Raw genomic sequence first — 288,358 nt, forward strand, 5'->3', positions numbered from 1 at the left:
CCATCTGGAAAAACAAGAGGATCTTTCCCTTCTGTAGTACAAAAGTGTTTTCGATTGCTCCTCATTTGTTTTAGTTAGGTACACTTACAATTTATAGTAACTTATGTATCCAACATTTCTACATTTGGCAAGGCACCTGGACCGATCTCAATGCAGTGACGACCCTTGGCACTACTGATTTTATCAAATATTCAGGGAATTACTAGTTATAGTAGGTTATGAGTTAATAGAGAGAACCATTAATATTTTTAGTAAGGCAATTGGTTGTGCGATGGAAGCAATGGTTGACCAACTAGTTCAGATGAGACAGAGAGATGATGAGTAATCAATGAGATATTAAAATTATAGTAACAGTAATAAAGCTATTTATAATGGTTATATTGTAAATTTATTACTTATCTTCATAAAGTATTATTGAGGAGCCATTATATTTAATGGAAAAGTATGCCTTTAATAATGACATAACTTAATTCAAACACAAAAAATAGTTATATAAGTAATTAAAGTGACATATTGGTGAAGCCTCATGAGTCAAACTTTATTGAGGAATTATAAAAGCCCTAGAAATAAAATTGATTTATTTTTTGTTTATGAGTTTTGACTTTTATATTGGATGTTCCAGGGAAGAATGCAATGTGACCTAGGGTTTTATATTGGATGTTCCAGGGAAGAGTTCAATGTTGAGTTACAAAACATTATATGACTACTCTGAGTCTTTATTGCATTCAAAGCATGAAATTTAGTACTGGTCCTAAGTTTTCATAGCAATCAAACCATGGATTTTGTATTGATTGATTCTAAGACTTTATATTATTCAAACTATTGATTCTAATGTTAATTCTAGGTTTTTATGGCATTCAAAACATGAACTATAGAAGAATTTATATGGTCTGAAGGGATGTTGCCCCACACTTCTCGTCACCACCCTTGTATTCAAATGTTGTTCTTGGACTCCTGGGATATTATTATTGGGTAAAGCTTAAATGGTCTTGAATTTGTTTGTTTGCTTTTGCTATTTGGGGTTCTTTGGAAATGGAGGAGATCCTGGCAGCGACAAGCCCAAACTTTAGATTGTTGTTCCTTCTACAACTTTTGGTGGAGCATTAATAAGTTTTATTCATTCTATGAGAAGAAATACACATAAGAAAATAAATTCATTCAAAAAACCTGTGACAACTTATCATGATTGACAAAATGGAGATGATACCTTCTATTTGGCAAATAAGTAAATATCTCCAAGGAAATACCAAATTCAAACTCATGCTCAGGTTGCATGTGTCAACATTCCCCATCGACCTTAGTCGCAAGGCTAACTAACTTATCAAGAGTGTGTATCCCACAAATGAAATTGGTATAAATGTTACAACCACCAAATTTGGAGGGCATGGAAATTCAGTCATCACTATCCTATGTAGTACACTTAATTTCATATGTTGGAATCATTTTGTGACTTGTACACATGATAGTCCAATAATTTTTAATGTCATCTTCATCACAATTTTTCTATGATAGTCTAATAGTTGCAGGTGGCATCTTTGTCACAATTTTTCCATGATAGTTTTATTGGTCCAAATTTTTGCATAATTGAATTCGTTTGTCCAAGGTATAGAAGAATTCAGATTGGGATCCACCTATGGTGAATAGGGTTTCTAGCCAAGTCATATTTTGTAGGTCTTTGAAGCAAATTTTTGTCGAAACCCTAGGTCTTGTTTTCTTTTAAATTTTTCGGGCGTGAAACTAAAAATATGCAAAGATTCCCATCCTTTCCAAACTTTTCGCACCCTGAGTCACATCTTTTCTTTTGTGTTTTTGACCACCCGATCCCTAAAAGATCTATGGCAATTTTTATCTCGCTATAAAAAGATACAAGTATTTTACCCTTAGCGACATATCAACTACTGCTAAGTTGAAAAGTGGTACCATCAAGTGGAAATATGGCGATCAGAGATTGTATTGTTTTAGAGATATTTCATCACGTTTATAATAGACATGTCAGAACCTGAAAAGGAATTACAACATTGAGGTACAAAAGGCGTGAACAAAAATCTTAGGTTTTTTGATTAGTCACTTTGTCGCTATTCGAGAAATTGGGCACTTCATCGTTAGCGACATGACGCCTTCACCAAAAATAATGGCCAGCAGTCACTTTTAAATTTTTTGATGATTGTAAGTTTTTTCAGGCCGCGTGGTGCACGTGTTATTTTATTATGTGTCAGATGCATTAACGAGGGTAGTTATGACTTCACTCGCCTTTATCTTTCTGACCCTGAATTTTGACGAGTCACCAGAAATCACTATGTCACTATCGGAGAATTGGCGTCTCTCGCCGTTAGCGACATAGCGCCCAAACAAAAAGTAGTACTACAAAAACTTTTCAGAGTAAGTGGGTCCCAGAAAGTAATCCATTAGATATCAATTATAAAGCTTTGGAATACGCTAGCATCTAATGGGCTACATGTATACATCGGGAAAAGAAAAGACACTGGGATTCGCTATGTCGCTATCAGGAACTTGTTCTTCTTGTCATTAGTGACATAGCACACGGCCTAGAAATAAACAAATATGGGCCCCAAGAAGCAAGTAATATAGCCAAGATTTCATCACGTCATCAATGGTTAGACCCACGCCCTATTCACAAAATATATGAAAGACAGATCGTCAGATCTATCTCAGATCCATGATCGTCGCTATCTCACTATGGTGAGTTGCACAAAGGTTATGAATAGTGACATGGTAACAAGGGGCCCACCATATTTCTTTTGAGCAATGCATCAAATGTCATCTGCATGATCAAATCAGGATCAATGACGGGTGCTATCTCGCTATGGCAAGGTGCTCACTCTTTATGTATAGCGAGATAGCACCTAAGTGACACGTGTCCTCAGAGTTCTATGGGTCCACTTCAAAGGTGCCAAAAATTGAAGGAAAGGTACACCTAGCAAATTTTCATTGGGTTGACTGCCAGCTTGTCAAGAGGAACATGAGTCATCTTTGTTTGCATCCCTGGATCGTAGGATTTTTCATAAATCCACAGTGTAAATTTGAATATAGAAGGTGATGCCACCCTGTGCATTTATGAGAGATGAAAGCTTTGCATGTGAAGAAAATAGAGTATAACATAGAATATTTTCTTAATTCCACCGTACTTGAACAAAGATTTAGAGCATTTCTAAGCAGAAATAGTTGTTGAGAAGACCGTGCTGGATTTAGTAAGATTGTGAAGTAGTTTGTTTGCAGAAAGATTGCAGTAACACTGAGAAGAACTAGAGAAAAATTCAAAGTAAGTTCTTGCATTATAATCCTCCTACTATTTCAATTCCTTTGAGAGTTAATTAAAATGGCTCTAAAACAGAAAGCATTTTCTGGTCAAGAGAACTATTTGGATAGGAATGTACACGATGATTTGCTTGAACTGCTCCCTTCTTCCACTATTGAAACTATAGAAGTCAAGAGGCTAACTTCATTAAAACATAGGCTGAAAATAGCAGATGGGTTGTATGACAAAGGAAACTGGGTTAGGGATGCAACAACTTCACAGACTGGTCTTGTTTTATTCAAAAAATGGTTTTTAGAGAGGAACCTTTTTGCCCCACATGCCAACATCTGGAATTTTGGTCTAGGGAAGATGGTGGTTCCCGGTGTTTTCATGGATTATGATCTTTTGGAAGCTATAGCTAAGAATTACGACCAAGCCCTTAGGGTAGTGAAGAGAACTGATGGTGAAATCTTGATTACAATCAGTGCAAAGGAGATTAGGGAAGTTTTTAGTTTAGGGCCTATCACTGATTATCATGTGGCCATTGATTTGAAAGGGTTAGAAAATGAGTATATGTCTAAGAGAGATGCAGTTAGGAAAGGAGCGTTGAGTGCACACATAGGTAGAATTGGAACACTGCTAGCAATAACAACATCCTCCAAGGAGCCTTTCAAAAGGGAATACTTCAATTCTAGGGCTATAGAAATATATAGGTCCTTGTGTAAATTTTTTGGGAGAGATGAAGAAGAGTTCATGCCTGTGGATTTTATGTATATGATTACTCAGATTTCCTCTTTTGGTGTGGATATAATTTTTTATTTTGCTTCTTACTTAGCTGAGGAGATTCACATTGGACTGATTAGAATTGCTAAGGGTAAGGTGGAAAAAACTTTTGGCCATTATTCTATGTTAATGCACATGTTCTTATTTAAGGCAGTAACATATTTTAGTAAAGAAATGGAATTAGACAAAGAAGAGAGTGGGGAAGAATTTCCAGTTCAATTGTGGAGTGTAGATATGACTTGGGATGTAGAGAATGTTAGTATTGTCAAGTTTGATTGGTATTTTGCTTCAAAGCTGAGATGCCTCCTATTAAGGGACAATCCCAAAATCCCCAAAGCATTAATGAATCTCATTAGGCCTATGGACAACTTCCAAAGTGGTTTGAAAGCTTCACATAATTTGGGAGATGTCATTCCATATTTTGTTTCTACTATATTTAGAATATATGGTTTTAAAGGAAGCCCTCACGTACTACCCTACCAACTGCCTTTGAAGGTAGGAGTTGCTGAGATATTGTGGCAGCTGGGAGGAGTGGAGGAAGCCCTTCTATTGAAAAGACAAAAGGGGTCAATTTTTCCTACTTGCACAGTGGCTCATCATTTTGTAATCACAACAGGAAGTTGGCTTTCTCTGCACAAGATTTTGAATCCTTATAAGATGGCCACTTCCCATCCTCGTTTTTGTGATTCTGAAGGATTTTATCATTTGGCTCTGAGGAAGAGAATTAAGCTTGGTAAAATTGAGCATGAATTTTATTTTCCTAAAGACTTAATAAGGAATGAGTACTCCTTACAAGAGCAAGAGACTAGGAAAGAAAAGTGGAAAGTCTTTTCTAAAATTTTGGATTTCATTCATTGTTTTGATCCAGATTATAGTCCTTTGGACGATGCAGTTACAAATGTAGATAAGATGAAAAAACTTATGAATAATTTTCCTGAAATAATAGAGGCAATGAATGAAAAGAAGCAATTCTTTATTAGGTTCTACCTGGATAAGGCCAGGGAAGTAATGGAAAGATTGGGTTTTACTCCCAATATAAGGGCAGGTCAATTAACTGTCCAAAAAAGGCCAAGATATACTATTGTTCAAAATAAAAAGAATACAGTGGACAAAGGAAAACAAATAATTGAGTCCACTAGTAGGGTTTTGGAAGAGAGGCCTACTGAGCCCTCCCCTAAGAGGAGGAAAATAATAAGAGAGGAGGATTCTCATGTTGAGGAGTATTCACCTTCACAGACCCCTTTGAGAACTAGGGAGGAGCAACTCAGTATTGAGCAAATTGAACAAATTGGATCACAAGGGGGAGTTTTTATCACTCAAGCAGAGATCGATGAAGGGAACCCCCAGGAACCTCCTGTGCCAAGCCTCAAGCTGACTGTAGCTAATTTTAAGGGAAGGGAATTGGACCCTATTTTGGAACAAGCCAACCAACAATTTTTGTCAGATGACAATTTTGTAAGGTCTAGGGCTTTCCATCAATTTTCTTGGAGGGCAAACATCCACAATTTTGAGGAAAGATGTAAGAAAATGAAAACAGAGCATCTAGAAATGGATAAAGCCTCCATCCAAAACCAAATAAAGGAGAAAATGATGCAAGAATTCCATAACATTACCCTTGAGGAGGGAAGGAAAGTTGTAAAAACTTCTAACATACTATTGTTGCCTAATTGGGATATTGCAGATGCATTGATTTTCAGCTATTTTTCTAATAGACTGGAGTTACAAGACCCAAATAAAAATGAATTAGTAGGGACTAATTTTAGTGATGATCAAGCTGCTCTTGTTATGTGGTCATTAAGAAGAGGATCTAGGATTATATCAGCACAGCCTGATGGTTCAGGACTGATAGGGAATATTATTGTGAGGAGAGTTGCTGATACCTCACATGTACAGGCAGCCCACATGAATGTGGATTATTCTCAGTTTGCCTTGGCTACTCCTAAAAGGGAGGAAAAGGAAATGTTTGAATTACAAAGTAAATATGAGGCAGTTGTGGATGCCTACAATAAAGAGGTAAAAAGGAGAGTTGAGCTTGAGAACAAGCTACTGGGAAAATCCACCAGGCCTAAAATAACATACCCTCACCCCCCTATTGAACCTTTCAAATCTACCCCCCTCATTGAAATACTAGACACACTCCAAGGGCCACAGTATTACACTACTGAGGATTTTGAAGAAGAAAAGAGTAAACTGTGGGCCTTACATGTAGAGCTAGAATCTAAATATGAAGATAAACTAAGAACAACTCTTACATATCTAGGAGACAAGGTTGAATGGCCACTAATCCATGATCAATTGGCCAGGGTGATTAACATCTGGGAGGAGTTAAAAGCAGATGATGAGGCTCTAAAGCCTATTGTGAACAAATGGGTGAGAAGGGAGAAAGTAATAACCTTATTGTGTCTATCTATTATAAATAATTCTCATGATCAGATTGATAAAACCTTTGACATTGTTTCTGATCTTGCTGATTTTGATAGCAAAAGGATACATTTATAGAAGATAATAATAGGCTACTTAGACAAATATAAGAGCCAAAAATTCAATTTATTTCTTCATGCCCTAGATAAGAAAATTAGTTTGAAAAGCAAAGAGGAATGGGCGAAGGAACTTGATGATTTATTCTGTTTAAGAATGAATCAAGTCATAAATGAAATAGGGCATGCACGGTGGGCCACCACAACAGAAGAAATGGTGAAAGAAAAAATATTCTTTAATTCTTTAAAATAGGAATTTGTTGATATTGATAATGAGGCCGATTATATAATAAAGAAATAGAAGGATATTTTGCAATTCAATTGGCTAGATGACACATTATTTGACAGGTGGATGGCAGAAATGCCTTCTAGTGAACAGTTTGATGTAGATGAAACTGACAGTGATGAGGTGTAGGGTGAGGAAGTCCAAATCATTGATACCATCACTACTCAAACCCAATCAGAAGAAGAAGACAAGAAAAACCTGTCACTTTCAATTGCAGAATCGAGACCACAAGATGCCAATACAATTAAAGGAAAGGAAAAGGTAGAAGTTGTCCTTACCATGTAGAATGAAGGTGGTGGAAGCCTGCAGGTGGAGGTTAATGTTCCCTTGTTAGAACAAGCTTCATTGTTGGCTAATTTAGCAGTTACATATGAAGATAAATCAGATCAATAGCCAACTCAACAACATCAGAACATGTAACAGAAGCTGACCCACCGAAAGGAATGATTTGATTTCAATATCTTCTGTTATCCATAGTTTTGTCATTTTGTGATAGGTGTATGTAGATATTCCTTGTAAAAGACACTTGTCAGTTTCTCTTAGCCTGAAGCTTGTTGCATTTCACACTATATAAGTGAAATTCCAGGGCAAGAGAAAAGGTCTGAATTCTATTTGCTAAGTGATACACTTAGTCTATTTTTGGTCCACCATTTTTGAGAAAAAATTTGTGATGTATTTTCTCTGTCAGATCTTGAGAATACATGAATATAGAATGATCTGTGTTTCTTTCTAAAGGTAATTCTGAGTCTATTGTAAATTGTATACAGTTTTCAAGGAAAATGAATACAAATTATGAACTGTCCCCATATCAGTTCTTTCTGAAATTTGTCTCCTTTGATTACTTGGTTATCTTGAAGTTGTATAAGTAAAGGCTTGTACAATTGAATGCAGTTCAATTAGGTTGTATATCTGTTTATCATGGCTGTTAATTCAATGGATTAAGTAAAAGCTTTGATGAATTTGATAAGGTTGCTACAGTAGTGGAAAGGATTTTGAATGACAATTTCTGATAAGAATAGCTGATAAAATTTGTTGTAAGGCAACAAATTAGATCTAGAGATTTGTAGTAGACTCTGAACCCCAATGGATTAGGCACTGATCAAATTTAATCCAACTGAAAGAGAAATGTGTCACACATGATTGTCAAAATGCAGAATTATAATCAACTTTACTTTTATTTCATGTAGATCTTCAAAGTTGGCCTCTACTTGTTTGCATGGAATGTTTTAGCTTTAGTTAGCCATTATTGCTGAGAACATCTACAGACCTATAGAAGATTTTTGGCCATATCTGTTATATGGGATGTGTTTATTAAAGTATCAAGAATTGTACATGTATTGGAGAATTTGAGATGAGAATCAGAATGAAACTAAGATAATTCTCATACAGTTTTCCCAGTCTTGTATCATCCCTGGGTATACCCATCCTAGTTTTGCAGAGCCAAAAGAGTAGAAAGCCACCCTTGGTTTTGTAGAAGTTTGGCCCAAATGGTGTGCACATAAAATTGATAATAAGAATTGGCTAGTCTTTAGACTGTGTGAGTATTGTCATCTTGGTATTAAGCATTTTGTTGCTTAGTAGTTTTAAAACACCAACAAGTTTGTTATTCATCCAAATGGAAACCCTTGTAGGAAGACCTAATTGCAATGCAACAATTAAATGTAATGTTGAAATATAGGAGAGAGATTCTTTTGGTTGAACTAGAAGATAAATCATCTTCTAACAAAATGACAGAGACTTTCGGTGAAAGATCCAAAGTACATCAATTCAATTATAGTCTAGTAAATTTAGGTGCCATCTTCATCATAAGTTTTTGAAGATAGTCCAATATTTGTAGGTGTCATCTTCATCAAAAAATTTCCATGATAGTCTATTAGTTTGAGGAGTCATCTCCATCACAAGTTTTCCATGGCATACTTGTAGTTAGAGGTGCATTGAAGACCTTTTATCACTACATGAGCTAGTAGTAGATGGTGATTATTCATTATCATCATCATCATCTAACATAGAATCACATGAATATCATGTTTTATAGCCCACATGGCCTAGGTATTGAGGGTACAACTCCAAGCACTAAACACACCAGATTTCAAATTATTATCTTTATGTGTTGATGTTTAAGTTGAATGTAATAGAGTTGAAGAGAGAAACACACTCAATTTTTTTTTCTTTTTGTTCTTTTTTGAATATGAAACTATTGTCTAAATGATACGATATAATTATGTTTTATTAAAACAAAAATAAAAGAAAAATATGATACCAACACAACTATATTTATAAAACAAAAAATTTATCATTATTATTTCTTCTAAGCTTTTACAACTACAGCTTTTGCATATACATTTCCTTTGTTTTCTTTCATTACTATAACAAAAAGTATAATAGTTGTTACAATAGACCAACATTCCAAATGATAAATCTGCATCTACACACTTTCAATAAAATGAAACAACAAGTAAATTACATTATTTTTGCAACTAGACTCTTTTTAACACTTATCATCAAAACATCACTGAGAAAAAACACTTGAACGGAGACTGTCCCATTTATATTACACAACAATGGCAGAACTTTGGCATAAAAAATAATAATGATAGTAATAGTATTCACTTCCATCTTCAATATTATCATAAAAACCTACAAAAAAAATACACATGTACCTATGGAAATATGCTCAAAGAGAAATCCCTCTCCTCAACCACCAGAGATGTAGGTGTGATTGGAGGTCGTGAATGGAATAGCTTTTGAAGTCGAGCACATCAGAAAGAATGAAAGAAAGACAATATCGAGAGTTTCAAACTACTATTTTGCCCCCCCTATATTGATGCAAATGCAAGGCCCCCTTTCATATTATTCCTAGGGCTAGCAAGCATCATTAATCAAGTGGGTGGAGAAAACCTGAAACGAAACTGGGCTCAGAGAAAACCATGCAAAAATGTAGAGATAACCATGCGAAAATGCTCCAAAAATGTCAAATGAAATCAAGTGCGAAAAACGTAATTGGGCAAATGTTTTTTGAACTTTGCAAATGTATAAGCCCTATGTTGGCTGAAATTTTGACCAACACGGGTCTTATATGTAAAAAAATGAAATTTTTACCTTTACATTTCAACCACCCTAAATTTATTTAGTTGATGGTCAAAATTTTTGATCGAAAAATTATGTTAAATGTAGTAGTGCATAGTGATGTATCAGAATCTACAACAACATTTTTTCTCCTTGCTCAATTGTAGCAATTGTTCCTGAACATTCATTTTTATTTGAAACAATAAAAGTAGAAGGAACAATATGACCTGTACAAAGATATAAGGTGCCTACTTTCACACCTTTTGTTACTACAAAGGAAGCTTTTGAAACTTTCAAAATTTTATCATTAAAAGTAACTACACAACCCTCATCACCATGTTGCCTTACTAAAATTAAATTCTTACTCAGCCTTGGAACATGCCTAACCTTATGTAGTAGCCAATGATTTCCATTCTGCAACTCAATTTTAACTTTTCCCTTTCTAACAATCTAACAAGGTTCATTTTCCCCAAAATAAACAAGCCCAAAATCCCCTTGGACATAATCAATAAAATAACATCTATGGGGTGTAGCATGAAATGAAGTACTAGAATCTAAAATCCATGAATCATCAATACTTTCTAAAGAAAGAAGCAAAGCATCCTCTTCAGATTTGTTACTTACCACATTTGTCTCCTTGTTCTCTTCTAGTTTATCTCCTTCATTATTCTTTTGTTTCCAACAATATTTCTTCTTATGCCCTGGTTTACCACAGTACCATCAATCTCTTGGTATTCTGGATTGAGACCTCTTCCCCTTTGATTTCCCTCTTGATTTTCTACGATTTCCATAATTATTTCCTCTCTCATTCGTTCTACCTCTGCTTTGTGCATTCAGAGCACTTCCTAATGTAGATCCACCTAAGGTTTTCCTATGGTTTTCCTCACTCAAAATAACACCAATCACATCATCAAATTTTAGGGTATTAGATCTAGAAACAAAATTACTCACAACCATTAGCAAGCTATTCCAACTTTTAGGAAAAGAACACAAAATCAAGAGAGCCCTAGTTTCTTCATCAAAATTAATACCCACAAAAGATAACTAACTAGTAAAAATATTAAACTCATTTAAATGATATGAAATAGATCCACCCTTTGTCATCTTCATATTGAATAAATGCTTCATGAGAAATACCTTATTTGAAGTGGAGGGCTTTTCATATAGTTTTTATAGGGTTTGCATCAACTCTTCCATTGTCTTTGCTTTTGTAATGTTAAGTGTCATTGATGGTGCCAAGCTAATCAAATTATTCCAAGTGCCTTTTTGTCTAAAAACTCCTAGTCCTCATCTGTCATAGTTCTCTATTTCTTTTTTTTCCTTCTAATGGCTTCCATAAATTCTATGGATAATGATAGTCCTCCATTTGCATCTTCCATAACTAAAATTTTTGCCCATTAAATTTCTCAACCTTTAGCTTACCCTCATTTTCCATAGCTCCCACTCAATTGTGAGACTCCCACTCAACCATGAGACCTTCCTGCAGAGGACCACTAAAAAAAATGATGGCAGTCTAGCTAAAAAAAATGACAAGCATCTATATCTAATAACACTTGTTAGGATTAACCTTGGATAGCACATGGGGTTCTGCCTCTTGACCTCATCTTGGGGGCACTTCCCCCAAACCCCCATAGAAATAATATGGGGAGAAAACCATGCTAAATAAACCTCCAAGTTTGATTAGGCTCCACATCACAACACTTATTTTTGTGTGCAAAAATATTACTAGTTTTTCATATTTCATAGGCACATAAAAATTGCAATTGTGATCTCTTAGTGGTAGGAAAGTATGCCCTTCACCCTTTTGGTGAATCAAAAATCTTGACCCACCTTTATATTTTGAAAGTAAGCGGGTTAATTGAGCTTCATGGTGTGTTTTGTGGAAGTTATTGGAATAGGAGAAGTATTCTCTTCACCCTTATGGTGAATTATAAATCTTGACCTCCAAAAGTAGATCCATTTTGTGTAGTTTACAATCCTTTAGAGGGCCTTCTCTTGAGAAATCAAGAGGAATGACCCAAGTGGGGAAAAGTAAACTTGAGTCTTGCAACCCACTATAAAATCAAGGCTATCAAGGACACAAAATCTTGGTAGACATATTACTTGTATTCATCTATTGGAAGTACTTGTGGAGTTGGGACAATGAGGAAATCATTAGATAAGAATGCTTAAGGTACTCTTGTGGCCGTAAGGTCCATTACTTTCTACAAGGTAATAAATCTTGTATTGGGAGCAAGAGGAGTACTATGAATGGAAGCCCTTTGTAAAAACCATAGGATTAGAAGCTATCCTATTTTATCGCTCAACGTATTGGTGCAAGGATTGATCCTAGTGGATTACCCAAATTGCCCCAAGATTTTACACTCACCATTTGTGTCTTGTTGGTTGTGCCATTGGCATTTCCATGACAAAGATAAAATCTATTTTGGGAGACCACTTTGTGTGAGCCAATGGAGAATCAAGTTGTAGGCCAAGGTATTGAGTAATGAACTATGTCCTTTAGGTAGATATTGCTTGATGTGTTCTCAAATGTGCTAGATCTATGGAAATATTTTGAACATACATATGATAGTAGTTCTAGCTCTTTCATTTTTATATCTTACATATGCCTATATCATGCAAGGTTTCTTTGTCCCTTGCTTGATTTTTTGAAGACTACTCTATGTGTCACTATCTTGCTTGGGAAAAAAAATCTTTTGAACATAAAACTTGCTATGTTATCAACTATTGTCAAACTTTTTCAACCAAGTCTAAACATTTTTTGTGTTTCTTACTAGGGGAGTTTCATCATTTGATTTCGATATTCTATGTATAGTGCTTTAATGTGCTTAAAGTGTCTTTTTTTCTTTTCCACCTTCTTTATCTATGTCCTCTTTTTAGGATCCTCTTTTGTTAAAGGTTACCTTGAACTATTGACTACACTCCTTGATTGGGAGATTTGTTCACTTGTTTTTTCTTTTCTATATACTTGGCTATTTGGCTATTTTGGGCATTTTGCCTAGCTCTTGATTTGAGTCATGGGTGTCATAAGTTTCTTGGACACTTTCTTGACTAGTCATTCTCTCATTGCTACCATCTCTTGGCAAGTGAACGCTCTAAATATAGTTTGCTTGATTTTCTATCTACCACTGTGACATTCAAACCTTGTGCTACCAAACCTCAAAAAAATCTAGATGAGATCATGATATCCTCAATGCCACTAAAGAATTTCAAGATCTATACACTCAATAAAAAGAACTAGAAGAGAAAAATGACCTTTCTTACCTTCATCTCTCTAAGTGCATGATAGAAATGAAGTCTAAACTTGAGAAAAGGTTAGAGGAAAATATTGAATTCTTAAATGAATATCCCTTAAGAACTTTACATACACATGGGTCATTTTATTCAAGGTCTACATATTCCACTCCAAGACATCAAATGTCTTTGTCTTCTAGATCTAAAGACCTCTTTAGAGAACAAGAAAGTGATACCTCCTTTGAGCCTATGCCAAGCTTTCATGATGTACCTATCTTTGACCAAGAAAATGATGAAGACATGGATGCATGCTATGCACTTAAGAAGAAACATAAAGATCCTAGGCATACTTTTGAGATAACTTTCACTCCCTTGGAAGATTCTTATGATGACATTTTCTAAACACTTCTTGGCACTAATCTCATCACATTGCCTAAGTCTAGCTCATATAAAAACCCATTCTTGGATATGTATTGTTCTTGTCATCAACATAATGAGAACAATACTTTAGATTGCATTGAGTTGAAAGATAAAATCCAAGATCTTATAGATAATGGGATTATTGATACCTTTAATGACTCATGTGGTGAGGACAATTCTCTTGAGCAAGATCATGTTTATGAACCTATGTCTAGTAATGGTATCCTTGACACCTTCACTCTTCTAACACTCATACATCTCCAAAAAAATCAAAGCTTTCCAACATGACTCCATCAAACAAAGAACCTAATGCTTTCTAAACTAACAATGCATTTACTAAAGGGCTACCTCTAAAAGAAACTCAAGCTAACCTTCACTTGGTTGCATAATCTTTTCAATGCTACTAAGGTTAAAGATCATCAACCTTTATGCACTACTATGTCTACTATGAGTGCTACTCCATTCCCTCTTCATTCTTCCTTGTCCTTTGAAGTAGCTCCATGTCAAGAGGACTCTCAAAATTCTAAAGATATAAATGTTAAGAAAAATCAAGATCAAGCACCATTTCATCTCCTTCAATATTTCACTCTTCCATATCCTTTGTCTTACCCACATCCTAAGTATGATGATGATATTACTTCCACTATTTCCATTGAGCTTACTGAAAATCATGAGAAAGTCACCATTCATATGCTATCCAAAGCTACTTGTCAAGATCAAAGCATCCACTCATGTTCTAATTCTCCATATCCACTTCAAAACTATACTCAAGATTCAAATACTCCTATCAAAATCATTTCTCCTATAAAAGCTATTCATGAGTCTATTGATAGCCTTGTCCATATTGCTCACTCGAACGATGTTGATATCCCTATTCGTTATCCCTTTGCATCTCCTAAAGCTATCCTTGGTCCTTATCCATCAAAGCTAAAGCCTTCAAACCTTCCATTTCTATTGGGACCTTATGCTCCTTCATCTCCTACATTTTCTACTTCCATCTCATCACCTACTTACCCTATCATACCTCAAGATCAACAAAGATACACATCCTTGAACAGTTTACATAAATCTATCTATCTAAACTTATCATATCAGCCTTATTCATCCATAAGTCCCAAGTCTTTAGGAATTAATTTGGATGATCAACTTAAGAATAAACAAAAGAATCCATTTACAAATGAAGATCACTATGTCCTATCTAATCCCCATGTGAATACAAAGAAAGACTAATTATTCAAGAGGCCCCAAAGGTCCACTATTGAAAAATAGAAATCAAAGCAAATATGGGTTCCTAAATCTATTAAAATAAAATTATAAAACTATATGGATTCTCAAGTCTCTCTTGAAAGACATGAATATTTAAAATAAATAAAATTTGACATTTAAGCTTCCAAAGGCTTCCACTCTATCTTCTTCTAAAATTCTCCTACCATCTCAGACATCTAAAGCTCAAACTATTGCATTCATGATTCCTCCATCATTCCAAAATCCTCCAAGGTATGTGTCAATGTTCTTCCCCATTTTTTCACCTACTCTTTTGCAATATTTTCATAGCTACACTTACCTACTATCCATACTCCTACAATCCTTTCAAGGCATGAACTCTTATCCTCCATATACTTATCCGACTACCATCTCTCTCCCTTCACCCTATCAAAATCTTTAAGCATACTCATCTATGGTCTTCACTTATCATGACTTATCCTTCAAATAGGAGAACTATACAAATTGAAAAAGCTTGAGCTCTTTCTAAAAATTTAAAATATATATATATATATATAGAAAAAAATTACGCCTTGATGAAAATCACTTCTTGTGGTGTTGTGGTAGCAAAAGTAAAGAGAAATAAATTTTTCCTATGGTAAAAACCACTTCTGGTGGTGCCTTGGATAAGTAAAATGATGAAAACCTAGTAAACATGCATCATGTGTAATTATTCCATCATCCATCTATTCCCTATTTATCTTTGATCTTGACAATGTTGAGCTATCCTTGTTTATTGGCTATCTTATTCATCAACATCTCTATTGTTCTTTCTCATTCATTCATAGCCTTCATATCTAGCTTCATTCTTATTTCTCTATCCCATTGCTATGTTATCTAGTTGAACTCTTGGTCTTTATCACAATAAATAGAAACATGGTTCTTAGGCCTCTTGACATGTCTACTCTCTTGGATAACATTTTTTCATGCTATCTCACTTATTGGCTTCCACTACTTATGCCATATGATATCTTTCTTGTTGGCTTCACCACTTATCCTACATGCTATCTTTCTCATTACTTCCATTTCTTATCCAAAAATTTTGTTATATGGCTATCTTTCCCTAGCTTGGGTATTCTTGAGGAGTGAGTCTTTATGGATAAATTTCACTTGCTTCATTCTTTCTTACTTATCCATCTTATCCACTTGGTTTCTACTGCATATTATATACCTTGCAAGACATTGGGACAATTTATGTGATCTTGCTTGAGAACTAGTAATCTCTAAATCATTCAAAAAAAAATTTAAAAAATCATATATGATGCTGAAAAAATCCTAAAACATAGAAGAATTCCTAAAAAATCTGCCAAGTGGTGAAAACCTAGAAACATGTGCTACTTGAGACCCTTGCACCTAAGTCTATCAGTCTCATTCATTTCACAAATTATTTCCTAGCTTGGAATTATCTCTTGTCCTCGTCTAGGGGGAACCTATGCTTAGCTTATTGGGGTTCTCTTGTACATTAGGGTTTTTCATTGAGTGTTTATCAACACTTTCCAAATACCTCACCTATGTCCCCCTTGACATTGAGTATTTTTCAACACTTTTCAAATACCTCACCTATAGTTTAGGATGCTACGAGATTTCTCACTCGCAGATTTGAGTTCTAAAGAAGTGGTCATGTGACTTAAACACACAATTGAACATTAATTTTTTTGAGATTTGATTGACTTTATTTTTCTTTGTGTGTTGTCTATGATGGTTTTCTTTGGTTTTTTTTCCTCCCTAATAGTCTCTTGAGGATGTGATGGACTAGAAGATTGGGGGCATGGGACATGTTTTACCTATTTTCTACTTGTTGGTATACTTTGTTAGTCTAAAGTATTGAGAGCCTTTGCACTTGTCCTACTTGACACTTTGTACCTACAATGTATCATCCTCATCTATTTTTGCAAGACTGCACTTGGGGGTTATCCTAGTACTTATGCCTTGATACAACTATAATCTTGCTATATTAAACTTAGGGAATCTAACTGCATTAACCATCTTGTCTTACATATTTTTGATACTTAGGTTGGGTTCCCACATTCCTATCTGATATAGATCATATTCATATCCTCATAGTCAATTTATGGATGATTGTATGATATTTGATGTCCCTAATAAGGCTCAATTATAAAAACTAGGACCTACTTATGTAACCCTTGTAATTGCATCTTTTCATACTAGCTTGCATTCTAGGGGTCATTTTAGCTTAGCTTAGAACTCTCTTCTTTATCTTTCATGGACGTGTTAGCTAATTGCATTCATCCTTCTCTTGCCTCTTCTTGATCTTAGCTTATCTCTTCTTTCCTATTTCTCACTTATTTTATATCTTACCATCTCATCTATGCTTTTGACCTATCTTTTCTAATCTCAACATCCTGGCTCCATTTTCAGGATTGAAATCCAAATTTGGGTTCATCTTGCTAGTCAAAATTTCTTCCTTCTTCTATGTAGTTGGCTGACCTATTGAGGCTTAATATTTGCATTTTTTTGTGGAAATCATCATTTCTTCATCACTTCTACTCTCTTCCACTCTTTTCTTTCATTTCTATATCATCTTTCTTCTTTCTTTGACCTAATTCTTATGCTTTATCTTTCTTGGCCAAACTTAATCAAACTAAGGCATATCTTTGTTGCTTGGTGGTCACTCTTTGGTCTTAATCTCTTATCTATCATCATGAACTTTTCTTTGTTCTGATTTAATCAAATCTAGCTTATTTTTGCATCTCCTCTATCTCATTTCAATTTCAATCCTAAGGGGTAGGAATATTCTATCATTGTTTCAAATTTCTTTTTGCTACAACTATCTATTTTCTCTTGATCTATATTCTTTATTTTCTCAACATATCAGTGCTCATCTCAAGTACTGATATTGTCTCTTCTCTCTCCAAATGTTTAGTATTGTTCCTAAATAGACTATGCATTTAGGATCTACTATCTCTCTATGCTTCATTCTTCAGAGTAACATCTCTCTATCATCTTGGCTTCTTCACTCTTTGAAGTAATGTGTTCCTAGATCGATCACACATTAGTTAAAGAGGGGAAAATGTAATCACCCAAAAATGGTCATCTAGACCATTGTTGCCATGATTTTAGCCCCCTATATATTTAAAACTTCTAGCATTAGGATTAGCATTTAAAATAAATCTAATACATTGGTTCATATTAGGTGATTAGGAAAGGGAGGGTAAGTTTATACATTTCCTAGATGAGAGGAAAGTTTTTCTAAAACTCTAATGCTTTGATCAAGTGTTCATGGTAAGACATGATGCATTTGAAAAGAAGACCACACTTACATTCAAAGAAGATAGTGACTAAAAGCATTTGTATCGAAGCTCAGGACCAAGGTGTAGATCACAAGAACATCATGGAAACCAGAGAAGTTGAATTGAATGTAGGAGAAGAAAATAAATCCTCAAAAATGGTGAAATAACCAATCAAAGGTGGTATGACTCTCTTTGAAATCCAATTGATGGCTTATATTAATCCACACATCTACATTCCAAAGTTGACAAGTCAAATGGCTCAAAGATTAAGTCCAAATTGAAAAATATTCATGAAGGATAACCAATGCAGAAATAAAAGAATTTAAAACATAGAGATGGTTGGACCACACTCATTTGTGGGCCAAAAAAGGGAATGCATCAGATTAAGTTGTCCAAAGGCACACTCAGGTTGGTTGGAGTGTTTGAATATTATAAAATATTTTCATTTTATGGAAGCCATAGATCAAAATAAGATCAACGTCTCTCACTTTCCCACTTTTCAAAGGTGTATGAGAAATAACCAAAGTGGGAAAGTGAGGTGATTAAACATGTCTTGATGTGTCCATCACATTCTACAATCATCAAATTCTCTAGGCAATGAAATAGTGCTACCTATTTGCCATGATGTACACAGCTGGAAGATGGACCCACATTGCAAATCAAACAATGGAGTTAAGTTTTTAATATCATTTGTTAGATCATAAATGATCCATGCTTATTGTATATTCACTGGAAATTAAAGTCAACCTTGGGTTAAGGTCAAGAAGAAGAGAAAAAATGTATTCATATCTTTGCAAAGGGTTGAGAGTAACCTATGGTTAAGGCTACAATGCAACAAAAAGCTAAAGGTCACATTGTCGCTAGTAGTTTAAGTTGACCATGAGTTAGGGCTATGATAAAGTGAAAATAGTCTTCTAGCCAATAATAGAATCTTTACAAGTAATCATGCAATTAATAGTTTGTAAGTTGTGAAGCCTCGAATGCTAAAGATCCCATGATCACAACCCAATTCTAGTCTAAAGAAATACAAGTTGTGATGGTGCAAAGCGTTAACATAACGATTAAAGTTTAAGTTGTCACAACATCACAAGCAATTAAAGTTAATTTGGACTTAAAGTGGTGAAGTTGTGAAAAGTAACCCAGGGCATTAAAAGATTGAACAATCACATGGTTGCTAGAAATTTAAGTTAATCATGAGTTAAGGTTGTGTTGTGGTTCCACAACACATGCCGCATTCCCTCGAAATGGGGACCTCCTACTTTTTCGAACTCTCGAACTCACAGTTTGAGATTTGAAAAAATGTTGTCAAAAAATCATAAAAGATCAAAAAATTGAAAAGTTGAAAAAACCAAAAAATTAAAAAAATCAAATAAAAAAATTGAAAAGATAAAAAAATAAAAAAAATTGAAAATTAAACAAATCATAACAAAATATAAAATTTGGGAAAAGTATAAAAATTGTAAAATTCAAAAAAACAAAAAAAATAAATAAATATATAAATAAATAAATAAATATATATATATATATATATATATAAAGCGCACCATATTAATGTGTGCACGTCGTGCACCCCACAGGTGGGTAAGGGTTATAAAACCCCCCCGCCTTGTCCAAAACCTTATTTCATTGTTCAAGTTTGGAAGAGTGGCATTTTTGAATAAGGTGAGACTAAAATCTTCGCAGTGCGCACCCAATCAGCGGCGTGTACCCCATTCAGTGTCACACACCCATGTTTTGTGTTGTGCCGCGCACCCCATTCAATGTTGCGTGCCCATATTTTGTGTTGCACATGCGTACTCACCCATAGCACTGTCACATCCACCTCAACGTCCACTTCATTGCTCCTAGCGCATTGCGCAATGTGCACCCATCATGCTACCATGTGTAGCATATCCCCACTTCAACTTCCAACCTTTTGCGCCACCCTCATGTGTGTGCCCTTTCCACCATGTGCTCACACATGCTGCACTGCAGTTTTGCCAAAACCATAACTATGTGTGTGCATCGCATTGCATGTCGGCATGTGCGCATTCCACCATGCTCGTGTGCACGTTGTATTGTACTGCACACCTACATGCCCCTTCACCTCCCTTTAAAAAACCCAAAAAAATAAAATACTAATAATAATAACAAATAAAAAGACACATTTTTTAAATCTTTTGTCAACAATTAATTAAACATGAATTAAGTGTTTTCTTTTGTGTTAGTTTTTATTTTTGGGCTAATAAATGTTTTTTTCCACATAACGTACAAAGATTAAATGGTGTCCACATCCGAAGAGAAAATGGCTCCCAAACCTGTTGTGTTCAAATTCTAGGGCATAACGTCAAAGTCAAGATTTCATGACGATTATGTAGAAATCATGGACACTAACTTGAGGCACATTGATTTGGGAGAATTCCTCAGAATCTTAAAAAACCCATAGAGAGATCAGCCCTAGTATTCGCATTGAATCATTCCGAGTTGGTGAGCAAAGCTTTGCATCCCATATCGTGCAATCAGTAGAATTGATTATGACATTGGTGCAACACTTTATTTTTGAGGAGAGAGTGGTCAAAAGCATAACTAGAGAAGTTGTATTAGACCTATGACTCAACAACATTGAGAGGGTCTTCCACCTCGCAAGGGTAGACCAAATCATTAGACTTTCCTATGAAGTAGTGGAGAGGTGGTACAGGGAGCACTAGAAAGAGGCAACCGAAATTATCCAATCATCTTACTTCATTGAGATGCCTCCTCAGGGAAGGATCACAGGAAAGGTAGACATGACTAGGGGATACATGAAAGATGACATTGGCTATTCCATTATCCTTTTGAGTAGAGTTATGGGTTTACTAGCGGCTGGCCACCTCAGTGCCTTGATGGTCAATTTCATTGAGACAATCGAGGCGGTGAAGATGCCTCTAGACTAGGCCACCACACTATGTGATAACTTGTGTGAGTAGTTGGGTGTAGTTAAGGAGAAGAAGAAGTTCTATATGAATTCTTACATGGTTTATCTTCTTGCAGCAAGGGCGACAAACTACCCCAATTTGTATAGGAGAGGCAGTATGCAATATCCTAATGCTTGGCCCTATATTGTCTACCCTTAGTTGGTGAGGAAGAAGCTCTTGATGTAGAGCAAGGAATATAGAATGATTAATGATGCATTCATCTTCGCGATCATTCAATTCATTGAAGGTGATGATGCAAAGAGGTTATCTAAAGAAGCAAAAGTCTAGATAATAGCTCTCGGTGCCTACTTCATCCAATTCAAGACATTCACATATCTACTAGTAGCTGGTGCCACTATCAACCCCAAGAAGCTCCCCAGATATCCTACTAACAAACTGGTGTTATTGGAGATTTCTAGGCAAATTAAATATGCATATGAGAGGGGTAAGAGACAAATGAGACCTTGTTGGGCATGGCCCCTAGTCATTGGACCGTATCAGGTCAAACAAAAGCAAGATATTCCATCTTTTGAGTGTGAATGAGAGAATTATCCCCTCAAAGAATACAACTCCCCTAGGCTCTATTTTGATAATATCAAGAGAGTGGAGAGTTTGGCTGGCAAGGAGTTTCATCATTAGGATGCCATAGAAGATCATTGGATGAATGCCACAAATGACTATGATGTCTGCATAAGAGACTATTGTAGGATGACTTTGCATCTAGCAAAGAAGGCTCTCAAGTTGGACATCTTGGAGGAAATAAGGCAACAGGATTCACAGGAGCTATTATACCCCCTATTCAACTTAGACAAGATAGGAGAGAGGCCCATTATGAATGCCAAGGTTGACAGGGAGGAGGGTGATGATATTAATCATCGAGCAAGGCATGTAGTCAGAATGACTAAGAATTGGATCAAGAAGCCTTTTTAGCTTGATCCAATACTTGACACTATTATCTGTCACGCTCAAGCCCACCTTGAGAAAGGTAGAGGGAGGAAAGTTATAATTCCTACCTTTGCGGCCCAGTCTCCCATTAGGCTAGAGATAGTATACCAACTTGACCACCCAGTTTGATACTACCATCCTCTAGAGAGGAAAGGAAAGAATAAGAGGAAGAGGACCTCCCCTCAGAGGATTCAAATAGAAGAGGGTGAAGCACAACTACCTCCCCAGTAACAAGAAGATGTACAAGGGTCCAAGGATAATGAGCTAGTCAAGTCTAGGATGACACTCGATTGCCTCCCTTTGTGCCTACCCAATCAAAAGAGGGAGAGAGTTAGCAAGTTCCCATTCCTCCTTCACAAGAAGATCCAACATCCCCTTTTGCCTCCAAACCAAAGAGGATCAAGATCTGAATGAAGAAAAGGAAAATGGTGACTAGGAGAATGGTGCCTTTTTCATCTGTTCTTGAGACCATTTTGGAAGGGGAAGAGGAGGAAGAAGAGGAGACAGATGAAGAAGAGAAGCTACCCTTGTAGAAGAGAACCTAGCTATCTAGAGCCACTAAGCAAGAAATGAGGAGGAGTATCATGGGTACATCGTTATCCACTTGAGCAAGACCCTTGGAAGTCTCTTCTTTAGAAGATGAAGTACAATAGTGGATGGATGAGAAAACTAAAGAGGGTGATGACATTTTCAAAATGTCAGATTTTGATTTTATTCCCATTGGTATAGAATGAGTTGGGGATAAGATTAGGGATACGCCTACAGGTGAACCTCAACAAGAAGACTGGACGCAGATGCTGATAGATTCATAGGGTCCTGATCTTACTCCCCCATCTTCACCACAAGTCACGGTGGTAGATAAGGGTTTAGTTACTTCTTTGCCCTAGAGTTTAGAAGAGGAATAGGTTTAGAAGGAACCATCATAAGGAGAGGAACTAGAACAAAGAACCACCAATGAAGTGCCAAAGGAGGGACAAATGCTAGTATCAAAATGAACCACCAAAGGCCTCCTCATGAACATTCACATTTATCTTCAACTAAGTGGATTCTAGTAGATTGCAAGATCACCTGGAACCTTGGAGTTGATTCACAAAATCAGCTTTTCAAGAGAAGAGTTTGCAAAAATTCCTACCATTTAGCATCGTGTCAACAGGTTGTGAAGTAGCAAAAGCATTTATTTGCAGTATCATAGGGTGTTACAATTAATTCTTAAAGAAGGTTATGATAGTGCGAGAGACAACAATAGTTAAGGTGAATAGATCATTACAAGGTGGCAAGCTAAAAAGAATTCAAAACATCCCAGGCTACGAAACTGCAAAGTGAAATAATATTTGGTGAATCACATCATCACATTAGGTAAAGATATCATATGAGTGATAGTTGTGAAGAAGTGACAAGGGAAAAATAAATAGGATTATTATGTTTTAATCATGATCATTGATTCGAGATCGATGGCAAGAATTCAAACTTGCAGTAACTATTGAGATATTAAATACAAGTTTTGGTGCTAAGGTGACTATTAAAAATCAGAGAGGAATACAAACCATTTTGAGGGTTTCTAATCATTTCTTCTTTGTTTCTCTGATAAATTGAATTGTAACCGATGACTATTAGATTTCTAAGTGATTCAAGTTTTCTATTAATATAACTGATGAATTTGCAACTAGCCAAGAACCCTAAGAGGGGCAGAGATATGTAATTTTCTAACTAAATAGAAAGGATCAATAATTTTATGCAATTTATCCCCTTGATTTCTAGATACTAAGTGAGAATTGAGAGGTTATATGAAATGGAGGATTTGATTGATATGTGCAACTAGGTCTTGTGTGGTCTTAATTCTATTTGTGATCAATATTTCTAATGTTTTATTTATTTTCTCCTTCAGCTAAGCTAACCATGCATAGTAAAGTAGTCTCTATGGGATTGTAGGACATATGTATTTGAAGTTGGTGATATCTTACTAGATTCCATTTTAGTGGAGGGTTATCATTCAAGGTGGATTCCATTTAATCTTTCATGTGCATCTCTTCTCTCTCCCTAGATTACATTTCAATAGGACTAATCTACATTTAGATTAGAGTAGCAAGGGCTTTAAGGTAACTTGTGATATCCATTCCACTGGGTGTTATAGGTTGTGCAAATCTATTTCTACCTGGGGTGTTTGTAGTTACGGGGATCCTGATTTATCCTCTTCTTCTCTTAGGTTAAGAGGATTCCCCCATCCAAATGATCTATTAAAGACACAATTCATTGCATATCTTGCATATAAGAGAGCTGTACCTTATAATTTAGAGGGTAGTGATATAACATAAACACTGACCCATTTGTTGGTGACATCCTTTGTTTCCTCACATTCTGGGTGTCTAGAGTCAAGGTAAAGCCAAGTTAGCAAGAGGAACAAACTATTAACCAATAGTTTTTGGTGACTTTTCTAGGGAAACTTGAATGAATCTCTAGTTTACAAAAAAAATTTCCGAGGAGCAATCCTAATAGGATCTCTAGTATCTCAAGATCAGTATTCCCTTGTGTTTTAAAATTATCCTGTATGTTCAAGATTGGTGACTCTATATAATGACCATGCTTAATGGTAAGAAAATAGCTAAGTCTAGGCTTGACCATACCCTTCAAGACCTCTATAGATGGAGTGACCCTTTGCTTCATCATTTTTATAAAAAATATCAGAAGTACACCTTTTACATTGATAGTCAAAGACTTTGGCACTAGGTTTGTGCAAGCTATCATGAGATAAAAGATTGGGTTAAGTATAATATATAGGATTTGACACAGGAGATGGAAGAAATAAAGAAAGAACTAGCATCTAGAGATGATTCCCCTCTACTTGTATGTACTTGTGCTCATATAGAAGAAGGAGAGCTTTTAGTTCTTTGTGGAAAAGATGATGAATGTTTTGGCATGCACATAGAAGGAGAAGTCTTGGCTTGGACCTAGACAAATGAAGAAAAGACCATGCCTAATGTGAAAACTTAGAAAAGGCCAAGGCCTGAGCCTACTCTCAAAGAACTCCATACAATAGATGACAAGTTGTTTCTAAATATCTTGTTCAATTTTGTGATCAATAGTCTTAGTAGAGGGCATGACCCTAGAATAGGGAAGATATGAAATCACCTCTGCAATCATTTCCATAATTTAGGAGACTTGCAAGAATGTGAGAGTAATATGCTGAGGCCAAAGTAACCAATGCTAGTTGAGCATGAAGAACTATTGGTGAAGTCCCCCGTGTCTACTCTAATTAATAACAAATGGGTGAACCCTCCTAATTCTGAATAAGGAGACAATAAGTCTTCATTAGATTCATCTAGTCAAAAAAATCTTAGTTCAAGAAAAGATAGTTATCATTCTATTCCAAAGCATCCATCTCATCTGGGAGGTGAGATGTCAATGGTAGTCAAAATGGTAAGCAAAGAAGAGAAACCCATGAAGGAATCTTGCCAATGTGAGGAAGAACTTTAGGAAGAAAATGCAACATCATTCCCTGGCAAGGATCTCTCTCATGATCCAATTTTAATTAAATAAAGGTGTCCTCAAGTTATCAACTCTCAACCTATGGAAGAATCATCTCTAAGGGTGGACACAACCCTTCTTTATGATGAAGAGGAAGAAATTGTGTGCAAATTCTAGTCATGCCTTGGAATGGATGAGTCCTTTTAGAAAACCTCAGTATGGAACTAAAATATGAAGAAAGGTTGTTAGTTTTTGAATCTTATTCTCTATGTTATGTGATTGGTTTAAATTTTGGAAACAATGATGATACACTAGAGGATGGAAATGGTGAAAATAAAAGTGTATATGAGAATGACGCCATTCTCCAAAATAGTGTAGTTGATAACCATCCAATAGCTAGCCCTATGATTGAAGGGATGCCATTATTTTCCCTAAACTATGAAGCAAAGGTCCATCAAGAGAAAAATGAGAGCAAAGACCTTTCTGGCCATAAGAGGTAGGTCACTTCTATAAAAGGTAGTCATCACTATCTTCCTTCCAGCATTGAAGACCATCATCCTTAGAACGATATTAAAAGCCCCAAGGAAGATGAAGTGGTTTACAATGAGGCATGGTTATTTGGACCTGAATGGACATATAGCTAGCTCTTACATACAGTCAAAGAATTGTATGGAGTCCTATTATTTCTATTCATGAAAGCAATGTTAAGAAAACAATTTCATCTGTAGAGGAAAGCTCATATTTTTCTCAACCAATCAATGACTTCACATAAGTACTCTTATTACTAGTTTCAAAATGTGAGATCCTTCTCAAATCTATATAAAGTTAGCTATTAGGTTGTGTGTTTTCATGCTTTCTATGTGTTTTCTTTCATGTTGTGTTGGCTGTCCTACTTCACCACCACCCAAATGCATAACTTCTCTTTGTGATATTTAAGATTCTACAACCCAATGGACTAGGTATTTATCTTTTCTATTTGGTTTTTTCTTTAATAAAGGAAGTACGTAGTTTGTTGTTTTGTGTTTGTTTTTTGATCATTTTTGTGAAAACTAGAGATCACTAGGTTCCTATCTAGGCACTAGCATGCTTGGTTCCCCAATTAGAGCTAGTTATTGCCATGATTTTAGTCCCCCTATATTTTCCAAACTTTTAGGATTAGGTTTGATTCAATGTGATGTCATGTTTGTGTCTAGATTTCCCTCAAGGAACTTCTCCTCTCATCTATTCCTTTGTGTACACCTAGGTGGGCATTCAAAATAAATCTAATGCATTGGTTCATATTAGGTGATTAGGAAAGGGAGGGTAAGTTTATGCATTTCTTAGATGAGAGGGAAGTTGTTCTAAAACCTTAATGCTTTGATCAAGTGTTCATGGTAAGATAGGATGCATTCAAAAAGAAGATCACACTTACATTCAGAGAAGATGGTGACTGAAAGCATTTGGATTGATGCAATGACATCCTTGCCCCTAGCTATACAACTATGTAGCAGAAACTGAACAACAAGAAAAAATAATACAAGATATGATACCAAATTACAATAATATATTAATAAAATATAACTGATTACATATTGCAATGTGTTGGGCTATAAGGCCTTTCCAATTATGGCCAAATACAAAGGAAGTAATAGCTCTATAAGATCCCTCAAGATCCAATCCAAACCCTAGCTAGTCCAGATCCACCCTCTAGTAGAAACCCTCAAGGAAGATCTCAACTTGTGCTCGCAAGCCCACCAAGCAATCTCCTCATTTTTCAAGCCGCAACTACTAGCTCTTCTCCAAGTTCGCTCTTCAAGCTCCTCCTCTTATCCACAATGGATGAATAATGAATAAAGACATCCCTACAACCCATAATTATATTAATCTAAGACACAAGTCAGCTCAAAACACAAATTAAATAAAAATACATAAATTAAATGCCACAAGTCGGCTTGCAATAACAATTAAATGCCCAAAATTGATATCTAAGTAAAATCATGATATCTCCCAACTCTGAATGAATTAGAACCTATGCTCTGAATTGTAGTTAGTACTCTAGGCCTTATTCAATCTCTAAAATTTTCATCAACTCATTGTGGAAAATTAGTTACATGGCCTACAACAGGCACCAAATTCCTAAGCAAGGCCAAGCTCCTCCTAGACCATGTCGAGTCCCCAGACCATGCCAAGCTCCATAGAACATGCTGAGCTCCAAGAACATGCCACGCTCCATAGAACATGATAAGATCCAAGACCATGCTAAGCTTTATAGAACATGCTGAGCTCCAAGACCATGCTAAGTTCCAAGACCATGCCAAGCTCCATAGACCATGCCGAGCTCCCAAACCATGTTGAGCTCCATAGAACATGCCAAGCTCCCAGACCATGCCAAGCTCCATAGAACATGCCAAGCTTCTACAGCATGTCAAGCTACTAGAGCATGCCAAGCACTAGAACAAGCACCCTCCAAAGCAACTAGTGAGCCTCCTCCCATGAACTCCAAAGTAGTCACCAAACAAACCCAAGATGCTCCTGCATCAGACTCTCTAGGTAAATAGAAAAGTGTGTCCCACACTCTGAAGCCCAAAGAAAGATTAACAACCATTTTCATCTTCACCAAAGGCTTCCACTCCAACAAGGACAAGAAAACCAATTTTCACATCATCCACATGTGCATCATTCTATCAAACATCAGAATCTCAACCATCCAATCAACATGCTCACTCCCAAAAACAAACTAAACATAATGCTTCATCAAAAAATCCTTATCCACATCATAAACTAGTGAATCCACACTAGCAACAACAAACCCCATATCAACAAAAAAATGTAGATCTCCATCAACACATGCCAAACTCACAATAGTAGCAATCTCATTGCTCACAACAAGATGATCTACAACACACAACTCACCACCAACAACAACCAAATCATCCATGACCAAGTGCTCTACAATCTTCATGTCAAACTCAGCTAGCTGATCATGAAAACCAACCTCTATCCCAACATCAACAAGGTTAGGAATATCTTCAACATTAACCTCTAGCTACTTTGCAAGTTTTGTATCAAACTTCAAAGATTGATAAAAAAAACCAACCTCTTCCACCTTGACCTTGTCATGCCATCTTCTCTCATGAACAAGTCTCTTAACTAGCCAAAAAACTCTCTTTCTAATTGGTAGACCCCAACTCCACAAAAATTTACATAATTCCTTCCTCATCCCATCCTTAACTCAATCAGCCAAGCTAGCCTCAAGCCGAGCAGCCACCTCCTTGGCTCAATCAACCAAACTAGCTTCAAATCGAGTAGACATCTTAGAAAAATTCTTATCCACCACATCATAGATATTCACAATCATCTCAGGGTCTAATCCTCTTAGAGCCATATTCAAGATCTTTTTAAACCCTTTGCAAAAAATCCTTCCTATGCTCCTTGTGACAACCTCAAATTTTTTGTAAGTTAGATCACAGCCTACCACCTTGCATGAATAATTAGGAACCACATCACAAGTCTAGGACCATGGATCTGAAATCCACAACTCTCTACGCCCATGACTCAACAAGTTCAACCTTCCATCTTTGCATCCATTGATCCATCTATAAGCCCTCTATAATTGCAAGTTAGAACCATGATCTACCACCTCCCAACTAAGAGATCTAGAACTCTAGAAAGAAAATCCACTAATAGATCAAGATCAAATTAGATCTACTTCTCCACCCAAGTCCTGGTGCAAACTACCTCAACTTCAGTGATCTATCTACATGCTTAGGAACAACCTTTGCTCTAATACCACCTAACCCAGTGTAAAGTAGGAGTATCCCCAAAGGAGATGTCCTAGCCCCCAGTTATACAACCATGTAGTGGAAATACAACAAAAAGAAACAACAATGCAAGATTTGATACCAAATTACAATAATATATTCATAAAATATAACTAATTACATGAAATGTGTTGGGCTATAAGGCCTTCCTAGTTACATCCAAATACAAAGCAAGTAATAGTTCTACAAGATCCCTCAAGATCCAATCCAAAACCTTTCCAGTCCAAATCAACCCTCTGGTAGAAACCCCCAAGGAAGATCTCAACTTGTGCTTGCAAGCCCACCAAGCAATCTCCTTGTTCTCCAAGCTGTAGCTAGTAGCTCTTCTCTAAATTCACTCTTCAAGCTCCTCCTCTTCTTCATGATGGATGAATGATGACTATAGACTTCCCTATAACCCCTACTTATACCAACCTAAGCCACAAGTCAGCCCAAAACACAAATTAAATACAAATACATAAATTAAATGCTACAAGTTGGCTTGTAACAACAATTAAATGCCCAAAATTAATATCTGAGTAAAATTGTGATATATCATACCTCTGAAAGAATTAGAACATGTGCTTCAAACCATAGTTATTACTCTAGGCCTTCTTCAATCCTTAAAATTTTTGTCCTCTAACTCATTATGAAAAATTAGTTACACAGCCTGTAACATGCACCAAATTCCTAAGCAAGGCCAAGCTCCTCCTAGACCATGCCAAGCAACCAAAGACCATCTCGAGTCCCTAGACCATGTCAAGCTCCATAGAACATGTCAAAATCCAAGACTATATTGAGCTCCATAGAACATTTTGAGCTCCAAGACCATGTCGAGCTCCATAAAACATGTCGAGCTCCAAGACCATGCCGAGCTCTAAGACCATTCTAAGCTACATAGACCTAGTCGATCTCCAAGACCATGTTAAGCTCCATAGAACATGCCAAGCTCCTAGACCATGTCAAGCTCCATAGAACATGCCCAACTCCTAAAGCATGCCAATATCCTAGAGTATTTTGAGCACTAGACCAAGCACCCTCCAATGCAACTACAAAGCCTCCTCCGACGAACTCCAAAGTAGTCACCAAGAAAACCCAAGATGCTCCCGCATCATGGATCAAAGCTCAAGATCAAGGTGCAGATCATAAGAACATCATGGAAATTAGAGAAGTTAAATTGAATGTAGGAGAAGTAGATAAATCCTTAGAAATGGTGAAATAACCTAGTCAAAGGTGGTATGACTCTCTTTGAAATCCAATTGATGGTTTATATTTAATCTGCATGTCTAACTTCCAAAGTTGACAAGTCAAATGGCTTAGAGATTAAGTCCAAATTTTAGATGAAGACCATATCAATGAATGGTGTTTTAAGATAAAATTATAATGGCCCTTAGAGTTACATCTTCCCAGCCATCAGATCCTAGCAGATCGATGACTCGTGCCTTACCACTTTTTGAAGATGCATGAAGGATAACCAATGTGAGAATATGAACATTCAACACATGGAGATGGTGGGACCAAAATTATCTATAGGCTAAAAAAGGGAATGTGTTAGATTAAGTTGTCTAGATGGCATGCTTAGGTTGGTTGGAGTGTTTGAATGTTATAAAATATTTTCATTTTATGGAAGCGATAGATGAAAATAAGAATAATGCCTTTGTCTTTCCTACTTTGTAAAGTGAGGCAATGATACATGTCTTGATAGGTCCATCACATTCTATAGTCATCCAATTCTCTAGGCAATGAAATAGTGCTACTTGTCTACTACAATGTGCACAACTGGAAGATGGACCCAACTACAAATCATATAAGGAAGTTAAGTTTTTAATCTTAGCTATCAGATCATAAATGATCCATGCTTATCACATGTTTACTGACAATTAAACTCAACCTTGGGATTAGATCACGAACGAGTGAAAAAATGTATTCACATCTTCACAAAAGGTTAAGAGTAACCTATGGTTAAGGTTGTGATGCAATTAAAAGCTAAGGGTCGCATCATAGTTGGTAATTTAAGTTGACCATGAGTTAGGGCCACGACAGATTGAAAATAGTCTTCTAGCCAATATCACATCATCGCAACTAATCATGCAGTTAATGGTTTACAAGTTACAAAGTTGCGAATGCTAAAGATCGCATGATCATGACCTAGTTATAGTCTAAAGGAATTCAAGTTATGATGATGCGAATGGTTAACATAACGGTTAAATTTTTAGCTGTCGCAACATCACAAGCAATTAAAGTTAACCTAGACTTAAACTAGTGAAGCTACAAAAAGTAACCCAGGGCATTCAAATATTGAATAGTCACATGGTCACTAGTAGTTTAAGTTTATCATGAGTTATGACTATGAAGTAGTGAAAGCATGCATTCGCTGTATCACAAGGTGTTAAGGTTAATTCTTAAAGAAGGTTGCAATAGTGCATAAGGCAACAACAATTAAGGTGAACAAATCATTGCAAGGCCATAAGCTAAAAAAATTTCAAAACATCCCAAGCTACAAAACTATGAAATGAAATAATAGTTGGTGAATCGCATCATTGCATTGGGTAAAGATATTGTATGAGTGATAGTTGCAAAAAAGTGATAGGGGAAAATTAAATAGGATTATTATATTTTAATTGTGATCGTTGATTTGAGATCAATGGCATGAATTCAAACCTGCATTAACCATTGAGATATGAAATACAAGTTTTGGTGTCAAGGTCACTATTATAGATCAGAGAGCAATACAAACCATTTTGAAGGTTTCTAATCATTTCTACTTTCTTTCTCTGGTAAATTGAATTGTAACCAATGAATTTTTGGTTTTTGAGCTTTTCAAGTGCTCCATTAATGTAACTGATGAATCTATAACTATCCAAGAACCATAAGAGGGGACCTATATATGTAATTTTTTAAGTTAATAAAAAGGATTGACAATTTTATGCAACTTCTCCCCTTGTATTTCTAGATACTTAGTGAGAATCGAGAGGTTCTATGAAATGGAGCATTTGATTGATATCTAAAACTAGGTCTTGTGTGGTCTTAATTCCATTTCTAAACAACATTTCTACTGTTCTATTTATTGTCTCCTCTAGTTGAGCTAACCATGCATAATAAAGTAGTCTCTATGGGATTTTAGGATAGATGTATTTGAAGCTGGTTATATCTTACTAGATTCTATTTTAGTGGAGGGTTATCTATCAAGGTGGATTCCATTTTATCTTTCATGTGCATCTCTTCTCTCTCCCTAGATTACATTTTAGTATAACTAATCTACATTTAGATTAGAGTAGGAAGGGCTTTAAGGTAACTTGTGATATCCATTCCACTGGGTCTTATAGGTTACCCATATCTATTTCTTCCTAGGGTGTTTCTAGTAATGAGAATTCTAGTTTATCCTCTTCTACTCTTAGATTAAGAGCATACCCCCATTCCAATCATCTATTAAAGAAACAATTCATTGCATATCTTGTATATAAGGGAGTTGTACCTTATAATTCAGAGGGTTATGATATAACATTAACACTAACCCATTTTTTGGTGACATCCTTTGTTTCCTCACATTTTGGGCATCTGGAGTCAAGGTAAAGCCAAGTTAGTAAGAGGAACAAACTGTTAACCAACAACCATGAGCCCCCTTTCTAGGAGTTTTGCATAATTTATCTAATGCTTATCCTTGATCAAATCTCCAAAAATTAATTTATTTGATTTTAACTTGTAGTTTGACCACTCTATCCTAAGTTCATATTTAATTAAAAGAACATGTCCCCCTTTTAATTAAATAAATTTCCCTACTTATCTCTTAGCCTAAGTTGCACACACAAAAACATTTTTCTTATTTAAAAATGAAAGGAAAGACATTTTTGTCCCACATGGGGGACAAAAGTCAACTCTTCATCATGACTGGTGGAAATGCTTATCTACAAGGATCACTCTCACTTACAAAACCCACCCTTGATCACATTCATCTTGTCTCATGACCTCTATCATCTATATCTCTTTAAAAGGGAGAGATCTCTCCTCACTTCACAACTCTACTCTTTTGCTAACATTATGTTGTAGGATTGAAGATCTCATACTTGTTGAGATCCTCTTCTTCTATCTTCTATTTTTTCATTCTTCATGCTTATCATTCATTCTAGTTTCTTTCCATGCTTATATATTAAATCATCTAGTCTAAATAGAGGTTGTAATACTTATTTTCTAGTTTAGTTTGCATGCCACTTTGTCTCATTTAGCTTTCATTTGCATTACATTCATTCTAGAGTCTTGGATATTGGCAGTCTTTCCTCTACTCTTTCTATCTTCCATTCTATGGTGCACCTTGCAAGGATTTTCATAGCTAGGCTCACTTGAGAGCCACCATCTCATAGCTCTTACATGTCATAGATTGGGAGCTCTAAGCTGACATTTGAGTATTCCAATTCATGGAATATCCTGGATAGAAGGGCTTAGAGAAGTGCATGATTTGATTGTACAACACGTGGTCTTATATTGTTTTCAAATATTTTTCATTTCTCATTAATAAAATCAAACTTAAAACCTTTATTGTTCAATTGTGAAGCACTCAAAATATTGTACTATAAACCATCAACCCAATAAACTTCATCACATACAATATCATCAATTAGATCAACTATACCTTTTCCTTTGATCATGTAGGGTGATCCATTTTAAAATTTTACTTATCCTCCATCACATAGTTCCATGGTTACAAAATTATCTTTGTCTCCTATCATATGATTTGTGCATCCATATTCAATGATCCAGTCATTGTTTTTGTCTACTCATGAGATTAATGTCATTTGTTCTCTGATAACTTCTTTGTCGGTAGATGATTATTGTTTTACAACAACAAATACTATCTCCTCATCACCTCCATCTATATTTTCTTGATTCTATTCATCCTCAATTATGTAACACATTTTCTTTCCAAAATATCTTTTCTTCCTATACTAGTTCATGTTTTCTTCACTTTTCTCCGTCTTCAGTTTGTTAGGACATTTGTGTGCAAAATGACCAACTTTTCTACAATTCTAGCATTAAATGGAACTCTTTCCTTTGTATATACATTTATCTTTGGGAAATATTTTTGCAATTAGGTATTCCATCTCTTCTAACTCTTTTTCTTCTACTACTAGGCCCTCATAATCTCCATCGTCAACAATTCTTCTTCTTCAGTGTATATCCTCACTTGTTGAAACTTGAACTATAATTTCACCAATTGGTTGACTATTTTCATAGTTTCTTAGCTCAAATGTTGTTTTTAATTGATGGTAATATTACTTTTATAAATATTTCTTAGTTCTTGTATAGCTGAAACTCTAATTACATATTGGTTAGGTAAAGTTCTCAACATCTTACTTACAACTTCACTTTCTTCAATACTATCTCCAGCTCCTTGAATTGCAACAACAATTTCCTTAATTTTTGTTCCATAATGTGCAATAGTCTCATTCTTATTCATTTTCATTGAATCCAATTTTATTTTTAGTCATTCTACTTTGGCTTCTAGAACATGTGCATCTCCCCATGTACTTTTAGTAATTTATCCCACATTTCTTTAGTTGTCATCAAACCCTGAATATTAACATACTATGATTTCTTTAAAGCACTAGCCAATTCTATCATTACTTTTTTTTGTAATAGACTTGTCTTCTTCTATGCATCATCAAGATATCTAATAGGTTATGTATATTTTTTGGTAAGAAAGTCTTCTACATTATCTCCAAGTTCTAATAAGTACAATTTTATCTAGCTTTCCCATATTCCAAAATCATCTTTATACTTGTTAAACATTGGCACTTCCTTCCTATACATCTTGAGATGTTTTCCCAAAGTAGTTACACTTCTAGTTTAGGGACCAAGATCTGATACCAATTTTAGGTATAAGATTTTTTATTTTTTATTTTTTTTTTTGGGGGGGGCGGTAAACTAGTAATCACCAAACTTAACTTCCTCTTCTTTATTCTTTTCTTTCACACAATTTACTAATAAGTTATAGTTTCTCCTATAGTACTATTATCAATTAAATAAATAATAAAAAATATAACCATCCAAATAATTATATCACAAAAAATTATCTAATGGAAACCCAATTAGGTTGAAAACCATAGTGTGAGAATGATGCCCACAAATATAGTACTCTTCTGGAACACACTCTATGAGGAGCTTACCCAATTAAGGGTTACAAAAACTATTAAGTGTACCTTGTTACATGATTTTTATTTAGATCTTTTAGGATCGTTACTTTGCTAGGAGTAATATTGCTAAAGGATTTTAACACTCTAACATAAGAATGTCACCTTGTTAGAGGTTTTACAATAAACTAGTTAGAGTTACCTTTCCAAGGGATTTAAACTGCTACAATGGTAAGAAAGGAACATAAATAAGAATGATCTATAATTTGCATTTCCTTTCTATATCACATATCTTCTACATAACAATATATTATTTACTATTTTTCTTCTTCCCTCTTTTATCAAACTGTTATTCTCCTATTTGCCCTTATCTTCTTCTTTTTCCTTTTTATGCTTCACAAACCCTAAACCTATATCTTATGATCAAAAATACATCTCTCTACTCACATAGAAACTTCTTGAATAGCCTTACATTACTTAACCTAAAATTAACTTTACTTTCCCACTTCTTCAATAAGTCTCTTGTCTCTAATAACCTGATAGAGTAATCCACCACTTAAAGCATTCTCATTTATCATTCCAACTATTACCCGGTAAGATGCTTCCCTATCACTTCTTGGTTCCTTCACCCAATAATCTTTCTAAAGTAACAACATGAAATAATAAGTCAATCATTTGACAATAATGACAAACAATATAACTCATGAATAATATAATTCATGGCTTTCCTTATGACTTCAAAAACTTTTGAATTAGTTATTCCAACACAAAGGGACAAAAATAGCAATTACATGCAAAATATAAAAATTATTAGAAAGAAATAAAGCACATAGAAGTAAACACAACAAGCAAAGATTTAACATGGTTCACCTAATCCACGGGCTACATCCACCAAACAATGAGTCTAATATTCTTATTATCCATCTATTACAACTCAATTATAGTATGCAATCTCTTGCAACTCAATGTCACCACAAGAAGCTATGATCTCATCATACATCATAAAATCCCTAATCTTAAGCCATTTTATAAAAAAAAAATTCCTCTTACAAAATTATGTCTAGAACATGTTGTCCAATAAAAAAAATATAGATCATGACACCTTTTACAATAATAAATTCATTTGATATCTAGCCTCAAACCCCACAAGGGGCACTTCCCCTTGAACTCTTCTTGGGGGTGTTGCCCTTGAATGCTTGTAGGAAAAATTGGGGAGAAAGCACACCAAAGAAGTGGGAAAAAACTAACCTCTAAGTCTAATTAGGATCCACATAAAAACAATCTCCAACTTGGAGGCTAATCAAACTCGGCCACAATAACATTTTTAAATCATGACCTTAAACCATTTGATAAACTACAACTTCCCATTATCTTTTTTGCTTTTCTGGATTTGGATAATTAATGTCCTTTGGAACTACTAATTTCTTCTCCATATGAGGCATGTAAATAAAATATACTTATTGATCACCTAATAAGAGTCCATGTGAAATAATATCTATTGGACCATGACTCATCTCACTGTCAAGGAAATATTAACCAGAATATTTTAGTTTGTGAATATTTCTCCTCAATTGTCTTGAGCTTTGCTTGTTAAGAGTTTTCATTAGAGAATATTATTCCTCCTAAAGATGGTTATAATGGTAAAAAAATTCTTCTAATTTAGAATTATGCTATCCTACAATTATGATTACTAGCAAAATTTCTCCAATCTCTTCTTCATGGAAGATTATCCCATTAACTATTGTCTCTTTATTATCATGCTATATCAGTACTCAACAAGGATTTTAATGGTCTATGATGTCACATCTTCATAACTTGGCTACAAAGGGGAACACATAAAGATTTATTTTCTGCTATGGGCAATAAAAGATATTATTCCAAGATAGTAATTTTCTCAAATTTCTATTGCATCCCACATGCATTATAAACCTCCTATAATAATAAGGTTTGTCTAAACACACCTAGATTTACCCCTCCTCGTTTTGTTTAGGAGTAGTAGAGAAAGAAGATTAATGTACATAATACGGTAATAGATGTACACCTAAATCTAATTACATAAATTAAGTAATATTATTTAGTTTTTTAGGCTTTATTGATTAAGTATTTAATAATTTATTAACTTATGTCATTCCCTAATAAATTAATCTAATTAATCGACTATAATCCAATTAATAAATTAAATGACAACCAATAGTCTAATTATTAATTACATACCTCTTTCTCTATTAACTAAAGTAATTGTAAAATACCTATTAAATTTGATTTATCAAATACCTTTTTGATTTAAATATTACCACTTAATCAATCCTCGACCATGACCCAACCCTTTACCCAAGCCTACCTTCCTGGTTCAAACTATTTCCAACCAATTCACCTATACTAAACCTATTTGATTAGATAATTAAACCTAGTTGATTAAGTGACCTACTTACATTTCTCTAACATCCCCACTTGCCTCTTGACCACTCCCTAATTTAACCCTAATCTTACTCTTATCATTTGCATAGCCTTAAGCATGTGGATTAATAATTTCTAAACCCAACCCAAGTCAACTTTAGTCACATCCTCCCACTCCCCAACCACGTTTATTAATGTCAACCTTAAATTTAGTTACATCCCTCTTAGTTGCTCCAACTTCCTCTTATACTACTGTTCCCTTCACAATCCCAAAAATGGCCAAATTACCTCTAAAACCCTAATCCCCTCACATGAATTCTCCTTGTGACACTTATCACAAGGAAATGCATTTGAAAAATCACAATCCACATGCTTTATTTTCCTTACATCTTGGTCACTCTTAACACCTCTCCAAGTTTGACTATCCATTTCCACCTCTTCTTGCCTATAAATTGAACCCTTCACTCCTTCATTTTAATCCACCTTTTATGCTATTGTTGTCATGCCATTTTGAGAACAAGAATTATCAACCATACCCTTATAATGCCATAATTGATCCACACCTCCATACTTGAATGCTTCATCCATTTGCATGTTTTATCTTAATCTAATCCTTGGAAGCTTGCTCATCTATTAAACAAATCCATCATCTTGAATCACATATACTTTAATAAAAAGGAGCACTTTGGTATTGCAAGGTTTGCATTTTCTTATTTTAATCTCTTTTTGTGGTCTTCTCATATATGTTTAAAAAATCTAGTTTGTGATTGTTTAGATTAGCTTCTTGTTCTTAACAGACTAGTTTTACTTGCATACATTTTGGCATGCCTGATGGGAAACACTTCTAGGGTCATTCTCTCATCTACTAATAGTTATTTTTGTTTTTGTAACTGATTTTCTAACATTTTTTGTTGTTTAAGTGTTTTGCAAGGTTTTTTTAAACATTTTATAGGTTGGAAAGCTAGAGAAGGGTACTTTCATTACCATCATTACCCTTGATAGTTTTCACACAACAACAAAAATATTCCTTGCTAGGAACATGACTTATGAAAGTGGGAACGAGGGTACTTTCAATGCAAATGCAATAAAGCTATAATAAAAACCAAACCCAAGACCTTCTTTCTTTTTATTTTTGACCTCTTCTAAAACATTTTTTTGCTAGAACATGAGTTGACCTAATGAGAATGCTTCATGTAAACCTTCAAAATGTTGGTTAAAAAGTTCACTAGTTTATTCTACAGGAATATGGGCACTGTCTACAGTATAGTATTCACATATAGGAATAGATAGACGAGTATCCTGCCTATTATTGAATTTTCCTTATTGAAGTTTTATTTTTTATTTCTTAGGTTTTTTATACATAGTCAACAAGAACAAATGTACAAACCTTCAAGAATGTTGTTTGTAATTGGTTTTTGACATTTTCAATCAAATTTGTAGGAATGTGGAAATAAAGGCACTTAATTTTTTAATTAAAATGAGCTCCATTATTTTATTTTTGTGGTTAAAAAGAACATTGAATATCAAAACAACACCTCACACTTAGATTTTGGGCTTAAAAATCACAAGGTTAAAATCAATCCAAATAAACTTATGAATGCTAAAGGATAAAAAACAACGCTATGATTCACACTTCAATTTTGGGATTAAAAAAGATATACAAATCTTGAATGCTTAAAGGGGAATAAATACATCTTGTTACTAATAAAATTGTCCCTCTCAAGCATTGTCAATTATTTTCCAAAGAACATTGTAAATTAATTGTGAGTATTTGAAGTCATAGATAGAAAATACTTTGAATTATTGATTGTTAATTTGGAATGAACACTTTTTGGAAAGTTTGATGGAGTTTGTTTTAACACTATGTTGAATTCATTTCTTGTATGTTTAGAACACTCATTAAATAGATGATGTGAAATAAAATTTATTGTATCCATATCCTCTATGCTTCTCTTCATGGAACTTGGGTGATGAGAAAAATCAACCTATTTTAGTTCACTTCTGGAGAGTCCTATCTAGTGGGAACATCTTCCCCATTAGAGGATGACCTCAAACTTGAAACACCTTGATGAAATTATGAAAAATGAACTGAGTTAACTTCCATCTCATCTTGTCAAGCTTTGGCGATGCATGTTGATGGTAGTTTGAGCTAGGTTAATGTACACTCAAAAGTGTCCCACTCTAAACCCTTCTATCCAAACAATTCCATGAGTTTGGAATGCTTGGATGCCAGCTTAGAGCTCCCTATCCACAAAGTGCAAGAGAGTGTATTTCAATTTCAAGGGCTCTTAGCTGAGCCTTCAAAATACTCTTGTTTCTAGTAAACCATGCAATGGGAGGTTCCAAAGACAAGATGCAAGAATGAAAATGTCCCAAGGAGTTTCTCAAGGATGTAATGCAAATGAAGATTAAGCTAGAATGAGATGCAAAGTGTAGCTATGCTAAGCATGTATAAGAGTGTTAAAATCCAACTATTAGACTATATGATTTAAGCTACATGTAAAAATGAAAGCTAAGCTAAGCTAGAATGCCATGGATGAGAGAATGTCGACAAGAAAGAGAAGTTCTCCACAAAGCTCTAAAGAAACCTGTTAGAAAACCTGTAGCATAACAATACTCAAAAGATGGATCCTTTGAGGGGGAAAGCTCTCTCCCTTTTAAGGTCGTACAAATGGTAGAGATCAAGATGAAGATGGTGGATGATCAACAGTGGAATTTGAAAAGAGGAGTGATCCATGTGCACACACAAGTCAACTAATAGAATATAAGTTGACTTGTCATATAAGACAAAAGTCACAAAGCCTTTTCTTTTAATTGCAAAAATAGAAAAAGGACTTTATGTGTGCACTTTAATTGGGTTAGAAGAATGGGGTCTTTTATTTAATTAAAAGGGGACATGTTCTTTTAATAAAATACTGAACTTAGGATAGCATAGTCAAACTATAGGTTATAATCAAATTGATTGATTATTAGCAATTTGGTCTAGGTAAATGATTTAATTAATTTAGCCAAAATGTTGAGAAGGGAGCTAATAGTCTAGATGACCATTTTTACATGATTACATTTGCCCCTCTTTGACTAATGCGTGATCAATCTGGGAACACATTATGTCAAAGAAAACAGAAGCCATGTAGGCAAAAAATAGATATAAGTATCTGATTCCAAAGAACGAAATGTAGAAAGTGATAGTGAGTCCTGAATGTAAAGCCTAATAGTGGTAGTACTGTACAGTAGGAAAAGATGATGTCAAAATTCAAGAAGAATGCTAACACTTAGCAAAGTAGATAGATTGAGAACAAGTGAGAAGATCAAACAAATGCTCCTAAGAGATAGATAGCTATAGCAATTAGTGATAGAGTATTTCTGCCCCCTCGGGATCGAAATTGAAATGAGGTAAAAGGATGCAGAAATCGGCTAGACATGAGAAAATTAGAATATAGAAATGTCCAAGATGACAGATAGATGATTAGAACCCAAGAATGACTATAAGAAACTGATAAAATGCCCCAGTTTGACTAGAGTTAACCTTGAAGGATATAGCATAAAAATTAGGTCAAAACGAGTAGAAAGGTGATTTTAGACATGAAATAGTGAATTGAAGTATATATGAAGTATGAAAATGATAAAGACATGAAGAAATGAAGATGCCCCAGTGGTGATTTAGAGATTAGACCTCAGAAGGTCAGCTAACTGCTCATAAGAAAGTAGAATTTTTAAAAGACAATTTTGACCATCAAGATGAACTCAAATTTGGATTTCGATCTCGAAAATGAATCCAAGATGTCAAAATTGTTTAAGAGGTCAAAACTTTATATAATGTGATGATAAGATAGAAAAGAGATGAAGTGAAAGATTAAGAAGGTGAAAAGACATGACAAAGAAGAAAGTAAAGAAATATATGAAAGGAGTTAGTCGATATGTTTGCAAAAAGATGAAGAGAGAGCTCTCCCCATATGCAAGAATGCAAGACTAAGCTAGAAAATAAACCTAAAATGCAAGCTAATATGCAAAGCGGTTTACCGACAAGAAGTGTATAACATTTAGACTCTTAATTTCATCATTGAGCATTTATGAGGGACATCTTGAGATCATATAATTATCACTAGTATAACTATGAAAATATGAATATGATCAATATCAAATAGTCATGTGGAAATCTAATCTAAGCATCAAAGTCATGTAAGTCATGATAACTACGCGATTGGATTCCCTAAGTTTGATTTAGCAAGATTACACCTGTATCAAGGCATAAGTGTCAAGATAACCCTGAGTGTGGTCTTGCAAAATAGTCAAGGATGATATGTTTATAAGTCAAAGTGTTGATTAGGACAAGCATGAATGCTTACAACACTATAGACAAACAAAGTATACCCACAAGCAGAAATCAAGAAAAAATGCCCCATGCCCCCATTCTTCTAGTCAATGACATCCTCAAAAGACTATTAGGGAGGGAACATTTAGTAAAGAAATCATCATAGACATCACACAAAGTAGATAAAGATCAACATATCTCAATCGTTTAAGTGTTTAAGTGTGTGTGTGTTTGTGTAAGTCACTTGGCCATTTCTTCAAGACTTAATTATGATAGTGAGAAATATCATGACATTGAAGACCATAGGTGAACTATCTGAAAAGTGTGGAAAAACACTTGATGTTGAGGTGGGGGAAGTGTTGAGAAACACTGTTTTGTGAGTTGTCAAAGAAACCCTAATACACAAGAATACCTTAATAGGCTAAGTAGCTATGCCCCCGAGAGGAGGACAAGAAACAATTCCAAGCTAGGAATGTGTAGTGAAATGGATGATTGAGACCGATAGACATAGCTGCAAGGGTTTCAAGTAGTGCCTGTTTCTAGGTTTTCACCACTTCATAGATTTTTTTAGGACTTTTTTCAAATTTTTTGTATTTTTGTATTTTTTTATTTTTTTTTGTGATACATCAAAGTGCCTAGTGCTAGGTTTTCACTAAGATGATCTTTTTTCAACACATTTTTTGATTTTTTAGTATTTTTTTAGCATCATATATGATTTTTTGGATTTTTTAGAAGGTTTTTAGAGATTACTAGTTCTCAAGCAAGATCACATCATTTTCTCCTAATTTCTAGCAAGGTATAGGACACGATGGAGAAATATGCAAATGGATAAGCAGAGATGGATAAGAAAGGAGTATGAAGCAAGTAAAAGTGATCCTCAAAAATTGACTGCTCAAGAGTACCCAAGCTAGGGAAAGAGGTGAAATAGTCATATGAAGCATGTTTTGGATAAGCAATGGAAGTAATGAGAAAGATAGTGTGTAGGATAAGCGGTGAAGCCAACAAGTGTGATAGCATATAAGATAAGTGATGGAAGCCAATGAGTAAGATAGCATGAAAGCGTGCAATCCAAGAGAGTAGACATATCAAGAGGCTTATGAAAACCATGTTTTATATATTGTAATTAAGACTCATGGGGTCAACTAGATAGGATAGTGATGGGATAGAGAAATAAGAATAAAACTCAAGATGGAGGCTATGAGTGAATGAGAAAGCACAAGAGAGAATATTGTGGATAAGATAGCCAATATGCAAAGATAGCTCAACACTGTAAAGATCAAAGAGAGAAGAGGGGATAGATGGATGATGGAAGAATTACACATGATTCCTATTTACTAGGTTTTCATCATGGTACTTATCCAAGGTACCACAAGATGTAGTTTTCATCAGAGGATGCATTTATTTCTCTTTACTTTTGCTACCAAGGTGCCACAAGAAGTAGTTTTCACCAAGGAACATTTTCACTTTTTTCTTTTTTGCTTTTTCTCTTTTTCTTTTCTTTTTTTTTTTCTTTTTTTTTTTTTTAAAGAAAGAGCTCAAGTTGTTTGAATGTAGATAGTGCTCCTATAGAAAAGATAGGTCATGATAAGCCAAGACCATAGAAAGATATGCTCAAAGATGATGATAGGGTGATGAAAGAGAAATGGTAGTAGGAAGAGTATATGGAGGATAATAGTTCATGTATAGAAAGTAAGTGTAAGCTTTAAAGGATTTCATGAGGGTAGTTGAAATATTGGACAAGATCAATATTGACACACACCTTGAAGGGTATTGGAATGATGGAGGAATCATGGATGAAGTAGCTTGAGGTTTAGATGTATGAGGTGGTAGGAAGAGATTTGGAAAAATGTGGAGTGGAAGGCTTTGGAATATTTTTTAGAAAGATTTTTGGAAGAAGATGGAATGGAAGCCTTTGGAAGCTTGAATGTCAACTTTGAAGTATTTTCAATATTCAAATCTTTTAAAAGAGACTTGGGAATCCATATAACATTAGATTTTCCTTTGGATACTTCAAAACACATTTCTTCAATAATGGGTTTACGAACCCATATTTTCTTTGATTTAACTTTTTTAATAGTGGACCTTTGCAGTCTCTTTTGTGCAATTCTCCTTCTTAGCATTCACATGTTGATTGGATGGGACATAGTGATCTTTCTTTTCAATGGATTCTTATGTTTATTCTCACTTCCAAAGGACTTTGGATTTGTGGATGAATAAGGATGATATGATTGGTTTAGATGTATAGATGGGTGAAAATTCATCAAGGATGAGTGTCTTTGTTGATCTTGAGGTATTATAGGAGAGCTAGGGAATGAGCTAGGAGTGAATGTAGGAGATGGAGGACCATAAGGCCCCAATATGGATAGAAGATTTGAATGCTTTATCTTAGATGGATAATGACCAAGGATAGATTTAGAAGATGCAAAGGGATAGTGGGAAGGGATATCAACATCTTTAGAGTGAGCAACATGGTCAAAACCATCAATAGACTCATAAGTACCTTTCATAGGAACAACATTTTTAATAGAAGCACTTGAAGCTTGAGCACAATTTTGAAGTGAATGTGGAGAAGTAGAACATGAGGGGATGCTTTGATCTTGACAAGTAGCTTTGGATAGCATATGAAGAGAACTTTTCTCATAATTTTCAGTAAGCTCAAGGGAGATAATGGAAGTGGTATCTTCATCATAATTAGGAGGTGGACAAGATATAGGATATGGAGGGGAAAAATCTTGAAAGAGATGAAAGGGTGCTTGATCTTGATATTTCTTGAAATTTATAGCTTTTTCTTTTTGAGAGTCCTCTTGACATGGAGCCACTTCTAAGGACAAGGGAGAATGAAGAGTGAATGGAGTAGTGCTTGGATTAGGCATAGTAGTGCATGAAGGTTGAGAATGTTTAGGATTAGTAGCATGGAAAAGGTTTGCTGCCAAGTGAAGGTTAGCTTGAGTTTCTTTTAGAGGTAGCCCTTGAGGATACATATAGTCAATGTGGAAAGCATTAGGTTCTTTATTTGATGGAGGCTTGTTGGAAAGCTTTGAAGTGTTGGGAGATGCATGAGTGTTGGAACAAGTGGAGGTATCAAGGAAACCATCACTAGACATAGGTTCATTAATATGATCTTTCTCAAGAAAAGTATCCTCATCACATGAGTCATTAGAGGTATCAATAATTCCATTATCAATAAGATCTTGGATTTTATGTTTCAACTCAATGCAATCTGAAGTACTATGCTCATTATGTCGATGATAAACATAATAGATATCCAAGAATGGGTTTCCATATGAGCTAGAGGTAACCTAATGAGCTCGGTGCTAAGAAGTGTTTGCAAAGTGTCATCATAAGAATCTTCCAAGGGAGAAAAAGTTCTATCAAAATTATGTTTAGAGTCCTTTTTTTGTTTCTCAAGTGAATGGTATGCATCCATGTCTTCATCATTGTCTTGGTCAAAGATAGGTCCATCATGATATCTTGGAATAGGCTCAAAGTAGGTATCACTTTATTTCTCTCTAAGGAGGTCTTTAGATCTAGAAGATGAAGAAATTTGATGTCTTGGAGTAGAATATGTAGACCTTGAAGAAGATGAACCATGTGTATGTAAAGGTCTTAAGGGAGAATTATTTAAGAATGCAATCTTCGCCTCTAACCTTTTCTCAAGTTTAGACTTCATTTCTATCATGCACTTAGAGAAATGAAGGTAAGAAATATCATTTGTCTCTTCTAGTTCTTTGTATTGTGCATATAGATCTTGAAACTCTTTAGTGGCATGGAGGATATCATGATCATCTAGATTTGATTGAAGTTTGGTAGCACAAGGTGTGAATGCCATAGTGGTAGATAGATACTCAAGCATGAAAAAGACTAGAGGAAGCTAACAAGGTGACACAAGATAACTTGATGTCCAAACTAGAGAGGTAGATTATTCACTTGCCAATATAGTAAAGATAGAGTAAAGTGACTTGTCAAGAAAGTGTCCAAGTTACTTATGACACTAGTGACTCAAGTCAAGAGCTAGGAAAGAAGCCAAATAGCCAAGTAGATAGAGCAAGTGGGGTAACAAGTGAACACTTCTATGGGTTCCAAAAATGTACACTCAAAAGTGTCCCACTCTAAACCCTTCTATCCAAACAATTCCATGAGTTTAGAATGCTTGGATGCCGGCTTAGAGCTCCCTATCCACGGAGTGCAAGAGAGTGTATTTCAAGTTCAAGGGCTCTTAGTTGAGCCTTCAAAATACTCTTCTTGCTAGTAAACCATACAATGGGAGTTTCCAAAGACAAGATGCAAGAATGAAAATGTCCCAAGGAGTTCCTCAAGGATGCAATGCAAATGAAGATTAAGCTAGAATGAGATGCAAAGTATAGCTATGCTAAGCATGTATGAGAGTGTTACAATCCAACTATTAGACTATATGATTTAAGCTACATGTAAAAATGAAAGCTAAGCTAAGCTAGAATGCCATGGATGAGAGAATGTAGACAAGAAAGAGAAGTTCTACACAAAGCTCTAAAGAAACCTGTTAGAAAACTTGTAGCATAACAATACTCAAAAGATGGATCCTTTGAGGGGGAAAGCTCTCTCCCTTTTAAAGTCGTACAGATGGTAGAGATCAAGGTGAAGATGGTGGATGATCAATGGTGGAATTTGAAAAGATGAGTGATCCATGTGCACACACAAGTCAACCAATAGAATATAAGTTGACTTGTCATATAAGACAAAAGTCACAAAGCCTTTTCTTTTAATTGCAAAATAGAAAAATGACTTTATGTGTGCACTTTAAGTGGATTAGAAGAATGGGGTCTTTTATTTAATTAAAAGGGGACATGTTCTTTTAATAAAATAATGAACTTAGGATAGCATAGTCAAACTATAGGTTATAATCAAATTGATTGATTATTAGCAATTTGGACTAGGTAAATGATTTAATTAATTTAGCCAAAATGTTGAGAAGGGAGCTAATAGTCTAGATGACCATTTTTAAGTGATTACAATTAATATCCCCATGATTTCAACATGGTCAACTAGGCTCCTAAGTGAGTCACACACATACAAAATGATTGAGAGGATTCAATAGATTTAAATATGAACCAACTTAATAGCCTCTCGTTTACCTTGGTATACTATTCATGGTACAAGAGAATTAAAGACTTCTCAAAAGATACTCGTCATTTGTGTTTCTCTTGGTGTAGGCATAAGGCTACTTGGGCTTCATCTCCAAGAGTTGTTGACCCCACAGAAATGGAGTTTCTATTTTCTCCACCTTTAAGATTCTATTACATGTAAATGGTTTTTTTTCATCTCTAAGAAGGCTTATCACTTAGATTGAGAAGGATACAACACATAAAAATCAATAAACATCAAGACTAGGCTCCTCCAAATGGGCCTATGAATAGTGTATTATGAGCAAATGATCACATCGATAATGTGTTCTTGAAGTGTATTATTGTGACCTAACTTTATGAAAACATCTATTAACCATACACAAAATTGGTGTTATCAAAAAAAATTTGACAAAAGAGATCTAGCTGCTTGTCTCCCTTAAATTTTCTATGTCCTTTGAGGGATTGTGTGTTTACTTAACCCAAAAATGTCATATGTCTCCAAACCTAAGTTAGGGCATACCTAGCATATCCATCATTTTAATCTTAAAAATTGGAATCCAAAGAGTCAAAGTGAATCCTCATTTCACATCATCCCAAACTTAAGTTTAAAAAGGCTAAGCCCACACTGTCCATTGCATACATAGAATATAAAGCCAAATTGAAATGGTTGATACAAAGTATAAAGATAATACAATCACTATTTCTAGAAAGAGAAGCTATCCAAAATAAAAACCAAGAAGAGTGGGAAACCAAAGTCCAAAACATGGAATCCAGATGTGATGTAAACAAGAACTTCATCTCCTTCTTGAACTACCAATTTGATAATCAGACCTATCCTTTCTTATTTAACACACTTGCACAAATAACCATAACATATTAGAGTCTTTCCTTAGGACCATAATTTAGACATTATCCTTTAGAAATTCATAGAGCCACCATCCTTAGATCATATTTTAGAAACCAAACCTAGAAACTAATCAAACCCAATCCTAATCCCAAAACTTAGTGTCAGTACCATTTGAGTTATTTATCATACATATTATACATTCATAATTTTTTGTATCTCTCCCTTTGAATAAATAATATCTAGGGTTGGCTAATCAAATCACTTGTGATCTACATCACCTTGATCTATAGGTTGGGTCACACTTGACTATCACAAATCTTTTGAAGATTATTATTCTATCCTAGCTAGACAAATCTAAACACTAAAGAACTTAACTAGGATATGACTGTTATCCATTCTCAACACAAAGTAATCCTTAGGTCCTTTAGACACCATGTATTTAGGAATTATACCTAATCCTCATCATTTTTGCATCACCCATCTTGTCCTCACATCCTTGTTTAAAAGTCATCCACATCATAGAAAGTCTTAGGTATCACTTTGCACTTTTTCATCTACCATCATTACACTTTCATCCCACACTGAAAGGCATCATGATTTCATGCTAGTTGAAACATGCCAAAAGAATAAAATAATGGACATGGATCCTAATCATAAAAATAACTCAGCTAACTTTTTCCTTGATCTAGAGGGTGTGATGGTTATGTTTGACCCACAACCACCAAAAAAAAACATGGACCTAGGACCTACCACATTTTTGATGGAGGCATCCATGAGTCATCCTGAGAATTCCTAACTATTCAATGCCACCATCAACCAAAACTAAGACACCATCTTGGCATATTTACTAAGAGAAAACAGTGTCTTGTTTGACTTTGGAAGACTACCACCACCCACTAAACCCATTAGTCCAACACAAACCATATGCATCCTAAGTCAAATGCACCAACTAGTGGTACAATAGATTACCAGCCCAACTATAGGATCCAATCAAATCAACACCCCCATCCTTTAAAGAAATCAACTATGCATTGCTCAACTATTGGTTCATGTTGTGCCATAAGAACCTATACCCACACAAGCAATGCTCACTTGTATTCCTCTCATCATGACTACTATTACACAACCACTTGCATCCAAATCCACCCCATTATCTTTGATATGGCCTTCAATCACCCAAGTTCCTTCTCATAACATCATTTCTATGTAGCCACAAGCATCCACTTCATACACACTAGCTACCAATAACACAATCAACTCATCTCAACAAGGTCCACTATAAACATAGTACACCATGAGAATGCCCCAAGTTGGGTTGACTAACCAACCTCTTGATGCTCCATATAGCACTATTTCTAACCAATTCACAACCACTAAATGCATTTTCATGGTATTTCCACTCAATTTATGGGGGTTAATATAATCCCAAATGTATGCCTTAGGTATCTAAACTGCAACCCCCACTTCACCCACTATACTGCAAGTAATATTCCAAGTGCAACCATCACAACCACCACATCCTTTTCAACAAATCCACCACCACCTATTACCAATTACTTAGTCATGCCTCCCTTCATATCTAACAAAGTCACTCCATTGCCATAATAACCACAATTTTGGTCATCCCCATACAGGAACTATCTCATTTTGCTTGGTGCCACCACAAAAATACTACTACAAGAAAGTGCACACGCATCCTAAATTAGGTAAAACATTCAGTCACAAACCAATACACCACCTTATAAACCTCAAGATAAACAACCACCCACCCATCTCCAAGTGTAGTACACACATGTTTCACAACAACAAACCTATATATTTGTGTACCTACAAAAATTGTACAACTACCTTGCACAATATTACTTTTTGATCCCCCATTACATCAATAGTATATTCCTCGTCAATGGCTTCCCTAGAATCCTTCTCTCATTGAAGTCAATTCATCATTCCAATCCATTCATTACACACATTAACATCCTCTACACTCACTTGCTCTATCTAACATATACCCTATAGTAGGGGCAAATGGATTGGGGGCCCATCCTGCAACACCCATTAACCTAGAGTGGGAAGAAATGAGCTATTCTCTAAGAGAAATCAAGGCTTAAAATGAGGCCAAGAAATTTAAATTTGATGATGTGTTCCCTTACCCATTTGATCAGTCTATAATAACAACACCCTTCCCTAAACACTTTGAGACATGCACGTTTGATAAATTCAAGGAGAAGGGAAACCCAATGGAGCACATCAAAATTCTACGTGGATTTCTAGGAAGTGTCTTATAGTGACATATTTCTCATGCATATTTTACCAAAAAGTCTCATGGCCTCCACTTTTGAGTGGTTCTATCACATACCCTATGATACCATTTCTATGTTTGTAGAAATCTCAAAGAGGTTCATAGCACAATATGCCCATCTTATTTTAAAAACTACTAGTGATTCACTTATGATACATAAAATAGAAGGGAGATGAAAGCCTTGTCAATTACTTACAAAGGTGGAAAACCCTTATGACACGGGTGTCTTGCAAGCTCTTTGAGAAACACCTTGTTAAGATGCTCATTAACAATGCATAGAAAAAATTTACTTACCTTTTGTGCATGAAATATCTATAGATCTACAAGGACATAAGAGAGAAAGGCATGGAGCTAGAGAAAGAAATAAATGAAGATGGAGTCATAAAAATATACAAGTAAAACTAACTAGAGATAGGTCATTCCAATTTCAATGATAAACCACATTGTTGGAACAAAAAAAAGAATATTTTGATGGATGGTGCTACTAATACAAATTACATCCATGTGGTAGGCATTATGCCAAGACCAACAACCCCATGTTACTAGAAATTGGCTTATCAACAACAATAATTCTAACAACAACTAAAATATCAACAACCTCCCCAACAACAATAATATCAACCATGTACATCGATATTTTCACAACATGCACCTGAAAATCAACCAAACACCATATCATTATTTGTTAGAAAAAATCAACTCATTTAGAATAATCAAAAAAGGACTTTTGTGCCCATGGGAAAACTATTAGACATCATATTTGACAAAATGGCTAAAGTCTTGACCTTGTGGTATACCCGCTAATGAAACCTCTTGATGAAAGTCAACCCAAACCTATAAGGATAATAAGTATTATGCCTATCACCACACCAAATGAAACACAATAGTAAAGTACATGAAGATGAAGCATTACATGCAAGATCTCATTGATCACAAAGATATCACTATGAATGGACCCAGAAAAGCTTCCCCTAATGTAGGACTATTGATCTACCACAATGTATTTCCACCACACAATAATAACACAAGAAAAGTGTCCACCAAAAATAACAAAACAAATAGCATGAAAAACAACGACAACAACAACAATGGAAAACAAAAATAGGACAATTTTGGTGATGGAAAAGATTGCACAAATGCACACATATAGTACGATAAATTTATTAGGTGCATATCACAAATTGAATTCTCATTAGACATGATCCATATCAAGGGGATTGAAATCTAATGTGTTGTCACAACCTCTTGGTTCCAAATATCCATAGCAAGAACACCTTCCACTACCTCCTTGGGTGAACAATATAATTTCTTGGAACATCTTGGGAACATGCAAACCCAAATCTCCATCTTAGATATACTCTAAAGAAGCACACTTCATTAGGAGATCTTAAATAAGTCTCTTCAAGAGTTACATGTCCCCATAGACATAAACACCAATGAATTAAAGAACCTAGTGGAACACCCATCCATAGCATGTACCCTATCATTTAAACCCTCATATATACCAAACAAGGAATCTGATCATATTTTTCAACTCTACATTGAAGTCATAGTCAATGACTTTGTTTTCAAAAAGGTCATGATTGGATAATAGGTGTTAGGATTAACCTTAGACAAAAATAACAGTTACATGCAAATAAACCAATATCAGAAAATAATAAATCACACAGAAGAGAACACAATACACCAAGATCTAATGTGGTTCACCCAATCCCTTAGCTATGTTCACCAACAACAAGTCCAATATTATTATTATCTAGTGATTACTATCTATAATCCCTTACAACTCAATATTGCTAAAAGAAGCTACAACATCACCATTACATTATGAAATCCCCAACCTAAGCCATTTTATACAAGCTTTTGTCACTTAGAAAATTAGGGCCAGAATAAGTCGTCCAATAGAAAAAAATAGCAATCAATGCCTTTTACAATATATAAGGTCATTTTTGGCTTCAAGGGCGTTGCCCCAAAAACCCTTGTGAGGGTGTTTCCCCTCAACCCCACCCTATACTATGATAAGGAGTGCGCTTAGGGCACTACCCCTTGACCTCATCTTAGGGGTGTTGCCCCCAAACCCCCATAGAAGTAATCTAGGGAGAAACCATGCTAAATAAACCTCCAAGTCTAATTATGCTCCACATCACAACAATAGGATTTCCCTCAATTTATGCCTTTGAAAATTTTCAAACAAGTGGGATATGCTGAGCTAGATATAATAAATAGTATGATCATCATAAAAGCCTACAATAACCTAGTAAGAACTTCAAAACACACTATATTATTGTCTATTCAAGTGGGACCAACCACTAAAGAAATAGTTTGCCACATGGCTGATCTTGACCTCCCCCACACCATCCTCCTTAGCTAACCTTGGATTGTTTCAATGAAGATTGTTCCATCTAATTATCATTAGTGCATGAAATTTACACATTAGGGAATTGAGTTTACCATTCAAGATGATCTAAATACCTTCACATACTTCCATACATTAGAGGCCACACATCTCCACAATTATCATTACCCAAGAACTAAAATTGGCACCTTTATCACCAATTCCCTTTAAAATTAGCATGAACCCACACTGTTCTTACATTTACCCTTTCATCCATCAAGATCAACCACTAAGGCTATAATGAATATAGCCCATCATAAGCATTTAAAATTAGAGCATTACCACTTGATCCATGTACACAAGGATATCCATCACATCAAGGTCTAACGCAGGACACACAACCTCAATTGAAGTAGTTGAGGTCATCAACAATTGTATCCAATGGAATCCTAAATAGAAAATAGATGGTCCCCAACATCAATAACTGGTTATACAAAGACCCACCTCCAAAGGACTAGGAATTTCTTGGCTATTTCAAATAGAAGTATCCCAAGTCACATAGATTAGTCACTGATCAATCAGATTATCAAGGAGGTGGCTTAGGTTGTGAATTAATTAGAATGAGAGACCCTCTAGAGGCCCATATTTATCCTCATAATCAAGGCCATGACTTTGGACTCCCCATATCTAGCAACACTAATGATAATGGCATTAGCTTCCTCAATATCCAAAAAAAACTCGTAGAGAGGAAGAAAAGAGAGCCTATGGTGATATTGACAATGATGACATTTTCCTAGGTGCCTCTATTCTTTGCAAACTACCCATTAATTTTATTGACCTTCCCCTTGTCCATCCTAAACTCATAGATTGGAACCAACCAGGTGTACTAAGCATTGATGGGCTCCTTAGCAAGGACACATTCTTAAAATTCATGAGAGATAAAATACCACACAAACAAGAAAATAAAACATCCATACATGTCTACAAATAAGAACCAAAGGGATAGTTTGAGGAGGAAGAAGTCTCCAATAACAATAAAAAGGAAACAAAAATCAAAAGAAAAAGAAAAAAATAGAAAACAATAGAGTTCCCTGGTGAAAAATCCTTTGGAGTGCCAATTGACTCAAAGAAAAAAGTAAAAATAAAGGACATATCTCACAATGAAAACCTCTAAGTGGCACCAGAGGATGGAGATTTATTACTTCCCCTATATGATTATAGGCTAGAGGTATCATCTATTATGATCAAGGAAACTTATCATATCATTTTGGGTACTACCAAGATCCCAAGAATAACCTACATTGCAACATCATTATCAAGAGTGGGTAAAAATTATCTCATAGATTTCCTCAAAAAAAACATTAATATTTTTTCATAGTCATACAAAGACATTGTAGGGTTGGATCAAGAGATAGCATTACATCATCTTGTTCTAGACCCTAAACCAAAGCCAGTGAAAGAGAAGCTATAAAAGATGCATCCCAAGATTGCACTACTAGTGAGGGTCGAATTGTAAAAGATCCTATATGTGAAAGTCATTAGAGCTAAAAACTACTTTGACTAGATTTTTAACTTGGTATTAGTCACAAAATCATCATGAGACATCCATATATGCAAAAAATTTAGGGATCTTACCAGAACATGAGGATTTCCCACTCCTTAACATTAAATTGATCATTAATCTCATAACTATTAATGAGATGTCTCTTATGGGAAAACTTTTAGTATATAATTTGATCCATAGTGCAAAATAAGATCAACATAAGATAATACTCACAACCCCTCGAGATATCTGTATTACAACATGATGCTTTTTTGTTTAAGGAATGTAAGAGAAAATTATCAAAGAGTAATGCCAACCATTTTTCACATCCCAATCCATAAAACACTTGAGGATTATGTGGATGACATCTAGGTCAAATTAGTTCACAAGCTAGATCACCTCCACAATTTAGAGGATATTTTTGAATCTCTTAACAAGTACCATTTTGAATTGAAACTAAAAAAGTGTGTCTTGTTAGATTGTGGTGGTGATACGAAATTGGTTCTTGCAGCGGTATTGAGCTGTAAGGGATTACGGATTGTAATTAGGTTGTAATCACTGGATTGTAATAAGATCGGACTTGCTGTTTGGTGGACGTAGCCCAAGGATTGGGTGAACCACGTTAAATCTTGGTGCCTTGTGTTCATTTCTGTGTGTTCTATTATTTTTGTTATTGGTTATATTTGCATGTAGTTTTTTATTTCTGTCTGTGGTTTATCCTAACAAGTGGTATCAGAGCCTAGTTTTTTCTCAGTTATCCTCTGCAGGAAAGTCTCATGGTTAAGTGGGAGTCTCACGGTTGAGTGGGAGCAATGGCAGATGATTGTAAGCTAAGGGTTGATAGGTTTAATGGGCAGAACTTCCAGTTATGGAAGATGCAAATGGAAGACTATTTATATTAGAAGGATTTATGGAAGCCGTTGGAAGGAAAAGCCAAGAATCAGGGAACTATGTTAGAGGCTGAATGGGATCTTTTGGACAGAAAGGCACTCAGAAGTATTCGGTTATGCTTGGCACCATCGGTGGCATTTAATATTACAAAAGCAAAGACGACAGAAGATTTGATGAAAACCCTAGCGACATTGTATGAAAAGCCCTCTGCTTCAAATAAGGTATTTCTCATGAAGCGTTTATTTAATATGAAAATGGCAGAAGGTGGATCTATTGCAGATCATTTAAATGAGTTTAATACTATTACTAGTCAATTGTCTTCTGTGGGTATCAATTTTGATGAAGAAATTAGGGCTCTCTTGATTTTGTGTTCATTGCCTGAAAGCTGGAATGACTTGGTAATGGCGGTGAGTAATTCTGTTCCTGGATCTAGTACCCTAAAATATGATGATGTGATCAGTGTTATTTTAAGTGAGGAAACTCATAGAAAATCCTCAGGTGGATCTACATCAGGAAGTGCTTTAAATGCACAAAGCAGGGGCAGAACGACTGAAAGAGGAAGTAACTCTGGAAATCGTGGGAAATCAAGAGGAAAGTCAAAGGGGAGGAGGTCTCAATCGAGAGGACCAAATGATTGCTGGTACTGTGGGAAACCAGGGCACAAAAAGAAAGATTGCTGGACTCGAAAGAAAAATGAAGGAGATAAATCAGATGGAGACAAAGAGGCAAATGTGGTAAGTAACAAATCCGAAGAGGATGCTTTGCTTCTGTCTTTAGAGAATGTTGATGATTCATGGGTTGTAGATTCTGGTGCTTCTTTTCATGCTACACCTCATAGAGGTTATTTCATTGATTATGTCCAAGGGGATTTTGGGCTTGTTTATTTGGGGGATAATGAACCCTGTCAGATTGTTGGAAAGGGAAAAATTAAGATTAAGTTGCAAAATGGGAATCATTGGCTACTACATGAGGTAAGACATGTTCCAAAGCTGAGTAGGAATTTAATTTCAGCAGGGCAACTCGGTGATGAGGGTTGTGTAATTACTTTTAATGATAAAAATTGGAAGGTTTCAAAAGGTTCCCTTGTAGTAGCAAAAGGTGTGAAAGTAGGCACCTTATATCTTTGTACAGGTCATATTGTTCCTTCTACTTTGATTGTTTCAGAGAAAAATGAATATTCAGGAACAATTACTGCAGTTGAGCAGGGAGAACAAATAGCTGCTATAGATTCTGATACAGCGCTGTGGCACAATAGACTTGGGCACATGAGTGAGAAAGGTATGAAAGTACTTCATTCAAAGAAAGTTTTACCAGGTCTAAAATGTGTGAATATGGATTTGTGTGAAAGTTGTGTGTATGGAAAACAAAAGAGAGTGATTTTTGTAAAGACATGGAAGGAAAACAAAAAGGAGAAATTAGAGCTTGTGCATACAGATGTATGGGGACCGGCTTAGGTATCTTCCCTTGGTGGCTCTCATTATTATGTTACATTTATTGATGACGCAACTAGAAAAGTATGGGTTTATTTCCTTAGGCAAAAATCTGATGTATTTCAAACTTTTAAGAAATGGAAATGCTTGGTTGAAAATGAGACTGGTAAGAAATTAAAATGTCTCAGATCTGATAATGGTGGTGAGTATTGCAGTCATGAATTTGAAGATTATTGCTCCACTAATGGTATTTTTAGACAAAAAATTGTTCCAAGGACTCCACAGGAAAATGGAGTGGCTGAACGCATGAACAAGACTATAATGGAGCGCGCACGGAGCATGAGGTTGCATGCTGGGTTGCCCTTACACATGTGGGCAGAGGCTGTCAATACTGCAGTATATTTGATTAATAGAGGTCCCTCTACTCCTTTGGGCTGTGGTATTCCAGAGGAAGCATGGACTAGTAAGAAGGTGAGTTATTCTTTTCTCAAGACCTTCGGTTGTGAAGCTTTTGCTCATATAGACTCTGAAAATAGAACCAAGCTAGAAGCTAAATCAAAGAAATGTGTATTTGTTGGATATGGCATTAATGAATTTGGCTATAGGCTTTGGGATTTTGAAAATCATAAAATTATAAGAAGTCGGGATGTCATATTCAATGAAAAAGTGTTGTACAAAGATCTGTTGCAGCAACATGAGAAGAAAGAATATGATTATGTAGTGCTGGATGATACTCCAAAAGCTGATGTTCCAGCCATTCCTCATGATGTGCAACAACTGCAACAACAAATACCACACACACCAGTGAATGTTAGACGATCAACCAGGCCAATTAGACCTCCACAAAGGTTTTCTCCCTCTTTGTATTCTATTTTACTTACTGATGCTGGTGAACCTGAAAGTTATGATGAAGCTGTGCAGGTGGATACTAAGAGTCAGTGGGAGTCTGCAATGAAAGATGAAATGGACTCTTTGCTGAAAAATAAGACATGGGATTTGTGCAAGTTGCCTGCAAGTAAAAAAGCTTTACAGAATAAATGGGTTTACAGGTTGAAAGAAGAGGAAGGAGGTAAGAAAAGATTTAAGGCCAGGTTAGTTGTAAAAGGATTTGCACAGAAAAAGGGAATTGATTTTGATGAGATATTTTCTCCTGTTGTTAAAATGACTTCTATTCGTACTGTTTTAAGTCTTGTGGCTACTGAAGATTTGCATTTAGAGCAGATGGATGTTAAAACAGCCTTTCTTCATGGTGATTTGGATGAAGAAATATATATGTCTCAGCCATAGGGTTTTGAGGTCAAAGGTAAGGAGAACTTAGTGTGCAAATTGAAGAAAAGTTTATATGGCTTGAAGCAAGCACCTCGGCAATGGTATCTGAAATTTGACAGTTTTATGCATGAGCATGGATATAATAGGTGTCATTCAGATTACTGTGTTTATTTTAAGAGGTTGGATGATGATAGCTACATTATTTTATGTTTATATGTTGATGATATGCTTGTAGCTGGGTCTAACATGGATCATATTAAGGGGATGAAACGCCAATTAGCACATGCATTTGCTATGAAGGATTTGGGGGCAGAAAAAAAAATCCTTGGTATGAAGATTTGCAGAGATAGGAAGAACAAAACATTGATGCTATCTCAAGCTGATTATGTTGAGAAGGTGTTGCAACGTTTCTCTATGGAGAATGCTAAAGCTGTCAGCACACCTTTACCTGGTCATTTGAAATTGACTAAGGAGATGTGTCCCAAGACACAGGAAGAGGAGGATAAGATGTCCAAGGTACCCTATGCTTCAGCTGTAGGAAGTTTGATGTATGCTATGGTATGCACTAGGCTAGATATTGCACATGCAGTGGGAGTCGTTAGCAGGTATATGAGTCATCCAGGTTTTGAGCATTGGAATGCTGTCAAGTGGATTCTCAGATATTTGAGAGGAACATCCAATAAGTGTTTACACTTTGGGGGCTCTACTACTGATTTACAGGGCTATGTTGACTCAGATTTGGCTGGGGATATTGATACCAGGCGGAGTACTACAGGTTATGTCTTTACTGTTGGTGGGGCAGCCGTGAGCTGGGTTTCTAGGCTACAGAAGATTAACGCTCTCTCCACTACAGAGGCAGAGTATGTTGCTGCTACAGAGGCAGCCAAAGAGATGATATGGCTTCAGTTCTTCTTGGAAGAATTGGGACATCCTCAGAAGGATAATTATTTGTTCACAGATAGTTAGAGTGCCATTCATCTTGCTAAGAATTCAGCTCTGCATTCTAAGACCAAACACATACAGTTGCGGTACCATTTCATTCTGTCAGTTTTGGAGGATGGACAGTTAAAGCTGGAGAAGATACATACCAATGAAAATCCAGCAGATATGTTGACAAAGGTTGTTACAAGGGAGAAGCTGAACTCCTCTTCAGCTTCAGTTGGTCTTTTAGACTAAATGTGAATAAAAGAACAGCAGAGTCCAGGGTGGTTTGATCCAGTGGGAGCCCCATGTGGTAGTTGTATTGCTACAGGATCAGTCTTCAAGTGAGAGATTGTTGTTTAGTGTGGAGCCTGATCAGTCCCCAAGTGGGAGATTGTTAGATTGTGGTGACTGATCAGGAAAGTACTGTACATACTTCATAAATAGTGGGGTTCGGGGCATCACCCCGAAAAAAAAAAAATTTTGGAAGTAGCCGACATGGTAGCCGACATATTATGGCCGACATATGGCCGACATGTTATAACCCTAAAGCGGTTTAATACTTGTATAAAAAGGGCTTAGGGTTGGGTATTTTTTATATGTGGTGATACGAAATTGGTTCTTGCGGCGGTATTGAGCTGTAAGGGATTACGGATTGTAATCAGGTTGTAATCACTGGATTGTAATAAGATCGGACTTGCTGTTTGGTGGACGTAGCCCAGGGATTGGGTGAACCACGTTAAATCTCAGTGCCTTGTGTTCATTTTTGTGTGTTCTATTATTTTTGTTATTGGTTATATTTGCATGTAGTTTTTTATTTCTGTCTGTGGTTTATCCTAACATGTCTTTGGCATCATGTCACACTAGCTTCTAGGATTCATAGTATCACAAAGAGGCATCAAGATTGACACATAAAAGGTTAAAGAAATCATGGAAATACTACCTCCTAGAACATGAAGACAGTTACACAACCTTTAAGGAAATTTGTAATTACTACAAAGTTTCATTTCACAACTCATTGATATTTGCCAATCATTCACACATCTACTTAAGAGGATTAGTACTCCAAGTGGAATCCTATTTATTAATGGAGATTAAATAAAATCAAGTACCTGGCCAACCCACCTATCTTGGTTCCACTTTTAGTAGGATAATCATTGATCGTGTACTTATTCACTACTCCTATGGCAATGGAGGAACTCTTGACACAACTAGATGATGGAGGTAAAGAGAGAAATATACTATATTAGTAGTACTATCTTTGGCTACTATCTCATTTACACTCTAATGGAAAAGTAATGTTTAAAAATGAGATTTTTCACTCAAGCACTTCACCACTACATGCTCAACCACAACATCTAGCTAATATCAAAGATAGATCCATTAAAATACACACTCTCATGCACAAATCTCACATGTCAAATGGATGGATGAGTTATATTGCTAAGGAAATTTGATATCTAATATGTGGATATATAGGAAATCAAGGAAGGTCATTGCACATCAATTGGCCAATGCACCTCTACTAGATTCTTATCCTCCAGTCTTGGAGTTCCTAGATAAACACCTATACATGGTTGAGGAAAAAACTTAGTAGAAACTATTCTTTAATAGATCCTATACATCTCACAAATTAGGAATGAGGATATCAATTTGGTGATCTTTATGTCTACATCATACTCCATTACCTTGGTAATCCAACTTGCACATTTTTCATTAAAATCTTTGCTAAAAAAGAAATCCTTGACACTTGGGTGTGAAACCATATGATGTACTTTATTGTTTGACAACAAATGCCTAAAATTTTTAAGACTTTTAATGACAACAAAAGAGTGTTTTCTCACAAAACTATAGTGCTTCTCATAGCTTTCAAGACCTTTTTTGTAAAAATCAATAGGTTGTTTGTATCCTTCATCATTTTTTTGTACTAGAATAGCTGAAATAACAACCATACTCCCATATGCATATAAAATGAAGTCTTTAGAGAAATATGGGTTAACCAAAATTGGAGTTGATGATAAATCTTCTTTTAACAGTTGAAAACTTTGCTTACCTTCTTTGGTCCATGTGAAAACTGCATTCTTTTTAAGCATTGTTGTGAGAGGCTTAAGTAAAGAAACAATGTTAGGCATGAATCTTCTAAAAAAATTAATTCATCCAATGAAGCTTTAAAGCCTTTTTTTGCTAGCTTGGCAAAGGAAGCTCAAGAATTGCTTCAACTCTTTTTGGATCAACTATTATGCCTTCCTTTGATATAATGTGACCTAATAATTTTCCCTCATAAACAAAAAATATACATTTCTTGGGATTTAATGAAATTTTAAACTGTCTACACCTTTCAAAAACCAACCATAAATGAGCAAAATGATCATCAACATTTTTTTGAATAAATAGTTATATCATCTAGATATACTAAAATCATTTTATACAACAATCCCTTGAAGGTAATTCCATCACCCTCTAAAATGTGGCACCAACATTAGATAGGCTGAAAGGCATTCTTTGATAAGCCATTGTACCCCATTTTGAGGTAAATGTTATCTTATACTGGTCTTCCTCTTTGACTTGTACCTAATTGTACCTTGACAAACTATCAAGTAATAAGAACCTTGCTAAACCAGTAACAACCTAGAGTATTTTTTCCATTGAGGGTAGTGGGTAATGATCTTTCAGTGAGGCTCTATTTAAATCCTTGAAATCCACACAAAGCCTAATTTCTCCATTTTTCTTTCTTATTGGGACCAAATTAGAAACCCAGCTAGTATTTTTGATCTCATAGATGATACCACCTTCAATTAACTTGGTCAATTCCTTAAACATCAAAGGTTCTAGCTTAGAGATGATAGGCCTCTATTTTTGTTGTATATGTTTAGCATTTGGAAGTAGCTAAATAGTATGTTGAGCTATATTTGGATCAAAATATTTAAGATCTAAATACTCCCAAGCAAATACATTAGGAAAATCTTTATATAAATAAAAAAATTCATATTTTTCCCTTGCTGTACAGACTTTACCAACTTTCAAAAACTTACCTTCAGCCACTTCAACATTCTCATAGTGTTCTTCCTTTACTTGCATACCATCTTTGTTTTTCCTTAACTCATCATCTCTATTGAAAATAGACTCCAAAGTGACCAAGCCTTTCGAGAGTCTATTTGACTTAAGCTAAATAATCAGATCATCGTAGTACTATTTCAACTTGTTTTGATTTGAAACAAAATATACCCTCTTCCAATAGAAAACTAAGAATTTGTTCATCACTATAAAAAACTATTAGTTAGTGCTATTATCAGGAATAGAAGGTCTTACTACAACCTTGACATGCTACTGGATGTTCTCCTTGCTGATTTCTATAGGTATTTCAAATTGGGCACCAATTGTTGTAAGTCTATCAACTTGTTGATTTTGATTTCTTGGAATGGAGACAATATTGAAGGTAGAAAACTCCTCAATGATATCCCAAATTTGATGTTTATAAAACTTCAAGGTGTCATTCTTTGTTGCATTTAAACCTCTTACTTGGTTGACAATAAGCTGATTGTCCCCATATACCTTTATACATTCAACTCCTCTTTTCTTTGCCCACTCCAAACCTTGAATCAAAACCTTGTATTCTGCAATATTATTTAAACATGCAAAAGAGAATGAAAATTAGCAATACTCTCACCATAAGGTGAAACTAGCATAGTGCCTCCACTAGCACCAATTTTTCTTTTAGACCCATTAAAGCACATTTCCCATAGTTGATCTTACTTTTCTTGTATATGATTTTCTGACTTGACTAAATTTGGGATAATTGCATCTTGCTCACAAATAATATAAGTTCCCAAACCAACATGCATAAAATCAGAAAAATAGTTTTTAGCAATTTGACTTGATGCCCACGAAGAAGAATATCTGGAGTATCGTCTAATTGGGTTCTAATTTCAAAAGTATTACCATGATCTCCTTTATCAAATGAGACTAAGTTTGCATGTAAGGCACTAGGTATGTATGGTTTTATATGATCTTTTGCAAGCAATTCAAACTTAATTGTTACCTTGGTACCGTACCTAGTCCTAAATAATAGATGTGACTAGTCAAATGATAAATAATCCCCAATCTTAGCAGTGAAATCTCTAGATAGACAAATGACAAAATAAGGAAGTAAATCTATCACATAGACATCCTCCTGAATGAAAAAATTAGGACATGCATGGAGGGTAAGGCTGGAATCTTTAATAAGACCTACAGTACCAATGGATGTTCCATTAAGCTACACAACTCCCTTTTCAACTGGCTGGTATTTCAGTCCTAACTGATCTGCTACTTTTTTAGGCATGACAGAGCTTGTAGCTCCACTATCAATCATACAATTGTGGACTAATGTATCACCAATAATTAATGAAAGATAAAAAGGTGGAGGCTTAACACTCTTACTTGATTCACTACTAATTATCATGTTGCTATCTTGTCTTTCATCATTATGATCAACATTTGTCCATGCAACCTTTCACTATTCATTTGCAACCTCTTTAGGAGTCATCTCATTAGATAAATCTTGCCTTAGAATATTAGTCATCCTCAGAATAGCCATTGTATCCCACATCAACATAGTCACTTTCATCCTCTTCATATTGTCTACTATACTGAATGGAACAATAGGATGTGGTCTTTGATGTGTATAAATTGTAGCATGGTCTACTTGCTTTGGAATGCTATCTTTCACTATAGGGATAAGAATACTGGTTGTAGCCTCTGTAGTATGTTTTGACTCATTACTAGCAAGTCCTTTACGTTTATTTTCCATTTACTCCATTTCAAAAGCTTTTTTTCTTTTCTCTAGTGTTGGTTGATACTAATGAGTCATTATTTACTGTGTAGAATTCATCTCTCTGCTAGTGAAGGAATGTTGTCTCAGAAGCATGTATATCATGTTGTTGTTCAGTTATATCAATAGTTGCATTCTACTAGTCCATGACTATATGTTTTACTATCAAAGAGTTATTGATCACCCCATTCATGCAAGTAGTCTGATTATGTGCTTCTTTATAGGGTAGCACCACTCGAAATCTACAACCAAGAGATTTTACATAGGTACAATGTCTTTGACATGATTAGTAGCATTAAGAGGCACTGAGTTATATGGTTTGAAAGATCTTTGATTGATATTCAACCTATAACCTTCTGTGTTGGCCTAATATAGTTGCTTATTTGCTTGAATCTAGCCTTGGTTTTGCTGCTAGTAAGGTTGATTCACATCCTAATTTTATTGTTGATAAGGTTTCCTAGCTTTAAATTGTTGTCTTCTCAAATTTACGTGGTCATTGTTGAAGTTCTACATTAAATTCTCAATCTTAAGCTAACTATTCTTAATTTTATGTAGCTCTTGTAAAAGGGCCTGCTACAACTATTTCTTGGCTAGGAACAATAGGTAAGGCATTAAAAGGCAGGATTGCTAATGGCATATTTGGCTGAATATCTAGGAAAATAGGCATTGGAGGCCTAAGGGCTATTTTTCTTGCTTGAATAAGGTTATTCTTAGCTCTAATAGAAATATCATATGCTTGAGGCAATGAGACATCTCCCATTGATTTGATCATCATAGAAATGTCACTATTTAAACTCCTCAAAAAATATAGAAATGCATGGTGTGCTGAAGGTCTTACTAAGACAGGTATTCTGGTCCAAGTCCTTTGAAAATGATTGTTGAAGTCCATGATTTGCTCTTGGGGAGCACACTTTATGGTTGTGAGCTACTGCACAAGAGACAAGTGGTCTGACTTATCTTCAAAATACCTTGTTAATGCATCTCCTAAGGCATCCCACAAATCAATAGAGCCAATAGCTAGATTTTTGAACCATTGCAGAACTTTTCCCTTTAATGAAGCTGTGAGTAGCTTAACAACACCATCTTCTTCTATGACATGATGAACGTTGCACAATGTTACAATGCAACATCTTTGATATGATCAAACAATGTGGTTTGAATTTCTCTAGTATAATCTAGTAAACTCTTCAAAGTAGCCAAAGGTATGTCATGATGTTGCACAAAATTCAAGGGACTTCCTTGATTGAAAGGCACAAATACAAATCTTCTCACCATTTGAGGTGTAGGTGTTTGTTGTTGCTGAATAAGAGCTTTGGTTGGGGCTTTTTTCTTTGACAAAACACTTTAACTTTTGTTGTAGCACTTGCACCTATTATTGGTATAGTTGAAACAACAAAAGTATCAGGTTCAAAAAGATCAAACCTTAAAGATGGATTGATTGAATGCCTTGTAATTTTTTCACTTGGTTGATTTCTTCTCTTGTAAATATGAATATCAGGTGCTAAAAGTTGCATCCTTTTAATTGGTTTAGTCTTGGAAAGAGTCCTTCCACATCTTTTTGGAGTTTCCAGCTGCAAGTACTTAAAAGTGGTGGAACTTCTGGTTTGAGCCTTTTTCATAAACTTTAATAAAAAAATTGATCTTTTGATAATAGAGTCCCTAGATACACAAAAAATAGCCCTGAACTACTGGATACTTTGTTGTTTGTGTATCAGAACAAAAAATCTTCAAAAAACTAATAGGGAGTCTCACCAAGCATGCCAAAACTATTAACTCTAGAAATTGCATCCTATCTCTGAATCAAAATACTAGATATTTATGGAGAACATGGGATTAGTCCAAAGGTGTGGGTGACCTAAAACAAGACTGAACCTCCAAATTCTAGGTTAGTTCTTATTGGATTTGCAATGGCATATGATTTAAAAGTAGGTAACTAGAAAAGAAACTTGTGGGAAAAAGGGATAAGAAAGATTAATTTAAAAATAAATGCCTAGGTAAAATGGTGATACACCAAAAGATTGTGATCAAAACTGCATTTCCTTGAACACAAGCTGAAAACTTTAGCAATGGATATACTAATACAATTTTTGATGCATTGATCTACACATAAGTATTTAAAAAGAAGACCAAATAATTGAAGGTATTAAAAGGAACTTAGTCACATTTAACACATACAATAAATTGGTACAATTTTTGACCTCCATAGAACAACAACATTCACCAAAGATGCCTAATAGGAAAAATTTTAAAGGTTTCAAGATAACACTTATAAGAAATATCAACCATTAATTTGCATACAAAGACATGATATAAAAAATAGATCTCCAGTGCTCAATATATTCCTTCAAGGTTCTAAAAATACATTTCCAATCTAAAACAATACTGAAGACATAGTAAATAATAACCCAAGGTCTATGATCAATACTGAATGCTTTTACAAGTACAAGTGATAGAATATATCAAAAAACCTCCCTCACTAGCCAATAAATGTCCCTAAAGATGAGGAACCACCTTGGGTCAAAATCATGGAAAAAAAATCTCTAAAAAAGGAGTTAATATCTATCAAAATGATGACTCACTACCTCATAACCCCTACTGAGTCATAAAGAGCCTATGAATCACTCCTAGCTACCTATGAAACACTCTAACAGGTCATAAAGACCCTTAAGATGCCCAGTCAAAGTCCAAATTTGACCCTATACTTAACTCTCACAATCTCTCCTCATGACTCAAACTAATTTGTAATACTAAGTCTTCACCTAAAAAATAGTCTCATATTCTTACACATGTTGAAAATTTGACTTTATCAACATATTGAAATGAATAAAGATAGCCAATCAAGCCTTAAACCTTATATTATTTGCTTTTAGAAATAGAATTATTAAATAGCTTATAAGATGCTAATTAATAATTTTATTTTTACATTACAATCAAGCAAATTAAAAAAGGCTTTAGAATTAAATAAAGTGTTCAAAATAACACTTAGGTAAACTGCCTTACCTATGGTATCTTTGACGAGAGGAATATCAAATAAAATAAATTATTTGAAAGTGGCGATAAATATCAAGGAAACCACTTGGTGAGGAAAAGGCAATGTGGTAGATTTTACTCCAAGTATTTCATGAGAAATCTCTATAAAAAAAACACATTATTTTCATCCTTCATTCACATTTTATCATCATTTGTGCCCTTTCAAGTTTTCAAAGGAGCTAGGGTTTGCTAGAAAAACTTGTGTCTGCCACTATTACTAGAAATTGTTCAATCTATAGTCATTATAAAATATTTTCACATGGTTTTTGCGATTTCGAGCACATTCTTCTTGAGTCGCCATGTTTTCCTCTTTCTTTTATTTGTTGGATACATTTTTTGTTTGAGTTGTCATCTCTGGTTGCTACCATCATCATGAATGGAAATATTGATATTTTTGCTAGTAATTTGGAGTATTAGGCTAGAAGTAATTTTTTGTTCAAAACGTCTATAGAATCCTCTTCCTGGAACTATTATTCATGTTTATGTAGCCATTTTGGAGATTTATCTTGCATTTTCTGATAGAACTTCATGATTCTAATTTGTGAAATCTTGAAATCCAAAAATGTAACACCTGGAGTAGCTACTAGGGTTTATCATAAAGGATGACATATACAAATAAAATCTAGTGTTCAAGCCACCATTACTTATCATCATTTCTTGAACTTGACTTCCTTGCTTATTGGAAACTTGTGACATCAAAGCCATTAATTCTTACCTCCTGGCATGATTTCTTGTAAGTATACAACATACCACAATTGCATTTGTTCAAAATAAAAATGAAACCTTTGTTTTTTGTTGTATTATTATGGAATTTTATTTCCTTCATTTGCATCTTCTTGTGAGCTTTTTGTGTTATTGAAAACATGAATGTGGAAACTTCTTGGATTTTTATGTCTAGTTTTTAGTGTGAGCATTTCTTTTTTGCAACCTTTATGTGTACCATAGTTTCTAGAATTTCTACTTTGTCTACATGCCCGAGATCATAAAGTGTGAGAAGCTGAGGCTTTATCTATTCTCTCCATTCATGGTGCCATTATAGAGTTGAATCCTTTGCTATTGAATTCTAGAAATATAGATTTTTTCTTCTTTTAAAAGAATTTAATAACCCTAATGTTTGTAGTTATGAGGTTTTGTATTATGTTCACATTCATTGTATATGTATACTCTTTGTTTCTTTAACAAACTTGAGTGTTTAGGATATTCTGGGGCCTGCATCCTCTATTTCTTCAAAGACCTAAGTTGGGTTTCTTAGCCTATTGTTAGAAATTGTTACTCCATTTGGGTCTCTAGCTTTATATTCTAGCCATGAGTTGTAAATCGCCATATACGAAAGAAAGCTTGTTGATTTCCTTTGATGGAGTTAAACACTGGATTTTTGTAGATGAGTTTTTTCCATGTAATTTTTATGTATACAGGTTATCACATATTTCATCTTCTTGGGTGATCCACCAATAGACTTGTCTTCATTCCTTTTGATGCTAGAATGGTTCTCTTTAATCTTAGTTACAATCACATGTTGTCTTCTTTTGCCTTTATTTTGATAAGAGGTGTACCTTTTCTATGAATACATTTTCTTCAATGATATTTTTAAATGAAAAGGCAATATTCTCATATGTTTTACTGATATCTTGGTTGTTGTTGATATTTACCTTTATGCACATTATGGAAGATTTTAGCAACAAATCTTTTATGGGGGAAAAACTTGTAGATTTGTCTTCATTATCACTAACTCATATCTTTTGATATTCGTTCTATTTGGAAATTTGAAACATGCCTATACTTTTTAATATTTTATTTATTCATGTTGTAGCTTGTCTTACAAATCTGTGTTATGCATTTGTGGATATTGTTGCAATTTGTGCTATCAGTTGATTTGATACTATGAAGTAAAAGGTTTCAAGTGTAAACTTGTCCCTTTAATACTACTTTTTAATTTGATATTATGATAGCATAATATATCACCTTGACAAAATTTGTAGTTGATTTCTATTATAAACATTTGGTGATGATCTTTGAATGGTTTCATTTCTATTTTTATGCAAGTATTTGTGGAAGAAATGAAATATTTAGAACGTATAAAAGGAGGAGAGCTATCATTGTTTAGATCAAATGGTCTAACTCATTTTATTTCACTGTAGAAACTTGAAGCTAAAATAGTGGAAGCAACATAACACAAGCAACAACCTTGCACGCAATGAGACAGTCATAACCAAACAATGATTGGCTCCTTTTGACTCTTATACTCTTTCATTTCATTTGCTTGTACACTTTCACTTGCATAGAATAGGAACATTTTATAATGAAAGCTACTCCCAAATCTTGTGTGGGAATAACATTACATTCAATTTATCCATTTCATCTATCAAATGTTCATATCTTTGAATGATTAATACAAAGAACATTTTAACATATTTCAGCTAGCTCAAGATAAAACATGATAGTAGTAGGAGTGAAATGAATGTAATAGCTAGTCATGTGCATTTGTATGAAACCCTTCACATTCAGAACTAAATTTTAGCATGTGCAGAAATTTAGTAACAATATCCAAATTTGTAAGCTATTTGTCAATCTGAGATCCAAGACTTGCAAAATAATATATTGTTTGTTTAATGTTTGTGGGGGGGGGGGGGGGGGGGGGTGGGTTTACCTCAATCAAACCCTAGTTTAGAAATGAACCTTGAATTGAAATGGAATGCTAGAAAGTAATAGTGATAGATCTAACCTAAAGCAATGTAAATCTATGAATATGCTCTTGATTTCATAATAGAATCAAGTATGTAGATGTAATAGCTTTGACTAAAATTCAAAAATCCTAGAAAGGAAATTAAAGCTAAACCAAAACCTTCATGTATGAATGTGCTTGAAATCCTCCATAGGATTTCATGTATATGAATGTAGATCTTGAGAGGATGAATGTAGAAGATGGGATGAAGGCTATTGAATATATGAAGGGTGATTAAATGATAGATATTGCATAAAATCCTTCAATAGCTTGAATGCATGAATCCTTGATCTTCAATAGAGAGATAGCTTGAATGGCTTGAACGCTTCAAGAATCCTTAAGGTGTTGTGTGTGTGTGTGTGTGTGTGTGTGTGTGTGTGTGTGTGTGTGTGTGTGTGAGAGAGAGAGAGAGAGAGAGAGAGAGAGAGAGAGAGAGAGAGAGAGAGAGAGAACTTGAACTTTTGAATGCATGATGTGAAAATGAGGAAATGAAATGGTTTATATATATATAAGAAATGACTAACTTCCATAGGCCGACTATTCTAGAAATTAACACTTGGACATCCCATAAAATAGGACCCAAAGAGGGGGGGTGGGGTGGGGCGGTGGGGGCAGGAGGATTGGGGGGGAAAAATAGGACCTCATTACGAGCACATTGCACCCTTGATTGGCCCATTAGGGGTTTAGTGTACCCCTGAAGCATTAGAGGCACATTGCACCCCTAATTGTTAGTGCACAAACCCCAAGGATAATCTAGCTACCCCAAAACATGTCCTAGAATTTGGAATTCATGTCCATATTTTTAGAAAATCCTATTTTAGTGCCAGGAATAGATACCAAATGAAAAGAAATGATGAAAAGGAAGGAACAAGGGGAAATAGATCCTACCTCAAGCTTATCACCATGAAAATAGGAGCTTATAGAGGATCTATTAGATTTTACCTCAATTTCACATAGGAGAAAGGATAGAAAATGGAAGAAGAAATGAAAGAGAGAGGGAGATTGATAATCTCACATTAAATAGGTGCTAAACCTTTATTAAGTTAGAGTGCTCCTAAATTAAGATTGTACATAAGGAAATGGTATACAAGATGAAGGAACACTTCTAAAAGATCCAAGTCACACGAGTTCCTCAGTTAAGGTTGTAGATGCCATGGAAAATATCATCTCACTCTTGGAAATTCACTGGGAAGATTCACAATACAAATTTTTAGTTGAGTAATTACCTACGCCCATCTACGAGAACAATGAATCAACAATTATGTGTATCTTGGTTGGTCCCCAATCCCCATGGTACCATGAGATTCATGCTTACCTAAAAGATGGTATCATATCCCTCCATCTTACACTAATCCAAAGCAAAAAGAATTATTCAAAAAAAAATCCCACTATACACTTGTAGCCAATAACCTTTATTATTGAGGTTATCATGGAACCCTCCTTGGGTGCTTAGATTTGAACAAGGCCATTATGGATCTATAGCAAGTTCATGTTGGACTTTAAATTTCCCATACAAGTGGTATGGTCCTAGCCAATAAAATATTAGAGATGGCTATTACTAGCCCACATTGGAACATGATGCTTGTGACTTTATGAAAAGGTGCATACTATATCAACTACATGTAAATACAATACATGCCTCAGTATGGGATCTACAACCTTTTTCACCATCATGGCCTTTTTTGTGTTAGGGTTTTGACCTCATGGGTATGATCACCCCCTCCTCTTCATATGAGAACAAAGAGATCATCAAAGTGACCAACTATTTCACCAAGTTAGTTGAAGTTGTTCTACTTACCAATCACACTAGAGTTTAGATTTAAAATTTCATCTAGTACCATATTGTCTTCCATTTTGGTAATCCTACAATCATTTTTATTGACCATAGAGGAATTTTGATAAATAACACATGGAAGAGTTGTGCTCCACCCTCCATATACATCATTATTTCTCCAACCTATATTTCCCACAAGGTAATGACAAAGCTAAGAAAACCAACAATACCCTTCTCAATATCCTTGAAAAAGGTTATCAATAATTTTGTCTATGATTGGCACCTACAAATCAATCCATTCCTCTAGGAATATTACACTTCATACTACACCCCTACAAGCACCACCCTATACTCCTTGGTCTATGATGTGGAAGCTATCCTTCCAATTAAGGTTGAACTCCGCTCACTATGAAAATTACTAAATGATGAAGTCACTAAAGAGGATTAACACATAACCTAACTCGCCCAAAAGGATCTACTAGATGAGAAAGGAAAATGAATATTGATCATTTGGTTGTATATCAAAATAAGCTCAAGAGTAACTTTATCAAAAAGGTTCATCCCCACCAGTTCTAGATGGGAGACATGATATTGAATGAAAGCATAAAGGTGAGAGCCAATAGAGAAAAGAAGGGTAAGTTTGAGCCTACTTTGTTGGGCCTATATGTTGTCACAACATGCTTTGGCTCGAGAGCTTATCATCTACCAACTCTAGAAGGGGGACCTCTAAATGATCACTCAAATATCATTCAACTTAAGAATTTCTATGCCCGTAGCACTTAATGTACCCCACTACTCTTGAAAAAATTACAAAAACATAGTAAAAAGTCTTAAAAAATCATCATCATGGTAAAAACTTGACAATTCAAGCACCTAGTGATAAGGAAATGAGCACTATGTGTGCTTAGACCCTCTCACTATCTATCAAAATCCTATCCCAAATCCTCACAATGTCCCCTCATCCATTCACTTGTATTCCTCATGATGTTCCAATATCACATCACATAACATAAATGATCATTACTTTTCAATTTCTCGAGCTTGGAAAGGAAATCAAACACATCGTAGTATCATCTCACATGTTGCAACTATATCATATAAAAGTTTGGATATCATATCATACTAAGATTTTGTATAGTGATCCATGTAAATATCTTGGTTCATCAATTGTACATATCCCCTTGTATTTAGTCATTGATAGGTCCCATAATATATATCCTTGATTTTGTGTCAATTTTTGTTTGATCTTGGTATTAAGCTTTCCCTATTGTGCACTTCATAAATTTCTTATGAAAGAACCTTTATCATCAATGGTTATCCTAAAGACTTCAATTTTCTAGTTAATCATTATTCTAGATCCTATCAATAGGTCCTTATAGAATGCATCCTTCCTAATGTATGACCTTGTTTTGTAAGTATCCAGTCCCATTGATCTCTTTGGTAAAAGGTTATTTTTCAAGGATTTTCTCTTTTTTTTAAATAATGGATTTCAATTTTGTTTCTTGATTATCTTTTCCCTGCAATTTAGTTGTTATCTCCTCAAGGTTTCCATGATCTCTTATATCATGGTGTGTCACAAATGGGGAAATTTGAAACCAAGGTCTTGATCAATTTTTATCTACTCCCTTTGCTTCCCTAAGATTTAGTCAAATGTAATTCTTGTATATCCAAGCATGTGATCATTGTACACTTGGGAAATGCCATTTATCTGTGGGTTCTCCAGTATTAGTTCCACTCCAAATCCTTTTTTGACTCACATGTGATACTGAGGCAATCTTTTCATGTCTATTTCAACTATGTCCTAAGAAATGTTAGTGAAAAAGTCTTTATGTTCTTGGTAACCTTGACAAGTCACTGACATTTCTATAGAAAATTAAGCGAACAACTACATGGAGGTACCCCATACTCAATCTTCAAAGGATAAACCCCACCCCATCAAGAACACACAAGTACTCTTTTTAGATTCCCTAAAGAACCAAAAGAATCAGCTAACCCCACATCCTATCAATACATCGAATCAAATCAGCCCCACAATCAAGTCTTATGAATCCTACAATCCCAAATGAATCTAAATGTTTTCAATCCCATTCATAACCCACTCGCTACCCCAAGGGTTCAATTTAAAAAGTAAATATCCCCATTATCCCCCATAAATCTATGATTTCTCAATCCTTGTGCTTAAAGTTGGGCTCATGATTTCTCCTTTACATCATACTGCCACAATGAGCATATAGGCAATTAGTATATACTACATTATATAGTTACATTCAATTCACTTCATTTATTGAATTTTATTTGCATCTTAATTACACTTAGGAGCATTCATTTAATTTCATTTTAAATTCATCTAATACAGACTTAGTTGCACTCATTCATTTTTAGTTACATCTCAAAAATGTGCATCCATTCCTTCACTTCATTTAAATTGCATCTAGTCACATTTAAATGATTTCATTTGTCTTTGTTGTAGTTTCATCTTAATTATATTTAGGTGGAATCATTCAATGCATTTCATTTAAATTATATTTAGTTTCATTTGTCTCATCTTAGTTCATCTTAATCATATTTAGGACCATACATTCAATTAAAATGCAGTTAGTTGCATTCATACATTCATTCCATATTAATTGCATTTAGACGAGCGTTAATTAAAATTAGTTACATTATCATTATCATTCATTCATTGCATATTAAGTTGTGTAATATTTGCATTAGGTTGCATATCCATTAAGTCTATTAATTATAACCATTTTCCTTTAATAAAGGTTTATTAATTACATTTCCACTAAGTGCAACTAGGTAATTTATGATTCATTCTTTATTTTCTAATTAGGTTCATTATAAGCATTAATATTATATTCATTTTAGTTTCATATTAAAATAAGCATGTGCATTCAATATCATTTGTTACATACATACAAAAAATGCATCATAATCATTTTCTTCATCACATGTAGTATCATCATAAAATCTCATATCAGAGTAAATCACCATCACCTGCACAATACATTTCATGACAATATAGAAATAAAATACCATGCATCTCATTAGAACTTCACATTGCATATAAATAAAAAAATCATATCATTTGCATATACATTGAACTGCATCATCATCACATAGTAGTACATCACATGTAGAATTACTAGAGAACATCACATAGAGTTGCATCTACATCACATCACACACTACATATGCACATCAGTTTCATAAAGGCATAATATCTTGTAGGAGCACATTAGAACATATCTTAGAAATCATATAGAAAAATCACATCCTATAGGAACACATTAGAAAATATCTCATAGATCATATAGAAACATCACATCCTACACCCATCACTATCTCATCATAAGCATATACATACATAACTACATCATAAAAATTACTAGGTACATGATCTCTCCCAATCAACTCATATATATATATATATATATATATATAATCCCAAAAAGAATAAAAAGAAATACATCCCAACCCCATGAAAGAATAATAAAGTCCATCGATGTCTAAGTAATGTATATCAAAAGAATAAAGTTTCATCATGATACAAATGGGACATGTTCCCTCAAAAAATATATTGTACATCAAAATGGTACATCATACATATGAGAATTAGTACAAAATATACCATATCACTTCCCATCTATCTCTCATATAGAAGGTTAGCTAGGATCTATTAGGTTTGGCTATGGTGCTATCAATACTACTGGATCCATTGCTGGGGTGACTTGTGATAGATCTAGTGGTGGAAGTGGTAACATCTTGACTCACAAAACTAGGTCATGTGACCTATTTATAATTATTTGTCCCCCACGTAGTCTTATCACCACCTTCTATGATGACACTAACCTTAGCTAAACCAAGGCTATCCATACATCATCCTCTTTTCCTTAGGTTCCCTCTATTGTACCCCCTCTTCCTAAGCTCTAAACCTCCACCATTTTCCCTAAACCCTTGATCGACTATTGTTGTCTAAATGCCTATCCTGACTAGCGGTTGTGCATTAGCCTCTAAGGTCCCCTTATCCACAAGATGCTTCTCTTGAAAACCTCAATCCTCATTCCTTTCCCAAATACCTATGAATGAAAAACCCATAAAAAATTTCCCTCTTCTTCCAGGTGATAGCTACACAATAGTTTTCCCTGTAGAAGCCCACCTGTTCTAACAATCTAATTACTCCTCCTATAATTAAGAAATATCCTAGATGTATACCACATACCTCCCACCCTAGAGTAGTGCCCACGTCTGTATCGTCATTAGATCCTAGACCAAAAGGTCCCTCTCTCTTTGCAAACATTCCCTATTAGCCTCATCTTCTCCAACTCATTCTACAACTTGTCCCTATTTATGTGAAACCTATCCTAATGTACTTGTCTGTCTTGTAGAAGTCTATTGGCTAGTGCATGCATACACTAATGACACGAACCTAAAAGCCAACCCATTATCCCCTGCACTAGATAAAGATACTCCACCCCTTGATCCCTCAATTGACAATTGTGTCTCAAGTTGTGCATTAGGAATCAAATCTCCATCCCCTTCATTGCCCACATTTGTTTTCTCTCTTCTAGCCTCCTCCCCTATAATCTTCTCTCCTACAACCTCCTCCCTTTACCCCTTGGCATACTGCCATGCTCTCCTCTTGGGTGGTGTATATGGGGGAAATGAAATCAACAACTCTACCAACTAATGAATGGGAAAACTAAGATTCACTTCGCAATATATGCCTGATTAGCACAAAAGGAAGCGTCAATTTGTGACCTAATGCAAAAGGGTGAATTACTTGGATTTATTTCCCTCTCACCTCCATCTTAATAGGGTTTCAAACAAGTAGATATATAATGTAAAGTTGAAATATAAAGAGATAATATAGTGTATTGAAATGGACAATAAAAGATGTTATACCTTATAATATATAAACCTGAAAATTGGGCTATCAAATGACCTCCAAAAGTGTTAAATCTAGTCACCTAGGTCAAAAATGGAAAGATCTAAAGAAAACCATAATCCATAAATCATTCGACTATTTGGAAGAGTCAAATTTCCTTAGCAGGGATGACTTTAGGTAATAGGAATGCAATAAGTCCCTTCTCAACAATATTTGAATTTGAAGAAAAGGGTATCTAAATCCATAACCCACTCTTCCTACCAAGATCCACAACTTGAAAAATAAAGGACCTTTTTTCTCGGGGGAGGGGAGGTTGCCTCAGCCAAACCCCAGTTAGGAATTAATCCTAAATTGAGGTAGAAAATAGAGAATGATAAAAAATAGTAGAAATAGATCTAACATGAAGTAATGCAAATCTACAAATATGCTCTTGAATTTAGAATATAATCAAGTATGATGATGAAATATCCTTGACTTAGCTTAAAAAACCCTAGGACATGATATCAAAGTAAATAAAAACATTCATGAATGAATGTGCTTTGAAATTTCCTTAGGAATGAATGCATATGTTGAAAAGTTGGATACAGAGGTTTCAACAAAGGATCTTGAATGTAAGAAGGGAGATCTTGAATGTTGAAAATCCTAGATCTTTCATAAACTCCTTCAATTAATTGAATGCTTGAATCCTTTATCTTCAATGGATAACTTGCTTCAATACCTTGAATGCTTAAAAAATTCTTGAGTACTTGAGAGATTGGATGAATTGCTTGTGCATATGATTGATGAATGAAAAATGAGGCAAATGGATAGGTTTGTAAAGGGCTCAAAATTAACTTTCTCCTACATGTCAAGTTACCTTGAAATTAACACCCTAGGTCAATTGGGACATGGGTCCTATGAAGAAAATCCAAAATAGAGCCCAAGTAGGGATGTATTTCATCCCTTATTAGCCCAAAAGGGATACATTACATCCATAGCTAAGTATGGATGTATTACATCCCTGCTAACTAGGGCCCAAAACCTTCATGATTCCCTTGTGGGCTTGAAATAGGTCCTCAATCCCATAATTTAGGTGTAGATTTTGAGAACAGGTCATTGCAGTGCAAAAGATAGATTCTGAGTGATTAGATGAAGGAAAGGGAAGACCTAAGTGTTTATATCCTACCTTAATCTTTATGCCATGAAATAAGAGCATTAAAGAGGATCTATTAGGTCCTACCCTAATTCTGCTTAGGAGAGATGAGAAGAAAAAAAAGAAAAGGGGGAGAAATGAAGATGAAGGATGAAATCACATTAAATCGGTACCAAACCATCATTAAATTAGGGTGATTGTAATTTAAGATTATATATTTAGCCTCCACTTTAGCAAGAGTATGAATCAACCCACACTCACAATAAAGTAGAGAAGAGAGAGAAGAGTTCGATGAATGACAATGAGATAGAACATCACTTAGTCAAAGGGAATAAGCCCCCAAGATCAAGGGTTCTCTACATCCATGCACAAGGGTGAAATTTTAAAGCAAAAAGAAATAAATCCAAAAAGACAGAAAAAACAAGGGGTTAGTACTAAAAAAAACCCAAATTAACTAGTGAAAGAGACCTTAGCTGAAGAAATGTGTCACCCACTAATATCATATTTTGAAAGCTATTACAAGAGCATAAATGATGACATAAGAAATGAAAGAGTAACATCATTAATAACATAGCTTCATAATCTATCTCTCATAGAATGAAAGAAAAAGAAAGGAGGAAGATAAAAGTGATTACCTCACCCAATAGGGTGCCCACCATACTGTGAACAACATGAAGAGATTCTCAGAAAATATGTTGTTGAATGGTCTAATAGGGTAGTAACCTGCTAGTCATCCTACAAAGTTTCATCCATAGATCAACCTTCTTTGTATCACCATGACATGGCCATCTAAAAAAATGCATTACATGTGTATGGGACTTAGCATGTTGTTCTTGAATGCATTACCTATATATGAGATTTAGAAAACTCGTATGCGTTATCCATGTATATGATTTAGCATATGTGTTTTGAATGCATTACCCATATATGAGATTTAGAAACTTCTTATGCATCACCCATTTATGAGATTTAACATATATTTGGATGCTTTACCCATATATGAGATTTATCAAATTCTTATGAGTTATCCACATATGAGATTTAGCACATGTGCTTGTGTATGCAAAAGAGATAAAGTAACAATTCATAGATTTGAGAATAGTCTAGAAAGTATACCAAGCTTCCAAAGCTAAAGTACTATTTAAGTCATACTCAAAATTGATATTTTCAACCTCATCAACATAAACTATGTACAAGAAGGGTGTATGTATGTCATCTCCTTATCATGTCTATATAATAGACATGGGAAGGAAGAGAAGGAGGATACCTACTCCACACAAGACATATATATACTTAAAGTACCAATGTAGACTATATTCATAATGAAGGGCCTTAACCCTTACAATCTAAGAACATAATCAATTGTGAAAAGGATATATCACTTATGGTAAGAGGATCCTGCAAAGTGGAGACATCTTAATGATAAGACATCTACCTAAGAGGAGCATGTGATAAAGACAAAATCTCCAAGAGAAAGAAGAGGGGAAGAAGAACAATAACACACCTATTCAACCACATATATGTAGGTCGAATAGGGATCCTTGGATAAAGGATGACAAACTTTAACCCGAAGTAAGGGAAAGTTTCTATAATGGAGATATATTTACTTGATAAAAAAGAGGTGGTGACCTAGGACACACACCTCTTGTCAAAGAGAGAATCTATAGTCAAGATACAATTCTTTATAAAGAAAGAACAATGTCACATAATAAAAAAGTTTGACTTAAGCCTAAGGAAAGTAGATCCTTATAAAAAAAGAAAGATAAAGAATGTACAAAGGCTCTTGCCTTGAGTGCAAGGCAAGAAAATGAAGTCTATGGTGGATTATATAACAAAATCTTGGAAGATATAAGGATGACTCATAAGCAAAAATTGATACCCATGCACAAAATGCAAACACCCTTTATCTGATAAGAAGTATTATAGAATACTGCAACACCATAGGGTAATCAATTCCAAACAACACAAGATGCTAGAAAAGATATCAAATACAAATTAGACTATAGATGATCACTTTATGAGAAGCATTATAGTCCAAGGCATGAAAAGATATTTTCCAGGCAAAACCACAAGATCATGCATGTAACAAAGCAATAAATAACCATAGATAGGAATGCATCATAAAATAATACAAATCTATAGAGAAATGAGATAGAGAGATGAAAGGGTACCAAGCTATTCCTACTTATCAAAAAAGGAACAACAAAAGGATAATGGATCCTTAAGAGAAGAGATAAAGAAAGTCCAATATATGTGCTAAATGATAGATTTTTTAATAATAAATATGCAAATACAAGCATAAGATTGCACTCAGGATGATAATCCTTATGTAACACAAGAAATGTATGCAAGAGAGAACATCAAATTATAAGAAAATGCAAATTCATAAAGGATATATGATACATTGAAGAAGGGAAGGACACATTATGTCTCCCTAGGTAGTTTCAATCTATAATACTAGACATGCAATTTCAAGAAAATATAAGATTGCACTTGGGAGTTTACTATGCAAGTAATCACAATCAACGAATGCAAGAAAATATACTATAACTTTGTGTTCTTGTTACACAACCATACTCATGAATTTAGATATTTATGTGATGGATTTATGACTAATATAAAGTTCCATATTTGTAACTTCCTCAATCAAAATAATACTTTTTGCATTGTTCATTTTATCCCTACGTTAAAGATTAATTACATTTTTTTAACAAATAATAAAAAAATATGCCTTTAATTCATTCGCTACATACATCTTTCCTCTATCAAGCCAAACGGAAAAAAAGAAAATTAAGTGCTGAAACTTGATCACTGATTTTCTTTTTACCCGGCAACTTACACGGCCTATGTTAAAGCGCCACCACAAAAGAGTCCACATCATTTCCTTCATTCCCACTGCTTCCTTTTTCTCGCTGGCTACACTTCCACCAACAAGAATGTTAGTTATCACATAACGCTGATTTTATTTGGTTTAAACTTAAATTGAGCGAGTGAACTCTGCAAACTGGAGAGAAGCGAATATGAGTTTCCTCTTTGGAAATAAGAAAACCCCTGCAGGTAATCCCATGACCTTTCCAAAGATAATTTTCTGGAATTTATAAGGATTTTGATTTGGCACTATAATTTTCTTCAATTTTTAGGAATTTACAGAATTGAGGTAATTATTTTTTGTACGATAATCATGGCGAGCTCATTTTGCAATGCACTATTATTTAAAAAGGAAAACCAGTTAATGTAAGAGTTTGTTCTGAACCATGAAGCTATCTGGAGTGCACCTGTAGAAAACTTCAGAACACGATCCATGCCTAACTTCATCCCAAAGTAGTCAGAGGAGTAAATAATAAGTTAAAGGACAGTGACCTATAAATTTGGGTTGGATTCTAGCTTCGCTGCGTACTATTGAGAAATCCTGCACAGGAATTTAGCAAATCCCTGGCAATTTCGAACATCATCTGATGCAGTGGACCGATTATACTCATGAAAGATCAGTTGTGCAAGGAATGATTACTCTTTCACTAATTGCTATTCATCTGTTAAAACTTTTGTGGACAGCTAGGAGTTGGATGTAGGATTCTCTATATGCTGCTAGGTGTTCTACGCTGAGCTACCAGCTATCTTGATGACTGGTCTATCATTGAGTTGGGTGTGACTCATATTCAACAGAAACTTTATGTTATACTCAACTTACTCTATCATGGGCTCCAAATGGATAATTGAAGCATCGGCATCGACTCTAGAAATATACTGTGTTCAGTTTCTTGAAAAAGACATCCAGAAATGTTGTATTGTGAATTTTTTCAGTTGCTGTTTGTTATCCTTTTTCTAATATGGTCAAAATTTTAAAACTTTGGGGTCTAATCCATTTACCAAATTCAATTTGGAATTTTTAATAAATAATCAAAGATATTTTTCCAAAAATAATTTTAATTATTTAATTGTCCTTACTTATATCTTCGAAGTGAGCCCACCTATGCGAAAAATTGTTAAAAAGTCCCTAAGTTAAGCTTAGTTGCTTGAAATTTAAAAAAATTCCTAACCAAAAAAGTTTTCAAATGCTCAAAAAATAAGCATGCAAAACCAAATGAAGTTGTTAATGCTCCAAAAGAGAGCACTCATAATGGTTTTGAATGCTCAGAAAATGATTTTCTCTAACTATTACTTCCACATGCTCAAGAGAGTCAAAATACAAACCTTCATGCCCAAAATATCAAACTCATAACTAGTTCAAGCTTTTGAGTGCTGGAAAATCGAGTGTGCATAACTAGAATATGGTTTTGAATGCTCCAAATTCAAGCATTTTGAACCTTATAATTCAACCATAATTCAAGAAATGGTTATTAAAGTTGCTGATTGGCATGATGAAAAGAAACTGAGGGCCACCATTGTGATAAGCAGGAACTATATTGGTTCAAAAATTATTTGAAGGCCTTTGAAGAGGTTTGTCCTTTGCACAATAACAACTTTGCATTTATAATCTTATGCCAGCATGTTTGAAGGAGTACGCAAGCAATTAAATTGTTCCATGAAATATATTTGTTTGAGAACTTTAGCATGGTGTTTAAGTTGTCTAAATCGACTGTCTCGAAGACCATATCAGCAAGGTGCCTCAAAGGTCTAATTAAAACAAAGCACCGATGCCTCAGCTTGATATGCATCTATGCAACCCTGCAGAAAACATTATTACATATGCGTGAATAGTTTGATAGAATGCCCAGCTTGTTTTTGTACGGATTAATGCTGTTATTGCTGGCAGACATGTTAAGTTATACCTGGAAAATAAAGATAAACATCAATAAGGAAGATCAAACTAGATACAAAGGAAACTCAAGATTATCTTGAGAAAACCCTTCCACTTGAAGGGAAAAAAATTCAGCCACACAACAAATAATCACTTTTATTAATAATAGAAATATTCAAGCGTACAATGCTTTTCGCTTGATGCGATAGATATAAAAAATAGAGAGAGTCTTCACATTACAACTGAAGGTCCCTTCAATTCCAAAACATGACCCTTCATATTCCAAATGCATGCGTCTATGCATGATGTATGACACGTCTTTATATTCAATATTATCTCAATTTTTATCACCAGTGTCTTCTTCAGCTGAAGATGATCATAATGGTTATGACAATCATATCTCTAAAAAATCAGAGATAAAGATCTTTATTGCAGCTACAATCTTTAACACTCCCTCTTAGCGAGAGAGAGATCTTTAGCATGGCAGCCACACATAGCTGCAACAAAAGATGTCAATAATAAATTCTAATCACAGATTTTCATAAAAATGTTATCTCAGCATAACATAATTCATAGAATCACTCAACATGAAGGACCTGCAAGAATCACAACCAAATTTCATCATGGACTCTCTTAACGTGATGCTGTCATGGAATCTCTCAACATGACAAGCCTGTAAGGCTCACAGCCAACTTACACACAGACTCTCTCAACATGATTTTGTCATTGACTCTCTCAACATATTTGACTCCCATCACAGAATCACTCAACGTGATGACATCATGGACTCTCTCTACATGATGTTCACTATGATTTCCCTCATAAGTGAAAGAGTTTTCAAAGTCGTCCTTGCAATAATAATTAATTTCACATGAATAAGAACTCATAATCAAGAAGGAAAATTACAGCTGAGACTTTGTTTTCAACAAGAGTCTCAAATTCTAAAATATCATTAACTTATTAATGACATGCATAAGACTGGTGGGGATTCCACAAAGACTCCCTCTCAAGAGGAACAACTTTGAACACCAAAATAGAATAGCTAGTACCCATAAGCTTGTGAAGGGTTTGACATCTCCCTCTATCATGTATCCTCCCTCTAAAGATGAATGCAACATCATTATGTTTATGAATCTCTTATCATTTTATTGATGCATCGTACAACAAAGAGAGATTAACAATAATAAATCATCATTAATGCTCAAAAACAAAAAAATAGAAATTCGATGTTCAAAATAAGATACTTGTCTCTTTGTAGTCTAGTTCTTCTCAACTTGGAAATCACTGGGTAGAATACAAAACATCTAGTAATGAGAGCTACCTTGCAAATTGCAGCAAACTAGGTGTTCCAATTTCCCATTGGAGAAGAAATAGCCTAGATTATTAGAATTGCACCTCAGGTTTTTATTTTTCAGGAACAAAGCCCTTTCCAGTCATGGCAATATTTGAATTAGTACCATTCTCTTTCTTGTAGGATAGAATGAGACCCAAATTGAGCTTTGCTTATCCCAAGCTCTCAAGAATACATTGTTCCTGAGCATAGTCTGATGAGGACGGAGAAACCTTTGAAAGCCCAATGTAGTCATGCTCCGTGACTTGAGTACCGGCCTATGAGAGAGTTGAACTCGTGACGTTGGACCCATCAAGCTTCACCGTCTTCGACATTATTATTTGTTTCTGCTACTCCTTTGTCATGGCATCCTTGTAATTCTTAGATATAGAAGGAATTTTGTCCTCATTTTCACCTTCATTGGTAGTTTATCACCCCTCTCCCTCCCTATTGTCCATATGGCGGATGACTTCTGCATCATTAATCATATTTTCAGATTTCACCCATACGGGTATTGTGCTAAACCCCTTCCCCTTTAGAGATTTCGTAAGCTTTCCTTCTCCTCTTTGGAACACGGTCACTAACAGTGATGAGTGAGGCTGAAATCTTGTGTAGTTGCAAGCCAAATGCATTTCAACATTTTAATCTTGTAGCCATCCAAGATGAGATATTTTCCACACACAAAAAAAAATGGGACTGAATGAGAAGACCAACTGATATTGATTACAAAGAAAAGGAAAAAAAATTGAAGACCCTGACAATAAAAACGATGTCAACTCACCAGAGCAAAATTTTATACATGAACACAAATATGACAAAGATGACGATGACTTCATGCATTGGCCTTCCATCGTAGAAACAATGTTCGATTGTGAAGACAAAAAAACAACTGTTACAACCATTTACAACACTTGGAGAAACTATGAACCGCTGTTGCCAATAAGGATAGCAACACATGTAATAATGCTTAATCAAAAGCCCATGGTGATTAATAACTTGCCATTATACGGTGATGATGAGTTACTGAAACTGCTCTGTCATTTGAGAATATGGAGGAGACGGACTTGATATTCATTGGTAAGCAGATCAACATACAAATTCAATCGAGTGTTGGGCAACTCAAGTTTTCCAATAGCGAGATGTTGAATGACGAAGAATATAACCATGGATATGACAATACAAGTAGAAGAATCATTGCAGACGATCCATTTTTCACATTTAAATTGAGGCAATTTTAGTCAGACTCAAACAAAAGTTTCCATGGCAAAGACTAGGCCCTCCCAACACATCACCATTGCCAAATTCATACTGTCACAGATCTTAGAAATAAAGAGCTTGTGATCAAATGGTGAGAGATGACTTTCTTGTTACTTAGCATTGCTTATCAAGGCCAAAAAAGTGATGCCTACACTACGATTTCCTATTCTTCTCTTTCTTTGATAGACTTCTGTAAGCTTCCATGATAATAAAGTGACTTCCACAAACTTAAAAGTTATATACCCAACTAGACCGAGTATAACTTGCACACCAATATAAAAACTTGACCATGGCATAAAGGATAACGAAGTTTGTACATATTGCTAGAATGAGATCAGGACATTGCCTCATTGCCGATAAAGAAATCAAGATCTGCCATGACATTTGCATTTTGTTGGACTATGCAGCTTCCTCTAGAATGACTTAAAAAATATTTCATTCATTGCCACAACCATAGGGATGATGGAGCATTGTTCCACATTGCCAACGAAACCATCTTTGTGCAACCAGTGCCATTCTTTACTTCACGATAAAATATAATAAAGAACAATAAGATACGCCAATTTGCTTTCAACCAAAACCACAAAAGAGACGAAGTCTATACATAGAGGAAGATCTCAACACTAAATATTTATCCTGCAAATATTTCAAGAAAAGAAATCTCAGGAAGAATGTGGTGCTCACGGAGCTATATCAACGCCTTCTTCAATAGAATGAATCATCCAAATATGAATCAATAAGAAAATATAGACAAGAACCCTCAAATGCTATTATCTAACTTGGGTATGATACCATGTTAAGTTACACCTAGAAAATAAAGATAATCAACAATAAGGAAGATCAAAATAGATACAAAGGAAACACAAGACTATCCTAGGACAACCCTTCCACTTGAAGGGAAAATACTCATCCACACAACAAAAAATTACTTTTGTTGATAGTAGAAATGTTCAACTATACAATGCTTTTGCTTGATGCAATATATATAACAAATAGAGAGACTCTTCACATTACAACCGAAGGTCCCTTCAATTTCCAAATCATGACTCTTCATATTCCAAATGCATGCGCATGACATGTAACACATGTCTTTATATTTAATATTATCTCAATTTTCATTATCAATGTCTTCTTTAGCAGAAGATGAGCATAATGGTTATAACGATCATATATCTAAAAAATTAGAGATAAAAATCTCTAATGTAGATACAATCTTCAACAAGATAGACGTGATGAATACAAAATTATCATGCAATACAATGGTGGCACGATATGCACAAACATCTCTATTTAATGTGCATGCAAAAAAGGGAAGTATAGGGAACATGCATGAATTGTTTGACTAAAAGTAATTTTATGTACATGCCCATTTCGACATCATTAAGTCTCCCAGAGAGAGTATCAAAGGTTGTTACTGTCCCCATTAACTTGGCTTTGGGTTTTTATGTCTCAATATGATCTTTTTAGAATTTTCTCTCATGCTTTGACCAAAAACTTTGGGAAACTATAGGTATAGGGAAGATGGTGCGATGCCTGTTTGACAGAATGTGTCAAAATATGAGTAAAAAAATTAGAGTTGTTGGAAAGGTATGGTAAGCTTTCAAGCAAACGTGGTTGTGAGGACAAAGTTTTCAAAGTAGTTATAGATGTCCATTAGAGCATAGGAGGAATGATTTTTTTCCTTTTTTCTAAAGCTTGCAGTCACTGCCCGATGACAAAGGCAAGTATCAAAGTGTTTGACAAAATGCCTTTAGGAGATGCTGACAAATCATGTTTAGTAGCAAGTACAAATTTCACCATCTTTTCTATCATTTTCCCTGTCATGACAGGATTAAATCTTTCAAATTAGTATGCTGATATTATGAAGATAGAGGAAACAAAGAAATCTTATCAGTATTATAATTATTTATGTCACACATAACATACATGTGCCTATTAGAAAGTAAAGTCCACCAAGATAACTAAGGGGCGGGAGGGGGTGAATCAATTATCTAATTAAAACAACTCTTATCAACCTTATTAATTCTAAAACATGTAATCAGCAAGTTCAATAACTACAAGAAGATAACTATACACAATAACACTAGATTTGTTAATTAGGGAAACCCTTGATCAGAGGGAAAACCCTGGTGGGGATAGTACCCATAAAATGATGTACTAATATATAAGGCAGAAGGACCCATTGTCCAAATAGCTTTAGGGGCAAGACCACCAAACTCATTGTCCAATTGGCCTTTGTATTGTCCAAATAACTTCAGGGCAAGATCATCAAACTCACTATCCAACTGGCCTTTGTATTATCCTTTGCAAAATAATACCAATAAACAACTATTCACAGTAATCTCTTTGCCAAACACAGTCTCTTTGTCAGCTTGTTGTGCCTTATCCGCACCAAACACTTCTCTGATTTCAATATCAAGTTTAGTGGATCTTACATCTAAGATTGCATATTTGCATCTCATAGAATCCCTTAGATCACTTATTTCACAAATATCCACATAATCACACTTCCTCCTTAACCATAAGGAAAACAACTTTCCTTTATACCAAGTCCTCAAACTAATTATTGAGTCATCTTTGAGGCTTTCTCAATTAACAATTACAATAGGACCACACTAAGATAATACAATTCAAGTTCCATTACAACTTTTCATAATTATATAATACTGTTAGCTCACAGTCTTCACAATCCTTCACACATGCAACCTTAGACTTAGCGCGATCAACCACCCCATCTTTGTCATGTCTACTACCTTTGTCCAACTACGCTTAACTAGATTCTATCTCTATTAGGAGATATAATCCAATTACCAGAAACTGCTTTTGAGGAACTCTGCTAGAACTCTGTCTTCAATAAATCTCGAATAACTGTCAATTGCTTTCATATTTCTGTATGTGCACTTAGCCACGTCATCATGACACTCTGTAGAACATTTCCTCAATTACGCTTGTCCTCATCTTCAATACTCGAATCTCATGACCTCAATCTCTGTCTAGTGCTTTGTTAGTCTTCACATAATCATTAGTATGTTGACATCAATGACAAACACAGTCATGAATGCAACACATAATCATGCTAAAAATCTCCCAAATGCTCCAACAATGCTAGGATATTCCCCCATAGAAATATCATCAGCATTCATGCTAACAATCTCCCCCTTTGGCATTGATGGTAACATAGATGAAAAAATCTAAGTTCCATGAATACCAAATGTATATCTCTGCTGTTGTACTCTATTTTCAAATCCTCTTCATCAATCAAAACAAAATCTTAGGAACAACTCTCCCCCATTGACATCAATATTCTCTCCATTGAATGTTTTTCATGGACAACTCTTCCCCATTGACATCAATGACAAATGCATCATTATGTCAATTCTGCTACAAAAGATCTTTAACAAGCTCAAGTGTCCAAAGACACTGTTCGATACTAATTACCAAGAGTCCTTCATGACTCAGCTCAAACAAAGATACTCCTCCATAGAGGAAGCATCAAGCATCCAGTCTAGATAAACAATAGTGCTCTGTAGTGCTGGACTGCAATCTCTGCATCAACAACTCAGAATCAGGTAGGGGCATAACCCCAAGCATACTTGTTAGGTACTCAAATGTATCCTTAGGCAAAGGCTTTGTAAATATGTCTGCTATCTGCTCCTTTGTACTAATATATTCTAATCTGATCTCCTTCTTTGCAACTTTCGCTCTCAAAACACAATACTTAATAGATATGTGCTTTGTCTTAGAATGTAATGCAGGATTCTTAGACATATTCACTGTATTGGTGTTATCACAATGTATGTTAATAGGCTCTGTAAACTCAATTGCAATGACCTTCAACATTTGCTTCATCCACATGATCTGATTACAATTATTTGTTGCTGCTACATACTTTGCTTTTGCTATGCTCTGTGAAATATAGTCTTGTTTCTTGCTTAACCAAGAAACCAATCTTCCTCCTAAGAAAAATGCTCCACCACTTGTACTCGTTCTATCATCCATACTGCCTGCCCAATCCACATTAGTATATGCACATAAGGTAAAGTCATTTGATTTGTCATACCATAACCCAAAATCAGGTGTACCCTTCAAATATCTGAAAATTCTCTTTACTGCTACATAATGTGATTCTTTAGGATCATCTTAAAATTTTTCCACAATGCTAACTGCATTAGCTATATCTAGTCTTGTGTGAGTCAAATATTGCAAACTTCCAATCATAGATTTGGATTTCTGCTGCTCAACAGTAGGCGCCTCATCTTTTTTAGATAACTTGTGACTAATTAACATAGGTGTATCGACAGGTTACAACTTTCCAAAACAAATCTTTTCAACAAAACTTTGAAGTATTTAGTCTGTTATAAGAAAATACCATCACTATTCTGCACAATCTGCAATCCCAAGAAATACTTCATCTCACCAATCATGCTCATCTCAAATTCCTTCTCCATTTTACTAGCAAATGCTTCACTTGCTTCATCGTCACCTCCAAAGATTATATCATCCACAAATACTTCAACAATCAATAAACCATTTTCAATTTCCTTCAAATACAAATTACTGACTACAATACCTTTATAAATCCCAATTTTGCCAAATATTTATCCAACCTCGCACACCAAGCTCTAGGTGCTTGTTTCAATCCGTACAATGCTTTCGTCAACTTACAAACGACATCTCCTTCTTTTGCCAGAGGAAAACATTTAGGCTGCTCAATGTAAACTTCTTCAAGTTCTCCATTCAGAAATGCTGATATGACATTCATTTGATACACTTTGAATTTCTTGCTCGCCGCATGAGCCAAAAACATTCTTACTGCCTCTATTGTAGTAACAGGTGCAAATGTTTCCTCATAATGTATGCCTTCTCACTGTGAGTAACCTTTGCATACCAGTCTTTCTTTGTTTCTCACAACCTCACCTTGTTCATTCATCTTATTTTTGAAAATCCACTTAGTTCCTATAACATTCTTGTCCTTAGGTTTAGGAACAAATGCCCTTGTATCATTCTTCTCAATTTGATAATTCTTCTCTCATAGCTTTAATCCAGAAATCATCTTTGCTAACTTCATCTACACTTTTAGGTTCTACTTGTGAAATCAAACAGAATTCTTCTCTTTGTACCTTATTTCTTGTCATCACTCCTTTGTCCTTGCTACCAATAATTTGATCAACAGGATGATTCCTTATCAGATTCTTATTAGTTGCCACTGTTTCAACTCTTACTTCAGCTCTAGGTTCACTCCTTGGTTCTTCTCTCTGTTCCACAATTTGTATATTACTGTCATGACCCCTCCTAGAATAGGAACCCACAATTATAATATTGTATAACTAAAATATAAATATAGTTATTGATTTATCCAATGTATATATGATGATGCATTGAACAATAATGAGTCAATAAGCTCACACAAATAATAAATAATATTCCAAGATAAAAATAAATAATACCAAGATATACCAACTATATACCAAGATAATAAATGATATCTATCTATACATACATATAAATACATAAAGAATATCTAACTAATATAACTACATAAATTATATATTTACTATACCTAAATATTTACGTTTGCTATAACATCTATTTTAACTACCTATTCTTATAGTTTAATAACATTATAAAAAAAACCCTAATTAAATACACGCTGACCTGATAGGTCAATGGGCCCCTCCATGAAGCAATGTGACCAATCTCTAAGTTTACACCAGCGCATATATATGTGCCACCATGGGCAATCAAACGGAGAGATAAAAGGAAAAGAAAATAATAAACGAAAGTGAAGTGGAGTACAAAAATGGATTAATCATTAAAAGTTGTAGTGAAGAGAGTTTAATTTATACACATCCCATTTTAATAGGGAAGCAATATGTTGAATATAATATGAGAAAAATAACATTTGAACAACATATGTTTGGCTGGAAATACATTTAGAAGAGACAAAAGAAAGTCTAAGGGAGAGTAGTGATAAAAATAGAGGAGAATACTTGGAAAGAGATATAAGGTAATAAGCATTAAATATAGAAAGGATTAGTGGAAACAAAAGTAGCCTTAAGACCATAAAGGCATTGAAGATGGGGAAAAACATATAAGCTAGCCAATAAAAGTTAGGAAAAGTAAGGGCCTAAGCTATTAAATATGAAGGCATAAAAGAAGTCATAACATTAAATATCAACTCATAGGAAGAGTTAATAAGCTCGAATAAAGAAGATAAATAAGCATTTTTCAAAGGTAGGGAAGGATCATTTCTTATATAAAAAATGTCATCTTCACTCTTAATGTTACACTTACTTCCAAAGATTCTTAAATACTTAACTGAGGGTACATGTCCAAACCAAAGCTTAGAAGGGGTCTTACTAGTGCCTTGTCAGATTTGTACTCTGTTCATGGTGTATACTACTGTATTAACTGCTTCTCTCCAAAATATCTTCGAAACATTGTTTTCAAACATCATAGCTCTTTTTGCCTCTATTATTGATCTATTTCTCCTTTTTGCTATACCATTTTTCTCAGGTGTCTTAGGGGCCAAAAGTTGCCTTTTAATGTCATTTACTTCACAAAAACTGTTAAACTCATTCAAAGTAAACTCTCCGCCTATATCAGATTTTAAGCATTTAATCCTCAATCTAGATTCATTTTCAACTCTATTCTTAAACACTTTAAACTTCTCAAATGCTTCAGATTTCTCTCTATGAAATGCTACCCACATCATCCTAGTAAAATCATCAACAAGAATCATGAAGTACCTTTTACCATAGAACGCTCTTGTCTTTGTAGGACCAGTCAAGTCTGTGTGTACTATCTCCAACTAGTAAACTTCTCGCTTGGAAAATAACTTTTCTTCTACTTTTCCATAACACATTCCTTGCATACCATGTTAGTAGGCTTTACAATTTTAGGCAAATCTCTACCAACAAATGTAGTGCTCACTTTCACAATGTTATCAAAATTTATGTGAGAAGACCTCTTATGCTACAATCAACTGTTATCAACCTTAGCAACTAAGCATGTCACAGTAGGATTCAATGGAAAAACGTTACTTCTTGATCTTGTGCTAGTATGAATCAACTTACCATCATTATCTTTGATTATACATGTGTTCTCTGTAAATTGCAACTGATATTCCTTGTCAACCAACTGTCCAACACTCATAAGATTATATTTTAGACCATCAACAAAATAAATATCTCTAGTTTTAGTTTTCTCATCAAGAGTAATAAATCCTCTTCCTTTTATGTGATAGGCTGCATTGTTTCCAACTCTAACAATTCCTCCATCATAACTGTTGAACTCAACAAACTTATTCATATCACCAATCATATGATGTGAACAACCACTATCTATGATTCAATCAGATTTCTTCTTTTCAACTTGTGACATTAATGCCTTTTCTTCTTTGATTTCTTCTTTTTCAGGACTTCCCTCTTTGATTGCAACAAATCCTATTTCATCACTTTCATTATCACTTACACTCAAGAATCTTTCCACACTAGCTTCCAGATCTTCATCATTTGCATAAAAACATTCTCTAGGTTTCCTAGGATTGAAATTTCTCTTATACTTCTTTACTCTCTTAGGGCACTTAGAAGCATAATGACCATAGTCATTACAAGTCCAGCATTTAAAAATTTTCTTACCTTCAAGTTCTCTTCTCACAAGTAGGGCAATTCCTTCTTCAATCTTCCTATCTTCTTTAGATCTTCCTTTGTTGTTGTTGGCATAATCTCCACTAGTACTCACACTCCTAGTCAATGTAGGTCAAACACTCAGTGTTCTGAAAGCAATCTCAATTCCAAGTAAATCACCACCTTGTCTCAAGCTTATCTCAACTAGTTTCAACCTTCCAAGAAGAGTCTCGCTTGTGAACTTTTTAGTGCAAGGTATGACTTGTTCAATCATCTGCGTTGTCATCTTATATGTAGGTGTCAAGGTTTTCAAAATCTTCCATACACATTCATCTTCATCCTTTGTTCCATCACAAGCCTTAATTGGTACCCACAAAATAATGTACTAACATATAAGTTCCTTGTAAGAGGATGGACCCTATTAGGAGTAAATGAAACACATTTAGTACATATTAGTCCCTATTAGGAGACTTTGAATCCCTGTGAGGAGATTCCAACCTTGTTAAGAGTTGTGAAAGGCAAAAGGACCCACTGTCCAAACAGCTTCACGGGCAAGACCACCAAACTCACTGTCCAACTGGCCTTTGTATTATCTTTCGCAGCATAATACCAATAAACAACTATTCACTGTAATCTCTTTGCTAAACAAAGTCTCTTTGTCAGCTTGCTGTACCTTATCTGCACCAAACACTTCTCTGATCTCAATATCAGGTTTACTGGATCTTACAACTAACATCATATACTTGCATTGCTTAGAATCCCTTAGATTGCTTACTCACTTATTTGACAAATATCCACTTAATCGTACTTCCTCCTTACCCACAAGGAAAACACTTTCCTTTATACCAACTCAAACTAATTATTGAGTTGGCCTCGAGGCTTCTAATTAACAATTACAATAGGACCACATTAAGATAATACAATACACATTAACTTTTTATAATTACATAACACTGTCGGCTCACAGTCTTCACAATCCTTCACATGTGCAACCTTGGACTTAGTGTGATCAACCACGCCATCTTCGTCCTGTGTTCTACCTCTGTCCAACTGCGCTTAACCAGATTCTATCTCTATTAGGAGATATAATCCAATTACCAGAAACCACTTCTCAGGAACTCTGCCATAACTTTGTCTTCAATAAATCTCAAATAATTGTCAATTGTCTTCATATTTCTGCATGCGCACTTAGCCACATCATCATGACACTCTGTAGAACATTTCCTCAACTGCGCTTGTCCTCATCTTCAATATTCGAACCTCATGGTCTCAATCTCTATCTACTGCTTTGTCATCTTCACAGAATCATTAGAATGATGACATTAATGAAAAACATAGTCATGAAAGCAACATAGAATCATGCTAACAATCTCCCCAATGCTCCAACAATGCTAGGATATTCCCCCATAGGAATATCATCAACATTCATGCTAACAGTGTCATGGAAAGTTAAAAGTGATTGATGATTAGAAACATTCCACAATTGTGAAGTGAAAGGGTTGCAGAAGTGCATGAGGCAAATTAAGTGAAAAGATTCAAAACATTAGAACATATTTGCAATTAGTTGGCCAAAATGAAATTTAAGTATCATAAATATGATTGTGCTCCAATTTTGAAATGCATACTCCTTAAAATTAATGATATGATTACAGGCCATGTCAGTCTCCTTATTTTTTGAAGTCAATGGAGGTTGTACTCATACCAAGTGACCTCCTGCACGTGCCAAGCCGCTAGAAGGGGTTGTTGATAATATACACAAGTCCCATAGTAGAATGATAGAAGGATAGATTGATGAAATGAAAAAAGAAGCTTTGGATTTTGTAACTAAAGTGAAAGATGCCTATGAGAACTTCTTTTGCAAGAGCAGGAAATAGCAAATGGGATGGAAATATCAAAGGAACTATTACTCATTTTTCACCTATTGGTTCAAAATTGGTAGAGCCTTGATTGTTAGACGGATAACCAGATTTCTCACATAGTCAAATTCAACAACGAAAAACAGTAATTATTCAAACGAGCGTTTGCAAACAAACAAATTTATTTCTAAAACAATTTTCTCACACAAGCACAAAGAATACAGAGAGAATTATGAAAAGGAAATACTGTGATAGACTCAAGCAACAATCCTACCTTGATTTGATGCTAACTAGATGAACAGTCAGAGATTGCAAGACTTTCCATTTCCTCGAAAACCCTTTTCCCAAAATTTGCTCCTTCAAACCTGTGTGTAGAGAAATGAGCTCTAATTTCTTAATAAAGAGCTTTATCCCTTTAGGTTTTTGGTTTTGCAATCACACGAAACCTTTTTCTTTATTATTTTATTTTATTTTAATTTCATGTGCAAACTTTTGCAAGTTAATTAAAATAAACTTTATTAAATTTATTCATTCTCTCTCTTATTAAATCACAAGACGTCTTTAATAAAATATTTATTAATTTTAACTAATAATAAAATTTAGAGTTTATTATAAAAAATGAAACTCCTAAAATATATTATTACTAAATTAAATAAATATGGTTACGCCAAAATTAGAACTTTAATTAAATCTTTAAATTTAATTCTTTTATTTAAATAATTTCTCAATTAATTAAATATTGATTTTTCTTTATAAAATTTTCATTAAATTAAATCATTAAATTATTTTTTAATTTGATTTAATTAAATTGAAAATCACAACAAACCCACAAAACTAAATACGAAAATCCATTATAAAGAACAGAGTACTAAATCAAACTCAAGGGTCGAAATCATGGATTCACATTATTTGATGAATTCGGAAGGGTAAATAATCAAATACTTGTCCTACTTTCTAGGACAATTAGCTTAGGGTTAAGATTTGGAATCAAGAATTATCTCCCCTTTTTTACCATTGAGATACTGTGATAGGGCACGCTCATCCTGGCAATTCAGGGAAGTCGATGCCTGGTACTTGCAATCTGCATAAAATCTGAGCAAGTACATATACATATAAATCTAAACTCAACAGGCAATGGCGAGGAGTGGTGCATTGTGTAGATCCCGACTAGCAGGTGACTATGATTCCCTCCCTCAACCACATCTAAAACATCATACATAAAGTAAAACTGTAATGTCCCCGTTTTTGGCAATTCTATGTAGTTGATGGAGTTAGCTCATTATAGCGACCCGTGTGAGTTGAACAAGGTGTTTTGGGGGTCTCAGTTGTGGACTTACTATTTTTAGTAAGTCTATTTTTGATAGTTGCCATCTTTGGTAGTGCATTGGGTGGCTTTGGCAGTTGGTCGTCACTTGCAGTAAATAAGGTTAATAATTGCATGAGTTCTTATTTATTCAATAATTATTAAGTTGCATTATTATAATGATATTTATATTATTATAATAATGACATTAAGAGATATTTCTAAAATGTATGTTGGAAAGTTTCAAGTGTTGAGTTCTTTTGGGAAACTTTCACAATTTCTGAAGTGGAGTTTACTAGAAAACTTTGGCCAACTAAAGATTATAAATGGGAGCTCATTTCATTGGGAAAAACATGCTTGATTATATATTTGCTTTTGTTGCCTTTGTGGCTTTTCATGAGTTCTGACTTGTGAGCCCTTGTTGAAGTATAAGGGTTTCTGAGTTTACGAAGATTATTTGAAGTCATTGCCGATGTATAGTGATTTCATTGGTTAAATCTCCTATCTGTGATTATTTGTGTTTGGGAGATTGGCATTATCATTCTGAGAATTCTAAATTTGGTGTTTGCAAATTATGCTGAGGTATATAATTTGCAGTGCTCTCCTACTGTAAATCTGTGTCTACAGAGAAGTGGTTATTGATTTTAGCATTCGAAGCTGGTGAAAGGAATTAATTGCATTTATTTTGCAAAGTTTGAATATATCTGGGAAGGTACGATTTATGCCATCATTATTCCAGTGGCCATGTTGAGCAGCTGTAAGGGATTTGGTGTTTCGATTTGGAGCTGTGGGTTGACGCCTTGGGTCTTTGAGGTGGCATTCTTTATTTGCACTTCATTTCATCATAATTCAAGACATTTTTGGGGCTAGACGACTTGTTGATTGTTGGTGCATTCAATACCAACCTTGCCGTCAACATAAGGAGGACCTGCGTTAATCTCAGAGGGGCTGTGATTGGTATATCAGGCCTAGCGTGATCAGTTGTGGAGTGCTATTTCATTAGTTTAGGCACGAGCCTTGTTTGCTTGGACAAATCCCTTTTTGGGCAGAATTGTGGCCTTTGGATGTCATGTGGGCTGTAGTTGGAGTTGTTGGCTGGTGTGACTCGTGTGAGTCTAGGAACTAGATTTGAGCAAAGGTATTTCCCAGGTGCATAGTTCATTTCAATGTAACCGCAAACCTTCTCTCTTTTAATAATACAAGCTGGGGTTGTTGGACTTTCTTGTATTTTTTATTGCTTTCAGTATTTGATATTGGTATTTATAAACATCAAAAAAAAAAACTCACAAACGATATCAGTAATGTATCAATTCTCCAATTAGAAGCTAGTTGGGTTTTTTACAAAAACATACAAGTACACCGTACACATGCAAGTATGGGGTAAGTATCCAGAGAAATTGTATAAAATCATCGATCTAACTATTATCATGAAATAATTGAAATCACTATATAAACATACATGTATCATCATTGAAAGAGTAATCATGTACGCATGAAATAACCAATTACCAAGTAGCTCATTACATACATCAACTGAGTATGAAAACATCTAAATCAAATCCGGCGACCAAGTATGGCTAAACATAAAACATAATCATAAAACTGGCCTAAAAGAGTTTGGCAATGAAAACATTGAAAGCAAACTAGGGGTAGGCATTACATAGATTGACTACTAATTTGGATGTTTATGATCATGCATTTGGTTATGTAAAAACTTGTTATTTCATGCATGTAAGTTACATTTTATGATGAAAAGTAAAAGCCATCACATAGAGCAAACATATACCATATATCTTTTCTCAAAATGTAACTTTATTTATCAAGTATTTATTACGTTTCACACAGGCTATGAAACTAACCAAAGGAAAATAAACCAAAATCTGATCTATGCATATAAATACAAATGTGGAAAATGAAAACAAGAAAGTAAGAAGGTTTATGGGCGCCAACCATTGCCTGGAATGACTGGCTGCGTTGCTGGTTGTCCGCACTTTTGTTCCCACTGTTCCGCTTTCCATGCTCCCGCTCTAAATCCTACGAGTACAACAACAGTGGGTTAGATCGAAATGATCTAAGCAATGACCAACAATCTCACCATCCTACCCCCACATATGCATTTACATCCAAAATCCGAAGACCTTGGTTTATTTTCTAACAGTTTGTGTCATGTGTAGTAAACGATCAATGACACGTGGATGTAATATGTGGCTCCCACAAGGGTTTGAGCCCAGCGTATCATTGACCAATAGATATCAGATAAAGCAAAGAAGAAAGGTAATATCAAAGGGACATCAATTCTTGATTTGAAACCTTCTATTATATAAGATATGCAGATCACAGTTACAAATGGAAAACTGTTTAAGGGACAGTGCATTTAAAAAAAAGCTGAAACCTTACAGATTATGCAAATTACACAACATTAACTATGAAAGAAAGCACAATGTCAGATGAATAGCAGGGGTATTTTGAGACAAACACATAAGTGATCATGACAGTAGCAGAGTTCAACTAAATCAGCATTGTGAGCCTTGAGTATACAAATGAAGCAATCATGTAGACAATGGTGGAACAACTGAAGGAATAGTAATACAAGTAAATATTTCAGGTGTGCTGATGCTAGCAATCAGCAAAATTCATAGCAGCAATGAGCAAGATGTGGAAATATAATTAGAAGACAATGATGGAAGGAACAATCATCTACAGATTCATTTTTAACACTAATGTATTGTTGTCTAAAGATTTCAGCCAACAGTAGCAAGTAGCAAAACAGATGCAATCCTCCTTGTCAAATGCAATCAAGGGCACAAGACAGAACAACTAATAAAATAAGTGAAATATGATGCAGCAGAAATGTTGTGTTGATGTTCAACTTGATTCAAAAGAAGTTTTCTGCTTTCATTATGTAAGGAACACAGACAATGTTCCTATGGCACTATTTTGAAGGTTTGAAAATGAAAAGAAAGCAACATATCATTGATGCAAGAAAATGGCAAGTCAGTGTCTACAGAATAAGCAGATGGATAAAAGAGTTTCAGCATTCTATAGACAAAGAACTGATTTTACACAAATTGTTCATCATTTTCAAATGCAAATATAAAGTACTCAACAAAATCAATAAGTAATGACACCTTTCAAGAGAAACTTTCAGCACGAAAACTTTCAGAAGCAAACAAAGGTTATTTCAATCATCCATTTTGCTGGCTTTGTAATTTACAAGAGTAAAGCAGTTTGTCAAGACAAGCATCTCTGGGTTATGAAATAAAGGAAGAGGGTTCAGGCTTGCTGAAGGAAAAGAGGGATACCCAGATGACATGCCAGGATCTGAACTTTGTAATAGAAGAAAAAGTAAAAACCCTTATGATTTTACTTGGACCAATCTTTTCTGGCAGATATTAAGATAATGAAAGCAAGAGAGAAGGAGGTAATCTGTGTGTAGTCCAGGTAGAAGATGAAAATATCATTGAGCTTATACAAAAGGTGAAGTTGTATCCTACATCAATACATACCATGGAAAAACAATGGTGGTCGAACACCCAGATCAAGCATTGAGCAAGCAAATGGCTTACAGTCTTCTTATCATGTCTATGCCAGTATTGCTACAAATCACTAGCATGCTAAGTTGAGGAGTAAAGAAAAAGCAAACCCCATGTAAATGATAAACATAGAATGGAGGAGGTCATTTTGATCAAACCCGAGACAATTGTTAACAAGGGTTTGACTCAAAAAATTGGTGCTAGATCTAGTGGCAAACAGGGATACCCAAAATGACATACTTGCATACTAGACATGAATGGAGCAAACCCTGCATGAATGACGTCATCTTTTTAGAAAATAGAGCTTGAATATACGTTTTGCATCAAGTGCGAAATGACAAGAGACAAAAAATGAAAGTACAGAGAACGTAGGGGGAGAAAGTGCAAAGTTTATTTTGCCCATTTTATGTTTGCATTTCCAGAAAAAAGTCTTGTTTTCTATGGCGACTTCCAGCTTGAAGAAATCAGAAAAAAATCACATGCCATAGCCAAATTTATGCTAATTTCCTTGCTAAAGAAAGGCTACGAGCTCTGGTTATTCAACAAAGGAAGCAATATTAAGAAGATGCACAGTAATGAAGCTCACGACTGGAGTAAGAATGACTGAAATTTTGTTCACATAGCCTTTCAAGTTTTCTATCTTCGTGAACTGACAGCGAAATACCCAGTGAGTAGTCTCTATAAAATGAAATTTGAGAAAAACATAAACTTTGCTACTGAGGAAAGAGCCCGTTATATACCTTCAAATTGTTGAAGAAGCCCAAATGTTCACTAGGAAAGCCACAGTTTCTACTCCAAACATTCAAAATGAAATGCTATAGGAAGATGATAAGAGGGTTTGTTATTTTCTCATTACTCAAACAAAGTTACCTGCAGATGAAAATGGTGGAGAAAATGATAGAAAGCTTCAACAATGGCGACATCTGACATAGAGGAAATTTCCAACCAACCCTTGGAAGTGATGACAGTTTTTCTTTTCCATCTTCTCTAGAAAGATATGATGTGTAACATGAATGGGCTTAGGGTTGGAGAAAGACTCATACATGGTTCCCAAAGCAAATTAATAAAATTTTGGAGTTTGAATGCCCTTGTATGGGATTTAATTCCTTTCTCATAATGTATGTCATAGGGTGTTTGATTAGTGATTAGGTTTTTAGTGTTTTTAATAGTTGCCCCTTTTGCTAACTTAAAAATATTTACATTTTACATTGTAAATAAGATTATTAATTGGTGTTTTATAAACCATTTTCTAATCGTACTATTAAGTACAAATATTCAGGTTTTTTCAAGTCTTATCTTGTGTTCAACCCTATTCTTCCAAGCTTTGATGACTTTCAAGTCAAATTTGACATGCATCCAAGGAGTGAAAGGTTGAGTAATTATGTTTTGATCAAGTGGTTGGATCAGTTTGAAAACATGAGGAACATTTCTAGGATTTGGTATCATCGTGTTTGCTAATCATGTCAACGCTCTGTCTTGTGTTGTTATGCTCTATCGCACATCTCCTTACTTTGTGTTGACCCCAACAATGTAAAGCTTCTGACGTATCACTAGAAATGGATTGTTTCTAATCTTTGTGATATTCTTAAGCCATGCTTGACAGACATGCCATAAACAAAGCAATCTAGGACACTAAGGTACATCTCTAATGGCAACAATCTATGTACCTACATCATCGGCTCTAAAGCCATTCAACTTCTACAAGGGATACTTTGCAATAATTCTATAGGCTTCATCATTATGTTTAAGAGATGGTCTCCATAAGTTGCCACTGCAAGTTGGACCTGGTACAATGCTCCATGTTGTGATTCTAGCATGAATGTCTTCTCATGCTGAAAACTTTGTATTGACATGGTTGCCTACAAATGCTTCAGGTGTCTTTCCTTCGTTAGAGGGGGCTATTGAATACGGCACAACAATAGTCGTAGCATGTGAGGATTTGAAAACAAAATTTGCTGAATCTTTATTGGGATTCTTCTGAAAGGAAGTTCCATTTAATTCTTTTGAGTTTGTGAGCATGTTTTTAGGAGATTGTTGTGGAACATGCTTGCTCTTAATTCTAGATGATTTAGAATCTCTACTGGAAGTAGTATACAAGGGGATTCTCTTTCTCATGCTAGAACAGTTCACAACAACATGAACTGCAAATACGAAATCTTTCCTGGAAAAAAAATATCGATTTCCTATTATCATCCTGACAATAACCCCAATCAAAATCCTCTTCAATATTTTTAGATGACTTGGTTGTTCTTGTAGATGTATCCATTATGGTGTTCTTTGTTTTGGAATGCTCCATGAAACCCCACTTATATACAAAAGAGCATCCATGACAAACTGCTTCACACAACAATCCTAGACTTGAACTTGTTTAGAGCTCCAATTCTTTTTTGGCTGACTCATTTGAACACTTAAAGGAATGACATCAAGTCCAAGATTACAAAGAATCAAGGAAAGACCTTTTGTAGATTCATAGGTACGAATGAAAACCATTGTAGTACTTCTAAACATCTCATTTAAAAGATAAACAAGATAGCAATCCTTGTATTTTGCAGGAACAAAAGAATATTGTTGTTTTAGTGAATCTATAGTTGAATACTATGAAGATACTTCCGCCTTTGCTCACTCGTCATAATAAAAAATGGAGACTAAAATTAAGGCTCCATTAGGTTGTAGGGTGGCAGATTTAGTTCTAACTTGTAACTTGTAGAGGGTTACGATTCTTGCTGGAACTATTGTTAGAATGGTTCAAGGTAGAGAAAATGCAGATCTTGTTCTTATGGAAATGTTGAGACAATTTGCAGCTAGACTTGAAATTGTTCAGACAATCTAGAGAAGAGGTAGACATATTGAAGATGTTAGTGATGAAGAAGTTGAAGTTACAACTGATCTTGACCTTGAATTGGAACAAGATGATGAAAGATTTTTGAAATCTTTGACTAGAACGAATGCTAGACCTCTTTTTGATCCTTTTGATTATTGGGGTAAGCTTGATACTGATGCCTTGTTGGGTTGCATCTATGAAATGGAAAAGTATTTTGAGTATGAGAATAATCTTGCTTCCTACTGACAAGAAAGTGAAGATAGCTACTACTAAATTGAGAGGACATGCATCTCTTTGGTCAGAACATTTACAAACTAATACACAAAGGAGAGGAAAGCAAAAGACTGACAAGAAAGTGAAGATAACAAATACTAAGTTGAGAGGACATGCATCTCTTTTGTGGGAACGTTTGCAAATTGATAAACAAAGAATAGGAAAGGAAAAAACTTGGGTTAAGATGGTTGGTCAATTGAAGGGGAGATTCCTTTTTGTAGATTATCAAGTTAGTTTGTTGAAGAAAATGCAAAACTTGAGGTAAAAAGACACGAAAATGAAAGAATATGCTGAAGAATACTATAAGTTGGACATTAGATCTGGACATGTTGATGATGAAGTAGAGAAAATTGCAAGGTATTTGAATGGTTTGAGGATTTCTATAAAAGATGAGTTTAGTCTGGTAAAGATGGGCAATATATAAGAAGCATATTAGTTTGCCCTAAAAGTTGAGGACAAGTTGTTGAAGAAGCATGAGAAAAGATGGAGAGGAAGAGGGAGTAGATTTCAGAGGAGCCGAGGTAGATCTTTTGGGGAAGGTAGTAGGCCTGATAGTACAATTCAAGACAAAGGTAAATAAAAGTAGAAAGAGGATAGTGCTTGCAAAGGAAGAGGTAACTTTTCTAGAGATAATTGTACTAGTTATATTAGAAATAGAAATAACAACAATAAGAGAGAGGATAGATCTTGGTTCAAGGGTAATTGTTTTAAGTGGAGAGAAGGTCACAGAGCCTTTGAATGTCCTAATTCTAACAAAAAGATAGATATTGGTAGTAGAAATGCTTTGGTTCAAGAAGATACATCAAATTCACCTAATGGACCTGAAGGAGACAACTTGATGATTAGAACTCTATGGAATGAGGAGATGCAAGAGGAACCTATTTTGAAGAAAAGTCTTTTCAAGACTAGATGTAAGATTGCAGGAAAATGTTGCAAGGTGATTATTGATAGTGGAAGTTTTGACAATTTGGCATTTGAGGAATTGGTTCCTAAGTTGTAGTTGAAAAGATTGAAACATCCCAAGCCTTATCACATCACTTGGATCAAGGATGAACACAAAATATTGGTAAGTGAACAATGTCTTGTGAAATTCAAGATTGGAAACTACTACGGGGAGGCCTTGTGTGATATTATGCCTATGGATTGTTGTCATGTTTGGTTGGGAAGACTTGGCAATATGATAGACAAGCTTTACATGATGGTAGATTGAATTAGTATACTATTTGGGCTAATGGGAAGAACCAAGTTTTGTTCCCCTTTAATTGAGAAACTTGAGGATAAGCATTGTACAACAATTAGAATTTTATGGTTGAAGGAAATCAATTTATCCGAGATTTGAAGAAACAAAATGTACGTTTTGCTTTGATTCCTAGAAAGTCAGAAAAGAAAGACAAACTTAAGCATGCTGAAATTGAATCCTTGTTGACAAAATTTCAAGATATTATTTCAGGTGATGTACTTGATGAATTACCTCCTGTTAGAAGTATTAGTCATCGCATGGATTTTATCCTTGGAGCTAGTTTGCCTAGCAAAGCACTTCATAGATTGACACTTGCAGAAAATGAAGAATTGAATAGACAAGTCTGAGAATCATTGCAAAAAGGATTGATTGGAGAAAGTTTGAGTCCTTGTGCAATATCTGTAGTATTGACACCTATGAAGAATGGGGAATGGAGAATGTGCACTGGTTCTCAAGCTATAAACAAGATAACAATGAAATATAGGTTTCCTTTGCCTAGGATGGATAACAGTGTGGATTGTTAGAGTGGAGCAAAGTACTTTACAAAAATTGATTTAAAAAGTGGCTATTAGCAGATTAGAATTAGAGGAGATGAATGGAAGACTGCTTTTATGACAAACAAAGGTTTGTATGAATGGTTGGTTATGCCTTTTGGTCTAACTAATGCACTTGGTAGTTTTATGAGATTGATGAATGAAGTTTTGAAGCGGTTACAAAGGCTTAAGGAAGAAAAGTTGTTGATGGATTTGAAGAAATGTTCTTTCATAAATGAAGAAATTGTGTGTCTTGGTTTTGTTATTTTTGTTGATGGCTTAAAGATGGATCTTGAGAGGGTAAAAGTCATTTTGGAATGACCTACACCTGAGAATGTGGGTGAGGTTAGATATTTTCACGGCTTGGTTAGTTTCTATAGAAAGTTTACTAGAAATTTTAGTTCAGTTTGTAATGTGATGACATAAATAGTGAAAGGAGATAAAAAGGAATTCAAATGGGCACATGGTGTAAATAAGAGCTTTGAAATATTGAAGCAAAAGGTCACAAAATTGCCTATACTTGCTTTGCCTGATTTTACTTTAGTTTTTCAAGTTGACTGTGATGCTAGTGGAAGTGCAATAGGAGCTATTTTGAGTCAAGAAGGTAAACTTGTTGCTTTTTACAATGAGAAGTTGAATAATGCTAAGAGGACATATTTAGTCTATGATCAAAAATTTTATGCAATTGTTCAAGCTTTGAAGAAATAGAGACATTACTTGATGTTTAAGAAATTTGTGTTGTATACTGATACTAAAGCTTTGCAATACTTGAGTAGTCAAAAAAGGTTGAATCAGAGACATGAATGGGTTGAGTGCTTGCAAAATTTCACTTTTGTGTTAAAGCATAGGAGTGGATAGTCTAATAGGGTGGCATTAGCATTGAGAAGGAGGAGTTTATTGATAGAGATGATAGTTGAGGTATTTGGTTTTGATGCTCTAAGGAACTTGTATAAATTTGATCTTGATTTTGCATAACTTTGGAAAGCTTGTAAGACATTTGTGATAGATGAACAAAATAAGTGGGTTGATTTTTATTATTCAGGAAGATATGTTGTTTAAAGGAAGTCGGTTATGTAGACAAAGAGGATCTATGAGAGATAATATCATAATAGGGAAACATAGTGGAGGACTTGCCAATAGTGGAGGACTTTCCAGATACTTTGGGATTGACAAGACAATGAGTTTGATCTCTAAAAGATACTTTTTGCCACAAATATATAAGAATGTTCAAAAATTTGTGAGAAGTTGTAATTCCTCAAGTTGCTAAAGGAACAAGTCAAAATGTTTGTTTATATGCACCTTTTCCTGTTCCTTGCAAACTGTGGGAAGATATCATCATGGATTTTGTTCTTGGATTACCTAGAACTAAGAGGGGTAATGATTCTATCTTGGTTATCGTTGATCAATTTTCTAAGATGACACACTTCATAACACGTAAGAAGACATCTAATGCAGTACACATAGTAGATTTATTCTTTAAGGAAATTGTGAGATTGCACGAGTTACCTAAATCTATAGTTTTTGATAGAGATACTAAGTTTATTGCTTATTTCTGGAAGACACTTTGGAAAAGATTGAATATTGGATTGAAGTTTAGTTCTACATTTCATCCACATACAGATGGACAAACTAAATTTATAAAGAGAAGCTTGGGAAACTTGTTAAGATGTTTGATTTGATATTGGCACAAGCAGAGTTTCTTACAATAATCAAGTGAACGAAGGTACTAAGAAGACACCTTTTGAAATTGTTTGTGGCATACATCCTAGAGAGGCTACTGGATTAAGAATTTTGGATCTTGAAGGAAAGAGCAGTGCTGAAGCTAAAGAATACACAAACTTTATGAAGGAATTATACAAGTGAGGTATAATTTGGAGCACAATAATAAAATATATAAAGAGAAGGCAGATAAGAGGAAGAGACATAAGACTTTTTGAGGTTGGAGATGAAGTAATGGTTCATTTAAAGAAGAAATTCCTTGTTGGTACTTATAGCTGTAAAGTTTAATGAATCTTGGTGGAGACATATCAATTATATTTTAGTCTGATTTAATGATTTAGCGGACTTCTATATTCCTTATTGAGTGCTTGACTTCTCAATTATATATATGTTCTTAATGTAGTAATATTTGTTCTGATTTGAGATCTATATGCCACTTTGATTGATATGACCTGTAGATACAAATTAGACAAATATATATACCTATTAAAACACAACCAAGTAAGGTTATGGCCCTATGTGATTATGTCCCAAATAGATATACGCATTAGTGTTTTTTCATAACAACTATTATATTAAGAATGAGAATATATATATATATATATATATATATATATATATATAGTATTTAATGTGATAGAAATACATATATATATATACATATATATATATATATACATATACATATATATATACATACATATATATATATATACATATATATATATATATATACATATATATATATATATATATAAACAGATATAGGTACCACTCAACTGTGGTTTAATAATTATGGTGTTCGGCAAAATCCGGCCCGAAGAACCACGATGGTTAATATGTTCGGCAAAATCTGACCTAAATAACCATAACAATAATTTTCACGGCAAAATCCGGCCAAAATTACCATGATGGTTATCAATGTGTTCGGCAAAATTCGGCCCGAAGAACAATGATAACACTTTCCTTCAACATTTTGGTGTTAGAAGGTTGGTCAACTATTGATAAGATCGTCACCTTACAATAGTGACGTTAAACACATGAAAGATTGTCACCTTTCATTTTACAAGTTTGCAAACAATCTAATTTTCAATAATCATAAATATATATAATTTACAAATTACAATTTCAAATTTGTCATACCAAGTTTACCTCTGAAGTACTCTATTTTCACTCTTGGAAGAGGCTTGGTAAAAATATCAGCATTTTGTTCATCAGTGCTTATTTAGATCAACTTGATCACATTTCTGTGAACCATGTCCCTAATATAGTGGTATGGAGCTTCGATGTGTTTTGGTTGATTGTGGAACATTGGATTAGCGGAGAGTTTGATGCAGCTTTGGTTATCACAATGGATCATTATGGGATCTAATTTCCTTCCAAATAATCCAAATAATAGCTTTCGTAACCATACTTGCCTCACGTGCTCCCATGGAGGCTGCCATGTATTCAGCTTCAGTAGAGCTCAAAGCGACTGTAGGTTGTTTTCTACTGAACCACAATATCATTGCCGATCCAAGATTGAAACAACATTCGGTTGTACTCTTATAGTTTAAGGAGCATCCAACCCAAGTCAGTATAGCCTTCAAGTTTGATCTCAATATTTCTGTACATTAGTCCAAGACTAATAGTGCCACGTAGATATCTCAAGATGTGTTTTGCTGCCATTAAATGTATCTTCTTGGGCTCACACATAAAGTGACTTAATACATTTGTGGCACAACATATATCGGGTCTAATATTTACCAAATACATGAGAGACCCAATAATTTGTCTGTAGAGTGTTGGATCAATAGATTCTGAATGCACTGCTTCTTCTTTTAGTTTGTGTAGATTAGTTTTCATTGGAGTTGCAACTGGTTTGTTGTCCATCATTCCAAATCTAGTCAAGATGTCTTGAGTGTATTTACCCTGATTTAGAAAGATATGATCTTTCTTTCGACATACTTCTAGGCCCAAGAAATAATATAGTAGACCTAGATCCTCCATTTTGAATTCAGCTATAAGATCTTATTTGCATCTTTCAATTAGATGATCATTTCCTGATATCAATAGATCATCAGCATATAACACAAGTATTAACATATCATCATTAGAGATTTTGAAATATATATTAGGATCGGCTTCATTCTTAGAGTATCCTAATTTGATGAGGTAGCTGTCTATTCTTTCATGCCAAGCTCGAGTTGTTTAAGACCATAAAGAACTTTCTTGAGTTTACACACATATAGATTCTTATTTTTTATAACAAAGCTTTCAAGTTGCTCAATATATACTTCTTTGTTTATGACTCCATTTAAGGATGCAGTCTTCACATCCATTTGATGTATCTTCCATCCTTTAGCTGTTGCAATTGCAATAATTGTCCTGACCAAAGTGTAACGAGCATCCGGAGCAAAAGTTTCTTCATAATCAATGCCTGCCTTCTGGGAAAAACCTCGAGAAACAAACCTTGCTTTATGTTTCTTAATGCTACCATCTGCTGCATATTTGATTTTGTATAGCCATTTTCAAGAAACAATTGATTTGTATTTAGTTCTAGGTACAATATCCCAGACATCATTTTGTAGTATTGACGGATATTTTCAGTCATAACATCTTTCCATACTTGACAAGTATTGGCTTCTTCAATAGCTGTTGGTTCATATTTTGTAAGCTCAGTTACTAGGGCAGTATAATAAGATTTGTTTCTGGTTTCTTGCTTTCCTTGGAAATTTCATCTGGTTCAACATTATTTTCTTCAATCATTTTTCTTGCCCATAAGGGCCTTTTCTTGATATTGGAGGTATCTCTGTCTTTTGTATTGATAGATGGTTCATTTCCTTTTGATGTGTTCTCCCTTTGAATTTTAGTGAAAGGATTTTCATCTAAGTCTATAATGGGCTCATCTTTTGTATTTGTGGCTAGTTTTAATGCGGAGTTTTCCTCGAATATGACATCTCTGGTTACTTCAACTGATCTTTGTCCAAGAACATAGATTCTATACCCTTTTGAGTTTTCACCATGCCCAATAAATATCCCTTTCTTTCTAGATGGATCTAACTTAGTTCTTCTTTCTTTAGGTATGTGAATATAAACAAGGCAACCAAAAATTCTAAGGTGACTTAAGTCATGTTTATTCCTTGTAAAGACTTCTTTAGGTGTTATGTTTTCTAATATATAGTGGGGACATCTGTTTTGAATGTATACAACAATATTGGTGGCTTCCGCCTAGAATGAAAAATGCAAGTTTTGATCATGAAGCATGGCTTTTGCAGATTCAACAATAGTTTATTTTTTCTTTCTGCTACCCCATTTTATTGAGGATTATATGGTACTGTATACTCCCTCTTAATCCCAACAGAAGTACAAAAAGCTTTGAAATTTTTAGAAGTATATTCTCCCCCATTGTTGGATCTTAGAGTTTTAATTTTCTTTGAGGTTTGATTTTCCACAATTTCTTTGAATTCTTTAAATTTTGACAAAACCTCATTAGATTCTTTGACTTTTAGAATGTAAATCCAAGTTTTCCTCAAATAATCATCAATGAATATGATGTAGTAAGAGTAACTTCCTAGAGAGAGTGTTGGCATGGGCCCACATAAATCAGAGTGAACTAGTTTGAGAACTGATTTAGACTTGTGTTCACTAGGAGGAAAAGATTTTTTAATGTTCTTTCCCAGAGTACATCCTTTACAGACACCAATGTGTTTTGAGCTTAGACTCGGTGTTCCAAAGGTGATTTTCTCTACATTTGGAAGTGAACTAAATCCAATAAGTCCAAGTCTTCTATGCAATACTTCATTGGAGTTTGTTACTTCAAGATTAAGAGCTTGCTTTTGGATATTGCATAGTTTATATAAGGTCTCATGTTTGGTTCCTATGGTGATGGCATTTTTTAGATTTGAGTTTTTAGGCCAATACAAAACTTTGTCTTTGTTGAAAGTGACTTTGGAATCTTTCATCAGCTAGTCCAGAAATTTAAATTAGATTTCTTTTTATACCTGGTACAAATAGAACATCCTTTAATTTTAGTGTAACTCCAGTCCTTAGTTGTATAGAATAGGTCCCAATTCCTCTAACTGGATGGGTGGAATTATCTCCAATGGTGACTCTTTCAGAGATGTAACTTTCAAGGGTTTCAAATTTTTCTTAGAATCCTATTATATGATGGGAAGCACCGCTATCTATTATCCACACATTTTCATTAGAGTTTATTTCACTTGATAATGCGGAATAGTATAATAGATTTTCATCTTTCTTTGTTATAGCTAAAGAAGCTAAGATGTTTTCCCTTTCTGGACAATTTCTGAAAGTATGCCCAAGTTTCTCACATTTATAACATTTAACTTTAGAAAAATCTTTTCTTTTGTAATTTTGATTTTCTTTCTTTTTGTCATTATTCTTTTCTTTAAATTTCCTCTTTTTGCCTTTGTAATTTGAAATTGAAAAAAGAGCTTGATTTTCTCCCTCTTGATTTGAGATGATCCCTCTAGAAATTAGCTTTGATTCTTCTGATATGCAATCATTCTTTAGTTGATCAAAAAGAGGTATAGTAGGTCTGCTGATTACTTGAACGAATGCTTCCCATGATTATGGCAATCCTCTAAGTGCTATTATCAATAGTTCTTGATCTTCTATTTTGCTTCCAATAGCATTTAGACGATCTTTAATTTTGCAAATCTTCCCAAAATATAATGAGATAGTTTCCCCTTTACTCATTTTAGTATTCATTAGTTGATTTTTCAGTGTAATCAATCTACTTGAGTTGTTGATTTCAAACGTATCCTTAATTGTTTTGAATACTTCATATGCTTTCTTTAGATCTGATATAGATGGAAGGATATGATCTTTTACAGAATCCACAATGATTTTCTTGGCTTTATTATTTTGTCTTTTCCAAGTAGCCTTTTCTGCCTCATCTTCAGGAATTGAAATATTTGACTCAATAAAAGGTTTGAGTTCTAATTCTTCAACAATTGTAGTAATTCGAATTTTCCAAGAAAAGAAATTCACTGCTCCTTCAAGTCTGTCGTCTACTCTTACATTATTTGACATATTGTCCCTTAAATTATAAAATCAGAATGATAGTCTCTCTACCAATTAAGCTTTGATACCATGTAAAGTTTAATGGATCTTAGTTGGTGGAGACATATCAATTATATTTCAGTCTAATTTAATGATTTAGCAGACTTCTATATTCCTTAATGAGTGCTTGACTTCTCAATTATATATATGTTCTTAATGCAGTAATATTTGTTCTGATCTGAGATTTGTATGCCACTTTGATTGATATGATCTGCAGATACAAATGAGACAAATATATATACCTAGTGAAACACAACCAAGTAAGGTTATGACCCTACGTGATTATGTACACATTAGTATCTTTTCATTATATATATATATATATATTACTAACTTCTGATCATAGATGTTTCAATACACTTACTGCGAATATTCTTAACAATAGCAAGTTGAAGATGAGGAAATTCGAACCTTGTAGGATTTTGAAGAAGTTTAATAGTGCTAATGCTTTTGAAGTTGAATTGCCTGAAGCTTTGGATATTTCACCTATATTCAATATTTCAAATATCTATGAATACTTTGAGTTTGATGATGAGGCAGTTGACAGTCTTGATTATCCTAAGAAGAGGACCAAAGAAATTGAGAGAATTTTGGATATCAGAGTAGGCAAAAGCACCCAAGGAAAGGATTATATGGAGTATCTTGTTCAGTGGTAGAATAAACCTATTGGAGACAGCAAGTGGATTTCTCAGTTTGAGTTGGATTGATTTTTCTATGAGCGATCATGCTCCCTAACGTGAACATTAGTTTCTTATTTATCCCAAGGGTTTGATGCAAGAGCATCTTGGGTATTTTGGCAATCTTTCATCAACCAAAAATATTTCCTTTTATTTCTTGCAGTTAGTCTGTTGATTGAGTGGACAATCTTTCTGTTCGTGTTTGTTTTATCCGCGAACACAGTTTTATAATGTAGACCAATCCTAGATTTCATGATTATGTTCGTTGATCTTAATGTTTTGTCACTTGGAAGTTACCCTTCATTATTTATCGAGGCATGTTCCAGATTGGCACATCGAGTAACGTGTGGTAATTTGCATCGGCAAAGTTTGTGTGATCTTGCAAGCTTTCATGGCTTTGGGAGTGGCTTCGTGGATCATGTGTGGATCTATTTCTAAGTTCACTAATCTTAGTTTGCTAAATTGTGTGGTTGCTGATTTTCCTTTGGGATAGGACCTATATTTTGTAATAAATTAATTTGTAAGCCGACTTGTGTGTCCTGGTGGCTATTTATTGAGATCTAGTTTGTAGTTAGAGTAGCATGATGATAAGAGTGGTTGGTAGAACATCTTTAGAATATGAATTCTGGAGCACTGAAGCCTGCATTTGTTTTTTCCATTGTAAATGAAGGCTGCAGCTAGGTAGGCCTTATGCTTGGCATGTTCTAATCAAATTATCAGCAGATCTGCATATTGGTTTTCTACCTTGTTCTTGGTGTTGTGCTTTGGTGTGTTACTCTAACAAGGGGGCTTGGAGCTGTCCTTAGGATTCTTCTAGCTTTCTCTTTGTGTCATCCACATACAAATATTTTTATAATCGTATAACAATATTATTATTAATATTATACGAGGTATACAACACATCTTTCCTAACATTCATACCTATGCATTGACTATTTCTAAGTGTCCTCCATCTTGAAGATGACTTTTAATTGCCCATAGGAAAATCTCATAATGGTTATGTGGTTATTTCCTTAAGTCCAACCTATGGAATCATTTACAGACCCACAAAAACATTAACTCATTGCCAGTGCTCACACAAATGCTATACATTCATTTGTTACAAAGAAACAGAAATCTTCAAGGGGATTCTATACCAGCAACGTGTTACAATATTACAACAATAAAACATTGCATGTATAGAAACCTTATATTACTATATAATCAACTAGGATTTTTTTTTAATGAGCCCAACTAGCTCCCTCTACTAAATATACGATTCTCCCAAAAATTTCAATTGCAATGTTGATATATGCAAACAAACTGCTCTAGCTAATTATGCTAACTATCAAATTCTAGATTAATCCTGGCAAGTGAAATCTTACAAATTTATTTCCCTTACTTTATTCTGCTTAAGTTTTACATTCACATTTCAACCAAATGCTATACCCGTATAAAGATGACCACAGTGAACAATTTCTGCTATTACTTGTTGCCCTTGCACAATTAAAATATACATGATACCAAACAATTAATGTTTTAATAATAATGAACCTGGAGTTGGCAAGCTACCTGAGGTTAGTTAGTAGATGTTGTCATTAATGGCAACATTATGCAGAGGTAAGACCGCTGAAGATAAATATTATGTTTGGTATATGCTTATGGAGGAAATTGTCTAAGTATTGTTCAGGAAAATAGTGAATATATGGATTGTTTGTTTCAGCGAGCTTCATTGGAAGTAGGTACAAGGCTACAATTTAGAGAGATGATATTATAGATAGTCTAGATGATATGTCTAAGTCTTCTTAACTTAGTTTTGTGATTGACATAATTTTGGAAGAAAATGCTATTAACAGTTTGTTATCGCAGAAACAAAGCAAATGGTACAGAATAATCAATTTGGTCAAGGAATTGTTTTGACTTGTTGAATCAAGAACTTGACAAGGTAGGGATGACATCCTAGATGTTAACCCTCAACTAGTAGAAAATAATATTGGATACTAGTAACGTGTGATAAAGTGCAAGGCCGATTGGACAAAGAAAATAGTATAAAGAAAGACTTTTAGTTAAGCGAAGTTGCCAATGCTTATGTAATGATATGATTATGATATGCACGCTTTATACATGTTGGTGAGAAGCTATTCTGATGGTCATAACAGAGAAGAGGTTTATATGCATGGTCAGATGCAAGGGACGGGAAATGACTAATCAGATATTTGGTATATCAGCATACTCAACGTTTTGGTATTTTTGTATACTTGTAAAGTTGTATATTGTTTAAGAGAAGTGAGCTCACCATTTTGTAATACAACTCCTAATAGGGTTGAGACCTCTAACAAGGTCTAGTCCCCTAACAAGGATAGATTCACTATGTGTATATAAGAGACTCCTAACAGGGTTAAAACCTTTTGCGAGGCACTTTTGATTAGTGGATCATTTTGTGGGTACCATCCACACCATAGTTTTCCCTTGGCCAGGGTTTCCCTAGTTAACAAAATATGGTGGTATGAGTTTCTTTGTGTTTTCTTTATATTGTTTTTTCAATTTAATCATTCATGCAAGTTTAAGGTTAATTTCTAATATCCATATTTGGGCAAAAAGTTGTGGAATACTGATTCACCCCCCTACCCCCCTCTTAGTATTCCCTATTTCTACTAATTGGTAATAAAGCACAGTTACTCAGAAGGAGCCTAACATCATGAGCAAGATCATTATTGATACATAACACTTGCAAATGAGCCTTGAGGCAACTCTTGAGGAATTAGATCAGGCAAATGATGAAAGAAACAGGTTGAAGATCAAGCTTAGAGATATGCAGGATTTCATTCAGAAGTTGAAAGATCAGATTGAGAATCCAAGATCCAAGAGGAAGGAACTAGTGGAACAGATCAAGGACTCTGAATCAGCTACCAAGCTCAAGAAGGAAATTGAGATACTTAAGTGTGAACTTGAAATGGCAATACTAAGGATGAGTGTGATGTCACTGAGCAAAAGGCAGAAATAGATCTAAAACCGAGAATGCAAATTTGAAATCATGGCTTACCAAGGTAGCATCTGAACTTGAGGATACTAAATTGAAGTTTCTTGAACTTGAGAAGTACAATAGTATGGTGAAAGGAGAACACTTGTACAAACCAAGCAACATCTTGAGAAGTTATATTCAAGCACAGACAAACTTGATGAACAAATCATGGCACAAAAACCAAAAGGAGATATGACAAGGATTGGTTGCATTGAAGAAGAGTCATTAAAGGAATCAGAAATCACAGTTGAGCATGGACATGAAAAGAACTTAATCAGCCATCGGATCAGATCAATTAGACTACAAATTAGTTTAAGTAAGCTAGAGATCAAAAGAGACAATTTAATGGAAGATGTTTTGCATGCAACAAGATGACACAAGGCAAGAAGATCAGATCAAAATCTTCAGGAAGATCAGAATGTAGACAAGGAGAAGGATACATTTCCATCTGTTGCAAATGAAGAGGGATCTTCATTTCCCATAGCAGATGACTCTACTAAAAGAGTTGAGCAAGACTCTGTTGCAGATCAGAGGAAAGAGGATAATACACAAGCAAATATTCAGACCATAATATCTGTGTAGAGGACTGTTGAGAAAGGTAAGAGTATACCTACATCTTCCACACCCTCACCTACAATTCAGACATTGTTGGCAAGTAGAAACATAGAAGAAGATTTCAAGAAGTTAGCTATTGATGGCTTACATGAGAAAAACTTTATGGAAATATTTGCATTTGCATTTGCTAAAGCACAAGAGCAGTCAGAGAAAAAGTTGGTAAGGAACCAAAAGATATTGGAAATGCACTAGACAGACTTCAAAAGGCTTTACCAGCACCATTGAAACTGGATGGATCAAATATGGGAGAGAACTTCCAGAAAGTAATTGAAGAGTTTGATGATCATTTTTCTACTTTAACTGATTTGACAAAGATGAAGGCTCAAGAAGAATTTGAGGCAGATCTATTTCATAAGATATGTGATAACATAAAAAATGATCTACAAGTTATTGACATCTGCATTAACGACATTAGAGGATGTTGTGAATTTTAAAGAGGATGAGGCAAAATTAGAACAAATTGTTGGACAAGCGAAGCAATATGATTTAAGCATCATTGAAATGGATAAGAGAGTGAGTATAACATTTGGCACTAGAGATAGTGGAACCTGATAGAAACAAAATTCTAGCAAGATTCAATCTATTTAGAAACACTTTGACCCCTTAAGATTGATATGCTCCAAAAGCAGTTGAATACCTAACTGGATGCAAATAAATCTTATGAGAATTTCATTCCAATGGACTTGAACGGAGCAAAAGTTGCTGCATATGGAATATGTGTAGTGATTCATGTAGTAGAGTCCATAAAGAAGACATGGGACGTGGAGTTGAGACATTGAGGAGGAAATTTTCAGATTGTACCAGACTTTTTTGCATTGAAGAGCAATTTGTAAACACAATTTTGACATGTACATAATATTTTTGACTTACTCATTGGTGTCAAAGGGGGAGTGTGGATAGTTAAAAATGTCTTTGGGAAGTAAAGGTAGTGCATAATAAAAGGAAAATGTACAAGGTTAAGGGAACAATGGGTATATATTAAGGGGGAACACAGTTATAGTATGCGAGTATAGTCAAAGGGGGAAGTATAGAATTCAAAGAATAGTATATACAGGCATTATATAAATCCACACTTTTGAATGGCCACAATTCTGTAAATATTTAAAATTTTGAAGTCACAGTTTTGTTACTTAGCCAATTTCACAATTTTTCTGTCAATGCCAAAGGGGGAGCTTGTTGGTAAGTTGGCTTAAGTAAGTTAGTAGATGTTGTAATTAATGGCAACATTATGAAGAGGTGAGAACGCTGAAGATAAATATTATGTTTGGTATATACTTATCGAGGAAATTGTCTATGATTGTTCAGGAAAAAAGTGAACATATGGATTGTTTGCTTTGGTGAGCTTTATTGGAAGAAGGTACAGGGCTACAACTTTGAGAGATGATATTATAGATAGTCTAGATGATATGTGAAGGTTCTCTTAACTTAGTTTTGTGATTGGCATCAGTTTTGGAAGAAAATGCTATTAACAGTTTGCTATCGCAGAAACAGAGCATATGGTACAGAATGATCAATTTGGTCAAGAAATTGTTTTGACTTGTCAAATCAAGAACTTGAAAAGATAGGGATGACATCCTAGATGTTAACCCGCAATTGGCATAAAGTAATATTGGATTTTGGTAACATGTGATAAAGGGCAAGGCTGACTGGACAAAGAAAACATATAAAGAAAGGCTTTTTGGTTAAGCGAAGTCGCCAATGCTTATGTAATGACATGATTATGATATACACACTTTATTGATGTTGGTTGGAAGTTATTTTGATGGTCATAGCAGAGCAGAGGTTTATATACATGGTCATATGCAAGGGACGGGAAAGGACTAATCAGATAGTTGGGATATCAACATAGTCAAAGTTTTGGTATTTCTCTATACTACTTGTAAAGTTGTAGATTGTTGTAAGAGCAGCGAGCTCACCATTTTTTTATACAACTCCTATTAAGTTTTAGGCCTCTAACATGGACATATACACTATATGTATGAAACTGACTCTTAATGGGATCAAATCTTTTGTGAGTTATTTTTGATTAGTGGATTATTTTGTGGGTACTATCCCCACTAGGGTTTTCCCTTGGCCAAGGTTTCCCTACTTAACAAAATATGGTGCTATGAGTTTCTTTGTGGTTTCTTAATATTGCTTTTTAGTTTAATCATTCATGCAAGTTTAAGGTTAATTTTTGATATCCATATTTGGGCAAAAAGTTGTGGAATACTGATTCACACTCCCTGTCTCAGTATTTTCTATTTCTAATAACTGGAATTGATAAGCTCAATGATTAATGGCATCCAACTTCAGCAAATCGGTCACGACAAACCAAACTCGATGCTAATAGTGGCATTCAACAGCAGCAAAAATGAGCACCTAGTTGGTGCGGTAACAGTTAAAAATTTGGGCCTTTACACAGCCCGATTCCCCTCCAGCAGTGACACCAGGTATGCAGCAAATAATGCACTCAGTTTGCAAGTAATGGAAATACTTTTAAAGAGAGAAAACACATGCCGGTTAAGGCTGTAAATGCTCAACATGCACAGCTAAAAACTCCAAGCTAATGAATAGGTAGTTTGGCATTTAAAATGCTAAAAAAGACCACACTAAAACAGTGATCTGTGATGCCAATAATGGTGATGAAAAATCGAAGACAATGAAAGCTTCCCATTGTCTCCAGCAAAGCAAGGTCTTCCTAACCATAGTGGTCACAGAAATGGAAGACACAAACAGATTCCCAGAATTCCAATATTAAATTCCAAAGCACACAATTGCTTCTTAGTCACAGAGAAAAATGATAGGAGAAGACACCAAAGTCTCCAATAGAAAATTTTCTCCTCAACCACAGTTGATACAGAATGAGGAAGCACCAAATTCAAACCCTCAGATCAAAACCATTACACTTCAGCAATGGAATTGAATTCTCAAGCTCAAAACCCTCACAATAGATAAACAAAAGCAATAGACAATTGGATGATCTAGTTGCTTCATGAAGCTTTCTTTTATAATGCAAGTTAGCTTCACTCATACACCTTTCATTAAAGTTGCTTCATCAACACACCTTTTAATTAGAAGCTCCATTTAATTCTTTTAAATAAATAACTTTCTAACACATGGCTTGATGAAGACACTTTTCACTTAAGAGGCTTCACATTCACAATTCCATTTTATAACTTGAAATAATATTAATTACTTTAATAATAATGAAGCATCAATAGCTTAATATTTATGAACTCCGTGCATAATAAGCTCAATCTTATGCAGAAGACAACCAACTGCCAATGCGACCACTGAACTGCCAAATATAGGAATCATCCACAATTAGACTTGCTATAGATAACAAGTCTACCTCAAAGACCTTCAAAACATACTGCTAGCTCATGAGGTTCGCCATTATGAATTGACTTAGCCAACTGTAGGAACCTGCTAAAATTACATGGACATTACATTGAACTTGGCGGTCAAAACAGCATTTAATCCTTGGTTAAAGAAGTACCCTAGTTAGAGAATATTAATTTCTAGTCACTATAAGTGCAAGACTCAAAGTAACGATCATACTCACTTGCCTTTTGCAGACGTCTATTCTGTACTTTACAACAATCATCAGACAACAACAGCCAATTCTGCCCAGGCAGAGTCGACTTTTAAAAAAGTACTCAATTTTGGTCCAAAAAATAAATGTTGTCAGAAGTCTAGTAACCTGTGATCAATTCCCTGCTGTGACTGTTACCAATGTTGACTTTGCTCAGTCAAAGTCTGGATTCTCTTCCTTTTCTGTAAGTCTTACATGGAGGTGGAGATATAAATCGATCTTTGGCGTGATTTAAATGGAACTAATATATGGCATTTATATGTAATAAATATTATGTATTGGTACTAACATTAGTTAGGCCAATCAGCTGAACAAGTGAGATTAGTGCAGTTGACATATGTTGGCAAGGAGGGAGAAAATGTTTATACTTAAAAACTAGAGGATTTGCTTGAAAATATGATGTCAAAAATTAGTCATAACAGTGTCATTCTGATTTGGTAAAATTTGAATTTTTTTTGTTACATCACTAGTCTAGGATTTTCTCCAACAGTTTGCCTATGTAGCAGTGCTTCTCTTTGTATTGAAGGGCTTCTTAGGCTGTCACAAATAGGCCCTATGGTTTCCAATTCTCCCAATATTAAACAAAAGATGAAATACGACAGTTAAAAAACAGTGCGAGTCATGTTTGAGCAAAATATATGAAATACAAATTCTCTCTTGAAAATATCTGAAAGCATGCAGGACTTCAATAATTCTTTTTTTAGTCAACTAATGTTAGAGAGACTGCATAAATGTTTTTCTGCTCCCCCAAATAAAAAACAAGGTGTTAATATGCACAGATGAAAATAACTAGAAGTCATGATATTCTGTCAATTTAGAGGATTTCTAGTACTATGGACTTGCTGTTTTTTAGCTTAATTTGTACCATATGATAAATATTGAGACACATTTTGGAGATTGAACATTACAGAACGTAGGAACTTGCAATTGATTATCTATGGTAAAATGCCTAGGATGGTACACTATAAATTGCAAACAAAACTGATAAATTGTCTTGTAGTTTGCTACCATCAGTTGAGCAGATTAAAAAAAAAATCATTAGAGGCAATTTTTCTCATTATCTATATGCTTTCATTGATATAAGTTGCTAGAACTCCTTTTTATAGTATGTGTTCTGTATGAAAGTTGAATGGGTATGTTTACTGTTTTATTTGTATAAAAATCATAAAACATGTACCAGGCAATGCGAAATAAGAGTGTTGCATTGAACTTAATGGTTATTTACTTATTATGTATAGAACTTCTGCGGGAGAACAAACGGATGTTAGACAAATCCATTCGTGATATAGAACGCGAAAGACAAGGTCTGCAATCTCAGGAGAAAAAGCTTATTGCAGAGATTAAGAGAACAGCAAAGCAAGGACAAATGGTATAGTTTTTTGAATTGAAAATGCTCGTGATTAATTTGATTGGATTAAGAGGACAGCACAGAAAGGTCTCATTTATGCTCTGTCTTCCTTTATTTTATCCATGATTTCTCCTATGGTTTGAGTTGATTTTACATTTCTGAATAATTTTATTTTTGATGCAATGGATGCTGACTAAATGATACAATTAACATTAAAATTATTAACTTGTTCTTGCACTACATCATTTAGCATTTTTCCAACTGTACTTTCATGCTGATATGATATTGCCCATCAATTTGACATTGAATTCTCATACGATATTCTAGTTTTGCATCATCATAAACATTGCCAGGAAGTGGTTGGTCACATAGAAACAACAAAAGGCATTTTTGGGTCTTGAATTAATATCATTTTGGAGTGACCTGACACCTTTATGTGGAAATATGGATAATTTATGCATTATCCAAAATGTTTAGTTGTTGTGTACAGTCAGTTCAACTCGTCACTGCATGAAGCTCAACAATGAAAGATTTATCAAGCATATTACCTGTGACAATGCTTTTATGAGGCCAATCAACTCTCTACATTTATTGCTTCACATTTTAATGTATCATCTGACGTGTAACCAATAAGAAGTTTGATATTTTTGTGGTTATTACGATCTGCAAGGTTTTTCACTTGAAACTGGGAAATTCTCAGTGACAAAGTAAAGAGGCCTGAAAGAAATCAACCTCTGAGAAGATGCATGCATTGTAAACAAATAATGAGGGCTGAATGCTAAAATAAATCATGGAGACTAACAATAGAGCGGAAAGAAATAATCTGAAATCTGATAATAATCATGCATTCAAACATTATATACAGCATGCTATGGGAACCATCTGTTGGCTTCCTATAAATAGCAAGCCCCTCAAAATGGAGCCAAAACTCACCATTGGCCACTGCAGAGCCTAATAACTCCATAAAAAGGTCCTTTTAACACCCGTATCTATTATGAAGTAATTGGTAAAATATTTGCTTGTTATTAACAGAAACCAAGAGGTGTATGTATAGAAAAGAATAAAACAATCCTTTCCTAAGGAAACGATCGTAAAGAATAGAAACATTCTATTCTAGCTAAAAGAAAGCTAAAAAACTAACAAATAACTACAACTAACTAAATATTAGAAACATTCTAATATTTACAATAGATTACAAATAGATTACCATTAACTAATAATAGACGTTTATCTATTATTGTAATACCCTCCCTTAATGGTTAATCTATCCACAACACCAAGCTATCTTCTGAATTTGACAAACTTATCAGGACCAAGAGGTTTGGTGAGAATGTTTGTAGTTTGATTTGTGTTAGGAACATACTGCTGCCCCGTCTTCAACCAGCTGTCGTATGTAGTGACCGCAAACATCCACATGCTTGGTTTGTTCATGGAAGATTGAATTTCGAGCTAACTTGATAATGCCTTCGTTATCAACATAGTAATTGGTTCTGTTGGTGGCCATCTGCATATCCCCAAGCATTCGACAAAGCCAAAGAACTTCACATCCTGTCTTAACAGTCCCTTTGTATTCAGCCTTTGTAGAGGAGAGAGAAACTACTTGCTGCTTTTTAATGGTCCATGTGACGACACTGGATCCTAAACTGAACACATATCCAAAAGTTGACTTTTTATCGTCGGTAGAGCCTGCCTAATTTGAATCTATGAACCCACTGAGTCTAGGATTAGAACTTCGAGAGTAAAAAAGTCCATACTCTGAAGTGCCCTTCACATAATGAAGCACGCGCTTTGCGGCCATCCAATGATCAGCCTTGGGAGTTGTCATAAAGTGTGAGACGTAGCTGATTGCAAAGTTGATGTCAGGCTTAGTAGCAGAGAGGTAGATGAGGCTACCTACTAGTTGTTTGTATGTAGTATCATCAACGGGAGGAGAATCAGACTAGGTTAATAACTTGACGCCTTTCTCCATAGGTGTAGATGCAGGCTTGTAATCCTGCATACAAAATTTGTCTAACAGAGCCCTGACATTTTTGGACTGAGAGATGAATATACTAGAAGATTGTTGCCAAACCTCAACACTTAGGCAATAATGCATGAGCCTAAGGTCAGTCATATCAAAAGATTGACATAAATTTTGTTTGATTCCCTGAATCAAAGATGCCGAACTACCAATGATGATCAAATCATCCACATAAATAACCAGAAGGATGATGTCATTGTTAGTAGTCTTGATCTACAAATTTGAGTTTGAAGAAAGCCTTGATCATTGAGGTACTTATCAATTTTTAGGTACCATGCCCGAGGGGCCTGCTTCAAGCCATAGAGAGCTCTCACCAATCTGAGAACCTGATTGTCTTTACCAGCAACCTTGAAACCAACGAGGTTGCGTCATGTAAACCTCTTCATGGAGATCACCATTCAGGAAAGCACTCTTTACTTCCATCTGATGGACGTTCCAGCGAAACTGTGTTGCCATGGCTAGGACTAATCTAATGGTGCTCATCTTTGCAATAGGAGCAAAGGTCTCCTCATAATCAATTCTCTGACACTAAGAAAAGCCCTTTGCAACAAATCCCTTTGCAACTTAATGAGATTTGTACTTATCCAAAGTACCATTAGATTTGTATTTGATTTTGTAAACCCATTTGTAGCCAATGGGTTTCTTCCTTGGTGGAAGATCCAAAAGGACCCAGGTGTTATTCTTCAATAGTCTCTTGTGTTCAGATGTCATGGGTTGCTCCCACTTTAGAATTCTTTTAGCCTTAGAATATGTTGGAAGTTCAAACACACTGTGAATGTTGGCCATGAGAGCAAAGTTAACAGACTCTGTAGGTTTGCTCTTTTTCCCAACAGTTCTCCCATTAATGAATTCATCATCACGAAGATCAACAAGTGTCTTAGCCCACCACTTAGGCCGGAGAGGAGAATGACCAACATTAGTATTAGAAGATGCTTGGTGATCAGGTTCCTCATCAGAAGAATTTGGATCAAACTTAGGTGAAGCATCTACAATTGAGGTGATCCTACAGGAGAAGGTGGAGGTGTCTGTACATTGATCATTGGTATAACTAGAGCTACAATAGCTACTAGAGCCCTCCCAATAGATGGACCTAATGGAAGCCTAACTCCCAAATCATGAGCCTTCATAGGTTGGTTTGCTGGATTAGGAACAGGAGAAACATGCTTGAATGGTCCTCGTTGCTCATCAAAGACTACATCACGACTGTAGATGAGATGAGATGTCTCAACATCGATCAAGCAGTAGGCTTTGTGAAGACTATTGTATCCAACAAGCATGAGTTTCTGACTCTTGGCATCCAACTTGGTGCATGATGCATTAGGGATCCAAACAAAAGCAAGGGAGCAAAAAACCTTCAGGTGATTGATTTTGGGCTTGCGACCTGACCTGGCCTCTTCCGGAGTTTGACCTTTGACTGCTAGTATGGGTAACTGGTTCAAAAGATAAACTGCAGTGTTGACTCTTCTTCTGCCTAGAACTTCTTCGGAACATGTATGTGTTCAAGCATGGATCGAGCCATCTCGGTGATCGTTTTGTTCCATCGTTCAACTACACTATTTTGTTGTGGTGTGTGGGGTGTGGTTAACTGACGTTTGATGCCATGAGTATCCAAGAAGCTAGAGAAATCATTAGAACAAAATTTCCCCCCATTGTCTGATCTAAGAGTAATAATTTTTTTCCTAGACTCTTTTCCACTAAAGGTTTAAACTTCTGAAATACAGAAAATGCATCTGATTTCTTTGATAAGGAAATACACCCACATTTTCCTACTGAAATCATCAAAAAATAACATAAAATACATGGACCCAAGAACAGGAGTGGCCATAAGGCCACAAATATCGACCTGAACAAGTTGAAGTACTCGAGAAGCTCCTCATGAATCGCCACTAGTGAAAGGTATGCAATGTTGCTTCCCAGCCTAGCATGCATCACGAACTCCAAGCTGCTGAGTCTGAATCTTGGGCAATCCAGGGACAAGCTCATCTCGAGCAATCTAAGAGAGATAATGCACATTTAATAGTGATACCAAAGTGTGCTAACATAAGACTACCGAGCAGCCATAGCTAAGTCTCAAGAATCAGCACAATCAATAAATCGGAAAAGACCATGATCCTTAAGACCCACTGCAATAGTAGACGAAGTTGCCTGATCAGTTATGGTACACTGATGTGAACTGAAGTTGACATCCAAGTGTGGAGAATGTCGTAGTAACTGACTGACTGAGAGTAGATTTAGTTCCATCCCTGGAACATAGTATACATCGAGGAAAATGAGATTCCTCCCAGTAGACTTAATTTGAATGTTGCCTTTGCCGATAACGGTGTACTCTTCTCTGCCACCATAAATAACAAAATCTAAATAAGGCTGGTAATCAATAAACCAATCTTTGTGGTGGATGAAATGACGAGAGGCACTTGAATCAATGTACTAGGCAGATATCTTCACATGATTTGCAGATCTTTTAGCCATGAAGGCGTAAAAGGCAGATTCCGTTTGCTCAATGTACTGTGCATAATTTGCTTTGGTTTGCGAACATGATTGCTTAGATTGGACAACTAAGCATTTCTGACAGTCAACCTTCATGTGATCAAAGTTGTGACAATAGTTGTATTGAATGTTCTTCTGGGAGGCATCTGAAGCTAGACTAGAAGACTTTTACTGAGACAACTGTTGAAACTTGCCTTTATTCTTTTGAAAGGATTTAGTAGCAAAGGCTTGCTCTATGGAGGTGGAGTTGGAACTACTACCGAACTGTTGTTTCCATGATCTTGCTAAAGCAGAAGTGTGTAGAGATCAGTGAACTTTAGATCAACACCAGAAGATGTGATGTTGAGAGTCTCGATAAAATGCTCATAGGACTTTGGTAAACTTTGAAGAGTGATAACTACAATGTCCACCTCCTCCATCTCATGATCGATGGCAAGCAATTGATCATGGATTTCTTGAATCCTATTCTGGTGAGCCTAAAGTGAGGTTCGCTCATCCATGATAATAGAAAACAGAGTGTTCTTCAAGAAGAAAGCTCTGCTTTTGTTAGAAGTCTCATGAAGACCTTTGAGATGTGTCCATAACTCGATAGTTGTCTTATCGGATGGAATCTGAGAGAGCTGATCATTAGCCATGGATAATTTGAGAAGCATCACTGCCTCTCGATTATTCAGATCCCATGTATCTTGATCAGTACCAGGAGTAGTCAGATGCTTCATAACACCTAGAACAATTTGATCGTTATTTTGATATTAAAAAATTGCTATGATCCGCTGCTTCCAAGTGCCATAATTTCGACCGCTAAATTTTGAGTTGTGTTCGAGCATAATGTTTATTAGAGATGCCATGGCACGTTTTTTAATGAAAAAAGTGAAAATCTATGAAGGCACGTTCTTCAAGGCAAAAAAAATGGAAGACCCAAAAAATTTGAAGGATGACCTAGAAGAGAGCTCGAAAAACCCAAAATAATAAGTTGTTGGTTTTTGGATCCACTAGTTGAAAGATCGAGTCACCCAAAAAAACGGACGACAATCCAATTGAGCTCTCGAAAAACCTACAAAGAATTTGTAATAAAAAAATAAATCTTAGTTCAAAAATTAGGGTTTCAAAAAAAAACCTAGTTGGCAGCCATGAAAGTTCAAATTTGTAGAAAATGGAGTTTTGGAGGCCAAAAAATTGCAAGTCTGAAGTTGCAAACAGACGACTTGAGGTCGTTTTTGACCTGGGGGAGCAAAAACAGCACCAAAGATAGTGTCTAGGGCACGCGGATGGGAGAAAATAGGCGTTTGGACACAAAGAGCGACATTGATCATAGCACGTGCGGGAATCTGATGGACCTTCATTTTTGATAAAAACGAGCACCTTCCCAGTGTTTAACAGACAAAACCACAACATTGTGAAGCTCGTGATTTTGATGCCCAGAGTTGCAGTTATGATTTGTACACAAAAACACAATTTGTCGTGATGGCAAAAAAATGAATCGCAATTTTCAGATGTTCGTTCTTGAAATCCTAGCCGAGACTAGCGCATATGCGATTTTTTGGTTACTAATCTCCAAGATTTGAACAGATGAAAGTCTCACAAAAACGGAAACCCTAGACGGGTTTTTGTGAAAAAATCGTAGAAATAATTTCAAAATGTTTTTACAAATAATTTCAAAAGAAATTATAAATTTTTCGGAAAAATTTGAAGTATTGGTTCTAATATGCTATTACAAAGTAATTGGTAAAATACTTGATTGCTATTAATAGAGATTGAGAGATATATATATACAAAAGAATAAAATGATGTTTCCTTAGGAAATGATCGTAAAGAATAGAAACATTCTATTCTAGCTAAGAGAAAGCTAAAAAAGCTAACAAATAGATAACTATAGCTAACTAAATATTAGAAACATTCTAATATTTACAATAGATTACAAATAGATTACCATTAACTAATAATAGACGTTTATCTATTATTGTAATAGTGTCAGCCTACAAGGACCCAATGATAGGCTGAATCCATCAACTCTGCTGCAACTCAAAACTAGGGACATTACATTCTCAATCTATAAAACATTCTTTTTAGGAAAACCATGTATGAACCTAAGTAAATTGATGAGTTGGAGAGGATTGTTGTAGTGTTACAAAATAAACTTGATGACACAAATATTTTTAGAGGAAAAGTTCTTTAATCTGTGATAGTTCTCAATGGGAAGAAAGCAGATATATGTGCTTGAATATGCATCATCTTAATGGCTAGTGCTGATAAGAGATAAGTGGCCACTGTCCTGAAGGCATCAAATGGTAGTGGAAAGGAGCAAGATGATGGTATCATGGAGATTGACTTATTAAGCATGACACTCAATAGAACTTCAGGCAATATCAAAGAAGTGGTGCATACATGATCCATGAATATAAAAGAACAACACTGAGAGTGTATGTCAAGGATATATAGGCCTAAATGCAAATGGAAGAAAATAGTTTTAAGGACCCTACAAGGCATTTAATTCTCCAAGATGTACAAATGAGTAGACCAAATAATGCATAGTTGCAGTCGCAGACAGTCCAAATCATGAGCAGCAAGTCAGAACCAGTTATTTCCAATTGTAAAGAGCAGGAGGATCCTGAACATGTAAAATGACTGATCATATAGATTTAGAAATTCGAAGAATCTCATAGCCATGTGCGATAAAAGTAGAAAGGAGTAGAATTGGATTAAGGAATATAAAAATGGACAACAGCCCAAACAATTAAATGAATTGAAAATATTGGAGAAACTGCACAGGTTTTCTTTCCTTAATCTAAGTCAAAGTTTTCTCACTTGGGAATCACCGTGCTTTGGGGCCTCATGAGTAGAGAATTCACATCCTTGTCAAATTCCTACAGACAATAAGGAGCAATGAATTGCAACATCCAAAGCATGGAAGAGCATAGCATGAAGATAAAAATGAAGGTTGTTACTGTGGTAGTGAAAATAAATACTCCAACACTAGAAGAAATTGTTGAATATCTCCAGGCATCGTATACGCACACAGGTAGATTTAATAAACAAACCATTGGTGATATATCTTCCCACGTCACGCAATATGCCAAACTAAACATAGTGCTGGAGATGTATAGGTGCCAAATCTTATAGTCTTTGTGCATTGGAAATGAAACAAGGAGCGATCGAAAGTTTAATATGTGCGAAGGACAAAGAGAAGGGTAACATCGTGAGTCTAAACATAATAATATGTATCACATAAAGAGCAACGTCTTTAGTAGTTGACATGTGGAATATGTTTGCAAAATATTCAAAACCGTTAATACAAATGGCGTCGGGAGTCTTATCTACCCAAAGACTGAGACGCAAGGCACACATAAGATCATCCCGATAAATTGTTATGTATTTCGCCAGCCATGGGCTTGGCCAACACAAAAGGCTCTCTAGAATTCCATTTGAAGCAGGCAATACACATCCATCAGAATAAAGTGTTTGCATGGGGAAAATCCTCTGGCAAATACGACATGCTAAAATCATCTAGCACCATACAAAGATGGCATTGCTCTACCAAATTCTTTGTCACAATCTCATCTATAAGTGATCACAACTCCAATAATTCAACACAGGCAGAGAATGGACAAGAATGTTATCAAAGGCCTAAAGATTAAAGTGACGGCAAAATATTATGGCCAAAGTTTCTCTCCTGTGATTCAATTATGAATGCCATAATGCATTTAGATGCGATTAAAGAGCTCCCATGATTCAATGATGAATGCCATAATGTATTGAGATGTGATTAAAGACCTAAATAAAAGGTGCAAACTATACTTAATAAATTAAAAGTTGCAATTATAGTTGAAAGGAATGAAGTAAAATGGAAGGGTATAATTATAAGGTGATCACTGATAACTTTAAGAAACCTCCCTTTGAAAAAAATTATAAAATTTTGTTGAAACAAATATTGGTTTAGGGGAAAAATAAGTAATTTATATTGGCAAATTTTTATTTTTAAGTAGGAAATTTTTAAATTTTATTAACCATTTTAAAAAAATCATATGAAAATTCTATAAAATCTTTGGGAATCTTTCATTATTGATGAAAATCATAGATATAAATACACATACCTACAAGCCATGATTTTATTATTATTATTATATGTATCATAATTAATTATCAAACTTTAAGGTTCAGTTTAGCTTACTTTTATTGTTACAGTTTCCCTCCAAATTATTGAGTGGTGATTCGCGGGTTACACCCCTATTATTTATAATTGTTGGATGATCCTAAATCAATGTCTTATATCCTATTTCAAGTCAAATTTTTAGAAGGATACCAAATTTCAAAGAAAGTCCCAAAGATAAAGACGTGTGCCTCCAATCAAATCTATTTTGGACTAAAGTGATAAATGATAAAAAGCTTCATGAAATATCTTCAAAATAGAGACACATGTTAAATCTATATACTTAATCTTTAACCTAACTTAAATCTTTACGAAATATTGGCAAATATGACCATTAATTAACACAATCCTTGGAAATTGTAGGCGAAAAATATTTAATTTACCGCGTTGAAAATTTAGATTCTATTGGTGAAGTCATCACTAAAATATATATACTTATGTAATATTATCGGCAATTGGCCTAAGCATGGGACCCAATTTTGGTAAAGTGTAGGTGACTTGGACATCAAAAAGTGTAAAAATATCAGTCAAATTTGGGGTCCCTAATGAGTGAGATTAGCCAATTGGCGAATATTAGCCACTAAAGTTATCCTTGTAGGTGATGTGTCTTTTGGAAAAGGCAAGAAATACATATATGTAGGGAGTACACTTCTCAAACAAGACATTCTCGGAGGAGGCATTCAAAAAAGAAGAAATATTCATAAAGCATTTGTAGGGAGGGATACAAAGCTTATAATATGGTAATTCAAATATTTTATTTTAATAATAAAATAAAATGTCCTTTGTTTATTTTTATTAAAGGCATGGAGATTTAAACTAGAGTTGATTCGTCTTTTATAATTATTTTTTGATTTTGTAAACAATTTTGTTTAGATAAGTGGACGAGGTCATCTACGACATTTTAAACTCGATCATCGCAGATATTGTGAAATATTTAATTGTTTTCGAATCTATGTCCAGTTTGTCTGCCTGACCTTAGGAGTTAAAGTGCAATCTAAACTAGTTTAGAATTGCGTATATATATTTGATCCATAACATCTTGATTATAAAATTGTTTTAGTTTATGTGCATAGAACATTATAAAGTTGTACGTTATAATCTTCATTGTAGTTGACTCTATTGCCCAAATAAGCTAAAGCATTGGTCTTTTTATCATTGAAGAATTGGATTAATGTAAGTCAAAAAATCAAAAACTTCCTTCTTACAAACCTCAAATCCATTGTTAAAACTTTATACAATTTATTTAATTCAAACACTCAACATTTAGTTTCATTTTGATCGAGTTCGAGGACTTTGCCAACCGAAGAACTTGCAAAGCTTAAATTCTCTATAAAAAAGCCTTGAAATGGGCAGTCAATGTTTGAGGTGAAGGTCTACCCGACTGGGTGTAGCAGAGTGTAAAGTGTAGGGGAATCAAGGTGATTCTTGTTCGTTGGCCAGAATTGATTGCGAAATCCTATTGGAGAAGTGGCAAGCTCTTGAATTTCCAATCTGCGATTTTGGGAACCAACACAATGCATAACAAGATGGAACACAATTTTCCCTACCCTATAGTAGACAACATCTGAAGCATTATTTTGAATAAGCTCCAGATAAGTACCATTGTACATACAAAATTCAAGTATTTGAGTTTTTTGTGTCTTCTTTTGTTGTTTTGGTTGTGTGACTCTATAGCCCAATGGAATGGAAGAAGATACTTAGAGAATTGGATTCTACATCACTTGTCATTTCCAAGGATGAACAACTTACAAGAGATGTTCCCTAGTTAGAGCCATTTTTTATCGTAAATTTTGTTTTATTAAAAATTTAGGTCAACTGTTCACAAATTTAATAATTTTGATTAAAAATTTTATGTTTTTTTTTTTGATCGGTAAACAGTTAGAGCCTAGATTAATTATTATTTATTGGAATTAATTATTATTATATGTTAAGCGAAGGAAGATTCGAACCCACAACCTCCCACATGAGAGGCTCGCAAGTTACTGTTGCGTTGTAGGCTTTTGCCTAAAAAGTTTTTAATGGTTTTAAACTCTAAGTATGTTATGTAAATAAATTTTATTTATTTATTTACAAGGTTTAAGTAAAATATTGTTTTTATTTTATTTTATTTTATTTTTCTTTTGTTTTTGTTTTGTAAATTTAATAATATATTAACAATATAGTATTAATCTTATCTATAATTTTTAAATCGCTGCTCTCCCACCCATGTCTTCGCCAACTACAGTTCCTACTTGCATCCATGAATCTGGACGTTTGCCGCTTGGTGGCCTTGCAACCAGTGATACTTCTGTGCAAGCTGCAAATGATTCTTCTGTGGTATCTGCTACTGTACGGAATGGTAAGGTATGTCTCGGCAAGTGTCTTGGGCGCCCTTTTCTTAGGAGGGGGTTGTTCTTTCTGTCGCGGATGCGGCTATTCTGCAAGAGGCTAGGGCTTGGAAGACTATTTTGTTGGGCTTGTCTAGACCCTCTTATGCCCATTTTGTCTGAAATGGAGGTGGTTTTTGGGCTGTCCCTAAGTCTAAGGTCCCTTCACCATTTCCTACTTGTAGTCCTATTTCTGTCAAAATAAATAAAGAAACTGGTACAGAGATTGAGGATTGCACTAAGGCTCTTGAGGTGGATGTGCTCATTTGTCAATTCAGGGGATTTTGGCCCTTTTTCAAGGAGCTCCATACTTGGATCTCAAAGCACTGGGATCAATACCTTACTAACTCTGTCCAAATCTTTTCTCTAGTAAAGGGTTTTTTAATTGCCAGATTTGATAATGCGAATGATAGGAGAGCTATTTTATGTGATCATTTTTTCACTTGGGATAATGGTTTCCCTTTGATGGTTAAACTTTGGCACAAGGACTTTAATCCTGTCGCTAAATCTTTTTGCAAAATGCTCATCTGGGTCCGTCTTCCTAATCTCTTCTCTTCATCTCTGGAATGACTTGGTGCTTGAGGAAGTTGGTGTGGCTTTAGGTGATTTCTTATTGGTGGATTCAGATTCCTCTATTATCATGCACTCTACCTATGCTTGGATACTTGTTGATATTGATGCTTCTAAAGGCCTTCCGTTGGAGGTTAAACTTTGTAGCCCTATTGGCTCTTGAACTTAGTTGTTAGAGTATGAGGGTCTCCCCTTTAGATGTAGGAAATGCTTTAATACTAGGCATGTTGCAACAAATTGCGGGGTTGGAAAGATCAATCCCAAGAAGCCCACTTGGTGTAAGGGGTTCTACGGAAACATTATACAGTGGTAAAATCTGATGTGGTTAATCCCCAAGTTGCCGTTAGTGCTCAACGTCAGGAAGCTGATGTTGACCCTTCTGTCGTATAGGTTGTTGAGTTTGGCCATAAGGATGACTTTATGGCTAGTTCTATTATTGTAGATTCTAATGTTTCTACTCTTGATGATCAGAGTTTGGAGAATTCCGCTAGATCAGCCCAACAGGCTGGAGTGGCTACTAGCCTTGGTGGTTCAACTTTGGGTAGGTCCTGTGTTGCTAGAGTTGCTTCAGTTGAGCCTGTCAAATTTGTGGCTTGTGCTAATAGCTCCGTTGAGTCATTGGCCTAGCATTCTATGGCTGCTAAGATAGAGGAGGGATGGATCATAGTAAAAGGGAAGAATTAAAAAAAACTCCCTCTGATTCTTCTTCTAGTCTCCAAAAGTTGGGAACTAAAGGGAAATCTTAATTTCTATTGTATTGTTGGGTGGTTTGATTTCTAAGTCCCTATCCTTTCTTGGACCACTAGGTTGTGTTGTGGGGTTTGTTGTTCAACCCCTTTCTTTCTTAGTTCCATTGTGTTTTTGTCCAGTTCTCTTAGTTGTGCATATTGCTTATCTTTCAGGTTGGGTAAGTTGGTGTTTTGTTTTACACCTTTTTGTATTTGGGTTTTAGGGCCCCTTCAAAACCTATTTTCTTAATAAAAAAAATTTAGTATTAAAATTTCTAGTGTTATTCTAAGTTGAGTTTATATATTAATTGTATCTTATAGTCTTGTAACAACCCCTTTTTTCCGGATCTTAACTACAACTAGCATAACATAAAATACAATTACTAGTCCGTATCCATGAGAAGGTAGTTATAACAATTATGTTCATGTGAATGAGATTAATGGTTACAATTAGTTAAATAGAAATTTCATAACTAACAATTGATAGCATCATCATTAAATCTAAATAAAGAATTTGAGGTTTTACATACCCTAAATTTTGAAACCAAAATCTGCCTAGGGCAACATCCACAAGACCTAGGTTAATCCACATATACCACTTAGGGCACAAATGGTTATACCACTATATCATAATGACAAATACCGTTTAGGACATCAAATACCATTGTATCATGATTATAGATACCATTAGGGCATCAGTTACTACTGTATCATCCCTTTCTTTTGCTAACTATGGTAATAACATATAGTTAAAAGATACGTTCATAATCATTATTCACATAAATGAAAGAGAAAAATAACAACCATAAGATAAGCCTATCTCATGCCTACAAATATATTTCATGTTCAAAATGGAAGATCAACTGATCTAACCAGTTACCATTTACATTGACAAGGAGGATTGATTTCATTGAAGGAATTGACTAATTCAACGATATAAATCAATCTAACATATCTTCAACTAATAATTTCAAATATCATAAAAGTAAAATATCTATTACCAACAAATGTTGAATGCATATCTTATCTCTGTCTTGTACATGTCTTGGCATCTGGTGGAGAGGGGAAACATTGTCAGGGGCTTAACCACCCAATCGCAAACCCTTAAAATACCCCCACATAATCTCATCCGAGAAAGGCCCTCCCTACCTAGAATAGAGATGTAAACACCTTGCCCAGCCATTGAGCATCCTGGTACTTAATTTCACCACTCTACTTGACAACTGGGTATACTTGGACATTCATGAGATGACTCTTTTAAAAGTTTTGTATTTGAGAATATTTTCAATCATAGAAATTCTGATCAATATTGCATTCATCTTGTAGGGAACTACTCCTCTTTACCCATTATCTAACGCTTCTCCACCTTGGTGAGTCCTTGGAGTTCATCAATTCTTGTGATCCTTACACACGATTTCATTATAAGCTTTTACAAACCCAGAGTACAGAGTACAACCGCATGTTCATAGTTCTCTACTGTTATTGTACAGAGTTTTCATAACATAAAAATATTTACATGATATAAGTTAAGGCATGATTGGGTGCATCACAAAGATCGGGCTGGGCCATAGATTCAACCTCTTGGTAAACGATATCTACGTAGGTATTGCTTCCATGCTGGCCGCACATAATGAAATAGTTTAACATACAATAATACAAATTCTTGATTCATACATAAGGAAAGATAACTTGTTCAGAAAGATGGAGAATCAAATCTCATTTGAGCTCCTTTGGTATGAGATATAAATTTGGACGATGAATGGTAATGTGGTATGAGGTAGAGAGAGACTAGGCAGGGAAGGAAAAACAAGGATAGCGCTTGCACTGCAGAAATACTGATAAGAATACTTGCTTTGTTTTTCTGTAGAGAAACTAATAACAAAAAAGATCTTTCGATCACCCGTGCCCGTGGTGTATATAACTTGGTCTTGAAATCAGTTAAAACAAGAACATCGGTTTCAAGAATGTTTTGGAAACTCAAATATTTAAAAGATGAATGCCAACTTGAAGATGGCCACCGCTCATCCAGAGGAGTTATAAAGATTATATTTCTCCATGGTTTTGTTGTCCTGCATTTTGTCACCACAAAATGTCGGTAATAGCATGAAACTTTTCCAAGCTAGTTTCACATTTCTCTAAGCTTAAATTTGATATTTAATTTTTTAATGTTGATCGATTGATCCATTTCAATTCATATATCAAATTGTTTTATTGAAGGCCTTCGTCAAGTCTTTTTCGTTTTGCTTTCTATTAAGCTTTTGCTTGGTTTTTGAAGCCTTCACAGTCTGTTCTTTGCTTTTGAGTTTGCGTTTGCTTTTTTTTAGTTCTTTGGTTTTGCTCATGTCATGCCTTTCGTTTTCCCCTTCGATTCAGTCTAACCTAGAGGTCAATCGGAGTTGTCAATCACTAGTTATGTCCGTTTTAGTGCCTTAAAAGTGGACATTTTAGGTGCAATAGCACAAATTAAAAATATGATGTTATATTTTCAATCTGACATTCACTTTTTGAAAAATATAACATTATATTTACTTTTTCTTTTTGAAATATAAAGTGACCAAAACAAGGGGGTCGGCCCTTACAAAAAGGAAGTTGGTAACCAACAAATTACCAACAAACACCTATAGAATAAACAGGAGGCAACACAGCCACAAACTATATTAACCAACACAATCCAGCAAGAAGTAAGCAAGACTAGCAAAAGCTTATAACGATCTAACCATCTAATTGTTTAGTATAACCACTATTGGCAAAAGTAAGCCGACTCAATCCAAAAACAACACAACTAATAGCAGCAACATCTAAACTATAGTACTAAACAAACTATAAAGTTCTGAATAAAAAGCTATTGGCATAAACAGGCCAACCCAAGTCTTAGTAACAGCTGAAAACCAACAAACTATATAGTAGTAGAAAACAAAAGAAACTAGAATCATTAGATCCCCCAAGAAACAACCAAATTATTTCTCATCTTTTTTCTTTCCTTTCCCAGCTAGAAGAACTTGAGCCCAGTCATCAGCAAGAAACTTATAGAGGAGCTTATTATCTTCCATGTCCATCCTTGAATCATCCTTCTCCTGTGCCAGCAATTGGAGGGTGGTAGCAGATGCATGAGTGACCTTCAGAGCAAATTTAGAGAATGTGTAGAATCCCTCCTCCAAGGTTTTGACTTTTGTTTCTAGTTGTGCAGTCTTTTCGTTTTGTTCCTCTTCTTTTTCCTCACTTTCTTTATCCACCTTTCTAGTCCCCTCATTAGTCTTTGTCAGTTGGTTTTCATCCTGCAAAACTTGAGGGTTAGTAAAAACATTACATTTTTCCTTTATCGGAGAGGAAGTTGTGATGGGGGAGGTGTCCACTTTGTTACTGTCTTCGTAGAAAGTAATGGGCTGGAGAGTGAAGCTGGCCGACACATGAGTCTCAGTGGTAAAGTCTTTACCAGCCGACGCTTGAATATTACCAGCAGACACTTGGGTATTATTCACTGAGTTCTCACTTTTTTCTTTTTTCCCTTCCTCTTTTTCTCTCTTGGAGTCTTCCTCCAACTCTCTTTCATTGTTCTCCGAACTCTCCTCTTCCTCCTCTTCCACCCTATATCTTTTGGACTTATGTTTATACCTCTTTCCTCCTCTCTTCTCTTCTGAATCCTCAACTTCCACCTCCATAGGATTTTGAACCTTAATTTTTTTATAACCCTTTTGTTCAATGGCCGACTCTAATTTTTCGTTTTTCTTATTATCTCCACTAGGGGAGGGTCGTGGGGTGTAGATTTTGGTACCTGTGCTGGTACTCAGGGGGGAATTCTAGTGGTGGCACTGGTTATCAACCACTATAACCCTAGGGGGACAGAGGGCAAGGTGGAACTGATATAGCCTAAAAATAAGGCCTTGGTGGATAATGGTAAAATTTTGACCCTTACTCCTTTTTTCCCTAACATCACTAACCATATCTTCTAGAGAATGTAAAAGAAAAAATGGAATGGAAATGAAATCCCTCTTTCTAAAATGATTGAGCAGGGGAAAGTGATAGTAGTAGTAAACTCCAAACCTGCCTTCCAGCGTAAGGTATTTCATGATCACCAAATAGACATCGTCCCACGGAGCCGGTAGCTTATCCCTCTTGAATCCTCCCCTATAATGCACTGGTTCTTCATCTTCCATGAAAAAACTGATCAAACTAGCCTCGTCTGCCGTTTTCGTGACCTTCCTCCATTTTTTCTTGTTCATGGACAGCCCAGTGGCCATTGCAATTACTTCCTCATTAACTTGAAAAGTAATGCCATTTATAGTAATCTTGTGATCATTCCACCCATTCACAAATTGGAGTGCACAATTTTCATCATATCCCACCATCGCCTACATGTAGGGCAGAAATCCCCCCTCCTTTAATAGAAACTAGGTTGCCATTCTTTCTTTAAAATTTTCAACCTTTGATGGTTCCAGTCTATTTAAGTCTCCACCCATTTCTTCCTCACTAATTTCTGACCCTCCAACCTCAGCAATTCGCATTTGAACTTCCCTACCGTCAGGCTTCTTGTGAATATTAATCAGTAACAGCACAACAATGATACAAATAACACCTACAGGGATTTTAATTGTCTCTCAAACCAGTTTTTGGGACACTTCGAAATCCCAATCAATATTATGATGGGATTCGCATGTACTTAGCATCATTATTTTAACATCCTTGAATTCATTGACAGCCTTGGTACTGCAATTTTTCGTGCTTTCGAAAAGGAAGTAATTCAAATTTTGCTTTATGTTACCATAATTGTGAAATAACTGCCACCTCAAATCACCTCCATTTATAATCCAATTAGTACGGTGCTGTCTTATCAACTTCCCCTTAAAACTTTTTATTAAATGTAACAAATTTTGTCTTCCTAGGTATAATGTTGCCAAAATTGGCACTAACTTTTATTTGCCTAACCATACTAAACTTTTATTCCCCTCTTTTTCCTTGCCTATCAAGGCCTTAATTTTCTCCTTCTGACTTTCTATGTTTCTCCAACACGTCAATTCCTTTAATTCAAATCCCATGGCGGCAGCAGCATCCGCCACCCTATTTCCTTCTCTGTAAATATGTTGCAACTGGACTTTCTCCATCCTGTCTATGATATGTCTTATATCCATGATAACATTTTGGATGTTCCAACCTGGTTTGGAAACTCCCTTCACCAAATCAAGGATTAATTTGGAGTCACCTTCTATAGTTATTTCCTTTAACTGCATTTCTCTTATCAATTGCAGCCCCCAAAGCAAAGCCATTGCTTCAGCTAGATTATTACTTCCTCTGCCAACATTCCCAGAATAGACTAGCAGCGCTTCACCATTTTCATTCCTCAGCACTCCACCCGCCGCTCCTATACCCCCTTTTGTAGCACCATCAAAATTTAGCTTGAACTGTGTTAAAGTTGGTGGTTTCCATTTTGTCTGCTATCTCTTTAAAACCTTGGAGTTATCAAAATGGTTAAAACCCCCTTGGATACCCCATCTTTTTGCTATTTGGTTTTCTTTTCTACCTGGTTCTTCCTTTGGAAGCTTACATTTGACAATCATTATATTTTCCTTCAACAGTTTCTGCATAATTCCCATAACTACCTCTGTTTTTTCCTCCTCCCAAAAGATTCTATTATTTCTTTCTTTCCAAATATGCTAGCAAATATGTGGTGGGACACTTTTCCATAGGAGTATTAGCTTAGGGTGATAGAAGGGACAGTCCCAGTTTTCCACAAATTGACATAAGTTATCTTTCAACACCTAGCATAGTCCCAATTTCTCCTGTACTAGCTCCCAAATCTTTAAAGCATAAGGGAATTTCAGGAATAGGTGGGGGATATTCTCCTCTTCTTCTTTGCAAAGATAACATCTGTGTGGTATAAAAAAAAACCCCTTTTTTTTAGATTGTCCAATGTTAGAATTTTACCATGTTGAACAATCCACCAAAAAAAATTGATTTTGGGAAGGAGATTACTTATCCAAAATTTACTCCATATTAGGGAGTACAAGTCTTTGCTCCATAGATGTTTGTAGGCCAATTTGACTATAAAATTGCCACTAGGAGTTAAGTCCCATACCACTTTATCCTCCTGTATTAGGATTGGAATTCTTTGTGCTTCCATCAATTCTTCCAATTCTTTAAGAAGTTGAATATCCTCTTGGGAATACATATCATTTTGCAATTTCTTCCACCTTCTTCCTAGGTCAATATAATCCACAACTCTCAGTCCCATATCCTCCTTCAATTTCTCCATTAGTCCTCTAAATTTACTGTAAACCAGCAGTTTCCCTCCCATCCAGTTATCCTCCTAGAACCTAATGTTATGCCCATTTCCCATAATCCATCTTACCCCTTCCTTCAACAGACCTTTGCTCCTAACAATATTCATCCAAATTTTGGAGCCTCCTAGGAGGTCATTATTAAAGAGATTATGGGTGAATAGGGAGTTTGAGAGATATTTAGCTTTCATGATATTGCTCCAATCAGTATTGTTTTCTCCCAGTCTCCATCCAACTTTCGCAAGGAGAGCCTTATTCAGATCTTGAAGTCTTCTAACTCCCAATCTCCCCCTCTCCTTTGGTTTACAAACCTCCTCTCAGTTGACCAGGTTTAATTTGTTCTTGTCTTCCGTTCCTAACCAAAGGAAGTTCCTTTGTATTCTCTCTATTCTGTCAGCCATGTTTTGGTTAATTTTAAAAAGGGACAAGAAATAGATTGGAATGCCCTATAGAGCCGCAAAGAGTAACTGTAACTTACCAGCGTTACTTAGAATCTTCCCCTTCTATCTTGCCAACTTCATTTGGATTCTTTCAACAATAGTATTCCAGAATTCATTGGTCACCTCCTTAGTGGTTAATAGTAGTCCAAGATAGGTGTTTGGGAGACTGGCCGATTGATAGCCTAATATGTTCCTTATCTTCCTCTGCGTAACAGCTCCCTTAAAAAAATAAAGCTTACTTTTAGAGTAATTTATTTTCTGTCCTAAACTATCTTCATAATTTCTAAGTATATTCTTCCATGCCTCAGCTTCCATTATAGAGGATTCACCAAATAGAAATGTATCATCCACAAATTGTTGTAACACTTTAGTATCAGCAGTAGTTGCAAGTTTTATTCCTTTAACACATCCTGAATTAACCAATTTAGAAAATGATCTCCCCAACACCTTCGCCACCATAATAAAAAGGTGAGATAGCGGGTCACCTTGTCTTAGTCCTTTTTTTGCATCAAAATTTCCCCAAGGAGAGCCATTTAGAAGGGCCACATACTGGACCATCTCCACCATCATCTTGATAAGATTTATGACTCTACCATTAAACCCCACTCTTTCAAGCACATCATATAGGAAGTCCCACTTTACCTTATCATATGCCTTAAAGATATCCAGTTTGAAAGCCATACTAGGTTTTTTATTCTTTTCCATAGAATGTATGATTTGATGAGTAGTAATTGCTGCATCTAGGATTTGTCTACTCGAGACAAACCCCTTTTGTGGTGTTCCTATGATCTTCTCAAGGAGAGGGTTAATCCCATTGACCAACACTTTTGCAAATATCTTATACAGTGTGTTACAGAGGCTTATAGGTCTAAAATCCAAGAGACTCATGGGTGTCATAGTCTTAGGGACCAAGGCAATAAAGGTTTTATTTATCCTTTTTAGCAGCTTTCCCATTTTGAAGAAATCTCTGGTGACCTCCCAAAATTGCTGGAAAAACGTTGGGGGGAAACCATAAGGTCCTAGGGCCTTAAAGACTTTCATGGAAAACACAACCCTTTTTACTTCCTCTTCCGTGATGTTTCTTAGGATGCTATTATTTTCCACCTCCCAGCACTCATGGGATCGTATTAATCAAACTTCTTCTAATAACTTGATTTCCTATACTATTATCCTTTTTATAGGCCTTGCAGAAATACTCTATCGCATATCTTCCCATCTCCTCTTGGTCCTTGTATTCTCTTCCCCCTTCTCCTTCCAACTTGTTGATCGTGTTACTTCTTTTATAATTGAAGGCTGACCTATGGAAGAAGGTGGTGTTCCTGTCTCCCTTAGTTAACCATTGAACCCTCGATCTTTGCTTCCAAAAAATTTCCTCCCTTAATATGATGTCCTTCCATTTTTTCTATACTCTACCTCTTCTTGAGTAGCAGTATCTAGATTATTACCCTCAGCTATCTCCTTTTGCAGTTTTTTAAGTTTTTCCTTCACCTCCCCTTTATTTTGAACAAATCTCCGAAGAAACATTTAGCCCAACCCTTAACGTTCCTCCTTATATTATCCAACTTTTGCGTTAGTCTGTTCATAGCAGTACCATCTATCCTTATATTCCACCATTCTTGGACTTGATCTTTGAATTCCGAGTGGGATTGCCACATAATTTCATATCTGAAAGGTTTTGGTCCTCCTCTTAAACCATCCTCCCAATGAAAAATTAAAGGAGAATGGTCAGAGGCAGTTCTTGTGAGATTCTCCAAGAGGGAATTATCCAACCGATTCCAATTCCTTGACACCATTAGTCTATCCAGTTTGACTTGGATGAGATCATTTCCTTTTCTATTATTAGTCCACATGAATGGTTCCCTCTTAAATTAACATCAATTAAATCCGTTCTTCCCATAAAATCATGAAGATCTTGCAAGCTTTCAGGGCTGTCTCTACTTCCCCCTAACTTTTCCAAATGATATTTATTTTTTGTTATGTTTTTAAGTTATTTTTACTTTAAATTTATAACTTAAAGTGACTATAGTACATTTCATGTTATAATTTTAAGTTGAGTTGCTTTTTAATTTTTCACTTAAAGTAACTATATAACTATATAGTTTTATTTTAATATTTGATTTTAAAAAAGAAATGCTTATTTAAATGTTACTTTAAAATAATGTTTATGTATTATATTTCATAATATGATAAATAAATATTGTTTATGACCCATTTAGTAACATTTTGATAAATTTAAGTGAATTAAATGACTATAAGTTATCAAAAGTGGACATTTTATATGCAATTACATGTAAAATCCATCAAAAGTGGACTTTTTACATGTCATTGCATATAAAGTTTACTTTGGTGGACCTTTTTGATGTCATTACATCAAAAGTTTATCATAAGTGGACCTTTTTGATGCTAGGACATGAAAAGTGAAGTTTTTATATCTAAACATCTAGAGAGTGAGATGTAACTTGAAATATGCAAGTGACTCAAAAAGGTCCAATTTTGATGACTTGCATATTTTAAAACATGTTATGCACCCAAAAAGGTCCGTTTTTAACTTGTTGCATATTTTAAAACATGCTATGCACCCCAAAAGGTGTAATTTTGATCAAAAGCATGTTTTAAAATGTGTTGTGCCCTTTAAAAAGTCCGATTTTGAAGGAATGCATGCATTTGCTCCCCAAGAGCCTGATTTTGCTCATTATGAGAGATTTACTTGGTGGATTTGCATAAAATCTTCTCGATTGAAGGTGTTTTTACTTGGCAATGAGTTTCTTTGCATCAAGAATGGATTTAACATGCTGAAAATTGTTTTTGGGAGCTCAATCCTAGGGCACGTTTTTGAAGAAAACTCCAAATATCTTCATTTTTTATCAGCATTTTTGCACGAGGATGAATCGATTTGGCCTTATTTGGTGATTACATTGCATATTGGTTAACATTTTGGTGTTTAAACACCAAATTGATTTACCCAAACTCCTTGGTGAAACACGTTTTTTTGCCAAAAACGTCCCATGAGTTTTCATTTGCAAAAATGTTGGATCTTGGAGTGTTTTTAGAGCACATTTTGGCATCTTCTAACAAGAACTCCTTGTTTGCTGCCCTCTCCCATTCAAATTTGCAAAGTTGGAAAAAGTCTTACCATTTTTGGAGAATTTTTCAACGTTGGAGCATTTTTTTCCTTCATTTTTGGCACTTAATCTTTATGTAAGTGGACTTCTTCTTCCATTCTATTTAATTCATGCTTATCTTGCTGATTTTATGCATGAAATTACTTGATGGTTGCCATTTGTGAAAATCTTTGCCACAGAAAGCGCATTTTTCCTTTAACTATGAAGTTTTTATTCATTTTCATGTTTTTGGTTTTTTTCAAGTCCCAATTTTGAATTTTTGTTTTGAAGTGCATTGCATCTTGGCATGTTTGAGTCATTTTCCAAAGGTATGTTGTTTCTTTCGTATTTTGTGTTTTGTGCTTGCTTGCCGGTTTTCTCCACTTGGAGAAATTACAAGTTCTTTCCCAAGAACTTGTTTATGCTTCATTACATGCAAAAGCATTGCCATATTTCATGTTTCATTTCCATGTCACAACACTTCATCTCTCACTCAACGAAATGTAATTACATGTTTTTCATCCCATTCGCCATCCGCATATGCATGTAATCTCATTTTCCATTTCCATTTTCACCCATCTCACTTTTTGCTTCCATTCGCATGACAAGATCACACGAAATGTCTTATGTGTAATTGCATCTAAAAAGTCTGATTTTGATTAAAAGTCACATTTTGAAAAGTCAAAAAGATGTCATTTTCATCTCCCATGTACTTTGACTCCTCCTTTTCATCAAAAGTGACTATAATACTCATTATCTTACTCTCATTTTCCATTTTCATCCCTTCATATGCATTTGTGCTTACGTGAGTAAATATATGTTTCCGCATCTTTCCATGCTTTTTATCTTGACCTTCATTCACACACACATGTGAAGTGTATCCTTCACCCACATTCGCATTTCATTTCACCCTCCACCTCCCGTTAGAGGTTGCATTTACATGTACTCATTTTTCATACAACAATGCCTTGAAAATGCTAAGTCACTTTTTGAAATCAACAGTTTTCATTTGCGTGCATTCCCATGCATTTCACCTCCACGCATTCTCATTCTATTCCTTTTCATTTCATCTTCTATTTTTCCACTTTCATATCATTTCATTCTGCATTCTGTTCATTTCATTTTGCTTTCTGTTCCATTGCATATGCATATGCTTTCTTTTTGAAGTCACTTTGACGGATTTGTGAAGTCTCCAAACCATTTTCGAATCTTCACTGCTGATTCGGAATTCGCTTGTATGGAGATTCCTTTTGATGATGTATTTATGTTTTTGGATTTTTGTGTTGTAGTGCAAGCACAAGATATGTCCTCGCCATCCAAATCCAAAGGCAAAATGAAATATCAATATGATAAAGAATTGGCTCATGTAGCTCCTTTAGTCATATCTATTTTGGATAACATTTTGGACACGAAGATTGGTCATGTGGACGTAGCTGATTTTATACAAAGAGTTGAAGCCCCAACTAGTCATGAAATGAAGTGCAGTAGGAGAAGCAACCTTCACTTGGTATCTATGTTTCCTATGGAGGCTATAGAACCTAACTTCGTTTATAGATGTGTGTGGCATTTTACTTCCAAAACGAAGACCATCAAAGATGCTGACAACAAGGTTGTCATTAGCCTTGATTTTGAGGTTATAGAACAAATCTTCAAAATTTCACATAAATCAGAATGTGCTGATTTGACTAAAAGATCATCACTGGCCTATTGGAATGAGCAAAAGGGTAATTATCAGAAGTATGTCAACCATTATTGGTTAGATAATAAAAGAAGCAATTTTTCCAGATGGCCAAAGATTGTTTATCGGTCAAATTTCAAATAGGAGTACAAGGATCTCATCATCATTCTCAGTAGGATTTGTGGCTTTAAAGATTTTACTGATTTTGAGCCATGGATGTATAAGTTCATGTTTCAAATTATGGAGAATAAAGAGCACATCTTTTGGGGAAAACTTATCAATACTGCACTCTGCTAGCAGATATGTAATGTGGGAACATTAGTACCCTTCTACATGAATTCTTATCTAGTTTACATCGCTGCTGCCATGGGATCTTTCTCTGGTCTTTCTACCAAAGGAGATCGTCTACGAGTTCTTATTTGAGATTACTATGACCAAATCCCTTTGGCAAAGTCTAAGATGCTTTTTTTGGACATTTCTGGTGCTTGTTTGATAAGTAGTTGTTTATCAAAAGAGTATCTGACGCAGCATGGGATAAGGTAAACCAATACTACTATATTTTTCTTCAGTTCCCCACTTTCACATACTTGGGAGTTGGATATTTCAAAAGGGATATTTCAAAAGAGAGTCGTATACCTTACTTAGGTATGCTACAGATTGAATCATCTTGATGGAGCTAGCTAGAAAGCTCCTGGACGTGCAGAGTGATCAGCATGCTTCACATAGGCCTAGTTTTGGCATTACCTTGGCTAAGCTTTTGGCTATTGGCAATTATTCATTCATTTCTATAGAAAAGAATATGGAAGCAAAGTTGTAGTTGATTACTTTGAAGAAGTTCAAGGCCAAATTTGATTTTGACTATCAAGAGATGAATTCTTAGATGAAAAGAGCCTACACTCATATTCATCGCATCGAAGACATCTGGATAGATATGAGGATAGAACTTGACATCATGAAGATGAATTACTACAGATTAACTTTGCAATAGATAATTGATCTTAACATGTTGGAAATCCTTTTAGATTTTCAAGTTGAAGATGATGGTGACATCCTTGATCTGGAGTTTCATCAAGCCGGTTTTCATAAGAAGTGCCCTTTTCCTATCCAATGGCAACAAAAGGAAGGTACATCTATCATGGATAGATTTCAATCCATCTTAGTAAACACCAAGAAATGGTTGAAAAGTAAAGGCCTTAAAAGAGTAAATCCTAGGATGGGCTTGGATTGTGGAAGTTTTGGTCCTTCTGGCAGGAAATCACAATTGGAGATTACAGGGAAAGATGGTGCCTCATCTTCTGATGCCAAGGGTTCCCTCAAATTCAAATTGAAGGGTGGAAAAGGAACTAAATCATTTCAAGTTCCTGAGCCAATTCAAGAATCAGTATCAGAATTAGAAGAAGAATTGGAAACGGAATCTAATAAAGGAGATTTAGATGAAGAAGGGGAAATCTTGATCATATCTCCTCCAAAGCTTGCACAAGCCTATACTTCTTCAATACATGAAGAACCTATTTTGCATGAGGTTGATGATGATGTGGATTCATTTTCCACTGTTTTCACTCCTTCCATTCTAGTCTCGGAAGTTAATACCATGGCTCTTCCTATTTCTTCTGTTGCTCCTTACGTCCCTGCACATGAACAATATGATCACTTAGCAGATGTGTTTGAAGATTTTCCGACTCTTACTAGTGGTCAAGTTTCCCAACTTGATACATCTTTTACAGGATTTGAACTTTTCATGACGGAGTCTTCTTAACATGTTCCTATGCCTTCAACAGTACAAATTGAATCTTACTCAGTCACTACAGATATACAATCTGGATCAATGCCAATGGTCTCCACTGTGCCTGCTTTTGGAGATGAAAGTTTCAACCTGCTTGAATGGTTGAGTAAAATAACAACAAAGAGAAGGAAAGTGGTTGTTCCTCCCGAAAATCTTCCTGTTAAGAAGACTAAATCCAAATCCTTGAAAGATAAGATTGTTTCCATAATTTTAGTTGATTCTAATAGAACCAAATTTGTTGAGATTGCTGAGCCCTTGGTAGATAAACTTGTTGAGGAACTTACTCGTTCTAACTACAAGTTTACTAAGGTTGAAGTTGGAAAGCGATCACATTTGGTTGTTTGCAAGATGCTCAAGATGCATTGTCAAATTTATCAAAAAACAATCATGAGCTTTGGGAAAAAAAGAATTGGCTGAAACAGGAGATCTCTCGTTTGAATGAGGTTATCCAGAAACAATCTTCTTAGAGTGTTGTTGTGATGTCTCAAACATCTAAAGAGAAGCTTGATTGAAACCGACAAGTCTTGGATACAAGAAATCATTTCTGAAGGAGTTCGGGTCATTATAGAGAAATTTGTAATTCTTAGGCATCTCAAAGAGATGAATGAAATGGAGCAAAACTTAATTTCTTCTTTGACTGAAGAAGCAGATGACTTGAAGGAAATCCTTGATGATTGGGATGAAATGGTGGAATTTGATTTGGATGTCTTGGTTTCATGTGACATTCTTCCGTCATGTGAAATGTTTTTCAGATTTCAAGGGCTCATTGGTTATAAAGAGGAGACATTAAGGAAGCTGATCACAAAGTTGTAGGTGGCCTTTGGAGATTGTCAAATAGTTGAAACAAGTGTTACTTGTGATTTGGAATAGATGGGATGTCATGTTATTGATGAATCTGGTAATCTTATTGCAACAAAGATAGTAAATTTAGAATTTACCAATAGGATCAATGCTGATGTAGATTTTGAAGATTTTGGTTCACATACAATGAACAAGTTTGTTTTGTATAAATCTTTGACAAAACACTTGTTAGATACTACAGCAACAAGTTCCAAAATTGTGCAATCAGCATATGAAAATGCAGTGAGAGTTGAAGCTATATCGAAGACTATGGAAATTGCTGATCTTCTTACAGTGCGTGACATCATTGTCAAATTCAAGGCACTGAGAAACAATCTCTAAGATTGTTTTTTTGTTTTTATTTCATGTTAGCAATTGTAAAAAATGCATTACATGAAAAAGCATAATTACATGTAATGCGAGTTACATGTATGTAAAAGGATGTAATGCGATTTACATGTGCAGTTGCATGTAACCCTTTATTTTCTCCTGTAGTTAGACTAGGTCAAAGTTGGTTGAGTTGCTCCCACTTTTTCCTCCACTTTTTTCTCAACTTCTTTGCCTATATAAAGGAGTGCCCTCTCATTGTAAAATCATCATTATCTTTATGCAAGAGAGCTCTAGAGAAATTGTGCCAGCATAACTTTGTTTGTGTAAGCACTATTTTGAGAGAAAGTGAATACAAAATAGCATTTGAGATTAACTTTGATTAAGTGAGATTGTTATGTGTGAATTCTAAGCTTTATCTATAATTTATCCAAGTTATCTTTGATTCATGTTATTTTGTGTTATTGGTAATTGAATCTCGTGAATTGAATAGAAAAGAGTTAAGAAGCAATTGAAGCTTGAGCTTTGACTAGCGTAATTGTGAAAGTGTTTAGCTAGAAGATTTTTTTGTAGTTTATATTTTCTTCTTAATTTGCAAAATAGCTAAGTATTCTTACTTTTAGGAGTCTTTGTGCCCTAATTGTAAAGCTTTTCTATATAAAAGTACGACCGGACTTAGAGCCAAACCGGTACATTTTCAGCTAGCCTTTGAGTTAGTGAAAGTTTATCGGTATCACTATTTCTAGCTCTTGATAGAAGTGTAGTTAGAGATTCACCTTGCCCATTACTCGCTCCATGAGTAAGTGGATTCTTTCTTGAAAGATAAGAAGAAAGGATATTGGTAACACCCATTTTATAAAATCTCTCGACTTTTTGCTTACCTTGAGTTGATCCAAGGAATAGTGAGAAGGGGGAGCCTTCCCTTTAAGGTAGAAGAGACTTTGTTTCACATGTTGTGGCTGGTCATCCTATTTTGCGACTGGATTTTTACCCAAAACTGTCGGTTGCAAAATATCCACCCAACAGGTTCAAAACAAATCTCTCTCTCTCTCTCTATATATATATGTATATATATATATACATATTATGTCATCATGCTATTTAATTCTACCTATAATCGTACCTATATATACGTATATCTATACGCGTGTGTAATTTTGAGAGTATGTATAATTTATTTCTATCATTATATTCTCTCTAGATAGGCATGCATATATATATATATATATATATATATATATATATATATATATATATATACGTACAATTCATAGAGATCATCAAAGTATCATGGTGGCATCATCCATATATATATATATATATATAAGAGTACAATTCATAGATATCATCAAAGTATCGTGGTGGCATCATATATATATATATGATGTTTATATTGTTGATCACTTCCATGGTCTCAAAATAAGAGAGGTAAAAGTTCTTCCTATGATATTAAATGTTTAATATTTCTCTTATTATAAAAATTGACCAAGCAGTTCACGATATTGTCCAATGTACACTCTTGCTTGCCTAGTCATTTACCCTTAGCTATGGTGGTTCAAGACTCGTACCTATTTGTCCAGTGATGGTGGTGCCATTGTGCCCAAGTCTTTTCTGACAATACTTCCACCCTTTGACACACTTTTGCAAGGAAATTCTCTACCTGATTATATCATATTTCTCAATATAATAACAATTGCCATAACAAGTTATTAATCATAAACTATCATAACGGCTATTGCCATTTCACTTCCCATGAATTCATGATGAATAACCAACTTTCCAAAATAACATTCAAATATCATCATAACGTTTAACTAGCATGCCAACTTAATGTGAAATTATAATGATTAACCATCTTACTATTTCACATGATTATAACAAATTTTACTTGTCAACTGACTTCACATGAAACCTCAACGGTTATATGAACATTTTAAATGAAGCCAAAATTGGGATATAACAAGTCCAATAGTAGGTAAACTTTTAATGGAGAAACACAGAATTTTTTTGGTCTCCATGTCCAAACCATTGCATTGACCTCCTGTTGGAGGATGTTGGTAAGATTGAGTGGGTGAAAGCATGCGTTAGAAGGGCCAAAAATATCTACAAATTTGTTTACAATCATTCATTGGTCCTTAGCTTTATGAGGCAATACATGGGGAAAAATAAGTTGGCTCATTCTAGTATGATGAGTTTTGCCTCGAATTTCCTCACACTAAAATCCTTGATACAATCAAAGGTAGCTTTGAGGCGCATGTTTGTTGGTGAGGATTGGACTTCCTCATCCCATGCTATGACCATTGTAGGGATGGACGTGGTAGATTGTATTTTTGATGAAGTAGGTTTTTGTAACCTTTTGCAAAGATCATGTAGGTTTATTTATTAGTTTATTATACACTATTTAATATTTAGTATTTATATTTTATAATTTTATATGCATATTTTTGTTTTGTTTGCAACTTTGCAATTTTTCTTATTTTTCATGCACACTTGTGACTTAATTGCTTTTGTTTAACATTATTTGTAGGTCACTGAGTCCTGGGTACTTCTCATACGAGTTGTTGATGGGGAGAATCCCTCTATGAGCTACATATATGAGGGAATGGTTTGGACCAAGGAAGCCATTAGATCTATAGATGCAAAAAATGAGGATAAGTATAGCCCCATTTGAGAGATAAGTGATAAGAGATGACAAAACCATCTTCATAGGTCCATCCCTATAGCACCTTATTTCCTCAATTTGGAAATGTGTTTTTACAGTAACTTAAAGGCAAATGAGGAGGTTCTTAATAGCCTATATACAATAGCACAAAAGATGTCTAGTGACGACTCAACTATGTTGTACACGATGATTGCATATAATAATGTGATAGGGGTGGTTTTTGCAAGCAAGATGTGCAAAGATGCTTGGACAACATTGTAGTCAGGTAGAAATATATGTTAAACTTAAGATTCTTAGGTTTACGGCTTAAGCATTTTGATTATATAATCTAGCCTTTGTTAATTTCTAGGATCGCTACAAATGTACTAATAATGCCATTATATTGATTGTATTCCAAATGCAAATGAAGGCTTATAAATATGAGAGGAGACATGAAGAGACATGTCTCTACGGTTAAACAACACTAGTTAATGTAGTAATATAAATAACCATATATGTAATATATTATTATATAATAATATATAATATATATTATTATATTATTATATAATAATGTATAATGTATAATATATATTATATATAAGATATTTATCTTAAAGATTATATACCATTAATAAGGTATCTCATGTCAAAATCAATCTGACATAAGCTACAACCTTAACACTCCCTCTTAGCTAGGGAGGATTTATAGAACACATTATGCTCTCAAGAATATGAAGAGATATCATCTTAGTATGATATTCAATTCACTATTAGGCTACATTTCTCACTTTTCATAACACACAATTGAAGCAATTTCCATAGCTTTAAAACACCACCTTAAGAGTGGTCTATAGTAGTAACTATGTCATAGTGTCTGGCAAAATCCCCAAAGAACCATGATAACAGGTTTACCATTTATAAGATCGCCACCTTACAATGGTTACTTTCTATTTGTTTGTTATCATGACTTCCAACACTCTGGGACAACAACTTAATGAAGTTTGTCATGATAACAATTCTACCATTTATAAGATCGTCACCTTTTATAATGGTTACCTTCTGTTTATATATGTCAATAAAAGATCATCACCTTTCATTACCTATCATATGTGAATTAGTAACCACCATGAACCAAGTCAGAGGGTCGTGCAAAGGCTTTCACCTCAATTCTCTCTCATAGAGAAGAATGCATTACAAGGAATTTTACTTAGAACTTCTCATAGAGAAGATATTATTTATAAGGATTGCACCTCAAAAGTTCTCCCTCTAAACAATGATCCTGAGAAGTCAAGTCCAATAGTTACTCCCTTAGAGGCTCTCTTCCCTCAAGGATTCTTGTCAGACTCACTCTGAATTTGATATCAATTTTTTGATTTTTTAATGATAAGTCATCACTTCCTCATGGTATGCCAAGGAGTAGGCCCATCAACATCATGCAGTCACACATGTATTTCTAGACTCCCTCTGAGTATCAATCTTCTAAGCTCCTGTGTTGCTTTAGAAGAAGTGTCATACTCCCTCTTAATGTAGAAGGATCTCATAATCTCATTCATCAAATATGTTTGCTTCAAGAGCCTCACTTTATCCATCTTGATCATCAGGATCTTTGGAGCTACTATCATTAGATTGAGTCTGCACAATATTTGGTAGCATTTGTAAAGTACCAACTTTCTTTTCCTGTAAGAACATCTTTAGAAACATAAAGGAAAAGATCAAGACAAATAACTCTTATAGTATGTAAAGAATTACAAATAAGAGAGAGATGAAAGTAAAAGATAGGAATACTTATCTGCACTTGAATATTCATAAATTGTCTTCTTAGTTATTTGAGAATGAAACATCTCCCCTCTAAAGAAGGTTCAAGTGGGAATGGAGCATTGACTATTATTCCCCCCACAATGTAAAATTTCCACTCATTCTATATTGTTGAATAATTTTGCATCAAATCAAATATGATTCCTTTGACATCATCTTTTGTGTTGATTTCCCCATATATAAGGTCTATCCCTTCTGCAAGTAAAGAGCTGATCCAAATATCGGATCTAAATCAACCCATATCCATGTTCTCATGTTATGCGTGGCCCAATGATTTCTTCCCAACTGAGATGCTCTTTAATTGTCGAGTTTTCTATTCAAGATGATTTTAGACAATGCTTGATCCGCTTATCCAATCTGATTTGTGTTGCCCTTGCTATCCAAAATGAGCTAAAGACCTTGATGAGCTAGTTAGATAGTGGAAACATTGAATATTATGAATATTATTATTCCCCCTATGATGTATAATTTCCACTCATTTCTTTCAATTTGCTTTAGAAGTGAGCCTGTAATTTGATTGCGATCCAATGTATATTTGCATGGACATGATTGTTGCCATCCTGGTTGGAAAAACACTATTCAACCGGATCATATATTTCCTATCTTAGTTATGATTTATTCATTAATTTCTTCCTTGTCGTGTTATTATAAAATTACTTCATACAGTTGTCCAGCAATAAGTTTCTTTTGTCTTCAACAATCAACACTTATCATAGGTGGAATACACAGATGACCAGAACATGCAAGGTCATATGGACCACAATCTCCTCTGCACAATGCAGTAACACAACATTGAGCTAGTAGAAGTCCAATATGGGGAACTTGTTATAGAAGTGACCTGCATGCGTGTTAGACTAGGTTGCATGGGTACCTTCCCCCCCCCCTCCGGACCACGAACTGGTTCCAAGTTCGGGTATTGTTCAAACTTGGTTTGACCAGGGTCCTTTTTTGCAGGCCTGGTTTGATCTAGTTCGAACCCGGGCGAACCACGTCCAAAAATTCGAACCAAGGTCGAACCCACGGCTACGGACGTGATTTTGACTGTTTTATTTACAATTTTGGATAAATTTTTGGCGTCCATGTAACCTAAAAAGGTGTTATTAATTGGTTTTGTGCCCTCTCATTGCCATTTGATGTTTCTAAATAGGTTATTTTACCTTGAAGGAGAGCAAATAGGTTTTTGAGCAAGCATCTGGTTGTGCAAGGAGGAGTTTGAAGATTGATTTGTTGGTGTTCTTCAAGTGTTTGTGCATCATTCATACACATTTGCATCAGAAAGAAATTGGAGCACCTATTCTTTCATCCACTTGGTGAAGTGCAATAGGTTGCAATAAAAAAAAATACAGAACCTGGTATTTGTGCATAACAACTTGCGCCTTTTTTCGCACAAGAGTCAAGAATACAAAGAAGGGGAGACAAAGAAGTGGGATGTAGATGTAGAGATTGCGGACTTGGATGCTTCCACTGCTGGGCTTACAATTGATGATTTTGATGACTTCGATGCCAATACCATTGTTGATTCTGCTCCTGATCCCATTGGCCTTAGTACAAGTAATAGTGGAGGCGGAGGAGGAGATGAAGAAGATGAATATGAAGAAGATGATTAGAACTAAAAATTCAGAATTTTAATAGATTTTCATTCCATTAGTTACTGTTAAACCCTAAACGTGAAACACTGATACTTGAACTTGATATTTTAAATGTTTTGAATCTTTCATCTTTGATGTTGAAGTTGATTGAACTATGTTACTATATGATGGTATGATCACCATGATATGTTATTGTTTATGTTGTTTTAAATTTTTTGTTGTTTAAATGTGGTTATGCTACTATGCTACATTCTAATTTTTACTAATGCTTCATAAAGATGTATATATATATATATTTTTATAATTTTTACATGTTTTTGTACTAACAAACCCAAACGAACCCAAACCCCTTTCCAAAATTTTGTCGAACCAGCGAACCGGTTCTCGAACCGTGAACTTGGAACCAAACCCGAACCGGCAACTTAGGTGTTAGACATTGGAAATAAAAAATTTTCAACAAATAATACATAGTATAGTATCGTATCACAACACAAATATGATTCAATAATGAATTGTTGTTTGTATCTATTGCATATATTTTAAGAGGTTTCCCTTTGACTTCGTAGCACTATCAATTTGGAGTGATGAGTTCGTAGGGGAATTGGTTGCTTCTGCTTCCTCACTTCCGATCTATCTTCCTTAATTTAGTTTCAATAAAGGATCCTCCTATTATGTACAGATATGTAATTACAAACTGATTGTGACTAGGAGAAGAAGTGGTGATCCTAAAATTATGGATAAGATCTTGAATAGTCTTTGTATGCAAATCATGCCAATCTCTATAAAATCAACACTTAACTGAGGATCACCATAGTGAGTTGGAATTTTCATGCGCTCTAACAGCCAAGAATGGATAGAGATAATGCCAGGCATTTAGGTAAGGTTAAAGAAGCCCTTTTTTGTAGTTTTTATTTTTATTTGCATATGGTAAACATTTCCGGAAAGAGCATAAATCAAGTAACTTCATGATTAAGAGAGGAACCTAGTACTGCTTAATGATGTTGTAATGTCCCCTCTATTAGGGTTAGTTTAGGACAAATAATACCTGCAAAATAACTGTTAGAATCACAACAATAACAAAACTCACTATATTATTCTGCCCTCTAATTTAACCCCAGTCTTAAGGATGTCTCCGGATTGACTTTTCTAGCTCATAGCTACCTCACCGTCTTCCCTAGAGCACACCCTTTAAGATTCTTCTTGGATGGGACATCCTCTATCCAAGGCCAATCACATATGCATATGTTGACATCATCAAAATATTCTGGCACATGGAGATTATATATTAATTTTTTGCCATGGTAGTCAGATGGAGATCTTAACATCTCACATACCCCATGCTATGAGCCTTATTAATCTTCATGGTGCTAGTCCAATGCACTAACATAATATTATTCAAGATAAAATGTTCCTCATGTAAGGAACTATATTGATCATTACAAATAAAAGATAGTCACATTATCCAAATAAGAAATAAAATTCCATAATAATACTATTCAATGGATTTCATATCCAATGACAACCTTGTCCTAATAAATATAAATAGATAATACCTTACATTATAAAAATTCAATATAAATACACTCTCTTATATTATAACAATACATTGATATTTACTTCATTTTATCATACCTTATACCTACCACGTGGGTCCATGCTTTCCTAGGCTTCTACTCAAGTTCCACGTCACCGTTATATCCCATAGCTGTTGACTATGGTGGACCCCTTTGATTTGGTATAGTCTTCCATTTTCTTATCTATCTTTGCCCAATACCATTTATTTGCTACTCCCCCCATTTTATGATTCTTGACATGGATAGTTATATTTGGATAATTCTTGTGCGGCATACCTGATCCTTGAATTTCATTGTTTCCTATGCAAGCATGTGGCGGAGTCCTTTCTTAGGTGGCAGGTGAGTTTAGGACTGTTCCTTCCGTCTCCTTTTATATTCCTTCCACTTGACTAGCAAATAGTGAATGAAGTTGGTGCAATTATCTTTCATCAATTCCCTGTTCTTCTTCTATGAATGTACAGATCGTGATTGTCATGTCTTCCCTTGATCATACTAGTTTGTCACGAATTCTTATTGGTAACAACTCTTCTTAGTGCCATTGTATTTTCCCAATAACTTGGGCTCTTCTGTAGTTGTCACTCACTATTTAAGGTGTGTATGTGTACCTTTCATCTTGCCCCTTTAATTTTTGCCGATTGCTTTACTAGTTCAATTACCTCAAAGGTTTGTTTCTTCTCGCTGACCCTTCACCTGCTTGGGACTCCTTCACGTGGCAAGCATTTGATTCTAAACTATCTTTGCAAACTGTGCACACTCTTTAATTAGATTTGGGCATTATATCTCATCAAAATATTTCACATTCTCACATTGGAAGATGTATGTATTGATCGTAAGGTCTTGCTATATTATCTTATGTCATAATCACTTATGCATATCCTTAAACACATAGATTAAATAGATGATGTGCTTCTTATTACATTTTTTGGTAAAATGATCTAATCCGACATTAAGTCTTCACCTGGACCGTGCACGTGCCAATGCCATTGATCCTTAAGTAGATTCAATAGAAATATTGAACTGTGTAGATATTAATTGATGAGTGTGTATGTCTATTTAGTTGTCTTGCGATGATCTTCATTTTTGACACTGATATAGTTCTTCACCAATCATGCCCTTATTCTAATTTCACGTCTGATATTTCTATCTAGACCTACTATTATATTTTTGCTTTCTTGCAGATTGCCAATTAGAATTGACTTTTATTTCTGTTTGATCGGGACTCTTAGTACCGAATACAAATAAATCCTTCTCTGATAAAAATGTTAGATACTTGCTTCAATGACTTGGACATTTATAATTTACTAAGTAATCGAATGACTGTTATCTCCTTATTATTTCCTCCATGGTTCATTGATGCATTTGCAGCCTGCTTTGATACCATGTTAATTTCTAGGATCGTGGCAAATGTACTAATAATGCCATTATATTGATTGTGTTCCAAATGCAAATGAAGGCTTATAAATATAAGAGACATGAAGAGAGATGTCTCTACGGTTAAACAACACTAGTTAATGTAGTAATATAAATAACCATATATGTAACTCATCTTAAGCATATATTTAATATTAATATGTTAAGCATATATGTAATATATTATTATATAATACAAATTCTTATATTATTATATAATAATGTATAATGTATAATATATATAATATATATTATATTACATATGTAATATCTATTATATATATAAGATATTTATCTTAAAGATGATTTACCATTAATAAGGTATCTCATGTCAAAATCAAACCGACAGAAGCTACAACCTTAATAGCCTTAAAGGTGGAAATGATATTGATTTTCTTCTTTTCCTTATTTTAGATAGACGGTGGCAAATGTTTGGGCCTACTAGCCCAAACTTTAAGAAAATTGTCATTTGTATATTTAGTCAATCATGCTGTGCAATTGGATGTGAGCACAGTTGGTCCATGTTTGAGCACATTCACTCGAAGAGGCGTAAGAGATTGTCTGCAAAGAGGTTGAATGATCTTGTGTTTATTCATTACAACCTTTGTCCTAGGACTAAAAAGATTTTGGACACTGACTCCTTTCTAATCAAACTAGCAAAGGTCGATTCAGAGGCCAACGGGACCACTGAAACTACTAATCTTGTCTTCATTGAGGATCATGAGTGGGTTGATCATGAAGACAAAGAGGTTGAGGTTGTAGCTATCAGGCATAATTGATGTTGATTAGATTGGAACCTCATAGGAGGACACTATGGCTACTCAATCATCTAGGACTATAATGGACATCTTTTAAGGAGGTAGAGGGTGAGGTTGAGGTTGAGCTAGAGCCAGAGCCATAGACTTTTTTTGTTTACACATGTTTGGAAAAAAGAACCAAACCTCGGAATCAGATCGAAATCAGCAAGGTTGACTCAACTCGCCATGAATCGGCTATGAATCAGCAAAGTGAAAAAACGCTTGAGATTTTAATGATATAAAGCTTATTTCATGTACCCTTTATTGAATATAACTTAAACACACTATAACATCATCAAATAGAAGGTAAAGTCTAATATACATAAACAATAAATCCATCACGTACATAAATAATTTGATGATATTTAACCAAATTGACAACATTTGGGGCCGATTTTGCCAATTTTAGGTATTTATTGGCAAAATCGCCATGTTAGGTGATTTTTGAGAAAAAATCGTCGAGACGAGTTACTAAGAAAAAATTGCCCAGGCTTGCTCAAATCACCGAATCACCTAAATCGCATGAATCACCGTGATTTTTGGTTCTCTGGTATGGAAACATTTGATGTCATGGATATTATATACATTTGACAATGTTTATTATTCGTTATCTATGTTTTCTATTTCCTTCGACTACAATTTATATTTGTACTTATTCGATGGATGTATGTTTACTCATGTGATCAAATTAACTTCTATTTGATGATCTTATAATGTCTTTAAGCTTTATTGAATAATGGGTGCATGACACAAATTGTAAATCATTTAAAATATCTAAATTTCAAGGGGTTTTTGATTTTGCCAAGCTGTTGCCGAGTCACGAGTCAAGTCATCCTTGTTGAGTCTAAGTCGAGTCTGAGTATGGGAACTCTAATGTAAAGTATCTTATTATTTGCTTGTTTCTATCTTCAATGGAATCTGAAAGTAGACAACTTCAAACACTTTTCATTGGAAACAATTTACAAACACTTCCTGAAAAAAACTAGGGTGGTTATTACAATTGTAACAAAGCAAAGGATTTCTTGCTATCCCATGTTAGTTGTCTATAAACCAGATTTTACCCCTTCTATGAAGTTTCTTGGTGATTTGCCATTATTCTCTACAAGTCCTTTTTGCTTTCCAGGTTTCTTTGGTTTTCTATAGTGTTTTGTTTTGTTTTGTCTAAGTCTTAGTAAGCCTAGTCCTATTGGCTTGTTTGGTTGTTTTGTAATGAGTTTGGTGATGGTCCCTTTCCTGTGTTTATCTTAATCAATTTTTTTTTTTCTGATGCTATGAGATCATAAGGAAGTTCTGCTTATTCAGAGAGACTCAGTCTCTCCCCTCCTTTGGGTACTGTTGTCACAAAAGTTTGCACCCTTCCCTGAAACTTGACCTAAAGGCAACCTTGTGAAACATTGAAACAATCTCCAAGCTATGGGACTTGAACTATGAGATTAAGTCTCCGGAGAAGGCCAACTTCCTTACAATTATTATGCACCTAACTATTGCTAAGGGAGAAGGAGATGCAAGAAAGTAAATTGTTGAAAGGGAAAGGGATGATGCACCTAATTGAAACGGTTACAACTTTGCCCTTAATATTCACAATACACCAATGAAAAGCCCAAATACACAGGTCCTAACTGTATTCTACTCCCAAAGAATCACAAGAAGGTCAGAAACTAATAAAAACATTGAAAGGAAGAAATCTTCACAATACAACCCTTATCAGCAAATCAAACACAACATGCAGAATTAGGGGAAACAAAAAAGAAACATTCAAGGAGAGGAAAGATACATGCACAGACTAATGAATGTCAAGAAGAGGTAAGAAACCATGTATTTCATTAATGGAAGGCAAGGAATACAGTTGCAGAGCACAATGTTGTTGCAAGTAAACATAACGGAACAAAGAACCCTTAAAACATTTTTACAACTGTCTTTTATAGAGTTCAGGAAAAACTCAAATATCTCACTAAAACCCTAAACTCAACCACCGAGTTCAAGTTGCAGAAGAGCAATAACTACTGATCAGAGAAAGATTTGATCAAATGCATGCCCCAATGCTGAAAAAAATCCGATCTTTATGTGCGAACTCGGGCCTTGAAGAGACAGAAGTGGCAGCCATAACTGCTATGGCCAGTAGATGGATAACCATAGCGGCAGAGGAATGCCTTTTGCATTTATCAGGCTTTGAGAACATCGAAGGTTGGTTGTAGGTGATCAAAAGATTTGTTTGCCATCAATGAGCCACTCTGTTGAAACAACGCCGCGCCACAAACCAATAGAAAATCAGCAGTCAACCTTACCACATGGCTCTATATCTTTGAAGCATCCCACTAGATCGTCATCCACGTTTGAAAAGTCTCCTGCTTCGAAAACCCAGACATGTGGCACAATCACATACGTCTCATACTTGCTCATCCCCTTAAAAATGAACAATGATCTTTTAATCAACCATTATATCTCCACTGTCAATTTTAGGCTTAAAAAAGCCCTTGTGCAAAATTCTTTACTTAAGTTCTGGGACACGTGGCCACAGCTCGGGCTCTTGAAATTTTTGAGGAAAGATTCCTCAAATTCTCCCGAAAGAATTAGGGACCATTCAATTAACTTGCCTCAACCTCCAAGATGGAGGCATGTGGCACAAGCGCAGGCAAAAACTAAAAGATCAAAGCCCCGCCAAAGGTGGGCCCAACCTATGGTAGCATCACGTCACCAAGGACATGCAGCAACATTTCGGGCTTTTGAAGCTTTTCTTCTTTCGATTCATCAAGACCTTCCAGGATACTAACACTTGTCCACCTTGTGATGTCATCACTGGATCACCTGATCGTGGCCCCACCATGATACGTGTATGCATCACGCTATTTCACAAGAATAGAGTGCACCATTCGATGAAAGATCCTTCATAAAAATGAAGTTTAATAAAAGGGGCGCTTAGACTTAGGGAAATAAAAGGTGGACACATAAATGATTTAAATGAATAGGGTGTAGGATCAACATTTAGAGTGAATGAACCTAGCAAGGGGATCTAACTTAAGTGACGCATGGGTAATCTGACCCTTCAAAAAAGTATTACAAAGTTATATCATTGAAGGGGATAACTAGGGTTTAGTTAGGTTTTAGCCACATGCCTAGCACACTGTGCAACCTTGACGCCATGAATAAATATCTCTAATTGGATTTCAATGATGGCGACAAGGGAATAAGGGGGGGGGGGGCTAAAATGGCTATTTTGGTGACTCAAAGGGGATGCTTGCCTGCTAAGCATAGGATCAGTGGCCTTAAGAAATCCATTGGGCCATAGAGTCACAAAAAATGAGCACTGCTTTGCAAACAACCATAAAAAACTGCAACCTCTGCAACAAGCAAAATTTAAAACGTGCTATTTCACAGAGAAATAGCCTATGCTTGTGCACTTCTTGAAAAGAAGAAAACACTTGATCTACTATTTACAAAAATTTACAAAGATGGAAGGTCAAACAAACCCATTAACTAGTTTGTTGAAGTAGCTGCCCTTCCTCACCAGCTGATTTCTTCTTTCATGCATGTGGGCAACTGAAAATAGCAGCAAGCATGACAAGCATGCTATTGCAACTTGAAGCACCTTCCCAATGCTGAAAATAATGAAGTTTTCCAACACTGGGACACCTTGGTCTTGAGCAAGATCAACTTGCTCCTTCTGGTGAAAACCTTCATGCTCTGAGGTAAGCATAACTGGGGGCAACTTGGTGTTTTGTTGCAGAGCCAAGTGCCTAATAGGGCATCCTCTTGATGGTGCTTGGTCAAAGGAATCATTCTTGACCACTTGGTTGTGCTCTGCAACCTTTGAATCCTCTTGGCTAGTAGGGGCTAGCTTTGATGGTATGGCTGGTAGTATGTTCTCCACTAGCCCATATGAATCCTTGCAAACAAGTGGTTGCATTTCTTGCACTTGTACAAGCTCTTGTGATGTGGGAGGGAGGGATGGTTGTGTCTCTTTTGCCTTTGATGTAGCACTCATCATGCTCATTAGCCTTTCTTGTAATTCCTTCTCACATCGTTCCTTTTGTGCAAACAACTCCCTTGCAAGGATTGCTTCATGCTCTTGTTGTTGGGCCTCTAGCCTCTTTGCAAACTCTGCCTCAAGCTCCCTTGAGAGCTCTGCCTCAAGTTGTACTCATTGTGCTTCTAGCTATTGCAACAAGGTTTCTTCCTCTAGAGTCTGTGACGGTTCATGAGCAGCAACTGATACCTCTTGAACTTGGGGCAGCAAAGGCAAGGCATCATCTTCCACCATATCGTGGGAGGCTTCCTGTTGCAACATTGGATCTAGTGTTTTTTCCTTCTGCAGTAGGTCCCCAAGCTCCATCTTAGGCTCAAAAGCGAAACTTTGTTCCTCAAGAATAGGAACAACCTTTACTCCTTCCTCAATGAAAGAGGGTAGCTCTTTAGATGAGAAGACTGGGTCCTCCTTTTGTTCAACTGCTACCTCTTTTCTGTCCTTAGCAGGCTGCAACTTCTCCATAGATGGCTCTGTGAACCTAACCTTCTCACTTTCCCAAAACTCTAGATTTGGACCATTAGGGGTCCAATGCCACTAGTTCACCCTTAAAGAGTGAAATAGTGATAGAGATAGTGGGCTCATAAGGCCATCTTGTTCTCTCAGGGAATGAAGGGGTTACAACAATAGGCCCTTGTATTGGAGGGGAACTTGGAGTGGAAACTTGAGGAGGGCTGCTTTGTTTGAAACTGGCAAATCTCCTTTTGGGGGGGCTCCTATGCTTGAACTTCTTGTCTTTGGGCAAGTTTGAGCTTTGTCTCCTTTTCAAACTTCCCTATTTGTCTCTCTCTCTCCTCCTCTTGATGGTGGCATCTGAGGATATCTTGGTCAGCTTCATCGGTAATATCAATTACCTCAGACACTAAGCTGTAAGCATAAGGGTCATGCCCCCACATCTCTGCATCATTTTGTAACTCCTTAAGACAGGAAGTCATGAAGAGTAGAATGAAAGCAAAGATCCCACAATTTGAAAGCTCATAAGGATTATGAACTTCTTCAAAAATCTTTCCCAAGTTAGAAAAGCCAAGGCACAAATTATCTATACGGTCACTGAGCTCTTTTAGCTTGGCCTTGGGATCATGATAGGGCTTTATTGGAAATTGAGCAGCCTGGTCATAACTAGGTTGTGGTTGAGACTAAGGGATAGCATTTTCACGATATGGGGGAGAATAATATAGATTTCTATGATACTGGCCCATGATTAAAATTTCATAAAAGCTGCACTATCATAGAAACTTAAAGAACACAAAAAGATCAAGAATGATCTTCACATACCAGCATTGTTTCTGTTTAAAACCAGTAGATTGTATAGAGTTGCCATGGTGTTGAATGAATGCCTCCAAAGGCTAATGTCACTGAGAGAACACCTAGCTCTCAATGAGTAGATTATAACTAGCTAAACAGTGGACCTTTGATGTTGAATTTCTGTCTCACCGGGTGTGCCAAAAACTGTTGTCACAAAAGTTTGCACCCTTCCCTGAAGTTTGACCTAAAGGCAACCTTGTAAAACATGGAAACAATCTCCAAGCTGTGGGACTTGAACTATGAGATTGAGTCTTCGGAGAAGGCTGACTTCCTTACAATCAGGATGCACCTAACTATTGCTTGAGGGGGAAAGGGAGAAGGATATGCAAGAAAGTAAATTGCTGAAAGGGAAAGGGGTGATGCACCTAATTGAAACGGTTACAACTCTGCCCTTATATTCACAATACACCAATGAAAAACCCAAATACATAGGTCCTAACTGTATTCTACTCCCAAAGAATCATATGAAGGTCAGAAACTAAATAAAACGTTGAAAGGAAGAAATCTTCAGAATACAACCCTTATCAGCAGATTAAACACAACATGTAGAATCAAGGGAAACAAAAAAGTAACATTCAAGGAGAGGTAAGATACATGCACAGACTAATGAATGTTAAGAAGAGGTAAGAAACCAACTATTTCATTAATTGAAGGCAAGTAATACAGTTGTAGAGCACAAGGCTACTGCAAGTAAACATAACAGAATAGAGAAGAACCCTTAAAACATATTTACAATTGCCTTTTTTAGAGTTCAGGCAGAATTCAAATATCTCGTTGACACCCTAAACTCAACCACAGAGTTCAAGTTGCAGAAGAGCAATAACTATTGATCAAAGAAAGATTTGATCAGATGCATGTCCCAACGCTGAAAAAAATCTGATCTTTACGTGTAAGCTCAGGACCTAAAGAGACAGAAGTGGCGGCCATAACTGCTCTAACCGGTAGATGGATAACCATGGCGGCAGAGGAATACCTTCTGCGTTTATCAGGCCTTGAGAACATCGAAGGGTGGTTGCAAGTGATCAAAATATTTGTTTACCATCAATGAGCCACTCTACAAGTGTTGAAAAAATGCCGCATCACCAACCAATAGAAAATCAGCAGTCAACCTTACCACATGGCTCTATATCTTTGAAGCATCCCGCCAAATCATCGTCCGTGTTTGAAAAGTCTCCCACTTTGAAAACTCGGACACATGGCGCAATCTCGTGCGTCTCACACTTGCTGAGAACACCCGTGGGCCATAGATCCTCATCTTCCCCCTAAAAAATGAACGACGATCTTTTAATCAATCATTATATCTCCATCGTTGATTTTAGGCTTAAAAAATCCCTCGTGCAAAATTCTTAAGTTCTTGGACATGTAGTTGCAGTTCGAGCTCTTGAAGCCTTTGAGGAAAGATTCCTCGGATTCTTTCGAAAGAATTAGGGACCGTTCGATTAACTTGCCTCGACCTCCAAGATGGAGGCACATGGCACAAGCGTAGGAAAACACTAAAAGATCCAAGCCTCGCCAAAGGTGGGCCCAACCTATGGTAGCATCACGTCACCAAGGACACGTGGTAGCATTTTGGGCTTTTGAAGCTTTTCTTCTTTCAATCCATCAAGACCTTTTGGGATACTGACACTTGTCTACCTTGTGACGTCATCACTAGATCGCTTGACCGCAGCCCCACCATGACATGTGTATGCATTGCGCTATTTCACAAGAATAGAGCGCATTGTTGGATGAAAGATCCTTCATAGAAATGAAGTTTAATAAAAGGGGTGCTTAGACTTAGGGAAATAAAAGGTGGATGCATAAATGATTTAAATGAATAGGGTGTGGGGTCAACATTTAGAGTGAGTGAACCTAGCAAGGGAATCCAACTTAAGTGACGCATAGGTAATTCGACCCTTCAAAAAGGTAATACAAAATTATATCACTGAAGGGGATAACTAGGGTTTAGTTAGGTTTTAGCCACATGCCTGGCACACTATGCAACCTTGATGCCATGAATAGATATCTCTGATTGGATTTCAATGATGGTGACAAGGGAATAAGGTGGGGGTGGTGGGGGTGGGGGCTAAAATGGCTAACAAGTACATTGATTAGAGGTGCCTTTCTCTTTACCTTTAGGAGGCTTTAAGGCTTCGAGACCACTCTTTCTAGCAACGTGTCCATAGGGGAGTGCATGAGGATTAGCTCATCACATCATTCAATACGATGGTTTCCTCGACGCAAGGAATTAAGCGGCATTTTGATCCTCCTTCTAGGATCCCCAAGGTGGTGCGTCCTTGTACGTCCTCCTCACAGCTATGGCCTCCTCCACACCCTCCCCTAGAGGTGGTCAACGACTGCTTGTGGTCTCTTCCTGCCCTAAAGCCTATCCTTAAGTTCTAGACTTTTTCTACAACTTGTGTGGTGGTTTAACTTCTCTCAGTTCCCCCATTTGGTTTTTATTGTTTCTTTTGATCCTTCCCTCGAACACCGTTTGATGCTCCTATTGTTGGCTTTTCCTTGGCAAGGCCATTGGAGTCCCTTGGATCCGTTGTTGGTCTTTCATTGGACATTAATAAATTTATCTTATCTATGCACGAATGCTTAGTGATTCTTCCCTCTTAATATTTTTGATCTTCACATTTATATTCTTTTAACTTTTAAAGACTGATATTGTTCACATACTATCTTTCAAACTTCAAAATTAAAATAGAATACATTTTAAAATCATTTCCCGTTATGTACATGGTCCTACTTTCATGTATGAATATTAAATTTATTATACTTAAAATGATTTTCTTAAGAAAGCATTAGCAATATCTATTTTGATGCTATGTTGAAAATTGGTAGACATATATTTCTGGAAATCTAACATATAATGTGCATAGAAAAACAATACAAACATTTATATTTATTATCTAATCAAAATAAAGTATTGTTCAAATGCTTCTATATAAATATTGCATTCCTGAAATTTCCTCAAGTATTGAGGGGAAACCTACTTCCGACTAAATAAATTCACTAAAGTGACTTTATTAAAATGTAAACCTTAATCTTTCCTTCAATGGCTCAATTTACACCACTCGGGTACCACTTTAATCATAGCAAGTCTGCCAAAAGAGAGAAAATAGGTATGCTTATAGTAAGAAAATTCAAAGATATATAATAAATGTGATGATTATGTCACAATGAGGTTATAATCAATAATAATGATCTCAGCAACCCTTTTATGTTTTAACATATATTCCTTGTATCATCTTAGGTCTTAGGCTATCATATTTATAAGCATTGGAGACCTTGTTTAAGACATAAATACCTAAAGAAAATAAATGTATTTGTATGATATTCTGTCGTTCTATAAATTTTGAGGCATATACATAACTAGGGTATATCATAGGTTTTGTGTGTTATTTAGTCATTGGTACCAATATTTTCGTATCTTAAGCTATGAGCTTCGTACAATTTCTTCAAACATCTTTAACTACAACTTTCCAAAAGTTATTGAGTAGGACAAAGTGTGGACAACATGGTGAACTCTGCTCTAAAGCATCAATTTTCTATACAGTTACATAAATGTTAAAAGTAAACATAGACACTATATATAAGCTTCAAAATTTCAAATAGTTGTGTTTGTGATTAGATAGTTCCTAATTGGGATTTTATGTATACTTTATATACCTTACAATTCAGATTTGCATTTATCTTATGACCCTCGTATTTTTACAGTAGTAAGTTTGGAGATGTTCATGGATTTTCCATCTTATAAGGAATAAATTGATATTATTTATGGAGGGATGCTTGTGATTAGATGGTTTCTTGTGGATGCACATTTGATTTCTATTGATATCTGTGGAATAATTTTTGTGGGCGAATTTCACGTGAACCTCATGTTTAATATTTTCCATTTCTTAGGGTGCTGTAAAAGTGATGGCAAAGGATCTTATTCGAACAAGACATCAAATAACAAAGTTTTATGCACTTAAGTCACAGCTCCAGGGGGTCTCTTTACGTATCCAGGTGTGTTATATTTGTGTGATATTTATATGATTTTCTTGAGCTTTTCGTGAAACTTGTGTGACAACCTCAATCAGTTTAGATCAAGGAGTGTGATTCAAAATGTTGTCACAATGTGATGAAGTGATGCATTTGAGGAATTTCGCCATGTTTGTTTGTAAATAATACATTCTTATTTAACATGACATCTTTCTTTCATTAAAGTGCAAACTTTTATGGCTTAGCTCTTATTTAGATCACTTGGTTAGATTTGTATGTTTATTTTACCTCTCTTACACTTAGTAAATGGATCATGTATTAAAGATCTGATCCTTTTCAAGTTCACACAATAATCAAGAAAGAGCTTCTGGGAAAAATTGTGTGATAGCATTTTGAATCACACTCTGATCTTTTTAACTTGATAATGGGTCACTCGGTGTGACCTAAAACATTGATTCAAAAAAGTTATTACACAATTTGTTTATTCTAGCAATGAAATCGTCTTCCATAATAATTCCAATCATCGTAATCTCGCTCACATGTAGATGCAAATTGCTGCAAGAGCATCCTTGGTCAGCAGGCAATCTATATCAGCTAATAATAATGGTTTTCTTTTCTCTGTGTTTTAGGATCTTTTTTTGTGTTTCTGTTTTTCATGTTTCAAAAGGCTTCAGGATGCTATTGCAGTGACACAAAAGGATTGTGTTGTGGCATTCTTTTCACTGTTATTCATAAGAGGTTCAAATTTCAAACCATTTCCTAACCTGTTGAACAGTTTGAGGTGCCCATATTGACCTGATTGCCCATACTTGAATGGGACTTTGCCTAACATTGATTTACATGCTTGCTTTTAGATGTCAATTTTGGGAACATATTTCTAATAATCTGGGTTTTCATCTATGGAGAGGATAATTGTTCATGCCCAACTTCTGAATTTCAATTCTTGTTCATTCATATAGTGGATTCATATTTCTAACCATATGTTTATAATTCTTTGCACAGCTGGATCTTTTCCTTGGTCACGTGTGATTGGATTTCAGAATGTTCACTAGCATAGCTAGACCAAGTAGGAGACATAACAAGGTCAACAGAGGTCAATGGCAATAGAATATTTATCACTGGTTTATTGATCCACATCAAATTAACAATCTGGAATTGTAACAAGGCACAAATTTTGGAAGGACATTTTGCTTTATGGGGTGTTATAATGGGCTCTGTAAGATCATTTTACTTTATGGGGGATTCTAACAGATTTTGTTGGGAATTTAGATGATTATAAATACAGTCTGTTAGTTTAGTAAATATCTCCTCACCAATCTGCTTCCTTGTTCGCAAATTGAAAGAGATCTATTTTGTAATTGTTTGAGCCCTGTGCCCTCTGTAATAAATTCTCTATCCAATCTTGTTTTCCATTCAAATCTCTATTTTGTTGTTCTGTTTTAATTGTCAGTCTGTAGCTGAGCTGCTTTGCTTGATATTCCTTAATTGGATTCTCTACCCTTTCCTGCATCATGAGTGATCTGCATGAAAAACAGATTTGCATCTCCACCTTGAAAGGAAAAAGTTGCAGCAAGTCTCAATTTATTTTTGAATTCCCTTTTATATACTTATGAATATGCACTTGTTATACCTTCCCATGAAAGGATATGAAATAAATCCTAAGTTGACTTGAAGCAAAGATGCTTGTGTCTTTTGATAATCATACCTTTCCTCTTGATTTCATTATCATGTGTTCAGCCCATATTTCCAAGCATTTATCTATTGTAACTTACATCTTGGCCTTGTTTAAACTAGTCTTTGGGAGCTCTTGACACACTATAGAATTTCTAATTTAATCTCATCCCCAAATTTCAATTGCCACAGACACCTCCCCTTCTACCTGAAGATTGAATCCAGTTATGCAAGTAAATACAAAACTAAACATTGCATGTCGTAATGGGCTTAGTAGAAACTGTCAACGACATACCTGAAATGGATCATGTAACATTGTTTGTTTAACTGTCTATTTTGTGACTAAGTCAAGTTCAAGCAATAATAAAAAGGCTTAGGCTACATGGCACTAGTCTAGACTTTTAGGGCTTGGAAAGATTAGAATAGTTTTAAAGTCAACAGTCTCTCAATTTGATAAAAAACATGCAATTTAAGGTCTGTATAGAAGATAGAGGATGATCCCAAAGAAACCATGGAAGCTATTCTTTGGGAAGTAAAAGTAAGTCCAATTGTGATGTCAAGACCCCTTTATCAACATAAGCACATGGTCAAAAGCTTCCCCCGCTAATGTCAAATATGCCATGAAGTTGATGCCAGTTACTAAAATCAAAATGATCCATAATGATGTCAATCAGTCTTTTTACTGACATTAATATGGAATCATAGAACCATACCCTAGTTGACTGATGTCAATCAGTCTCTTAACTGACATCAGTAGGGTTCATAAAACCAAGCCTTCTTTGAACTGGTATTATCACTGGGGTGAAATTCGAGACCTGAGGGGTGATTGCAGTGCTCTTTTCCTTTTTAGCTGGGGGTCATATTTTCTGCCTGATGTCACTCACAATATTGATGTAAATATGGCTCCCATTTCACCTCCAACTTGGACATCAGTGTCTTAATTGTGACATGAAAAATGGGGGCAGAAATCAGGATCCAAGTGGTAGACACATCATGATACAATGGTAAATTAAACATATGTGTTTCTGGGGTCTGTTGGGGTAATGATGTGGTATATTATGGATGTGGCAAAGTAAGAAAATCAGTCATGTGAGTCATTAGTAGCCAAATGACTTCAAAGGGACATCAATGTTTGTTTCTGAGATCAATTAATGATGTGAAGAGAAAACTTGTAGATATTTGGAAAAGTGAAAGAGACCAGACATTCTCTATGTTGGCTAATGGTTCCAAAGAGAGCTTATTTAATTTGTAATGAACATTCTTTTCCAATACTCATGATTTGCACGTTCAACCTAACTCTAATCTCTTCTACATAATGATGAACATAAGATCCAGATAACAAGCCAAATCATTTGATAGGAGATGCACCAAATCTTGTTCGATACGTGAGAAAGCACATTGAAGAATATGGAATGTCCCCAATATTTAAAGTGACATTAATTAAATAAATAAATTTTAAGCTGTCAAAAATAAAGGAAATATTTAAATGGTGACAATTTTTTTTGATTAGTAATCACTTTTGACTCAAGCTTTGAACCAGTGGGGTCACATCTTGGGGACCCCATCCCTTTGGTAATTGATTACAATCCTTTTTATGCTTTCCATTAACACCAATGTTTTATCCATTTTTCCACTAGAGAATCCAACTCAAGATGTATCTTCTAGAGGGCCAATCATTGTCAACAGACAAGAACTACTCCATCCAATTTCTTATCACCCTAACTCCTTATCCCTCCACCACCTTATCACTCCACCTTATCTTTCCAATTCCTTATCTCTCCAAACTATTGCAAGGACACTGAGCTGAAGCAGCGTGCGGGTGCAATGAGACTGTTGGATCGAATAAGGGATCGCGACAATAGTAGGGTGCAACGATTTGAGCTTCCTCTCTTGTGCACCGAGTAAGCACGAAAGTCTTTATGCTTCCATTTTCCATTGTAAAATAGATTCGCAGCTTGAAAGAGTCTGATTTTATTTATTTATTTCATTGTTTGTGCTCATATTTTCATTGCATATTTAAATCTCAAAACAAAGCACAATGAGCTGTAGTGGAAATAGTAGTCGTGGTAGTGATGATGAATATGTGGTTGGGGGTGATATTGCTAGTAGTGGGATTGGGAAACAGGTTGACCCTAAAACTGATTTATTTAAATACCCTTCCACCATCATGAGCAAATATGCGAAGGGTCCTTTCAATAGGAGAAAACCTCTTCTCCAATTTGTTAGGCAACAAAATAAGAGGAATGTAGGAGGGGCCAGGGTGTGAGATTGCCATGTTTGTCTTGATGATTTTAGGGGTAGCTATACAAGGGTGAAGCACACTTTTTAGGTGTGGCATGCCACAGAGTCAAAGCTTGTGCTAAGTTGACTGATGATGAGAGCTTTGAATGCCAAAAATTGCACTTAGAGGTTGAAATGGGGGAGGGGCAAAATTTTATAGTGACATCACCATCTATTTTCTCAGAATTATCTAGGCATATGTCATCAACCATTGGTACTAGTGGCAGCCCTATTGAGACTAGAGGGAAGAGGAAGATGGGTAGTGGTGAGAAGGGCTCGATGAAAAGTTTGTTTAATTCACAGGCAAAGAAAGCTTGTGAGGCATCCATTGGTAGATTTTTTGTTCCTAATGGTATCCCATATCATGCAGCCTGTTCCACTTATGTTAAACAAATAGTGAAAAATATATTGACTATGAATCCCTCATTTGTACCCCTTGGTAAGTATAAGTTACGAACCACCATCTTAGAGAATGAGTACTCTAAGATTTCTTTGTTGTGTGAGGATATGAAATGTACTTGGCTTAGGACGAGCTGCTCTATTGTGATGGATGGGAGGACTGATGTTAGACATTGGCCACTTATTAATATCATTGTCACATCCCTTGATAGCTATTATTTTTGAAAGCCATAGATTGCTTAGGAAAGTGTAAGGATGCAGAGTTTCAGTTCACCATTTTGAGGGATGCCATAGAGGAGGTTGGGCTGGCTAATGGAGTACATGTAAACATAGCTTCTATATGTGTGGGTTAATCAACCCATTTGATAGTAGAGGGTGCTCATGGGAACATCTTTTGGACCCCTTGTTGTGATCACGCATTGAAAGACATAGGGAAGATTGATTGGGTGAAACATTTAGTGTTAGAAGCTAGAGAAGTGCAAATGTTTATATGCAACCACCACACTTCACTTGCTCTGATCAAGACCTTCTCTAAGAAGGAGTTCCTTAAACTAGCCGAAACGAGGTATACCAATTTTAATTATTGTTCAGTTTTCTTTAAGTTTATTTACAATTGTTACAAACTTATGTGTGATGTGTTTAATGTTTAGCTTAATTTTAAATTATAATTCTCTATAAGTATCACACATACTTCATCTTGATGGAGAGGATGATTGAGGTGCATGAGGCCTTCCAATTGATGGTGATGAATCTAGAGTGGGTAGGATAGTCCAATTCTAAGTCCCTTGAAGGAAAAATCGTGAACCAAAGGATCCTTGATGATAATTGGTGGTCCACAATGAAGGATCCTTAATTATTGTTTAGTTTTCTTTAAGTTTATTTACAATTGTTACAAACTTATGTGTGATGTGTTTAACGTTTAGCTTAATTTTAATTTATAATTCTCTATAAGTTGCTGCTTTTAAATTAAATGTTAGTCTTTTGCTTGCTGATTTTCATACTAACTTAAAATTTCTAGTTCTGATTTTAATTTTTGTTTGCATCTTGCACATATATTTTCTCTATCATAGCACCCATTGTAGATGTCATTAGATATGCAGATATTGACTCTCCTAGTCCTAGAGAGATATATGAGACTTTTGACAACATGTTGGGGAAAATGAAGAAAATTGTTGCAACAAAGAATCCTACATTGGGGTTTAATGAGGAGCATATTAGGCCTATTAAGATGCTGAGGTGGAACATAATGAATACCCCATTTCATATGGAAGCCTTTTCTCTAAATCCCAAATGGTATGCAAAGTTGGGTGGAAGGGGCCTCCCATGTGATGGTCCTGAGGTATTGGATGGCTTCACAAAAGCCATTGATAAGATGTATCTAGCTCAAGAGGCCTCTAATCTTCGTGCACAATTCCTTGATTAATCAACCTTCATGGCCCAAACTTGAGTAAGTCACAAGAGAGGTTGGATAGAGTGGTTTTGGCACAGAGAGATCCTATTGGATGGTGGACTTGGCATGGGAGAGATACACCAGAGTTGAAAATACTTACCACTCACCTCCTTGCATAGGTTGTTAGTTCCTCAACTGCAAAGAGGAATTGGTCAACATATTCATTTATCTACTTCATCATGAAAAATAGACTTACCTCTAAATGGGCGGAGAAGCTAGTGACACTGCATCATGCTCTTCAACTTGTGGATTTTCAGACTCTAGATTATTGGCAGACTCTAGCTTTGCAATGGGATGTTGAGCTTGAGGATGTGACCCAGATAGATGAGGATGAGCTAACACCAAGATTGGTTGGGGTCCATTGGATGAGATTGCGCTTCCTATAGAGCGTGATAGTGAGGATGAGGACTTTGATTTTGATTCCACAGTGGCAGAAGCAAAATAGGAGCAATGGTTTGCTTCATTTTTCTATATTTTGTTTTTTATGTTGAACTTGAACATGATGATGATGCTTTATGGAAGCCCTCTAGTTTGGGTATATTTAAATTTCTAGATTTCTGTGATATTGAATATTTTTGTCCACATATTGATATGCATATTGACAATTGAGTACTGAATTGGTTATTATTTCCAAGATGGCAGTCAAATGTTGTATGTTAAGGTTCTTCTATAATGTTTAAATGACATACTTTGTGCTTAGTTACATATGAATGACATGTATATTTGCAAATTTCAGTGTATATTTTAAAATTTCTCTATATTTATATATTTGTCCCTGTTTTCCATCCCCCCGGTCCCCAAAATAGACAACATTTTTTGGCGTCTCAGAAACCTGTTCCACTATCCCTTGTCGTCCCTGTCCCAGAAACTCGAGGGAACATTGGTATTTTGCCAATTTAGTTAAGAGCTTGCTCATGGTCATTACAAATTAGTAAAGGATTGGATGATTTCCTTAGAAGAGTTGATAATATTTTCAATAGGCGAAGAAGTTTTTATCATCCCTTTTAAGACATCTAATAGTGTTATTGGAGTCTCCTTTATTAAATTCATTCTTTACACACACACGCACACGCACACGCACATGCGCACACACACACATAGAGATTTTTATCATCCCTTTTAAGACATCTAATAGTGTTATTGGAGTCTCCTTTATTAAATTCATTCTTTACACACACACACACACACCCACCCACCCACACAAGCACACGCACGCACACGCACACCCACACACGCATGCACACACCCACACACACACGCACACACGCACGCACACACGCACACATGCACACACACACACACATACAATTCTGATTTCAATATTTTAAACATTATATTTTTATAATAGTAGACCATATAGTATTTCTATCCTTGACAAAAGTGAAATATTACCTATTTATGCTTACCGGCACCATTTATTTATTCCTCTCCTTTTCCTTATGAAGAGTACTATATCAAATTTATGCATTGACATGTTGAAGTGGTGCAACCTTTGGATATTGAAGAGACTCACCCCATTCTTAAGTGCATCCCTTCACTATCTTAATCTTCATATCTATGCTTATTCTCATTACCTCCTTACCTCAATCTTCTAATGGTGTCTCCTTGAATTTGAATATTGGTCAAGCATCTATATTGTACTCTTATTACCATGTGTCTTAATGATTGGTAGAAGATAGATAGCATGTTCATTAAGTGAATAATACTCATTATTATATGTTTTTGGATTACTTTATTTATTGTCATTTCATTTTGCTTCATTATAATATCATATGTTCATAATATTTATAATTGATACCTTCAGGTCTTTAGAACAAAAATAGCAAAGTGATGGCCATCAATATGATAGTACTTAACTATCAAGTTACCCAAATATGACTCCCACAATGTGTTTGCTATGAACACCCAAGTGTGTTATCATACCCAAGCAGATCACTGATATTTTTTTCTTGTATCTCTAATGCTTTTGACCTCTATGATCTCCATCTTTTGATAAATACTTATTTGATGCTAAACAAAGATCCCCAACTTCATAAAAGGGAACTATGTGTAATCTCCGTAGAGTAGTGTTAGCTTATGGTCATGTGATATCCCAACATTTTGAAACATACCTTGTCTTTGTACATAATCTGCATTTTTGATATAGTACTGAAATAATTGTATGATATATGGAGCTTGGCAATCACCAAGACATACATTCGCCTTGTAGACATAGCTATGATGTTATCTACAATTGACCAAAAGATGATCACTTGTAAACACTACCATAGCTCATGAGCTATATGATGGACCGATGGCTTGATATTCAGTCATAGCAACCATCAGCCTCTGATCACCATCATGTTATGCACTGCATTCAGTTAGTGAGCTACACATTCAAATGCCATCAGTCTACATGCATCCATTGATGACGCTATCATACATCCCACCATATACATATGCATAACAGTTATCACTGTCATACATATATAGTAGTTATATAACCATGTCATACATAAATACATCTAGATTGATGTAATTGCATCCATATAATAATCATGCCATCTCATCATAACATCAGCCTACATATAGCATTACATCATAATTGCATTGCCACATAATCACAATTCCTCATATAATCATAATTGCATTATCTCATAATCATGTACTACAAATTGCATTGTTTTGTAAACTGCATACTCATAATGGCATCATCTACATAGTTGCACTGATTCATAACCATAATTACATTGTATTATCATGTTCTTCCACACATAGCTGATTCTCAGACTAATCACACTTATCATTGCATTATTGTATGCTTCCACACTTGCTGATTCTCATGTGTGTCTTAACAATGCATAAACAACACATGATTAATGATAATCACCTTTACAATGATTAATGACGACTGTTCATCATTATTTCCATGATGGGAGGTGACTATTCCCTCGTGCCTCTTCCTTATATTGGGCATGTATAGATCGGAGATCATATCAATTGCAAGATCATCAACTACCAAATTCAGAATATTAAATATATTGCATCCCTTCGTGGATCACTCTGTTTAGAGCGGCAGATTGTCAAGGCAATCAAAGGTGCAAGTATTTATTGGCACCATCAGAGACGGCATCATATCAGAAGTATAATTATGTAAAGACATATCAGAGACGGCATCATGTCAGAAGCATAATTATATAAAGACATATTAGAGGTGGTTTCCATTGTTGAATGCATAGAGATATGGATATAGCAGACACAGCCTGTGCAATACAGCATTGTTATTGTACTAGACAACATCTACATTGCATGTAATTCATTGTACATCAGAGACAACATTGTCATCATACCAGACAGCTTGCATATTTGTGTGGATTTATTGTATGTATCAGAGACAACATTCCAGGTTATTGAGCATATATTTATTTGTAATATCAGATACAACCCTTATATATTGGGATCATTGTTATGCAATTATCCTCATTATTTGGAAGCACATGCATTTGGAATTAATACTCATCATTATCAATTGTATTTAGCATTTACATGTGGATCAAGCATCAAATAATAGCATTTTATTATCAGCAATTCGATATATATCCATAGATTTGTGGAATTACTAGTGTTCAAATTAGATAAAAGGGGACATTACAGTTCATTATTAATATCTGATATATTATTTTTCTCTCACATGAATCTTTTGAGTGTTAAAACATTATCTTCATAACTGGTATCACAATGAGATCTCTTGTGGCAACATAGTTGATTCTCATATTAGTGACTAGTGAATGGACATTTACTTAAGCGATCAAGATAGTATATTATATGGTATATCCCTATATGGTTGATTGTTCCTCAGTAATTTTGTTTCTTTGAGAGATCCAACACAGCTAAGATATTCAATTGTCTTATAAATTATAATTTATCGTTATCATTTATTTGTACATTTTAATTTTATTATTATCTTTTATACAATCTTATTTAGAACGGGCACAGGTGCCGAGACTGGAGATTACAGAACTGAATTGGTATTTTCAGAAGCAAGTTTAGACTTTGCTTTTGGAAAATGTAAACTTTACAGAAGACGTTACCTTCAAGGTTGAAAGGGACTATTCAGGGTAATTTAGCATTGTGTTTGATGGTGGAAAGGATAGCCCTTAAAAAAGCAGTGATTGAAGCATTTCAAATCTTATGTTTTGAACCACATCAGGGTGATAATCAATACTGTTATATCATGCTGGTGTTATCTCAGTAAATTGAATAGCAATTTCCAGAATATAAATAAAACAGTATTTAATATTAAAGGTGTTGGAGCTGAGTTTAGTGGTCGTCTCCAGTTCAAAGGGGAAGACAAAGATCTTTGTTGAGTGTGGAGGTAATCATGGTTGAATGTCTTCAGCTTAATGCACATGGAAGATAGTCTTCTTTTCGACGATTAAGAGAATCATGTTTTGGTCATGAAGCGTTCATGCACCACATCACAGTTACATAGGAACATTTCACAGGCAACGGATTATTGTGCTGACCGTTGCTGGCAGGAGTTATAGAGGAAAAAATGCTATGAAAAATCAAAAGCTTGTTTTCTTTCACCTTCAACAGATTGTGGCTGTACTTATGGACCATTTGAACTTGAACTGAATACAAAACCTAGGCAACTATGGCTAGTGTTATCTCATTAGATATTATCTTTGGTTTCATTGTAGGGTGCCATGGTAGAAATTCCAGTGGCCACAGAAGAAGGCACTGAGAGTACATTGGTTGGTTGATATCAACCATTGAAATGTTATATGGTTGTATCTTGTGTTGTTCATCATTCTTAAGTTTACTAGATTAGCCATTTATGTATGGCTGAGCTGTGGAGGGATCAATCTGAAGCTGCTATAACTGACAGTACCAAACAGTGTGTTAAGGGTTGTATGGAAGCTAAATGTTGATGGGAAATGGTTACACCGAGTCTTAAATCAAGAGAAGTAAGCACAAGACTTCAGTGGCTGATGTACTTATCATATGCAGTTGGAGCTTACCATACCTGCTGAAGTTTGTGTAATTGTAGATTTGTCCAGGTTGCTGAGGATTTCTAAAACAGGTTAGAGAGCACACCCTTTAGCAATTCTCATTTAAATCCTATAAGAGAATCCTAGTCTTTTGGGCTGCCTGGAAGTGTCTGAGGATTGAGAGATTTTCTGAGAACAATATCCTTTATGCACAGGGAAGTTAAAGAGTTGAGTTTATAGTACTCTTCATTTGTTGTTAATTAATAATTCTTATGTGTGATCTTGCTGGTAATGAGATTCATGCAAGTTGCACAGTGCAGTCGTCTGAGTAAGTGTTAAAATCTCAACTAGGTAATTTCACATACTAAATTTGTTCTACAATTTCATACAGAGCCCAGATAAGTTAAACACCCAAAAAATTGATATCTGAGGTAGCCCACTACAGTTTAGGAAGGAGAGCTTAGTGACTTCCACATTCAGCAGAAACCATCACACACATAGCAACCTGGACATTGGTTGTTAGATCCCCATTCTGACATGGTCCATCAAGAAAATAATGTTTCTAAAAAATCTATATCATATTTTATCAACAAGTGTTTTTTGGTTGAGCATGACAAATGGCTCAGTAAGAACTAGGAGATTATTAATTGCAATGCTAGAGATGTTCCTTTAAGCACATTTAGGCTTAGTTACTTGGTTCGGACCCTGCTGCCTGGATCCGGGTCCAGCTTCGTGCCTGGGTTCACTGCAGGTCCGGGCAGGGTCCTTAATTTGGGAATGAACGTGGGTGGACCCACAGCCCAAATTAAGGACCCTGCCTAGACCTGCAGCGAACCCGGACGAACCCACGACGAACCCATGGTGAATCCAAGAGACCTACAGAGAATTTAGGAGGACCCATGATGAACCTAGGAGGACCGTGGGTTTCTCTTATTTTTTTGAATATATAATGCATATGCATACACACACACACACACACACGCATGTACGAACCCACCCACGAACCCAAATGGGAAAAAAAAAGTTTGCCTAAACCCACAAACTCCGAACCTCGAACCCGAATCGACAACTTAGCATTTAGGAGTTTCAATGATTTAAGGAAGAACTTAAATTTTGAAAGGGTGTAGTAAATAAATTATGGGGATGCTTAGGAAATATTCCTGGAAGGAAAGGATCTTAATGGACTTGTTCTTGCCCTCTCCCAATGTATTAATTAATATAAATGCTTAGGTGAGACACCCAAATATGAAGAAGCCTAAGGTTAACTATGTTGAACAAGCTAAAGAAGGCAGGAATTTAGAGTCATTTGAGTTGAAATCATAGGTAAGTATATGAACTTCTGTTGTTATATTGAAGATAAAAGCGGTGTGCATTCACCAAGACTTCAAATCAGGTCAATGGGAAACCAGTAACCCTCTGGTGGAGGTAGTCCAGTGTATCATTGTTGTTTGAAAACTGGAGGACCTCTAACTTCAAGGGCAGGATGGGCAATGCTAAACGTAAGTTTGCAGGTCCTCTGCATGCATCAGTTTATTACTAATCTGTAAACTAGGACATTAAAGTTGTTGAAAAATTAATCCAATTACAGATTTTAATTCCCTGATCCTGACAGTAATTTGTGGTTATGTATTTCAGCTGTTGAGATTACTGAAACCGGGCTATGCTTTAAATTAAATTACATTAGAAAGAGAACATTAAAACTAAAAGGAAATGAGAGAACATGAAGAGAAATGGAAGAGAGATGCAAACACTTCAATAACAGAGTTGTCCAGTTAGGACCACATCTCTGGGTCTGCTTCTCAATCCAGGGACCACTTTTATTAAAGTCGCCAAGCTCAAAATGCCTTATTACAACATCCAAGCCTTCAAAACCCTATTCACCTATTCACGTTCTCTTTCTCTTGACAAATTTTTGGTGTATAATAACACCTTGTAATCTCTCTTACAAAGCATTCCTTTCTACTTGATGTGAGTTTTGTTCCACTACAACATGCAGAAGCAAAGATTCAATATTTTAAAAAGAAACATCAAGCACTCAACCCTCTCTTGATATAAGGTCATCTCTCGTGCTAAGATTGCAAAGTAAGATCATGAAATGATTTCAAGGTTCCTTTAATGGTGGATGTTGCTGAGTGAAATAATGTGATTGGCTTGTAATCACTTAGGATATCAACTATTTGCACTTCTAAAGATTTGGCTTCATAATGTGCAAAGAAAATCTGACTTTTGCCTTCCAAATCTCACGCGAACTTAAACTTGCTGCTGCTTCTACCTCTAACTAGGAATGAAAGGAATCATGGATGACTTGGAGTCTACTAGATGTAGCTTGATCAACAACCCCACCCACCTAGTGCAAGCTCTTAAGGAACTCTCAAATGGTTTTAAAAAAATTGATGTCTTTTCACCAATCCCATCAAGTGGATGCAAACAAAAGAATCAATACCAATTGAAGTTAAGTGCATTCAATCAACAACTTACCACACAAGACACTCTTACTATCAGCAAGAGGCTAGTTGCCCGGATTTGTTCAAGTCAAGCAAGTAAACATCCACAATTCTTCCGTTCAACTAAACTACTTCAACATTGAAAGAAATCTAATCCAAGTGAAAGATTAAGGAAACCATTCAACACTTCAAAGTAATGTTAAGTAATTCACCATGAAGAACCAACAATGAATTATCCATAACTTCAAAAGCATCATAACAGCAATTTGATCAAGTCTTTCCCTTAGCTAGCCTACTCTACTTCTACTACAAGCTCTCTACTACCCCCAATCTCCTAAAACTAATCCACCACAAATGAGAAGAATTTGGCTTTCTTATAGATGTCCAATTACAATGAAGGGCCAAGATCAATTGAAAATCAAGGGATGAGATTTCTCCCCACAAACCCTAATAAGGGTTACCAAGTTTTCAATCAATTACAAGAGGGTGCCACATTGTGAGCTAGTAAGAAGATTAGAAGACCTTTTCCAGCAATGAGAAGACTGGACACTTGGCATGATGTGATTGAATGATGCTCGGATCTGGAATGTTTAGATTGTTGAAGACAGCCGATTGCCTAGTCACCATCCTTGTAGACTTATTTAATCCTTTGCCAAAGAGAGAATATCTCTTGATAGTCAGAATTTCTAACTTCTATTCATTCTTCCAAAAATTGATTCCTTAAGGATGATTGTGATGTCTCATATTCCCAAATTGCTTCCTCTCAAAAAATTTCATCGCTTGAACTGAATACACCTTCCAATAGCTGGTCTTGAATTGTGCATCTTGAATTTGCAGGCTTAATTTGAATTTGGTCTTTCTCATGAACTTAATGATACTTGATTCGATTCCCATATGAAACTTCGTTGGATGATCTTGGGAATCCCCCTCTCATTTTCTTCTTTTCTCAACAATTTCCTCGCAAAACAAGAGGGAAAGTGGACATTAAGTTTGCAAAATCAGTATGAAAGGAGTCTTATAATTTTATATTCAGAGCTAAATAAACTCCTAATTTCTTTCCTTGAAAAACCTTAATCATCTTGGCATAAGAAAGTTAGCAATCTAAACACTTGAAATTCAGATTTTGCATCATGATTCATGAATCTTTGATGAAATATTACCATTCTAAAATCTGGAAAAGAATAATGATTCTGACCATTCCACCACACCCAGATTTTGTTTCTCTCACTCTAGCCATGCTTAATTTCAAGAGCAATCTGCCCAACATGCCCAGAACTACTTCCTTCTAGGCGTTGATCTATCAATATACAGAGATATAGTTTGCTGGGAATAGAAGAGCTTAATTTTCTTTCAACTTGGTGTGAAATGAAATGATCTAAGCTCTCATTTATCGGTGATTTGGGTGTGAAGAGGCACATTATCTAACAAGGCCAACCTGGCCACTTTTAGCCAATAAAATTTCATTAAATTTAATTCATTTCAGCCTTATAAGGTTGACCTGCCAATGGGGGTTTGTTTGAGCTTGTTTAGATTTTTAATTTCCTCCATCGAAGCTGACTGATCCATGCTTAAAGGCTGGGCAGAAACGGATGAGTTTGGGCAAAAAATACCTAGGAGCCTTAAAAACCCAACCTAGAGGTGCCTCCATATAGTCTGGCCTGCACAATAAATTCAACTCACCCTCTTAACCTTAGACTGAAAATGTGGTTGAAATGGAATTAGATCTACCTTCTAATGGCTGGAATTTGCAACATTTTTGGGTAAAATGGAGTTAGAGGTTGAGTCTAAAACAAATAATGATGTTGGAAATTACAATTTTTGGGGCAGAAATGCCATAGGAGGGTTGGATTCCGATCCTTCTTGTGCAATCCTACCAACTTCAAACTTCGACTTAACTCACTACACTTCACCAATCAAACCTCAAACCACATCCCTTCACCAAAAAATGGGGCAAAAAGCACAACCAAGACTGAATTTAGAACAAATTTGCGTGTCGGAATCTAGGAGTTTTGGGGATTAATGCCTAAAATAGGTTGGATTTTGATCTAGCCAGGGCAATCCAACCCTCTTGAAATTTCAAAGTCATCAAACCGATGAAGAAAAACTTCGTTTACTAAGCTGCTTTCACCAAATTCCGTGAAGGTTGAGGCAGATTTCAATAAACCTTAATGTTTTGGGCTAAAAAATGGGTCAGAAATCTGGGGTTTTTGGACATTTATGCCCAAAAAAGGTCAGATTCCGACCTATCTTGAGCAATCCATTCTTACATCAGAAAAATTAAGTCCTTGAAAATCTCCAAACCTTTGTTTGTTGAAGTCATCTTCTCACTAAATTCATTAAGTTTTCACCATTTGAAGCATGATATGAAAGATTGGAGGCAAAATAGAGGGTCAGAAATTGTTGTCGTTAGATTCTAAATTGTAGCTGACGGGTAGAATAGTATCCGAATGGGTGTGTGACAATTGAGTCACCCTTCGGGAAAGTATATGGACACTATCCGGAAGGGACTTTGGATCATCAAAATCATTGTAATGAGCATAATCATATTGTAAGAATTGGAGTGCATATTGTGTATATGAATAAAGTATCTGTTTTGTGTTATATCTTGCTATGCTACAGGCGATAAGTATCCTTTTACCTTGTACGATAAACATTTGGAGCCGTTGCCAGTCGAACCTGGAACGAAGGAAATGTTATGAAGATTAATGCCGAATTTGCTTAACAAGGATAGGAATAAGATAAAAGATAAGGATGAAATACGCATAGCACAAGAAGTTATTAATTTTAGCACAATAGGCGGAGCGCAGACAAAAGCTTCAACAAATTACCGACGGACACCGAATGGGGTGAAGGAGCACAGATGGGAGTGCATTCACCTAGCAGACCAAGGAGTGCCGAGGAATTGCTAGAAGAGACTCGACAACGATTAAATTTGGTGGAAGAGACAAGGGAGCAACTCCTTAACTTGTATATGTTGAGGGTAGGGAATCCGAATAGAAGGGAAGTAATTCACATGGCTAGAAGTGTCGAAGGAGCACGAGTGTGGAGTGAACTCTTCGTTCTTGATACACTTGATGAATGGATACAAGCAGAGAATCAAACAACTTCACTTGAGTAAGATCTTTTCTCACTAGGTAACATGGTTGTTGGAAGTAGGATAGTTGTTCGAAGCAGCGCGGTTGTGCAGAACAACGTGGGTGCTCAGAACAACGGAGGTACTCAGAATAGCGCGGGTGCTCAGAACAGTGCGGGTACACAACAGGTAACACAGAATCAAAAGAAAGTAGCAATGGCAAGACCAAAGGAGAAGTTGCCAAAATTTAATGGTGATGGGACGGTAGATTTGATCAGACACTGCAAGACGTGTGAAACAATATGGACGACAAATGGTGTAACGGACAGGGATGCTTGGGTTCGGTAGTTTCCAGCGACCTTGCAGGGTGTGGCAATTGATTTGTTTGCGAATGCTGATCCTTAGAAATTGACTACATGGGCAGATGTCAGGAAGGAGTTCATAGCAGAGTTTCGACTATTAAGGGATGATAACGAAATTGTAGTAGAAATATACAACACAAAGTAGGGAAAGAATGAAACAATCCATGTCTATGCAAGAAGGCTAAAAGAGTTGGTGTGGAAGATGGAGAGCCCATCGGCTGACGGATTAAAGAAATGATGGTTTGTTGAGGGGCTACAACCAGGTCTAAAGAAGAAAATGAAGATTGTTCCTCCAGCATCGTATGCAGATGCATATAATCGAGCGATGGATCTGGAGAGTGAACAAAAAACAAGCAAGAAGAAAAAGCACAAATTGTCAAATTCAGATGATTCATCATTCAAAAGTAGTAGCAGCAATGAAGAAGTAAGCAAGAAAGTTCGAGCATTGCAGAAGGATATGCTACGGATGATGAAAAAATTTAAAAATCTGAAAAAGAATCTTGACTTGGTGAAGGGGGAATTGTGGTGTATGGATTGTAAGGAGGAAGGCCACACAAAGGGCTCCTGCCCAAAAAAACAATTCTGCGATATCTGCCAGTTGGCGGGACATTCCATAAAGGAATGCCCATTTAATATGAAGTCAAAAGGACACGAGCAAGTGTTAGTGACGCAGGAAGTGTCCGCCGGAACAAACACGAACAACGATGCAACCTCTAGAGGATATCGCAACAATAATCAGCGTGGGAGGGGTGGTAATAATAATAATAACAATAATAACAATGGAGGCCAGAGTTGAATACAGTACGATGCGAGTGGACGACCGATAATATAGTGTCGCGTGTGTAACCTCTGGGGCACTTCGCTAGAGATTGTACCACAAAGGAGACGTCATAGCTGTTATGCAGATGGTGTGGTCTGGGAGACCACCAAGATTTAAAATGCTTGAAGCAAGGGGTAAATTTGTTAAGCATCAAAGCATGTGATGAGAAGATACTAGCCATTACATGTGACCAAGCCAAGAAGGCAAAGTACCCTGATGCAGAGCAAGAAAATGAGAGGTTGCAGCAAGCACGAACAGAGTTGGAAAGACAGATGAAAACAGGAAAGTTACAAGTAAAAGACATTGTTGATACCTCGAAGAGGAACCTGGCTGAACAAAACATGATAAGGCAGGTAATGCAAATAGAAGTTCCAATAAAATTAAACAACCTTCTTACAATGCCTCAGTTATGGACGACGATTTTGAATATGACACCACTTCGGAAAGCAATGGAGGAAACAGGAAAGGACGGTAGTGGAACAACTGCAGCAAATCCAATGCTACTAGCACTCACGATGGAAAGGCTTCCGGCAGTAGTGGAGATGGGTATCCTGGGAACAGTACTTACAAACACAATTGTGGATGGAGGATCAAGCATGAACGTGTTACTAGAGGATATATGGAAAAAGTTGGGACAACCTACGTTGTGGCCACTTACATTCCAGTTATTCATAGCAGATTAACATGGAATCAAACCGTTGAGAACCTTGATGGCACAGCCGGTAACTATTGGAATGCAACCATATTTATTAGATTCTGTGGTCATTCCACTGAAAAGAAAAGGGTATGATGCTATCCTTGGATGGGGTTGGTTGGCATAAGCAAAAGTGAAACATGATTGGAAACGAAATACCCTATCCATGGAACACGGAGGCAGAAGATTCATAATTGACTTGCACACACAGATGGTAAGTGAGGAGGCAACGTCATCAGATTCCAAAGGTGAAGGTGAAAGTGACAATGAAGGAAAGAAGAGAATGGAATTGGACGAAGGAGTATTGAGATTAGGAGGGTCGAGTGATGACGACCTAGACTTAGTGAATGGCCTACTCCACTAGAAGATGGAGGATTATAAGCTCTTCCCGAGCTATAACATGTTGGGTGTCGAGGAGGAAAAAGAAGGGAACAAGTTTCCGAAGGAGTATAGTGAAATAAAAGAGGGAGAAGCACATGTGGATGAGACGCCAACCCATACATTTAGTGAGGAAAAACCTATAAAGTATGAAGAGCCTACTGTGAAAACGATGAACTTGGGAGATGAGGCTAATCCGAAAAATATTCTTGTAGGAGATGATTGGAATCTAGTTCTAAAGGTAGAAGTGTTCAAAATATTTATGGAGTACAAGGACATCTTTGCCTAGACGTATAAAGATTTAAAAGGAGTGCCTCCAGAGTTATGTGTCCACTGGATACCATTGATAGAAGGTGTAGTACCTGTACAGAAGTGGTCGTACCAGATGAACAAAAATTATGCCGTACAAGTCACACATGAGATCGACAGGATGCTGGAAGCAGGGATTATTTTTAGAGTGCAGACGAGTGAGTGGGTATCACCAATTGTGATAACTCTGAAAAATGACACCACGCAGATAAGAATATGTGTAGACTTTCGATGCCTAAATGCGGTAACGATCAAAGATCCATTTTCGATACCATTCACGGATAACATTCTGGAGGAAGTTGAGGCATGAGATTTATTCATTCATGGATGGGTTCTTGGGGTACAACCAGATATCCATCGCCGAAGAGGACAGATTAAAAAAAACATTCATCGTAGAAGATGGAGTATACGCCTACAACAGGATGTCGTTAGGACTGTGTAATGCTCCGACAACATTCCAAAGAATTATCCTACACATATTTGATAAAATGTCTATCAGAAACTTTAAAACATTTCTAGATGATTGGTCAATTTTTAGCACACAAGATAAACATATAATGGTGCTCGGAGAATGCATGGAGAGGTGCAGATGGGCTAGATTGGCACTAAACCCAAAGAAGTGCAGGTTCATGGTACCACAAGGGAAGCTGCGAGGACACATAGTTTGGAAAGCAAGGCTAAAGATGGATCGGGACAAGGTTTGTGTAATTTTGGATATGCCACCGTCGAGGATGTATCTGAAGTAAAATCATTTCTTGGACACATAGGATATTACCGGAGATTTATCAAAAATTTTGCGAAGATTTCCTACCCATTGGACAAACTCACCTGCAAGGGCGAACCTTATAAATGGGAAGTGGAGTAGAATGAAGCTTTTGATGGATTAAAAACGAGGTTGGCCACGGCATTGATTCTAGCCTATTTGAATTGGGATAAGGAATTTCATGTTCATGTGGATGCATCGAATTATGCGATTGGAGCAACATTGGTGTAGACAGGTGACCACGGATTGGACCATCCGGTGTATTTTGCAAGTAGATTATTATCTAAGGTGGAGAAAAACTACAGTACGATAGAGCGAGAGGCACTAGATATGGTGTACGCAATACAAAAATTCAGACATTATTTGTTGGGGACGCCATTTGTATTCTATGTAGATCATTAGGTACTGCTATATCTAGTAAATAAGCCGATTATTGAGGGAAGAATAAGTCGATGGTTATTATTATTGCAGGAGTTCACATTTAAGATTGTGGTGTGGCTAGGGAAAAGTCATGTAAGTGTAGACCACTTGCCGAGGATAGAATCTAGAGAGCCATCAGAGGGAGTCTGATGATTTTCTTGATGCGCAGCTATTTCACATTGCAATACTACCATCCTGGTATGCACGTATTGGGGAGTATCTATCGACGGGACAATTTCCTAGCGAGATGCCGCTGAATGAGAGAAAGAAATTGGTGCTAAGGAGCCAAACATTTCAGTTGATCAATGGGCTACTGTACAAAATGGGAGCTGATCAAATTCTAAGGCAATGCATTCTGGAAGAGGAAATTCTGAAGGTATTGAAGGAAGCACATGAGGGACTAGCAAGAGGACACATGGGACCAGACACAACTGCGCGGAAGATACTTCTAGCAAGGTTATGGTGGCCAACCGTGCACAACGACGCTAGAGTGGGTTGTTGCATGTGACACATGTCAACAAGCAAGAAAACCATTGAAGAGGGACTTCATGCCTCTAAACCCTTCGCACATGCAAGAGCTTTTTGAAAGATGGGGATTGGACTTTGTCAGACCCCTGAAGGTAAGCAAAACTAGAAGGTGCAGATAAATCGTGGTGGCAACAGAGTACCTGACCAAGTGGGTGGAGGCACGCGCACTACCGAACAACTCTACGGTGAGCACAATGAGATTTATCTATGAGAAAATCATCACCAGGTACAAGATTCCACTGCAGTTGACAAGTGACTGGGGAGGTGGTGCAGGAGCACCTCAAATATTCAAGCAACAGTTGAAGATTATAAAGACCGCAAAGATCCTCAAAACAAATCAGAAAGAAGGAATGCATAAACAAGGTCATCAAATCAATTGGGCAGTCTTGGAACTTATAATGATGGTAAAATAATATTAGGTCTTCAAGATAGGTTTAGGTATAGGAAAGAGTTTAATGTTTAATAAAATCATTGTATGGCTTTTCAAGTTCAAACATTAAATAAAAAAAAGGTAATGGCTGGTTTAGAGGGAAGTTTAGGTTGTAATAATTTTAAAATACCCAACTCAACGATGATAGTTGGTTGGAGTCAGTTATTATAGGGTGTCTTATAAATTGGAAAGAGTCTCTGATGTAAAGAGGAGGGAAAAATATTGAAAGACTAGTATGTACGGACTGGTGAACAGCAATATTAAAACTTAGATATTCTGCAACTCAAATTCCATATTGAGGTTTGCAAACCGATTGGTTGGCTCTGCAAGTGCATTAATAAGGTTTCTTTCATCATTCCAAGTACTGTGTTGATAAGTTTCATGTTATAATAGGTTTCTTTGTTACGCTTGTTGTAGAACCAGTAGATTTCTTTTAATTATTTATTTGCTGCAGTAGGTTTTAAAGGAAATGAAGATCTTTCCATGAGGATGAAGGCCTGATACTCATGGGAAGAGTTAATCTAACATGTATGATATATTACTGATCAAGCACGTGCAAAATTAAACAAGATAGAGATTCTACCCGAACAAGGGGTCTATTTGTTGATTGGAGACATTAAAAAATGTCCATGTGAAGGTGAATTCATTATTAGTTGGGATTGGAAATGTGTGTAATCAAGTGATTGAGAAAACCCTAGTTCAAGAGTAAGAAGTGCTAGGAGGAGTCTGCCATATGGTTCCTTTTTAAATTGTATCGTTTATTATTTGATTGTCATTATTGTGATTGCTCCTCATCATATTGGTATCAGAGCGAAGGAAAGGTCTTGTGGAAGCGTAATTGGTCTTGTGAAGTTGGTTCTTGAATCCCTTAGTGAGCCCTTGTAGTTGAACTATCTTGAGAGGAGTAACCCTATAGTAGATTCTTGTACCAAGTTGATCCTGAAGGAGAAGAAGAGATTCCTACAAGGTTGACAAATATGGAGTTGGCAAAGATAGTGAAAGAACAAGTGGCAGGTAACAAAAATTTAAGGGCATCATTAGAACAAAGGGACAAAGAGAATGCTGAAAAAGATAGATTGGTAAAGTCCATGATGGAGAGGTTGTCAGCACTAGAGAAGAAAGATAAGAGCATTAGATTGATGAAGAAGTCAGAGATGAAGAAGAGGGAGAAGAACCCAAAGAAGAAGAAAAGGACCCTGAGGAAGTAAGAATGGCTAAGTTCGCAAAAGCCATAAGAAATGAAGATAAAAGGGTAAGGACAAACTTACCTGTGTATGGAGGAAAAATGGATGATGAAGAACTAATAGATTGGTTCGGTGCAATGGAAAATTGCTTTGAGTGTGAAGGGATGGAAGAGAAGGAAAAAGTGAAGATAGCAAAGTCCAGGTTGAAGGGACATGCTTTGTTGTGGTGGGATTGCATCCAGGCAGACAGATGGAAGAATGGTAGACCCAAGATCACATCTTGGTATACTATGGTGGAAAAAATGAAGGCAAAATTTTTGCCAAAGGATTATAGAGTACAGTTGTACAAGAAAATGAGAGATTTCAGGCAAAAGGAGATGGATGTACAGAAGTACACTGAGGAATTTCACAAGCTTGATATTAGGGTGGATCATGATGAAGAGATGGAAGAAAAGATTGCAAGGTATATGGGGGGACTAAGGTTCAATATCCAGGATGAACTTAGTCTTGCTACCCCAAGGTCAGTTGATGAATGTTATCAGTTAGCCTTGAGGGTTGAAGAGAAGATAAGGAGACAAGAAAAGAAGAGCAGCAATAGAGGTGGATCTTCCATGAGAGGAAGAGGGGGAAGAGGTACTACTGATTTTCAGAGCAGCAATGATAAGGATAAGGACAAAATATTTTTAGAATCAAGAGGGGGTTATAGAGGTGGAAGAAATGGAGGAAGAGGAAGTGGAGTGTTCATGGGAAGATGCTTTACTTGTAATGAAGTAGGCCATCATTCCTTTCGGTGTCCTAAATGGCAGGAAGACAAAGGGAGAGAGAGATGAGTAAACTTGGTTGATGAAGAGCCAAGAAAGGATGAGCAGAATGAACCTATTGAACTTCTTCCAGAAGAAGGAGATTGCTTACTGATGGGAAGAAGCAATCAAATACCAAAAGATCCAAGCATATTCAGATCAAATTGTCTCATTCAAGGCAAGGTATGCAAGTTTATAATTGATTCAGGGGCAAGTAATAATATGTTCTCTTATGAAGTTGTTAAGAAATTGAATTTGAAAACTTTTGCATATGCTGCTCCTTATTATGCTACTTGGGTCAATGAGAATCAGAATTTGTTGGTTAAAGATCAAGTGATGGTTGAGTTTTCAGTTGGGAGTTATAGAGACAAGGTACTAGGTGATGTCATGCACATGACTTGTGGGCATCTCATTTTGGGAAGATCTTGGCAATGTTCAAAGAGAGTCATGCATAATGGCTATGAAAATACATATTTAGTTCAACAAGGAAAGGTGAAGTATAAGTTGCATCCATTGGTGAGGAGTCATAAGGAAACTATACTGATGTGTTTTGATAGAGATATTCCAGTGCAAGATCAGGGTACTCCACATTATGATACTGGTTGGAAGCAATGCCAGGCTAAGAGGCAGGACAATCTAGGGGTGGCAAGGCTGGTTGAACAACCTTTTGTTTTGGTTGGAGCAATGAAGTGTCCTCTAAGAGGGCAGATAGATGAAGATGATATGGTGACAGAGCAGAGACAAATAAAGACTTTCCAGCAGTCTAATATGCAGCAGCAATACTATCAAGCAAGAGGACAGTCTAATCCAAATATTTATGTATCTAAATCTTGGTGTGTGACTACAGGAAGCAGGATGAAGGAGCAGATCACTTTGAGGAATAATTTCACCCCTCAGCAGCACCAAATGGGAGCAAGGAACAATGGATCATAGGTCAACTCTTGGGGCAAGAGTTCTTTTTATGGTGGGGAGTATGGTGCAGGAGCACCTCAAATATTCAAGCAACAGTTGAAGATTATAAAGACCGCCAAGATCCTCAAAACAAATAAGAAGGAAGGAATGTATAAACAAGGTCATCAAATCAATTGGGCAGTCTTGGAACCTATAATGATGGTAAAAGAATATTAGGTCTTCAAGATAGGTTTAGGTATAGGAAAGAGTTTAATGTTTAATAAAATCATTGTATGGCTTTTCAAGTTCAAACATTAAATAAAAAAAATGTAACGGCTGGTTTAGAGGAAAGTTTAGGTTGTAATAATTTTAAAATACCCAACTCAACGATGATAGTTGGTTGGAGTCAGTTATTATAGGGTGTCTTATAAATTGGAAAGAGTCTCTGATGTAAAGAGGAGGGAAAAATATTGAAAGACTAGTATGTACGGACTGGTGAACAGCAATATTAAAACTTAGATATTTTGCAACTCAAATTCCATATTGAGGTTTGCAAACCGATTGGTTGGCTCTGCAAGTGCATTAATAATGTTTCCTTCATCATTCCAAGTACTTTGTTGATAAGTTTCATGTTATTATAGGTTTGTTGTTACGCTTGTTGCAAAACCAGTAGATTTCTTTTAATTATTTATTTGCTGCAGTAGGTTTTAAAGGAAATGAAGATCTTTCCATGAGGATGAAGGCTTGATATTCATGGAAAGAGTTAATCTAACATGTATGATATATTACTGACCAAGCACGTGCAGAATTAAACAAGATAGAGATTCTACCCGAACAAGGGGTCTATTTGTTGATTGGAGACATTAAAAAATGTCCATGTGAAGGTGAATACATTGTTAGTTGGGATTGGAAATGTGTGTAATCAAGTATAGAGTATGATCACCAAGAGCAGAGGGGGAACAATTTTTGTATGGTGCAGGAAGAAAAGAACAAGCACCGTACCGTACGGCCATACGATAAGCAACTATAAGGCAAAGGATTTTTTGAACAATGTATCGTACGGACTTCTTACATAGTGCCATACAGTTGTATGGCTTTGCAAGAACGGATTACAAGTAGAATAATTCAAGAAGTTATAAGTTATAACTCTATAAGGAAGGATCTGAAGAGCAGCCGTACAACCTCTGGAGAGAAGCATTCCATCTGTACGGCCACAATAGATAGAGAGGCCCAAGCCGTATAGTCTTAGGAGGAGAAACAGTACGCCCATACAACAGACAAAACATTCAAGAGGAAATATTGTAGCCATACAACAGATAGAGCTGGCAAGGAAGAAGCCGTACACAAAGCACTGGAGTGAGGGCCGTATGAATCTGTACTGAAGCTAAAGACAAGAGAGGGAACTTTGAAATAAAATTGTACGGAAGGAAGTAACTGACCTAACAAATTTTGTTTTATTCGAGCAAACCGACAAAAAGGTGACAATTATGCATTTAGCCGGCAAGAGAGCTTGGAAAAAGAAATTAGAGGAAGATTCAGCGACAACTACAACCATGAACAGGAATGTAAAAACTTTGCCATCCAGAGTCTGTGTAGCAGGAGGAACCAGTACAGGACCAAGCAAAAAGAAAGTGAAGCAACCAACACAGTCGATTGCAACGGATATTCCTATGGAGCAAAATGTTGCATTTGAAGGATTGAATGATGTAGAATGCCAGAAGTGGTGGCAGGAGACACCTGATAACCATCCAGTGAAGGCTAGCATTCGAAAAGCATAGGTCGAATGGGTGATACAAATGCCTGTGTTCTGTATCAGAGATTATGAAGGGTTTTTATGCATCATGGTAGAAATGTATGATAGGTTCTCTTGAACTAGTATGTTTGATTACCTTGGTTGCAACTTGGTGATATCATTCAAACCGACCGACTTCGCACAGGTATTTGAGATACCTGGTCATGCGCAAGGGGGAAGGAAAATAGATAGCAAACCAAAAAAGTTGAGTCAGGAAGTAAAGACATAGTTGATACAGCTCATATGTGGGGATTTGATGCAGGCAGAGCAAGAAGCCCTCACAGAGACATCAAGGGGTAGAGGATTGAAGAAATCCAATGTGCAGGAAGGTCACTGGCGTTGTCTGATGGATGTTGTGAAGAGTCGCCTCACAAGCTCTAATCGTGCCATAGATATTTCATTTCAACATGTGGCGATGATGAACGGGATTTTGCATGGTAGGGTGTATGATTGGGTTGCATTGTTGGCCGAACGGATGTATGAATTCATGACATTACAGCACAAGATATTCTACATGCTGCATTATGCCATCGGCCTATTCTTGGAGGCAACAACGTGAATGATCCCCAACGATGCACTGGAGGCCAAACCGGGACCACTTGCGCCAGGCGAACCCCCGATTATGCAGTGGAGACATCTTGATACACTTGGCACCAAGATCACAATCGAACAGAAACAACCGAGACCAGACGGTGGAAATACTGATAGTGGTCAGGAGGACACTTCTAGGAAAGTGGGACCGACGGGGAGGAGGAAGAGGATGAGGAAGTAGAAGTAATTACAGCTACACCGTTGAGATTCCCACGGCCTGCACTTTTAGCAATGACACATTTGGCTCCCATTGGTATACATGAAATTTTGCGTTTTGGTCAGCTCAGGCAGCTAGTAGTGATGACGCCAGCTTCAGTTGCAATTTAGCCTACTGTAGAAGCATGAGCAGAGACACAAGCTATTCCTGAGGCATTAGCAGAGGCACATCCGCCACCAACGGAGATGGTTGTTTCAGAGGTAATGATGGAGCCTGCTCATGAGGCTTTACTAGAGGCTGGGACTGAGGTACTTGTACCTGATACAGAGATGGACACTGAAGTAGGAGTAATGGAGATACTGACAGGTGAGGGTTTGAGGGCATCGAGTGTCCAATTGGACGTAGTGGGTTCAGGTGCAGTGGTTACAGTGGATACGACATTGTTAGCATCACCTGAGCGAGACAAAGAGAGCATAACCCAAAAGTTGAGTACGTATCTAAGTATGCGGTTCCACTGTACCCCAACACCTCGAGGGGCGTACCTGCAGACACCTACACGAGAAGCAATTCTAGAGGAAGACCCTTTGTAGGCATAGGTGGAGGAGCTAACACAAGATAAGGGACTACCGCATAACGTTGTTGAGCGGATGGCGGAAACAGTAGAGAGAGCTATGGGTGTACAACAACAGCATCCAGTAGCACCAAAGACAGTGATGAGAGAGGCATTCTTTGCTGATATAGTAGCTCTATCGACTCGGGCTCGCGAGGTAGTGGCCTATGCAGAGATACAGGCGTTGGACTCAGTAGTAAAGGAACTGGAGAGAGTAGTATCCTTCATGAAATTAGGATGCCTGACCGCTTTAATAGTTTGTTTTGAGGAACGGGGATGGCCAAATGTGGAGATTGCAGAGATGCAATAGGATTGAGCCACGACGAGAGGTCCTGGTATGGAGAGCCGAGTAGAGGTTTTGACTTAGGAGATAGTGGAGATATACAAGGAGGCATATTACACCCTTTTAGAGGAGCCAGGTAGATCAAGTAGCAGTGGAGAGGGCTCGGGAGGAGTCAGCTGCCAGGCTAGCCGTAGAGAGGACAGCTTGGGAATTTGAGAGGGTAGCCTTGTTAGCCAGATAGAGTCAGTTACAAAAATTGGCAGCGGAGAAGGAACAGTTAGTAGCAGAGAAGGAGTGAGTAGCGGACGAGAAAGAGAGAGAGTTGGGAGAGATTGTTGGGATGATGCAGTCAGCTTTGGAGTTTCAGATGGAGGCTAAGGCCGAATTGAAAGTTTGGAAGGAGCAAGTCTACAAGCTACGGGCAGAGCTAAGCAAATTGAGGGCGTGAACAACCACTACACCAGTGATGCATCCCTCTTGTTAGTATCTATACATTGATTTAATTAGTTATTTATTTTGAGTTTTGTTGTTTGTCGTCTGGAGACGACTTTACTTTTTTGGGGGGATGATGTTGTTAGTAGATTCTATATTGTAGCCGATAGGTAGAATAGTATCCGAATGGGCACGTGATGGTTGAGTCACTCCTTCGGGAATGTATATGTACACCATCTGGAAGGGACTTTGGATCATCATAATCATTGTAATGAGCATAATCATATTGTAAGAATTGGGGTGCATATTGCATATATAAATAAAGTATCTGTTTTGTGTTATAGCTTGCAATACTACAGGCGATAAGTATCCTTTTACCCTGTATGATAAACAAAAATCTTATAATCTTGAGCATTAATTCCAAAAAAGGTCGGATTCTAACTTGTTTTGGGCAATCTCAGTCAAAACCTCTATCAAACCCCACCTAAAATTTCATTCCTTCCAATCATTGTTCATGCAATTTTTGAAGCATTTGGGCAGATCTCAAAGGTGTCAAAGATTTAAGCAAAAATGGAAGGTCGGAAATTTGGAAATTTTGGGCAAAAAAGCCCAAGGAAGGTTGCATTCCAACCTGTTTTGGGCAATCTCAGCCAGCAACGTAAAAATCCTAAGTCTGAAAAACACCCAAATTTCATTCCTCTCAAATCATTTCCATCGAATTTGCGAAGTTTTCAAACAGAGTTCAAAGGAATCAAAGGCTGTAGTTAAAATGGATGGGTGGAAAATATTGAAGTTTGGGCAAAAATGTCCAAAGAGGGTTGGATTCCAACCCAAGTTGAGAAACCTCAGCCAAACTCAAAAAAATTCAGTCCACAAACCATTGAAATTGCCCCCTTCGCATAGTACTTTGATCAAAATTTCAATTTGCCATTATGCAATTTTCAAAGGCCAAGTCGAAGGTGGGTGTAAATTTGGCAATGTTGGGAAATAATGCCGAAAGAGGGTCGGATTCCAACCCAAGTTGGAAAATTTTCTTTCAAGCTAACTCTGCAACTCAACACTTCGTCATTTTTGGCTCAAGAGGCGAGAGGATTTATACAAATATAACATTTAAGTTATATTTGTATAAATACTATCAAGATGTTTGAGATATGTTTCAGCTTCATAGGAGTTAAGATGCAAAATCTAGATTTTGGGGGTTTTAAAAAATCCAGACTAAGCCAAATTTCAGGATTCAGCACGCCTTCAGCACTCTAACCCTCCATAATCTATCCTAACTTTCTAAGGGCAATTTAAAGCTAGAAAAAGGATTGTCTAAAGGTTATAACTCATTTCATCCTAGATCACTTGGTTTCAATTCTAAATTCATGACAGACTAGGGTCAACTCTTGCTCACTCCCTAGACAAACATGACTTCTTGGCAGGCCAAAATTGCTCAAACTCATTTCCTCAACTTGGAGACTTGAAAATGTTGCCAACTAAACCACCTAAGACTACTACCATTGCTAAGGCAAAAAGAGGGAGTTCCCATTTGCAATGGGGCAATGGTGTGAAAAACTCACAACACTACTATAATTCCTCCCTAGAATTTCTCAAAAACTCTCCCAAGTCTACTTGTCCTCCCAAATACAAAATCACCTCCTTTTATAAATGATTTTGACTGAAAATGGCTTAAAACCATATGACCAACATAATAATTTACATAGCCCCATTTGAACTAACAAGATAACCCCTTTTTCCCTTACTTATTTTTGAGCTTAACAATTAACAAAATTTGTGTAGCAAATTTTGTTTTATGTGCCATTGTGGGGGTTAGCTTTTTAAAAAGTAACTTAGTAAGCATTGTCGGGTAAAATAAACTTCAAATAATAAGTGCTGCCCATCAATAACTAAATTATTAAATGGCATATGATAATGGTAGCCGCCCATTTTTGTATATCATTGAGTAGTCAATGGTTCAAGTCTTGCCACCAACCTTTTCAAATAACTAATTGCTTTTGTTATCAAAATATACCAACAACTATTAATAGGAAAGCGACAGTTAATTGGCACAGTGGTGGAGCTAGTTAACCGTAGGTGGGTGGTCAAGGGTTCGATATCCATGAACAAATTTTTTGAAATAGAAATAATTCTAAACTGTTCTTCCACCAAGGTGCCATGTGGCATGACTTGATTGGTCCACATGGCATCACATTATTTGTTGACAATGCCACATAACCTGCCAATAGAATGCCACATGGCACATTTAGATTGGATATGTCACAGAATGCCACATCACCTTTTTTCCATATACACTGTACGGTTGCCACGTTACCATGCTGAGTCGACTGCTGATGTCATCTGATCAACCCTTTTCTTGGCTAACTTTGACTGATCATAACTTCTGCATATGGAGTCCATTTTTGAAACCGAATATAACTCCAAAATTAGCACAACGAGCACTACAGCTTGGTGTCATTTTTTCTTGGATTTGAGATGATTAATTTTTCACCTTTTTTCTTGGCTCCTTGATTCAACTATTTGACTGAACCTTTGACTGCACATAACTTGAGCATACAAGCTCCTTTACAGCCCATTCAAGTTGCATCAGGTTCGTGTCAGGGAACTCCACACATTGATGTTGTTTTTGTGAGAATCTGAGACTATGAATTTTTCATGTTCTTTAGATCCACTTGGATCAATTACCATGCCGAGGTACAAATTGTCTCTTTCATACTTTACTTAACATTATTCGAGTTGTGGCTTTTAAAAAAAAATGGTCAGTTGTGGGTGTAAGAGCCCTGCTGGCTCTAACTTCACCAAAGGTACTGGATTTATGTTTTCTCTGATAGTCTTTGAGTTTTACAATTTTTATTTTTTGGGGAATTACAAGACTTTTTAAATGTTTTTCTCAAATATAAACTTTTTTTGAATTTTGACAAATATTTCAAATCAAAATGACAATGCTTGAAAAGTAAACTATTTACAATGCAAGACAATATTTTAGTTCTAAGCTCGAAGTATTTACAATTTATTAAATTTATTATGAACCTGCAAATCAACTGCAGCCAACGTGCATTCCTCCCCATTACATTGCAGCTGCTACTCGCAATTTCCCATGCTATTTTGCTTGGAAACAAGGATGCTGGCATCTAAGATGGGTCATCTATTCCCTTCAAACCCACTACCAGAAATAAACATGCCACCACCGTGTATTGCATTCGATTCTTATTTTGACCCACAGCATGCCAGTAAATGTTATTGTAGCCTGCTAGAGTGTTATTGCTGTTTCAAGCACCAATTACCTTATACAAACACAGTCCTATAATATGGAAATGGATTTGCAACTTAAAACTCTGAACCCTTGCACTGTATTATCGACCTTCACCCATTGAAGTACACTCGGCTGATGGGATTCAACTGCTGAGATGCACAATTTACCAGACCAATATCTGATTCAAAGTGCTAAAGAACTCTGCAAATTTACAATACACCAGGCTCATCAATCTTCAAGACCTTGCAAAGATGATTATCAACCATGACAAAAATATGCATATAGATTGAATTTCCCAATTGATTCCAGACTCTTCTTATATTGATCCTTCTTTCCAAATCCAAAATTTGTCTTCAATCTCATGCCACTATATTTCATCTTCAGTGTTATTCCTTGTGAGCAGTCACAATGCTCTTGTATATATTCAGAAGTTTGAATTATAATTCCCTGCCCTTTACAAGTTTCCAAGATTGAATTATAACATCAAATTATAATTCCTCCTCTGATACATGACATCAAAAACTCTTATAAAAAGTGTCTTCTCAAACATCTAGCCATAACATGAAAATGGTCTCCAATCAATAAATAAAAAACAACAAATAGACCTCATTTTCTAATATTCCTTCAATGCATAATTGGAATCAATTGGCCCCAAAATTTTAAGATATAATTCATAATAATTTGATTAAATGAACCCTTTAATAATTTGGCCAACTACAATAAGCTCAGCATTATTATTAATTTCGTAAACCTTAATTAATAATGGTAAATTCCATCAGTGGCTTATTTGATCCCAGGTGAGCAAAATTGGGACATTGCAGTGGATTTGGGCTCATGATGTATAAATGGAGATTAGCCACCATTTTTTCCATTGTGATAAGATCTTTGTGTTTTCTTTCCTGAGGAGGTAGTGATGGAGGAGTACTCTATTTGTAGGTATTCCTTACATTCAAGGATAATATTTTTTATATGAAGATTCTAAAGGATTATCTGCTACCTTTTTCTGCTGTCCTAATCAGTGTTGCTTGGCTAGCTTCCTTTGGGATGCAACCACCTTTAGATATCAAGATTTGCAAGGAAATTTTAGAACCACTAGAATATTATGAAGCACAGCATTGCAGGAAAATAAACTCAGAATGTTTCACGTAATGAAGCAAGATTGTAAATATAATTTAATGGTCTGTCATTACACAAGCTCTGTGTGACTAGAGAGAAATAGGAATCATCAAAGTCAAAAATATAAGTTCAAGGAAACAAGCCTAGAGGTTTATGCCAAATTTCAATGAGTTTGACTAGCTACTTGTGTAATGTCCATCTGGAAAATTGAAGCTAATCATACTGTGCTCTTCAAAATGAAAAGGGTTAAATAATCCTGTATCTGTAAAGATGACCTTAGTCTTGGATGGAGGCTGCAGTTTGTCCTAAAGAGAACCATACATGTTGAAAAAAATTCGTTGTAAGAGAACACACAAGCACAATGAGATGGATGATAGTAATGGATGTCATTACTTGAGTACAGAACATGCCTTTGCAAATATGGGTTTAAACATAAGTTCTGTTTAATGAAAGGTTTTGGTTGAGGATAAGTGGATATGAAAGTCGTTATCCCTGCACTACAATAGGAAAGGAAAGTTGGGAGGTAGTATTATGGAAACAAGTCTGAGGAAATAGCTAAAGGCACTAGAAGATGCAATTTATGTTGAGTGATTGAGTGGAAAATTTTGTGACCATTCTATCAGTTTACTGTAACAATGATTGGATTTGAATGGTTTTAGTTGGCTGTTGATTGTGGAAAAAGATTTTATGAAGTATTGGCGTTGAAAGGGGTGAATATTACAATCAGACCAGAAGAAAAGGAAAATATTTACATATTTGATTGGAGGAGCAAATGAGAATGAGATCCCAACCATTTGTGCTTTGGAGAATGCAGGTGGGATTGGATGAAATTGAATCTGTTATTTTGTCAATAGTTGAGATACAATGTAGAATATAGATCGAGTTAAATAGATATTTGTTTTTGAGTCACTTTGTTGTAACCACCAACTATTCTTGTAATAGCTGCAGCACTTGTTTAGAAATAGTTCAAAGATGAATATTTCAGCCAATTAAATTGACTTGATGATGAGTGCGAGCCAACTGCACCTTAAAGAGTTGCATTTGAGATATGGAGACTGCAAGTGGAATTGGAGAAAATTGAATATATTAATTCAACAATAGTTGAGATACAGAGTAACTATAGAATCTTGATTGCTTTAAATAGAACTTTGTTTGAGAGTCAATTCGGTGTAGTCACAAGATATTCTTGTCTGCACCATTTTTCAGCAATCCATATAAGATGGATATTTCAGCCAATGAAATTTATATGAACAATTAATGTCACCCAACCATCTCATCCAAAGCTTGGAGAATATGTGTCTACACAGTTGCACAGTGTGCCACTTTATTCCTTAGATGCTTTATATGTAAATTCTGTCAAGATTAAACTCCAATCATTGGCAGATTAGAGTATCTGGCATTGGAAATTTGCTGCTGACGGAGAACACAATTTATTTGAAAGTGAAAATTCAGTGGAGACCTTAATGACCATTAGTTATTTTCACACGTAATTTATTTTGTTGTTGAGTATAATCTGTATAAGTTGCAGTTGGAATTTGATTGAATCTTCTATTTACTATTAGGACTATTTAAAACTCCCTTATAGTTGTATACTCTACTAATGTTTGATGAAAGAAACCAAATATAACAAGGTATTTTACTACCATTCTAGGATATGGTATGGAAAATAGTTTCTCTTCTCTGATATGGTTTTAATCTTTGTCACAGACAATGAAATCAACACAAGCAATGGGAGATGCTATGAAAGGTGTTACGAAGGCAATGGGACAGATGAACAGGCAGATGAATTTACCAGCTTTACAGAAAATAATGCAAGATTTCGAAAGGCAAAATGAAAAGATGGAAATGGTAACAGAGGTAATGGAGGATGCTATAGATGATGCCTTGGAGGGAGATGAAGAAGAGGAAGAAACTGAAGAACTTGTCAATCAAGTTTTGGATGAGATTGGGATAGATGTTGATTCTCAGGTAACTGATTTTTTTTGCGTTCATAATGCTACACCTTTTGGGTTTATCATGCAACTGACTTGTAACTGAAATTCAACATAATGCAGCTTCTGAATGCTCCAGCATCGTCAGTATCTGCATCTGTACCTGCAGCTCCTACAAATGTTTCCCAACCAACTGTAGTTGGCAGTGATGATACTGGGATTGACAGTGATCTACAAGCTAGGCTTGATAATCTGAGAAAAATGTAACTAAGGATGCTGCAACTTGGATGAATCCCACTACTAGCATGCTCTTGACATTCTATTATTTAGGTGAATGAAATGCCTTTTGAGGTTTATATTTTATGTTTATGCTGTAAATTATCCTGGCTGTTAAAATCTAAATCCATGTGCTCTGAGCTGAAGGATAATGATGTTTGTTCAAATTACACAAGTGGAGCATCTATGGTGAGCCTGTTATGATTGGGCGTATATAATAATCAAATTCCAAGTTACTTTTGGTTAGAAGTGTCCAACCAGAGGAAGGAAAAATCAGACAATTCTGGCTCAAAATATTGAGCTGAATTATTAATCCCACCCATGGCAGACATTCTATTGTAACCAAATAATGCAATTTGTTAGTTTAGAATCTAGATAAGCCAATCACAACAAATTATATTTCTTTTATAATATTCTCAACAATATAACACACATATATGTATGATATATTGAAAAGATTGAAAAGAAAAGTAAATGTTTCTAAGTTTTATTGTGGAAAGTTTTATATCGAATTTGAAGTTTCTGTTTTCTGATTAACTGACAATTTTTGAAGTTTACAGCTCCAACAGTTTAAGCAATATTATATCATTTAATTATATGCATATTATTGTCCTGTTAACTCTATAAGTGTTTCTATCCGTTTTGAATAATACAAATATTTTGCCATCTTATAAAGAGTTTTAAAAGTGAAGAAGTTGAAGTAGATGCTGCACAGATCACATGGCATGTATGTATACGTTTTTTAAGTGCAAGAAATGTCAATTCAGCATGTTGAAGTACCAGAGCAAACAGTAAAAAATATTTCATAATTGTTAAGTACCATAGCTGTTTATCTTTCCAAGTGTATTCTATTTACATGACATACAATCAAAGAAAAGGAAGATATGAAATGAAAGATTTTAATGACATCCATGAGATCAAAAAGTCTAAGGGACCAAGTGGCAGCCTTAAGCCATTTTCAAATTCTTCTTCATTTCAGATCTACTATGGATCTTGATTAAGAAATTCATATTTTGGCCAACCCTTACTTTCTCAAATAAGGCAGCAATATTGTCTACTTTCAAGGCGTTTTCATATTGGATATGAATATTCTTGTAGCTTTTGCACTCCATGACTAAGTGCCACTCTCTCCATCACCCCTTTGTTATTGAAAATGTTGTTATATGGAGCTTGATAAAACTTGGATGCTAATTTTTCCCACTTTGATTAATGCAGTTTCCCCCTAGATTTTCTCAATGGGGGCTTGCAGTCAGTGCCCCCAACATGGGGTCAAGGGGTGGTGCCCCTTGCGAGGTGTTGGCTCTTGATTTGACAAGATTTAAACTACCTCTTTAATATGCAAAGAAACCTAGGAGTCAGCCAAGAGAAACCATAGTGGGGTTTCCAATAAACAAATCAAGAGGGCCAACTAACAAGATTGCTAGGATCTTCTTCTCTTTGAACTCTGCAAAATTCAGGTGGGTACACTTAGGAATATATAACCCTTCATAGTCAACATTTTACAATATAAATTCCACTTTAGCAGATGAATATGCCCTATCCTCTTCTGATTCAAAAATTGGAGGGAAAATGAGAGATGGCTAATTCTCACTACCTCTAAATTCCGAATCAAGTGTGAGGTTGTACAATTAACTCATAATATTGAAAGTGAAAGGATTTGATTGATTAATTTGTTTTGTATATTTTTTTTTGCCCAGGATCCATTAGCTTTTGAAAATGACTAGTGCTTTATACATTGGGCTATTCTTCATAGGAAACTGATACAAATGACTAGATCTATCCTATCACTTTTTGAAGAAGGACAACATGCTCAATCTAGATCTCATTCTTATAGCAATCTTCGTAGATAATTCTCAATCCCTCCATATTCATATCAAGCATTTACATAACCATTAGATTATTAGCAAAATGCGAACATGAATATAACTCAAAAGAATTATAACTGAAACTTAGAAGATATTTTCATCAAGTTTTAGCAAATTGAGAGTAACTCAAGAAGAGACAAGATATGAGATAAGATATAATTAATTAGAATGTGAATTCTTCTTGTATTATTTCCCTTGAAAATATAGAACAAGGTGTCAACATCCATAAGAAAAGACTCAATAATGATTGATGTGGAGCTTCTTCAGCTAAGAACTTTCTAGCTCTTCCTAGGCTACTTCTAGCCCTCTATAGGGTTTTCTCTCATAACCCTCCCTAGAGGATCCCTCTACAATCCCTTCTCTCCAAGAAACTCTCCCAACAATTCAAATCTCAATGTCATTCTCCCAATTCACCTAATATGCATTCTTTGGCCTAGATTGCCAAAACTTCCCTAAATTCACCAAGTGCCTCAAAAATAAGGTTGAACCTTGAGGTTCTTGACTCATTTCCCATCATTCTACACCATTCTTTCAAGTTTCTTTCACACAAATCACCAAATTGACTAGTTAGACCTTGTAGCCCTAAGAGCCCCTATTAGCCCTCCTAAAAACAAGGAAAATGCTATAACTCACAAAAATCCTTAATAAGGCCCCTTGGTGTATACTAGACTTTTGTTCCCCATGACCAACCTTTGAAGATTTTGTAGGTCTTGGGTTCTAGCAATGTTCGTATAGTATAGATTCAGAAAACCCTACTTTTAAGGGTTTTAAAGGCAATGGTAGTGTTTTCTTCCCCACAAGTGTCAAACTCCATTCCGAACCTCCTCCTTTGAGTTTTTCTCCCTTCATACACTGCTCCTACATTGCTAACTCAAGATTGACCCATGCCAATCATCGGTTCATCACAAAATCTCTTGACAAGCATCTCCTTGCACCTTGCCAAGCTTGTTTGCTTGCCTAGGGCTCACTTGTAAAATAACATTTGGCCTTCCACAACCTCCACAAAATTTATTTACACTATGTACAAAGGCTATTGCTTGGTCTCCAAGAGCCATGGTGTTTAGACCAAGGACACTCAAGCCATAGCCCATTTCATTGTTGCAACACAAAATTAAACATCAGGATTACTGGAAACAAATAATTTTCTAAACCCTATCAAATGCTTATTTGAAAACAAAACAACTACACACAGATTCAAGGCATAAACACAAGATAATACTCCATAAAAAAAAATTCCTTATTCAATACAAAAACTCCAATCAAACTCCAAAACTATGCTTCAAATGCATAAAACTGTCTCGCTATAGGTGTTGTCTGTACACCAACTATCCAACCCTTGGAAATGAGTTGGAAAAGTCTTAAATGGACTTCATGCTCCATTCTAGCTTGCAGTTTGAACCATAATTGCCCAATTTGTTGGTTTTGCAAAAACTGCCTAAAAGTTGTCAAGCAATTTTTCAAATTTGCAAAGTTGTCAATGCAACTTTTTGACAACTTTTGCAATTTTGCTCCTAGACTCCTCAAACTTGGGTAGAATGTTGTCAAACCTTCTAGGATGACCTTAGAACATCTAAGGGCCATCTTTACACACTCTTTTCCCACTTTTGTGCCATTTCACCTCATTTTGCCTCCTAGAGCAACCTTTGCAATTGTCCCCTTATCAAGACCTAATTGGAAAAATTAGACTCCTTATCTAAAACCTTATCAAATCAAATCTTCTAAACACACTTTGGGACTTTATCACTAGTCCTTATTATCCCCAACGGTTGGTTGGACCATCTATAAGCGAAAATTAGACTTAGGGCTTTACCTTACCCTAGGTGCTCCTGCACCAATGACTCAACAATGTGACCCCATGTATTCCATTAATGGCTTCTTTGAGGCAAAAATGTAGATATACAATTTTGGACTGATAATTAAAAGTACGTGTTCATTATTTAAATGAAAACTCGGACCATCCTCTAGCCTTGGGAACTCATTTATATAGCATGAGTTGCAATTAGGTTCAGGCATAGAGGAAAATGACATCTGTCCTTTTGACAAAAAGTTTACAAAAGACACAAAAATGTCACCATCCTCATAGCACAAGAAACTAAAAGGGACACATGTGGCATCTTTTACTTGATATCAAAGTAGTTTCTTGAGTTGTTATGCATGTATACCTGTTGTGAAATATCATGTGATGCTAACTACCTTTTCTCTGGAAATCACTTATCAAATGAAAATTGGACCATCCTCTAGCCTTGGGAACCCATTTATATAGCATGAGTTGCAACAAGCTTCAAGTAGAGAAGGAAAGGACAACTGTCCTTTTGACAAAAAGGTTACAAAATAGACAAAAATGTCACTATCCTCATAGCACAAGAAACTAAAAGGAACACACATGGCATCTTTTACTTGATATCAAAGTAGTTTCTCAAGTTTTTATGCAGGTATTACCCGTGGTGAAGTATCTTGTGATGATAACTACCTTTTGTCTAGTAATTACTTATCAGGGGCTTTCTAGTGGAGCAGGGGCCTTTTCCATTTTGTCCACACCTTGTTCCTCAATAACTTTTGATGATTTGTCTTCATCTTCTTGTGCTAGTTGTGGGACCACCCTTTCTATTTCTTTAATCGTGATTTGTGTACCTTTGTCACTTAATTCTTTCTCTTCAATGGTTGTAGCTTTGTATACTGATTCATTCTCGGATGCCACTTGTAAAATTCTTGAAGGTAAAGAATATTCTGCCATCCACTCATTGAAAACTATATCATTTGGATAGTTGAAATTAAGAATTTTTTCTCTCTATGCATAACATTTTTTCCAAGCTTCTTTATCTCTTCAAAGTCTTGGTGGAAAGAATCAAAGAATATTTGAATATTTTCCAGTCCCTCCACAGTCCTTGCAAACCAAATATTATTCTCCTTGTTGATGGTATCATTCATCCTTACACACTCATAATCTCTTTTAATTCATTTCCCCATTCCTCTTTGCTCTTAATGGTACCAAGGCCTTTTAACACATGGGGGAGAAGATCAAAGTTTCTATTTAGATGCCTGGAGAAACATATTTTCAAACTTTTTTGTAGTCCTTCTGTCTTGAGATCAAAATCTAGCAGATTAGTAGCTTGATCGTATGTCTTTTCAATCTAGTGATCAACTTTATTAATAATAGTAAAACATAAGGCATTAATATCATTTTCTCTAATCCATTTGGCCAAAATTTGCCTCAAGGCAGTTTCATTATTCTTCAACTCATTCCAAATGTCCACTAGTTTTTACATTTGTAAATGGAACAAAGACCAATTTACTCTATCAACTAAGAGAAAAATTTCAACTGTACTTCTATTTGAGTTGCCTTGAGTCACTACAACATTTGGGGTCAAATTGTGATAGTGGTGTAATTTGTGATGATTTTTATGTTTTATTTTTACAATTGTTCCCAACGTCATCGCAATACCCATGTCTGCATCGTAATTGTGGTGCCCACGTGAGTATAAACAAAAAAATGAAAGAATGACATAATCATTCCTCATTTGTTTTGATTGTAGAGAGCTATGCATGAAAGAGGGTGGAGAGCTCCGAACAAGGGTGGAGAGCTCTAAATGTTTTCGTGCCCTTGTCATTGGTGCATTTTGTTATTGTGATCTTTGCATTTCATTGTCATGTCCTTGGTCTATGATTTCATTATTGTGTATCTCTACATTTCGTTTTCATGCCCTTTCTCTACAATTTGGTTGTCATGCCCTTGTGATCTCTACATTTTTTTGTCATACCCTATCTCTACAATTTTGTTGCCGTACCCTTCCTCTGTGATTTTGTTTCCATGTCATGCCCTTGTGATCTCCATGCCCTTGCTCTATGATTTTTTTATCGTGTCATGCCCTTGCTCTATGATTTTGTTGTTGTGGTCTAGCTCTACAATTTTCTTCAAGGGAGCTATGTAAATGTTTGTTTCTTTTCCTTCTAAACAAGTATCTCTTTATATTGCCTTCTAAACATGTATATTTAGAGATCTTTTTTAAGGTTCTTATTACATCTTAGCACAACAAAAAAAATCATCTAGCTACACACATATTCCAAGATCCAAATAATAAAATAATAAAACTCACTCAACCTGTGCTAAGTGACTTACCTAAAGATCCTAAACAAAAATAATGCAGACCAGAAAAAATGGACAGAGTTCGTAAGAAATTTTACAAAAGCATATCATAGTAGATATTTTTAGAAAGAAACTAGCCATAACCTAGTTAAATGGGTCTAGCTGCTAATTAGTTGGGTTGATTACAAATTCCAATAGAATTGTCATCAGATTAGGTCAACACCCTCACTTGTAGACCTCTCATGTCAAGCACTTTCTGTATTGTTTCAACACCATGTTCTTGCTTTTGAGCTAACAGTTCTTTAGGTGCATTTTCTTGTAAAACATTAATTTTTTTGAACAATTGTAAACTCTTAGAAAGTGCATTGTTGTTTTCATGTATGTATGTATATATAATAATGAATAATAATAATAATATTTTCATGTATATCAAAATAATAACTTACATTACCATTGGATTATATAGTACTGAAGTAATCAACCTAGCTAATCAACAACTAGACCAATTTAACTGGTATTTCCAATGTCATAGTACCTATTGCAAAACTTTCATGGATCCTATCTAGTGGCTCCCATAATATTCTTTATGTTGTCTAGCTGTTGTTTTTGTTGTGCAATCCCTTTCTAAAGCCACTCCTTCTCCTTCACTCTCTTGCCTTAAATTTTGATTATCAAACTTTTGAATATCTGCTTCTCATTAAGTTAAGCACTTTCTATATTGTTTCAACACCATGTTCTTGCTTTTGAGCTAATAGTTCTTTAGGTGCATTATCTTGTAAAACATTAATTTTGTTGAACAATTGTAAACTCTTAGAAAGTGCATTGTTTTTTTCATGTATGTATGTATGTATTTATGTATGTATATAGACAGAGAGATTTTGTGGATTGTGGATTATGGATTATAAAAAAGAAAGAAAAGAAAACATCACATTAATCATTCTCCATTTGTTTTGATTAATTGTGGAGAGCTGCGTGTGAAAGATGGTGGAGAGCTCCAAACTAGGGTGGAGAGCTCTGAATGTTGGTGGAGATCAATGGAGATATAGGATTTTATAGTTGTTCCCTTGTGATCATTGCATTTTGTGTCCATGATGTGCCCTTGTGATCTTTGTGCCCTTGCTCTGTGATTTTTTTCAAGGGGAGAAGAGTTACCTATGTAAATGTTCTTTTTTTTCCTTCCTTCTAAACATGTATCTCTTGCTCATATATAATAGCTTTGGTCAGATTCACGGATAACTGATTATGATGATTGTATGCATATGTGCATGTATGTATGTATATCAATTCACTATGTGAACCTCTTTACATGCATACATACATGCTTGCATAGTACTTGTGCTAAATTAAATTAATCATTCATCTCTTGAATTCACACAAGAAATTATCCTTGCATTCAATCGAAACTATTCATACCAAACTAAGTATGCAAAAATTTGTACTTACAGATTATATTATCTCTTGGTGATTGAGTGAAGATCTCGTGCATAATATTGTCTAGGTAATGATCAGATGCATTCACGTTAAGTCATAATAGGATTGAGAAGATGATCCATTTATGTTACTTCATACTTGTTTTATTGAAAATTTTGTTTAACATAATCAGTAATACTATAATTATACAGTTATAGCTAGTACTTTTGTGCATTTTTTTTAATCATATACATTTAAGACTATTATTTTTCCTAAAATTAGACTGTATATTTGTTATCACTAAAACATAAATATAGATCTCTAATAGATATCTTTTTTAATTTCAAGATCTTCATATTTAAGGTGAAGAGTTTCCACTACTGGTTAGTGGAATAGCCACAGTGTGGAGCCACATAGCTCATGGATTTTTCCACCAAATTATATTTTTGTCCTTCAAAAATATAATACGTGAATGTTCTTTTGATTTTCGATACATTTAATAATTTTTCGCTTGTCCTTTGTCATTTGAGGTAATTTTCTATTCTGAGATAGAGAAATCTATTATAAGGGTGGACATGCCAATTTTGATTGTCCTGCTTTCAAAGCTGATTCCCTTATCAAATTAATGAAACTACATGCAACTGACACCCTTTTTTTTTTTAACTTTCCATATCAACCATTCACATAACCATCTTCCTCCTACCCACCATAGCATGCAACCCTTGTTTGAGATTTATATCTTAGTCCCTCTTGGGTTTTGAACCTCATTGAACCTATTTCAAAATAGTTCCATTGGTTCAAGGAGGTCCATATGTTTGATAAGTTTAGTATCCTATGCAATTTAGTGGTTTCAATTTTCAGAAGGCTCTTGGCTTGGATCAGAGTATTGAGATTCAAAGGCTATAATTTAGATTGAATGGTTCATACCAATTTGTGTAGATGCTTTCAAATGTCTCCAAGAACATTTAGGTGTATTTTGGTTTATAATAGTCCATGAACCACAAAACAAAATCAAAGTTCACATTTCAAAGGCCAAAGGTTCTAAACATGAAGTTAGTGATTCAAAGTGTTGGTTCATCAATTTGAATGTATAGTTCAACAGTTCAAGTTTGACAATTCCAAGTAGCCAATACCATTTCAGAAGATCAAGTCCAGTGAATTGTATCTAGCAATTCAATGATATAGAAATTCAATGTGGAGGAGGATATTTTGGCATCACAAACAAATCATCCCATATCCCATATCATCATGAGCAGACTCACTCTCCTCAGATGAATTAAATCGAAACTATTCATAGCAAACTAAGTATGCATAAGTATGTACTTACAGATTATATTATCTCTTGGTGATTGAATAAAGATCAGATACAGTTTTCCAAGGTGCTAAAATTTCATATGCAGATGTATGTATGTATGTATGTATATATGTGTATATGTATGTATATATATATGTATGTATGCATCTCTACATCTCGTTATCTTACCCTTGTGATCTTTGTATATGTATTTGTGTATATATATACATACATACATACACAAGTGCGTGTCTATGTATGTATGTATATAAATAGATATATCTTTGTATATAAACATGCATACACACAGACACACACACATATGTGTGTGTGTGTATGTATATATACACATATGTGTGTTATGTATGTATATACACACATATGTGTGTTATGTATGTATATATACACATACATATACATGAAGAGAAGCTTTTCTAATCACATGTTGGGGGAAATATAAAGAGATAGATGTTTAGAAGGAAAGAAAACAACATTTACATAGGTACCTCTTCTCATTTGAAAAAAATCACAAAGCACTACTACATTTGGGCTCAAATACACCACAAATTACACTACTATCACAAATTGCCATAGCAATTTGACCCCAAATATTGTAGTCCAAAGGACATAGAGATCAAAAGGATATGGCACAATAATAAAATTGTAGAGCAAGGGCACAAAGATCACAAGGGCATGACAAAAAAATGTAGAGATCACATGGGTAGGACAATGAAATGTAGCAATCACAAGGGCACGACAACAAAATCACAGATCTCCATTGATCTCCACCAAAGGCACAAAAATGAAATGCAGATATCAAAGCAATAAAATGCACAAATGAAAAGGGCACAAAATTTTTCAAAGCTCTCCACCCTCATTCGAAGATCTCCACCCTCTTTCCTATGCAACTCTCCACAATCAAAACAAATGGGGAATGATTTATGTTGTGTTTTTTTTAATATCTAAAATCAACTTCACATTGTGTTGTAACTCTAGCATAGGTAGGGCTTGTCCCTTTGGTGAAATGGTGGGGCTTCTCGCCTGTAGAGCCTACAACCAAGGTTCAAGTCCCCACAGGGCCATTCTCTACTGTGGATCTTAATTGAGAATGTTTTTCCATTGGCCCTTGGTGAAATAGTGGGGCTTCTTACCTGTAGTGCTTATAACCAAGGGTTAATAAATTTAAGGAGCCTAATATGGTTTTATTAGATTCCTTTTTCCTAACTACCCTGATTTGGGCCAGACTTTCTAGACTCCCTCTTGAATTTTGGCATGAGGACATTTTTAAGGGTATCGCTAGTTCTTTTGGTGAACTGGTGGCTCTAGATAATGCTACTGCAACTAGATCAAAACTCCAGAGTGCTAGACTATATGTGAAGGTGGCGGATCTGAATCATCTCCCAAAAAAGGTGGATTTAATTTCTAAGCTTGGTAAGAGAACCCAAGAAATCATTTTTGAAGATCTTCCTAATGCTTGTTATGCTTGTAAGAAACAGGGTCATTTGGTTAAAAACTGCCCCTCCAAGAGTAGAAACCACTTGAGTAGTGAGAAGGAAGTGAAAAAGACTAAGGTTCAGCAAAAGAAGGTTTGGAATCCTAAAGACGTTCATCTCAAAGAGAAGAAAGAGAATAAGAACTCAAAAGCTCCACCAACAGTTGTGGATAATGTCTCTGAGCTTCTTCTCAAGGATGGGGCTAGGCTCCTATCTGAGACGGAGAATATGAACTCTAAAAAAGAAGTGAATGGCTTACAACTAGATCCCATCTTGCTTGAACAAGGTATAGGTGACCTGCCGGATTTATCAAAGCAAATTGTTCTTTATCAAAAGATGGAGGATAAATGGGGTGATCTTGATGAGATGATTGAGCTTGAGGAAGGAGAATTCTTGGCTGAATCTGGAGCTGATAGTGAGGAAGATGAAACTTAGCCCAGGGAGGTGCAGGTTTTTGACCCTTTATTTTCCCAGGATACCCTTACTAAGGACCCTCCTGTCCTAGAAGCAGTCAAAGAAGATGGAGTAATCTCAAAGCTTAAACCAAATTCAAGAAAAAGGGCTGAAAAAAAGAATAACATAAAGGGGGTCGAGACTTGAAGCAGTAAATTAGATTTGCATACTAAAGTGAATCCCAAAGCTTCGACCTTGGTAAAACCTAGAAAAAAAATAGACCAGCAGTCCAAGGTGAAACCAAATGTTGGGTCTCCGAATGGACGTGGATGGAAATCTTCTAAGAAAACCAGGGAGTTAGAAAGCTTGCAGAATATTGCTGATGGTTTTCAAGCAACTATTCTGGATTATACCCCTGAAATATGGAAATGAAAATTATTACTTGGAATATTAGGTGGTTGAAGAGTTACCATAAACTAGATGTTGTTAGGAATTTTGTTAGAGAACAGAAACCTAATTTTCTTCTACTACAAGAAACTAAGATGAACAAAGAGAAAGCAAAGTAGATAAAAGCTTTTAAAAATTACTCTATAAATGCTAGTAGTTCAGAAGGTGCTTCGGGGGGAACCCTAATGCTATGGAAAAAAAATTGCTTTGCTGGGACTATTTTGAGTGCTAGTTAATACTTTATGATTGCTAAAATTACTAGTGCTGATCAAAAAGAGGACTGGTACATTGTGAATATATATGTGCCCAACATGAAAAGCCAAAGGAAGAAGGTTTGGGACTCTATATCCAATTTTAAAAGTATGGATTACTCTAGACGGTGGATAATCATGGGAGACTTCAATGTCCCTCTTTATGACCATGAAAAAATGGGAGGTAATGCTACCCAGCTTGAAGGAAGAATGGACCTAAGGGAGTTTATAAACAAAGAGGGCTTAATGGATATGGATCTTCATGGCATTCAGTTTACTTGGAGTAATAAGAGAGTTGGCAATGATTGTATTTAGGCAAGGCTTGACCGTGCTCTTATCTCTCCTGATTGGAGAAAAGATTTCATTTGCAAGTTGGAAGCCCACTAGAAAATTGGTTCTGATCATTTCCCTCTTATTTTCACAGCTAATAAGCTTAGTCCTAAGATGATTTTTCCTTTTAGATTTGAGAAGATGAGGATGCAGCACCCCCAGTTTGAAAGAAAAATGGAAGAATGGTGGAACATCAAAATTGATGGTACTGCTCTCTTGAGATTGACTTCTAAACTTAGAAATGTAAAAAAGAAAGTCAAAATTTGGAACAAAAACTGCTTTGGGAACATTTTTGAGGATAAATCTGTATTGAAAAAAGATATCCAAAAAATCCAGGATAAAATTTAGGAGGGATATACCCTAGACCTTCTTTTAGAAGAAAATGAAAAGCTGACTCAATACCATGACATCATTACTTAGGAAGAGATCTACTGGAGGCAAAGATCAAGATTGATATGGCTGACTGAAGGAGATAAAAATACCAAATTTTTCCATCTATCCACTTTGAAGCATAGAGCCAAATCTCACATTTCACATCTTATGGAGGGAGATTTGAAGATTGAGGAGGATAAGGAAATCATGGATGAAATGGTGACTTTTTTCTGTGGTCTTATGACAGCTGACCCCAACATCAATATGGAACACCAGGCTGAGTTCCTCAGAGTGATCCCCACTCTAGTTTCAAAGGATTAGAACAAATTGTTAAGCTCAATTCCTAAGAATGATGAAATTTTCAAAGTTGTTTGTTCTCTAAGAGGAGATAAAGCTCCTGGTCCTGATGGCTTTCCCATGTTTTTCTTTCAGAAACTTTGGAAACTTGTTGGAAAAGATGTTTGTGATGCGGTGAAGGAATTCTTTGGGGCAAAACAAATGTTGAAGGAAGTCAATTCCACCTTCCTGTGCTTGATTCCTAAGAAAATTGGAGCTGATTCGCCTGATCAGTTTAGGCCAATCAATCTTTGTAATTCTTTCTATGAAATTATCTCCAAAGTTCTTACTTCTAGATTGCTTCTGGTGACCCCTTTGATCATTGCTGACCAACAAAAGGGCTTCACTCCAGGTAGAAAAATCTCGAACTTTGTTATCTCTGCTCATGAGAATATTCATTCCTTATCTTGTTCTAACAATCAAGAATTTGTAATGAAAGTGGACGTTGCTAAGGCTTATGACAGAGTTGATTGGTCTTTTCTCTCAACCATTTTGATTGCCTTTGGCTTTGACAACAAGGTTGTTGGATTGATTCATCAGTTGATCTCTACTTCTTCTATTGCTGTCCTGGTTAATGGTAGCTCTTCTCATTTTTTTAATCCCTCTCAAGAATTGAGACAAGGGGACCCTTTATCCCCCATCCTCTTTGTTATTATGGCTGATTGTTTGGGGAGGTACATTGGGGATCTAGTGCATAAAGGAGTTATTAAGGGATTGCAATCCTCTTCCCATCATCTTATATGTTCTCATGGCCAATTTGTTGATGATACCATCTTTATGGGGAAATTTGAAGTCAGGGAAGCCAGAAATTTGAAGCAAGCAATAAATATTTATTCTTCTGCCTCAGGCCTATTAGTGTAGTTTTTTATTTTTCCTATTTTGCTAGGTTTTTCCTACACTTTTAATAATCTCGCTTAGGTTAATAAAGCATGTCTTATTAGGTGAATGGTTGTGAGGTGTCACCTTCATGTGAGCATCCATTAGCTATCTTGGGAAGATACTTTGCTATCTTTAGTCCGATAGATGGTTGCTCCTCATTGGTTGGTGTTGCCACCTCCTCCCTCTTCCTAGCCTATATAAGCATGCTACCTGGCTTGTATTTGTATCTCTTGTTTTTGCATCCTCTTAATGCTATTTTGCTTCCAACATTTGCATTACTCTCTTGGAGACTAACTCTATGATGCTATTTTGATTTTGTATCATTGGCATTCATAGTTTAGATATTTACTCTTTGCACTAGTTTTCAGGGTTATTAATCTTATCAGATTCTAACATGGTATCAGAGCAAGCTTGCCACTCGCTGTTCGTGGTTTGTTGAAGCATTTCAGAAGTTGCATTTTTCAAGGGTTTCGAAAGCTTTTTATGTGGATTTAGGGGGGACCTTATTTTTTGGTCACTTTGGGCTCAAACGAACATCACCATTGCGCTCAAAGCGCCCAAAAACCCTAGAATCCATATAAAATTTGTCCATTTTGGACACTGTTGGTTTGGGACGCAAATTGTTTTTGCCATACAGGGCTGTACGACCTCTACATGCAGTTCGAGGCAAAAATAAAAAAAATTGTTTTTGCGGCAATTTTAGTCGTAGCGGTTAATAAGCCGCAACAGAACCGCTAGCGGTTAATCACTGCAGTCACCGCTGGCGGTCTGCCAGCGGCCTGCAACGGCTTCGCCGGTGGCTCCTGTCGCGGCACCGTCGCAGCTCCGCCCTGCGGCGGCCCTCCACCCTCCCACCACTCGGCCGCCACTCCACCAGCGGTGGAGGGATTTTTTAAAGTTTTTTGTTTTTTTATTTAAAAAATAATATTTTTTTGCATTTTTAGAGGCCCTGGAGGTTGTTTCTCCGTAACTTGAGCATACAGACGTATTTTTTCAATCCAAAAAATGTGCCAAAAAGCTGGTTCCAAGACGGAGATGTTGGTATAGGTGTTTTTGAGTTTTGATGCAGTTTGGTTGCCTATTTTGGCAGTCAAAGCCGAATGTTCTATTTTGCACTCTGGGAGGCGTATCTTGAGCTTCCGATCTCCGATTTTGGACTTCTTTATATCGCTGGAAAGCTCTTTCTGTGCTCTTTCCAGTGATGCTAGTTGTTGTTCTAGATTTTGTTCCAGGAACATCCTATTCATTCTTTTACATTTTAGCATTCTGGTGGATATCCTGATTGTTTCAGGTCTGGAGATCGATTTTGTTGCTTCAGTTGCTTCATTTTGGGCTTTTACCTTCTGTTGTTTCAGCTTTATGTTTTTTCTAATCATTTTTGATATTCATTGTAAGCATCTTTATGCAACACACTGAGATAAAGTGCCACTCTTGCGTTACGGGATCCTTTTCATCATTGTGATTCGTTGTACTCGCACTATTTTATAAAGTGCCATGGGGGGGATAGTTGTTTGCCGCTTATAGGCCCTCTTTCTCTAATTCCTCATGCAGTGTCAATGACACGTGCCTTTATTGGTGTTTTGTACCTCACTCTCGATGTGTTTGGCTCCTGTGTTGTAGGAGATTCTTGGCCCATCTTTTCAGTTGCCTGTCACCTCACCTGCCTTAAGGGGAGGTTATATTGTTGTTCTATGCTTCTTTGGTTGATGGTTTGTGCCTTCTATTTCCATGGAGGTTCCTTTGGTTGATGGTTCATGCCTTCTATTTCATGGAGGTTCCTTTGGTTGATGGTTCGTGCCTTCTATTTCCATGGAGGTTCTACAGATCAGCATTTTGACAGAGTTTTGTGGTTCTTCATGCTTCAATGATTCTCTTCTGATCTCTTTGTTCCTTCTTCTAGAACATTCTTTTCTATCTCTTTTTGAAGTAGGGTTTTTCCCATGTGGTTTTCTCTATTTCTCCTCTTTATAAAGATTTTGTTGTGATTGGGTACCTGATCAGGCCTTGTTGCCGGGACCCAATTCTTCTTTCATAGTTGTGCTAGGTTAGCTTCCTCCCAAGCTTTGCTTAAGGGGGGGTGTTAGAGTAATTATTTGTTCTAAGTTATTAATTAAATCACTTTGATTTAATTAATTAAGTTTTCTATTACTCTAGTTTTCTTAAGCTATCTTGTAGGTGCATATAATTAATATTTTATTAATTATATTGTGCAACCCTAGAGCTTTTTTAGGTTTTAGTTTCCCTTTTCGGGTTTCATGATTCCTTTATAAGGATTCACCTCTTTGTATTTTATTGATTCACTTATTGGATTATATGAGATATTGCTCTTTGCATGTCCATAAGATGGATCTGGCTTTTTGGCCTCCTTGATTTTTCCTTGCCTCTGTTCTTTTCTTCATCCATGTGAGATACATGAATTGCACAATGATTCTACAGTTGCAGTTGGGAGAACAGATCATCAGTCACGACTCTATATGTTTTCTCACTTTGTTCCCGATCCTCCTTTGACTATTTCACTCACTCACTCTAATGATGTGAGCAGATTATGGCATGAGCGGTTTGGCCATCTTAACTTCCACTACTTGCATTAGCTTAACCAGCAGAGCATGGTCATAGGGTTGCCTTCTACTTTGACATTAGAGTCACTTGGAATACATGATAGATCTTCTAATGGGTCAGATTCACTTGAGCAGTCTTCTACCTCCACTTCTGATGTAGAGAGTGATTCAGAGGACTCACCTCCTTCCTCTCCTAGTCATCATTTACAGGTTGATGATTCTCCTCTAGATTCTCCATCTTTTGGTCCACTTTGGGCTAGACAGACCTTGTAGTTTGCAGGTGATTGGGTTGGGGATCCATCAGACACCAAGCAGACTTGTTCACAATTCCAGGATGCTCTACATATCTTCATTGCTACTGCCTCAAATCCATAGTCCTTTCATGAGGCTTCTGGTATTTCTGAGTGGGATATAGCTATGCAGGAAGAGTATAGTTCTTTGATGAGGAACCACACTTGGGATCTTGTCCCTTTTCCTAAGGTAAGAAAACTTGTTTGATGTAAGTGGATCTACCGGACAAAATTTGCAAGCTTTGCTAGAGGTGTAGGATGCTTCATCTTTTGGGGAGGCCTCTTCCTCTCACTTGGAGTCCTAATTTTATTTGGGGAGTCTCTTTTCTCTCTCTTTTGGGGGAATTTTATGTACATGGGTACCTCATCAGGCTTGGCTTGCCGGGACCCATTTCTACATCCACCTAAGCTTCGCTTATGGGGGGGTGTTAGTGTAGTTTTTTATTTTTCCTATTTTGCTAGGTTTTTCCTACACTTTTAATAATCTCGCTTAGGTTAATATGTGAGCATCCATTAGCTATCTTGGGAAGATACTTTGCTATCTTTAGTCCGATAGATGGTTGCTCCTAATTGGTTGGTGTTGCCACCTCCTCCCTCTTCCTAGCCTATATAAGCATGCTACCTGGCTTGTATTTGTATCTCTTGTTTTTACATCCTCTTAATGCTATTTTGCTTCCAGCATTTGCATTACTCCCTTGGAGGCTAACTCTATGATGCTATTTTGTTTTTGTATCATTTGCATTCATAGTTTAGATATTTACTCTTTGCACTAGTTTTCTGGGTTATTAATCTTATCAGATTCTAACAAGGCCAACTGGTTAATTGGAATAAAAGTGCTGTGTTTTTTCTCAATACCCCTATTCTTAGACAACATAAAATTGCCAAAATCCTTGGATGTTCTATAGGTTCTTTCCCTTCTTCCTATTTGGGTCTTCCTTTAGGCTTGAAGGCTCCGAATTCCTTCTAGGAAGACCTTATTAAAAAATTCAACAAGAAGTTGGTTGGTTGGAAAGGGAACCTTTTAAGCTAGGCTAGTAAATTAATTCTTCTTAAAGCTTCTCTGCAAAGTATACCAACTTATGCTTTTAGTATTTTTAAAATCCCCACTAAATTTGCTGAGGCTATTGAAAAAATTCAAAGGAATTTTTTATGGACTGGTTCAGAGGAAAAAAAGAGAATGCCTTTAATTGCTTGGGACCAAGTTTGTAAACCGGTCAGGGAAGGTTGACTAGGCATCCGAAAAATCAGAAGCATAAATAAAGCTCTACTAGCTAAACAAGGATGGTGTGTTTTCCATGAAAACAAAGAGTGGAGTACCATTTGGAAACACAAGTACCTTCTTAATTTTGTTTCTCTTTCTGATTTCTTCTCTTCTTCTGATGTTATTCATCCTTCCTCCATATGGGGAGCTGTGTAGGGAACAAAGAAAATTCTTGGAGAAGGGTGCTCTTGGAAAATTGGTAATGGGATTAGGGTGAGATTTTGGGAAGATGTCTAGCTTAAGGATCACCCCCTGATTGAAGATGTTCAAGATATGACACAAGTTGACTTATGAAAGTAGAGATATGACACTCTTGTTAGTCATTACTAGCAGAACGAATCTTGGGTGAACTTGAAGGACATTGATCAAAGCTTCAAACACATCCAATTATCTTTCAATGCTATTTCTCTCCACCCTTCTTTTGAGGATGAGATTATTTGGTATGCTGATCCTAGTGGTCAATTCAAAGTTTCTTCTTTCTTTGTTTCTAAGGAGAAGGAAAATCTTCCCTTTTGGTCTTAGGCTTGGACTAAGGGTCTCATTCCTAAAATTAACATCTTCTTTTGGGTCCTGCTTCAAAATAAAATTCTAACCCTTGATAACTTGCAGAAAAGAGGTATAAATTTGGTGAATAGGTGTATTTTATGCAAGAATGGATTTGAAGATAGAGACCACCTATTTTTGAACTGCTCTTATACCCAGCAAGTCTGGACTGAGATCCTAATGTATTGGAACTTGACTTGGGTTCATCAAAATAATGTGGAATCTTCTTTTAAAAGCTAGAAATGCCCTTCTAAGAATTCTGATGTTCAATTCCTATGGAAAATTACTCTTCCTCATCTCTGGTGGGGTATTTGGAAAGAAAGAAATAATAGAATTTTTAGAAATAGAGCAGTTTCGGGATGGGTGCTTGGTCAGAATATTATTAGAGCTTTTAAGGAGAATTTTAGATCTCTGAAGAACCTTAATCAAACCTTTCCTATTGTTAATCCTATGCTTTCTAAAAATCTTAAATTTCAAACTAATAACCCAAGATTGACTATCTCTTGGAGTTCCCCCCCTAATGGTTGGATTAAAGGAAATTTTGATGGTGCTGCTAAGGGCAACCCAAAAAGTGTGGGTTGTGGAGGTGTGTTGAGAGATCATATGGGAAATGTTAAAGATGCTATAGCAATCCCTATAGGCCAGACTAATAGTCACATTGTTGAAGCAACGACTGCCCTTTATACTATGAAAATTGTTGTGGATTTGGGATGTCCAAGTTTATGGTTGGAAGGTGACTCTTTAAATATTGTTAATATCCTAAATAATAAAAGTTCTATCTCATGGTCGATAGAGGCCACAATCAAGGAGATCAAATACCTTATTCAAAAATTTGAAAAAGTTGTCATATCCCATACCTTTCAGGAGGCCAACGGTGTTGCTGATTGGATAGCCATCTATGCTATCCTAATGGGGCAAATGGTGAGGTGGACCGATGAATTAACTAACCAAGTTGATCTCAAAGCAATTATTCATTATGAAGCCATCCATGTGCAAGTGGAAAATATTTGTAAAGATTAGAAAGTTAATGATTTCATGGAGTGATCATATTATTACCAGATTTTCTTCCCCAAGGAAGTACACTCAAATGAATGCGATGTGGTTTTTGCACGTATATCCAAAAAAGGGAGTCTCTTTTGATGGGATGAAAAATAATTTTCATTTTAACCCTTTCATTCTCTACGTTTGGTTACTTTGGTTTGAGTGCGTTCTCTATTCTCTGCAGATGGGGGGCGAACTGCGCAAGTAGGAACCAAAAAACTGTGATGCTTGGAAGGCTTTTAAGGATGTATGGAAAATTCTATAGAAAGGAATGTGACTTGTTAACTGGAGCGACTCAATGGTTTTAAACCACACATCACTACGACTTTCTTTAAGAACTGGTCCAATGACAAAGTCACTCTCCATGGTGTTACTGTGAAACTTACGAAAGATTTTATTGTAGAGATCACGGGGCTCCCCACGGTGGGCATAAAATTCACTAAGAAAACTAGTATTTCAAATGCAGCCTACAAAAATTTTTCGAAAATGGAAGATGAGGAGAAGCAACTGGAAAAGAGTGGTGATTTCTTCGATGTGCATCGGATAAAGGAGATCTGGAGGGATGTTCTTTGCTGTATCTGTGAGTATTTCATACTTGATGGAAGAAGTAAAAGAGTTCATAAATGCCACTTTATTTTTTTAAATCACTTTAAACACAAAGATAGAATATCTTTCCCCTTCTTTTTGCGGTTTTCTTTACTTCATAGTTTAGAAGCCCATAAGAAGGAGTCTAGACCCATTTTACATGAAGGGCTGATTCTTCTTATTGAGGGGTATTGTAAAAATAAACACATTGCCTCTACTCCCTCTAAGGACAAGAAGAAGGACTCCATTAAGAGTAAGAAGGGTGACTCTGTTAAAGGTAAAGATAAAGCTCTGAATTTGAAACCCTCAGCTTCTCAAAAACATGAGGATGAGGAGTCTGAGACCGAGAATTCGAAAAGCTGTGAGAATATTAACCCTGAGGATGAGGATGATACTGACACCAGGGATTTAAGCTCTAATTTGGATGGGTACCTAGAGACTAAAGGTAATAATGAAAAAGAGAAAGAGGAAGCCAATAGTGAAGGTAATTCTGAACAGAGTAAATCTGTTAATGAGGGTAACCAGGCTATATCTAGTGGGGGTGATAAAGTGGAAGATAACACTGTCAGGAACCCTGTTGAGAAGAGTAAGGAGGACCATACGGCTAAGACTGCTTCTCCTATCAAGGGGATAGAGGAAGAAAAAAGGAAGGACTTTTCTCACATAGCGGACTCTACTGGGGGTCAAAAGGAGGATCAAACAAAAATGGAGGAAAAAAATGACAATGTCTGCTCCCCCCCACACGAGGCTGATGCAGATGATAGCGATTCAATGCAGAGGGATACCATGCTCACCTTCCTACATTCTACAAAGGTTAAAGTTGACACCATGCTCAAAGTAGATTCTTGAATCTATAATGAAATGATGGGTTTGAAGAAAAAGGTGAAAATTCTACAACAAAACCAAGATACTATCATTGCCAAACTTAGCCAACTGGAAGGACAGATGGGAGACATCCCTAACAAACTTAACAACTATGAGTAGAACCTTAGAATTTTAATCAAGGAGAGTGGCACTAAGATGGAGCAGGTCACCTTGAGTATATGTGTGGCCGTTGCAAGCCTAGGCAAAAGGGCTAATGAAGAAATCATTTTGGCTGAGGGTCCGAGCAAAAGAACAAGGCAGAGCTCAAGGAAGAGTGCAATGAAAGTTGCTACTACTTCAGTTGCTGATACCATTCAAGATACTACAGCAATTGGTAAGGAAGCTGCTAAAATAATCTTAGAGCTGCAATAGTGGCTTTGGGTTGGGTTCTCTGGTTTTGTTCCTGTCTAGTGCTGGTTACTGGTTGGGGTCTCTGGTCCTGGTTTTTGATTTTTCTCGTTTAGACTATTAGTGGTTCCAGGTCCCTATAAAACCTAGGTTAGTTTGTTTTTGGACTTTTCTAGTGGTATCAGGTCCCTGTAAAACTTGATTTTAATGTTGTTCTACAGTTTGTTGCAGGTTTCTTTTTCTTGTTGGGCTGTAATGCTTTATCTTTCCGCTTTTTGTTAAAGGGTATCGGGGTCCCTTCAAAACCTGCTTTTACCGTAATCTAAAACTCTAGCATAGGTGTTTGATCCTCAATAGCTTTCATTTCAGCATTTCAACATTCAAGTTCTCAAGTTTCCTCTTTATTATACAATCCTTTCCACCCTAAAAACCACTTTGTTACTTCATTAAAATTAGGACTTGACCAAAGCCAATGATACACAACCTTCTACCACTTTGAAAAAAATGTTGTCTCCAACATTGCAACCATATGATAGATGTGAATAACACATGCTCCAGCCATAACCCAGTTAAACTGATCTAGTTGCTAATTAGCTGGGTTGATTACAAATTCTTGTAGAGCTATCATCAGATTAGGTACAATAAAATGAACAATCAGTTGTTCTCAGCTAATAGGATCAAATAAAATTTCCCAACGTGATCAAATTGCATATGTAGATGCATCACTTGAATTGCACACATGAAGCACACTCCCTACCTTGAAACAGTCTTATATGAAACGACAAAGAAAATGCAAATGCAATGCATGACAAATTGCACAACTTGTAGTCTTTATATATAGAGAGAACTCTTTTTTAAGGTCCTTATTACATATTAGCCACAAATGAAAAAATTGATCTAGCTGCATAAATATTCCAAAATCCAAATAATTAAACAATAAAACTCAGTCAACCTGTGCTAAGTGACTTAGCTCAAGATCCTACACTAAAATAATGTAAACTAGGAAAAATGGGTAAAGTTAGCAAGAAATTTTAGAAAAAACATATCATACTAGATATTTTAAGAAAGAAACATGCCATAACCTAGTTTAATTGGTCTAGTTGTTGATTAGTTGGGTTGATTACAAATTCCTATAGAACTGTGATTAGATTAGGTACAATAAAATGAACAATTAGTTGTTCCCAACTAGTAGGATCAAATACAATTTTCCAAGGTCATAAAATTGCATATGCAGATGTATGTATGTATGTATGTATGTATATACATATATACACACACATATATGTATATATGTGTATACATAAAGAATTACACACACACATGTGTATGTATGTATGTATGTATGTATGTATGTATGTATGTATGTATGTATGTATGTGTATATATATATATATATATATATATATATATATATATATATATATATATATATATATATATAGATCTTGTGGATTGTGGAGATTAGAGGAGATCTAGGATTTCGTTGTTGTGCCCTTATGATCATTGCATTTCATTGTTGTGCCCTTGTGATCTTTGCATCTCATTGTCAGGCCCTTGTGATATATGTATATGTATATGTATGTATATATATACATATGTATATGTATATATATACATATGTATATGTATATACATATGTATATGTATGTATGTATATAATAGAGAGATCTCAACACAACATAAAAATAATAAAACTCACTTAATAGGTGGCATGGCCACAGATGCAATGGCAATGCCTATTGGTAAGTAGAATCCTCTTTCTCTCTCTCATTTTTTGTATGTTTATTTCACTTGAACTATTATTTCTTAGGGGGATTTTTTGAATATTGGATTCATTTTATGTAGGAGGTAATGAGGGCTTTCCTAGATGTACCCTTGTGATGAATTGCTCATGAGCCATGAAGATGGACTTCCCCTGAAAGTAGTAGGAGTTGATGAGGACATTCTAGGTGTATGCCTAAAATGTGAGCACACTTCTACGAGTCATTATATTCAAGATTACTCAAAAATGAGGTCTCAAATGGCGACTCATAGCTCTCTATTCATGGAGTGCAAGGGTTTGTAATGGAGGGCTTTAGCTTGACCTAGTTTGTGCCCATGCAAGTACACCATGAAACAAGAGATTCAATGATGAAAAAATATGCATGCAAATGAAAATGCAAACTAACCTAAATGATAACAATGCAAATCAATGCAAGAAGAGAAATCTAATAACAATGCAATACTAATCTATGAAAATAAATATGACTATAAAATAATATGCAAATGCAAGGATGAAACCTCATGATGGAAGCCATGGACGCATGAGAGAATAAGACAAAAAGATAGAAGTTCTCCAAAAAAAGCTTTGATGCTCAAACTCCTTCTTCAAAATTGCTCTCCAAACCTGTAGCATAACAATAGCGTAATTGTGGATGAATTGTGGATGATTTGTGGTTGATTTGTGGTTTTCCAAAATGAGGAGAGGGCTCTCCCTTATAAAGAAAAATATGGAGGTGAGAGGATTCCCACAACCAATATGGGATAATAGAGTTTGATCCATGTGAGACAAAATTTCACCTATGAGAAAAGAGAAGTGGTTGAGAAGAAAGTGGAAAGATAAGTCCCACTTAGAAATATGTGCATTTAAGTGTAAAGAAAATAAATAAAATATTTATTTAATCTTTATTTAATTTATTTCTTTTTTTCAAGTGGGTTTAATTTATTTAATTAAAAGGGAGCAAGTTCTTTCAATTAAATAGGAAATATTTAATTAAATTAAAAGAGGGGTTTTTCTCTTAATTAATTAAATGTGGATGAATTATTTAATTAAAAGAGAGGTTTTCTTTTAATTAAATGAGGATTTATTTTCTGTAATTAAAAAGGGGGATTTTTGTTTAATTAAATAAGACTTAGGATAAAATGATCAACATTAGAAATGAAATAATTGAATTTGATCAAGGAAATTGATTTAATAAAATATTGCAAACCATTGATTCAAGAAATTTGATAAATTGATAAATTGAATAATGGGGGCCCATAGTCTAGGTGACCATTTTAGGGTGCATACATTTGCCCCTCTTTGACTAATGTGTGATCGATTTGGGAACACATGTAGTCAAAGAAAGAAATTGAAGTGTGAGGTTGATTTGGGATCACAAAACAACCCAGATGTGTAGTCGAATCGGGAACAAATCAGGACAAAGAATACAAATAAATTTTGACTTGAAAAAGTCAAGGATAACATTGATAAAATTGAATCAAAGATTGAATTTGATAATTACTGCCCTCTCGTGATTGAAATCGAAATGAGATAGAGGAGAAACAAAATATTGATAAATTTGATCAAATCGAACAAAAGATAAGGTTCTTGATGTAAGATGAAAGATATAAGAATCATAGAACCAAGGTAGATCAAGCATGAAATATTATGCCCCAAAGGTGATTTAGAAGAAAAGAAGTGGGGAAAAAGAAAATGGAAGATAGAAGTTTGAAAGATATAGAAAGAAATAGAAAGAAGAAAAGAAAATGCCCCAAAATCAATCAACTGTTTAAGATAGAAATTTTGATTGAGATCACGAAAGAAGATAAGGAAATAAAGATCAAAATGTGGCCACAGTTGATTAAAAGTCCACAAGAAGGATGAAGGGAAAACCCTCTCAAACTCATAATGAAGCCTAAAAATGCAAACTAACATGAAGTCTAATAATGTAAGCTACATGAAAATGCAAAGGTGTACTTGCAAAAGAGCAACTGTAACATAGGATTTTGTGTTCATCATTCATTAGAGAATGTAAAAGAACTTATTTTCATCATTGGGTGATTATTAACGGACATCAAAAAATCACACAATCATCACTAGTCACAAGCGCAACTATGAAGATATGAATGTAATTAATATTGGATTGGAATGTGGAAATATTCTAACATAAGCATCAAAGACATAAAGATCAAGATGAGTTCGATGTTAGCTTACTCAATTTAATGTAGCAAAACCATGCTCGCATCAAGGCATAGATGCCAAGATGACAATAAGAATGGTTGTGCAAAAAACAATCAAGGATGATACCTCAAATCTCCTAAGTGTTTTAAGGGGACAACAAGAGACACTCTAGAGTTTCAAGACCACACCCGCAAGAAAACAACAAATAAAAACATGTCCCATGCCCCAAGTCCTCTAGCGATGCATCATGGAGAGACTTATTAGACAAGGACACTAAAAAAAATCAATAATAGTCAGCACACAAAGAAAAAATCATGACATAAGTCAAGCATTAAGTGTTGCATTTAAAATTTAAGTGTGTTAACTAATACTGAGTTTGGAAGATAAGGATCAAATTCTTGCAGGAAGGGAAGATCACATGATGATATTGGGTAAAACCAAACCAATAAGTGTTGAAAAACACTCGATGTCAATGGTTGTATTGAAGAATATAGTTGGGGTGGTGTTGAAAATCACCATTTGCGAGGTGTCCTAAAGACTAACGTATCCAAGAGACCAAAGCTAACATAGTTATGCCCCCCAAACAAAAACCAATTCCAAACCAAGGCAACAAGGACAAGGCATGATGGAGAAAGGCTAAGTGTCAAGGATATGCGCTAAGAAATAGGGGTGCAAAGGCCTCAAGTAGCGCTCGTTTCTAGGTTTTCACCACTTGGATTTTTTTTCTTTTTTTTTTTTCAAGACTTTTTATAATTTTTTTGTTTTTTTGCTACCAAGGCACCTGTTTCCAGGTTTTCACCCAGGCACTTTTTCTATTTTTAAAATTTTTTTTTGAACTTTTGAATTTTTTTTGTATTTTTGGAATATATAATTTTTTTGGAGGTACATCAAAGTGCCGATTGCTAGGTTGTCACTAAGATCATTTTTTCAGGACATTTTTCAATTTTTAGACTTTTTACAATATATAATTTTTTGGATTTTGAAATATATCATTTTTTTTGAATTTTTAAAATATATCACATTTTTGGATTTTTTTTCAGGATCAATAAATATGTACAAATAATATACAATGCCCCCAAACAAAAACAAGGACCAAACTCTCAAGCATGATCACATCGTGCAGTCCCAATGTTTAGCAAGGTAGAGGACATGATAGAGCAACAAGCTGATAAATATGATGGATAAGGAAGGAGTGTATGAAGCAAGTGAAAGTGATCTTCAAGGATTGACTCCTCAAGAGTACCCAAGTTAGGAAAAAATTGTCATGTAAAGAACATTTGGATAAGAAATGAAAGGCTAGTATAGAATAATTCAAGAAGGCATAATGTAAAAGTGGGAAAGATGTAACCCAAAGGAGTAGATATGTCAAAAGGCTTCATAGCATCATATTTTACTCTTTTTTATTAGATCAAGACCAAAAGGGTAAATGGGAAAAGGATAGCGAAAGACTAGAATGAATGGAGGAAAATAGATATGAAGGCTAAACATGAGAGGAATGAAAAAAAGATCATCATAAGATATCTCACAAGATAGCCAAATGTTTGTGTATAGGTCAACATTGTCAAGATCAAAGAGAGAAGATGAAATGGATGAAAGATGTAGAAGAACTACACATGATGCCTGATTGTCAGGTTTTCATCATGGTACTTATCCATGGTGCCACAAGGGAGTGGTTTTCACCATAGGATAAATTTATTTCTCTTTACTTTTTCTACCAAGGTGCCTGATTACCAGGTTTTCACCAAGGCACATTTTCAAATTTTTTTCTTTTCTATTTTTTTTTCTATTTTTTTCAATTTTTTTCATTTTTTTATTTTTATTTTTTTACTTTTTTTAGAAGAAGTCAAGCTTTTGAGATAATTCTCCTTGAATGTTTAAACCATGATATACAAAGGAATTCAAATGATATGCTCAAAGATGCTAATAGGGAAAGGAAGATGGGAGACAAAAATGGAGGATATGGCTCTATGCAAAGTGAGTGAGATTGAAAAATGGAAATGAAGGCAAGATCAACATCAACACATGCCTTGAAGGGTGGTGAGGATATAAAAAATGTGAATGAAGGAATATTTGAGTAGAAAGAAGAGGTTTTGGTTTAGGCACATGGAATGGAAGAATTCTTTTGGAAGAAGATGAAGTGGAAGTCTTTGGAAGTTTCAATGTCAACTTCAATTGTTGTTCAACATTAGACTCTCTCAAGAGAGACTTTGGAATCCATATAGCCATAGGCCTTTTTTCATTTCTTTTTGATGATGTAGAGATAATATCTTCAATGATGGATTTTGGAACCCATACTTGTCTTATAATTTTTTTCTTAGATATCTCTTTTGACTTTATGCCCCCATGTCGATTAGAGGAGACATGGTGGTCTTCCTTTTTATATGGATTCTTGAATTACTTGTTTTTATTGTATTGAACATTCAGGTTACTTCCAAAAGACTTGGGACTTGTGGAAGAAGAAGAATGATATGACTGGTTTAGGTGAGTGGGTGGATGAAAAGAATTCAAGGATATGCATCTACGTTGATCTTGAGGAAAGATAGGAGAGGGAGGGATGTAAGGACCCAAAATTGATGAAGAATTAGGAGAATTGGGAGGGGAAAGTGAAGGGACATAAGGACCCAAGATGGAAGGAAAATGTGAAGCATTTAGTATCGGTGGGGGAGGTCCAAGAATGGATGTAGAAGATGTAAAAGGGTAATCAATAAGTTCATCAACATCTATATGATAGTCAAGGACATCAGCATCTTTAAAGTGAGCATCAAGATTTTCAATAGGAACATGAACATCTTTAATAGGAGCAATTTCTTTTATAGGAGAACTTAAAGCTTGAGAAGACTTAGGAAGAGTAGAAAGTGGAAGGGAACATGGTGTGGTAGAACAAGAAGATGGAAGACTCTGATCTTGACAAGGATCTTTGGATAACATAAGCATAATATTGTTCTCTTGATTTTCAATAGGCTCAACATTGGAAATAACATCATTTTTAGTAACCTTAATAGAAGTATCATCTTTGGAAGGAGCAAGTGTACCAAGGTCATTTTTATTGTCAATAAGCTCAGTGGTGCAAACAGTATCTTGATCTTTCTTAGGAGAAGACTTAAGACATGGTGGACTGAATGAGAAAGGGTGTAAGGGATCAAAAGAACCATGAAATGTATCAGAGACATCGTGAAAATAATTGGATGACATTGAAGGTTCTTGATCTTGATCTTTCTTTATATTCTTTTCTTTATCATTTTTAGAGTCCTCTTGACATGAAGCCACTCCTAAGGAGAAGGAAGCATGTTAAAATTGTATGGAAGACTTTGGAATAGATGATGAAAGACTAGCTGAAGTAGGCATTATAGCGCAGGAAGGCTTAGGCTCTTTAGGTCTAGCATTGTCAAAGGTATTGGCAACCAAGTGAAAGTTAGCTTGAGTTTGTTTAAGAGGTAGACTTTGAGGATAACTATAGGGAACCACATGAAAAGCATTAGAATCTTTGTTGGATGAAGGATTGGTAGAAGACTTGAGAGACTCAGAATCTTTAGGGGATGTATGGATCATGGAGGAAGTCGAAGATTGAAGAGAACCATCACAAGACAAAGGTTCAACATTAACATGATCTTGCTCAAGAGTTTAATCTTTATTTTCAGGATGAGGGTTCTTAGAAGAGAAACTCTTATCCCATTGATGTTTTATTTCAGCACAAAGAATGCTTTCTCTTCATCAAAAAATGCAGATTTATCATTTAGGCATTGTTCACAAAATTTATCAATGTTGTTTTCAATATTTGATTCATATGGATTACCATCAATATCTTTTTGTGACTCATCCCCTTTAAGCAAAAGCATAGGATTAGGAGGACTTTTAGGAACTTTAGGAATGTAATAATCATCATCATCATAATCATTGTCACTATAGGCATTGTAGATAGGCATATCACAAGACTTTTCATGTTGTTCATTATCATATGTCTCAATAAGAGGAATAAGACTCTTGGTAGAAGTAGAAGAAGAATGATATCGTGAGGAAGAGGTAGGTGAAGACCTACATGAATAATATTTAGAAGAATCATCATAAGACTTAGAAGATGAAGAATGAGAATGATATTTAGAAGAATCATGATAAGACTTAGAAGATGAAGAATTTGAATGATATTTAGAAGAATCATGATAAGACTTACAAGATGAAGAATGTGAATGATATTTAGAAGAATCGTGATAAGACTTAGAAGATAAAGAATCTGAACGATATTTAGAAAAATCATGATAAGACTTGGAAGATGAAAAATTTGAATCATATTTAGAAGAATCATGATAAGATTTATAAAATGAAGTATGTGAATGATATTTAGAAGAATTATCATAAGACTTAGAAGATGAAGAATATGAAGGATATTTAGAAGAATCATGATAAGACTTGGAAGATGAAGAATTTGTATTATATTTAGAAGAATCATGATAAGACTTGGAAGATGGAAAATATTTGGAAGAAGGATATTGTGATTTGATCTTGCACATGATCCTAGCAAAGGTGTCTAATTTATCTATTTTTTTAATCATTTTTGTTGCAACGTTAGCATCCATGTATCCATTGGAGTGACAACACTTTTCAAATTCAAGAAGGAGGTGGATTTCATATGAGCTCAAATGAGGATCCCTAAAAAGATATCCAAGATCCATGGTTCTAGAAGAAGAAGAATCAAGCATAGAAGAAGAGAAAGGATGAATAGAAGGTAGACTGTATGATAATAGGAGGAAAAAAAATCAAGAAGACATGAAGAAGAGGAATAATGGAAATGGGAGATTAGAAAGATATGGAAGATGAAGAAGAAAGAAGACCAAGAGTCATTTTGAGAAATTTGATACCATTTGAGTTCATTTGAATGTTGAGCAACATGTAATAGCACTTGTAATCAACATGAAAGAAAAAGTACCAGTGGATAGGATAACCCTAAGAAATGTTGGTACCAAACTAGGATAGTAAAAGCACTAACTTGTCCAAAAGAGATGTGATAAGATAGAATTTTGCAATAGGCATAAACCAACACTGCCATAGAGGTGCTCACAACTTTGGGTGAATACCCTAGCACATATGGACCAGGAGGATGATTTACCCAAATTATAAATAATTAAAATTGATTTTTTTTAATGAAAGTGAATGGACAAGAGATTACTAAGACTCTCCAAATGTAATATCAAAGGATCCAAGTGTATATCTTTCTCAACAAGGACAGTTTCTACCTCACCAACTTCAAACAAGGTCTCTTGTGAAATCAATGACTACTAATTCAAGAGGTCAAAGCACAATAACCTAAGGTGCAAAAAGGCTTCTAACAATGGGGTAAGTAGCCTAATCCAAATAGGATCAACCTAGGGAGACTAGAAATAATGGGATAAAAAAGTTATTCAATCGTAAAGTCTCAGCTCAAGAACTCAGATTTTGTTCATTTTAAATATCCAACTAGATGTATCAATAGATTCTTTATCATGAACCAAGCACACAAGATAGCAATCAGGGATTTAAAGCAAACAGTCTTCAAACAATGAGCAAGGGGCAACCTTGCGCATGAACAAGTATAGTGACTTAGTATTTCTACTCCTTAAAGATTCTACTTGTGTATGTTCTTGACAATGTTTTAGTAGGCACTTAGAACACAAAAACACCTTATCAAGTTGTCTACAAGGATATACGTGGCTTTCTAAAAGGAGTCCTCGATATACGCAAGGTACGTGAGGCCCAAATCCGTAGATGAGAAGAATTCAAAATCACACAGCCAGGGGGAGACGGTAACCCAAATCTCCTCCTTCACTTCTCAAAGGTATAAAGTTCTTTAAGGCTTAGCTAAGAGTGATATCAAACTCAATTCCCAAGAGAGGTGTCTTTGGATTCACCTCCCGATATTTATTCTCTGCCGAAACACATGAGTTAAGGTCATCCCTTGAGGTGGTGTGTCCCTAAGCAGGCCTTCTAGAAATAAAAACTAAGTAATTCACTATCAAAAGTATTTAGAACACTAAAGGTGGAACACTTAACTCTTAAAGTAAATGCAAAGTGAGTCCAAAAGTAGAACATTTAACCCTTCAAGAGAATGTGAAGCAAGTCCAAAAGTGGAACATTTAACCCTTCACAAAAACTCAAAGTGAGTCCAAAAGTGGAACATTTAACTCTTCACACCAACTCAAAGTGAGTCCACACCTTAGAAAACAAGTGAGTTACAAAAAGCACAAAAGGGTTGCCTAGTGGAGCAATTAACGCTTCTTTCCTATAGACCCCTCCCCCTTAATGTGGCACTGATCTTGCAAGCATGGGGTGGAAATGAGGGGTCGATGGATTAGCGAGTCCAATAACCCAAGATAGAAATCTAGATCAGTCACAATTAATCTAAGACTACTAATCAATACTACTCACAAATGAAAAAGGGTTGACCAATGGAATATTTAACTTTCCAAGTAAACATAGAGTGAGTTCATAAAGTGGTGCATTCAACTCCCTATGTAAACAAGGAATGAATCCATGCCCTCAATCACTTAATGAGATATTTGATATTGGAACCAAGAATTACTTAAGGTTTTAAACACAAGCATTCACTTACACAAACTTGTATGAAAGCAAATCTATGTTCATTCATTTCCCATTAAGAGCATCAATTGAAATGTGTTTTATGAAAGCATGTAAAACACTCAAGCCAAACACATGAGAGATTTAATTTTAATTCCAAATCTAAAGGTTTTAGAGATAAAAAAAAATACCTAGTAATCCTTGCAACGCATCTTTTCTTTGTTGTACCTTTTGTTTAAGCTTGATCACTCGCTCGCAACGAACAAAGCAACAAACAACACAAGCAAATACAAGATATGCAATATATGTCAACTCATGCAAAATTAGAGTTAGATCTAAAAATATAATTTTTAAGAGTGATAATAATCAGCAAGTAATCCAAATGAAAGCTCACATCACGCATTGATTCATTGTAAAAATTAAATGCAAGCTATTCATTAAATGCCATTTTTTTCAATTGATTTTTGACTTAGTCATAAAGATTGAATCTACATGATATGAATTAAGATCCAAAATTCAAAATACAAAAAAGTAACCTCTATAAAAAATCAGAGAGCTTTCCAAAAATGCAAATTTTTTGAAAAGATCTTTTAATTTGTGCCCTAGGGAGTCATTTTGTCAAAACAAACCAATTTTTGCAAATCGAATTATTGATCCATAATATGACTTCTAAAATTGAAAAAAAAAGAACCAACTCTATTTAAAATTCAGAGAGCTTTCCAAAACTATAAATTTTTCTGAAAAATGTGTTGATTTACGCCCAAAAATTATTTTTTATGTAAAATAAAAGAAAAATCATAAAAAATCGGAAATGTTTCTAAAAAATCTGAAAATTTTATCAAAGATTTGTGGATACATTTCCACCTTGAAAATTTTTTTTTAGCTCAAAATATTTAGCCGTTTAAAAGATATAATCAAATCATTCAAATCTAGGGTTTCTTTGAGTCTACAAATAGATCTACACAAAAATCGGTAAGCAAAGGTGGGTTGCCCCACAATGGGCATCAAAAATGTATGCCTAAAATGTGAGCACACTTCTATGAGTCATTATATTCAAGATTAGTCAAAAATGAGGTCTCAAATGGTGACTCATAGCTCTCTATTCATGGAGTGCAAGGGTTTGTAATAGAGGCCCTTAGCTTGACCTGGTTTGTGCCCATGCAAGTATACCATGAAACAAGAGATTCAATGAAAAAAAAATATGGATGTAAATGAAAATGAAAACTAACCTAAATGATAACAATGCAAATCAATGCAAGAAGAGAAATCTAATAACAATGCAATATTAATCTATGAAAATAAAAATGACTCTAAAATAATATGCAATGCAAGGATGAAACCTCATGATGGAAGCCATGGACACATTAGAGAATAAGACAAGAAGATAGAAGTTCTCCACAAAAATCTTTGATGCTCAAACTCCTTCTTCAAAAATTGCTCTCCAAATCTGTAGCATAAAAATAGCATAATTGTGGATGAATTGTGATTGATTTGTGGTTGTCCAAAATGAGGAGAGGGCTCTCCCTTATAAAGAAAAATATGGAGGTGAGAGGCTTCCCACAACCAATATGGGATAATAGAGTTTGATCCATGTGAGACAAAATTCCACCTATGAGAAAAGAGGAGTGGTTGAGAAGAAAGTGGAAAGATAAGTCCCACTTAGAAATATGTGCATTTAAGTGTAGAGAAAATAAATAAAATATTTATTTAATCTTTATTTAATTTATTTCTTTTTTTCAAGTAGGTTTAATTAATTTAATTAAAAGGGAGCAAGTTCTTTCAATTAAATAGGAAATATTTAATTAAATTAAAAGAGGGGTTTTTCTCTTAATTAATTAAATGTGGATGAATTATTTAATTAAAAGAGAGGTTTTCTTTTAATTAAATAAGGACTTATTTTATTTAATTAAAAAGGGGGATTTTTGTTTAATTAAATAAGACTTAGGATAAAATGATCAACATTAAAAATGAAATAATTGAATTTGATCAAGGAAATTGATTTAATAAAATATTGCAACGCATTGATTCAAGAAATTTGATAAATTGATAAATTGAATAATGGGGGCCCATAGTCTAGGCGACCATTTTAGGGTGCATACACTAGGTACTTTAAAGATTGATCTCATGACATTCTAGTTAACTTACTATGCTTATACACATATGGATGTTAAGATAATCAACCTTACATTTAATAAAAGGAATATGTTCTTCAAAACCAACTTTTAAACATAACTATATAAGGAGTGAGGTAGGAGATATATAGGTTAACCTTACATTAACTGTAAACTACAACACAAAGGTTGCACTAGGGTATTATAGTATTGTAATTATAGAAAATCACATGATTCACTCAAGTGAATGTATGATGGTGAAGAGTTGTATTAGGTGAGTAAAGCTCACTAGTGGTTATAGGAATACATCTATATCAAAAAAATTAGAAACCATAACTAAATATTCATTAGAGTGAGTAGTTCAAGGGTCTTGATCCCATGGATACAGGTATGTAGGCAATTTGGTAGGCAAAGTATGCCTCCAATGTGCAGACGCCTTGGACATAGTTAGGTAGCTCTTAACTATTTTATGGCATTATATGCTAATTCACGAGGCTCATTCCATTGTAGAAGTCTCTAGCATATTGAAATTACCTTTAAACCATGCAAAGGATGTCATGTCCCTTTTCAAATAATTAAAAATAATAATCTTTTCTAAGGCAGGCAGGCCCAAAAAGGTGAAGTTTCAAAAAAAGGAGATAATATTTGGAAGCTAATGGAAAAATAAATATTAAAATATGTTTTATTAACCCATCTTGGATGTGAGTTAGGGTTATGACCTCTTTTAAGGGGTTTGGAGGCATTTTGGGCTCATTCCAAAACTTGATTTTTGCACATTGCTTTGTTGTTCTTCAGAGGTTGCCAAACCTGTGAAGAAGGAGACCCAAGAACGAGAGTTTTCAGGTTTCCAAGAAGGCTAAGGATGGGAGTTTGAAGCCATTCCATGTGCATGCTCATGCAGAGTTTGCCTTTGTGCTGAACAGTGCAGATTTGTGGGTTTTCGAGTGTATTTTTTGTAAGAGTTTGGTGTTTCCGGTTGAGTATTTCATATCAGTTTGGGTTGTTGTTGTATATCAAAATTTTAAATGTTAAAATATAGCTAAATATATTTAGTTGGATATGATTATACTTCTATGATAGATTATTAAATTTTTGTGGTGATTCTGGGCTATTTTGTGCTATTTTTGGGAGCCTGATGAGCATTATTTTTGTCCTCCGTTTGGGAGTTATTGTGTGCATGTTATACAGATATGGAAATATCATTTTATAGGCTGTTATGCTGCTCAAATTTCTATAAAAATTTCCACTTTCAAATTTATTAATAATAGGTGAAGCTGTGAAGCTTTTGGCATTATTTCTGGCATGCTCAATTTGGAGTTTATTGAGAAATTGGTGGATCTTTGAAATATTGGTTGTTTGATTTTAAAGATCTGATTTGAGTCTTGAAATATTATATAAAATTAGAGAAAGGGACATTTCAATGCTATCAGAGCTATGATCTTGCCAACTTGAGGGTTTGTAGAAGTTTGCATGTCAGTTTTGACAACTACCCAAATCTTGCATGTCATAATTTATGGTTACATGTTGCTTCTAATCAGCTGCATGTCAAAATTTATTGTTGCATGCTACTTCTAATCATTTGCATGTTAGTTCTTGGTGAATTTGGTGGTTGCATGTTGCTTCTAATCAGCTGCATGTCAAAATCTATGGTTGCATGCTACTTCTAATCAATTGCATGTTAGTTCTTGGTGTTTGAAGAAGCTATAACCTGTTGGGGTTACACTCTACTTTATCTAGAATGGATAGGTATAGTACAAAGTCTCAGAGGACACGATATTGGACAATTGATATCCAGAGTCAGAACAATAGAAAGGATGGTTATTTAGACATTCGAGCTAAACTTAGGAAAATAAGCCATGACATGTCTAAACAGTTGGTTGAGCACCACCGTATGATGAATGACATGTTGTTCGACCTAGCTAAGGTGGATAAGTTGACTGAATTTCTATTTGGCAAATTTTCTCACAGGGAAGATGCCACAATTACTAAGAACTTGCATGAGGAGTTTGAGAAACTAGCTTATAGCCAGGTAGAGGTCTTAGATTCTACTCTGCCACAGGAGGTAGTGGGTTTAGATGATGATTATGAGGATGTTGTTGTGCATGATGGTGAGATACCTGGTAGAGATGAGCAGACATTAAGCATTCATGACTTTGCTGAGAAAGAGTACCAGGCACAGTTAGATGCTTCGTCACATGAGGTTGAGGCAGGTAGTACTTCACATGATTTGTCCAACCAACTGAAGGTGAACAAAGATAGTATTGTGACTTCATTATCTCATCATGATAGGATGCGAGATATGATAGAGGATCAAATTCAGATGATTCAGTTACAGGGTAGACATAAGGGAGTTCAGGCAAAGTCTTCTTGTGTTGACTTACAAGCGATTAGGGAAGGAATGGGAATGATGAAGTTGAGTTATTTACATCTTCTATCAAATTGTGACCATCTTCTTAGCCTTGTTGGAGACTATTCAGATGCCTTGAGGAGGAAGGAGGAGGAAGTTGACAGGCTTTCTCACGAGCTTGAGGACATTCGAGCTTCTTTGGTGAATACTCCATTGGCATTACAAGACTGGGAGAGACATGGGAATAAGCATGGCATGGAATTGAGTTTAGTTTCATCTTGCACTCTTGATACTCAACTTTCTATGAATGGTAGATCATATGTGGTCATTGATAATGTTGCGAGTTCATTTTGCATTCACATCCAGGATATAGGGACAATGTCAGACAGGTATGTGGAATTAGTTGGTATTGGTCATATTACTCAGGTGAGGAGTTTGCTTGAGTTACCAGCTGATTATAGTTTATGAATATGGACTCGAGATTGTTATATTGGCATTTGGGATTCAGTTGACTAGAAATCTTTAACACTTTTCAGTAGCAGTGATTGTTTGGGTGCTATCATGGATTTTATTAGCAGATTGCATGGTGTTGTCTTTTCTTGTGCCAGGAGCTTATCTGATTTTGGTATTAGTTTTTATACACTGGTGTTGGGCTTTGTTCATATATCGAGTCGACCATTTTTTTTGGAATGTGTTGATGATATTTCATATTTGGCAGTGTGTATAGATGAGTCTCAGGATCATATTAGCATTGATGACATCCAAGAGGATGCAGTGGGTAGTTTTGAAGACTTAGTTTCCTTGGTGGTTTCTTTTGGTACAGAGGAGTTGGATAGCAGTGCTACAATTTTTGATACTCTATATGTTGATATGAGCTTTGGAGTTGATTCACATGATATGAATGGTAATACTCTAGAGACCAGTAACCTTGAGGATACTCCTTTAGATAGTGTGTCAGAGGAGGTTTGTAGGATACAGTCTAGCCAGTGCCATCATGTGTCTAGTGAGTTGAGAGTTAGTGAACGAGACATTGGTATTGCTTGCCAACATTTTGATGCTATTTGTAAATTGTTAGCAGTTTATGGATGGGGTTCTCCTACTAGTGATGAGTAGGGAGGTAGTTATCTTTCCTTGACAGAGTTCTACTCTTTATGGGAGGCTATCCGAATTTTGAGACAGGATTATATGCAGTTTGTAGCTGATAGAGATTATCTTATGGAGTGGTGTAGTACAGCATATGATGCATTGTTGGACAAGGAAGATGAGGTGAGTGAGCTTACTCAATAGCTTGAGGTGACTTCTGAGATTCTTGAGAGTACATAGTTAGCTTTCAAGGAGTCACAATTTCATTTGGCTAAGGTGACCATGGAGTTAGAGCAACTATAATCTTTACCAGATTCTGTACAGTAACAAGCTATGGTGTCTAGTGATCTGAGGATGTCCATGGTCAAGATTTTCAAAGACAGTGGAGATGGGGATGCATCCATCCTTGATACTAACATTGGCAATTCAAGTTTGTCCCCACTAGAGTTAGGTTCTGTTGAGTTGGGTGCTACAGCAAATTGTTGTGGTATGCCTGACATGGTGGTGACCTCTAGTACTAATGGCATGAAGACTAGAGATGTTGTATTAAAGATTATGTGTGATGTTGGTGAGCTGATAGTTGGCATGGTTCTTACTAGTAATACTACTCCCTTGGCGATGTCTTTAGAGGTAGTAGTTAGTTCCAACTTGGTTAGTGATCAATTTCAGTTAGTTACATCTGGATTGCAGTCTGAGTCACCAACTGAGATTAGCGCATTCTATCGGCACTTCACTGTGAGGTATGCTCATCAATTTACCTTTGATGACCATGTTGATGAGATGATGATAAAGAGATGTACTTTGGCTCATAGTGCTTGTCATCAGTTATGGGATGGTTTGACACCTCGGGATGAGAGTTGTGATGGGCATGACATGGCGATAGGTTCTGCAGTTGACAACTTGATAATACATGACTTAGAGTAGGAGTTTGGGAGTGCTGCTTCAGTAGTTGTTGTTATTGATTCTACTCCTTTGGCTATGACATCTCCTGACTTAGCTGGTGGTCAGTCACAGTGGGCTATATCACTTGTTCATGGCAAATTTGGTTTGGGTTCCATTTCTTGCTATTTATCTTGTAATGTCTTTTCACCATCAATAGTGCATGGGAGTTATGGTTATGAGAAAGTGGCTGCTGATTTGCAGATTTGTGTTGAATGTAGGAGTTGTACAGTGTGTGGATTCTCCATACTTGGTACAGTTTCATTTGGGAGCATTCACCATTGTTGCAGAGTTGGATTGTACATTCTGTATAGGCTAGTGGGATGTGTTGATGGTATTTACTATGTTGACAGTTTGATTTGTCCACTTTACTTGGATTTTGATGTTCTAAGAGTTTGTGTCTCGTGAGTTTTTGACTGTGGTAGAGGTGATTTTGGAGTTTGGTTGAGCTATAATTGTCAATTTGGTTATGGATTCCTCTTGGTTATATTGCAGAGGATATTGCAGGAGCCTGTGTTAATTAATAGTAGTATAGTTCATGACTACATTTGGGATCCAGGTGGATTTATTGGTTTATTATTCAGCCATTGCTTGAGGACAAGCAATATTTGGGAGGGGAGGACTTGTCATGTCCCTTTTCAAATAATTAAAAATAATAATCTTTTCTAAGGCAGGCAGGCCCAAAAAGGTGAAGTTTCAAAAAAAGGGGGATAATATTTGGAAGCTAATGGACTAATAAATATTAAAATATGTTTTATTAACCCCTCTTGGACATGAGTTAGGGTTATGCCCTCTTTTAAGGGGTTTGGAGGCATTTTGGGCTCATTCCAGAACTTGATTTTTGGGCATTGCTTTGTTGTTCTTCAGAGGCTACCAAACCTATGAAGAAGGAGACCCAATAACCAGAATTTGCAAGTTTCTAGGAAGGCTAAGGACAGGAGTTTGAAGCCATTCCATGTGCATGCTCATGCAGAGTTTTCCTTTGTGCTGAACAGTGCAAATTTGTGGATTTTTGGGTGTATTTTTTGTAAGAGTTTGGTGTTTCCGGTTGAGTATTTCATATCAGTTTGGGTTGCTGCTGTATATTAGACTTTTAAATATTAAAATAGAGCTGAATATATGTATTTAGATATGATTATACTTATATGATAGTTTATTAAAATTTTGTGGTGATTTTGGGCTATTTTGTGCTATTTTTGGGAGCCCAATGAGCATTGTTTTTGTCCTCCATTTGGGAACTATTGTGTGCATGTTATACAGATCTAGAAATATCATTTTATAGGCTATTATGCTGCTCAAATTTTTGTAAAAATTTTCACTTTTAGATTTATTAATAATAGGTGAAGCTGTGAAGCTTTTGGCACTATTTCTGGCATACCCGATTTGGGGTTTATTGAGAAATTGGTGGATCTTTGAAATATTGGTTGTTTAATTTTAAAGATCTCATTTGAGGCTTGAAATATCATATAAAATTAGAGAAAGGGACATTTCAAAGGATGTTGAAGTGGTTCCCAACCTTGAAACACTCTTATAAGCAATGGCAAAGCAAATGCAGATACAATACATATATTATGATTATTTATGTATGTATGTATGTATGTATGTATGTATGTGTGTGTGTGTGTGTGTGTGTGTGTGTGTGTATATATATATATATATATATATATATATATATGTATGTACGTATGTATGTAGGTATATGTATATATATGTGTATACACATAGAAAAATCTTGACATAGCAAAAAAATTTATCCAACTACATACATATTCCAGAATCCAAATAATAAAACATTCTTAAGTGGAAATTTATGAGTGCTAGGTGTGTGAAGGCTCCATGCAAAAATATGTAGAAGCAAAAAAGGTCATGAACATTTTCAATGGCATGTTTTCCAAGAGCATACACAAGTTCCTTTAGGTGACTTCCACTATTAAATTTTCATATACATTTTGCTTGTTATCATTCATTTCTTTATTAATTTTATTATAAGAATCTATCACATTTTCTATTAGGCGACGAAACCTATGGGTATGGTTATATATTTATAAAATGGGATTATGCTTAAAACACATCCTACATTTAACTCAATTAGGGTTTTTTGTAAGCTGTCTATGGGCTCAAAAGGATTACCATTTGGTGTTGTGGGTTATAAACATAAATCTTTTTATTGGCTAATTGTGGAACTCACTTGGAATTGGTTGGTACATCGTATTTTATTTGTAGATTCAATAGAGCTTTTGGTAGTGTGGGTTGTAAAGGGATTTCATGTTTATGATTTGTTAATGGAGATGAGTTTTTTTAATTGCAAATTTAATTGGTACATATGTGTGCGGGTTATGAAAGGATTAGAAGTTCCCAATGATTTAACAATGGAGATGATTTTCATACAAGTTGAAATGGTTCATATGTAAATTATAAATATTTTGGTACAGTGAAGTAGATAGAGATTTTGTTTTATGATTTGATGTGTATGTTATAAATTATCTTGTAGATTTTTGTTTTGTGGTCTCATTATGGGGTTTGACTTTCATATATGTTGGATTGCTATTGGAAATCATTTGTAGACTTAAATATAGATCTTTTGGTATTTTTTTTGTGGACTACCTCTAGTAATAACCTTAATTATTACTAGTCATCACCCATAGTTTACATCCTATGAGGGAATATTGCTTGTGGTCCTCCATGAGATTCTCCCTTCTTCAACTAATTAGTAGGTGGATAAAAATGTAGTAAAACTGATGAGAGGATTTTTTTCATTTTCTTGATGAACAAAGAGCATTTAGTGAGAGGATTATATTTTTCCAATAATGGTGATGATTAAAGTTTGTTATTTCAAGATTTCATTTCAACATTTGAGCATTCAAGTTTTCTCTTCATTATATGTTTGGTTTATCATTGATTTCCTCTAGTTTGATTACGGTGCATCTCAACTAGCTGCTCCAATGATGCAATCACCCATCTATCTCCAGATTGCACAAGCACTTGTTATTTTATAGAATCTATTGCCACTTTGGAAAAAATTTGACCTCCAACATTGAAACCATATGATGAATGAGTATAACAGATGCCCAAGCCATAACTTAGTTAAATTGGTCTACTTTTTGATCAGTTTGGTTGATTACAAATTCTTGTACAACTATAATTAGATTAGGTACAATAAAATGAACAATCAGTTGTTCCCAACTAGTAGGATCAAATACAATTTTTTGAGGTGATAAAATTGCATATGTAGATGCATCACTTGAATATCACACATGAAGCATATTCCCCAACTTATAATGAATGGTTGGATATAAAGGCTCCATATGATGGCCCAACAATGGAAGTCAAGGATGTAACCATGCATGTATTGACACACTCTCCCTACAAGGATCCTAAGTATCCACTCCTATTGTTAAATTGGGCATCACTATATGATCCAGAATGTTATAAAGTACTAAAACCAATATTAATTTCTCCCATGTCTCCAAAAAATGTAGCATAGGTTTAGGGTCACTTGGCTCCTAGGAATTTGTAGTAGCTATTCTCACTACTAGAACAATAACTTCAATGAAGAGTTGAGTGTAAGGAGTTGAAGAAGATATTTTTTCTTTTGTGTAAATGCCATAATCACTAGGCTCATTCTCTTGTAGAAGCAATAAACTAGTTAAATATACATATATATCAACCTAGCTAACCAAAAACTAGACCCATTTAACTAGGTTATGGATTTTTTCTTTTAAAAAAATCTACTATGATATGTTTATGTAAAATTTATTGCGAACTTTGCTCTTTTTTTCTAGTCTGCATTATTTTTGTGGAGGATCTTGAGGTAAGTCACTTAGCACCTTAAAAAGATCTCTTTGTACATGCATACATACATACATATATGTATGTGTATATGTATGTATGTATGTATGTATGCATGTGTATATATATTTATATATGTATGTATATATGTTCCCTTGTGATCACTGCATTTTGTTGTCGTGCCCTTGTGATATCTGCATCTCGTTGTTGTGCCCTTGTGATCTCTATATATGTATGTATGTATATACATAGATACATATGTATATGTATATATACATATACATATATATATATATGTATATATAAATATACATATATGTATATATATACATATACATATATATATATATGTATATATAAATATATATATGTATATATAAATATATATATGTATATATGTATATATATACATATATATATACATATATATATATACATATACATATACATATATATATATATATACATATACATATACATATATACATACACACACACACACACACACACACACACACACACATATACAACATATGTGTGTGTCCATGTATGTATGTATTTATATAAACAAATAGATCTTGGCACAACAAAAATAAAATAAAGCACACTCAACATGTAGCATGGCCACATATGTGATGACAACACTTATTGGTAAGTATGTTCCTCTTTTTGTCTCTCATTTTTCATGTGTTTATTTCTCTTGAACTATTATTTCTTAGTGGGCATGTTTTAATATTGGATTCATTTTATGTAAGATGTGATGAGGACATTCCTGGATGTACCTCTATTAGATGTACAAGAATCAATAAAGAATTTTGATGAATTGCTTGTGAGCAATGAAGATGGACTTCCCCTAAGAGTAGCAGGAGGCGATGAGAAAATTTCTGATACTTTAAAGATTGATCCTTTCTTAAATATTTTAGATATTAATGGGGAATTTAGATGATGGGGGGGTTGAGCGAGGTGGGGCCAAATGAGCTTCCATCTTCATGTGGTTGGCCCTACTTAGTAGAGAATATTAAACTATTCTCGAAACTAAGTGAAGTTCAACATTAACCTTATATGATTGCATGACAACTAACTGTGTGAATCTCTTGGTTTTAGGCAATGCAAAAGGAGGTCATAGTTCAATATAAAATCTCAATTCATATGCATACGACATGAAGTGCAACCAAAAAATGCAATAGATTTACAATTTTTCTTCGAGGTCTTTAGTTAGGTATTTTAAGTTATGGACCATCACAGACATTCTTTTAGCCATAGCAACTAGAATTCTAATATTCATGATGGTCTATAATTTTAAAAACTTAATAGAGCTACAAAACAAATGTAATCATGTTGCATTTTTTCAGCTATGTTTGTTGTCCATGCATATAGAATGGAGCTACATGTGTGCATTATCAATTCAAAGTGGTAGATTCTTATTTTGGATGCGATGAAAAAATGACATGCACTAGAAGATGGAAAAATGATGTTACTTTAGCAGGTTTGGAACCTTTTTCTGTACTTTAAAGATTGATCATTTGTTAAATATTTTAGATGTTAGAGGGGTGGGGGGAAAAATGAGCTTCCACCTTCGTGTGATTGGCCTTGATTATTAGAGAATATTAGACTATTCTTGAAACCAAGTGAAGCTCAATATTAACCTATGATTGTATGAAAACTAATTGTGTAAATCTATTGGTTTTAGGAAATGCAAAAGGACACCATACTTCAATATGCAATCTCAATTCATATGCATATGAAATCAGGTGGAGCTGAAAAATCCCTTGCATTTTCATTAGAGGTTTGCATAGACCTATTAAATAAATGTAAATGTGTTGGGTTTTTTTATCTCCTTCTATTGTCCATTCATATAGAACATAGCTTCACATGCATTCTTGATTTAGAGTGGCAAAATCTTATTTTGGATGCGATAGAAAAATGACATGCACTAGAAGATGGGAAATTGATGTCACTTTTATAGGTCTAGAACCTTTTTATTTTATTTTAAAGATTGATCATTTATTAAATATTTTAGATGTTAATGGGGAATTTAGATGTTGGGAGGGGGGTGGGGCTAAATTAGCTTCCACCTTCATGTGGTTGGCCCTATTAGTAGAGAATATTAAACTATTCTTGAAACCAAGTGAAGCTCAACATTAACCTATGATTACATGACAACTAATCCATGTAGAAATTTGAAAATTATATATATATATACATATATAAATATCAATTTGTCACAATTGCAATAGTTTTTTCGAAGGGTAGTCATCGCCTTGACAGAATTACCATTTTCGATGGCTGGGTGTCACTCCAACAACATTTCTATCGCACACCCATCATCATTCTAACATCACTTTAGCTGAATATCCATTGGGCCTGTAGCAATGTCATTGGACCTATGATGGTTGGTTGAAACTATAGGTTGTCATAATTGGGATGGTATACTGTTGCATCTTTGACAAAGTTAAGAAGCACTCTTCACCTTTGTATTTCAAAATCACGCCTACATTGTCCATTGCAATTGCCAAAAAGGCCCATGCCATCAAAATTTATGACAACAAAAGTCCAATGTCTATTTGATAGGGCCCAATTCTACTTATTTTCACTCATCTGATAGGTGACCATTACAATTGCAATGACCTACCATTGCAATTGGAGCTGAAATATAGTAGCGAGTTTAGCCTTTTATTCACTCAACTCATCTATAGTGTAGAGCTCTTGATGTTGGGTTGTGTCTAGAATATCAATGATAGGTCCAATAGGAGGAGGTGGAGCAAGGGATAATGTAATCATAAGTTGGCTAGGTTCTCTCAATATTTTCCTCCTTCCTTGTTGTTTCTCCAATTTTGCAATAATTCATTCCATTTCAAATATTTTCCTTCCCCTTTAATCATAGATTCTAGTACCTTCTCAAACCTAGTGTTCAAATCAATGAATTTTTGTTTATGTTTCCTAGCAACAGCTAGGTTGAAATCAGCTACTTCTTTATTCAAGAGTGTAGATTTCTTACCATCTACATTAGATTGTCTATATACTACAATACTTCATGTATGTTTTGAATTTGAAGCTTCCTAGATTCTAGATTTATCTCTCTTTTGAACTAACCACATGACAAGGGCCTTGTGATCTTCACTATATTTCACCCCTTAATTGGGCTTCCTTAACTTCTTCCTTTGTATTGAACTTAGTAATATTTTCCCTCTTGATTGCATAAAAAATCATTGCATTAGCAATGTCCCATTCAGGCAGTATTAGAGCACCACCATCTTTGAGTAATTGTCTTCCTCCTTTAGGGGAACTCACTCTTGATCTCTTACTCAACCTTAGAGTCATGTCTATTAGGTTTCTTTGACTTTATTGTTTTACATTTTGCCTCAAAATTGGAAATAATAGTTCTCCAAAAAAATTGAAAGAAGTCTCTAAACTTAAGAAAGTCATCATCAAATACAATTTTTTTGGTATCCTGCTCTATGATAGGACCCATCTCCCTCCCCTTAAAATCCTTGACTATGAGGTCCAAGAGTGGCATTGGGGGTTCTTTAGGTATTCCTTCTTCTATTTCTAATGTTGTTATTAAAACATCATCTTGGCCTCCCATTTGTTGTAATTTCTCCCTTAAGGTGTCCTCATTATCAAAATGTATGGGGGTTTGAGAGGGCAAGTATTCCTCCATCCTTGATGAAGATTCCACTTCTAAATTTTGCTTCTTGGTTGCTGGTTCTAGAGGCAAACTTTCAAAATGCTGCCTCTGATAGGCTAACACAAGATGTGATCCCATATTTCTCTGGAGGGTGTATTGTCATAGACTAATGCCAATTTTGCTTACTAGTCTTCTTTCCACCTCCTTGGCTCGATCCAAATATGGCTTTGTTAATAGTTCCTCTTTGTCATTCAATGTTTGCATAATTCCAACAAAATGTTTTATCAATTTATTTATTCCCCCCCCCCCCCCCCCCCCCCAACATTTTATGTCCCCCAAAGGGTTATACTAGCTATCTAAAGCATTAACAAATTCAAGAACTCTACTAAAAATTCTCCATTTCTCTTTTTTTACTTCCTATTCTTCTAAAGACAACTCATTTCTAATTATATCCTCAGGATAGTAAGACATGTGCTTATAAGTTTTAGCTTTAGTTCTTTCTCTAAAGATTTGATAAAATCCTTCTAGGTCTATAAACCTAGGATGTGGTTGAACCATCTAATACTTGTCTAGGAACTTACCTAGGTGTCTCTATCCTCCCTTGGTTATCACAAAATGGTGAGCCACTATGAAGTTGGAAAAATTATTCCTCTAGATATTCCCACCAACTCTCTTTCTTCAAGCCCTCCAATTTTCTATAGGAATTAATCAACACCAACATTTTGTTGGAAAGTTCAAAATGGGAAGAGTACTTCTAAGAGGGGGGGGTGAATTAGAAGTATCACACTTTTAACCATTTTAACAATCCTTTAAATCATATAGCTAAAAAGTAAACTGCATGCATGTAAACATATAAATGAACATAAAGTAAACACATGCAATAACACATAACACCAGATTTGGTAACCCAAAAACCCTCCAAGAATAAGAAGGTAAAATTAGGGTGGGGATGATACCCACAAAAATTACTACAACAATAACTATTTGACCACTTCTGATGGTTTGCCCTGTGAAAGGCCTACCCTGTTAAAGACTTTACACTATGTCAATAGTGACCTGATTAGAAGATGTACAAAAAATTTACATGAAGTGTCACCTTGTTAAAGGATTTACAATAGGTTGTTAAACCCACCTAATACAATAGGATTTTCAATCACCTTCTCCAAAGGTTTTCCTACCTAGCTGTTAAGCTAACCTATCAATATAGGATTTCCAACTTCTAATACAATGGCAAGAAAGTATTAGAACAATGAACCTGATAGTATGCAATCTTTAATTGCTAGATTCAGGCACTTGAACTTCTCTCTCTCTAATGTGACCCTTGGTTGATCTGATCTCTTTTCTTATCCCTTGTGATGTTTTGATCAACTGAATGTATAATTGTTGCTCTATTCCTCTAAGTCTTACTCTCTTCACACTGAATTTCACTATAATCTCCCCATACACTATTCTCATCCACTCATGCACTGGGGCTTTTGACCTCCTTTTTAAAGATTGTGAAGACTTAGGATTAGGTATGGATATATGATCCATATTGAATCTCAAGTTCCCACTCATTCCTTACATTTTTCTCATTGGTTGCATGTTTATTGCATAGGAAACATAAAAGATTAACCCTTATCCTTTTTCTCCTTTGAAATTTCTCTATGTTCGCTCCAAAAAAGGTTTATATCTGAGTTTGTGAGGGTACAAACTCATATGTTGATTTTGTGTTACTCGACACATACTAGACTACTGGTGCTTGGCACACATACTATCCTAGCTTGCTCAACACCTATTACACCTTGTCTTTCTTGACACACGTATGATTCTAGCTCACTTGGAATATGAAGCATTTTGACTTGCTCGACATTAATTGTGACTCGGCACTTGAAATTCTGACTCGGCACACACTGTAGCTTGGCATACATAGTGTACTTGGCTTCAATGTAGAAGTGGTTAAGTGTGTTGACATTCTAATGTCAAAACCATCTAAGACCAACATTCTCCCCCTTTGACATAAGTGTCAAAAACACTTAACTAGACATTTATTCATATGTCCTTATGAGTACCTTATCCACAAAATTTCAAAAATTTGTTCAAAATACCTTAACTCCCCATGAGCTAATTGTGCCTTGTCATTTTTGAAATCAAAATTTAGTGCTAAATGTGCCTGATACTTTTTGTCATTTTGTCTTGTTCCTACATTCTATACCTATATTCTGTATATTCCATATGATTGCCAAAAAAATTTATCTCCCACTTTGTTATTTCAAACTATTATATCTTCCTTAAAATATATATCTTCCCCTTTTTGACACTAATGTCAAAGGGTTCTAAGGAGTAATACCATACTTAGCCAAAAAATTACTATTTACCTCCATTATTATTTTCAGAGCTACATCCCAATTCTCCAAAGCAATGTCAAGTGACTTGTGCTAGATGGCAGTCTCTGCAGCAAAGTGTACAAGTCCATCAAGTCTAGAAAGATTTGGATCTTTCTTTAAAACTATTTCAGCATACACTTGCTCCTTGTGGAGGACTTCTAAATGTGGGGTTATTGAGGACTGAATTTGCATCAATTTAGCCTTAATATTGGCCTCCTCTATTGTAAGTATAGCTAACTCCCTTTGTGTGTGAAGCAATTGTGCAACATGCTTCTCACTTTGTGTTGGATCTCTAGGTAATTGCATGCTAGAGATTTTCAAGTTTCTTTCCAAGCTCATTATTCTTTGATTTGTTTCTTGTGTGAAATTGGAAAAATCACACAACTTTCTATACAATGAAAAAATGTTTTCGAGGACAATTTTGACCTTATCTATTTTCTTGGCCAATTCAACCTGTTTAAGTGCTATTTCACTTGATATATTTTCATTCACTTTTCCTTGAAATTTTCTCTCTAACCATTCCATGAGTTTAACATTGGTATCCTAGTCTTCATTTGTCACCTGGTCAACTATGTCTAATAGTTGCTCTATTATTGGTTTTGTTTCATCTAGTGTCTACAAGCTGAAGGCATCTATAAAGATGTCCTTGATCTCATGAAGTGCTTTCTTATGTTTGAACTCCTTCCTCAGTATTTCTTTCCTGATCCTTCTATCCAATGCATTTTGCATTTCAATCATTTGTGCCATTGTGATAGTCTTGGAATCTTAGGAGGGAATCACAATATCTTCAACTAATTTAGGGTCTCCATAGTGAAGTACTCTAGCCACTCTAATTGAACTCGAGCCTAGAGTTGAAAATTGCAAGGGGATAGTGTCAGTGCTCAGCTTCTGAATGGTCTTGGTAGGAGTGCCAGTCTTTGGTAGTTCTAACAATGTTTCAATGGCAGCCTACTCCTTTTCTTTTTCTATATCCTCCTTCTCATCTAATTTTCCTTCCTTTGCACTCGACATTTGATCAGTATCACTTGTTGCACTTGGTGGAGGTGGTGGTGGAAGCATTAGAACTTTAGTCCTAGTAGCTGTGTATGTGAAAGGTGGTACCATTGGTTTCACCTTTTCTTTTTGTGGTGCAGCTATTGCCTTTTGTAGCTCATCACCACTCACCAATATAGGGCTTGTGCATAATTGTGCCTATAAAGTAGATTGGTGAAGGATCTTGGAGAGATCCTTTGCAGTTAAAGGATTGATGTTCTGAGTTAAATTTTTAGTAACATCCTTTATGATTACTATTTTTGTAGGTGTGATGGTTGTATGAGGAGGGCTAGGAGGTGGCAATTGTGTGTCTTGCACACTCTATTCTTCTTCTTGTTGCTGATTAGCTATTGCAATTGTTTCTTCCTCCTTAGCTGTTTCCTCTTCTTCTTTCTCCTTATTCTCTTCCTCTCCTTTTTCTTCCTCATCTTTCTTTTCCTTCTCTTTCCTTTCTTCTTATTTCTTCTCTATTTCCTTTACCTCTACCTCTCCTTTATGTTCTTTTGCTTTCTTTTCCTCTACCTTCTCTTTGGCACTAGTTTCTACCTTATTTTCTTCTTCCACCTTATCATCAGTAATTTTATAAAAAAAATTTCCACAATTGTGTGGATTTATTCATAACATCTTCAATCTTGTTTTGAAGGATGTTGAAGTCTCTATACTTTGGTGCAAACTTGCCAACATGTTTCTTGTTTGCCTTTGTCATGTCAGGCTTCACTTGAGCTAGGGTGGATTCTTTGATCTCCCTTTTCATCTTTAGATAATAATGCCATTTATTCTCAACTATCTCATACAGTTCCTTTGGCATAGTATTGTCAAGTTCTAGAGGTGTGTTTTTAAATTCTGCCATCATGGCATACACAGATTTATCTACTTTATTCTACTATTCCTTGCTAAGCTTATTGAAATTAAGAGACTTTAAATCATTCAAATTTGTATTTTTAATCTTGTCACAAAGTTTGTCAATTGTAGATTTTGGAAGATGACTTACCACTTTAAATTGATTGATGTCCTCTGGTTCTGTTCCCTCTTCATCATCTATACATGGCTATGCCACATACCTTCTTCTCTTTTTGGGCTCTTCAGCAACCTATACAGTGGCTTTCTTTTTCTCTTTTGATGCCTCTTTAGCCTTTTGAGTAGATGCTCTTGTAGTGGCCCTTGTTGTTGGAGCTAGCTTAGCTTGAGCTAGCTTTGCTACCTTTTTGACCTTTGGCTAAGCTGCAGGCTGAGTTTTAGCCTTTCTTTTCTTTTGCCCAGTAGGTGTATGTGCTTCCTTGGCTTCTTCTCCCTTGGCACCTTCCTCTTTGTCTTCTCCTAAGCCTTGTCTCACCTCTACTAGGCCTTGCCCTTTCTCTTCTTCTTCCTCACTATCTCCTTCTACTACTTCTAATTCTTCTTCACCTACTTCTCCTTCAATGTTTTCTCTAAATGTATTCTTTATCTTCTTTACCATTTTATCTTTCTTTTTAATAAAAGAAGCTATTTTCAATTCAGTTTCAACTTTGGACTTAAGAACATCATATGTCCCAAAGTGAGGAGCCTTCTTGTCTATCTCTTCTACTAGCAATGTTGTGATTGCTACAGAGGCTTCATCTATATCAAGCTCATATCCTAATGGCCCTAGCCATCTTACTCTTGGTATTGCTACTTGGATGTAGGTGTAGTCAATGTCAACCAAGAAACATATGTCATTGACATGTTGTTCTACTAATGAGACTGGTATTCTCATTCTTTACTTCATGGACTTCTTAAAGTCTTCAAAGTAACTAGTCATCTTAGCCTCAAAATTGTCTCCCATCTGATCAATGAATTCATTAATTTGTGTGACTACAAACTTGTTGGAATTCTAGTTTACCTTCCCAATTGAAGGGAATTCTTCCATCACATAAAAGAATATGTAGACTAATACTGATCCAAATTTACATTGTGCTTCCTTGGATCTTCTTATAGCTCCAAAATTTTCATTACTTTGCTAAAGCATTAGTTCTACTAGATCATAGGTATGATATTTCTTCACTAACTTGTAAGCCACATCAACAGCTATGTAGGATATGCTGTTCAGCCTACTAGATTGATAGAATTTGTGTAAAATTATTCTCATAGAAAAGTCAACTAGGGGTTCAGTTATAGTGTCAATGGTCATTTCCCTATTGTTCTATTTTGCACCTATATTCTTCTCTATGACCTCCTTTCTATCACTTCTCAAGGTCTTTGGCTGATCTAGGGTTGGGAATCTAGTAACTTTATGCACTATCCTCTTTGTAATCTTGATAGGTCCTATCTCTAGCCATAGACATCCATCATGAATTTGGCTCAAAACAATGCGGATCCATTCTGTCTTAAACACCGTAGTGAAAACTAGGGTTTTTGTTAGACCCTTCTTCTCAACAATTTGGAACTTGTCTTTCAATATCTCATTGTCATATAGTTTATCATACGCATGGAAGATTTCTAGATCACCTATGGCACCAATTTTTCAATTATAGCATTTTCTTACATCTTGAACCATGACAACTTTAGGTGGAATGATGGATAGCACACTAGATGGGTTGTTTCTGTAGGCAACCTCAGGGGTTGGTCTAAACTTAGGTTGTTTGACCTCATTGCTATCTAACTAGATCTCATGATTTTCCTTTTCTTTTGGGTTTCTTGAACTAGAGGCCATTTTACCAAACTAGGGTTTAAAATGTATTAAAACTTTAACTCTACATAGCTTAGCACTAGATAAATACCTTTAAATCAATGAGTTTTGTGCTCAACTACTATTGAAATCTATGCAAATGGCTATTACATTGATACTTGATCACTTCTTCACTCTTCTCGACTTTTCTCTATGTTCGAGTGGCATGAAAATGAATGAAATTTAATGTTATACCTATCAAAGACCTAGCATTAAATGCTTCATGCATACAGTTGTAAGCTTGGCACTTGAAGGATTCAATATGACTTGGCTCCCATTCTATTTCATTTACTTAGCCTCCACTAGACTTCTACTTCACTCAGCTTCAACTATCAGCTTGACAGCTATTGGAAACTAGGCATCCATTGGAGCTTTACTCGGCATCTAAGAGTAACTCAACAATTTCTTCAAAATTTTGCTTGGCATCTTTTCTTATGTAGATTTCTTCCTTTTGCAGTACTCCATTGTTCTTTGGAACTGATGTATGATTTAACTTTTTGTATCACTCCCATACACCTTTCTTTTGCTTAGTAAGATGAAGTGTGATCACTTGACCTCTTGGTGAAGTGATAAGTAGGTTTAGTCTTCTTATCTTTGTTAGTCCTTTCTTTTGTAGTCTTGGATGATTCTCCTTGTTCAGTGCTGGTATAACCAAGTCCTGAAGTATCATTACTAGCCCTTGGTGATTTTAGTAATTGCTCAAAATACTTGGTAGCCTCATTGGGTTTGTTGTATCTTTCTTCTATCTCCTTCTCTCTTTTCAATTCATTCTACAATTATTCATTCTACATCTTCAAGGTGGAAATCTCAATGTCCTTCATGTTTAGCTTATGAGGAGCATTCATCATTTGGTTTAAGGTGTCTAGCTACATGTTTGAGATCCTTTCAAACTCAATTGTCTTCTCCTCCAATATATTTTTAAGATTTCTCTTATCATATTCTATCATGGCCTTGTCTTCAATGGCTCTCTTCTTTTGTTCAATTACTTCATAAAGCATTATGGCTTGTGATTCTTGTTCAAGCTTGAGTAATCTAATTTCTTCAGCTTGTGCTCTACTTTCTCCATCAGTTCTACTATTTCTACATCAAATTCCTTGGAATCTCCATTTGAGAACACTTGTGTAGTATCAATCTCCTTGTAGTGTATGTCATTTTCAGCTATGGCTATCTCCTTCCTTCTTTTTAAGGACTTTCTCAATTCTTCTCTAGCTTATTCCACTTTGTGTAGAGCTAGGTGCACATCAATCACCTGATTGTCTATGATCTTCCCAAGTTTGAAGACTTCCATCTTCAGACCTTTTCTCTAAGCTATTAGGTTTCTCCTTGTGAGAACCGATGCTTTGATACCAATTGTTGGAAAGTTCAAAATGGGAAGAGTACTTCTAAGAGGGGGGGGGGGGGGGGGGGGGGGTGGCGTGAATCACAAGTATCACACTTTTAACATTTTTAACAATTCATTAAATTAGATAGCTAAAAGTAAATTGCATGCATGTAAACATATAAATGAACATAAAGCAAACACATGCAATAACACATAACACTAGATTTGGTAACCTAGAAAACTTCTAGGAATAAGAAGGTAAAATTGGGGTGGGGATGATACCCACAAAAATTAGTGCAACAATAATTATTTGACCACTTCTGATGGTCTGCCTTGTGAAAGGCCTGCCTTGTTAAAGGCTTTACACTATGTCAATAACGACCTGATTAGAGGATTTACAAACACTTTACATGAAGTGTCACCCTGTTAAAGGATTTACAATAGGCTATTAAACCCACCTAATACAATAGAATTTTCAATCACCTTCTCCAAAGGTTTTCCTACCTAGCTGTTAAGCTAACCTATCAATATAAGATTTCCAACTTCTAATACAGTGGCAAGAAAGTGTTAGAAAAATTAACCTAATAGTATGCAATCTTTAATTGCTAGATTCAGGCACTTGATTTGCTCTCTCTCTGATGTGACCCTTGCTTGATTTGATCTCTTTTCTTATCCCTTGTGCTATTTTGATCAACTGAATTTATAATTGCTACTCTGTTCCTCTAAGTCTTACTCACTTCACATTGAATTTCGCTATAATCTCCCCATACACTGTTCTCATCCACTCATGCATTGGGGATTTCAACCTCCTTTTTACTGATTGTGAAAACTTAGGGTTAGGTATGGATCTATGATGCATATTGAATCTCAAGTTCTCTCTCATTCCTTGCATTTTTCTCATTGGTTGCATGCTTTCCCCATTTTTATGATTGGCTACATGTTGATCACATATGAAACATAAAAGATTCATCCTTATAATTTTTCTCCTTCAAAATATCTCTATGTTAGCTCCAAAAATAGTTTACATCTGACTTTGTGAGGGCACAAACTCATATACTGATTCTATGTTACTCGACACATACTGGACTACTGGTGCTCGACACCTATTACACTATGTCTTGCTCAACACTAGTATAATTTTGGCTCACTTGGCGTATGAAGCATTTTGACTTGCTCGACATTAACTATGACTTGAAACCTATATGTTACTTTACACCTATTGGAATTCTAACTCGACACACACTGTGGCTCAACATACATAGTGTACTCTGCTTCAATGTAGAAGTGGTTAAGTGTGTTGACACTCTAATGTCAAAACCATCTAAGACCAACAAATTTAATAGTACTTGATAGGATAGGACATGAGGCTTCCCTTGGAAACTATATATTCTAAAAATATTAGAAACAAAGCATGGGATAATATCTCCCCAATTGTGACTAGCCTTCAAACCCTTAGCATGATCCTTAGGTCTGATCAGTTCCAAAAAAGGTTTGGGGATTTGAGGGTTATCTTGGACCAATCAAATCCTTATCTTTGATGCAAAATATCAGTCAAATTAAACAAAGCTAGCATCCATGACTTCCAAAGTCATATCTACACTCCATAAATGAACTAGTAACTTTTCACCATCTCTTTCTCATTTCAATTTCATGTCTTTTCCAAAGACACACTACTACATTTGGGCCCAAATTGTGATGGAAAGTTGTTGCAATTATGATAATAACCTTTCACCCAACTGACATCAGTTAGAATTAGCTCTCGTTGGATGGGCATCAAACTATTGTTGTCACAAGTTATGATGAAAAGGGTTACCATCGCAATTCTAACATTCATAGGTGTCATAAATTGGGCTATCATTATGGCAAACCATTCATTTTTTTCGTAACATTTATGATAGAAATTTGTTGATGAAACCATCACAAGTGAGATGTTTGTGCAACATAAATACTATGGGCCCCTTGACAAGCTATCAGAACCATTTGTTGCATTTGGGATAGACATGTGGTTGGAATGTGATGGGATTGATGGCCAGATGATGTGTTATATTAATAAATAAAAAATTGGCAGAAAATGTTGAATAACTATGATGCATCATATGTTAATATTGAGCTTCACTTGGTTTCGAGAATAGTTTAATATTCTCTACTAATCAGGGCCAACCACATAGAGGTGGAAGCTCATCCCCCCCCCCCCCCCCCCCCCCCAAACATCTAAATTCCCCATTAACATCTAAAATCTTTAGAAATGATCAATGTTTAAAGTACAAAAAAAGTTCCAGACCTACAAAACTAACATCAATTTTCCATTTCCCATCTTTGGGTGCATGTCATTTTTTGTCACATCCAAAATAAGATTCTATCACTTTGAATCGAGAATGCATGTGCAACTACATTCTGTATGCATGGAAAATAGGAGTTGAAAAAGCCCAACATGTTTACATTATTTAATAGGTCTATGTAAACCTCTAACAAAAATGAAATTTGTTGGGATTTTTAGCTCCACCTGATGTCATATGCATATGAATTGAGATTACATATTGAAATATGGCATCCTTTTGCATTTCCTGAAACCAATAGATTCACATAGTTAGTTGTCATAAATCATATGTTAATGTTGAACTTCACTTAGTTTAATATTCTCTACTAAGTAGGACCAACCACATGAAGGTGGAAGCTCATTTGGCCCTACCTCCATAACATATAATCTCCCCATTAACATCTAAAATATTTAATAAAGGATGAATCTTTAAAGTATGAAAAAGCTTCCAAACTTGCAGAAGTGACATCATTTTCCCATCTTTTGGTGCAATTCATTTTTCCATCGCATCCAAAATAAGATTCTACCACTCTAAATTAAGAATGTATGTGTAGTTGTGTTAAAATGCATGGACAATAGGTAGAGCTAATAAAACACAACACAGTTACATTTATTTAATAGGTCTATTAATTTTTTAAAATTATAGACCATCATCATGAACAATGTTTGTGATGATCTATAACTAAAAATACCTAATTAAATCCCTCTAATAAAAATGCAAATCTATTGTGTTTTTTAGCTTTGCCTAATGTCATATGCATATGAATTGACATTTCACATTGAACTATGATATCCTTCTACATTGCCTTAAACCAAGAGATTCACACAATTAGTTTTCATACAATCATAGGTTATTGATGAGATTCACTTGGTTTCAAGAATAGTTTAATATTCTCTACTAATTAGGGTCAAACACATGAAGGTGGAAGCTCATTTTCTCAACACCCCCCCCCACATCTAAATTCTCTATTGACATCTAAAATATTTCAGAAAGGATCAATCTTTAAAGTACTTGGAATGTCCTCATCACCTCTTACTAGTCTTAGGGGAAGTCCATCTGCATTTCTCACGAGCAATTCATCACATGAGTACATCTAAGAATGTCCTTATCACCTCCTACATAAAATGAATCCAATATTAGAAAATTTCCCCTAAGAAATAATAGTTCAAGTGAAATAAACACATGAAAAATGAAAGAGAAAAAGAAGAATCTACTTACCAATAGGCATTGCCATCGAATCTATGGCCATGCTAACTATTGAGTGAGTTTTATTGTTTTTCTATTGTACCAAGATCTCTCTATTTATATACATACATACATATACACACACATACATACATATATACATACATACATATATACATACATACATAGAGATCACAAGGGCATGACAACAAGATGCAAAGATCACAAGGGCACAACAACAAAATGCAGTGATCATAAGGGCACATACATACATACATATATATACATGTTTGTATGTATGCATATATATAGAGAGAGATATTTTTTAAGGTTCTAAGTGACTTACCTCAAGACAATCCACAAAAATAATGTAGACTAGGAAAAATGGGCAGAGTTTGCAAGAAATTTTTAAAAAACATATCATAGTAGATATTTTTAGAAAGAAACAAGCCATAATCTAGTTAAATGGGTCTAGTTGTTGATTAGCTAGGTTTATATATATATATATATATATAACTAGGTTATGGCTTCTGCAAGGGAATGAGCCTTACGATTATGACATTTACATAGAAGTAAAACTTGCTTCTTCAACTCCTTATACTCAACTCTTCACTGAAGTTATTCTTCTAGTAGTGAGAATAGCTGCTACAAATTCTTGGGAGCCAAGGGAACTTGAACCTATGCTACATTTTTTGGAGATATGGGAGAAGTTACTATTGGCTCTAGTACTGCATAACATTTTGCATCATAAAGTGATGCCCAAATTAACAATAGTAGTAGATGCTTGGGATGTAGAGATCACAAAGGCATGATAATTTTTTTCTATAGAACTATCATTATATTAGGTACAATAAAATAAATGAGATGTAGGGATTAGAAGGGCATGATAATGAGATGCAGGGATCAAAAGGGCACGACAAAAAAATCCTAGATCTCCACATGACACATACATACATACATGCATGCATGCATACATACATACTTACACATATACCTACATACATATAAATGTATGTATGTACATATGTATATAGAGAGATCTTTTTTAAGGTACTTATTACATCTTAGCACAACAAAAAAATTGATCTAGCTGCATAAATATTCCAAAATCCAAATAATAAAATAATAAAACTCACTCAACCCATGCTAAGTGACTTAGCTCAAGATCCTACACAAAAATAATGTTGTTTGTTCCTTTTGTTGTACCTAATCTAATGACAATTCTATAGGAATCTAAAATCAACTTAGGTAATCAACAATTAGACAAATTTAATTGGATTATGACTTGTATATATACACATTTTTAACTAGGTTATGGATTTTGAAAGGGAATGAGCCTTGTGATTATGGAATTTAAGTACATAGAAGAAAAACTTGCTTCTTCAACTCCTTACACTCAACTCTTAACTAAAGTTATTCTTCTAGTAGTGAGAATAACTACTACAAATTCATGGGAGCCAAGGGACCCTAAACCTTTGCTATGTTTTTTGGAGACATGGGATAAGTTATTACCTACTTTAGTACTTTATTACATTCTAGATCATATAGTGATGCCTAAATTAACAATGGCAATAGATACTTGGGATCCTCGTAGGGAGAGCATGCCAATATATGCATGGTTAAATCCTTGGCTTCCATTGTTGGGCCAGGGTATGGAGCCTTTATATACAACCATTCATTATAAATTGGGGAATGTTGTCCATGCCTTATTAAAGTGATGCATCTACATATGCAATTTTATCACCTTAGAAAATTGTATTTGATCCTACTAGTCAGGAACAACTGATTGTTTGTTTTATTGTACGTAATTTGATGATAATTCAATAGGAATTTGTATTCAACCTAGCTAATCAATAATTAAAAAAAATTAATAACAATAGTAGATACTTGGGATCCTCATAGGGAGAGTGTGCCAATATATGCATGGCTACATCCTTGGCTTCCATTATTGGGCTAGTGTATGTACCCTTTATATCCAACCATTTTTTATAAATTGGGGAATGTGCTTCATGTCTGGCATTCAAGTGATGCATCTACATATGCAATTTTATCACCTTGGAAAATTATATTTGACCCTACTAGCTGGGAACAACAAATTGTTCATTTTATTATACCTAGTTTGATGACAATTCTACATGAATTTGTAATCAACCTAGCTAATCAACAACTAGATGAATTTAACTAGGTTATGGCTCAAGTATGTGCTATTCCCACTTATCATATGGTTGGAATTTTGGAGGAAACATTTTTTATTTGTGTAGGATATGGGGGAAGTGTAGTGGTGTTGGAAAACATTAAAATTTAATAATGTGAAGTCACCTTGAGGAACTTGTGTATGCTCTTGGAAAGCATGTCATAAAAAATGCTCATCATGACCTTTTTTTCTTCGACATATTTTTGGATGGAGTGTTCACACACCTAGTGCTCGCAAATGTCTACTTAAGAATGTATGTGAACCTGCAATGCACTACTATGTAGTGAAATATGTAGAAAATCATATGATCCTTCATTACACAAGGTCTTTTTCTTGGTGTGCTCTTTCATTAAGTTAAGAACCCAAGTTTGCATTTCAAATCATGATTTATCTATTTTGGGCTTAAGAACTGGTACAATAGCCTAGAATGTAAGAAGAGATGGATCTCCAATTCATTCATTAATAAAATATAGAATGCATTCATTATCACATGAAGTAAAAAATAATTATGAGCATCCATAAAATACTCTCATGATGTCCAAAGCTGACATCTAACATGAGTTCATCCTTTAACATTCATTAATAGTATCACATAAACACATAATAGTCAATAACATAATAAGGTATTTAAACATGCCTCAACCAATTATGATTTAATTTTGGATCACTTACCTAATTAGTTTGGAATTTTTTTTCTCACCAAAAATCATAAAATGTAGAACAATTGTGCCAAAAAGAGCATAAAAAGATGATTATTGTGCACTGATCATTTTTTTAGCTCTTTTGGCACAATCATTTTACAATTTTTTGGCTCAATCTCCAACTAGTCAGTATGTGTTTTGAAAAATTATTGTTGGACTATGAGTTAGGAAAAAGATAAATATCAAACTTGAAAAAGATGTACATAAATGCAATTACTTTTTAAACTTCAATTTTAGAAACTTATAAAGAGAACCATAGAATTATAAGAAACTATTGTGGTTTGCGCTATTTGAAAATTATAGTTACAAGTGATATAGTTATATACCTTTGATTCAAAGAGTGAAAATAATGAAAATTAAGTATTATAAAAGGCACAAGCTCAACTGCCTCCCCCCCTTGCCGCTCCCCCATGTGGATGGCATTGCTAAGTAGAAAATAGTTACATCCATACATACATGGTTAAGTGCTACCTAACTATGTCCAAGGCGTCTACACACTAGAGGCATACTCTCCCTACCAAGCTGGCTACATACCCGTATCCATGGGATCAAGTCTCTTGAACTACTCACTCTAAAGAATATGTAGTTCTAGTTTCTAATTATTTTGATGTAGCTATATTCCTATAACCACTAGTGAGATTTACTCACCTAATACAATTCTTTTCCATCATACACCCACTCTAGCAAATTAGGCGATTTTCTATAATTACAATAATTTAATACCCTAGTGCAACTTTTGTGTTGTAGTTTACAATTAATGTAAGGTTAACCTATATATGTCCTAACTCACTTCTTATATAGTTATGTTTAAAAATTTGTGACAATACCTGTGACCATGCTACCTATTGAGTAAATTTTATTGTTTTTCTATTGTGCCAAGATCTCTCTATTTATATACTTCAATTTAAATGTGTTTCAATGTCATGGTACTCTTAAGAAATATAATCTATTTTATTGTATGTGTTTATGTGTACGTTATTACTTTTGGTATAAAATATCTATAGTTGTTAAGTTATTATCTTTCAAAATTTTTTTTTAAACACTTAGTGAAACTTAAAGTTAATTTATTTTGGGTTTCCTAATGGGGTGTTACATTGGTATCAGAGCTAGCTTTCTACATTGAGAGCTCTAGATTATTGGAATGCTACTAGTTGTCAACTAGTTAAACTAAAAGGAAACTTAAACAATTTATGTATCTATTGCAAACTTGAACACTTGAACTAGTTAACTAAAAAAAAAACTTAAATTGTTATATGTATTTATTACAACTTGAACACTTGAAACTTGAAACATGATTTCTTGAAACATAGAAAAAGGAAAAACTTGAATTAGTCTTGTGATTGGATTTTAGACATATTTTCTTGTGATTGTGCTTTATGGTGGTATACCTTTGTTGACCTTGTGAGAATTGTTGTTTTCCTTGCTTGGGTGGTTTTAGTGGAGTCTTATCCTCCTATAGGGGGAAAGGGTTCAATAGGACCCACACAGTGAGTGCTTTAGTTTTATCTTTCTTGCAGGCTTCTAAGAGTAAGCGTAAGTCTAGGGGGAGTAGATGTAATGCCTACCCCTAGTTTACTTTTTAGATTGTAGTGTCAAATTTTAGTAGGCTTCCAGGAGTAAGCCTAAGTCTAGGGTGAGTGGGTGCAATGCCTACCCCTAGTTGATTTTTTTGTTGTATTGTCAGATTCTTTTAAACTAGTTTTATGATCTGATACATGGTTGTTGGATTTCATAAAATATTATTTTATACTCAGTTGATTATACGTAATGAGTTACTAGTTATTTAATGTGTTTATGATTATTTCGATGATGATATATGTATGCTCATCAGTGATTTCAATTATCTCATGATGATAGGTAGATGAATGATTTTTATGCAATTGTACAGATACTTACCCCATACTTGCATGTGTATGGTGTATGTGTATGTTTTACTTTATGTTTGACATTCTTGATGTGGTTGAGGGAGGGAGTCATAGTCACTTGCTAGTCAGGATCTACACGATGCACCACTTCCTACCATTTCATGTTTAGTTTAGATTATATGAATATGTATATGCATGGATTTTATGTAGATTGCAGGTACCGAGTATTGACTTCCCTCAATTGTCAAGATGAGCGTAGCCTATCATATTGTCTCAATGGTATAAGTGGAAAGATAATTATTGAGTCCAAATCCTAACCTAAGATAATTGTCCTAGAAAGTAGGATAAGTATTTGAATTGTTTACTTGTCTAAATTCATCAAGTGGCATGAATTTGTAACTTTGATACTAAAGTTTGACTTTGTGCTTTGACTTTTGGTTGATCTAGTATTTTGTACTTTTACATGAGTTTTCATATTAGTTTGTTATAATAAAATCAAATTAAAAGAGTTTTAAATGATTTAATTTAATGAAACTTTTATAAAGAAAATTTAGTATTTAATTATATCAAATTAATTGAGAATTTAATTAAATAAAGGAATTAGATTTAAAGATTTTATTGAAGTTCTAATTTTGGCATTTTATATTTATTTAATTAATTAATAATTTTTTTAGGAGTTCCATTTTAATAGTAAACTCTAAATAATATTATTAATTAAATTAATAAATATTATATTAAAAGTGTCTCATGATTTAATAAGAGAGAGAAAGCATTAATTTAATAAAGTTTATTTTAATAAAATTGCATAAAGCTTGTGCATGAAATTAAAATAATAAAATAATAAAGGAAAAGGACTTCTTGTGTGATTGCACAATAGAAGCCCTAATTTAGGGAAAAACTCTTTATTAGAAAATCATAGCTCATTTTTTCATACACATGTTTGGAGGAGCCAATTTCTGGGAAGAGGGTTTTTGAAAGAGAAGGAATATTCCATGTTTTGTGCGTTCATTATTTAGCATCAGATCTAGGTAGGATCTCGTGAGTTTTGCGTAGTAGTTCTTGTATTGAAAATATTTGTCTTCTCCATGTTTTTTGTGTTTCTATTTTCAAAATTTAGTTTGGGTTGAAACCCTTGTTTGTGAAGTTAATTTTTATTCATTTCGAAAATGACTATAGACAAAATTAATATTGGAAACGTTGTTTGATGAATTCAAGGATTTTTTTTTAGATGTGTTAAAAATTGGGATGTGCGTTTATAAGAGAAAATCTGATTTGTTTATGAATTATTGTTCTTCATTTTCAAAAAACCTCTATAAATAAATTGAAATTAGAAACTCTTCTTTACTAATTTGGAGATTCATATTTGGAATTGTTAGAATCAGGATGAGGGTTTGGAGAAGGAATCAAGATTTGGGTTGCAAAATTTGATTGATTATTAATAATTCTCCTATCAGATCTGTAGAAATTGTGAAATCCAACTTCATAGATCACTAAGAACACTTGCATGCAAATAACTTGTGCTGAAGAGAAACCAGAGAAGGAAAAAGTAGAGCTTGGAATATCTCAATGGTGTGAGAGCAAAATTGTATATTAAGTTATTAAAAATAAAAAGTACAAAAGTTCAACCTTAAAGGTGAACAAAGCCCTAAAGAGAAAGAAAACTAGGTTTTCACATTATAATTAATATAAAATATTAATTATATGCACCTAAGAGAAAGCTTAAACAGAGTAGAGTAATACATGACTTAATTAATTAAATCAACATGATCTAATTTATAAGTGTAAATAAATAATTACTCTAACATCCCCATTAAGTGAAGCTTAGGAGGTAAGCTAACAAAGAAAAGATATGAAAGTAGGAAAATGGATCCCGACAACAAGGCCTAATCAGGTACCCAAAAACAAGGAAATATCTGTAAACCAGAGACAAAGGAGAAAACCCAGTGGGAAAAACCCCTCTCCAAAAGGAGATAGAACTAACATGCTGAAAAAAAATATGAAGGAAGGAAGGCCTCAACAATACCCCCCAAGGACAACTTCCATAACCCCAAGCATAGACTACAACTAAAGATAGTGAGACAATGCAAATAACTTGGTGAAGATATTAGCAACTTGGGCATTAGTGGGAATATACTCCAAAGAGAGAACACCATTCTAGACTAGCTGATGGATGAAATGCATATGAAGCTCAATGTGTTTAGTGTGTTGATGCTGCATTGGGTTGCATGAAGTATGAATAACACTTTGATTATCACACCACATAATAGTGGGACAATCAAGAGGAAAACCAAACTTAGTTATCAACTACCAAAGCCATAAAATCTCCTAACTAGCGAGCACTACTACTCTATACTCAGCCTCTATAGATGAAAGTGTGTGAGCATGCTACTTTTTGCATGACCATGTGATAGGACTAGAGTCAAGAAAAAATAACAAAGCCAAAAGTAGACTTCCAATCATCAACATCACCAGCCCAATCTAAGTTAGTGTAGCCAAAAATGTGAGGAGTCCTTGATGTGTAATGAATGCCATACAGAAGGGTGCCCTGAATGTATCTCAAAATATGCTTGGTAGCTTGCCAATGACTCTTATGAGGCTTGTGTGAAAATTGAGAGACAAGACCCATTGCAAAGGAGAGATCAAGATGAGTATGTGTCAGGTACAACAAGTTGCCAACCAACTGTTAGTACAATGTGGAATTCACTGAAGGAAAAGTGCAGGAGGTAGACAAAGTAAGACCTGACTAAAAAGGTGTGGGAGTAGGCTTGCAATCAAGCATGTCAAAGCGTGAAAGCATATCAAGAGCATACTTCTACTGGTAAAAAAAGATTCCAACAAAGGACTAAACAATTTCTAGACCAAGAAAATAGTGTAAGAGACCAAGATTAGTCATCCCAAACTGTTCCATCAATGCTCGTTGAACATCTTGAATCATAGTGGATGAGCTACCTGTGAGAAGAAGGTCATCAACATATAGCACAAGGATCAAAACCTCAACCTCAAGACACTGAATGTAGACTATAGGATTGGAATGGCATTGTATGAAGCCTGTGGAAAGCAGAAAGGAGTCCATCTTCTCATACCAAGCTTGAGGGGCCCACTTGAGACCATACAATGAGCATCAAAGTTTGCAAACCAAGGAGGATTCATACATAAATCCATGAGGCTACTATACGTAAATCTCCTCAGTAAGATTACTATGCAAGAATGCACTCTTCACATCCATCTAAAAAATGGGCCATCTCTATGAAGTTGCAAGGGATAAGACAAGGTGAGTGGAGTTCATCTTGGGTGACAAGGGCAATTGTCTCAGTGTAATCAATACCCTCAACCTGTGAAAAACCCTTAACAATAAGATGAGCCTTGTACTTATCAATCAAACCATCACCATCAAACTTAGTATGATATAACCATTTGCATTGCACTAACTTTCTTCCCTTAGGAAGAGTACAAAGATCTTGCATATGATTCTTCATCAAAGAAGAATACTCCTCCTCCATTGCACTGTACCACTCAAAATGTCATATCGCTGCTGCAAATGTCTAAGGATCATCACAAATAGCATGACTGAGAAGACTAGAACTTGTAGTATGAGATCAGGTGCGACAGGAAGTAGAAGGGTCACAAGCTAGAGATCTTGCAGCCTTAACTATAGCTTGAGCCCATTTAGGAAATTGGGGAGGATCCTATGGTGGAGGTAAATGTGGATCACCAAGATCATCATCCTCATCATTTGGAAAAGAGACTGGAAAGGATGAGGGAGTAGTGGTAAGTGAAGTAGACTTTGGAGACAAGGTATCATTTGCAAGAAGGTGCTCATCAAATTGGACATCGTGTCGAAATAGGACCTCTTTGGAATCATGATCAAACAACCTGTAGGCCTTAACATCCTCACAATAGCCAACAAAAATGAGGTGTTGTCTCTTATGCTCCATTTTTCTCCTTTGAGCATCTAGTATAAATGCCCATGATTCCTACCAAAAACTTAGAATGAAGATACATTAGGCTTGACATGAGACCAAGCATCCTCATGAGTCATATATCGAACAACCTTGTGAGGCATCTAATTTTGAATATAGTTGGCACAATTGATAACCTCTACCCAAAAATATGTATCCATGGGCTTGGACTAAATCATATAATTAGCCATCTCCCAAAGTGTTCTGTTCTTTCTCTTTGCCACACCATTCTACTAAGGGGTGTAGGGCACTAAAAACTAATGTTGAAGACCATGTTTAGAGAAAAAATTCCTAAAAGATTGGTTCACATACTCCCCCACATTATCTATGCATATCCTTCAAATAGAAAGATTATACTACTTCTCTATAAATGTCTTAAAGACTCAAAATGAATCAAAGACATCATAGTTGTACTTCAAAAAGTACAACTATGTACGTCTAGAGAAGTCATCAATGAAAGTAAGCACATATCTGGCATCAGAAAAAGGAGTGGGAAATGACATGAGGATACTATGAATCAACTTCAATGGTGCCAAAAAATGAGTTTCTCATCCATGTGGAAAAGGATCCCTATGTTTTTTGCCAAGAGCACAACCCTGACAAACACCATCTATGCAGGAAATCTAGGGAAGCCCAAGAACAAGTGTTTGTGTGCTCATCTGCTAAAGATATCTGTAATTGACATGGCCCAAATGTTCATGCCAAAGTCTACTTACTGAATCTACATGTGCTACAAGATATGAACCTATGTCATTAGAAGACTCAAATCCATGAAATTTGTAGAGGTGAGATATAGAGTCAACACTCCTAGTAGCCACAATGAACTCAAAATCAAGTAAGTCTAGAAACACTTTTAGCTCCAAACATGTCCAACACCTAGAAATGGGATGTCCATCCTTTCTAAAAAAATTGAAGGTCTCAGCTGATTTCTTCTTAGTCTTGGAGGTAGAATCAATAGAATTCAAAGTAGATTTACCCTTGGAAGGGTTATCTAGAGGTTTTGAATTAGTTTTTGGTGTATCTTTCTTCAGTTTGGCTTTATGTTTTGGTTTCCCCTAAGAAGTTTGAGTAACCAATGCTTGGCTAGAAGAGCCAGAGGCTTTTACCTATTGGATCTTAGCCTATTCCAATGTTAAATTATCACAAAATGTCTCAAAAGAAGGCATCTAATGTCTATTATCCAAAGCATCCATAGTGGAGTAGAAAGTGGAAGAAAAGATTTGATACTGTCCTCACAACTTTGAGAGTATCAAAAAAATACACTCATCATCTATTTTATTTTTCCTACATCCCTGCAAAGTTGTATGTAGAGATTCAAACTTCATCAAGAAGTCCTCAATGGGTGGGAAGCTGGTAGGTGTCAAAGAAGTCAACTCTACATCAAGTTGTAGTTCCCAGAACTCATTCACTGTGCCAAACAAGTTGTGAAACTTGGTCCAAATAGCTTGAGGATTGGTCAAACCATCCAAGTGAAACATGAGACTATCAAAGATGTTTAGTGCAATGAATCCCATGGCTTCATCCATTTTGTTCCTATGCTGAAGAACCTCAAAAGGGCACTATAGGATAGGTTGATTCTCATCAAGACATGACCATAAGCCACGTGACATAAGAAGTCAAGTCATGTGTGCTTTCCAATTGTGATAGTTGTGTGGCATTAGTTGGGCCACATGGGGGTTTGACATTGAGAGAAGAAGATAGAAGTAGAAGGGTCAATTCTAAAGTAAATTACAAAAAAGAAAATACTTCCCCCACAATGTATAAATATATCCCTCAAAAGCCAAAGAAACAACTACTAGAAGCATAAAAATTGAGAAAAAAATCTCAAAAAAGTGAGGGTTTTTGTCTCCAAATCCTAGCTTCAAAATCTTCAAACGAAGATGTAGCAAGGATGCTCTGATACCATGTAGAAGTTGTACAATCCAACTTCATAGATAGCTAAGAACACCTGCATGCAAATAACCTATGCTTAAGAGAAACTAGAGAAGGAAAAAACATGGCTTGAAAAATCTCAATGATGTGAGAGAAAAATTGTATTCCAAGTCATTAAAAACAAAAAGTACAAAAGTTCAACCTTAAAGGTGAAAAAAACCCTAAAGGGAAAGAAAACTAGGTTTGCACATTATAATTAATATAAAATATTAATCATATGCACGTAAGAGAAAGCTTAAGTAGACTAGAGTAATACATGACTTAATTAATTAAATCAACACAATCTAATTAATAAGCGTAAATAAATAATTACTCTAACAAGATCTTCTATGAATATTGATCTAAAAAACTATGTATTATATAAAATTACCTGATAATTTTATACGTATGCATACAAAAAATTTCATATTATTGTTTTAATGCTATAATTTTCCATCTATGCAAATTTGATAAAGAAGGAGGTGTTATTTTAATGTTATGTTTTTTTTTTTAAATATACAAAATAAAATGAAGAGGGGCAATGACCTCCCTCCCTCCCCGGTTGCAGTAGTAGTGCATGCTGCCAAGGGAGTGGACATTGTTAAGGTAGCGATTGCTCTTGGCAACCTAGTTGCTAAGTGGCTTTCTCATTTGTGGGACGTGGCATTTGTTCTTTTACAATTTGGTTTGTTAATTATTATTTTTATTAAATAAATTTTTATGATTATATGTTATAAGTTATATGATAATTAATATTATTATTAATAGTTTAATTATTATATTATTTAATTTAATATATATTATTATTAATAATTTAATATATAGTATTATTTTAATTAATCAGTTTATAAATATTATTATTAACAATTAATAATATATTATTAAATTTTGATAATAATAATATTTAATTAAATAAATTTGTTTAATAAAATATATTATTGATTTATTTGTTTTACATATAAATAATTATATATTAAAATAAATGAATAGATGTTTTCCTTTTTGTAATCAAGATTAGGTTTGATATGAAGAATGTTATTCTAGAAAGGATTCAACTATTATGAATTATCTATATATCGAAGAAATCTTATTATATATTTGTGAATTTAGAAAAATTCAAATAGATAGAATACTTGAGGAAAACAAAATTGAAACTCTAGTTGTTATCGAATTTTGTGTTTTAATTGACCTATGAAAACTATGTTTAAACAACTTTTTATGATTTCTTGAGTGTTGAGACTCGTGTGGAATCAAGAACTTTAGTGAATTTGTAATACTTGAAAATGAAAATAAAAACTTGAAAACCTATAGTGAAAAATGGAACTTATATAAGTGTTTTTAAAAATAAATGAATTATGGAAGTTACTTTTGTATGTACTTTATGTGATGTATGGTTTACTACTGTAGGTTTTGGGTTTGACATAGTGCTTTGACCAATCAGGATATTTAGCAGAGGCTTGGGGGGTTTTGTTCTAAGATGTTGTTATGATTATGATCTTTTATACCTGACCATAGTGATATGTCATGTGTGTTCTATGATGAGTTTGATTTGATATTTTTTTGTGCTTTTCACTATCTTCTGTAGAACTGAGATGAATGGTATGACTTTTCTAGTATAACCTTTGAGTCTTCAATCAATTATCTTTGGATTGCTTTCCAGTTTCTTGTATAAGACTAAGGTGATTATTGTGTTTTATTTTGGTGATGTCATGTGAATTCATGGGTTGGCTTATGTGTACTTGATTTGGATAAGTCTTGTTAGGATGATTGTATTGGTGAAATCTGTGATTTTGATCAATGATATTTTAATGCTTTCCAGTTTCTTGTTTAAGAACTGATGTGTATTTTATGATCTTAGGAGACCTTCTTTTGTTGAGCGTAGGGTAGCTATATGTATGTCATGTTGGGAAGTGGCCTGCAATGGAGCTAGAGCCTTAAAGAGATTTCTTGGGTAACCCATTGTAGGTTGTTTTAATAAATGATAACATTTTATTAAATGGGTTTGAAATGAACTAATAAGATATCAATGCCACATAAAGTCATTAGGGGGCTGGAGTCTCGAGAGACTACTAGGCTAACCTTAGAGTTGACTCATTAGTATGCCTTGTTTGTATGAAAGAATATTGATGCTGCATAGAGACACTAGGGGGTTGGAGTCCATAGAGGTTGTCAGGGTAACATTAGAGTTGGCTCATTTGATGACACTTGGCCACTTACATGGTAGATTTCTTACATGTCTTTGTTGCCTCTGGGTTTAGATGATTCTTGTGTCTTGGTACCCCTTTGAGATAGTTTTCTTTCAAGTGTTTCCTTAACCTAGATGTTGGTTTTGACTTGTGTTTTGATATATGTATGAGACTTGAGTTTCTCTACTTAGCATGGTGGGAGTGCACCATTTAGGTTCCATGAGGTTGGGTGGTAGTGCATTTTTTTTTACCTTTGAGATTTGACAATTGGATTTTATTATTGGATGTACTTGTGGAATTGATCTTTTCTTTCTGATCTTGTATTTCTGTTGGATGATTATTCTATGTTGTATTGTAATTGATTATCAAAGATCTTGGGAGATGTTATATATTATTGATGATGAATATTCTTTGAGCTTATCATACACTGTGACTTGTACAATAGATGATTAAGCATTTCTGATTATTTCGAAGTGGCATTCGAGATAATTGTATATTATTTAAATGGATTCATACTTGTAGTTTTTCTTTGATGTAGAATTGTTATATATTGGTTTTAGTATTAGTTAAATTTAAATGTGTTTCAACTTCATGGGACCCTTAAGAAATGTAATTTTTTTATGGTATGTGTTAATGTGTATGTTATTGCTTCCGCTACATTATATCTATTGTTGTTAAGTTATTATCTTTCAAAAAAAAAAAGTTTGAAAAACTTAGTGAAACTTTTGGTTAATTTCTTTTGGGTTCTCTAGTAGGGCATTACAAGCTTGATTTAAGTGAATAACTCATTTTAGATTTGCATCTACATATTATAATGACATAAAAATAAATTTCAAAAGCCCACTTAAATGGTGATTTTAAAATGCATCTGTATTATATTATTAAAAATTATCTTTTATTGCAATAAATTATGTAATCACATTTAAAAAGTATACTTTTTAATGATGGCAGGACTTATAATTTATTAGGAGTGGGTTTTCACGAAGTATTTTGCATGTGAATGTATACAATGAGTAATAGAAATCTCACTCTTATACATTTAAGCTATCTCATGTAATTATATTTAATATTTAACTATAGTTTTTAATAAAGTAACATGAAAATAGACTTAAAATAAGCCAATTGTCATAAAACATTAAAAACTATGGTCATATTGACCTAGAATGAGTAAATTTTTTATAATAGACATCAAACTCCACTTTAGATATTAAATATAATTTTATATCATACAATTTCTAATAAAAAACCCACTTTTATGAGGTTTTGAATAAAAAATATGTAGAAAACCCCACTTTTCCCCCTATAACTTGAGCTAGACAACTATGATCTTGACCTAAGTTAGCTCAAAATGAGCTAAATTCTAAGGGCCATTCACCTAAGTAAGTAACATAAAATCATAAAATCTATTTACAACACAAAGCAAAAATGAAGAAATGACATGAAGGATTGCCAAAAATTGAGTGTTTGTAGTCAGAGAAGAAAAAGTCTTACAAGCAAACAATTTGGAATTCAACTTGATGAAAACCTCCAAAAGAAATGCAAGATAGAATCACATAAAGTATAATTCAAGGATAACAATTTTTCTTCATGATACTTCATGAATGCATTAAAACTTAGAGGGTGCACCTACGAATCCATAAGAAAATTATGTAGGGTTGCCTAAATTTTGTGAAGTCAAAATTGAGGACAACACTTATGATGCTCACAAAAATGTTATCAACATACAATTCTTATGCTTGAAACATAGAAATGAATAATTAATGCATAACCTAATAAATGATATACACTTCCTTATGCAATTAGAGATTACTATACTTGTTTGGTAGATGAGAATGATAATTTTGTAAAAATGAATGCAAAGAAAGCCTTGGAAAGTCTGATGCTACACACTAGGATCCAAAAGGATATGAGCTCAATCCTAATGAATTCTATTATTAATGTATTTCTTGGATTATTTTTGTGAGGGAGAATAAAATTGTAGACCATAGAATAATGTTGGGTAAAATAATGCTTTCCTATCCTTGGTGACAACATAAATAAAAAAGCCTGCAAATGCATGCTAAATTACAAGAAAGACTGAGGTGGTGGGCATAAGACTAGATATCAGTTCCATAAAGAACTAACATTTCTAATTGATTCAAATGAGTAACTCCATTAGTTTAAATATTTGAAAAGATCAATTAAAAATAAAATCCCAATGGAAAGTCAGGAAATCACTCAAAATAATAAGTAACAAATATTAATTATAATTATAAAGGTTCTCCCTCCAAATGATTTTAAAATATATTGGAAACATGGTATCTTTTCCACCTAGATTTGTACATACATATATAGATACATATGCTTAAATTTATTTATGTATTTCTTTTGTACCATTATATTGACTTATGCCCGTGTGTGTGTGTGTGTGCGCGCACACACACACACACATATACATATATACATGTATACATGTACACACACACACACACATGTATGTCCAAGGTATACTCTTTCTTTCATATTCATTAAATACTTAGCCAATATGGTTAGAATCCATACTTAATGGCCTCTTAGTGGACTTTTGATGCCCAATCCCTAGCTCCCATTTAGCAATACTTCCCCCCTTTGTTGTATTTTGAAACCAAGAAGAATTTCCACAATAATAACATTTTCTTCCATTTAAATCAAGATAACTATAATAAAAACTAATTTGTATAGTTATCATAATGATTAACCACCATTTCAAGTAAGTAACTAACTTTTCCAATGTCTTTAAAATAGTAAATATTTATTTTCTATTAAAATTGTAATAAACAACTAACACGTTTTCTCTACATGAATTAAAATGAACAATCATATTCCATTTCACATGATCATAATATTCAACTGATTTACATATTCACATTAATTACATAGCATTTATATGATTACTTAAATTGGAATTTTTTTTTGGATGTAACAAAGGTAGTAGAGAGCATGAGTAAAAAGGCTATATTTGGATGAATATTGGTATAGTTTTATTTACCATATGACCATTGTTATTTCTTCTTTGGGAGTTCTTTACAGTTATGAACCACTATGTTTCTTAGAGTTAGAATTGGAAGACAATGAAGCTCTACAAGAAAAAAATTAGTTATAGGACCATTAGGACATTCTACAAGCTCTCCAATATAACATTCAATATGTATATAATCAATATAATTTATGTTTTGATCACCACTAGACCAAAATATCTTTTGAGTTTGTGGATATGGTGTTTCTACTCCTCCAAACATACAGGAAAAGTCATTTGTAGAAGAGTAGCTTAGAAAAACTTAGACATGTATTTTTGGACCATATAGGGTAGTGAAGAAATTGGAGAAGTGGTCTATGAAATTGAGTTTCCAAATGATGGCAAAATAGAAAATGTTTTTCATGTTTATTGTCTCAAAAACACTATTAGACAACATATTGCGCATTCCCTTGATGGTGCAAGAGAACTCGATGGATAGTATGCCTCCATGAAGTTATTTTATTTGATATTATTACATGTAACAAGGTCCTTGGTAACCATTAAATATCTATTTTAGGTCTTAGAAATTAAAGTTGAGTCATTTTGCAAATATTTTAAAAAGATAAAAAATTATAGAATATGAAGAGTTATAGAGAAAGTTGAATAGTTGGAAGCTAACAGTTAGTAAGAAATTGAAATTGTAGGGGAAATTTCTCAAAAAAGAAAAATAGATATTATAGACATGAATCCATGGGTTGGAGAAGGTTGGAAAATATTGGAATAATAAAAAATCCAATATTTTGATAAATTTCTATGTATTTTTTTGGAGTTTTTTTTTTATTAAGTTTCATTTTTTTCTTTCGTAAGGAAAATTCAAGTAAAATATGTAATGAGACCAATTAGAAATGAAATATATCAAATTCAACTTCATTTTTATTTTTGTTTCATCAATTTTCATTAAGATTTGTGGATATATAGCTATTTTGTTGAACGTACTTCTGTAAAAGTCTAAGAGTTTTTTAAGGAACATAATGCTTTTGCTCTAATCCACACAAAGAAACCTAACCCATTTTCACATGTGTAGTAGAAGACCCAAATGGTTATCTGAAAGAGGATATATATATATATATATATATATATATATATATATATATATATATATATATATATATATATATATATATATATATATATATATATATATATATATATATATAGAGAGAGAGAGAGAGAGAGAGAGAGAGAGAGAGAGAGAGGCTTTTGTTCCAACATAACATAGAGTGAATTTTGAGATATGCTATATAACATCAAAATGGGTTTCCAAATCACAATTCCTTTCATAGTTTTTATCATTTTTTCTCAAATCATGGTCCAAACATTGCTTGAGTAGTGCTAGTATGCTAAATTGGGCTTATTGAAGGAAATGACTTTGAAAGGTATGTTAGGTTTGTTTAAATAGTTTCTTGGAGTTGGTTTTTGTTGGGCGGTCATTATGCATGAGGTCAACGACAAGAATCCATTGCACAATTTTTCTCTTGAAAAGCTAATCTTTTTGGGATCAACTCCAAGGTTTAGTATTTGTCTTGTGACGTACAAAAATCTACTTAGTTGAAGATAAATGTGATTGTTCATGAGGAAGCCTTTGCTGGTTCTATTATGATCTTAGAATGAATTAAATCTATTTTCTATCTCAAAATCACACAAAAAAGAAAAATATTTCTATATTTTTTGATTTTTCAGTGAATGCAATTCTAACAGTGTAGCTAAAATGAGCTCCTATTCTAACAAGAGGTTAGCAAAGAAAATAATGAAACTAAAAGAAAATAACTTGAAATTGAAATCCTAAACAAACATAAGCTACAAAAAACAACACGCTATGAGTTAAACTTTCAAAGAAATTGGTAGGAAACCAATGAAAATAGGAGCAACGCTTCCTAGAATCCACTGATGCAATCGTCAGTGAGAAGCTTTAACAATCATATGATATTTCACCTTTCATAAAATTTCAAGGCCACAAAAAGTGTGCTCATGCAAGACAAAAAGCTATGTAGACACAATTTGATGATCTCTTTTCAAGCTCATTATGTCAAATGGAATTTGTAAATCTGTAGCAAACACCAAAACTAAAAGATTGCACAACCAGAAATAACGCAATAAACCTTTGGCTCAATCACAATTTCATGAAAAAAATTCACAAAATAATGACACATTCATGAAATAATCACTACACTCCAAATGTGAGCACCAAAAGCATAATTTTATTACATAATAACAGTGACCTTGATTACATATTACAATAGGGTAGTTATAAGAAATCGTCTCCTCAATTTGTGTTGAGAGTGAGAGATATCTTCATGAACTAAAATTATTTTTAAACAATAAAACAAAATAATTATATACAAACTAACAAATCTAAATGGTGCTTAGTAGGACTCCATCCATTTTATATTCATTAATTGGATGCATGAGCCTTTACATGTCAAAAATAAAGAAATTATGAGAGAAGAAAGAATGAGAAAGCTCCAAGCAGAAGTGGAAGTGTCTGGAAGTGCCAAAAATAGAAGGTGATCCTTCACAAGGCATTTATAGGAGTTAAACTACCGTCAACATGCATTTTTGATGCATGTAAAGCTATATTTTTGGATCTGGTAGTTAACTGTCAGCAAAACTTTTTTGAAAATGCACACCTATGGAGCTGCGCACCTCAAAAATGCACACCTCCAAAAATGGCACCTCTTAAAAATGTGCACCTCCTAAAAATGCACACCTATGGACCTATAGAGCTCAATAGCTCAAATCGCCAAAAAATCAAAGTTGTCAATTTTAAAAATGGTTTTTGGGTTATGCTCAAATGGGGTTTTAGATCACTTTTTGTGTACATACTTTTCCCCTTTTTGATGATTTATACCCTCTTTATAGCCAATCACTTTCATAAACTTGAACTCCTACTTCTTCAATCTAAAATCCCAAGGCACCTACATTGAATCTTGTCATTAATAGCTGCATAAGATGAGGAACCTATTCTGCTTCATGTGTCCAACCTTTGTATCTTTGATCTTTATCTTCTCTCCAACTGCTTGATCCTTCTTGATCAGAGACTGGATCATCCAAATTGATCAAATGTTGAAACTTTTCCATATTTTTTCACAAGTTTTTATAGGCATTTTTAAATGGCTTTTTCAGAGGTCTTCTACTCAAAATTTCAAGTCAAAACCTTCATTAGTCACTAAAATTGGGTAGCCAGAGGCTCACTATTTTAGGGGCTAAAATTAGATCTTCAATTCTTCTTTCCAACAGTGTGAAAGGTTTTGAATTTTGAGCTCTAGGTCAAAAGTTGACCCCAACAAGTTGAGGACACCTTTTTTACCTACACAAAGAAGCAAATATTAGTCTATAGAGTTGACAAATCCTTAATTAAGACACACCCTAATGACACCAAAATAAAAACCCTAAAAACTAGTTACTCGAAAACACCAAAAAAAAACCTTAATTTTAACCTTAGAAAGCACAAAAAATAAGAATTAGTGCACTTGGCACACTTGATAGGTGTGCTTGATGTGCTATTTCTTTTAGCAAAAGTTCATGTGTTTGGGAGGTGCAATGTGCAAATGGAGTGATGGTGCACGGTGTGGAGTGGGCACATGCAAAATGGAGGTGTGTGTGAGGTGCAAAGTGGATGAGTGCACAGAGGAGTAGGGTTTTTGGAAGTGCGCACGAGATGTGTAGTGCGCGTAGGTTGGTGTCTAGCATGGTGCACAACACAGTGCTTTAAGGTACGTGTGTGGCACTTGTAGCACGCATGACACATTTGGTGCACGCGCAACGCATTATGGCACACGCGCGGCTCATTTTTTTTCATTTTTTTTCAAATTTTATATTTTTTTATGAATTTTTCAATTTTTCAAATTTTTTGATTTTTTCAAATTTTCAAGTTTTTACTCTTTCGACTCTTTGAATTTTCTAGATCCTGAATTATGAGTCTGGGGATCTGAAAAAAAAAGTAGGGGGTCCCCATTCCTAGTAGGGAATGGGGCATGAATTGTGGAACTACAACAATTTTAATCTTTTTAGTTGTGAAGACATAGAAATACACATCTCCAAGTATTTCTTGGGTATTTGCTATGTTTCTCTATATATCCTTGACTTGTAATAATTTTTTGAGAAGGATATGAACTCATTGAAGAGAAGTAAGTTAGTATTTTTTTGAGGCTGAACCCAAGCCTTTTCATCACTTGGATTTTTCCCTTTGGATAAGGAAATAGGTATTAGTTTCTAGAGAAGGATTGGAGGTAGGAGAGAAAAAGTTGAGAAACATAACCATCAGTGAATATTTATTTTGATGGAAAGATTTACCTATGGAAGATGTGACTTGGGAAAATGCAAATATTTTGTGACATCCATCCTTATGATTTCTCGAGGGAAAGAAATCACAGGAAGGGAGGAATTTTATGTCTCCTTCTTTGAGTAATCCTTGCAAGAATATAATTAGTCTACTCACAATCCCAATAGGCTAATTTTGAACATAAGAGATGCTTGACAATCATAGTAGAATTGGCATCTTGGGGAAGATAAGTTATTCAATTCTTCAACCATAATGTTTCCTTCCTAAGTTAGGATTGAAGACCAATCATTGGTCCATACTTTTGTGGTTCCAAAGGCTAACTAGGACTATTAGTAGGATCCCAATAGGGTTCGGCATAGGAAAATTTAGTTATAGGCCAAGTCAAATGATGCTCACCTACAACATCATTTTTGTGTGAATAGTCACAACCTTAAGTGATTGGTTTAGTGTCAAGTTCATTATCCTTTCTAACATCACTTAATTGCATTATTAAGAATAAATAGAAAATGCTTTATTTAAAAAAAACCATACAAAAGGAGAATTTTATTTTATTATCCTTATGCGATTACATAGAACAAGGGGAACACTAGGAGAGAAAACTAATAGGGCTAGTGGAAAATTCATAAATGCTTAGCCAGAGGTGGTTATATGTAGGAGTTGGGGAAGGAGTTATTTTTATGTAGAGATGAAAAGAAAAAATGGGAATGTGATGAATATTAGCATGAATGCTAATAGTATTCCTTTGGGGGAGTATCCTAATAATTTGTAGAGAACTTGGGGAGTTTGTTAGCATGATTGACATGTTGCATTCATGATTATGTTTGTCATTGATGTCAACATAGTATTATTTCTGTAAAGACTAGCAAAGTAGAAGATAGAGAATGAGGTTGTACAGATTGTGTATTAAGTATGAGGTCAATTTCAGTTGAGGATATCTTCTATAGTATATCTTTATGATGTGGACAAGTGAATGTGTAGAGAGTCAAAGATATGTGAGAGTTATATGAGATTTACAAAGGACTGTGTGCAGAAAGAGTACCTAAGAAGTGATTTTTGGTGTTTGGATTGTATCTCTTAGCAAGGATGGAATCATGATGAGAAAATTTAGATGGTGATAGTAGACAACCTAATGATGATGTCAATGGGTGCATGATGTCAGAGGTTGTAAATGTGAGAAGTTATATTTATTGTGAGCCAAAAGTGTTTTGTAATTGCAAAAAGATGTAATGAATTGTAATATCTTAATGAGGTCCTATTATATTTAATTGGGAAAGCCTCAAGAATGACTCAAAGAATTATACTAAGGATATGGTATAAAGGAAGGTTATTTTCCTTGTGTTTAATGTGTGAATAAGTGTGTGTCATGCCCAAAACTTGAGGCAAAAAAACAACATTTTTTAAAAGGGTAATAAAAACTATATTGACACATACTAGCATTAAATACATTGTGGCAATATGATGACATGATGAATTTATTTATTGAGTCATAAGGTTTAGGAAAAAATTGAGTTTTGATAACATTTCAAAAGGATGCAAAGTAGGTATGTAACAACCTACATTGGTTCCAAAAATCATAAAGAAAAGTGCTATAGGAGCTTCTAGTTCAGGTTATTTAAGTTGATTGATTTAACCATAGTTTCATGTTGAATAAAATATGAAACATATTTGAGAATCATCTTAGGGTTTCCAAGTTTGAAGTGGAATTTGAGTTATATATAATAAGTTTATCTTAGGTGAGGTTTGATTCACAAGTTTCATTTTCAGTCATGAGGGTGGAAACAAAACCCTTTATTGACATATTCAAATTTTAACCCTATTTTATGATTAAGAAAAACTTGATTAATTATATTTCATTTCACAATATTATATTTGATCAATAACATAAATTTCATTTGGTTAATAAGATACATTATAATCATTTCATTATACTAGTTTAAAACCGTAGGTGTATAAATCTGCACTTGTAGGTTAGCATATCTGTATGTAAAAATCAAATCCAATTATGAACATATCTTATTAGAACTAACTTAAAAAATTAAATATTCATCATTAAAACATTCATGAAATATAATTAATAATATAAACAAAAATCCTATACCGCTATCAAGTTGTCTATACAAGACCCCTTCAAAAACCCTTCAACCCTTAATATTAGCAACTCAAATTAATTAAACCCATAATTAAATAGATAAAATTATTATAAAATATTAATAAAATACTTTCCTTAATAAAATAAAATAATTTCACATAATCTTCTAAAATCAAAATTAAAACTAACCCATAACCCTTACTTCCTAACATTACTTCTAACCCTCAACACTATTTATTTTTAATACTTCACTGAAAGACTAATGATCAAAGAATATTGTAATAATTTTATTAGATTTAAAAATTCATGATTCCAACAAGTAAATACCTTTCTAATATTAACCCTAAATCAGTAATTTACTCTATTTAAACAAGGATAAAGAGAAAACTAATGCTATTCTATCTCCTATGTCCTACTTATGTTAAAAACTCATTTAAGCTCTACCTTTATTATTCCTACCTAATCCTAAATAACAAAGTGCTAAAACTCATTATAATTTTCATAATATAAATTAATATTATCCATTACTACATTTTCTACCACTCAAAAACTACACTTAACTACTGAATATTTCCTAAACACCCTATATCTTACCTACACTATGCACCTACTTCCTAGACACATGCCTACTTGCCTAAGCTATTGCCTAGAGTCCTTGAGCACCTCCCAAGGGGTAAGGACATTGAAAAAACCCTTCCCCATGCTTACCAAGGCCTGAAAGGACTTCTAGTCTCCTTGGTATGCATGGGTTTGGGAAAAAAATAATTGTTTTCATTGAAGTTTAAGGGAAATGTTTATGTGTTTAAAAATTGCAACCTTCTTTGACTTTCCCAAATTCCTTGCCCAATAAAAAATAAAGGTGATGGGTAGTATGCATGGAAGGGGTGGAAAAGATATTTCCAATGAATGGAAGCTGGAGGGAGGTTTTGGGAAATAGAATAGGATAGTGGGATGGTTAGGTGGGGTTCAATGAATAAAGTTTTATTGGTGAATTTGAAAGGGGAAAGTATTAGGTTTAGTAACTATATTACTAGGTGAGTTTTCTAAGTATTTTAAATGTGCAAGTGGGATAATAGATATTAATATTTTATTTACTATCAAAAAGGCAATTTGTATGGGATTTCCTCCCATACGAATTCCAACATCCTATAGGTGCTCATTCTAGGTGAAAATCTCAAAATTTCACATGTTTTTATTGAAACCTTTCTCTCTACTTTTCAATTCTTGAATATTACTAGCTTCTTTTAAATAGTTTTAGAGATGAATTGAGGGATAGTAAGAATGTATTTAAAAATAGTATTTTAATATATTGATTTACCATTTAGCCTACTATGTTGAATTTAGGTACAACTATAGGGAAAATGCATAATTTTTAACATTGAAGTTTAGATATGATATTGAGTAACTTATCCCTATTACATTTAAATTTCTTAATGTATTACTATGATTCTACCAAAATAAAATACATATTCATTTATGATTTAAATTCCAAGGTTTCAATGAAAAATTTATAGAACAATCAACTCTAAAACTACATTAAAGAAATGCATCTAATGATAAGAATGAGTTGATTCCAATTGAAATATTATTGATTTGCATACAATAAAATTTATTCCTTTATATCAATTATGAAATTTTAAAAATTGGATCTATTTCATATATCTAAATCCAAATACAATTCCATCTTCATTACAAGAATACAAGATGCAATAAGAAGTTATCACAATGGAGAAGTCTCCAAAACAAGTTACTCAAGAACATCATGAAAGCTCCAAATTCAAGTTTTCTCCATCATAATAACCTATCCAAAATATGAAAATACACATAAAACCAACCATGGAGATCTCATCTTCCATCCTAGGTCTCAAGGAGAATATCCGCTGAGCTAAGAGAATCAATAACCAATGTGTGACAATCAAGTCCAATTACAACAACATAAGAAACAACAAAAACACCCATCCAAGGATTGCACAATGGGATTCATCTTGAACCCATAGAAAAGGGGTGAAGGTGGAATACCATGTAGGATATTGTGAAATGTAAAACATACAAGAAAAATGCCTCTTCCAAATCTAGGATTCACATACAATTTCCATACTTTCTTCTCTTTATCTCCTCAAAAGAAAGATCAATAAAATTGGCATGAAAGGGCCCATACACCTTGCATTTCTTTCCCCTTCTCACCATGAGAAGAGACTATACACTTCCATGGAGTCCAACTAACCCCTTCCACTATACTTGGACACTTCTTCTGTATCCAAGGGTGATTAATATCATTACACCCTTCACAAATTCCCTCATACAAAATCAAAAGATGAACACAATAAGAATGAAATAAAAGCCAAAATCCCATCCCCTTACATTACAACAACAAAAAATACATGAAGCACTTATGAAAGAGAATTAAATAATATACTAATCTATTTACAAATAAGAACAATATTTCTATGGTAATGGTGGAGACCAACCTTCACAAGTGTTATGGTAGAATGATGTTTGAGAAGAGCCCAACTCCTTTTTTTCTTTCCTCAATCTAAAACTCTAATGTCTCTAAAAGTAGAGAGTGGGTGAACACCATCTAACTCACACAAGGGCCTCTAAAAAGGCCTCCAAGTTCTCCCCACCTATCCACATTAAATTCTAACTTGACCCCTAAGTCCTTTGGCTTTCACTTGTCCTCAATCACTAATACAAGATTGGAAAGGAGTGTGAGTTTGGAGCAAGGTTAAAAACTCATTCCATTTTTGTAACATGTGGGAAATGTGATACTAAAATGGTGACCAAAGCCATTGTGGGGGTTCTAGTTTTGTCATAAATGTTCCCAACCCATACTCCTAACACTTAGTTACATATATTTTACTAAAATTGGCCCCCTAGGACCACCTTTTGGCCTCTAGAAGTGAATAAAAATATTTGAATCCAAATAATCTAATTAGTGGGACTCTACAAGTATCTCCAAATCAAATAGGTTTAATTAGGTTCCTAATAAGTTAGTTAGGTTTAGGGTTACATTGCCAATCTTAGTAGACATGTTGTTACATATACACATGACAAGTGTCAAGTGACACTGAAAAATCATATTACACAACATTGACATGTCACTAACTACATATTGAAATCACTTAATACATAACTATAGATTATGATGATGAATTTAATTACTTAACAACAAGGTTTGAATATCTTCATTAGATTCAACCTTGGCTTTACAAATTGCACATATGATAGCTCGATAAAATTGCACAATCCATTGACTAAACATTCTACATTCTCATTTTAATAAAATTTTCTAGTTTTGCACCCGATAACACATAATTGATTGCATAATTTAAATACCATATCATATCAATTTGAATGAAAATACTAGAGTAATCATCGTAATGCATGCATATACCTAAACATCATAAACATCATCAATAGAGTATACTAAATATTTGAATACATATATCCTAATCATCAAGGTACCATAAATAACATCACCATCATAAGGTGAAAAACCTTATAGAATTATTAGTACAACTCAATGTTTAAATATTCAAATAATATTGTAAGTCACAACTCACAGGGTATCAAAACATGAACTTATCAACTAATCTCAATTTTCATTAGGAGACCTATACCATAAATTAACTTTAATTCATATCCATTATCATAATCATCTAAGTCCATAACTTTTTTCCATCTAGTTATGAAGATGTATCCTAGAGAACACACACAACATTTATGATTTTAACCATAATTTTTAGTAACCGATAACTCATCCCAATATATAAGTATAACCTCCTGTACATGATATCCTAACATCCTTAACATGTCGTAATGTACTTTTAATATTTAGAATTAAGATAATTAAGGGCACATCTAGAGAGTTGATAATATTTGTCTTTGAATTTCAAATGATACATAAGAGGGTAAATATTAAGTTATATTATTACAACAATCATCAAATCATAATATGTAATATAGCCATAATTATCATAATATCCTCTACATGGTTTCCAGAAAGAACATCAATATTCTCCCATACCATTACCTTGTCATTCTCATATATCCATTCAATTCTCCTATAAAATATTTAATAGAGAAATTTATATTTAAATAAGTACATATGAGGAGGGGTCTTGCAGTGTGAAAGTGCGATTTGTGCAATTGATATTTGCAGTTGGTAAATGTGAGTAAGTGATCAAAGGGATCAGTGTGATGCAAATTTGAGTATCTAGTTTCAAGATCTATGAAGATATTTGGTATGGTATTGGTATAGTAAGAGGATAGTGAAAGAGTTAGAGTTTAAAAGATCAATTTGATTTCTATTATTTTGAAAGGAATAATACATAAGTTTGTTGGATAGTGAGGAATAATACATAAGTCAGTTGGAATAATATCTAAAGATAAACCCATTATCCAAACAACTTCATAGACAAGACCATAAAACTCACTGTCCAACTAACTTATGTATTATTCCTTTCAAAATAATAGAAATGAAATTGATCTTTGAAACTCTAACTCTTTCTCTATCCTCTTATTCACATGTTTAAGGTTTAATAAGGTTGATAAAAGTTATATTGATCTAATAACTAATTCACAACCCACCACTCCCCACAACCCCCAACCCTCCTCTTAGTTATCTTGGTGAGCTTCACTTTCTAACAATTGGTAATAGAACATCATGTGCTTGAAGGAAAAACTTAACAACTTAAGGATATTAATAGAAAATCATTTTAGAAAATGATGCAGAGGACTCCCCTTAATACCATAAACTCATAAGAAAAACAAAGAAACAACAACATGAGAAACAAAATATGGAATTCTTATTATTGCCACAAACTTGGAATTATAGAATTCTCAATTACAATATGCTAACACAAATGGGCACCTTCATTACAAAAATCTACAAGACAGTGCTACGAACTATCACACAGAGTTGTCCTAGACAATCTTTGGGCCATTCTTAAATAGGTAATTTTATGCCACCCATGAAGGTTCTAGATGCTTAAACTTAATATCTAGGCCGACACACAGAGTCAGCCAAATACATGTTTGACAAATTATTTTAGAAATTTTAGTAGCCCAAATTCTGAAGACCATAACTCATGAATTGTTGCTCTGATTTGCTATTATAACCATTTTTTTAAAATGCTAGCTCTTGATCTACAGGCTTAGAATGATGCTAGTGCCCTTCTGTCGAGTTTTTGGACCTCATCTAGGCACTCTAAGGCCTCCAACGGTGAGCCTAAAGATTATTCTACAAATTTTTCTACTAAAAATCTACAATAACTTCTCTAATACTAATGCCTGAGCAATGAGATTTTTATAGTAGGCTTACAACTCTAAAATGAACATTCTTGTAAAAAATGAGAACATTCTGAGCTCGTATAACAAAATTACTAAAAATAGTAAGTTCTCATAAATAGTAACCACCCTTTCTACTAGTCCTTATTAAAATAGAAAAGGCTAAAAATAAAATATTTTTGGGTGATGCAAGATTTCCCTTACACCCAGGATGCTCCCGCATTAGACACTCGAGGCAATTTGAGAAGTGAGCCCATCATGTCTTAGGTGTTTAGAGGAAAACAAAGATGGTTGACCTCCTCCTTTGTTATCCATGATGAATCCTCAACTGGTCTCCCTTTCTATTTGACTAGATATTCAAATCTGAAATATTAAATACTATTGAAATATTCAATTTAGTAGGCAACTCCACTTCATATGCATTTCTAGAATAAGGCCTCTTCACTATCTTGCAAGGTCCAAACTTCTTCATCATTAGCTTATTATATGTACCTACTAGAAAATGCTCTTTTCTCAAATGAACCATGAATTCATCTCCAATATGAAATTCCTTATACCTCCTTTTCACATCTACCTTTGCCTTATACTTTGATTCATCTTTATGATGTGCTTCCTCACCTCCTAATGGATGTTCTTCAAATGTTTAGCACAATCTTCTGCTTCAACACTAGTTATCTCTCCCTTATCCAACCTCCTCAATTCAAATTTTTTTTGGGTACCACTCCCATATACAATCTGGAAGGGTGATTTACCAGTACTCCTATTGATAGAATTATTATATGAAAATTCTTCTTGTGGTAAAATCATATCACATCCTTTTGGTTTATCTCCAACCAAGCATCTCAGCAAGTTTCCCAAACTGTGATTCACAACTTTTGTCTGTCCATCAGTCTATGGATGATGTGATGAACTAAACTTCAAAACGATCTTCAACTTCTTCAACAATGTATGCCATAAATACCCAAAAAATTTGGTGTCTCTATTTGAAATTATACTTTTTGGCAAACCATGCAATCTCACGACTTCTCTAAAAAATAACTTTGCGACATGAACAACATCACTAGTCTTCTTGCAAGGAATAAAATGTGCCATCTTTGAAAACTTGTCAACCACTACAAAGATAGAATCATGCCCACATTGTGTCCTTAGTAATCCAAGAAGAAAATCCATGCTAACAACCTCCCATGGCTTCTCTAGTACATGTAATGGTAGATACAACCCTGTATTCTACTTCACTCCTTTCACCATCTAATGTACTTGGAAAATTTGTACAAAATTTGTCACATCTTGCTGTAATTGTGGCTAGTGATAATTTTTAGCAACCAAAGCTATAGTTTTATCTCTACCAAAATGTCCAGCCAATCCTCCACTATGCTTGTCCTTGATGAGATTCTCTCTCATTGAAATTTTGGCAATGCACAATTGGCTTCCTTTGAACAATATATTATCCTGGATCATGAAATCCAACCACTTTGTCCTATCAAGTGTAATAGGTTTTGTACAAGCCTTCCATGCTTCACCAAAATCAAGATCATTTGGATATAAAGTATTTAGTTTCTTGAATCCAACCACCTCTATCTGCATTTCTTAGAAAAAGTTGTCTTCTACTAAGAGCATCTACAACTTTGCTAGACTTCCCACTCCCATTTTTCAAAAAAAATCTATAACTCTACAAAAAAATCAACCCAAAGTGCCTTTGGTTCAATTTTTATTGACTATTCAAATATTGCAAAGCTTGATGATCAGTATACAAAACAAACTCCTTAGGAAGAAGATAGTGTCTCCACTTCTTCAATTCTTGAACTATAGCATAAAATTCTTGATCCTAAATAGAATATTTTCTTTTTTCATCATTTAACTTCTCACTAAAATAAGCAACAGGTCTACCTTCTTGGCTCAAAAAAACTCCTATTGTAGTACCACTAGCATCACAGTCTACTTGAAACACCTTGTTAAAATCATGAAGTGTTAAAATAGGTTGTTCAATAACTTTTTGTTTCAACAAATTAAAATTTTTATCCATTTCTGCAATCTACTTAAACTCTTTCCTATCCCCTCTCATTGTTTCAGTCAAGGGTCAAAAAATACTAATAAAACCTCTTATGAACTTTTTGTAAAATGTAGCCAATCCATGAAAAGATCTTACCTCTTTCACACTCCATGGACTAGGCCATTCAAGGATAGCATTCACTTTCTCTGGGTCATTTTTAGACCTTCTCCTGAGACTAAAAATCCCAGGTACACCAACTCCTTCTTTACAAAGCTACACTTCTTCAGGTTTATCAATAACTTTTCTTCCCTCAACTTATCAAACACCTTGTGAATATGAATCAAATGTTTCTCCAATGTAATACTAAAGATCAAAATAGCATCCAGGTAAACAATGACAAACTTACCTAGAAACTCCTTCAGTACCACATTCATGAGCCTCATGAAAGTACTTGGTGCATTGGTTAGCCCAAAAGGCATGACTAACCACTCATATAGTCCTTCCCTTATCTTGAAAGAAGTCTTCCACTAATACCTTCCTTGATACAAATCTGATGGTAACCATTCTTTAGATCTATATTTGTGAAGTACTTAGCTCCACTCAAATAGTCCATATTATCATCCATCCTTGGCAATGGAAATCTATACTTTATCATGATCTTGTTGATAGCACGAGAATTTATGCAAATCCTCCATTCTCTATTCTTCTTTGGTGCTAATACTACTGGTACAACACATGGACTCAGAGTCTCTCAAATCAAACCCTTCTCTAATAACTCATGAAATTTCCTGTTCAATACTTTACTTTTTGCTGGTGTCTTTATATGCACTACTTTATTTGGAAAACTAGAACTTGGAACCAAATCTATCTAGTGACTGATCTTCCTCACCGGGGGCAATCCATCAAGTACATTATCTGAAACAATATTAGAAAACTCTTCCAACATATCTGCAACTTTTGCAGGTACCTCTACTTCTTCCTTACTATCATTATGAATTATAGAAAAATACATATGCTCATGCTTCATACCTTTAAGAAACTCTTTTCCATCAACAAAACATATTTTGACAGCACTACATACCTTTTGTTCTTTATCCTTCAATAGCTTCAGCTTATGTTTCACTCCATCCTTAGTTAGAGTGTAGGTATTTTCTTGCCCATCATGTACAACATGCTTGTCAAATTGCCATAGAATACCCAACAAAATATGACATATGTCCATAGGTATGATATCACATAGTACCTCATCTTGATAGCTCCCAATCTTTAACTTCACTAAGCACTGCTCATTATCCATAACCTTGTGGTTATCTTGCACCCAAGCAATACGGTATGGACATGGGTATTTCTATATCTTCAGCTTCAACTTGGTGACTAGCATTTCTAACACTAGATTGTCAGTACTTCCACCATCAATGATCACATCATGACACTTATCTTCACATCTTCACCTTGGTCGAAACAAACTCCTTCTTTGATCAAGTTCATTCTCACCACTTAGCAAGACTCTTCTATTAACTAGGACTTCTCCTCTTTCAACATCTCTAGAATGTGAGGATCTAGCATTTTCATCAACATGTGCAACTCTTGCCTAACCTTTTGTTCATCAATCTATCCTTTTTTGGTGCTAGGTACATTCAGATTCTCTATGGCCTTCTCTAGAGTGAAAACATTTTCCATGGAAGCCTCCTCTTCTAGATCCTTGTCCTCTACCTCTTCCTCTATGATCTCTATTGTTCTGATCATGGAAATTATTGGAATATTTTCCCCTTTAGTTCTCATTGCTACTTCTAGCCTTATCCTTATTCCTATGATCATCATTATGGCCTCCATTAGATTATCCACTAGATCTTCCACCATGATCTCTTCCACTATTCTTATTGTCAAACTTCTTGCTCCTCAACTCTTAGGGAAAATAGGAATGCCTCCTCAATACTGCTCATCTGAACTAGACTCAACTCATCCTAAATGTTGGGCCTTAACCCATTAAGGTAATGGGTACCCTTCTCCTTATCAACTTCTCCATGGTTGGTTCAAATGAGAACTTGGTAGAACTCCTTGATATATTCTTGAATAAATTTTCCTGCTTGCCTAATTCCTTGCATCTTCTTCAACAAATCAAGCTCATAATCCATAGGAATGAATTGTCACTTCATTTCAGCTATCATCTAATCCCATTTGGTGATTTTATCCTTTCCCTTTCTATTTCCTTCCAACTAAAGCTCTAGCCACTAGATCTTTGCATGTCCCTTCAGTTTTGCCTTAACAAACTTGACCTTATCTGGATCCTCAATATCTTCATACTCAAAGTACTCCTCTAGCTCATTGATCAAATATATCAACTCTTTTGGGTTAAGATTTCCTAAAAATGTGGGAACCTCAAACTTAGGTCTTTTTCCAATATTGGAGATGGCCCTAAAAAGGCTCTCTTTCTCTGGGTTTAGAACTACCTCTGCTTCTACATTTTATTCTACTTCATCCTCATCCTTGCTTTCATCTCTTATGGGAAGATTAATTCTTCTGTGCATTTGTTCTTCCAATTCTTGCATTTTTTTTTGGAGAGCTAGAAAACCCTTAGGTGCTACACCTACAACTCTTTCACCATGCTCTCTTCATGAAGGCATTTTCACTCTTCTACTGAAAACCTATTGCAAACTACCTCACAATCAGTGATCTATCTACACACTCAGCCCAAGCCATGGTCCTTGTGCGAACTACCTCACAATTGGAAATCTATCCACATGCTTAAGAACTTTAGCTCTGATACCACTTGATGTAGGGGACTCCCCTTAACACCATAAATTCATAACAAAAATAGAGAAACAAGAACAAATGCGAGAAACAAAATATGGATTTTTTATTATCACTACAAATGTAGAATTATAGGATTCTCAATTATGGTATGCTAATACAAGTGGGCTCCATCATTATAGAAATCTGAAAGATAGTGCTATGAACTATCACCCAGAGTTGTCCTACACAATCTTTGGGCCTTTCTTAAATAGGTATTTTTATGCCACCCGGAAAGGTTCTAGATGCTTAAACTTAATACCTAGGTCCGACAGACCCTAAAAATACACATAGGCTTAGCCAAATACATCTTTGATAAATTATTTTATAAATTTTGGTAGCCCAACTTTCGAAGGCCATAACTCATGAACCGTTGCTCCAATTGGCTATTATAACCACTTTTCAGAAATGCTAGCTCCTAATCTATAGGCTTAGAACAGTGCTAGTGCCCTTCCATTGA

At 35.2% G+C, this 288,358-nt stretch overlaps 1 protein-coding gene across 1 annotated transcript; it reads left to right on the forward strand.

Moving 5' to 3' along the window:
- The first annotated feature begins 79,955 nt into the window (after nucleotides 1–79,955).
- LOC149578306 (vacuolar protein sorting-associated protein 2 homolog 1-like) lies at nucleotides 79,956–200,182 on the forward strand. Its single transcript, XM_089828203.1, has 5 exons — nucleotides 79,956–80,039; nucleotides 119,389–119,519; nucleotides 165,304–165,408; nucleotides 199,195–199,455; nucleotides 199,542–200,182. The coding sequence occupies exons 1-5, from the start codon at nucleotides 80,003–80,005 to the stop codon at nucleotides 199,683–199,685; spliced, it is 678 nt and encodes a 225-aa protein (XP_089684329.1). The 5' UTR covers nucleotides 79,956–80,002; the 3' UTR covers nucleotides 199,686–200,182.
- The last annotated feature ends 88,176 nt before the right edge of the window (nucleotides 200,183–288,358 follow it).

This window comes from Cupressus sempervirens, chromosome 1 (genome assembly GCF_028749045.1).
Source record: "Cupressus sempervirens isolate cs-2001-9-10 chromosome 1, ASM2874904v1, whole genome shotgun sequence".
Lineage (NCBI taxonomy): Eukaryota > Viridiplantae > Streptophyta > Pinopsida > Cupressales > Cupressaceae > Cupressus > Cupressus sempervirens.

What these genes read in the sequence shown, in the direction of transcription:
- LOC149578306 (XM_089828203.1), top strand. Translation starts at nt 80,003, where the DNA reads ATGAGTTTCCTCTTTGGAAATAAGAAAACCCCTGCAG. An exon ending in AAATAAGAAAACCCCTGCAG is followed by an intron (nt 80,040 to 119,388) that starts GTAATCCCATGA and finishes TATTATGTATAG; the next exon opens with AACTTCTGCGGGAGAACAAA. An exon ending in GGGTCTCTTTACGTATCCAG is followed by an intron (nt 165,409 to 199,194) that starts GTGTGTTATATT and finishes TCTTTGTCACAG; the next exon opens with ACAATGAAATCAACACAAGC.